We start from the raw sequence: 283,555 nt of genomic DNA on the forward strand, positions 1-283,555 counted from the left end.
TCAGCTTAGGTCATATTGCTCATACTGAGAGAGAATGACAGCTTTTTAAATGCACAGAGAGAGAGAGAGAGAGAGAGAGAGAGAGAGAGAGAGAGAGAGAGAGAGAGAGAGAGAGAGAGAGAGAAATCCAGGGAATCCCATGGCCCACAAATCCCAACTTGTGAGAAGCAAATCTACAGTGTTTCACAATGAAACTGACTCCCACAGGCCAAAGCTAACAAAAAGTGCAGAAGTGAAAGTTGATCCCTGCAAGTCAAAAGTGAAAGTGAGCTAGGAGCAAGAAACAAGAAAGACTGATGGATAGATAAAAATAAAGAACAGGAAAGACAGGGCACTTAAGAGGGCTTCAGAGGTCATTACAATGTATATGCAGGCTATCAGGCTAGCTCTGAGAGAGGTAGGCTAGAGGCTTTGCCAGAACAAGCCACTGCATTACACTACCACGAATAATTGACTTGTCATCAGCTAAGTTACTGCTCTTTTATTCTGCACCCCCTTTTTTCAGTCTAGCTGTCATTCACCTCATATTCCTCACTCTTTTTCTTGTGGGGGCAGTTTTATGAGCCCAGCCCAGGTTCAGACATGTGGGGAATGGGGATGTCCAGCATGGGTGCTTCCACACTCGGCATGTGTTGAACATTTGCTGATGACAGAACCCAGGAGATTCCCTGGGGCATTTGTGGCTGCTTTTGTCACAGCTCCAAGGCTGCCAGTTTTCAGTTTCTATATGAGACAAATTAACAAACGTATCTGTGGCCTATCTGCCACTATCATACAGTATGTATACCATACTAACATCCTCCCATTTTTCATTCATCCAGTAATTTACCTTTTCCATGTTGGAAAGAAGGACACAGTCTCAGACCACGACCCTTTTAAACAAGTATTCATAGTTGATTAGTTTCCCATGCATCTGCCTATTGTTTACATATTATCACCAAATAATGGCTATGAAAAGCACCTTTTAAGCACACTCTACATTAATTTTAGCGGTCAACAACTACAGACGACTGCAAAATGAAAAGACACCTTCTGACAAAGATACATCACATGGCAAACCTTTCAAACTCTCAATGTCATCTTGCCACCAAGACAAGCGGGGACGACTCTGTTGGGCGTCAACCCCACCCCTCTGTCATTTGTAGCGTTTTACTCTGCCTTTGGAATAGTAATACAAATCTGTGGAAATGTTTTACATGCTAGATATAACCTAACTTCATTCATTAATTTATTGAATCCTATACGTTTAGCCTCATTCGCTAACACTTGGCCTTTCAAACCTATGTCTACAGAGTCTTTGACTGTTGCAAGCGAGCTAGCCAGCTAGCCTATGGGTGTCCACAGTCTGGAGCAATGGACACCTAGGGTAGAAGCTAGAGAACATTGCGATGCACAATGATGCAGCTAGCCTGGTGCATTTTCGTTTGCCACCACACAAAGAGACTGCAAAAAAAGACTGCCTTTAAATAAATACACTCACCTGTTCAGGAAGGCGTTGCCAAAAGCGTTAAGTTTTCGGAACGGCTTTTTAGGATCAACAACCAATGCATTGCCTGGCACCAGTCCCTCTTGCTCTCCGTACATAACCGCAATGAAAGAATCGGTGGTCGGTTCGGGGCCTATCCTCATACCAGGAAAGTCTTGCTCCATAAGATGCCTAATGAATGTAGTTTTGCCTGTGGAATACTGGCCGACCAAAAGCACCATGGGCTTGTTGTCAAAGTCAGCATCTTCTAAAGCCGGTGAGTGGAAGTCGTGAAAGCGATAAGCGTCTTCTAAGGGAAAGAGTTTTTGTTTGTAAAGACGTTTCAGCCCATCCGAGACAGTCTGAAAGAGTTCGGGATCTTTCTTCTTCCCGTCCTTATTTGCCCAGCTGAACATGCTTACAATTTAACGTTATATGTGTTCCTCTGGTAAATTACTATATGTTGTGGCTGATTCAGCAAATGTAACTGTTGGGAACAAGCTGTTTAGCAACTGTTCGTTTCAGTCAAAATAACGGGGTACTGGCTAGTCTGTTGCCCTGTCTGTGTTGCTCGCTATGTGTTAGGTTGACTAGCTGGCAAAAAGACATAAACTGAATTTCGTTAGCTACTCTAAAACAAAAATCCGTTTAAATATATATATAAAAAAACGACGAATATGCCGTAACGCCTTTTTACCCCAACACTCTCCCCTGTCAGTTGGACTTCACGCATAGAGCACTGCAACTGCTCCCTCTTCGTCCCGAGCTCTGAGCGAAGTGTCCCGCTTCAGCTGCTCACAGCAAAATTGTGCTAGAGTGTATCAACATCAGACTAACCGGAAATACCGATGTCAAAATAAAAGCCCAGATGAGGCGGCCATATGAATATGTAGGTCCTTGCCAAGGGGGCAGACGAATTCCCGGAAGTAGAAGAATCGACGTAGGCTGGAGGGACCACCTCTCTGCTAACTCCCATAGAAGCCCATTCATTCTAGGATTTTTTTGAAATACCATAACTTCATATAACATATATCTTGTGCCGATATTGTAGCTTCTGTGTAATCCACATAAACACTACAAAGGCAAAACAGACTCCACTACCTCGTCCGTAACGTTGGTTACCCGTGAGAAGAATGGTTAGCTTGTTCGGTTGGAGGGAAGCTAGCTTTGACGTAATCTCTCTTATCTCGCGTAGGGAGATAACCGTATTGTTTGGATAAGAAGCTCAGTCCACCTTACTGTCTATGACGGTAACTCATAAGCAAAACCTAGCATACACGACCGTATGTTAAGGTAAAGCATTACACAGATAGCCTAGAAATCTAGACGCACCCTAGCGGCGGCAAATTAATTTCAATGATATAAGAATGATATAAAATGAAGTTTGATGGCCATGCAAATTACGGGAGTTTTCCGGGAGAAATAACAAAACGGGAGGGTGCTGGGAGATGACCTTGAAATACGGGAGAAACCCGGGAAAAACGGGAGTGTTGACAGGTATGGAAATTGTTGGGAATTTAATTGATTAACACATCACATCTGTTATTGAGTGTTGTTGATACACTAAACTTGTGTCCTCGGAACCAAATCTGACAGCAAGCAGCTTTGAAGTTTTGGGAGTATGCAGGCAGGCAGCTGGTGGATACATAAATAGGGATCAATAAAGTATCTGTCTATCTATCTATCTATAAGTTAGCGATAGTGGGACAATATGCATGTGGGGCAGCCGTGGCCTACTGGTTAGCGCTTCGAACTGGAGGGTTGCAAGGGTTCGAACCCCGACCAGTAGGCCTAGGAACGGCTGAAGTGCCCTTGAGCAAGGTAGGCCAACCTAACCCCTCACTGCTCCTCATGCGCCGCTGTAGCAGGCAGCTCACTGCGTCGGGATTAGTGTGTGCTTCACCTCACTATGTGTTCACTGTGTGTTGAGCGTGTTTCACTAATTCACGAATTGGGTTAAATGCAGAGACCAAATTTCCCTCACGGGATCAAAAGAGTATACCGGTATATACCTATACTTATACTTAATGTCAGTCATCTGCTCTCCAGCACCAGTAGGGTGCAGTCTTGAGCTGTTTCTTTGGTTGCATTTCTGTCTGAGAACTGAAGCACTGATCAAACAGTTGTAGAGCGCTCTCATAGTCTTGTTAAACAAGTTTTCTCTTTAATCAGTGCATATTATCATGTTTTTTTATGAACTCAATTAAGCATTTGTGTAATGTGACATTCACTCAACTGAAGTAGAGGAGAGGGCAAGGAGAAAAATAGGTTGCAACCCTTGAACCCTGACTCATACTGTAGCTGTCAGCCTTTGTCTTGGTATGTGGGTAACATACAGTCAACTGAGTCTGAGTCTTTATCATGTTTTTTTTTTTTTTTTTAATAACCTTTGGTCAACTTGCTTTGGTGTCTAATCCTACAAGGACTTCAATTTTGATATTGAAGTTAAAAAAAGTTTATAGTTGCAGGAACACCTGATCTCTTCTTGGAAATGCCTTTGCACATTTCTCTCTCTCTCTCTCTCTCTCTCTCTCTCTCACTCACTCACTCTCTCCTTTTAGTGCTTACATCTTATTGGTTTTCATCTTGACAATTTGTCTTAAGCATCTGAAGACAATAGCTCTCTCAGAGAGTAAACCAAGGGAAAGTGAAAGTTCAGAGGGATCATCTTAACCTGGATTTCCTGGAAATCAAATGTATGTATATATAGAAATCAAATGGAGAGAGAGAAGCTCCATGATATTTTTATTCTCTGTATTAATGCATCTTTCATTAATCTGTGGTCATGACTAGTTAGAATGACTTGATAAATAATAATTAGCCAACTAATTCATCAAATAAGGGGTGTTAGTGTTACAGAGTGCCAACATACTGACTTTCAATGAAAATGCTGAGTCTACCTTTGACATATGTACTGCTTTTCTATTTTACCTGACAACAACCCCACTTTGTGGCAGAATGTGTTAATTATGATGAATCTTAGCATTAAATGTTTATGCTAGGTCTAGATAATTCATTTATTGGACTTCTTCAATTACACTTTCAAGCTATAATGGAAAGTATGGAAATTGTAGTATATTATTTATGTTTTTGTTTTTATAAATGCACCCAGACACAAAAGTTCTTCAGACCAATGTAGTTTATTGCTTGTCTTTTTTATTACATTTCTACACACAATAAATAAATGAACAGTGAAGTAATGCAGACAATGTACTATAAACACAAGATATAATTACATTAAAAGTATATTACAATTATTAATTCATATTAGAGATGTTATGTAATTATCTTTGGCAGACTACAAACTAAACATCTTTTGATCTCTTCACTTCCCTTAAATCCGTGTAAGTCTGTTTTTGCGACCGACTCTGTGTGTGTTCAGTAAGGCAAACAGAACAGTGGCCTACAGAACTGACAGGCAGTCAAACAGCAAACACTGGCTGTCAATTCATAGGTCATCACCCTGTGTCCCATTCTCTTTGTTATAACTTTACTGTTGCTTTGAAAAAGAAAATGGAATTTATTAGGCATAATGTTATTTAAAGTGTAGGAATGTTTAAGGTGTTTCCTCATTCATTGATCCACCTGAGTAGGCCATAGGTGAACTCGCTGCAGGTAACAGCATCTCCACTGGAACTATGGCAACTTCCACATGGAGTTGCTGTTACAAGCAGCAAGTACTGGGTTTTCTTCCAACCGGCACGGCAGCACAACATGACAGCAGGGATGGAGGGAATGTCCACTAGCGCTCTTACCTCTGCTCAGATTCATGGTCAGTAGTAGGCTTGCAGTGTTCATCTGCACTCACATACACCAGTTTACACTGGGCTATAAACAGGATGCCTCAAACAAGGTGTCAGGAAACGTCTGACACAGGTTGTCTGCAACAAAAGAATGAAAGAGAAGAAAAAAGGTTAAGTCAGGACTTGGACTTAGAGACTGCCATGCAGTACAGTGTACACGTGAGAGAACCTGTGATAGAAATCGACTTTGCCCTCTTTTTTTCACTCCCCCATCTTTATGACAGGCCATTGAAGACATCGTGCGGCCCAAGCCTCCAGCAGAGTGGCCAAAGTGCCAAGGCCTATCTTGATAACAGGACTTTTATGATGGATGTCAACAGAGGGATACAACTCAGAATGTGAATGTGCCGATTGACTGAAATGGGTGTGTCAGTCATGATGGCGTTTGGTCTTTGCCTTTTCTGCAGTTTTGAAATATGTCTCTTTTCTTAGTTGGTTTGTTTCTCTGATCATTTCTCCTATCTCATCTGGGTAATTTTTACTATCAGTATTTGTCTACCAATTTAGTCCTAATAATGTTACTTACATCTTGATTACAGAATCTGCAGTCATTATTTTACTGCTTACATTATCAGTTAGTTCCACTGTCTTCAGTAGAAAAGTTTCCCTATCTATGATACTTTCTAGACTTTGAGGTCAAGCTAGCCCTCCGCTCCCTCTTACAACCTTTGGAAAAACAAAACTATAAAGCAATTAAGGAAGGAGAGGCATTTATGCTTTTGTTTCTGTCTCGTACCATGCACACTGTTCTCTAAGTGCCTGGCCTTAGTCATCTGACCAATCTTCTTGGTATGTACAGAGGGGTAGAGAATAACTGTTCTGGATAAATATTCTGCAGCAATCCAGACAATAATGCAGAATAGTGCAGAGTTTATTATATAGCGCAATTACCAAAAGTAATATTTTCATTTACTCGTCTGTTCATCTCCTGATAAATAAACATTCCAAATATTTACACCCAAGATTGGAGGATATTTGACAAGATAGATTTTTTTCCCCAGCACTGACTTTATAAGATTGTTTTGTTTTTTCGCCACCGACTTGTATGACCATGTAACTGGTTATCTGTCAGTTATTAATACAAGGAGCCATAAAGATTAGGCATAATGGTGGACATGTTTGAGTAGCTGCTTGCCGATCAATCGTTACCACACTCTCAAACAATGGCCTACACTTTAATTTCCTGACTTCTCTGTTCGCCCTGCCTTCTTCCCTGACTCATACCAAGGCCTTCCCTTTTCACTACACCTGCACATTATTTGAAAGAACCATTTCCATTATGTTGGTTAGCTCTGTGTAGTTTTAGTAGGAATGCTACTTTTTCACCCCTAATATCTGTATAAAATCTGTAAGTTTTACTCACCTTCCAGCAGAGGCTGGCCAATCTGGGGCTCTTGCATTGTTGATTGGATTGGTTGGCATTGCAGGACAGAGACTGAGAGAGAAAGACAGATAGAAAGAGAGAGTGTGTGTGTGTGTGAGAGAGAGAGAGAAGACAAGCAGTGCAAAGCAGATTCAGAGTAGAAGAGAGAAGGGAATAGGAGAGAAGAGTCGAACACTAGAAGTTAAGGTGCAGTAGAGGGTGCGGCAGGCAGCAGTGCAATGTCAGAGCCGGAGAGGGCCGTATAAGAGTGATCGGGAGTTAGAGCCTGGTTAATTATTACACATCACGTCAATATTTAACAGACCCAAAGCCCTGCCCCTCAATACAACATCCTGTATTAACACAGACCAACACAGGAATCTAATACTGGACATAGATCACTATATACTACCAAACAGAACATGAAAGAAGATAAATAAACATGTATTTTACATCCTGACTGAGTCCTGACCCTGATCACATAATTCAGATTAATTATGCAACTCTATTCAAATGCTTTCACAGCCTGGTCTGTGTCCATGAAACTCTTGTTTAATGCATGCAAGTGTCTCAGCAGTGAGGCACCTGTTCAGCTGCATCACGATGCCCTGTGATCCAAAGAATCAGAATGTTGAGGGATGTGCTACTGCACATTGTCTGGGAATTCTGCATTGGGTTAAAATGATGTTGTGGTTGAGGGAGCTGTGGCACAAGAGGCTGCAGCATCTGTACTATATTTGTATCGAAGTGGACATGGGAACCCAGGTTTGAATCTGAATCTGACCCACCACCCCATCCCTCCCCATCTCTCTTTCTCTCTTTCTCTCTCTCTCTCTCTGTCTCCCATTGGCTTCCTTAAAAAAACATTAAAAAACAAGATGTGGCAGTTGTTGGTGGAGGTTGGTGTGCTTGTATACACCCCCATGGCCTGACCTCTGTTTCAGTAATCACATATATTATGTGCACTGCGTTGATGTCGGTTTGAAGAAGTTTGTGATGAAAATGTCTGAATTGACACAATAAAATAATGTGTATCCAGACTCAAAGTTTCTAGTTTAACAAGTAATGTTGATTAAGCTTAATGTTCAGGAGCTGGATGTGAACAAGCAGATTTTTTTTTTTGGCACACATCATTTATGGCTTGAGGAAATGGCTGACTGGATAAAATTATGTTTTACAATGTGATAAAATGATGATGATAAAAGAGAGAACAGTCCAGGGGTTCATTTGATCTAAAGACATACATATGTCTTTGTTATTAATCAAAGGAAATGGCAAAAGCTTACTGCATGTAGTGTCTTATGAAAATGCCGTTATCTTTAACCTGGACATGAATGCACTTAGAAACCAATTAGTTATAGAATGCTTTAACTGGTTTCATTGGGTGGGAGAGGATATTTTTTCATCCAATATACATGCAATATACATTCAAACATGACCTGTTACATACACATCAAGCTAGATCAGTGTTTCTCAAAGTGTGGTCCGGAGACCACTGGTGGTCCGCAAGCTACCCCAAGTGGTCCGCGAGCAGACATGATAAAATATAATATAGACGAGTGGTTTGCAATATTGAACCAACTTGTATGTAAATCCAAACAGTTAAGACAATAAGCAAGGTGGTTCATTGAGTAGGTCTATTGTGTAATATACTGTTAAAGTAAGTCTACTCTTTTTTTTTTTTAGCTAGGTGGTCCGTGAATTTCTTTTTTTTGGTTAAGTGGTCCTTGGTCTGAAAAAGTTTGAGAAACACTGAGCTAGATCAACCCCCAATAAAAAACAGAATGAGTGAAATATGTTGTATCCTGTCTAACCCTTTCAAGGAAAACAGCATGTAATGTAATGTAAATAATGAAAAAAGAGTGCATTAATAACTGTTCAACACTGAGTCTGGTTGCACTAAGTTGACAGGTCAGGTAGTTTTACCTTCCTTTTAGTGTCTGTTTTCTCAGAAAGGAAGGAAAGATGGGTGGGCCCCACTTGTAGATAAGGACACAAGGGTTATTCTATCAAATGAACATACCATCTTTCAGTTAGAGCATTCTTCCACTGAATATTCATTCATTCACATATAGATTATGTCTTTTTGACAAGAGAAATTACCATTTTTGTCAGTATGTGTATGACTTGGAGACATCTCTTTTGTTTCACAAATGTACAAACAATCTCAGTAATACTTAACTTGCTCTAACTAACTGTGTCTCTATCATAAGATCAGGTGCTATCTTTCAATTGCAGGAATGAGCAAAGATGAAACCTTGCAGTGCAGAGTGTGAGACTCTGAACTCTATACACCCTCCAAAGGAGGAAAAGAAGACAGTTTATAATAGCATAGTAAAAATACCTTTTGAAGAGCGTGTTAATGATTGCTATACAAGGTTAAAGGCTGAAGGGTTCATATCAGCATTAGGGAGTCATGATGCAGTAATTATGAATGCATATAAACTTTGACCATATTAAATCGTGTCGAATTGTATATTGCACTTTTAGGCCCAAGTGCAAACTGCAGATCTACATAATTTTACAGATCTAAATGATTCCCTTTGCAACGGATCATGTGGAAAACATTCTTGATCATACTGAAATATATTATCATTTAATCCTACATCTAACTGAGACGTCTATTCAATGCACCAGTGTTGACTGCTATACTCAGCGAGGGAATGACACAGCATTTCACCATATCATAGTAATAATATCTGAAACCACAAAGACAATCACAAAAGGATATTTTGCAGAATAGGCAAATATGTTAAGTAGAGTTTGCGCTGACTCAGTCAGGATGTTGAGACAGATGGTATTCACAAAGTTTTCTTTCTGTAATAATTTATCTCGCCTTCAAGTCCTCAAATTATGAACTTATTGAGTTTTTTTTTTCTTTTGTGAGAAATAGCTCCTTTACAAACTTCTGTCTGTTTGAGAGAAAAACTTTAGCCATGTATCAGTTAAAATGTGCCTTTAATAAATGCATTCTGCAATACAATGTAAACTTGTATTTACTCAAAGAAAACAGCAATAATTTTCCAATTTTTTAAGTTTGTGTTTATAGCTTACCACTTCAGTTTTTCGTATGATCATGTGAAAGACAGATAAATGCACCTGCCACTATAGGCTGCATTAATATGTAGTTCTGTAGTTGCTTTACAGCATGAAATCACCACCTACATATGGCCAGACATGATTTAGCATGCTAGAAAGCCTGATATCAAAGGCTTCTTGTCAGGTTTTGCATGCCTTCGTAGTAGTCAGACTGCATTTTTTCCACCCAATCTCCACCAAACAAATGTATTTGTAAGTTGAAGTTTGGCATTCTCCAACCTAAATTATTCATTTACTTTTTGGTTCACTCTTTTTGTATTTAAGAAAAATTCTGGGCCTGAAAATAGCTTCTCTCTTTTTAAATCGTTGTCCCTTATACATACTTCATCGAGTACCTGATTATCTTATCAGATGTGGAGGAAGGCTCCGTAGGTGTGTTTCAGTGTGCTGAGTCTAATCGGACAGAGTGAAACTGAATGCTGCTATCTGTGCTCCTTACTCCCTATATGAGCTCATGTGCTGTCAAGGATACACCCACGCAGACACTCGTGAACCGTAATTGTGACAAGCCCACACAAATGCATGGTGACATTTAAGCATGGCAACAAAGCACAATGGGATAGGCTATGTATTGGTCCAGTTCACTAAATCACATTGAGTGGTCAATAACCATGATCTCAAAACCTCAGAGCCAAAAGATGAAGAATACATCCAAACTTTTAAATGTTGTGAAATCTAGCTCCTACTGCATTACTGTCAAAGGTACATAATTTTAGTGAGGTTATGCCTCATGGATGTGCTGTCCCCATGTGGTCCTCTAGAGGGCACCAAACACATTCAGAATTCAGATGTGGGTTGATGGGAAGTCTAGGCAACAGGAAAACAAGCCCCTCATTGCCATGACTATCTATATGGCCTTAACTGGCTATTTACTTACAGCAGCATATACCTCACACTGACATTTAGAGTCAGACAAAGATCAAGAAAAATAGGATTCTTTCCACAATCTTATCCTATCTTGATAAAAAAAAAAAAATACCATTGTACTCAGCAAACATGTTATGTGCTTTACATATTGAGTGAGGATTTCAAGGATTTAGTTTAAAACTTCAGTCTGAAAACATTTGCATATCAACCTCTGAGTCATATGGACATATTGACAATGATTCCATGGTAAGTTTTTGAGTGTCCCAGACTTTTGTCTCCTCATCTAGTACAGGCAGTGAGGTTCCCCTTTCACTGTAAATCACTTTAAGTGCCTTGATAAAGCACTTTATAAATGCAAATTGTTGTTGTTGTTGTTGCTGTTGCTGCTGCTTTATCTTTTTCTTCTTTTTCTTCTGCTGGTCCCCCGTCTCGCATGCCACACTTCATCCTCCTCCGCATCTCCTTCCTGTTTGAGTCTTTTTCCTGTCCCTCCTATAATAGCACTGGAGTGACAAATCGCTGGATAGGAATCCTTCATCACAGGAAAAAACACTGAATTAATTAGAACCACCACATGCAAGCAACTGGATGAAATCAGTGTAAAGAATTCATTGTCAATATCTGAGAGCAAACAGTTGGGATTTGCCTTTATTTGTCTATCAGAAGACATCATCTGCGGGCGGTGGTAGTGTAGTGGTTAAGGAGCTGGGCTAGCGTGCAGTAGCCTGAAAGTTGTCGGTTCAATTCCCGGCTTCCACCGTTGTGCCCTTGAGCAAGGCACTTAACCCCAAGTTGCTCCGGGGACAATGTGATCCCTTGTAATATAGCTGACATATGTAAGTCACTTTGGTCAAGAAGTGTCTGCTAAATGTAATGTAATGTAATATAAACCAATGTCAAGGTGAACTATTGCAGAACATAAGCAAACATCACAGAGGGCAAACAAACACTTCATCATCTTCCGCGTAGTGCTTCAATTGACTTCGCACCACCAGGTGAGCGGTGTGGAACAGCAGACAGCGTGAGTCGTGACTTCATCTGTAGACCTGCGGGGAGAGGGGTTGATAACATGCGGCTCCAAATAAAATGTAAATTGTCAGAAGTCGCAACCTACAGGGATATGGCGGCGTGGGAGGCCCTCCTCACATCTCACTGCACTTAATGGCGAAGATGTGTCATCGAGTGTTGTGTCTGCTCCTGTATGCCTCAAGCCATGCAACACAACCCTCCAGGCAAACACTCTGTGTGTGTGTGTTTGTTTGTTTGTTTGTGTTGTATGTGAGTGAGTGTGCGTTTGCATATATATCTCTTTGTGTTGGGTCTGTTCAGATGTCGTGTTCCACCCACAGACTATGAACGATCTGTTGACACGCTGTTAACTACAATAGGTCAAGATTAGGGGTTGGATTTGGCCAATGTGATGTTCAGTAATTGTTCAACAACAATTTTTCATACTGAACCTTAATCCTAAAAGATGATCCCTGACTCTGTAGGCAGAGTATTGAAGTGAAGTGTTACCGAAACTCTTTGTACATAGTACATTATATATTGATCTTTTGGGGCGGCCGTGGCCTACTGGTTAGCGCTTCGGAATTGTAACCGGAGGGTTGCTGGTTCGAACCCCGACCAGTAGGCACGGCTGAAGTGCCCTTGAGCAAGGCACCTAACACCTCACTGCTCCCCAAGCGCCGCTGTTGTTGCAGGCAGCTCACTGCGCTGGGATTTCACTGTGTGCTGAGTATGTTTCACTAATTCACAGATTGGGATAAATGCAGAGACCAAATTTCCGATCAAAAGAGTGTATGTCTGTGTGTCTGTATGTATAATTAGATAGGTCTACAAAACGCATACACACAATGTGCGTGCGTGCGTGTGTGTGTGTTCGTGCGCGTGTGTGTACATTGTGTTACAGTAAGGGCCTGTACCTTCAGAAAGTGCTCAAACTCACTAAAGGCCATGAGGGGGAGGGAGGGGTGATGCTCAGGCCCCCACATCTCCCTCCTCTGCCAAACTCCTCACACGCCCACATAGCAGGGTTGGATCTGAGAGAGAGAGAGACATGGGGATGAGGTCAGACAACAACAAAAAAACATCTTGTAAAAGCTGTCTAGAGCGCCACAGGCAAGCCCGCCCCACATTCAAGTAGCGAGCTTTCCAAGTACAGAAAGTAAAGAGAACAGCTTCAAGGAGCTGGCTCCAACCTCAAAGGTGAATGGGAAAGTACGATATGTGCAGCTCACACACACACATTTGTAACACAATAACAACATGATGGATGAATCATCTTGATAGATAGATAGAAGAATTGCTTTGGGATAAGGTTAGTTATTGCTAGAATTTGTATTTTTGAAGGAAGGGAAGCTCATTATTTTGAGCTAGTTTTAATGATACTCCAATGGCTTCCTCTCTGGTTTATAATAGAATTGTGCTCAGATCTGTGTCAGTGTGCCTCAGAGACATTTTTCTCTATGTGCTCAATATGCTCAAGTTTGACCATGACAGTTCCACTTACCATCGCTCATCATCATGTATCTGCTGCTGCAGAACTGGGCAGAGCGGCTAGTCAGAGAGAGGGGGCAGGCAGACGTGGTTGCATGTGACCATCTCATCTAGAGGCCGAACGCGTCTCCCTCCCACTCACACCGGTATTCACAGATCCAATCATGCAGTGTTTACCTGCCTGCCTGCCTGTATGTCTTTTTACAGAAACTGTTTTTGTCTTACACACAAAGGGAATTCATGTTTCAGGCCTGTTTGAGACACCTATTCAGAGAAACATATAAAGAAAAAATGATTTACTCACTGGAGGTCAAAAAAAATTCTGCTGCTCAGCCGTTACAGCAAGTTGCTAACAGCACTCATGTCACAGGTTGAATAACCAGAGAGCAAACTTGCTTGCAGACACTTTGAGTGACAGCTATTTGAGAAATGTGTAGGCTATACCTACATTTCATTTCTTTTGTGGTAAAAACTAGGTGGCCTCTTCTCTGGGGGCGTCATTTATTCTGAAGTGGGTTCCTCTTCCTCCAGGGACCTCCTGATTGTGCTCTGATGATCTTGGACTCATTCAGTGCGCTCCAGTCTCTCCCTGTGTTGATCCCAATCAGGGAACAGAAACATAAAGTCCAAAGTAGTTACACTCACTGTGTGTGTGTGTCTGTATAAGTACTAGGGCCTGTAACTTCAGAAAGCGCTCACTAAAGGAGGGAGAGAGAGCATGAATACAATGTTATTACTCTAAGCTACTGCTTAGAGTAAAAAATCATGAAACACAGACTATGATTTTGTTTCATTCTAACATTCAATATCCCTGTCGTTAAACTGAAGTGAAGTGATTCTGACTGATTGATTGATTGATTGATTGGTTAGATGATTGGTTGAATAAAGCAAAGACAAGAGAGCAGAGCATCAGGCCAAATACTTAACTTCTCCCATCCCCGTTAAGACTGGAAGAGACCTGAATGGAGGATCTAAATCGGTTAGAGGACTGATTTGTAGTCCGTGACGGCAAGCTGCCACTCATACACACTCCTCTGCTTCGTTATGGTAGAGTGGAGTGGCTGACTCATCAGCCATGATAGACAGCACAGCCCACCACAGAGCCAGCTCACCTGACCAGCTTGTCCACACACATGAGATCATTTGCAGACTGGTAAAACATCAGCAGGTGTTTCAGAGATGGGAAAGAATCCCAGCCTCCTCAAGAAAAATAACCAACTGCTCTCCTTCCTGTATAGTACAATCTGCATTCTCTGACCAGTCCAGTTGGTCATCCAGCTGAAGCCCAAGGCACTACTTACTGGTCCTCATGTCCACATTAACACCCTCACTGGAGACAGGGTTGTGGGATTGGCCCAGATGCACAATAATCCATCATGCAACCAAGTCCTCCACCAAGCCTGTGTCCTGCCCCTCCTATCCACCCCAAAAGCACTCCATAATGGCAGTGTCATCTGAGAACCTCTGCAACTAGTATTTAAAACTGGATGTGTGTAGATCAGTGTTTCTCAAACTTTTTCAGACGAAGAACAACTTAACCAATAAAAAAGAAACGCACGGACCACCTAGCTAAAAAAAAAAAAAAGATTAGACCTACTTCAACAGTAGGCCTATAATAGCCTACACAATAGGCCTACTCACTGAACCACTTTGCTTATTGTTTTTGCTTATTGTGTCAGAGGATTCATGTGATTAACAGTGTTGTAGAACTGTTTGGATTTACATACAAGTTGGTTCAATATTGCAAACAACTCATCTATATTATATTTTGCCACGTCTGCTCACGGACCACTTGGGTTAGCTTGCGGACCACCAGTGGTCCCCGGACCACACTTTGGTGAAGAGGACAGTTCAAGGATGGGGCAATCCCTTGTGATGCACCTGTGCTGTCTCTAACTGCATCTGTATATGGCCCTCTTCTCTGTACATATTTGTGCCTCAGTTTACCCATTCACACACACACAGTCACACATGCCTATGGTGAAGGCTGCCATGCAAGGCACCAATTAGGACATTGGGAGCAGTTTGGGCTTCAGCGTCTCTCTCAAGGACACTTTGACAAGGACAGAAAGAGCCGGGTTGCTGAACAACTCCTCTATACCTCCTGAGCCACTAGCTTCTTTGTGTGATGTGCAGTCCCTCAGCCTGACATAACTCTGTGGTCATGTATTGCCTGTGAGCTAATCTGTGATCAAGGCCACAAGGTGTGGGGTCCACTTCCATCTACTTAGTATTGCAGGACTGGGAAAGGGAGAGTTTGACTGAGAGCCTTTCAGTAGTACTGATGGGCTGGCTGCCCTCCAAGACCAAAGTCTCTTTAGCTCTCCGCTGACCTGTTATGCAGCGACATGACGTTTGGCCGGTGGGTGGGGGCTTCAGGAGGGCTGCTGATCTGATATGCAGATGTGCTGACATGCCAAAGTGGAGGCTAAGGAAGTTGCATTGCCTACCTTAACTGCCTGGGGGATGGGGAGCATGGGTAGAGCTATGGGCGAGAGGTTAAGGGCTGATGGATGGCAGTAGACAGGCAGTACTTGGAGCAAATGGTGCCAGGCAGGGGGAAGTGTGTGTGGGTGGGTGGGTGGGGGGGTGGGGGTTTGGACGGACAGTAGCTGAAGCTAAACCTGGAACTGGGACGTCAAGCCAGGTCTAGGGGAGGTTGCACTCATCTGCTCTCTCCACATTAGCATCAATTGTACAGCCAGTGATGATGTGCATACCATCATCCCATTCCACCGTGAGATCAGTGAGAGAGGAACTGGGTCCAGAGGGATTCAATTTGAAAATGTTAAAATGTGTAGCCTGTATAGGTGTCAGAGGAGATGTAATCAATCATTCTGTGTTCAGCAATCCGTTGTCATTATTAAAGCAGCTATTTCTTGAAATGCAACAGAAATGTCTCCCAGGCAAACACTTTCAATTTGAATGGTTTTATTCAGGGTTTTTGTTCTAGAGATGCAACTTCGGTGTTTACAAATGTTTTTTGAGAAATTGAGTTTGTCATGCAGGGGACATTGCCTCTATCAGACTGGGGTGGGAGGTTAAGCAATCAGAGATATTGTTATCAAAGGCAATCTTTCACGTCTAACTACTTTCAGGTTTCTGCTTTTTGTCGCTCTACAGTGTTCTATTCAACAAATTTCCCAAACAAGGTATTCCCAGGCTTATGCATAGACATGCACACATTATTCAGATTTTTTTTACTGGAAATTTGCATATTATTATTATTCAGGTTGGTGTGACCTAAACTTGTTTCAACCTTTTTTCATGGCCATTCATCTCAGGATATTATCAATTTGACAGCCTTTAACTCCAACATCATAAAATGTACAGCATCCACTGTGCTGGAGAGGAATGACTTTTGACATTTCAAATTTGAATACATCAAATGTCTCCAATTTACTCTGCTCTGTCTCGTCTCATCTCTCTGCTCCCCGGGCCAGAGATGAAGTCGTCTCTGCGCTGAGAGGAGACAGCTGGGCCTGTCTGGCACCCTCTTTCTCACTCCCTGCTTCCAGCTGAGAAGAATAGCCTGCCTCTCTATTCCTGCGACACCTCAAGGATAATCATCCCCAGCTCTGTAAATGAGTTTTCATCGCAGGGAGAGTTTCCTCTGGCGCATCTCAGCACTTCCTCTACTGTCCTTCTGTCATCTTCTTCACACTCTCCCTTTCCTCCATCATCTGCATCAGAGTGAAGAGGAAGCCATGGTGCAACTACAGTGGATGTTACTGTATGATATGAGTGCGTGATATGATGGCCCAGGTATTCTCATGACTGCTGTTAAGTCACCTCTACACCAACTAGTGCAAGATTAATGCATTCTCCCATTTTCACAGCCAGTGCCAGCCCGAGCCTTTTGGGGGCCCTAAGCAGAATTTGATTTGGGGGCCCCCTCCCACAACGCAGAGTCACCTGTGCTTGGCGATAATTGACAACTTCACACTATAATGTCATATTATAAATTAATACAGTGAGGTTATGTATTAATACAGTGACTGATTATGAACTACTGTCCCCCTGGACACAGATGCATAAGGACTCGGTAGGCTCATTCAGTAATCCATCCTTGCTGACATGCCAAAAATGTTTTGGGGCTCCGCTCTAAAATAATGCATAAGTGCAAATTTGATCGAGCAGAATGAGTTTATTTTGCTATCATTACTTACACTCATCAACAAGCAATTCCACATGTAACAATTCATATTCTATTGGCAAATGAGGCATAATCAAAAGTAACGCTTAACATGGTGATCTACTGCAGCCTAAATATTAGGGTAGCACCGCTACATCACTTGCCACTATCTTAATCAAATGTAAGTTTATTTCCATCACAGAAGTCTCCCCACCCAACATGGTATATTTTCTCAAACACTATCATCTCTCTCCAAAGATCTTAGAGCAGAGCGAGCGTACTGTTCCATCTTTGCCTATGAAGCTGGAGCGTTACCCGATGCCCAGAGTCAGCTAGTCAGTGGGTTGGGACTGGGAGCCTGGGCTTAGCCTGCTGTTGCTATCAGACTTACCACTATGTCACATGTTATAGAACAGTAATAAACTATCAACACTTTCAGGTGCGAAATCAGAAACAATCCCTCTGTGGTAAATTTGCCTTCAGCTCCGTTTTCATGTAGCTACTGTAGTGCTAATGTCCACTTCAGCTAGCTAGCTTTAATTTACAACATAAGCCCACCTATGGCTAGGGTACATGCTTGATTGAACATCCAAAACAATCCCAATATCCTTGACATCTGAAATACACCTAGATAAATATATAATAATGGGAGACATTTCTCTGTTGATGGCAGGGATTTAGCTCTGGTGATGGCTTATATTAGATCATGACAGCTAGCTAGCTACCTCAAGCACAAAACATACTGTAAATAATCATGCAAAACATACCTGTATCTTGCTTTCGTTTTCTCCTCCTCTGTCATTTTTCTTCTTTCTGTTTTTTCGGCACCAGAGGGATAAAATCCTTTTTGTGACTTTTCTTAACATTACCATCTCTTCCGATTTTTTGAACTTGATGCAGTGTCTGCATGGTTGTCTATGCACCCGAGGTGTCTAGTTTATCTTGCGTGACTCAAAAGACTGGCAGACACAGTAGAGGTAGGCAGACATATTGATCATGAAATCAGAATTTTCTTGTTTTGAATTATTAATTGTTTCATTTATTCATTCATTGATGTCACTTATTTATTATGTAAAAAAAGAGAAAGAAACTCGATTGGGGGCCCCCTGGTGGCCAGGGGGCCCCAAGCAGCCGCTTAGTTCGCTTATGCCTCGGGCCGGCCCTGTTCACAGCTAGCGCACAGATTCCTCTGCAGTAGGGGGAGCCTTCCAAGAGCATTCTGTAATGGCAGAAGCTCCACCAAAGCCCCTGATTAGACTGTGATTTGTATGTGTACACATTTGTCTTAAAGAGCTTTTCAACTGGGCTTTGTTGGCTTCAACTGAAACATAAGGCGGCCCAGTAGTGTAGTAAAACCTTTCATAATCATGATAATGGTAATATGATCAACAGTCACAGGCTTTAATATCGACCCTGAAACACGGACATGACATCTTACATAAAGTGAAATACTATAAGCCCACGCTTTTAGGACAAAATCCATTCAGTGACATATAGGTTAATCATATTGATTTATAGGATTATAAGGAAGGTCTTTTGCAACTGTCCACCAGGAGGTGCTCTTGAGTTTCATATGTTTCCTAATTGAGCTCAATTATATTAGCTCCCTGAATTCCCTGGGCTGCACAGCAGCATATGGTTTATCTCTTAGTCTTGACATTTACAGGGACATAATTTGGTTAACTAATACCTTAACTGGTTGTTGAGGATTGCAAAAGCAAGCACCTGCAATGCAATGGAAATGGAGTCAGCCTTTCATGAAAATGATAATGAAACACATCAATTATTTCACAAAGGTGTGAAGCTGATTTGCCTGATATACTATGATTATCAACTGTCAGCAAAACGCTGTAAATAAATATGATATATGATTCATACTTTGTCTAAGGTTGTAGTAGTCCCAGATAGCTTCATTAGTATGTGCAGTCATCCCTGACAGAAGATGAAACTAATAATATCCTATTTGTTCATAACCCCCGTCTCCTTTCCTGATTTAGCGTCTGTGTGCATATGCTTTATGTTTGTGTGTGTGTGTGTGTGTGTGTGTGCATATGCGTGTGTGCGTGTGTGTGTGTGTGTGTGTGTGTACAAAAGAGAATGAGAGCCACAGTGATAGTGATTAAGTCAGAGTAGAGGAGATAACCCTGGTAGATTGATTTCAAAAGGGAGCAGTATTGAGCAGGTGTCCCTGGGGGGCCTAAGGTTACTACAGAGCCTTGGAGGGGTGGCGCGCGTGCGTGCGTGCGTGCGTGCGTGCGTGCGTGCGTGCGTGCGTGTGTGTGTGTGCGTGTGTGTGTGTGTGTGTGTAGTAGTGTATGGAGCCTAAAGAACAAAGCATCTGCTTGGGTGATTATGCATGCCTGTAGGGCTGCCTGCCTAGAATTAATACTCCATAGTTGAATGGCTGAACTGTTACTGGGTAGATGGGGAACAGTTGGGGCTCGTGGATAGAAATTATGTGATAAGAAGGAAAGAAAAAACAGACAGACAGGAGAGAGAGAGAGAGGGAGAGAGAGAGGGAGGGAGGGAGAGAGGGAGGGAGGAAGTGAAAGAGATGAAGGGAAGCCAACTGAGATGAAAAAATGATTCGGAGCTCCCCCTGCCCCCTCACATCTCTCTTGGGAGGGAGGGAATACGACAAGCAGAGGGAAGAAATCGACAGAAAGACTGAGCCGGCAAGAGAGAGAGAGAGCGAGCAGTTGAATGTGTCGGTGATTACGACCCTGGCTTAGCCGAGACCCGCAGCCTCCTCAGCCACCGAGCCAGAAGAAGGACCAGTGGAGGGGTGGGGGGAAGAGAGAGAGGAGAGGAGCATGTTTCAGGGGTTGCCAGCAAATCGTCTCCATCCCTTTGTGAAAAGGCAAGAGCGGAGGAGAGGCGCTTAAAAGAGAGAGAGAGAGAGAGAGAGAGAGAGAGAAAGACAGGGAGGAGGTTCAGGAGAGGAAAGAAGGAAAGGGGAATCAATTAACTTCAAGACTTCCGAGAGACGTCAGGGTTGTTTTTTTTCTCCCTCTCCTTTTTTAATCTTACGCAAAGCAAACCTGTTCCACTGAATCAAGCCTTATCTCCACCCGCTCGGAGTCTCCTCTTCTTCAGCTTCCTCTGATGTTATTCAAGCGGGCGGCGAGACGCTGACAAGTGCACAGAGATTTCGCTGATGGACGCAGCCCGGCCCGACAAAGTGTGGCTCCTGCAACCAAAACTGACATGGTGTCGACCCAGATTGTCGACGGGAGGGAATGACGAGACGAAGCGGCGCTCTGGAAAACACTGACAGGCGCGTGTGGCTCTTCCAAGCACCAACGCAGGTACACAGGCGCACACGCTGAGCTTCAAATCACCTTTCTGTCGTTCGCTCTTGCTCTCATCAATATCACTTCATCTTCATTAGATTTCTTAGCATTTGTAGGGCGCGACACATCCATCTGTCACAAGTGTAGAAGTAGTTTACCAGTTTTTTTCCGTGAGCATCCATTTTTTTGTGTGTGAGCTCTACGCAGGAACATAAAGAAGTTTAGTATGTATTATTCACTGTTGCATTTTTTGACATTTTGTTCTTTTATATGAGGGACTGTTTACACCTACTCTGTACTTGTTACAGATTGTTACTGTGATCCAATTGAAACACATGGTGTTTTCCTGTGTTTTCAGCTAGAACTTGTACTTGATTTGAACCTCTTTTGATGTTTTTTATATAAAATTACAGCATACATAGAGAAGCTTGGCACTGACAGTAGAGCATTCTGCTATTTTGTACACAGCATTCTATTGATGCCAAAATTACAAAAAGCCATAGCATTTGCCATGACAGTCAATTTAACTTTACAGACTGCCGGGAGCCATATTTAATCTGTCACCAAAACCAACAGTACAATGAAGATGAATGCCTCCTGCCACCTGCGAGGGTGCATGGTGTGCCAGTAAAGCATTTCATGGGGGGGGTACAGTGTGAGGTACATATCGACTTGGCGGAGAGCTGGGGTTTTGAAGAGGGAGGGGAGACAGGCTCTCAAAGAGACTCCCAGTTAGGTCCACAGAGCCAAGAGAGGAGGGAGAGGAGAGAGAGGGGGTGATCAGACGAGAAGAGACACACAGACCAACAGCACATCTGTCAGTGTTCCTGGGCACGCTCAGGAGACAGAGGGGCTATCTTGGCGTCCGTAACATGCTCCTTGGGCATCAGGCGTGACACACACAAGGAGACACACACACACACACACACACGCGCGCGCACACATACATACTCAGGAGGACAAGTAGACTTGAAACAGAGAAGGAGGGAGAAGGTGGAGTCCCCTGCGAGCAGGCTGAGGTCCCCCTGCCTGGCTCGTCATCTGGGGAACCGGGAGAGGGGGCGACCGAAAACGGTCGTGAGAAAAGAAAAAAGGGAAAAGGAGCAGTAAACAAAAGAAAGAAACAAAAGAAAGGAATAGTGTGACCAACCGAGCGGAGAGAGGAAACCTCCCAGGCGGAAGCCTCCAGCATTCTGGGCAAGGGGACACCCCCCCCCCCCCCCCACCCTTTGGCAGAAACGGAGAGAGGGAGAGTCGGGGCACGTTCCCCCCTCTCCTTCTCGACCCTGGACGCTGACAGGCTGGCCGCTGGCACAGCCATGGCGTTCACCTTCGCGGCCTTCTGCTACATGCTAACGCTCGTGCTCTGCGCCGCGCTCATCTTCTTCGTCATCTGGCAGGTGAGTGTGTGCAGTGCTGCCCACCTGAAGTTTCAGACACACACACACACACACACACACACACACACACACACACACACACACACTCACACACACAGACAAACACACACACACAAATGTAATTTTGAAATACACACCCAACACATATGCAATGTGTGCAACATACTCATTCACATTTAGAAAAATGCAGTGCCACAAATGAGTATTCTATAGATGGTAGTTATTTGTTGATCCAGAAAAGAAAAAATAACCGGACAGTAAAATTTGATTTATATAAAAGTTGACTATGACATGACCTGTCAGGAAAAAGTGTTGTTGATAAAAAAATGTATATCCAGTGTGTGTATGGGTGTACAAATGTGCAGTATACAGTATGCTGTGTGAGAGTGTGGGTTGTGTGTGTGTGTGTGTGTGTGTGTGTGTGTGTGTGTCCTTCTCATCCCCTTCACCTGTATATGAATCAGTCTAACAGTGTGAGTTGTTGTCATCCTGGCCATTACGGTGTCAGAGTGTGTGAGCAGCAGCCGGAGATGAGTCAGTGTCTCGGTCTGATCGGAGCCAGACCCCGGCTGACTTTAAATAACCGCAAGAACACACGACATCAAAAATAAACAGCCTCAAAGTCATAAGTACACATCAAACTATGACTAGTATAAAATGGATCGATATCAGCACCGGAATCAGAAACTTAGAGCAGAGAAATGTGACCGAAAGAGGGAGGAGAGAGAGAGAGAGAGAGAGAGAGAGAGAGAGAGGAAGAGATGAGGAAAACAAATAAACAAACAAGAAAACAAGATATCACACTAGCCATCTGCCCTCCTACAGTCTGCATGAATGAAATGTCCAGAGGTGTCTCTGGGGACTGCAGACTGGAAAATAATCTGTATTCTGCATGTCTACATCTGAAGGCGCATCCAGACATCCGCCATGAGACCTCTCACCCTCTCTCTCTTTCTCTATCTTTCTCTCTTTCTCTCTATCTATCTATTTGGACCCTCCCACCCTCTGAGTGTCTGTGCTTTTGTTGAAGCAGGGTTTTCATTGGCCCTGGAGGATTTGCGTGAAGCGAGTTTCTTGACCATTGAGGAATATAGGCATGAAATGACGGCGCTTTGACTAATAGGCGAGGTGGGAGAAAAATCTAAATATGAGTCACTTGGAATGGGAGTAGAAGTGTGAGAAAGCAAGGAATGAAGGGAAGGAGAGAGAAAGAGAGGAACGAGGGAGATAGAGGAAAGATAGAGAGGGAAAGAGTGAACGTGTCCGTCTGGCGTGTTATTGAGAATGCTTATCAAACTATAATTTACTTGCAGGCCCCCATCCCCCCCTTTCAATCCATCACCCCCAGACTCCTACCGCTTCTCCCACCCTACTGCTGAAAGCCCCACCATTACTGTAGCTCTCTCAGCCAATCAGACACACTAGTCACTTCTATAGTAACCATGGTGCTTCCGGCAAGGGCTCCACAGATCACCATGGAAACTGCATCTGTTTACATAGCTGTATAAAAATAAGAGGGTGATATAGAGTATGGAGCTATGTGTGCAAAAGGTGAGAGAAAAAAAGGCAAGCCTGAGATTGGGGGACCGATGTGAAAATAAAAGGGTAGGCCTATATTTTATTGTAAAATGCATATGAGAGAGAGAGAGAGAGAGAGAGAGAGAGAGAGAGAGAGGAAGAGATGAGGAAAACAAATAAACAAAACAAGAAAACAAGATATCACACTAGCCATCTGCCTCCTACAGTCTGCATTGAATGAAATGTCCAGAGGTGTCTCTGGGGACTGCAGACTGGAAAATAATCTGTATTCTGCATGTCTACATCTGAAGGCGCATCCAGACATCCGCCATGAGACCTCTCACCCTCTCTCTCTTTCTCTATCTTTCTTTTCTCTCTCTCTATCTATCTTTTGGACCCTCCCACCCTCTGAGTGTCTGTGCTTTTGTTGAAGCAGGGTTTTCATTGGCCCTGGAGGATTTGCGTGAAGCGAGTTTCTTGACCATTGAGGAATATAGGCATGAAATGACGGGCGCTTTGACTAATAGGCTTAGGTGGGAGAAAAAATCTAAATATGAGTCACTTGGAATGGGAGTAGAAGTGTGAGAAAGCAAGGAATGAAGGGAAGGAGAGAGAAAGAGAGGAACCAGGGAGATAGAGGAAAGATAGAGAGGGAAAGAGTGAACGGTCCGCCTGGTGTTATTGAGAATGCTTATCAAACTATAATTTACTTGCAGGCCCCCATCCCCCCCATTCAATCCCCATCCCCAGACTCCTACCGCTACTCCCCACCCTCGCTACTGAAACCCCCACCATTACTGTAGCTCTCTCAGCCAATCAGACACACTAGTCACTTCTATAGTAACCATGGTGCTCGCTTAAGGGCTCCACAGATCACCATGGAAACTGCATCTGTTTACATAGCTGTATAAAAATAAGAGGGTGATATAGAGTATAGAGCTATGTGTGCAAAAAGGTGAGAGAAAAAAAAGGCAAGCCTGAGATTGGGGACCCGTGTGAAAATAAAAGGGTAGGCCTATATTTGTGTCATGCATATGAGAGAGAGAGAGAGAGAGAGAGAGAGAGAGAGAGATGAAGGGGATGTAGGGAACCCTTTGTTCAGCCTGTGCATACTTCAGAGGGAGGAAAACAGTCCGGCCCCTTTTTGTGCTGGTTTGAGCAATTTGTGTAATCATCAACATTTTCACTGCCTTGGAGCCCTACAAAAAAAATGCTCATTAAGGGTAGAGTTAGCGATGCTACACTTCCGCTTCAGAACACTTTCATCAAAATCTGGAGGAACTCTACCAAGTCATGCTTGTGTATTTACATCATAGGCTATATGTTCTGAGGATAAAAAAAAACAGCCACTCATCTCTGTGTTTGCCCCAGGCTGTGTATACAGGATAATAAGTAAAGAAAAGAAAAACAAGGTGACCCAGGGCCTGACCAATAAGGACAATGAAGTGCCTGTCAATCAAGTGTCTTAGCCAAGGCAGCGTAATGGCATGTGCACAAATGGAGGGACTCTGGGGAAAGACTGATGCTAAAGTGGGGGTGGGAAGTTGTATTTCCTTGGCTGTCAGGTTTCGAAACAGATAACTTCAGCCCATATCATCGAAAGCTAACTCCTGACACGCGCCACTCTCTCTCTCTTTCTCTCATAGATCATTGCCTTCGACGAGCTCCGTACAGATTTCAAGAACCCCATCGACCAGAGCAACCCAACCAGAGCAGTAAGGCCATTCACAGACACACCACACAGACACACGCTTCAGCTGCTTCACTTGAGATATGGGCAATGGGATTCAGATGAATGCATGCCAACACATAGGCTCAAGCTAAGCGTGCACAGACATACTATATAGACAGACCACACACACACACACACACACACACACACACACACACACACACACACACACACACACACACACACACACACACACACAGCCTAGTTTCAAATGCATCTCAATGTTCCCTACAAAGTGAATCCGTTTGATGTATTTGATGAACGATTTGATGAATCTGAAATACATGAATCATTTTGTCTTTCTGTGATCTAGAGGGAGCGAATCCTGAATATAGAGAGAATCTGCAACCTGCTGAGGAGGGTAAGAGAAGGGTGGGGAGAGGAGAGGAGAGGAAAGGAGAGGAGAGGAGAGGAGAGGGAAGAGTCTGGGAACATTTCAATGTGTCTATTTTGAGGACTGTGACTGATTGATTTATGTCCTCCCTCTCGGTCCATGGCATGCACACATAGTCATTATCTCTCCCTGTGCCAATCTAACTCTCTCAGTTGGTGGTTCCAGAATATTCCATTCACGGTCTGTTCTGCTTGATGTTCATGTGCGCTGGCGAGTGGGTCACCCTGGGTCTGAACATCCCCCTGCTCTTCTACCATCTCTGGAGGTAGGTAGCCAGCCAACTGCATTCACCAATTGCATTCACATGTGAAGAGGTTTTATGTAGTATTGGGGCAGATCACACATACAGTACATGGCTTTGTAAGAATGGATGCTCTCAGCGACATACTGTGGCAAATGTTACAGCAATCAATAATTGAGGATGCCATCCTTTGCTGGGTGCATGCCATTTTGGGTTTATGCATGATGGTTACATATGTGCTATCTGTCACCCTGTCATATTCTCACATCTCTCTTCCTGTTCTCTCTCTCTCCTGTTTTTTTTTTTCTTTTTTCTTGTTTTTTTCTTTCCCCTGATATAAACCACTTACAGGTTTTTCCACCGGCCGGCTGATGGTTCAGAGGTGATGTACGACCCTGTGAGTGTTATGAACGCAGACATCCTAAACTACTGCCAAAAAGAGTCCTGGTGTAAGCTGGGCTTCTACCTTCTCTCTTTCTTCTACTATCTTTACAGGTGAGTTCATCTCGAGTGAGGCTTTAAACCATATATGGTCATTTTCCAGTGAATTCTGCAATACACTCACAGTAGTGTTTTTATCCTTTCACTCTTTTTTTAGTATGGTCGACGCTTTGGTGAGCTTCTAAAACCGAAAGCTGAGTTAAAACTAGAACCACAAAAACAAAAACGACAACGACAACAACAACAACAACCACAGTAAGAATAAAAACAACAACACCAACAAGACCAACAGCACCAAGGATGACCGCAACAACAACTCAACACCGGAGGACAATTAATACCACAGGTTTTGGAGCAATGCTGTGCACACCTCTTCTTCAACTATCCATCGCACCATCAGAAAACTCTTGTTCAACTCCTCCTCAGATCTCTCCTGTGGACATGGACTGAAAGAAAGTGAAGCAACATAAATCAATGGGGGAAAAAAACAATCATTGTGAGAGCAAAGAAATGAAGAAGTCTTTGCTAAGCTAGCTCAGACACTGCCATTGAATGACTTGAGAGAGTGAGAGATGGAGATAGAGTTGAAGAGAAAGAGAAAGAGGAAGAGAAAAGAGAGATGGAGGGATGAAAGGAGATGGAGGAGGAGGAGGCAGCGCGTTTTGTAACACAGTTTCACTTTTTAAGGGCTGCTGGACCTGTGCTGCTCAGAACCACTTTCACAGACTGAGTCGAGGCACAAGTGTGAACTGCAAAAATATCCTGTTACATAAAACTTAATATCGATGTTACGTTTCAGTATACTTCTGTTCAACTCCATGCTATGTTAAAAGAAGAAAACATTTGTGAGATGCACAATCCTTATTTAGTTGAGATACTGTAATACTCATATACTATTTCAATAGTTGTGGTAGATTCTTTGAACCCTGATGATATTGGTAGGTAGCTGTATTTAAATACTGATGACATTGTTTAACTGTAGAGTTTTGATCAGAAGTGGTACTACTTGTGCTCTTTTAGACAAAGAAAACTGCATAAACAATATCTTACTACTTCAGAATACAGGAGAGATATGTTTACATTTAATTCCATGGCTATTAAGCAATGAGGGTAAAGCAAGGCCGGGAAAACTGTTGGATGATAAGCAGTGTGGTGTGTTTCTGATATCACAGACTAAGAGGATTTGACTGAGTGTGTCTACACCAGTGTAGAGCTTTCTCGCGGAGTCTATGGAATTCGGCAGGCGGTCACTTTAACACTGTGTGGAAGCCGGGCGATACCTGTGAGAGTGAGGTTGAATTTGAGATTGAGGGCAAGCTCTCGCTACCCCCTCGAGGAGAGCATGCCAATTTGACCTACCCCCGTCCGAGCTCAAGAGTTCAGTAGTGTGTGACAGATAAAGAGGTACACGTTCGCCGGAGAAGGAATTAAATTCATCCTGAGCGAGCAAGGCCACTGGTGAGGGGGGGATGCTGAAGACGGTGTTCTGAGTGCTACAGAAAAGGTCTTAAAAGGCACTGATACAAGAGCTGAGTCTGGGGAGACAACACAGGGCCATGGCCACAGTGTGCGCCTGATAAAAACAGAAGCTTCCAGAAGCATGACAGAGTAGCCTAAGCAGTGAGTGAGCCCCCTATGGCGTCAAATGGACAGAGCTGCCTATATATACCCCTGGGTGACTCTTGCAGCCAGAATGTCGGCCGTCACATTATACCAACCTATAGGCTTTGCCTTAGGCCTTGTACTAGCTCCCTTGCCACCATTACAGTCAGTCCATATGTCCATTTGTCTGCTCCTCTAGGTAGATCACCACTGCTGGCACTCTGTGGTTTAAAAAAAAAAAAAAAGTATTTAAAAATGTAGAAATTAATTTCATTATTTCAGCTGCTCCGATTTGTTCTTATACAGTGATTCCAACATGCCCGACGAATGAGCTTGTTTAGTCTATTTTTAAAAATCATATATTTATTAATTTCCCTATTTATTATTTGTGCTGTGTTGCCTCTGATGAGAATGAAGCATGCCTCCTAATTTGAGAGACTGACACCCTTGAACTATTTCAATGAGCCTTTGTGACGACTCATGGACAAGCACAAGATAAGGGTAGAGGGGGGAGGACAATGGAGCCGAGGCGCCATTTTTTGGGCATCATTCCTGAATGTCATATTTATATGAAGAAAATGCAGTATCTATATTTAAAGAAAGCCAACTTGTATCTGTCTTTTATACATACATTCATCACTGTATGCTACAGTATCTTTGTCGACGCGCTAGTTTGTATTCAATAGAATACAGTATACTATATACAGAAAAGCAATTCCACATTTCGACAATAAAACAATGATGTGGCAACAATACTGAGTACTGTCTGTTTGTTGCCAAAGCATTTAGTTCAATTAGACATACATGTGGATAAACGTGTTTATTTAGACTAAGTGGAAATGTGGATGTCCTTGTCAACATGAAAGGAAAGAGAAGGGAATTCTCCAAAGAGGCAAACAGAGAAGGGAATTTAAAACTAGATACTCTGCCTCAACGATGAGAACAGGAAGACATCCACAGAATCTGTTGGCAGCCCAGACAATAGCAATATAGACTTTGTGTGTGAATCAAAGTTAAAGAAATAGAAGGGGGCATGATTGGTGGCAAACACACACACACACACACACACACACACACACACACACACACACACACACACAACACACACACACAACCTCACACAGACTGCATCTCATTCTCTGCTGTCTCCATGGCAACCAAACTGTGTTAGAGTCTTATTGACTAGCTACTCTGTCCCCTTCACAGTGTTTCTCTCTCTCTCTCTCTCTCTCTCTCTCTCTCTCTCTGTCGATCTCTGCCATGCCATTTCCTTCCCTTTTCATTCCAATGCCTTCTGAAACAGTACCAAGCAAACATGAGTCCAAAAGAAGCTTCAGTTGAATGATGGTGGCACAAAGGCATTTGCCAAAGCTTGCGAAAGCAATTTGCTATGAAAATGGAGCACTAAATTGGAACACCACATAAATAAAATAAATAAATAAATAACACGATGCTGCAAAAAAAAAAACAGTTTCATTTTTCTATGCTCCATGTCTTGTATCATGTTTTGGATTTGTATCCCAACTAATCCAAAGAAATATGATTGCATACACTATGAACAGATCTATGAGCCATCCTCCCTCTCTGTCTCTCAGACTCTCACCAAATTCTGTTGTCCCTCTCACTGCTCTGTACCTCCAGAGAGATGTTGCCATGGAAACTGGTTACAATTGATAACTTTGCAACATGAGTGAGCTATTGACATATGCTGGTACTTACAAGGATATGGAGACACCAAAGACACAGACCAGACAGACAGACAGACAAACAGAGAGAGAGAGAGAGAGAGAGATACAAGACAAGACATGAAAAAATAGTCTACCAATATAATAGTCCATCAATTTATGGCATGCTTTGCCAACCAAATTATTGCCTGAGATGCAAAATATTTCTAGGCAAGTTCTACAACAGCCCTGGCCCTGGATGTCTGCATTAAATAACTGATCACCCATTCTTTCCTCACTGTAAACACTAGAAATATTCTTGTTATTACAACTAATCAGACTTCTGCATACTTTCCGGTTTGCTGTTGACTAACAACTTAGGCCTAACATGTATAATAGTATATAACCATAGTATATCATTCTGTTGTTGTTCATTACCATCAAATGACACAACCTGTGAGGGAAGGTGCTGCTTCCACACGCTTGGTATCACATGAGGTGTGGGAGTGATTCATAAAACATACAGACGGCTCTTATGACCCAGATAAGCACGAGCTGCACGAAAAGTGGAGAGCAACACAGAACAAACCCTCTTTCATGTTTTTGAAGGATAAAAGGTCACCACTGTACTTATGACAGAGGTGGGGGTGTCTCTCGCTCTAACATGCAGTAAAGGCTGTGAAAAGCTGAAGACACAGTGTACAGATGCATGCTCGCACACAGACAGATACACAGAGACAAACAGACAGACACACACACACCCACATACACACAAGCGCGCGCACACATACACACACACACACACACACACACACAGTCACGCACACTCTTTAAATACAAGGTCTTGAACTCATTAACGTTAACCCCAATTTTAAAAATATTGCCTGGGATACTGTGAAAAATGTATAGCCTGTGTTGCCAGTTGAATTATAAATGCAAGGCATACATGTGTCTTAATATGTGTGTTATTGTGTGCCTTGTTCTTACAGTAAATGTATGGATGGCTGCGCAAACTAAACTCAGAACACCAATAGGGAAAAGAGGTAAATGGATACAGTTCACAAGTGAGGAAGGCAATGGAGGGAGGAATGAATTATAGATTACAGGGTACATCAGATAATTATACCTGACCAGGGACCAGATAAGACCAAGACTGATAGAGAGAAAGGATGGATGCAGGTGAGAGTTGACAGAGAGAGAGACCAGGCTGGCTGTGATAAGAGAGAGGATGAAAAATGAGGGAACTTTAAATACAGCAAAATGTGTTCAGAGAGATCAGTAAAAGATCTCTCAGAGAGGGAACTTTATGATCGGAGAAAAGACCTCAGAATACAAAAGAAGCCATGAGGCATCTTGAAATACCAAACAGCAAAATCTTCAATTAGCCATGAATGTGATAATTGCACTATACACCATCTCTGAATGTTCTGACACATCTGGCTTGGTGTGTGTGTGTGTGTGTGTGTGTGTGTGTGTGTGTGTGTGTGTGTGTGTGTGTGTGTGTGTGTGTGTGTGTGTGTGCTTGGGGGCATTAGCAGCTGAAATTAAATTTCACCAAAAATGTGCCCATGTCAGCTTTATCATATTCCCAGGGGGCAATTGATTTACAACAGATGTGGGCATTAACGTCAGTGAACATTACATGCAAGATGGACCATACAAATAAAACAACGTCACATATTAGAACACGACAAAAACATCCAAACACATTAACTAGGGTATCAGCTAATCAATTCAATGGCTGACGAAATACTATACGCTTTGTCATGGAATGAGAGTATACATTTCATACGCAGTTGGAACTGTGCCAGAGGGAAAGATTTGCATTGTAGTGGATGATGATGGTCTGGAATAATGCCATACGACTATCCGTAACCTGTTCGTCATGCACAGAATACATCACAACAACATACTAGTTTAGCCTCTTATATTCTCAGCCTTAACATTTTATTTTTAGATCACTGTTATGTCTGACATGACAAAGTATAACGTCAACAAATCATGTAATAAGACATCAAAACAACTTTTTTTAACAGTGATTGATCAGTAAGATCTCAACTTTATTGTGAATATGTAATATCATTACTTCCAGTGACAATTTGATGACTAAAAACTTGTTAAAACAATATAAAGATAGTGTAAAAACCCTTTGCGGCTGCATCTGTCCCCCATTTTGGCTCATCCCAGTGCTGTGAAATTTAACACTGAAGCAGGTGTAGGGAATGGGAACTGAGTGTTACAGAGAATATTATGAAGGACATTAACACATCCTGACACAGACACACACACAAACAGAGACATACACAGCCATGCACCACAAACATGTAAAGATGACTTCTTGTCAGATTTTCACAAAAGAGAAAAAACAAAAAAACACAGTCGAAATGTACATTGAGTAGAACGCAAAGCAGCTAAACACACACAGATGCACACAAGGATGCACACAGTGCACCTTCAGGAGGGGGGAAGTGGGTGCCATGGCAACAGGCGCGAGCATCTGCAAGCGTTACTGTAGCAATTGCCGAGTGAAAGGAATGGGGAGGGGAGGGGAGAGAGGTGTCATTATTGACTGAGTGATCTGAGGAAGGGGGGGTAGAGAAGCAGGAAATGATTAAAGATGGTTCCATAATGCATTCAGAGCAAATTGCTGCACTTGTCTAGTCAGAAATAATGTGATGTCTCTTTATGTGGCATGTGGATTTGAATTTTTGATGGGTCTTTCCCATCTTATTGTAGACATAAAATAACATATATACAGATGAACATCGATAACAACACAACTGAAAGGTGGGCTACACAGCGATGACATCTGCAGTTTAAAAGATCCAAATATTTGCTACATAAGAAGCATATAGGCTAGCTAATATGGAACACTTGTCTCTGTTATGCAAATGAGACATCACATGTCATCAATGGTCTAATCAGAAGGGGATAGACGTATAATCAGAAATAGGCTATAGACCCTTTCAAGAGAGTTCCATCATCAGCATCATCATATCACAAGGCTTCCGTTTTAACATTCCATATATTATCTTAATGCAGAGGAAGTAGATTGGGAACCAAATAGAACGTTCAAGCATTGTTTTTGTTTTTATTGTTGAAAGGGTCTATACTGTTGAAGTGGTTAAGCAAATCGTTTTAGGCTGCCATAGAATTTCACTTCCCAAGTGCTCAAGCTGAAGCATAATATCAGACAGAGTGCATTTCCCAAAGTCACTGTAGCTGGTACTAATGTGAACGCTGAACACCCTGGCAATGTTCTGCCTTTTTGCACCCCTGACACTGATGAATGCCCATTACCAGCTCTTATCTGCACTCGAAACACCCACACAAGCTGACTCACTCACAGATACACAGACACAGACAAGCACACACACACACTCACAGGGGAGAGCAGGAGACACACTAACACATATGTAGGCTACACACACACACACACACACTCAGAGAGAGAGAGAGAGAGAGAGATAGCCCTATGTAAAAGGAGCTTTAGTGCCACCTGGTGAGATGTCTAGTAACTGTTCGGTATTTTTTGGTGAGTTGAGTTGATTGAATTCAGAACCTTTCGCTCAGTAGGCTATTCAACATCTCCATTAAAGTTTCATATTTATTTATGATGCATTGTGAGATGGTAATATACGACATATTGTTTTTGCCTCCGATAGCCTATCTTTAAAAAGCAGGAAAAGTTTTTTGACAAGAGTTGTCCTTGTGTAACGGCAGGTCCCATAATGCATTGCGGATGACATACTGATGACCTAGCTAGTAAAACAAGAAGCAAGTTAGCAGGCGTCACAACACTCAATTCAATTTATTATTTTGAAGGAGATAAGCCAAAGGCCGGAGCCATGAGTAGTATGCGAACAATTTTAACTTCTACAGCACTTGTTGGTGCTCTCGGTATTGGTTACGCAATGTGGTCTGTTATATCGCCATCGGAAGGAAGAAAAAAAGAGCTATTGAAGGTAGGCTACGCATTTTCAGAAAGATGTCCCATTACGTTACGTTAGAGCATCTAGTTGACATTGGTAATGCAATCATTTTTGACATTGCATGCAACTCATTCATTATTTAACTATTCGTGAGATATTGTTAATTTTAAAGTGAATGGTATGTTTAGCTAAGTAACCTAACCAATGGCATTGACTGATATTGCTGATCATGGTGCATTTACCTACATTTGGTAGGTATGCGTATTTTGTTCAGGGGCGGGGTGATTAATGGTGTAAATATGATAATTGTGTATTGTGCTGTCCTCCTTATTCTTTTCATTCTGTTGACCAGCATCTTCCCGAAGCAAACCGTGTGAATATGGATGAGACTCGGAGACGGAACGCTCAGTTGATGCAGGTGTTAAAAGAAGCGTCTGAGAACCCGGATAACATTGCACGTGGATTCCCGCCTCCAAAGAATTGAACTTGAAGAGGAAAGGACTTGAACTCATGGTCCATAAAAAAGTGGATCATTTGTGAAGGACAAGAGGCAGGCAAATTCTTCGTCGTCACCTCATTAAACTATTCCACAAAGCGTAAATTTTAACAGCATCTGTCAGGTTTTTATGGTAATTGCATTATTACATGCTGTGCAGTAAGCCATGCAATATCCTCATTTTGCTATTTCAAACGAGTAGGTGCATTAATGTTATAATAAATGGTGGTGTACACCAGCTATGACTGTGTGGGACAAGATTGTTAATAGTTTGTAAATAAAGGTGCATTTAAGATGCATGGATTTTTTTGTTATATTATTATTATTATTATTATTATTATTAATAATAATAATAATAAGAAAAGTAAATAGATTCCGACAGATGTGAGACCCTGAGTATCCAGAGATAAGTGTGATCCAGAACAGTCATCAAGTTATGAATCACTTTTTTGCCTGCATGGGGGCTACGCTGTTTGGATTCTTCCTGGTAGATCCTTCCATGGTGCGAGAAGCCTATCGTTAAGTGATATAGTTTCATATTTTATTTAATAATGCCCTAAAGAGTGGAGTAGGCTAGTGAGAAATGTGGACAATGTATTAACTTGAACAACTGAAATGTCAAGGACTTCATAAAACAGAGACTAGGGAAGAAACTTAACAAAAAATAGCCAGGGTGTGGTGACTTTTATTTTTGAAATTCAGTTCAATCGTCATTCAATCGAGGGAATGGGGAACGGGTCATCGAAGAGGAGTATTGAAGAGGTAACTGATGAAGTAGGTAGAGATGTGAGAAGGAAGTTAAATCAGGAAGATGATTTGAAAGTAGTCGTTAAATTTAAAGAGGGGCATGATATAAGCGAAATTGGTTTGTTTGCATTGACGAGTGGATTGAAAAAGGCAGTAGGAGACAGAAATGGCAAAGGTGTTACGGGATGGTAGATTACTAATTAAATGCAGGAACAGTGAGCAAAAAGAGAAGGCTATGAGATTACAGTCGGTGTGTAAGAAAGAAGTGAGCGACGTACGAAGCTTTGTAGGTATAAGAACAAAGGGAGTGATATCAGGTATACCGATTGGGGAAAAATTGGACGATCTTAAAAATAATATTAAGGGAGGAACTGCAGTGGATATAAAAAGATTAAAAGCAAAGCGTAATGGAGAGAAAGTAGATAGCACTACAGTACTTTTGGAGTTCAAGGAGCAAGTGTTGCCAGATAAAGTGATGGTGGGCTATTTGAGTTTCAGGGTGCGGGAGTAGGCTACATTCCTCCACCAATTCGATGCTATAGATGTCAAAGGTATGGTCATATAGCAAATGTTTGCAAAGGGAAATTAAGATGTGGGATGTGTGGAGGAGAGCACGAATATGGGAAATGTGGAGAGGGGGTTGAGAGGAAATGTTGTAACTGTGGTGGGGATCATACGGCTGCGTATGGGGGGTGTCCTGTAAGCAAAAGGGCAGTGGTGGTGCAGCAGATACGGACAACACAAAACATTACATATGCTGAGGCTGTAAAGGTTGTCAATATGGAAAGGAAAGAGACACATGAGGTACCGGCAACCCAAGGTAGTGGTGCTGAATGCAGAAGGCCAAAGGAGGATGTGATAAGCTCAGAGAAATTAATATTGTTCATTGCGTATGTGGTTAATTGTTCTGATCAAGCTAAAACGAGAACTGAGAAAATAAAAATTATTGTTAAAGCTGCTGCAAAATTCTTGAATATGGATAATTTATCATGGGAAAAAATACAAGCTGATCTTATGCAGGGTGAAACAAATGATCCATCATTAACACCTCTAAGAACTTATTGATTTTACAGTGGAATGCAAGAAGTCTTATGGCAAATGGGCAGGAGTTGAAAGGTTTTATTTATAATTTAGAGGTTAAGCCAGATGTAATTTGCATTCAGGAGACATGGCTTAAACAGTCATTAGATTTTGTTATAAAGGGGTACATAAGTATTAGAAGGGATAGAGTGGAGGGAAGTGGTGGAGGGTGTGCAACTTTTGTTAAAAGAGGGATGCAGTTTAGAGAGGTTAAGAAGGGTGTGGATTTAGAATATATTGTAATAGAAATATGGACAGATAGTGGTAGTATGGGTATCATTCATTTTTACAATCCATGCAGACAACTAGAAGTTGAGAATCTGGATGAAATGTGGGATAACTTAAATGGGAAAGGTATTTGGTGTGGTGATTTTAATGCACACAGTACTCTTTGGGGGGATAGGGATGATTCTAATGGAAATATGATTGAGGAATATTTGGGTGAGAAGGGGCTAGTATGCTTGAATGATGGCTCAGGTACGAGAATAGATATAGCTAGGGGATATAAATCTGCAATAGATCTGACGCTGGCTACAAAGACAGCTGATAAATGCAGCTGGGAAGTATTGAGGGAGAGTACTATAGGCAGTGACCATTTTCCAATTGCAATTAAGGTAGGAGTGGAGGTGATAAGGGAGAGTGTAATGAGGGAAGGTAGGTGGATGTTAGAAAGAGCAGATTGGGACAAATTTAGAGAGTTCAGTGAATACAGATTGGTGGGTGTAAATAAGGATCAAAGTGTTGAGAATTTATGTAGGGAAATCAGCATATTAGATGCAGCAGAAGTAGCTGTACCTAAAACTAAGAATAAAAATGTCACCAGAATTGTACCTTGGTGGTCTAAGGATTGCAGTGAGAGTATAAAGCATAGAAATAGAGCCTTTAGAATTTTGAAAAGGTCACACAACTTTCAGAATATGATTGAGTACAAAAGATTGCAAGCAATAGTGAGACAGACAATAAGGAAGGCAAAAAAAATATACTGGGAAAAATTTGTGATTCTATTGGCAGAACTACACCAATACAACAAGTGTGGGGTATGATAAAGAAAATGAGGGGTAATGGGAGAGAATATGAGTATCCAATAATGATGGATGATAACAGGATTATTACTAATAGTAGAGACAAGGCCGAAGTTATAGCAAAGACATTAGTAAAGGTACATAGTGAAGCAAATTTAAATCAGGTAGAATGGAAGGAAGGGAAGCTACTAAACTAAGATATAGTGCTGAGTTGGGTAATGATATTGAGGAAGGTGGTGTGATGGAGGTTCTATTTACAATGAAGGAACGGAATTGTGCTTTGAAGAAGGTGGGTAAATCTACACCAGGGAATGACAAGGTTTGCTATGCAATGATAGAAAATCTAACTGATAAAGGTAAGGAAGTAATATTGGCTCTTTTTAATAAAATATGTAGAAGGGGTAATCCCTTGTACTTGGAAGGAATCAATTATTATTCCTATTAGGAAACCTGGTAAAGACACTAAATTGCCTAGTAGTTATAGGCCTATGACATCTCAGTTGGGTAAGACCATGGAACGAATGGTAAATGATAGATTAGTATTCTTTTTAGAAACTAAAGATGCATTAAGGAATTACCAGAGTGGTTTTAGGAAAGGTAGGGGGACCATGGACCCAACTGTGTTACTTGAAGATGACATAAGGAAAGCTCAGGTAAACAAAGAAACAGTTTTAGCTATATTTTTTGATATAGAGAAAGCATATGACATGATGTGGAAGGAGGGGCTTCTTATCAAATTATATCAGTTGGGAGTAAAGGGGAGAGGGTTTGCATGGTTAAAATCTTTTTTTATCTGGGAGGAAAATTAGAGTTAAAGTAAATGGGGTTTTGAGTGAGGAATATGAGGTAGACAATGGTACTCCTCAAGGGAGTATTATTAGTCCATTACTATTTTCAGTAATGATAAATGAGATATTTAAAAATGTAGAAAGGTCTATTGGTGTGGCTTTATTTGCAGATGATGGAGCAATGTGGAAAAGGGGAAGAAATGTCAATCACATTGTAAATAAAATACAACAAGCAGTGGCTACAGTACACACATGGACAATTGAATGGGGATTCAGGATATCTGTGGAAAAAACTAAGGTAATTTTCTTCACAAGGAAGAAAATAAGCCAGGAGTTACAGATTCAAATATCAGGTAAGGAATTGGAAAGAGTAGAGAGCTTTAAATTTCTAGGTATATGGTTTGACAAAAGATTAACATGGGCAGTTCATATTCAGAAGATGGTAGAAAAGTGTAAAAAGGTATTGAATGTAATGAGGTGTTTGCATGGGGTGGAATGGGGTGCAACTAGGAGTGCTATATTGTATATGGGTCCGCTGCTAAGACAGCTTTAAATAAACTAGACAGAGTGCAGAGTCGAGGTTTAAGACTATGTTGTGGAGCCATCCAAGATGGGGGAGATGCCTTTAGATCTCAGAAGGGACCAGCTTAGCCTGGTATTTTGGGCAAACCTTAAAGGTCATAGGGAAGACCATTTTAGTCAATCTATATTGGTAGAGTGCCAAGAGAGACAGAATGGTACAAAAAGTAGTTTTGGGTGGACTATTAAACAGAAAATAAATGAGATGGAAATAGCCTTGTTGGATCTAAGTCCTACAGTAGTGTTTCCAAGAGTGCCTCTATGGACTCTTGAAGATCTTTCAGTTGATCTCAGTCTTTTGGAAGGAGCTAAGAATGGGGATATAGTAATGTGGTGCAGGGGTATTTAAGTGAAAGATATGGGGATAGGATTATATTGTACACAGATGGGTCCAAAAGGGATGTGACAGTGGGGGTGGCTTTTGTTATTCCAAAATTAAAAGTAGCAACACAAAAAAGAATTAATGATAATTTAGCAGTCTATACGGCAGAACTAATTGCTATTTTACTGGCACTCTCTTGGGCTGAGAGTAACAGGCCAAGAAGTTTAGTAATTGCTTCAGACTCAGCGTCAGCTCTGATGAGTATTCAGAACATAAATTCACAATCTAGACAAGACATTGTTATAGAAATTGTCCAAATGGCTAGTACATTAATTAAAGCTGGAGTCAATGTTGGACTTGTATGGGTTCCTGCCCATAAAGGAGTAACAGGGAATGAGTTGGCTGATAAGTATGCAAAAAAGGCAACAGAAATGGAGTATATAAGTTTAAACATTAAGTATAGTAAAGCTGAGGTGAAATCAATCATTAAAGGAAAGAGAAAGGAGAAGTGGCAAGTATTGTGGGATAATGGTCAGACTGGTAGGAGATTTTATAATATCCCAAAAAGAGTGGGGGGGAGTAGAAGTACTTGCAGAAATACACAGGAGGAGAACATAATTTCAAGAATGAGATTTGGGCACACAGGGTTAAACAGTACATTATTTTTAATGAAAAAACATGCTGATGGGAGGTGTAGTGTATGTAACACACAGGATACCATAGAGCATGCTATTGAAGAATGTACTAGATATAATAATGAGAGGCAACAGTTAATCCAGCAGCTAGAAGATGAAGAGATACCTTTGAAAGTAAGGGATATTTTGCTAAGGAATTCTGGTGATTTTTGTTTTGGGTTTTTCTTTTCCTTTTTTAGAACAGGTTTAATAAAGATGATTTAAGTGTAGGGAAATATTTTATTCAGACCCACACTCCATTTCAGAAGGTGGCGGTAATGCAACCAGACGTTGTTTGCCAACCGCCATAAAAACAAGAAGAAGAAGAATCGTCATAGGAAGTCGACACAAACAAACGTGCTAGCTTAGCTGTGGTGCTGGGTCATCTGCTACTTTTTTTTAATACAGTCACCACAAGCGTTAACATTTAACTGTATATTAACTATACGTTACAGTAATGTGTTAGCATTTTGGGGGACCCTTTTGACTTAACACGTTTATATGGACATGGGCGTCAGATCTAAATAATTTGATCAGTAACGTTACCCACGCCTAGCCATCAGGTTAATGTCAGGTTGCCTTCATGTGAATGTCAACTTTTAACGGAATCTCACATTAGCGTGGCTACAAATAGTTGCACTAAAGTCTTCTGACAATATCTTAGTCTTGACAAAACTGTCTCTGGCCACTCTTGACAATGTCAAGTTCGCCACCCGAACAAGTGCCAGCACCGCCTGCCGCAGGTCCGCCTGCACAACCCACTGGTAATCTTTTTGGTGGTTGTTGGAGTTGCCGAGCTCTCTCTGCTGGTGGACTTCTACTTTCTGCGGGATATGTGTTTATGGCTGCTCGAAAAACGATGCGATATGGAGGACCCACATCCATTGGAACCGTTGCACAAATAGCTTTTTCTGCAGGTGACGTATCTAACCAATTGGCACGAGCATCAGGATTGTGATGTCTCTTGCTAACAGAGGACAACCCAATAATAAATAAGATAATAATAAATATAACAAATCAATCAGTTCTCTATTGTTAGCACATTTACTTAAAGTTTAAAGTGCGTCATGAGGGGCAGTTGCTTTAAGTATGGTCATGCATTAATTTTTTGTGACATCTCTATTACAGTTTTGACATCCTGGGGAGTGGTTGTGTTATTGGATCCAGTTGGAAAAGCTCAGAAGAAGACGGTCACTTAACATGTGCATTGGACTGTTTCCTGTCATTGTAATAATTTGTGTTTGAGGATTGTATAGATTGAAACAAACCATGATTGTAAATATAAATATTACATGCAGCTTGTTTTCATCAGAGGATTAGTAAAATATCTATAAAACAAGCAGTTGTTTGTCGGTTTAATTAAGTGTCAACTGAGGCAAAAGTGTCCTTAACTCAATCTGTAGATAAATGAACAAGAACATTCAGATGGACTTAACTAGTCTATTTACTACAGATGTCATGAATGAACGTGGTCTTACAGAGCAGAGGTTCTGATAATATGTTTTACCTAGATGAGGATGAAACTTATTGGTATTTGGTTATTGATATAACTCATAAGGTTATGATTTCAGCATGGCATAATGCTCTCAGACCTGGCCTGACTTTTACACCTTGCAAGATACCCAGTTGTAATAGGCCTAGTCAACTCCAGTGTAGCATACGCACTAATCCCACTTCTGTGACATTTATTTTAAGCTGTATTCTGAGCTGCTGCACATTCATATCTCAGCCCAGCATCCATCACTTGGTTAATTGTGTTTGACTGAGCTGGATACGTTATTGGAGAAAGACTCACTAAACCTCAGAAGAAGAAACCTTTGGAGACATCGTGTTCATGTTTAGATAGCCTCACCCTACGTATACCTTTTTTACACCACTTTTAAAACGTCAGGTCATGTATCAGAACATGTATATTTGTGCGACACCGATGAGTGATTGATGAGTTCAATAGTTGCTTGCACAGTACACCCATTTTGACGTTAGTTGGACAAAGTAACAGTCATTTCATAAGGAGCCCATAATGACCAAGGATATGAAATGATCTAGCCTACAGGCTGAAAATATGCTAGCCCATGAAAGTGTGTTTACAGTTTTTCTCGATTGCTTTGACCTGCTTAAGGAAACTGGGATCCACTTGGTCTTCATGGTCTTCAGCACTTTCTTTGCACAGCAGAAGTCATCTCTTGCGAATGTGTTCACACAGTTCTCACACTCTTTTGCAAAACAGTTAACACAGTTGTCATTCAAAAGTCCCCAAATTCTATTGGCTTCCCCGTGCTAAACAAAAGGAAACATATTTTCACAGGTGGTAGAGATTCCAAGCACAAGTCTGAATCTGATACATCTGTGTGAAACTCCTTTGCACAATTCTTTAATCAGCAATCATTCATTATTCATAAGAGATGCCATGACTGTTCTGTCTTGCTATTTGCAAGTAGGCTTATGGATTCTAAGGCACATTGAGAGAAATTATTGTATAGCCTATTTGTGAAGAAAACAGCACAAAAGGTGTTTACTGTAGGTAATTTTGATGAAAAATGACAAGTTGTAGTTCAATGAAATTTGTCTTGTCTAGGTGCTTTCTGTAAGTCAATGACAGTTACATCTTTGGAGGAATATGAATACAATTATTTTTTATTCAGTAGGCCTACATTTAGTATTTTCAGTTTTTTTCTGATACCAGAAAAATTAGAAAGAAATGGAACAGACATAGCAAAATGCTCATTTTGAGAACTATATATTGCATTTTGTTGTCCAGTGTGTTAATTGATTGAAATCACACAGTAATTTGATGACAGGATGTGTTATTTGCTGCATGCTTTAAGTGTTTTGAGAGACTAACAGCCTTTTGCAATCATGTCATTTTGGCCAAGTGCTTTTGTTCAGACACGGGTGTTAACTGTTTTGAGAACGTCAGAGTTGCAAGCAAAACAATCGAGAAAAACTGTAGGCCTAAGTAAAAAAGATATATATTAGAACTTACTAAATGCATGTGATACTACACTTACTTACGTACTAGCCTATTAGTGTAATACACAGAAGCGTATTATGTGATCATGGATTTAATTGCAAAACATTAACTTAATGCAGTGTAAAGCGTCACAAATTCACCTAGGCCTACGGTAAAAAAAAAAAAGACGTTTGGAACAGCTCTGAACCACGTGACGTTCAAGGGCGACGCTCACAAACATGGCGGCCTCCATAAGAAACATGAATCTGACAATATGCAGAATTGTCAGAGTTTTCAGCCAAACCAGGCACTTGGCAAACATCGTAACAGCGGTACAGGTCAGTAGAATGAAAAAATGTTACATTAAAACAGCGTATGATTCTTGTGACAATGGTGTTTGTCACCTAGGCTAACCCATTAAAAAGATAACGTTACCCATACGTTAACTGTTAGCGTAGGCTAACGTTCTTGTCATTTGATTTCTGGAGTAGGCTATTGTTAGTATAGCGCTAGTTATAATACTATGAGCACTAAACATCGGAAATATTACAGAATATGGCACTGGTGTTATACGCAACACTTTCAAAAGTATATGGTTATTATACCCTTTGCCTATTTAACTAACAGGTTATATTCGTCACATTTATATACACACTCACATTTACCTGGAAGTTATGAAGAAGTGATGAAATCTTGAATGGGAGAGTGTTCTTTTTATCAACAGCTTCTGCTGTTTTGTTCGCTTCAGTCAGGGAAAGATGAGGAAACATCCAGAGATAAGTAGCTGAGAATTTCGAATTTAACCTGTACGTTCTGGCCTTTTCAGTGTTCTCTGGGTGGCATGGCATATTTGCCTATGTAACAAATTCCCCTTTGTGATGTGTCTTCAAATTGTACTATATTTCTTTCTTGAAAACAGACTGACCCTAGGTCTGATGATCAGAAGTCGACTGGTCTAATTGAGTCTACAGAAGAGTATGCATTTGTTGAGAGGTTAATTCCTTCCTCTCGTGTTCCTAAACCTCCTAAACATGATGGTCCTACTCCTTCTGGCTGGACTCCACCATCAGGTAAGATTAACACAATTTCATATTTGTGCAGTGTCTCTTGTTTACACGTCATAGAAATATTGTTATCTGATATAAATTAGTCTGGAAGGGCATATTATTAGGGCTTGAATTTCCCCTTGGGGATCAATAAAGTATCTATATATCTATCTATCTATCTATTAGCAAATTAAGCCCTCATACATTTACCTTTTCCAATATGGAACTATTTCATTGGATTCTTATTATTGGTAAAGGGGTGTAACTAAAGATGGTTATCCCAAAGTGGACTAGCTGGTAACTCATGTATCTTCATATGCAATTCATACGCATGACAGAGAAGATTTGGCAAATTTTTCATGGGTGCAACCCACATACTCACCTCTGCTGCTCATCCCACAAGTGCATGTTACTTACAAATGCCCCCTTTAACAACTCCAATTAAACGTCTTCTCATATTACAAGAAAACATAAACATGTTTTAAGAAGCATGTAATAATTTTAAGTTATTACAAGCTTTAGCTCAAGACAGTCGAATGGAAATTTCTGCTCAATGTTTCACAATTTTACATGCAAACTTCAAACTGACTTAATGCATTTCCCCCCTTCAACCGCCACTGTTCCCTCTGAAGAGGTTCCTCCTGACTTGCCATACATGATCCGGCGCTCTCGCATGCATAACGTACCAGTCTACACAGACATCAAACACGGGAGTCAAAAGTCTACAGTTGTGCGTAAGGTGGAAGGTGACATTTGGGTGAGTGTGGACACTCTGCATACATTTCGTGTCTGGCCAGCTGTTCATTTATTTAGATCATGTTTTTGTGAGCATAAGCTGCAAATCATGTATATCTTGGTATCTTAAAGGAGAATTCCGGTGTGATATTGACCTAAAGTGTGTTGAAACATGATGCCGAGTGTGAACGTATGTCTCATAGCCCATCTCGGCTTGTCCCCTGCACTCCAAAATCTGGCGCTAGTTAGCCGATGCTACCAACAGCTTTTTCAATGGTGGTGCTTCGGTATCGGGCTAGCCATGCAAATAAATCACTGTTTTACACCATTTCAGCATCAGATTCCAAAAATAATTCTGTGGAAATGCATGGATTCCAGTTGCTGCTACTGGAAGAAACTGGAATCCATGCATTTCCACTGAATTATTTTTGGAATCTGATCCCTTATCATACCTGTTCATTCTTACTCGTCGCTCGACTTATCGTGACTAAATTCAAGATGGCTGCAAACGCTAAACTTTGTGAAGATACTGGCTGCATAAATCGTCTTGTAAGTAAAGTACCAGTGCTTTTTCAAAGTTCTCAATGTCTCGTTTTAAATGTCAGGGCCCTCGGAAGTCTACCAATGAAGTGTGGAGATACTGTACATTGAGCCTCGTAAATGGTGTAAAACAGTGATTTATTTGCATGGCTAGCTCGATGCCGAAGCACCACCATTGAAAAAGCTGTTGGTAGCATCGGCCAACTAGCGCCAGATTTTGGAGTGCAGGGGACAAGCCGAGATGGGCTATGAGACATACGTTCACACTCGGTATCATGTTTCAATACACTTTAGGTCAATATCACACCGGAATTCTCCCTTAAGTTTTTGTATTTATAATGTACACATTTTTTCAATTTAATTTGTTTTGTGTGTATTCTTTTTTATATTGATATAAAGGCACTCGAGAAGGATATGAAAGACTACCTGATGGAGGTTACTGGAAGAGTTCTACCTACACAAGTAAATGAAGTGACTGGGAGCATTAGAGTGAAGGGCCATTTTGATAAAGAACTTAAGGAATGGTTGCTAGGCAAAGGTTTTTAATTCCACCATGCAATGGTAAAATGATAAATTATTCTAAAAATTCTATGGTGGAATTACCGTAAGGACACACAAGACTCAGTCATTTGTCTACATTCAATACATAATTGCATTGTTTCATCCTCTGCAATCACCTTTTTTATGTTTAAGATTGTATATAGAACCATATTTACTTTTTTTTTTTTTTTTTTTTTTTGGGGGCTGTTGTCGTTGATACAAGACTTTGTATATGGTCCTGCAAAAAAATAAATAGCTGTTAATCATTTTACTGTCTTTCCATTCTTGCACCTGAAAAGTGAGAAATACTCAGTAATTAAGTTTCTAACGCTATTACAGTTATAGCATGCAAGAGACGGTAACTATCCAAACAGTACTGTCTGTGCCGTTTATAACCATAGACTGTATAAATTCATAAGACTGTTTTCAGTGGCACTCCCACCTGCCCCTTTAACATGACGTCATTTGACCGCGACAACCTAAACAGGTCGTGTCTATGCGTGGGACTGGTAACTAGTTTTTTTCTTTTGGAGATTAGTTTTACTCATGCTAGAGTGAAAGTGAATACAATCTAATTGGCCAGTGTAAACTGGACCTTGCAAGGTGAGATATACCGGCATGTTTATGTTGAAATGTGCTAATTATCGAAGCATGGTCCGCCAATTACTTGACAGGTCGCAACGTTATGCTAACGTTGGCGCTTAAAGCCTTGAGCCTCCCAATGTCATGACATAAATAACTAGCAAATATGCTTTCTGCGGAATAGGAACTGCCATTCGTTGATGAGTGAGTCCTGGAAATGGTGATCATTTAGATACTTTTTGTAAAGAGAACTTTTAAACCGCTGCTGCTTGTTTGAGTTCAGTGGTGCGCACCATCATGGACCTCTGGCTAAACTTGACTGTGTAATTAAGTGTGATTTTATTTGTTTTAGGAATGTTTTCATCATGATGCACTGACTATCAGTTAACTATGGATTGCATTGTAAGACGAAAACTACCGTCGCGTGTACGGTCAATGTTAACTGACATCAGACCACGGGAGCAAGAGCATCTGGAAGAAGAGACAGAGCCAGAACTTGTTGACAAGGATGGAATTGTGCTTCCAGGAAGAGGCGCAATAGACACAAGCGACCTTTTGACCCCAGCTGTGAAGAATGACACTGATGGATCCGCTCAGCAAGTGTGTGGCTTGTGCTTATCCAAGCCATACTGTTACACCTGCCCGCGGTGCAACATAATGTACTGCAGCTTGGCTTGCTATCGAAGCCCAGCCCACTCCGGATGTTCAGAGGAATTCTATAAGGAGTCTGTGCTCGAGGAGTTGAAAAATACAGGGCTGACTGAGAAAGAGGGCAGGGAGAAGATGCAGGAGATTCTGCTCAGGGTTAGAAAGAACGAGGGAGAGCTGGAGCACATTACAGAAGAACTAGGAGAGGAGGCAGAACCCAGTGGGACTGAGGCCCTGGAGCTTCTCTCTCGGCTGGCAGAGATTCAGACAAGCGGAGAAGAGAACACAGAGGAGATTCAGAAGATACTCTTAAGACTCCAAGACATTGACGAAGGTGCGGATGGGTCAAGAGAGGATGACCTCACAGAGGAGGAAGGAGATCAAGACTTGGCAGATAAGTTAGCTGGCCTTGATATTGACTCACTGTCAGAAGAGGAACTGTGGGCTTTGTTGAGTCGCCAGGATAGAGAGAAATTTCAGGCATTAGTGAAAGGATGTGCCATCGGAGGATTGATACCCATCTGGAGGCCTTGGTGGGAGATCCATGACAAACCGAAAGAAGTGCTTCTTGAGGTCATGAGTGAGGATTCAACTCACAATCTGGATGAGAAGGCAGGGAATGTTCCAAAAGGGAATGGTGTGAACAAGGTCAAAGTTGAAGAAGGAAAAGGAGCACAGGTGGAAAGGACTGAGTGTGTGACTGCTCAGGAAAAGGCTGAACAGACTAAAGAGGCAGCTCAAGAAAAACAAGTGAGTGAAAGTAGAAAAACAAACAAGCAAAAAAATAAGGGAGATCAAACTGAAGTCTTGAAAGAACACAAAAATAAACCTAATAGTAATGTACCACCTGTGAATATCAGTAAGATTCCAGCACTTCACTCCCTTACTAAAAACCCCTCTCCTTTACTGGGCTACACTCTCATCAATGTACTGTATGGCTACACATTCTCCCTGTGCCTTTTTAATGGCGATATCTCTGAGGAGGAGATGCTGCAGGACTTCTGTCGGGCCGTGTTGGCCATCTCTGATGGCTTATCCACAAACAGGGTGTTAAGTTCCCTCCATGAGTCTCTGGATGCCGCAGTGACGGCAGTGTCAACCGCTGGCTACTTTGACCGCGAGGACCCGCGGGCCCCAGCCCGAGCCGTGGAAGCTGTGGCCCATGTCCTGACCGGGCAGAGTGGCAGAGACTCCATCGGGTACTCCCTGGCTGCTCTGTCAGAGCTCCGTGGAGCTATGTCCAAAGTGAGAGGGCTCTTGTCCAAAGAGGGAAACAGCGCTGAACCCAGGAAGAAGTATTTCCAAGCAATGAAAAAGTGTGAGTTCCTGCAGGCGTGGGCAAAGGAGAACTCTCAGGCACTGGACATGCTTGCTACTGGTGTGTGGAGGGAGCATTTGAGGAGAGAGGGTGAGAGAAGGGTTTTGGAGGAGGACAAGAAAGGTGTGGAGAAGAGCAGGAAGAAGGGAAGAGGAACTCTGATAGAGGAGGTTAATTAAACACTTAATGAAACTTATATTTGTATAAACTAAAATGCTAATTCTCTACGAATGTCTTAAGCTGCATTCTTTTGGTTTTAGCTCAAATAAAATGTTGATTTCCAGTAAAATTTGGTAACATTTATTATGAAATACAAAAACAAAACATATGATCTGTTTTGCATAATATGGCTTTCTTAACATTGTAGTCGTAAACCAGCCTGGTACAACTTAAGACTACTCAGTGTAGTGAGTTTGCTTGTTGGTGAATGACACAAGATGCAACACTAGCTACTAGCTTATATGGCACAATGTAAACATTAAAGGAAAGTAGTGCTTAATACTACACATGCCATAAAAGGTTAAGGTTCTTGTTCTGAGAAACACTGTAAAATATTGTTTGATTCTTATGTGAGTTTCATTTTAGGCACTCCCAGTAAGACTAGCCATATATGTTCTCCACTGAATATCTGAGTAGCTGACTCAGCAAAGCTGTTGGTGGTTTTCTAAAACATCATTTGCTAACTAATCTTGAGAAGATACAGTGTACTGATGATGCACAGAGCTGTGTCAGGCTTCCTGCATGGAGAATAGAGATAGCAGTAGTGCAGGAAAAGCTTGTGCTGCATTTCTTTAACTAGAGGATGCTGTGGCATGGATGCTTCAGGCCAAGCTGTCAGAAATGGCAATTCTATTCTCATTCAAACTTACAGTAGAAATGTTTGCTAAAAAAATGCACACATTTTCTGAAAAAAAAAATAAATAAAAATAAAAATGCGGGTCGGGCATAATTCTCTGTTACATATTGCTTTCATTTTGAGTTGCGGTCAGGTCAAGTTTAGCACCAGGTGAGTTCGGGTCACCTGTGAATGTACCCACACGTCACTGACGCCTTATCTTTCACATTCAAGGATGCCATCAGTGATTTCCCCTCCCGTTACTTCCAAAACTTAAAGCGGCTTCTTCCTGATGTTCCTGGCTGTGTTGGGAATAGATCTGCCAATGTCAGTCCATCTCAGAAGTCTCTGGGGTATTAGTACACATAGGGGATGATCCTGTAAGGAACTCTTTTGCAGTATGTATCCCAGGCCAAGCCATACTTGGCCCTGCACTGCCTCTCATCTCTAGCCTCTCGGTGGATGAGCAGGATGGTGAAGTAAATGATGTAGAAATATGGGAGGATGTGTGAGAACCCTATAAGACAGAAACAAACAGACATCATTGAGCTGAGTTGAGAAGTGCTGTATTGGACTTCAGTTTTTATTTGAATTATTTTTAAACAGTTACTCAACATTGTTGTTTAAAGGCTGTAACAAACAGAAACATTTTACAGAACTGATTGCCTGTCATTATTCAACTAAGTGGAATGTAAAACTTACCACATGGAAGTGACCATGCCAAGGCCATGAGAATATCGCCTAGATAGTTTGGATGCCGGACGAACCCCCACCAACCTGAAACCAACAGCCGCTTCCCTGTTGCTGTGGCAATGGTCTCCAGTTCTGCCAGAAGTAACAAGGAGGGTAAAATGAGTCCTTTCTGGTTATGGTTTGACTGATCAGGCTTTGAATTACACCAATTACTCTGTTCACTTAGTTCAATACATAAAGAGTTTTATGCCATCATTTTCACATTTCACATTCTGGAAGTTACTATCACAAGAGGAAATGGCCAAATGATTGGAACACGTGCAATTTAAACCATAGTGGACAGAGGATTGTTTCATATGTTATAACATGTCGACTTACTTGCCACAGTTTGATGGGTGGGGTCACGTCGGAATTGATTTTTCTGGGAGTTTGACTTCCTGAAGATGTAATAGCCAAGTCCTTGAAGGTAAAACATGTAGTTAGACCTCATCTGTTCAGGTTAATGTTTCCTGCAGTGATGTATAACTCATTACATCTTCTCACAAATAATCTACAAAACTAAGACAACAACATCTGACAATTTAATAAATAAAAATCAAGCCATATCCAACAGCCTCTTTCATATTACCATTTAGAAGCACTATTCCTGCTGCTCCCAGTGGACTGAGAGACTGTGGATGTGCCACCAGGAAAATGGCCTGCAGTCCATAAGTGAATGGCACCCAGGTCAGGTCCCCAAAGGCCAGCATGAAACCAAACCCATCATGAACTATGTCCATGGTCGTCAGAACTGCTTCCTGCAAGTTAAGAAAAACAAAGGACATTCAGCACATGAAGATAGTTGGATAGATACATAGATATAAGTTGTACAGGTCTATTCAGATGAAAATATTTCCAGGAGAATCAATCCGCAAGTTGGCAAGGCAGTTGTTGCCTATGAGGTGGCATGGCAGTGTTCCCTATGTGATTTCTGCCATCCTCTCACCTCATTCCACAGTGCATCAGTGACATAGAGCAGCTGAAAGCCGTTGACCAGTAGCATGGCAAGAGATGGAGATCCCCTCAGTTCCATCTCTTTCAGTAACATTCCCAGATTTAGTACCACCTTTTGCAAAAGGGAAACAAATGAAAGATAAAAAAGCAATAATCTAAATATAAACATATCAAAGAAGGATCACTGTTTTCGTTGTTTTTTAACTCTAGAGGGAGACATTCCTAACAAGAGTTGAAAGAGGGAAAGAGTTCCTCTTTGTTGTCATGCTTAGCATCCACACCGTTTCTCAAAGTCAAGGATGGGTCCTTCAAAGCCGTTTTTTCAAGGAAGTTACGTCATCGAATCTCGCCAAGCACTGACTGTTCCAATATCAAGGGTGCTTTAAAATTCTATCAAGTACTGAGTCATTGGAATTTTCAAGGATGCATGTGTACATCCTTTGCGTGCTTGGAACACCCACAATCCTGTGCGCACATGTATGGAAGATTTAAAATCTGTACTAAACAAGGCAGTTCACGATGTATTTAAATGTAAAACATTGTGTTATTGTCATTATGTAAAATAAATTAAATATGGGCTCAAATCATTTTGACAACTTTGAACTCTCACACCGTAATTGGGTAAACTAGCACATTTTTTCCACAAAAATAAATCACGCTGAACGGCCTATATGATTCTAACTGTCTCACTAAATTGCATTATCCACATTCTCACTGGTATCTGCTAGACAACAAGTACCAAAACATGATTAGTTCATAGATTTCACATGTAAAATTATTTTTATACAACCCCACCCCCATCTTGCCTGTTCATAATTCTGAGAAATTCTTGAATTGTGTGTGTGTGTGTGCGTGCTTGTGTGTTTGCCTGCGTATGTGTGTTTGTGCGTGTGCATGCATGCGTACATATGTCTACTGTGTGAGTATGTGTCATACGTATGATTACTGTGAATGTATGTGTGTGCGTGTGTATCTGTTTATGCACATGTGTGCACATGGAATGGGTTAACATGACCCCTGGAGGCAGGCACCCCTGGTCATCCTAGGCCCTACGGTTCTCAAGATATTCACAGAAAACTTTGTCTGCCCTACCCTCCTTTCGGGGGGTCCAGTACAGCGGGGGGGCTACAGATCAAAACGAAAAACGATGGTTCCATGCTATCCATATGGGGTTACATGCCAACCAAGTTTCGTCTGCCCCGGTCTTTCAGTGTCCCAGGAATCCTTTGACGGAAATTTGGAAAAAAAATAAAATAAAAATCTGACTAAACCTATATGACCGCCGCTTAGCTATAAAGATAAAATAGGATAAGATACAATAAAGATAAAACATTCTAATGTACACGTAACTGGGACAGTGAAACTATTACCTATTAGTGACCTATACTCTCAGGAATAACCTTGATCTTCACTTTGGCAATTATTAAAATTGCCATGTCCGAAGAAAACAGATCTTTCAAAATAAAGTCAACAACTCATACTTTTTCCAGATAATAAAGTCTGATCTCTCCTAAACCTCCCATTTTGAAAATGAAATACTACATATTAAATAGACCCCCATTGAGATGATGATGTAACGAAGGCTGTTTGTGTCTTTATGGCACAGTGTTATGTAGACAAACAAAGGTCTTGTGCAACTTTCTCCCTTGTATAAACAACTCAACTCACCCAGCCAATCAAACCAGGGCGGAGTTCACAAAAGTACTTAAGGTCAAATCCAGCAATGCGAGGATTCAGTTCACGTCCAATAAAGAAATCATACATTGGATTCCCTGGGAAAACAAGCAGAAAACACATCAGCAACTGGAGTAAATCTATCAGACCCAAATTATCTGTACAATATAATCTTGTAATTAGCCATCTCGACACAGTCAGTGACTTAGCTGTTTATTTTTCACTAAATCTCACCTGTGTTGCCACCCAGGGCCAAAGCATGAGCAGGTGCCCAGAAAGACCTGATGTACAGGTAAATGGCGAGCAGGTATGACACTGCGATCGCAGCCACAGCCAGAGGGATGATCAGCTCAAAGAGATACGCCAGGGGCATGTCCAGCAAAAGGCCCAGACCGTTGAGCACAGCGCTGCAGCACAAGGCGTAGTAACCTGCAGGGCACAACAATCACGTTCATGAGGGGGTCAACATGACATCTTCATCCAGGTGCGTCTCCGTCGGCGCAGACAAACTGGACTGTATCGAAAAGAGCTGGCACGAAAGCAACACTGTTAAGCAAACGTCATGGGCTGTTAACTGTTTTAACACCTGGCTATCTGATTGACCATGATTTGAAAACCATCGCCAAATCATGGTCAATCCGGCCTCGTGGCTACGGCCGACCAACACCGGCAACATGGGAATATTCATTACCAACCCCACTCTCACTCATGCTATATTGCTTAAATAGATATACAAAACAAACGAGTTCTTACCGTTAATGGGATACTTCAGTCTGGAACCATCTCTAAGCACTAATCCCTCAGATACCTGCCAAGACAATCAACAGCAAATAGGACAAATTAAGAGTGTTGTTATTGTTGTTGTCATAATAGACAAAGGTGCAATCACACAATATTTCGGGACTCTCCACATAGGACTCAAAGCGATTAGTTTAATCACTTGGTTTACCTTTCCAATGGGTAAAAGATAAAGGAAGCTCTGAAGGACCATCCAGCCAAGTACAATCATTAGAGCCACAGGATCCCACAGAAAGGTTGCGTGAGGAAGGGGAGGAGGCCACTGCAGCACACTGGCTGTGGGTGAGCGGCACACACTCAGGAGGTAGAGCACCGTGAGGGGCAGGAACACGGGGATGCAGGTGGCTCCTTCAGAGAGACCGACAGAAGGGAAAGAGAAGCAAAGGGAATACGGATGAGCCAGTCAGAACACAGAGGCACAGAGTATGAAAAGCCTCATTTGATCACAGTCTGTAAGTCATGTATGGATTTTAATTAATTAATTTATTTTTCTAAAACAGTCCCATTGAGTTCTTAATCTCTTTTTCAAGGGAGCCTTGGGACAGCAAGTGTATAGTAAGTATGTGCAATATGCATGCATACTTTTGTAGTATATTTATACTGTCAACTTTAGTATATTTGCTTTAAGAAAATGTCATCACAACATGAACATAAAACTTGTATTCTCTGTATGTCAAATCTATATTTCACACTCCTTACCCAGAGTTCCACCAAATTCCCTCTCAGTCGTGTGCGGCGATTTCTGTTTGCTCGACTTCATATTAGTCGTCTGCTTGTCCAATTCAGACTGGAATCCGGTGTGAAGGGAGTAATAAATGATGAGAAGGGACAGCGGAGAACTTTGACTCCTGGAGTTTACCTAACTTGATGTAACACTGGTATACAACCTGTGTTGTGTTTATGAAATATTTCCTGTCTATAGCCTACTGCCAAATGAGCCTGGTTGAAGGGAGGGGTGATAGTATGACACATAAAACTCTGAGAACTGGGTTATGTTATAAATTGTATAGGCTAAATTGTATTTTAACATTAGGCTATGATGAAGCAGAATAGCCCACGTTATTCGCCATGTAGACTACAGCATCTCATCAGACATTTGCAATAATTTGTTTAATAGAATGCAGTGCTGTTTTAAACACAGACCACATACAAAATAATCGATGTGCCATGATTACTCCATTTACGCTAAAAAAAATTCACTTACCGTCACTCAAAAATACTCCAGCTGTACAATAAAGATGCAAAAGAATAGGACCAAGTAACGCGCGTTGAGCACCGCCCCAAAACACACTCCTGTCTCGGAGAACGGCATTTAAACCAATGAAATTGTCGTAAGGTTATCTGAAGACTGGTGGAGAGCTGGCGCACAGACCAATTGGTACCAGACATATTAGAGAAGACCAACCTTTCCTTCTTATAGACCAATTATAGGCGAGTTGTTCCGTTTGCGTAACCATGACGCATTATGGTATTGGTCGGGAACCCGGACCGCACGAGGGGGGGGGTCAAAATCCCCCTTTATGCAGAGCAGAGGCAGCGACTGCTCCATTGAAGTCTATGGGCATAGCTCAGAATTTCACCACATATGCTAAGGTCTTGGTTCTATAGAGTTAGGAATGTGAATTTCGGGCACATTTTCATGATCCTCAAACCCTTCTGAACATTTCAGGTACATTTTTAGCATTTTTGAGCAATCCAGTCTGGAGAAAATCAACCTTATATCAGGTGTGCGCCGGTTATTTCTGCCGCTGCTGTTGGCCGGTTGCAACTTACGCTCGTCAATACGTCATCGACACGCCTCTTTATGCAGACAGGATTCGATCCCCATTTCGCGCCCATAGACATGAACTACGACGAAGTATCTTGCTCCGCCTTAACAATCTTTGGGAGTATATTTTTTGGTATTACTTTCTTAACCTTCAGCGATTAGGCGTGTTCGACTTCGACTGAGTCTGACTTGGTCTAGTCCGGCAGCCAAATGCCATAATTTAGGTGAACCTGGTTTTATCGGTGATAAGTTTTTTTTTTTTTGCTGTTTCTTGCTGTCAAGGGGTAACTCAATAAGATTAGAGAGGGTGCCCGGTGATATCCCTTGGGCAATTCTCGAGCCTTTCTTGTCCAATGTGTTGAATATAAGGCGAGGCACCACAGGTGAATAGGGTAAAAAAATTAACTAGCAGATATCACTATGAAACTTTCCCAGTTGATTACTTACATTAATATGGAAAAGAAATGTATTACAAGTTATCTGTAATATAAAGTTTAAATATGCAAATTAAGCATAATCTAATTAAATATGTGCTGATTTGCATAAACTAAAAAAAAACTAAATCGGAACATTGGATGATGCCAGGTTCAAAATTACTTTTTCATTGTGTTGACATATTAGATGAAAAGTCTTTTACACAGGGAATTTTAGATATCTCTTTTATTTATTCCGTAAATCAGAAAATATTGCCAATAGCCTTTAAAAAAATACATTTTTGCCATGTTTTTAGGAATAAAATGTAATATAAAAAGGCTAGGAATAACATATCAACAAACCCCTCTGTAGAAGCCTTCTAAATATAGTTAGGTATAAGACTGGAAAGTTTGGTGTATGTAGGTGCTTCTGAAGTGCCGATTTTATTCTCAGAGTGGGAGAGGAAACTAATCCACGGGTGCTACGTGCTAGCATCTCTCAATAGCACGTCTCTTAGGTGTGGATGGAGGTTTACCAGAGACTTTCTGATGAGGAGTCACAACACTCAAAAAATCCTCCATAGAAATGCATGGGGTTAGTTTGTAACGCCAATATGGCAGATGTCTACACATATCCGACCCCTTTCATGTGTTGTGATCTCACTGCTGGAGCAAGGTTGGTGTTGTGAAGTCTTGCGAACGCCGAAATAGATGCCCGATAAGTGCCCAAAAAGTGCTACAATATGGCTGCTGAGTGGAAGGACTTACTGCATGTATGCTATGTAAATGATTACTGTTAGCCTAAACTGCCCTCTTTTAGCTGATTTCTACAGGGTGTCTGTTCTACTGTTCTAATCCTATGTATAAAATATACATTTATTTTTATTCTTTATTGCAGTAGTAGTCTATCCTCAGAGCCTAAACTCGTCATTCAAAAAGAGAATATTCATTTTTAAGTAGGCTATTGAAGTATATGGAGCCTGAAGCGAAGGAATACTTCAGTTGGAAATTCAATTTGAAGAAAGATTCATTGATTCGTTACTAAGCCCAACCAGTCTACCAGAAAATGTCAAACTTGCACCAAACTACATTTTGGAGATGATCAGATGTGGCTGCAAGAGTGAAAATCCTTGTAGCTCTAACAGATGCAGTTGCCAGGTTAATGGTGCCTTGCACAATATTCTCTGCATGTTTTAGGGTAGGATGAGCCAGAACTGGACAATTATCAGAACTAATACTAGGAAAAGTGTACATATTCAGAATATTACAGGCAATATCTGAAATTATAAATTCATTATTTGACATAGAAAAGGGTTACATTTTCCCAATTTGAATGCATGAAGTATTGTCTGAATAACTATCACACTGCAAACTGTATTTTAGTACATTCTATTTGAGTTGATTATTTGCTTTTCCTATTTTTTTTTTCTTCATGATTTCGGCACATATGGCTTTAATGGTTAATGTAGGACATTGCCCAAGGGATATCACACTGGGCACCCTCCTAAATATTAAAGAGCCACCCCAAGTCAACAAGTCTAAGCAAAAATGAATAAATAAATAACCCACAAAAACAGGTCTGACCCCATGGCTCCCGGACTGACATTATCTGAAATATAGAAATTCATTAATTCACTTAGTAAAGGGTTAAATTGTCCAAATTTGAATGTACTGCCTGAAAAACTATCACACAGAACATTGTATTTTAGTACATTTTAATTGAGTTGATTTGCATTTAATATGAGTATGCCTACTCATCTTGAAATTAGAGGTATATCCTATTTCATGATTTTGGCACATTGGGCTTTTTCATATTTAAACATTAAATTACAGAAAACTTGTAATACAAATTTCCTGTGTAAAAGACTTTTCATCTAATATGTAAATTATCTGTTAGTTATTTTTTTTACCCTATTCACCTATAGTGTCTTACCTTGTATTCAATACATTGAACAAGAAAGGGTTAATATACAAAATTGCCCAAGGGATATCACTGGGCACCCTCCTAAATTTTAAAGAGATACCCCTGGTCTACAAGATTCTGCAAAAAAAAAAACTTTAACCGACAAAACCAGGTCTGACCCCATGGCTGCCGGACTAGTCTGGCTTTCTACGTAAACGTGATCTTCAGAGGCTAGCCGGGAGGAGCTACAACAGAGGGCAGCTCATCCCGGACAGACAGGCTACAGTCTGCCTGACGTGACTCGCGGGAGACATCGCGGGAGATATCGCGGAATGTTGTTTGCAATAAACACAGCAGAACTTTCATTCTTACTCATTAAAATGAGCATAATGACTGACGAAATAAATTCTTATGATGTAGTTTAAATAAACCACTGTTGTCATAGCCTACAGTTAACAGGCCTGCAATGTAGCACATAAATTCAATATCAAGTGTTTCCCCTATATGTGTGTCTATCTATTTAGCCAACAGCAGAAAATAACAGAATATCCAAACGTTTTCAGTAGGCTAGCCTACCATTGTTGCAGAAATCACGTATAAGAAGGTATCCCTTCGATTTCTGTTTATTTTCGCATATTCCAACATAAGGAAGCAGCATGAGACTCTCGTCATAATCGTCATGAGCATAGACATAATATACATAGACGCCGCATTGGCTGCTGGAAACAAGAAATGCGGCCGCCATCTTGGACCGGTCATACTCCTCGTTGTGTTGCAGCAGAAGATAGAAGATGACAGCACTGTGCAGCATGTTCCTTCTCAAATCGGCGGACCATACTCGGGGGATTTACTTTTCACAAGTAAGATTTAACATAACCGTACTATTGGTTGTATTTTGTGAATAGAATATTACCAGAGAGCTGAGAAGGAGCAATCTTTGATATTACTGTATGAAAATCGTAGCCATCTAGCTAGGCTATGTTTACTCGGTGTTCACTCCGCTATGAACTGAGACTTGATAAGTCATATTCCATAACACTGACTTAGATTACAACTGACACAAGAAGGCTATTGTAGAAATAAATCATACTAGATTTGGCCGGCGAATTTTACACAAGTGGCACAGACTAGCCTATTGGGCAATCGCTAGCTGCTACTTGTAGCCTAAGTGTGTTGGTGGTAGCCTCACTATTTCCTGAATAAAGTAACTTTTCAATAGCTCAACTTCTTTATTTATCAAGTAGCTTAGCCAGACAAGCTACACTTTTCTTGTCATGTGAAATTAGCACAATTTAAAGTAGCTTCCTATGTAGTGAACTAGCCTACTGCTGTGTTTGTGTTAGGCTACTAATACATTTGACTGGGTGGTAGTTTTGTGTAGCGTTTTATTCATGGCAGAGTAACTGATAGTTTAGCTCACTAAAATTTCGAAGTAGCTTGCCCAACACTGTATTATTCACATGTCATTTACCCTAACAAGAATAAGATGCCTCTCAAATTCCTTTTCATTCATTTATTTATTATTTTGTATCTCTCCAGAACAACTGCCTTGTTCAAGAAGACTGTGAATGAACTGAACGGTCTCCTCACACCCCTGGAACTGAGGAAGGTGCAGCTCTTCATTGCAGTACTGCAGGGCATCTGCTACACTGTGACTGAATGTTTGATTTATGAGCTCCACCTTCATCACCTGCATTCGCCACTCTGTGTCCCATTTTCCCATCGTCTGGTTGACTCAGTCCTCTTTTATGGAGTTTACCCAGTTTACTATGCCATCTTATTTGCCCACCTGCTGTCTGAAGCACTTTTGTTCTCAGCTAAAGTGTACCCAAGCAATTTTAGCAAGGTGGGAACATACAAAATGACATGCACCAGTTGTTGAAATCATAGAACCAACTGCATGACGGTAACTCTGTCTCACTGAGCCTGTGAAGACACTCCCTGATTCTTTACTGATTGCAATGAACGGGTTGATCTTAGCAGTTTCTAAAATGTTTCTTAATTCCTTTTTATTTAATCTCTTCATTGGGGCTGGAACCTTTCTGTGAACTGTAAATAACAGATGCTGTTGATGAACCCATTGACACTGTACAAGTGACAAGTCACCTTTTTGTCTTGAATTGATGAACTGTTACACTTACTATGCCAAACCAATGTCTGTTCATCACTTTATTTTTGATGGCACTGAACTGAAAATGTTAATGGATTTTTTTCTGTAAATTTAACTCATTAAAACTTATCAAACCAGTTTTTGTCTATGCTGTCAAAAGTGGATTAGTTATGTTCCCAGTTTTTATATTGGATGTCCTCACTTTATAATATATCATATATCAGAATATTCTATTACTGTTAAGCCCACTATGAATATTAAAATACACACAACCATGTTTCCTGTATCATACAGCTTTTCTACTGGGAGGTTTACAACTTATTCTGAGTCAATTTACCCAAGTTTGTCACTAAACCACATAGGCCTACTTGGAATACCCCTCAGATGTCTGAATGGCACTGATCTCACTTAAATGTTTATGGAACCTTTCTGTGGACTGTGAATAATGCTGTTGATGGAACTTTTCTGTCAACTGTGAACTATATTTAACTCATTAAACTTGTATCAAACTAGTTTTGTCTATGCTGTCAAACATGGATTATGTTCCCAGTTTTAATATCGGACGTCAGGTCACTTTATATCATATATCAGAATATTCTATTACTGTTAAACCCACTATGAATATTAAAATACGCTAAATCATGTGTCCTGTATCATAGCTACATGTATGACCTTTGCAGCAAAAAAAAACGTGTGAGAATCTGTTCGGTATTCAGTGAGATATGATTAATTAAGTGCGCTGACAGCTCATCTCACCGGCCAAACAGATTACACTGAGTGGAGTGGATGACCGGTCCAAGATGGCGGCTCCAAATCTCGTCAGCGCTAGTAAGGAGTAGCGGTCGATGCGGCGTCTATGTATATTATGTCTATGGTCATGAGGACATTCCTCCCAAATGGCCCTATCACGTCTTTGAACTGACGTCATGAGGGCGTGTTTTAGCTTGTGCAGCTCGTGGAAGGCAACTGCAAGATCTGACTGCAGGCTAAGACTCCCGCGATATTTTAAGGTCATGTGACATGGTGTCACGGTGGTAAGTCCCTCCCTGGCTGACAGAAGTCGGACCAGAGCCCGTCTACTCTGATCAGACAGAATTTCTAACCAGCAAGCATTGCGTCCATCCCAGTATGCATTGTGTTCAACCCAGCATGCATCACATCAAGTCAGATCTGCACAGATCTGCCTCAAGTCGAACACGCCTATTATGTTCAACCTATGTGTTCAACCCAGCATGCATCACATCAAGTCAGATCTGCACAGATCTGCCTCAAGTCGAACACGCCTATTCTCTCTGTCAATAAATCAGCCATGACTTTCTAACACAGAAAATACATGTTAAGACTGCATGTTCATGTTTGGCACGCTTTGATTTCATCCCATCACTGAATTTAATGAGCTAAACTCCAGCTTCACTTCAGCTGTATTTTTAAAAAATCTGATTGGTAGCCTCAAACTGTGTATCATGAAGAAATGTATACCAGCAATGTCACTGTAAGTGAAGCACAAACTAATTTCAGTTGTAAAGACTGGTGGGTGCTTGGCTGCAGAAGGAGGGAGTGTTTTCAACATGCACATTTCAGTAGGGAGTTTCACATAGAGCATCACAGTCCCGCCCACAGGAGTTTCCGGAAGTAAGAATTCGATGCAATTTCTCATAAGCCATAAAAACTTAATTGCACATGGTAGACTCAAAACCAGCTACGGCTGTACTAAGCGATTGTGTATGCTCATATAGAGCATCACAGTCCCACCCACAGGAGTTTCCGTAAGTAAGAATTCAATGCAATTTCTCCATTAACAATTCGGGTATAAGCCATAAAAACTTAACTGCACATGGTAGACTCAAAACAGGCGCCCGTCTACAGAGACCCTGGCCACTCCGTATTAAGTCCAATTGTACCGAATTTTGGTTGCAGTTCCACCAGATTTCCACTGGGGGCGATCGCCATGAGTGCAGAATGAATGGTAGTCAATGGAGCTAGACGGCTAAATTTGTCTCTTTCACCTGATTGTCGTTGACAAATCTCAGATTTAATTGTAGTTTATATAACTTTAACATGGGTTATAGGTCAAAAGTTGAATGAACGAGTACTTATGTCCTTTTGATTTCTTACAGTTTGGGTCGTTGTTGCCCATAACACACTAGCATTGTGCTAATGAGTGACGTCATTGACACGTTTGAAAGGCTTTTTAGAACAATTAAGTGACTTTAAAAAATATAATACTCCACCAAGTGTATTTTCTTTGCCTCCCCTTTCGAATACAATATCTAAATTAGTTGAAAAAAAATTATATCCAGAGAAAAGTGGATTTTGAGGGGTACAGCTCCATAGACCTCCATGCATTCTGCACTCGTGGACGAGCGCCCTCATGTGGAACCACAGAATGAACTGCAACCAGTCGAAATGATATGTTGTATGCTTATGAGTTACGCCGTAGCTGATTAGCCTAAGACATGCTTTAAAACTCTTTAGATGCGGATTTTTCCAAAAGTCAATGGGAGAAATGAATGGGAAATTTACTTCCGGAAACTAAGCTCTCTCGGAGGAGGGGCGGGACTGTGAGGCACAGGCTGCTTTTTGGATTGGCATCATTTTGGATTATGTTAAAATTATTTGTTTGTAAATGATTGTAAAAAAAAGGCAAATTAAATTGATCAAGATTCCATTTATAAAAGCAGTAAAAGTGGAAATATCCAAGGGGGGTGAATACTTTTATAAACACTGTATCTATCTTGAGGTCAACCTAACAGGCCATATTCAGGTGTCACAGACTAGAACCACTCAAGGAACCTTGAAAATAACCCTCAACTGCTTCTGTCTCCATCACTCAAAATTCAGGTCTTCTCTAGTATTATGGCTTTATCGAACATTCAACTCGCAAAATGTCGTTTTTAAGCTTGCCTACAATAACCTTCAGAAAAAGTTTGGCCCCAATAAAGTCCTTCTAAGACTATGCCTATATGGACAGTAGTCCAATTGTCATGGGATTTGTGAGGAAAAAGACCCTGCACACCAACATAGCTACTGAGTCAGAGTATCCAACAAGTGTCTTTCCTTCCGGAGGATGACCTTCACTTTCATGATAGAGGTCCTCCGAGATACCATAAAGTACCAACGAAACAGTTCACTGACATTTTCCAATCTTTTTTTCAATTACACTTCACTATCTACCTTAATAGAATTTTTCACCATGCAACCGATCGCTTCGCTAAACGCTACCATGCTACTTTTAGCTTACGCTAAATAGTTGAAATATTAGATGTTAGATGTCCTTGGCTGCCTGGTCCATGATACGGTGACTGGTGAGTGACATGACAGCTGAGAGACTAATTGAGTTTAATTTTTTTTTTTTTCCAATTTTAGGCAACATTCACATACATTCCATAAAACAAATTCACTTGTGTAACAGATTAATATGAATCAATATATTACTGCCTGTACTTCAACCTCAGTGACAACTGAAGTGACCATTCATAAAGTTCTTTCATAGGTTCAGGAGACCAGCAAGGGTGGATTTAGAGTTTCTGAAGTAGCTGGTAACGTACGTAGGGTCCTTTTTAACCTCTCTCACAGATGACCTCAATGACACTCTGCTCCATAGGTGCGGGGTCTAGACAGCGATGGGCAGCACTACCGACAATCTCATCCAATAGAAAGTGCACCAGGTTCTCATCCGACACAAAGCGCCAGAGATACATCTGCAGATAGTGGCAGTCCACCTGGATCTGCTGCAGGCCGTAGCGGCCGAAGGTACGCAGGCGAACACATTCTAGGAACGTCTTCAGACTAATCTTAATAATCCCAGTCAGCACGGAGACCTGGAGGAGGGGAGAACAAACAAGAGGAAATGTTCCTATAACGTTACTATAATATTCTTGAAAGTACAATTCGAAAGGTGAATTCTGCCATCAACAACAACTTAAATCAATGTATAGGGGGGCTACAACACTACAAATGACAATGGACAATGAGACCTGTTATGTTTCTGTCTGTCAACACACACACACACACACACACACACACACACAATCACTTACTCAGACGTAGTTGCTACAACATCAGCACAACACTACCAACATGACCTCTTACATATAATACACTTATTATGTATTGCTGCAAGAGAAGCCGAAAGCCAAGATTTTTATTCTCTACTGAGATGTAACAATAAATGAGTCTTGAAAGCCAAAACACACCAATTTGAAAAGGGTAAGTAGATCTGTGCAGGTTAAATTCTCTTTATTACAGGTCAATAAGACAACAACACACAACACCAGCACAACACAACACCAACACAACACAACACAACACAACACAACACAACACAACACAACACAACACAACACAACACAACACAACACAACACAACACAACAACGGCAGGTGCCAGAGCTAATCCAGATGTAATATCTGATTGAGGTAGTTATAGGAAATGTATATATGCATGCAGTGTTCTTTAAGATCTTCAACTTGGTCTGGTTAAAATGTTAGTTCACATAAACGAGTCAGTGTGTTATAACACAATCATGTGTCCAGCATAATGGCATATTTTTTTTACCTTATTGAACTCTACTGGACTGAAGATGTCGATCCTCTCAGAGAAAAGCTTGTGGATGTTACTCAGGAGGTTTGTGTCCATAGGAGCACTGAAACATAAGCACTATGTCAGCAGACAGCTCTAAACAGCAACTACAATCATCACTATGATCCTAAAACTTAGGTGTTTGAGCCAGAGTATTTCTGGCAGTGGGAATAATGTTAGCAGTAGATATAAAGTAGTATATAGTAAATAATTAGTGTTAAATAATGAAGTACAGATTGGCAGAAATTACCTTGGTGTGTAACTGGGCGCATAACGCACTTGCTGTCGTGAACTGCTATAGACAGAGAAGGTCCTCTTACTTGAATCACTACTGTGGGCTTTTCTCACCCCTTCCTCATACAAAAGGCCCACCTACAAAGAATGAAAATATGAATCATCATACAGTAAATCAGGCAAACAAAACATGAACAGGCTAGCATAGGTCTTTAGCTGGCTAGTCAACTCAACACAAATCAACTTTCCCCAGCTGACCACCTGTAGCCAAACCAGGACAAATGATAATTTGTCTCAGGCTTTGTCAAGCACCAGACGGTTTGATTTAGATAGGTTTTGTTTTGTCTCACACACACACACACATCATTTGTCATATCGTCAATGTCATTTGAATGTATTTCATAGTTTAACCAAATAAATTTCAGTGTCCCGCCGGCGGGACGGTTATCCCCCTCCCCCACCTCCCCCCAACATTCTAAATCAATTGTATGCACCATATTGCTATGTAGCATAGTAATGTTATACACCATTTCAAAGCTTTGGCTCTTGGGAATCCAAAAATGACAACTTTTTTCATGTACAATCTGTATAGTGCTTTACATTCTCAGATTCATTTTATTATGTCTCAATTAAATTTGATCCAAAATGCCCCCCTCCCCCTCCTCCGCTTTTGGTGATACCCTGACTTCTGGCTGCAGTGTAGCTGCAGCACAACAAGTAGATGCCTCATATGAATCTTCATGTTGTATTAGCCAATATTAGTTGTACAGATGTATAGTCTATCTTATACACACTCATTGAACCAACAAAGTAAATGCAAAAATAGAGACTTTTTTGTAATTATTCCATATTTTGTGTAGTCAGTCTATATCAGAACACCTGACATACAATCTAAATAGTCCACAAGAAACCTCAAAGTGTTACCTTTCATTTGAGACCAGGATTATGCTTCTACACAAAGGGGTTCATATGCAGTAAGCATTTGATTGTCAGTATGCATTTTGGATAACAAAAAGTCCTATGGGGAGAATCCATAGGCATTTTACAAAACGCATGGGCATACCTTGGCAAATAATAGTCTAAAGCACTCATATTTTCATTCTATATTGATCAACTTTTGCACACAGCTTCACAAGACCTGGTGCTAGGGCTCAGTTGTGTTTCTAAGGGATATCAAGTGACCTAGAGGGCTGAAATGTGGTCAGTTCAGAGATGCTTGTAATCCGGCAGAAAGAAAAAACTATATTCTAGCCTCTGTAGCTCTTTGTCAGTACATCACACAGTTATCTTGACTGCTTCCTACGAAAGTTACAGGTTCTCAGCTTTCTATAGAGGTCCAGCACTTGATGGTTGACCCCAAAAGAGGTGGGAACAATGCCCTTATAAATAGGCACAGTGCAATTTCAGGCAAAAACTTGAAATTTTTACTGAGAACTATTTAAACAACCAGGAATAGTAACAAATAATGTTGCCTTACAATCATGAAACTCAATAAAGGGTTAACTACCTGGACATCTATGGACGTGGTGTCTTCCACAACTCTCTTCATCACTGCTCGCACATTCCGTGGCTCAATAGTGTTCACCCAGTCTCTGGTCTCCACACTTTTCCGTAACATCTGAGAGATGATCAATCCCTGGACCTGATGAATAACAGAACATATTGTATTATGAAACAAACAATGTATTGTATTACGAAAACAAACAATTCATGCAACCTGAATACATTTGACTTATTGTGTTGATTATGTAAGAGATAATGGACGACACATCATTTGGGTACCAGAAGCTAATGCGCGCTCGAAGTGGTAATGGAATCATGACACGCAGCAGACGTGCTGAATAACATGACACACTGCAGACCCATGTTGAAAACGATGAACAAAAAAGAACAAAAAAAGATTGGTCTATTTTCGTCTCTGCTGTGTGTATTGCTGAGTACTAGGCTGTGCACCGTACGTACCTTTACGTAGTGATTGAGCAGCTTCTGTGCGGCCTCTCTGGCTTCGGCACACAGGGCAGTAACAGCAGTAACTGGAGAGTGGTGCTGAGGGGGAGCAGGAACAGTTCACAGAAGATAACATTACATAACTGACTACACATCTAAATACACCATAAGAAATATAATACATTGGTGTTTAATCATCAGATGGACATAAAACAACTCTGAGGGAGACCATCTCCCGAGGAAAGAAAACTGCCATATTCTTACCTGCACCAGGAACTGTTCATCTGTGAGGGTGAGTATGTAAGAGATGGTGGACGTCTCGTAGTCCAGACACAGGCGCGAGAGCAGCAGGAGGAGGGCAGGAGGAGTGGACCCACCCCGGTCCCCGGTGCTCTCACAGAACTGACGAGACGACTGGCAGATAAACTTAATGAAGCTCACCACCAGGCTCTCCCGCACTCCCTGACTGCAGAACTCTCCCTGATAAGCAATGAGAAATACACACAAAAACAGATTTAAAAAAAAAAGAGACATTTAGATATTAACTGGTATTTATTCAATTAGTATTTACTCCCTTGGAGTCAGTTTTCAATGTGCAGGGTAGACCTTTAGAGTAATTGTCCAACATGCAGGGCAGTGCAAATGACTTTCATGGAACCTGTACTTTGGCCTAAAGAGGTACCTAGTGCATTGAAAAGTGACAAAAAGCATCATGTTCCTGCACGATATACCAAGATGACATAGTCCAATACCAGGTGGTCCGTGCACAGTCCCAGACAGACACCATTCTCCCTATTATGAGTCAGGGTGCTATCAATATATAAGTCTAAGTCTAAGACTATTATTTTGGGAAAAAAAATACATAGTGTTTCTTTAATCTGCTGTAACTGAAACATTATACCATTAATATATAACATTGCTATTAGTATGTATTCACCTTGAAGTAAGGCTTGTTGGAGAAGGTGATATCCTTCGCTGTGAAGAGATGCACAGAGGCCAACACTGATTTAATCTGATTCAAGATGGAGGCTGAAAATGAGGCCAGCAGTTCGGGTAGGTTAGGAGGTGCATCTTTTCCACTGGTTCCTCCCCCCAAGAGGCCCCCTCCACCCGTGCCCCCACCCATCGAGAGGCGAGGTGCAGCCAGGGCCTGCCTCACGTCGGTCAGGCTGTCCAGGTAGAAGCTCTGCAGGGCCGACAGGTACTGCTTGATCCGCTCTCGGGCCGCCTGCACCACAATCTCTGTCCCCTGGCTTGGTACGGACGACCCCGGGAGCAGCTTGGTCACGGCCTGCAGGCGACGGTGGAAGCGGTCGAGGGCGCGCACCAGCAGGGAGTTGTCCCCGACCCCCTTCTCCTCCTGGATCCGCCGCTCCACAAGGGAGAAGTAACGGACTGCCAGGGCGTCCACGAAGGCGTGGAGCTTGCCTCTGGCCATCTCCGGAATGTTCTTCGAGGCCAGCTCGCCCTCCTGCGGACGGTTGATGAAAAGCTCCTGGTACGAGGCGATGACCAGGCAGAGGTTGCTGACGAACTCGTTGCAGCCCCGGTCGATGAACTCCAGGATGTCCGTTTTGGAGGCCCCGGAGAGGAATGGGTTGCCTGAATGCATGGAGGCGTCAGTGGGAGAGCCAGCAGCAGATGAGGCCCCCTTCTTTAGAGCAGCTGAGGTCTCTGTCGTTGCTGGTTTACTGGGCGATACCGGGTCTCGTAGTTCTGCCTCTAGGCCTTGCAGGTCTGACTCTAGTCTGGACTGGGCATGGCTGAGGAACTTGTCGCAGAGTTCCTCTGCAGGCTCGTCCAGCTGGAGCAGTAGCTCAACGCACTCGGACAAGTCCTTTGCATTGGAGCCACCATCCCTGTGCATACATAGAACCACACACATTTTAGTGGAGACATTTTGGATGGCATTCTTGATATGTTGATATGTTTACTCTCAATGGAAGTGTTACTTATAATGCCAAGTAATGTACAATCCTTTAGATTATTTGCATCTGTTAACTGGGGCTTGTTCAGTCAACTCTTAAAGGAAGGGGTTATGCTAATTGGAGAACTCATTGCATCACCAATACCCCTTTTTAGGGCTGTCCAAAAAAAAAACCCAACAGAATACTGATTCTCCGATTTTAGTTTACTTTCTGTTTTTGTTCTACATGCATGTTTTTCTGAACAAAATTCCCTGCTGCAAATGTAGATGCTGGATGACAGACTTACCTGAACTTCTGACGTAGCTGTTGAGCCAGCTGCTCCATGATGGCATTGCAGTCATCCTGGATCCCACAAAAAGAGGGCATGTGGCTGTACTGCTGAAGCACGCAGCGGGCGCGGCGGTGGGAGCTCACGGCCTGGGCGTACGCCTGGAGCTCCAGGCACTTATTCAGCCGGGCAGGGAGCTCGAAGAGGAACTGTAGCTTGCGCAGGAGTGTGTGAACACCTTAAACATCAAAAGGTGCAAATGAATATAAGTACAGGAGGCAGCCATTTAGAGGACAAACTTATATGAAGGAGCATGCATAACAAACAATGGACATCTTACTGGCTTACAACAAGGGCAAGGCTAAAATATAGCAGTTGCATGCATAGTCACTTGGGCCTCTTTACCAGAGAGCTTGGTGATCTGTGTATGTTGGTCCTGCAGTGTTCCACTGATCTTTGCACTGAACTCGGTGATGGCAGACATATTGGCAGAGAGGCAATCCATCTCATCTTCCATCTTTTTGAAATCATTCTTCATCTTCCTAATAGTGTCTATGAAGAGACCAAGCATGACAAGCAATAAGATGGCAATATGCCATACCATTACACTGAAAGAAACCTTGAGCATCTGTTACTGGCACAACAAGACGGTTGCAGAACTAATTGACTAGTGCCAACTGACCTGTTGCTGATATGAACTTGTTGTAGTTCTCATACACCAACGTCTGCATATCACTGTCCAAGGAACGTATCTGCTTCACCATGCAGCTCTCCTGGTCCATCAGTTCGCCTAGAGAACATTCTTTTCTCAGCTGAGAAAGGAGAGAACAGGTACAAGGGTCACAAGGTGAGCATGCTATAATGTCAGGCTACTTACTGTAGCCTACTCTGGATAGTGTGGTAGTGTTAGTTTAGGAAAATGTGTGGTATAATTAAATTATTACACTGCCATGTGTAACATTCTTAATCTAACCAACAGGCAAGGTTACATTTAGCTACATCAAAGCGTGTCGGCAGCAGCCATATGGAAAACGCGAATGGTGAATAGCGTAAAACTGGCTAGCAAGCCTTAACCAAAACAACTGTGGCGCAACCTGAGGGGCGGGAGAGTGAACCAGGAAACTAGCCACTGCGTTAACGTTAGATTACAGAACAATCACAATGCACAGCCAACATAATACGTTACCTTATTGAGATAGACCTCTGGATCGAAATGAGGCCCATTAATATCACAGGGATCCAGCGATTCGGCTTGGTCTGAGCCTTTTCCTTCATCATTGAGCCCGTAGTAGAGCTTTAGCATTCCGTGCACTTTGCGTTTACGCTGCGCGTCGGAATCAGGTGGTGTTGTGGCAGGGCTAGTTCCCTGGTCGATATCCATATCTACCTATATTATTTTGATATATATGACGTTACTAAAGGCAAGTGAAACACGGAGTGTGCCAACTCATAACATCAGATGACTGGAGCTTTTCCGGGCTACTAGTTTCTCGTCATATGAGGACCAGCTATCATTGGTTCAAAAGGACACGTGAGGGTGGAGCCAACAGTCCGAAGACCTCTAAGACTGTCAGCAAGGACCAAGATGGACCGCTCAAGGCAGAGATATTCTAAAGAGTGATGTTTCAGTCCATCTCTGGCTCAGATCTTCTTGAGCGAAGATGAGGCAAGATAGCTAGCAGCTAGCAACACAGATCTAAAACAAAGGTGATTCTCTTCCAAGGCCTTTGCCAGCTCCTCTCTGTATCGCTCTCTTCTGGCTATGCCCAAAGATTCTTGACTACTCCGCTTGAACCCTCTCTGCTGTGCTTTTCTACTACCTCATACTTCTGACTACTAGTTACCTGAAAACATAGGCTCTTTTCACATCATTCATACACTGATTATTGAAAAAATATATACCACATGTTTACTGAATACTACTTTGGGAGGCAGGATTGCCTTGCTTTATGAATGTCTGAAATGTGTTTAGTGGTAAACATAATGGGAATATCAAAATATCTGCCATAAATGATTTTTTATTTATGTTCAATACATCAGAACCACATAAACAACATTTTTTTTAAATAAAACATTTATAATAAAAAATCTATAGTATACATTATTATTGGTTGATAATTGAAGTGTGAGACTGTTAGTACAAAGCAGGAATAAAAAAATGAATGCTGCATATAATTTTTTTTTTTACAAACCTTACAGTCACTGAACTTCGGTAGTGCACATTACATTGTTTATTGAATTCTATTAAGTCAAAAGTGTTAGTAATATAAAACTAGAAGAATGAACGGAAACCGTAAAGGGATTATGTATTACAATGCACAAACACAAAACAGTTATACTGTTAATCTGAAATTCATGGTATCAGCTGCAGTTGGTTAAAAACACAAAAGGCACTTTAAACTCGACGTTTATCCAAAAAGCGTATTTGTAAAGCAATGTGGTTCCACAAATCTCATTCAAATGTTGGCACATGCAGGAATGGCCAAGGCCCAACATTGTTGTTGATTGTTGTTGTTTTGGATATATTATACAGTGTCCAGAGGTACCACAGAGGAGTACAATGTACCCCACTCCTTTACGCGTTCTTCTCAAGCCTCGTCTGAAAAGTGATGATGGGGTGAAGATGCTATATGTGTATGTACATGCTAACTCATTAACCGTCTACAGTTCCTTTTGCTTCAGCCGAACATCATGCATAGATAAAGGCAAATGATAGCGTGGCTTTATGACAATCCATATATTTCAGAATGTAGAGGAAAGATAAACAGTGTATAAAGATTGTATCCTTCTGATTGCAACAGCATTGACCGTGTTCTGTGCACTGTGATTTCACCTATACAGGAAGGAATACAGTACATTTGACAGAGGTTCTTTTCCCCCCACAAAGCCCATGATACATTACCAAAATATATCACTGCCAGAGACACTGGAGTATTGGAGCCTTGATTTCATTCAGGGTAGATAGTTTAATGTTGACTACTCCATCTTTTTTTGTTTTCTGTAAGGATGTAAGAAAGGTCCTCGTCCTGATTTAATGTCCAGGGTCACCTGATTTGAGTGTGAGGGTTAGGAAGCAGCCGCGAACATGAGGCACAGTTAACTTTGGTGCAGAGGGGGGGTCAGAGAGGTCACGGTTGGAGTTCCCTGTTTGTAAATGTTGCATAATTCGGCCGAGAAGAAAATGGAAAACTACATTCACAGTGAACAGCCATCAAGGTCATTGTTGTTCTTTTGAGGACTGCCTTAAGATATTTAAGGAAGAAAGAAATGTTTACCGAAAAAGTTCTACAAACTACCGAATACCTTATGAGCTGAGCATTTGTTGTGGCCATGAAAAGTGACCATGAAAATTTAATCTGACATCTTAACCATGATGTCTTTCCAATTAGGTTCAAATTATGGTTTATTTTCATTTCCCCCTTGACATACGGCTGTTCCTGCTTCACTGACCTAGATAAGGCATGGTTACTTTATACAAGGTTCCCTTTCAGGGAAGTGGTTTTCGACCTACCACGAGGAGTTAACATTTTAACCTACCGTATTCCACTTTTTCTCCATTAAGAAAAAACACAAAACATAAACAAACTTGGTCCAGTTTAAATTAGTCACTCCAACTCTGGATTCCTCTCCCTTGGGTGTCGACATGCAGCAGTTGATTTGGTCGGGTGGTGGCAGTAGTAGAGGCACCTGGGGGTTCAACCCTGTTCCAAACTCTCCGCCACCTGCACCGCCGCATAGTCCTGAGGTGGGGCCTGCCTCGTGAAGAAGGACGCAGCCCTTTTTGGTTTGAGGCGCTTGATTTCTTTACCTGAGGTTGAAATGGGGAGGTGAGAATTAGGAACCAGACTAAAGTGTAAGTGTGCGTAAATAAAGCTAAAACTGTACCAATACTCAAGTAAGGGGAAACAAAAAGGAAATAAACACAGCTAAATCCTGGTGTTGGACAGGGGGGTATTCCAGGTAGGACTGCACAATTAAACAATTTGTAATCGTGATTGTAATTTCAATTAATTCAATTAGCTATTCACAAAGGCTGCCATTCATCGAGCAGCTCGCAAGCCTCTGTATGGTTAATCTGGTCACTGTGATTTTTATACGCAGGTCATCCTTCTTGTGTGACAGACAGTGAAGCACACCTATCAATAGTGCTGTGCTTTTCATGCACTAGACATTCTCACCAAACAAGTGGTCCAACTTTAACAAAAGCTAGACTTTGAAAAATGAAATCGCGATATCTGTCGCAAAATCTATCGCAATTAGACATTTTCCCCAAATTGTGCAGCACTAATTCCAAATATGTGGACTAGATACCAACCTGGGTAAGTGACCAATGAGAAAATGGTAAACCTCTAAGGATTTGTTTCACTAGAAGAATGAAGCTTTTCTAAAGAGGTTTCTCACTAAACAACATACTTGTCATACCCCCAACAGCTAACCACAATTCCAGAACAGATCCAGATGCCTCTTTAAAGTGGAGCTTGCACAATAAAGCTAAAATACCATCTTGTGACGAAATAACTGGGTCTTCCAAGTATAACCTACATGCTGTTTGTTTTCCACAGCTGTTTGGTTTCAAGGTCAAAATGTTATTGTCTTCTTACTGAAAACCGTAGTCATGTGCTGGAACCTACCCCTCTGGGACAACAGAAGTGCTAACTCTAACGGTGGTCTGATGTGTTATGTCTGTTACTGTTCCCTCTCCACCCCGCCACTCTCCTCATCCCTGCATTACAGTCTCACCGTCGTCCACGTAGCTGATGGTGTTGAGCGAGTGCACACGGCTGCACACCACGCTGCTCTGCCGACGCAGCTTCCCTCGCCGGTTCCCCCGCGCCCGCTCCGTGGTGCCCTCCTGGCCTGCAGGTGGTGTCTGGGCGGGTGCGACCTCGCCGTCCGTGCCTGACGCAGCGGCTTCGCCGGCCGAGCGCAGCTCCACGCAGAACTCGATCAGGCCGCTCATCAGCTCCGCCTAGTGCACAGGAGCGGAGACACAACAACGGGTTTAGGAGAGAGAGGGCTCTCCAGGACAGGAAGGTTCATCTCTGGCCTTCAATTATAGCCTAATATAGAGACACCAGGGACATGTACTACATTAATTAAAGACTATAAACAGCCTGGTTGACTAAGAGTGATTCAGATTCATAAAAATATGCATAAAGCCTAAGAGCAAATCATTAGCATGTATGCTTTAATGAACGAGAACCACTGAGTTTATTGAGGGTTGACAGCTAACCATGGAGTGAATGAGGAACTGCCAGTTTACCTGTTTAGAGTAGATCTTCAGTAGTTTGTTGACAGGAGTCCCTGCCTCCTCCCCATCAAACTCCAGCCAGAGGATGTGCGAGTCTCCCTCCCCCTCGGGGTAGCTGTGGTCCCAGGACAGCTCATTAAAGCGCAAGCCCAGGAGTACATGCTGGTAGGGAGACATAGAGAGAGCAGAGGGCGGAATGAATCATCTGCTTAAGGCTTTAATCATGCCTTATGAATATACATAGGACCAGGAGCTCAGAGAGTTGCAGCGCGCTGTGATGTGAACAGGAACAAGTAGAAGCAGAAGGGGAACCGAAGGAAGAACAGAACCGAAAGGGCTCACATCCTCTTTAGAACCACAACACTGTGGAGGAGAGAGTGGGTAAGTGTGTGGATGAGGTGGTACGTACCTTCTCTTTGACATCCATGACATAAACGCCCTCCAGACTGATGCCCACTGTGACAGCTTTGCGTCCTCCTCTGTGTAGGATTCCCTGGGCTGGCTTATCGATCCCCGCTGAGAAGAAAGCGCAACTACAAAACAAACACAAAAACAAAAACACTTTGAACACCTCACAACTTTAATGCTGGGTTATGTTTGCAGAAGTTCCAAAATGGTAAAAATCACTCCTCTTTTCATGTAGAAAGTAAAACCATAATTACACACTGAGATAAACACACAAGACATGTGACCAACATTTCAGACTAGAGGCAAGTTCAAAGAGGTAACTTGTCCCTTTAATGTAGCAAGTGAAGCACAAACACACACATTCACACGGCTGGAACAGTTCATGCGGGCAGGAACGTACCCGTAGTAAGGCAGTGTGTGGCAGATGCTGAGGTACTGTCTCAGGTGATGAGTGGGGTCCTGGTTGGGGCTCAGGGAGTTGTACTCCTTCAGGAGACTCTGCTCCAGCTCGGCCTGCCGACCCCCCTTTCCCCGCAGGGTCGACAGAAAACCCCCGCCCACCAGCAGATGGCTGGGCAGGAAGGACGACAGCTTCTTCTCCCTGGGGCAGGAGAGACGGAGGGAAAGGCATGTCGGGAATGTGTGATTGTGTGCTGACACAGACCTGACTTGGAAAGAATTGAATGAAAATCAACAAATGGCATAAGGGGGAGTGAGGGCCCATGGATTGCGTAAACAAAAAATGATATAAACATTTGAGCTCATTTAAAACTCTAAAGGGTTGGCAAGATCGTGGGAGCTGTTAAAAACCATTCTGCAAAATCACAACAAAATTGCCCAAGAGAACCAAATAAAAATCCAAACGAAACCACAAAATTATTAGAGTAGTTATGTAAGAATAATCTGCCTGCCAATCAAATCAAAGACAGCACTCTAATGCCTGACTAAAACTAGATGTCCTCCAGGGAGAAGCGCTTTTGGTTGAGTTTCAAAATGGCTGGCTTCTGCAGATGGGTACCTGATGGCTGCGATGACCTGCTGTTCTTCGAGGCCAGTGCCGAGCTCTATGGCACAGGTCAATGCACCTAGTGATAACCAGTGCTCTGGGTCACATGGGTACCGTCCCTCCAGGATGTTCATGCGAGCCTCATCGTAGAGAAGCCTCAACACCCCCTCGTCCTTGATCTAGTTTTAGACAAAGAGCATTTCATGACAGTTCGCAACAGCAAAGCAGCGAGACATCAACAGGAATGTACTGAAGAGGAATGTTTATAAGCACTATGACGATTATGTAAGTGCTGTCTCTAGAACTAATGTTTTGGAAAACATTGCGCATATCAAAACACTCTGTAAGCTACAATTGAGAGTTCACAAAAAACATTTTTACAGGATTACCTGAAGTTCTTTTGACTTGGGGTAGAAAACATTTCTCCTGTATTGCAGACAAGGCTCATCTGTTAGTGAAAAACAATGTCTCATGTAACTTCAACATAGCACGGTACATTAAACAATTAAAGAATGACCACACTCTTTCACAAACACCACCCACAAACCTTGAGCAATGTCGTCATCTGAAGCCTCTGTGAAGCGATAAAGCAGGTCCTGCCACTGCCGACACAGTTTATAAGGCTGATGCTTTGGTTTCAACTGCAACTCTGAATGCAAAACAAAGTCAAGGGAATGACAAGGTTGTTATAGAATATCAAGAAGGATGCTAACAAATCTAAAGAATCTGATTCTGAAGTTTGATGAGGGCTAGTTTGTCATTTTTCTGATCATCACTACACATGTATGAGAATACAGATACACTACCGCAAGGCTTTAGAAAGGTCACAAAACTTGCAATGTGCTGAACAATAATGAATGCTTTTTATACCCTGAAAGCTTCTTGTGGTCCCTTGCCGTCAGATCAAAAACAAGACTCAAGTCAAACAGAGAAGTCATTTATTATATCTCTAATCCTCAAAATATCACTTAATCCTCAGAACAACCAAAAGGCCAAACAATGTAAGCTTTTATGATGGGACACAGCAAATAAATATTGTCAGCTGGCATACAGCTGTTCAGGAAGAGATAACTGCAGTCGGCCTGGAGCACCAGACCGCAATGTAACGCCATCATTTCAAGCACATAACTTTAATAGGTCCAGTGTTTTCCCACAGAATTGAATTCTATTTGTGGTTTGCCGAATTAACTTGAATGCAACAGTTTTTAACAAATGAACGCAACGTGGTTATGATGCTAACCAGCTTTAAGCACAATTTAGCACAACCTGTGGTGGTCAATGTTGATATTGTGGTGGGCCGCCACAAATAAGTCAATATATGGGAAACACTGAGGACAAGCTTTACCCAGCAGAGGAGAGCAGAGCCAGAAGGCAAAGGCGTCTTGGACAGAGTCTGGGGTGTTTAGGGCTTCTCGGACACTACGCCCCATTTCCTGCACGCTCACACAGCCAACACCATCCACGCATAAGTGCACAGCACTATCAGTCACCAAATAGACAAGCACATCTTGGGCTAGAGGGAAACAGAGAAAGGAGGACAGAGAAAGAAATTAACGTTTTTTTTTATTTATTTTTTGGACATGGACAATGACATGACAATGTCATTAAATGTCTTAAATGTACAGTAGGTGTATTGGAAATTCTTATAGAAATTTTAATATTTGTGACAAAATTTAAGGACAATCAATAAGTTGTCTGCCAAAACATACCAATAGACTAAGGGCAAATCAAGGGAAGCTCTATTTCATGAAATGGCACTGGATACATTTAGGGAATATCAAAATAAATGAAAAGTGTATTGAGGCATTCTAAAACACTTTTAAGAAGGAAAACAGCACTGATGCACTGACCTCGGGTGACAGAGGAAGCCACACTCCCTCTCTGAGAATGAGAATGCTCCGATGACTCTGGAGGAAACTCAGAATCATCTCCCTCCATTTGGCAACGCTACAGCTGCAATATGTAAATCTAGAAACAGTAAGCTCATTAAAAACTAGTATTAACCTTATAGCCTCGTCCGGCAGGGAGAGTTCATGTTAGCTAGCGTAACGTCTCTGGTCCTACACCAGGAATCGCTTACGAAAGCGATAGCTACATTATAGGTTAACAACATCTATGCATCAGTCTTCTGCAGATTAACTAGTTGACTAATGCTACCGTCATCACCGTTAGGATGTCTACAGAGCCGTTCTTTCATACCGCTGCGTTAATAATAGCAAAGATAGAGTGCCAACGTCAGTCTAACTGGCATTAGATAACCGTAGACATCTAAGTAGACATGATGACTAGCTAACATTGAGGACCACCACCTTGCTATCCAAGCTAACCAAGAGTCAGACAACCCTTAGCTTCTATACTTTGACAACTGAATACACGTTTGATAATTAACATTGTGTTGCCACAAAGTCAATAACAATTCACCCTGTTACCTGTGTTACAGTGATACTTACACATAAGATACATATATACTCATATTCGTTTGCTGGTTTCAGACAGCTAAGGACAGCTTTCTATGTTACACACCAAAGTTAACGTCAGCCTTCTAGCGCTAGCTTTTAAGTTGCAATTTCAAAATACATGATCATTAACATTTCTCAGTTGACCTAATAGACAAAAACGTACAGAAGTTATTACCTTTCCAAATTAAAAATGAGACGGCAGTTTATATCGAAACCCCCACTGCCTAACAGAAAGAATTCAGGCTACACTGGAAAACAACAGCAGCTGTGTTTGCCTCCAACTGGAAAACAGTTGTGGTCAATGCACGCACAAATGGCACACCCCGCCCCGGAAGACGTAGTTATTGCGCTCATGGAAAATCACGACCCGAAAACAACAAGCAGTGCCATCTGCTGGAAGCCAGCTTCTCCACTTCACCTTGTCGACACAACTCAGATATTATCGCCTGCTTAAACAAATCATCCATTTATTATCTTGCTGAGTTTGAGCAAAATCAGCACCACCACAAAAATGCAAAGACCATGCAAAGACCAAATTTTCCTCACGGGATCAAAAGAGTATATATACTTATACTTATAAAAGGGTCTTACACCACATTTATCGCATGCAAAATTATTTATTTCATAAGTCAAAAACATTATGTGACAGCATGTGTCCACACATTATTACAAAAACAGCTTCAGCATGTAAGTGTCAATAGCTCACAGTAGTTAACTAGCTGTCATGTTATCAGCACATTTACACTGAAATTTCCAGTGAATTTTATCATGTCTGCAACGGAGTTTCTCAAATGAGCCAGGACCTGGTGAATCTGGGTTCTTAATACTAAGCCCTTCCTTTATACGATGAAACATTCTCATGTGAGGTGGGAATAAAAAGTAGTGTATTTCCTTGGAAACGTGGTGACATCCGCAGTGTGTATAAAGTAATCTTTTCAGCTTGTTTGCAAGGAGGCATTCCATTTCAGTCAAAAAACCTTGCAACACAGAAACATGCCAACTGCCAAACAGATGTCAACACAGGGTTATAACCAAGGAGTGTTTCCAAAGACACTGGATGATACAATAACATAAATATATGAAAGTGGATTTAACCACATCTCTGTAGATTCTGGTCTATAAGAATTATTCTCAAAGTAAGACAATTGGCTTAAACAGCGTTAAATTACACAATCATTGATACAGTTACAATTAAAATAGTTGATGGAGACCCAAGCAAAACATATTTATATAAAAGACCACAATAAAACAGCAACAAAATAATAAAAACTGTTTTATCAAACCAATGACAGCTGAGATGATGGTACCCTATATTGCTGCTATGACCTTTCCACATTGTCCCAGTCCTAGACTGACTTGTTGGAGGACTCTTAAACATGACCTGAACCTCATGCCACAACAAATATCATAATCTATGGAGATATGTTGAGAATTTGACCATGAATTATAGACGTTTCATATTAAAAATGGTGGACACTGTATATCAAATCCATCACTCACAATCATCCTTGCCACCATCATCATTAAATAACAGTATAGTTTTCATTCCTTTAAAAGAAAATTATCAGAATGTACTAAGCACATTGAGAGAAAAGGTATGAAGAGCACCTAGCTGTAAAATAAAAGGCCATAGGTTACATGTATAAGACACTGTGTCATTATAACATCACTATAACCTTCAATTTCCCCCGTCAAGCTGATGTTAATGTATGTTTAAGTGTCATCACAAATTCAAATGCAAATTCTGTAAATAGGGACAATCCTGTAGGTAAGACAAAATGTATTTTGGTTTGAATTTGAAACTGTTTTTTTTCATTAGAAAGTGTACTGTGTGTGTGTTACTTTGAGCTTCTATTTAAATGTAGGACCAAAGGTCTCACTCTCTGCTGCCCTCCACCTCTTTCCATTCCATTGCCACCACATTTGTGCCCTTCTTGCTTCTGTGCAAGAGTCCAAGTTCAGCCCCTGCCCTGTTACACGACTAGACGATAAAAGCGGGTCAGTCCTAGCAGCACCCTCCACCTGACTGTCGCACGGGGGTGCTGTCGATCTTTAAGTTGGGCTTATCTCCTCCGGCCGTGGCCCCCGGGCCCATCCGTTTCTTAATCTCGGCTGCCATGGTCATGAAGGCCTGCTCGACATTGGTGGCATTCTTAGCGCTAGTCTCCAAGAAGGGGACTGCCAGGGAGTCTGCAAACTCCTACAGCAGGAGCAGGAAAAGGCAGAGTTAGTGCAAAGCCCAGGCAAAAGAGATGCAGACAGCAAACACATTACACATAAGTCAGATGTGTAGCTTAAACTCTTAAGAAAACTGCTAGGTCATGTTTGGGTCTTTCCCTCTAGCTGTTTGGATTTTTTGATGTTTTGAGAGTCACATGATCTTCATCAGATTCAACAGATTCAGAACAGAATTTGTTCCGTCTTCCTGTTAAACTGTTCTGAGACAGACTGTAGTCTTCCTGTTATGGCTTTTAAAAGAGATTTTAATCAGTGCTTCTGTGACCATATGAAGTCAGAATGCTATGTTTCTGAGCCATCGTCACACTCACCTTAGCTGTGGTGTAGTCAACCACTTTCTTAGTGGTGAGATCACACTTGTTGCCCACAAGCAGCTTGTTGACATTCTCATTGGCATAGCGGTCAATCTCTTGAAGCCACTGCTTTATGTTGCTGTAAGACTCCTGAGTATTAAAACAGGGAAAGATTACATTTTCACAGTCCCCTATGGCATTTCATTATTTTATTTATTTCATCTGTGGATTCTTGTCAGTGTTCCTAATATCAAAGCTATGCCTGGTAAAGAGTTATATAATCATTTTTGTTTTGCTCGGATAGTGTGAGGGCCAACCCTGTTTTTTAGGCTATGACAAACCTGATCAGTGACATCATATACAACGATGATACCATGTGCTCCTCTGTAGTAACTAGACGTGATGGTGCGAAAACGCTCCTGACCAGCTGTATCCCACTGAAGATTTAAAAACAGCATTTCAGATATACATAATACACAAAATATCCAGACCACTACACCTCCAAGTGTACAAACTTAGTATGTGGTCTGAGCCAAACAACAAAGAGCAATAAAGAAATATGTTTATTTTGACTTTATATTTACAATGCAGTTGTATATGACAGAAAGTCAGAATGGGAGTTAAGACTGACAGGAAGTTACAAACATTCTGAAAGAATCCTTTCCCATCTAATTTTAACAGCAGTTCTTGTGGCACTTTCACTCAATGGTTGACCACAAAATAACAACCTATGATTAGGATGTGAATATACTACGTATATGATCCTAGATATCCAATAGTGCTGCCCACTGGTTAGCACTCTGGACTTGTAACCGGAGGGTTGCCGGTTCGAGCCCCGACCAGTGGGCCATGGCTGAAGTGCACTTGAGCAAAGCACCTAACCCCTCACTGCAACCCCACACTCCCCGAGCGCCGCTCACTGCGCTGGGATTAGTGTGTGCTTCACCTCACTGTGTGTTCACCGTGTGCTGTGTGTGTGTTTCACTAATTCACGGATTGGGTTAAATGCAGAGACCAAATTTCCCTCACGGGATCAAAAGAGTATATATACTTAATACATTTTATAATGCCGATTTAGTTGAGATACAGTATAAGAGACAAAAATATACTTGTATATTGATTAAATAGTGAAGAGTTGGAGTGAAAACTGGAGAACTCACTATCTGCAGTTTGATGGTCTTTCCATCTAGCTCAATGGTTCGGATCTTGAAGTCGACACCAATTGTGCTTATATAACTCTCTGTGTAGGTATCATCCTGGAACATACACACAGACCCACAATCAGCCATAGAAGATGTATCCTACTCTGTGTTTGTGTTTGTGTGTGTGTGTGTGTGTGTGTGTATCACAGAAAAAGCATGGGGGCTTTAGACACCTGGCACAGTATTATCAATATTACTATTACTACATTATTACATTAATATGCTACAGTTTGTGTATTCATTCATACAACATAGTCATTGACGTTTTCAGAAATATTTTAAATTCTACAACAGACTTATGGATATGTAAATCACACAAATACCCATATCAAGGCCTTTAGCCTTCATGACCAATATTTTTTGGGATTGGTCCATGTAAGTGTAAGCTAAAGGGTAGTTATTTCAAAAACACTGGTATGTAGGCTGCACTGCCATTTGAGCAGGCCAAAATGAACATTACACCGTATACGAAAAGTTCACCATCACTCCAGTAAATTGGTGAGGATTAACGTAACGTTATTATTTCTTTACTTACAGCAAATCGTAAAAGGAGGCAAGACTTTCCCACACCAGAATCACCAATGAGGAGAAGCTTGAACAAATAATCACTGGAAAAGAAGAAAAGAAAGACGGTTAAATTATGATTATGTCAAAGATGCTAATTTAAATTCAGTCTTCGGGTGTGACACTTAACGTAAACTCCTTTGTTATGACAACCTAGCCATCATCTGACATTGTCTGACATGCCATCGATAGCTAGCTAGCTTCTAGCATTCCCATGAACAACACGGCAATAACACATCAGGAGTAACCAACTGACTTGTTAGCCACATAGGTTAAAGGGACAATTTGTGTAAAATAAAGCAAAGCTAGTATTACGGAGTGTTACATATTTAACGTCAGCTATTAATCTTAGCTATATAGTTGCTAGTTAGGTTAGCTAAACATTGATGACAGAGTTAGCTAACCTAGCTAGCGACTGCCAATACGCAGACTAATTTCTGATTATCTTAGCTGCTACCTGATAAGATATCGCTACATTAGTAATCTCACAGCTACAAGTGGATACTCACTATTCAGGATTCATGGTGTAACCGATTTTCCAATGCTGTGTTCGCTTAATTGACCCTTTCTGTGCAGTATCTATAAACACAGGACCCTTTAGTGCTTGGAATAGGACAAACAAACCACATCTAGCTAATGCTAGCTGGGTAGTTAGCTACAAAACTCAACAAGCAAACAGCCAACTTCTAGCTAAAAAAATATCCCTTTCCTGATGCTACTTTGGAGATGTACGCAGGTGAAAACAGGGACGTGTACTAAAGTTATAATTTAGGTCCTTGTTTGTACGTGATGTCCAACTATGCTCTTTCAAGGAGGTCCCCTCAGACTAGAAACTTCTGTTAAAGGGCTCTTTGCTGATGGTTGATACCCAGCTGAGCTGATGCGCAACCACGGCAGTGACGAAGAATGACGCAGAAGACAAGGAAGTTTAGCTTTGGTTGGTCTTTGGCCACTGCATTGGGTAGACTCTTGGTAGACTTGCATAGGCTACAGCTGCAGTCTGTGATGATGAGCTACTGTTAATGTCAAACAAAAGTCAAAATATAAAGAACTTCATCTTTTCATATATAATATCACACTCCTTAACACTTATAGAAGCCTCTTGACCATGCCTAAATATGAAATGTGTCTCGAGCAACCATTATCTTTCCACATCAAGAAAAATCTTAAGATAACACTTAAAACCACTTAACAGTTTCACAAACTTAATCAATTTGTGACATAAATATTCATCTTTATATTCATGAATTACTGCTTGATTGCTGTAATTTAGTTTTAAAAACAATCCAACTTTATTAATTTCAAACATTTCAAACACATGACAACAGTACCACAGAATGACAAAAGGCGTAGAGGATTAATATACCTCAAATCATTCTGTGTTGTTTTTAAACAATCTAAGAACAAAGACAAATAAACTCCAGTAAGATGGTTATAAAAAATGACTTTTTGTGAAACGTGAATACCATATTTAGATTGTTATTCTGTAATTGTGAGACAATGTTTTGAATAAATTGCCAACATCACATGTATTAAAATAATAGTTTGTCATTTGTAAGTAAAACTGGCAAAAGTTCAGAAACAGAATAATTAAGTCTAAAACAATTATGACAATAATCTTTAGATGTAACAAATATTGCTATGCCACAGGCAGTAGTCTTAGAGGTCTCTTTGGTTCAAGAAAGGACGTGTTCTTCAAATTAAAATATAGAAGTTTACCAATTAAAGAAGCTGGTACAAAATGAAAATGTAGATGTGTCTCCTCATATTTTATAGTTATATTCTTCTTTTGTAGAGAGGGACATTAAGAATGTTAAATTTATTCCATGAATGAAAACACTGTATTCCCTCCCAGATGCACACAAAGATGCTATCCAGCTGACTAACATTTGTCATATTTGTCATAAAGTCGATATCAAGGTCCAGTGATAAACACACATAACAACAAAGTTCAGAAGAACCAGATTAAAACTGTATTTGCAAAGTGCAATGTGGGAAGTAAATGCTATACAAACAGCTTTGGTTACAATGGACACTTAGAATAGAGAGAGAGAGAGAGAGAGAGAGAAAAAAAAGAGCAGCTTTTTAAGAGACTTCCACTAGAGGAGTCTTGCTGTATAGATGACATCCATCACAAGGCTGTGATGAATTAAATACTTCTGAGGTCACATTCATTTCACTCACGTTCCAGACACTTGATGATTCCAAGGTCCATAGTGAATTTGTCATGCTATTCCCCTCATTTCTAAGTAGGCAGGTTTCAAAGAGAAATGCACAATGTTATCATGTTGTACAGTTACGAGGGATAGCACATTACAGTGTGTAATCTTGTAATCTCCCAAAATATTTTACAAGGTCTGTCCTGTAACAATAAAAAAACATATTGTGTGTTTGAAAAATACTGTGGTAGTTTTCATTTCCAAATTGCAACATTTCTGAAAACCCACATAACATCCAGAATTAGAATGACACATTTCCATTTTTTCTGATCTTGAGGACTTGGGTCTTGATCTTAAAATTATGGGTTTCAGTTGGAGTGTGAGATAGGAGCACTGACACAAAATATTCTCATTCCCACAGAGTTCCTTCACTGCAGCACACACTTTTCCACAGAGTTCCTTCACTGCAGCACACACTTTTCCTTATTGCTGTACTTCCGTCGCCTTAGCTCAAGACCTCGCTCCAAGCGCTCATCTTCTTCCACGGCCCTGCACAGACACAAAACACACAACTTTTAATGACCTCAAGTGACCTTTTAGGGGTAAATGTAATGCGTCCACCCACAGACCCACAGACTGTGGACACATTCCGATCTGTGATCAGCTACGACCAGGGTAGGACCAAGGAGTTCCTTTGGATCAAGTCATTAGTTTAGGACTTTGGCCATTCTCTTGTGGCTGTTGGTCTGTCCACCAGAGACATATCAGATCCCAGTTGAATGCTGGCCCTTACCCTCTCTCTTTAGCATCCATGTCCCGCACGAGCTCGTCACGCTGGTTCACCAGTGACACCAGCTCCTGCAGCAGCAGCTGTTCCCTATGCTGCTGTGCCTGTGTCTTCTGCCAATCTGTCATTTGAATAACAACAGCATATATTGTGTTATATTAGAATTGATAACAACACAGAAGTTAATTATAAAGAAAACTGTTAGGAGGTGGTGATATGACATTAGCACAAGTCTTACCCTCAATAGCCATCATGGCTCTGAGCTCTCTGGTTAATAGTTCGAATCGTCTCTCCAAATCCTGTTCCTCCTGCCTGTGGAATAAACAAGCAGCCAACCATAACATAAGAGCATAGCACAGAGTCATACATAGCTTGTAAGGAAAGAGCGAAACTAAGCACAGGACAGGAACAGGTATCTTTTACTCATGTCATTAACATTTGCAAGTTAAAACTGCATGGATACTTGGATAAGAGGGAACAAGGAAATGAAATAGAATGAAGCAAACTCTTAGACAAAATGAAAACACTATATTCTATTCACACTCTATCACACTAAAAAAACTTTTTTTTTTATGCAATTTATATCTTACATGAGTTCCAGGTTGTCTTGTCTCCTAATCAGAGCATTTTTCTTGTTCACAAGAATGAACCATTCTTGGATCAGCCTCTCCTCCTCATCACGATCACTGCCTAAAGGGGCCAAACACAAACAAATAAAACAAATGAAAAACAGTGATCATAAACAGAGGAGCCAACCATTTAGTCAAACGAGAAACCATTCCAGACACACACACACACACACACACACACACACACCCCCACATACATTCACTCTCTCTCTCTCACACACACACACACATTCACTCTCTCTCTCTCTTTCTCTCTCTCTCACACACACACACACACACACACACACACTGCGTCTCACCTGTCTCCATTAGCCATCGTAGTCTCCTCTCCACTATGGCGGCTCTGTTGTCGATGTGCTTCTGCTCGTTCTCCAGAGCTCGCAGTTCACTCACTACATACTGACTTGTGTCCTGCAGGCGCTGAAAACAAGGCATCAAAAGACACAAACATAAACATCCACCACAGAACAATAAACATGGAGGAGGAAGGAGAATACATACATAAACAGAGGCAAAGCGATATTGACAAAAATAGAATAGAAAGATGGAAAAAAGATCAAAAAGATCAGATAATGTCAACAAACACAAACAAACAGGGTAAAACTCACCAGTGGACAGAGATGTACAGGGGAGACATGGGGGAGGAGAAAAAACAGGAAAACAGAGACAGACAAATAGGATCAGATCAGAGAAAGTGATATGGAAAGTTTTGAAAACTGGAAAATATCACAGTGGGTAAAGGACAAACTGACCAGAGTATCTTCGTCAGTTTCTCTCTTATCCTTGCTGTGCTCTGTCGACTCTGCCGGGAGGGAACATGGGGAGAAATTGTTTTCATCCTCAGCGTGTTTGTATTGATGCACTGACTTGTGTACTAGAAGCCAGATACATTCAAGTATAAGTGAACGCAAAATGGCGGTGTGTGGGCTGTGCCCTGACTTACCTTTCCCAGCTGTGAAGCCATTTTTCCCCTCGCCTTTAGAAACCTAAGTGCACAGTTGCAGTGTGTCACTCTCTCTCTCTAACGTGACAGCTCCATTTTCACAATTCAGTGGATAGTACTAGCCCATAATAATGGGACTTAGTAAGATTTATATTGGTCAACCAAAAACAATAATTCAAGAGTGAAGTTTCTAAATGGAAAAAAATGGTCACAGTGAGTGTCTATACCTCATCTCCTTTGGGAGACCCAGGCTCTACTCCATCTGCTTCATCTAAGGATTCGCTCTTCATCCGCAGACGACGCTTCTTGACCAGGTCAGCATCTCGCACATGGCCAAAGCCTGACTTGGCAGCGGACGCGTTCGGTCTGGGAGGGGCCACCGGTGTCTGCCCCTCTCCCTCTGCCTCGCCACCTTCCCTGTTGGCCTTCTCCTCTCTCTCTCTTGAGCTTAAGCGCTTAGTCCGCGGCGGTGCCACCAGGTTTGTGGCGGGCTTGGCTGTTCCGTCAGTGCCATCCTCACCCTCGGCCGTCAGCATCGTGCCAGCCTGCAGTCGCTGGGCGCAGAAGCGGGCGGTGGCGTCCGCGTCAGAGTCCTTGCTGGGCTCGGCCACCGTGTAGCTGGTCTGGCTGCTGTTCTTCTCGATCTGCAGCACACTCAGCTCCTGGCCCGTGAAGTGGGCGCGGATCTGGCAGAGATACGTCATCACGATCAGCCGGTCCGGGACGGAGAGGAGGACCATGTCGGAAGGTTCCAGAAGGCGGGCGATGCCCAGAGCAGCGAACCCATCAAAGGCCTGAGGAAGAAATGGAGCCGTGATGTTAAAGCGGATGTTGGTGCTGAATGTTAACATGAAACACGAAATGTGTACACATGTATAAATCTAGATCAGTATCATTACCTGGTTTCCATTCTGATAAGCTTGGACATAAATGTAAAAATGTAGTAAAAAAGTAAATCTACTATCTGCAATACGTTAATACAATATTACAAAAATAGAGATATATCTACAAAACTACAGCTATGATAATAATTCCATTATTAATTCCACAGTTATATATTATATAAAGCAATTGAATTAGAGAAAAACCTACAGAGACTAAAAGAGAAGATAAGAATAGACAGATAAAATTAGATTTGTACCTTTTTGTTGTTTGATTTGATATCGTAGGGATCCAGCATTTCAAAGTTTCTAAAACAATACAGTCATTCATTACAGCTTCAGACACCTTCTTATGAATACTGCTTATCCAACAAAATTTCAATGACTTTCATGAGTACCCAGATGCTCGATTAATTTTGAACGAGCATTGGTATACATTTTGTTACAGTTTCTGAAATTAGCACTCCCTGGTTATTTTGCTGTGAGCCATGAAAGATAATACAAAGAGGGGGAAAACATCAATATAGAACTTACATTTTGTCAGGGTGAAAGTGATGAAGGATAGCACAGAAGGCCAGGCCATTACGCCAAGATGTACTGAAGTTAGTGATCTTCACTCCTTTGTTCTCCTTAGTGACCTCTTGACACCACTCTAGCAGAGACTGACTGGAGTTGACCAAAGCAGGGCTGATCATGGGGTTGGAAATCTAACACCCGAGACGGGGAAATTCAAAAGGGTGCCACAGGTATAAAATACAGTAAGAATTACAGCGAGTAAAACAAAATACTAATAGAAGACGAAATTAAGTACCACAGTATTGTGATAAAATTAGGAATTGAAAATTCTGAATAAAGCAAAATAGCAAAACAACACATTAAAACCAATAATCCAAAAATCCAATGATTTAATGTCTGAAACAAACTCACCTGCTGGGCTTGAAGCAAGGCCTCAGTGGTGCTCCCATCAGTCTCTCCCACCTCCTGAAGATCTACTGGAGGAGGGACGGTCTTCTTCTTATTGCGCTTGGGAGGTTCCAGAGCTGGTGGTGCACCCGTAACGGAGGGAGTCGTATCCAGTGAACCCTGGCCATTGGTCTGAGACTCCACTATATTATCAGCAGGCTGGTAATCTGGGCCAGAAGACACCTGGGGGTCCGAAGGTTCCTCCTTAATCACCTGCAGAGATCTGGGGCTGAGAGAGAGAATTTGATGAGATTAGACATAGGTGTCATCAGGTTCACATCTTCACTAAATATCAAAAGTGACAAGGGCATGAATGTCAAAGACCACATGATGACAGATAGTTTGCATATAGGACATACAGAGGGTTTGTTAGTCAACATGTAATTCATGGACTGAAAATGTTGACAAAAATATGTCTTCCTAAGAAATATGTGGAGTGTGATATGTGATGTTGACCAAAAGAAATTAGGACAGTCTTAGGCTTAGGTAAACAATATTAATACCATTTAAGTCAAGAATACAAAAGCAACATTTTGACACCGCTTGTTGTAGGTGTGTTATTTCACACTGTATTATTTCACAGTTATTTGCAAAAGCTTAAACGAATTATGTCAACACAAACACACCCTGACACTTTCACCTGACACTTACAATTCTTCCATGACATTCTCTGTGTGAGTTTCTTCCTCCTTCTCTACCTGTTTTTCCTCTTCCTCCACAACACCCAGTTCAGTCCCTGTCCCCTGATCCTTGTCTCTGTTTAAGATGTCGCTGCTAGGAGAAACCTGGGCTGCTGCTTCAGAACTGTCCTTGTTCTCAGCACCATCGTTGCTAACCTCTGTGCCTGAAACGGTTGCACTTTCAACAGTGTCCTTGGGCTTTTCCACACTGAGGTTTTCTTCCCCAGTGGTCTGAGACGAGGGGGATATGTCACCGGTCGTCTTCTCGAATCTAGCCTCTAGGATAGTCACTGCCGGGAGGGTATTCAACAACAAATCAGGGGTCGAGAGAGAGGGCTCAGTTTTGATTTCCTTCACCTTCTCATCCAAAGCAGGCCCCACGCTCTCATGCCCACCATCTTTGCTGGTTTCCTGGCGGATTGTCGTATTTGGGACAGGGCTGTCTTTTCCCTCTGTTACTTCAGGGGCGGTGGGAGATTTCTCAGTCTCGTCCAGGCCCGGCTTCACTTCTGGCTGTGGTGTCGGTGGGGGGCTAGGAGTGGAGGCAACGTCCGGGGCGATGTAAGCAAGCCGCTTCCTGGTGCGGGGGACAGGCTCGGACTCGGGCGGCTCCGGTGACTCCCGTCCCATCTGAAGTATCTTGGCCAGCAGCGCGTTCTCCTCCTCGGACAGACTGGAGACGTTTTGGGGGGCTGCCTCCTCAGACGGAGAGGGGGGAAGTGGCCAGGGTACCACGGAGCTTTTTGGAGAGACGTCTCTTCCCGAAACAGTCTCCTCTGCCTCCTTCCCCTCCTGGAATGTCTTTTCATCATGGGCCTCTCGGGCTGTTACAAGCACACTGGCCAAGGGTGTGGTTGCCATGGCGAGGACGGGAGATCTCCTGGCTTCTTTATCCACTTGATTTACTGTCGTCTCTGACGCGCTGTTGCCCTTTTCACAACACTTATTCTCAACTGCTTCAGGGACTGTTTCAGACTGCAGACCACATTCTGGTGAGGTTTCTCTCTCTAGGTTTAAAGGGCTGGGCTTGTTCTTTTTGCCATGCTGAGGTGAAACTAGCCTTTCAGGCTCCTCGGTGGACTGTGTATCTTTCACGGTTACACTTGATCCTACCTCCTGGAGTGGCATTGGCATGGAGATGTTTTTCTGTTTTTTCACACGAGGAGAAGACCTGACAGTGTCAACCTCTGGCAGAGGACTGTCTTTTTCTGCTAGAGTCTTGCTCAGGTCGGGTAGGATATGGGAGTCCACAGAGCTGGCCCCTTGCCCTGATCTGATCTCTGCGCCTGACTGTGGTGGTGCCACACACAGCTCAGTTGATGGTGGCTTATGCTTTGTGAGGGAGCCAGTAGGAGTGAAGGGAGTGAGAAAACCAGTCTGTGGTGCTGCAGGCACAGGGCTTTGCTCTGAGCTGAGGAACAGAAACACTGCATTAACTGTGCTGTATTCTCCCCCAAATCAATGCATCTGCATCTAATACACTAATACTAAACTAAACAGTGCTCACACTCCCATGGAAAAAAAAAAATGATTGGGTGACACGTGAATGCTCTTTTTGCAGCAGACATGCTGAAAAGGCTTAAGCACTCAAGAGTGCTCAAAAATAAGTAATCTAAAACAATCTAAATCAGTCAGAAAGCTCAAGCTGACACCAACAAAGTGCTCAAAAATAAATATCTAGGATAAAACTATTTACAAGTTGGTCTGCAAGGACATGCTGGCAATCAGCAAAGCTCTACAATAATGTCCAAAGGCCAAAAAAGTGCACAATTGCTTTTCATTTCTTTACAGAAGCACACACATGATCACACACATTTGTCAGGATTTCACAAACTGCAAATGGTAGTGAACTACTTCTCCATGCAACACACTGATGCAAAGCCTTACCAAGACGCATGAGAGCAAATGTTTAGATGTACCGGTATCTGGGCATTACTGCATTGAAATTGATCCCTTATTTGGAAAAAATGTACTATCTGACAAAATGAGTAAATATTTTGCATAAACTGATATACCATGAGAGAAGTGCTATATCTGTACCTGAGCAAAGAACTTCTGCAAACTTTCTTATTTACTTTATAAAGTTCTAAAGGATTTATTTAGAGTTACATTTCGGTACACAGACCTTCATCAAGTCTTAAAAAATGAAATGTTCCTAATAAATCCTTTATGACAAATGAAATAGACAGTGTGCAGGAGCTCTTTTCTCAATTATCGTCAGTCTATGTTCTTCTCTGATTCACCTGTCGACCTACAGGTGTCCAAAAGTTCTTTTTTAAACTGCAAAGGATGTGGGTATTGATTTTGAGTGTTCAGTGAGGGTCCAAACTCCAGGTTCAGCCCCAAGCTTCAATGCCCATTAATTGTTATGAGCTTCCTTTGTCACGTTGAAAGAAGTAAATGGGTCAATAAATACGAGAATTCATGCTTTCACGACAATACAGTTGAAATCCAAGCAGGGTTATAAACCATCTCCAACTTCGGCAAATGGTGAGTGAACATAGCATGGCATGAGCGAATGCAGCAACATGTAACTCATGACACAGCATCATTCCATGAAGGGTGTTGTGTCTGCCTTGTGCTCTTACCCCCTGTCCATGTACAAATCCAGCTCCCAAACTGTGCCAATGTCTTCATGGCCTTGAACAAACTCCAATTCATTCAAGTTTTCCAGGCTGTTGGTGGAATGAATCTGTTTGTTTATCCCCCACTTTTCTTTATACCTCCTCCCTACAAAAGGCTCTTCCTCTGTTTTTCTCTCTGTGAGCTCTTCATAAGCTATTTGACCCAGGTCTGTTGCTATCACTGGAGGCTGATCTTCAGCCTTATTATTGCTCTTCACAGATACTTCTCTGTTTTCTTTCGCTTTAGAAAATGCAGTGGTTAGATGTTCACTCTCTTTATCTCTGGGCACCGTTGTCTTCTTGTCATCGTTGGGCTGCTGTTCATATGATTCACCTCTAGCTTTCGCTTCCTCCGAGGCAGCCTTCCGCAGACTCTCTACCAGACTAATGGAGGGAGGCCTACCGCTCGGAACGAGCTTGGTTTTATGAATGCTCCGCTCCTTGACTACTGACGGCAACACATCTGGGGGTTCTAGCCATTCGTCCTCAGACAGGGGATCCTCTAGAGCGTCGCAAAACTCCTCAGGTGGGAGGATGTCGATCTCTGTGCTTTCGTGAATGCTTGATCCATCAACACTGACACGGTCAGGTTCAGAGGGGACATATTGGAGTATGGAGGTCACCGTCTCATAACTAAGGTTGGGGGAGGGGACATTCGAAGCAAACACAGAATCAAGGATCTAATAATGTTTGTAGCGAAGTAAATATCAATTTGATGTTATGTGTGTAGTATCTCAGACAAATTTGCATGTTAAATCGAATCTAATTACTGTGTGTGTGAGTTCTATATGAATGTTTATGACAATTACATGTATCTACTTGATTTATAATATCCCTTGTATTAATTTGTGTTCATAAGGCATAGAAGCACTCATAATTTTCCTTCCAAACAGAAAAGTCCAAACATGCAGAATCCTTCTGACTGCAGAGTAATTGTCCATTGACAGACTACAGTTTCAAGAGCTAGCTGTGTCAGCCTTCTTTAAAAGAGTAGTTTGTAGCCATGCTTTAGCACAGACAAACATACAGAAGCATCACAGTCAGAGCTCTTACCCTTTATACAGAACACCCACTATAGTGCTCATGAACCCCACGGAGGGGTCATCGTCTTCCCTGGCTAGGACATCGGATTCCTCTGATATCTCCTTGGTTGCTTCTCTTGACTCCTCTGTCTCCAACACTCCAATACACTCTCTGGGAGCAGCTAATTCAGAGTCTTTGTGTTTCTGATTTATGATCTCATCACTAACGTTAACCTGCTGATCTAAGGAGGTAGATTTAATACCTGGTTCAGGTGAGGGTTTTTTGGGTCTGCCTGTGCTATCTGGATTAAATTTCTCAGCTGACAGCTCAAAGTAAGAAGCAGTTTGAGAAGTGTTTGGTGGGGCACTATCAGTTGATGTTTTGTAGGCCATTGGCAACTTGGGTGTATTCTTGTCTAATATGTCCAAAGATGTTGAGATGCAAGAAGTCGTCTTTTGTGTCTTCTTCTGAAGAACTGCCTCTTGTTCAGTCCTTCTGCCATAGATAGGAAAAATAAACTGAATGGTCTTGGTGGACCAAGGCTTTCTATACGCCCATATTCTCAATAAAACAAGACATTGCGCCTTTAACAGGATGCACCTAAACAGGAATGTTGTAAATGTCATGGTAATGATATTGATGTACTCTGATAGCAGCTAGCAGCATGCAGTTAGCCACCCAGCTACACAATGAAGAAGCTCAAACAATAAACAATAGCCTTATGTCCAGACAGTGAACTTTATCAGAATGTCACTCCATGCCATGCTTTGAGGAGTTATAACCCCTCTTCTACTCACCCCCCTCCCGGGGAAACACTGGTACCCTGCAGTGAGCCGGAGCTTGGGCCCTCTGCCTCTTTGCCTCTATCTTTGGCTTTGTCCTCTACAGCGGCCCATAGTGGTCTCTCTTCTTCAGTGGGAGTCTCCACTATGTGAAGAGGCTTCCAATCCTCTGACTCTGACTCACTATGCTCTGCCCCAAATGGAGAAGGCAGACTAGCGCTGGCTGGTAAGAGCTTCTCTAACGGTAGCTTTGCTCCCTTGGTACTAGTTTCGGGAGCAGGAGGTTGGGATCCAACAGAGGACAGGATATCTAGTTGACTGGATTTGCGAGATGGGATCTCCAGCTGAGCAGAGGGTGAGGACTTGAGATCTTTTGGGTCACCCTCAAGCTTCTTGACTTCTGCCTTTTTGGCATGTGATAGGACAGGTATGGATTTGATTGGTCTGAGAGGCAATAAATACATTGATGACATTGCTGTCAGAACTACTCCACTTTCCACATTTGACCATATAAATAATATAATATATATATCTCATTCCTTGCTCATGAACTTAGTAACTGAAACCATTGTGAGTAAATCAAAACACAACATTAGCGTTTGAAGAATTAAAGGATTTAAATTCATTACATTAATACACAGGATTAGATGTTAAAATCACTTGTGCCAAAATCCAAGGTAAAAACACATCAGAAGCCCCTGCTCAAGTTTAACTTTAAAAAGCACACTACCCACAAATCCGCCAACAAATGGTCACAAGCACAATACAAATGGCCCATCCAACAGCAGTAGCCTATATAGTATGCGGCATGTCATTGGGGTTATCAAGTGGGCACCCTCATTCACCGATGTTTCGTTAAGTTAGGCCCACGACACCTCATGAAGGCTTAACAGTGAAACCAGCGTCCTGGAGACACTCCCCTCCATGCTGCCACCATATTACCACATTGAAATATCCAATACCCAAAATACTCTTAACCAGCCCAGACATGGTCAAGGTTGGCTAGGTTGGTCCGTCCCGTTGATGTGGACTGAACCATAACCATAAAAAACCTTGGCCAACCAACCATCAACCTAGGCACAGCCCATCACAAACACAAAACAAATTAGCCAGTTAGCTTGGCCCGTTAGCTTAGGCCCCATCCCAAACACAAAACAAATTAGCCAGTTACAATTAAGACCAGGATTAATCACCCACAGCATTTCTCCTGATGTCAAACTCCCAAACAGACACCAAAGACATAGCAACAAACACAGCATGTGGGGGCAAGGATCACCTGTCCCACATTCTTACCTTGTGTCTATGGATTCCTGTTCAGATGGAGCTGAGACCATATCTAAGTTCTCCTGTTTACCATCAGGCAACTTATCAGGAACAGTCTCCTTAATTACCAATGGTACAGATCCCTTACTCTTCTCTTCCAGGGCAGCCCAGAGAGGACGTTCAGTACGGACTACTTCCTGTTTCGAGGCTAGCATATCCAAATTGACTGTTCCTGTTTTGTCTTTTACAGACTTTTTCATGGTTATCTCGCTGTTACCAGGTTCTGTACACTGTGAATTCTCTGAAGTGGATTTTGTGGCTGAGGGTAGAAGGTCCAGGGACTTGGGTAAATTGTTGGCATGGGTGTCTTTGCTTTTGGGTTGACTGGGCTGTTCTGTTTGGACTGCCTGTTTTGCCAACTCAGCACTCTTTTGGGAATCTTCCACTTTTTTGCTAGTGCCCTGTTTACTTGCTAGTGGAAGGGACTCGACTGTTGAAGCCATTTCTCTTAAGCTGTGTGTGTGACAAGGACATAGACAATATGGACGGACAGAAGAAAGGTATTAGAACATGTGCAGTACTAGCCTAGAAATAAAACCACAGGGAAATGTTCATTTGGATTACATGGGGGAGGGATGTAACATGACAGAAGCATCTGTATGCTTAGTTCTCTACAAACAAACTCTTATTCAGTTGAAACATTTTCAAAATATTGTGAGATTTTCAGGTCAGGCATTTTCACCAAATAACTGCCTATGCTTGTTTGACCATATGGTAAAACTGTAGGCATAGTCAAATTAAATTATTGATTTTAAGCACTCAAGCTGATTCTTATTTTTTTCACAGCACTCATGAACTTACCCTTCATCATCAACAATATCAGTTGCATTCTTCTGTTTATAGTCTTGCATCACCAGTCCTGGCCTTAGCTCCTGAGTGCGTTTGTTCTCATTGGCATTTATGTGTTCCACCACCTTTGAGTCAAATTGGGGGAATCTTTCAGGCATTTGTTTGTGATCACTGTCTTTGGAGCCCTTTTCTTCACTGGGGAGAAATATTTGCTCAACCCATGGAGGTCGTTTTTCTTTTGAGATATTTGTCTTTGGGGCAACATCCGGCTGATTACTAGATGCTACCCCAGGCCCAGCAGTGCTAGACTCCATCATGGGAGAAAGGGCTGACAGGTTTTTCATCTTTTCCTTGTCTTCGTCTGATCTGTTGAGGTCAGCACTAGGGGGTAGTGCTCTCTCAAGGATTAATTTATCAAGTTTCTTTATTCCCGCAGGGATTTCAGACTCTTTTTTAAGTTCAGGCTTCGCTTTAACGCCCCCAGGCAGCACTGGGATGACTAGTGCCTTACAATGAGTGTTCTCTAAATCTGGCTCTGGCTCAGCCAGTGGTGGTTTTTCTGAAACAAGAGGTGTTTTGTCTGTTGATGACACCTTTGCATTGATTTTAACTGGTTGACTGGGCTTTTCTGTCTCTGTGGCCGGCTCCTTGAAATCAGGCTCCTCTTCCGCCAGTGGTGGCTTCTCCACCACAAAGACATCTGTGGTTGGATTTTGGATATTTTTGGTGACTACGGTACTTGGAGCTGCCGGTGACCTGTCAGGGGCAGAGAAAGGCCAGGGAGGAGGGACATCAGCTGAAATTGCCTTGGGTCCCTGGTCTTCAGCTGCTGCCGGGCAAGCTCCCTGCCCAAGGCTGAGGGACAAACATACTTGGGGTCAGAGTTCAGCACTCGAGGAACAAATGCGAGGAGTGGGTGTGGTCAGGCAGGCAGGCAGGCGGGCAGGTGTGCAGGGTATTGGCAAGCTTATCAGTGGAAGCGTACGGCGGTGGTGGTCTAAATAAGAGACTTGCCATGCCAGGGTTAGTGATGTGAAAATAGATGTCGGCTCGGCGCGCAACAGCTGCAGCAAGTGTTGTGAGTTGAGGGATTTAAGTAGGGTGGTCACACAGTCTAAAAGTATGTCTACCATCAGCACTGGTCTGTAGTGCCTTATTTAGTGCTTTGTAAGCCTCTTAAAGCTATATCCTTGCACTCTTCTTCACTTGCCTATTGTATAACGGTCAACCTAACTAAACCAGACTGCAAAATAATGGATGTCTTTCTGGAGCATGCATCACATCACATGACCATTAAATTTATTAATTGTGTCAGCCATTCATTTATTAATTTGGTGAAAGCTTCCCATCAAATGAAATGCATCACATGAACATTGTATTTGTGAATTGTTTCAGCCATACATTCATTAATTTGGCAAAAGCTTCCCATTGGAGGAAATGTCTTTAATTTTGTTGTAATTTGCAAAACCCACTTTTTTCCTATTCTGGTATTCCCGATACTAAGCTGTACTTCCTTGAACATAATTCACAATTATTTCACCTCATCTCAGCTTATTTCAGATAACGAACCATCAAGCCCGCATGAAAAACTGTGAGCACAGTGAGACTTACTCTTTGGTTGTGTCTATGGTGACACGTGTGTGCACGGTTGGCATCCCTCTCTTCTCCTGGTCTGTGCTGGGCAGAGATGGCGAGGATTGCTGGTTAGCAATGCTGATGCTGCCGACAGAGCGAGAGGAGCGTTGAGACTCATCCCCGCAGGTCAGAGTTAAAGGCTTGGCATCGGAACCCTGAGCTCCAAGCTTCGTCAATGGATCTGAGATGACAAAACACCAGAAATCAGCACAAACCCCATGAAGCAATGCATGGGCATTGGTGTGGCACTGATTTCATTCACGATTATTTTAATTCACAATCAATCACTTTTGGAGATGTAGCACCCTCTTATGACTTATTAACATTATTATTAAATTATGCACAGGTTCTACCTAGATACAAACAAAAACAGTCTGTGCACTGTAATAATTATGTAATAATTATGTACATCAAATGCATTATTTGATGCTAAATCACACAAACACATTATTTGAGGATAAAATGCAACATTACTTAAATGAACTGTGTAAGAATAATTAAAAACTCACCACGTGTAGGTAAACCTGGTTGTTCTTCCTCTGTTAGTGTGCTCAGTTCCCTGTGCATTTCTGCAAAAAAAAAACAAAGAACACACATTTATATCACACCCTGAGATTTACTTTACAGGACATCTGGATGAATAGACTAATCAGTGTCAGATGGCTTTATTAGTATTTCAAAGTTAGTTGGGTTGTGCCTTGTTCATGTTGACATGTCAGAATGTCTGTTATTTTGCTGTGTTGCAATACTATTCCATGTGCTTTACATATTAAGCAAGTGCAGATGTTAACCTATTTCTAGGAGGAGGTCCGTCACAATGAAAAGGGAATTTCATGTTAATGATGTAGTGCAGGCTACTATATTGTCTTATTAAGCCCCTAAACTTAATTTCCAAATGGCAGTTATTCGCTGGGCATATAAACTGCCTCAGTCATTGCAAGCGCATCTTGATTAATCATCCACTATGTGGATACTGTTTTTAGAATTGATTTAGATTAAGTGTTATTTAGTATAATTTGTATTTTAGTATATTTAGTATATTCTTTATCTTCTACTGTACTTATTGCTTAGTTGTATTTTTTTTTCTTTTTTCTTTTTTTCTTTTTTTTCTGCTGTTAGTGAATGTGTGTGTGATGTCTGTATGCTACTCAATAAAGTATCTATCTATCTATCTATCTATCTATCTATCTATCTATCTATCTATCTATCTAAACAACTGCATCAATGCAGATTAAATACGTTCAACAATCCTTGAAGGCTCTCATAGCCTTGCAAGGCCTCATTCTGAGAAACACTTTTCAGACTTTATGCTTGCATGCTGATAATTGCAGGATTGCATGTCTAAAGCTGGACATCTAAGCTATGTATGCAATCCTTTGTCTGCAATCCAAACACATTTGAGAAACACCATAGAAAGACCGCTGCTACTTACTACAGCTAAAAAATCAGCCTTCTCTGTGCACAAATACAAAGAAGGGAACATGGCGCACTACCAACTACGAGGAGCCGGCTGAGGAATTACCTGACTGGCCAACTCTGATGGAGTCAGGGGAGGTGGAGATGGTGGCGGTAGCAGAAGCAAAGCCAGCAGGAGCAGATAAGGGCGGAGCAGATAAAGGTGGAGCAGTGAGCGTAGCAAGAGGCGAGACAGAGAACTCTGGAGCAGAGGCGGGGGCCGAGCAAGGCAGGGAGGGGTCAAGACAGGGCAGAGGGGACATGGAGGAGAGGTCCGTGGAGGGCAGCGAAGGTGAGCGAGGAGAGAGCGAGAGCAGAGAAGAGGCGGGAGAAGCAGAGGGGGAGGAAGAGGAGGAGGAAGGGTCACACAGCGCCTCCAGGTTGGGGCTGATTAGTAAGGGGACAGGTGCTACAAGGTCAGTGGGAAGGGGACAGAAGAAGGCGGAGGAGAGGCCAGGGCTGGGACCCTGCCCCGGGAGAGGGGCACAGGATGGGGCAGCGCTTGCCCTCCGCTCACTCGGTGGGACCAGCACTGCATGGATGGCTGGGATGAGGAGGGAGCATGAAAGAAAGAGAGAGAGACAGAAAGAATAGATGGAAGAGGTAGAGAGAGTGATGTTAGATTGCCTATGATGCACGGCCAGATGGATATGATGGATATATTACATTAGACAAAAGTGCTTAGTTGCAACAATGCTTAAGTGGGGGGAGTTCAGGACCAAGTACTGATCTCTCCTTCAATACTGCTGTAGCAAATATTTATTTGTATCCATTTGTGTAGTAGCCCAATTAAAATGGTCAGACACACTTTGCTTAGAGCGGCTGTTATATGAATAACTGAAGTGAGTCACACTTTCCTCTTTCTGATGGCCTGCAATTTCCTCTTTCTGATGGCCTGTCAAAGGCCACCGTTATCCTTTGTTCTCGTCTACCCTTGTAAATAAGCCAGCTGGCTTGTTTTAATTGAGCCAGCAGTGTGTATATTTATCGATGGCTCCTGTAGTAGCCTGGCTCTGCATCCATACCTGGCTCTGGGCCAGTGGAGAGGATCTTCAGGAGGGTGGGGGCTTTCTGTGAGAGGGTGGCCAGGGAGACGGTGCGCTCCGAGAGGGGGGCGTCAGACGGGGGTGGAGGGCAGAGTGTGGGGGAGGAGGGCCGCTGACCAGGAACTATTTTGGCCTTGAAGATGTTTGAGCGAGCTGGTGCAAGTGGTATATGACAGATATTCAGGAGAGGGGATTGCACAAAAACACACAGAAAGAAAGAGAACAAAAAGGATTGCACAATCTAAGAGCAGGAAGTGGGAAAAATAAGATTCATCATATGCTTTCATGCTTTTTATTTTGTTATGAATCGATACCACCAGCTCCAAGTCTAGGTCATATGCTCATTAAAGACTCTTTAAGATCAATAAAACAATTAACAAAGATGTTGTTTGAGTGTCCACAAGTGTACCTTTAGTGGAAGCAGCAGCAGGAAGTGAGGGAGGCTGAGAGAGAGGAAGTGAGGTGGATTTAGCGAAAGATGAGCCACAGGGTCTGATTTGAGGATAGTCGGGGGCCACAGGGCTCAGAGCAGGGACTGTCTGGGGCTTTGGAGGTGTCCGTGGGAAAGAGACAGGCACTGAGAGAGAAGAGAGAGCAGAGGGAATGCACACAAGCCTGAGTAGAGGAGCAAGGAGCAGGAAGAATAATGTACTATTTATAGAGTTTTATTTACATGCAAATGAGGACAAAAGGGACCAAAAGATGGAAGCGGGAGGGCTATCAGCATGCAATCTTAAAACAAAGGATCCCTGTTGTTCCTTAAACTGAGAGAATGCCTTATTTGGATAATAACAAGTTTCAGCAATGTTATTACTATCTAAACTAAACTCATCATCATCCCCCTGAGATCTGTCTCTCTTAAGTCAGACTGGCTGTCTGGACCATCACCTCTATGATCATCCAGCTGAGGGTACCTGTGCCAGAAGAGGGCTGGAAGATTTTGGGCAGTGACGGGGGCTGGGCCCCGAAAGCAGCTGCAGTGGAGTGAGGGTCAGGGGAGGGGCGCGCTGGCAGCCCGGGAGGGTTGAGTGGGCGCGGAGGTCTGCCACGGGGTGAGGGCGGGGTGGGCAATGGAGGGCGTGACGGGGTATCAGGGTTAGTGAATGTGCCAGGGAGACGGAAAGGGGTGCCACGGCCAGCCCTCTCTTTCTCACTGGCTAAAACGTGGAGAGGAAGAGAGGCAGGAGACACAGGGACAAGGTAGAGAGAGAGAGAGGGGGAGAGAGAGAGGGAGAGAGAGAGGGAAGACATGGGAGAAGTGACATGGAGGGAAGGAGAAAGGGAGAGAATGGGAGAGGAAAAGACATGTGCAAACATGGAGAACAGAAGAAAAGAGGACATGAGATGTACAGAGTAATGTCAATGGAGAGGGAGACAGGTATTTATGTAAGAAAAAATTACATAAATGAATCAGATATAAAGAGATATTGGGGAAGGAACAGTTAAGGTTGAAAGGAATGCTGATATATATATACGTTTAACAGTCAGTTTAACCTCAAAGGACTATATCTGATTCAGAATTCAGATGAAAGTGGGGATGAAGATATGTCTGCCATTCCACACAGTTTTTATTTAACAGCGGAAAATAAATAAATACTAACAAGATGGCAGACATAGGATGCAATTTCCTAATGTGGGGACATGGTACATATTACACTTCATGGAACAAGAGTACCTATTGGGAAAGGCTTTACAAAAGCAGATTTCTTTTCTTGGCTGTGCACTGGGCACACAGGTGGAGGAGGTGCTGAAGCAAGAGGAAAGGGTGAACAGAAAAAAGGGAGAAAGTGAAGCATACAGGGAAACATATGGAAAACAAGATAAGAAAGACCAGCAAAATGGGGAACAAGGGAAAAAAAGGTTCCAGAGGAAAAGACAGAAAAGCCTGCAGTGCGTATATGCCTGCGTCGTGTTCCGTAAGGTACCTGCAGCACCGATGGAGGCTCCAGTACTGGATCGCTTGTCCTCATCCTCATCACTTTCGTTAAAATCATCCAGGTTCCCGATGTCCAAGGGTTTCACACTCATCAGACTGGCCAGACTCTGCATGTCATCATCACTGGACAAGGACCAGATCATAACTCAGTTATGGAGATGAAATGAAGCCTGTCATTCAGTCATGGTATTTAAATGCAGCACAAGTTATATTATATATAATATATTATATTATTATAATAATAACAACAGTTATGAGTTAACAGTTATGAGTTAACAGTTATAATAACAGTTATGAAGTAAGATAATAATTTGTGTCAATACAAACCCTTAGTAACTAATACTTAAAAGCTTCAGTGAGTAATATCTACCTCTACACCTCCAAAATTGTAAGTTTGTTGGCAAAGAAGATGGCTTTTGTTTAATGATGCAAACAAGAAACGAGGCACAGCTGAAAACCTTCAAACACAAATGAGGAACACATTAAACCCCTAAGGACCTAAGGAACAAAGGCAAGCTTGGAGAGACCTCTCATTCCTGCTGTGCACAACTACGGTCCTAAACATCCAATTCCTTTTGGCCAGACTGGCCCTCAAGATAGGATATGAGAGCTGCTTTGCTTTGCTTTTGGTGAGGCGGTGCCAACTTGACTCACGTGGCTTTGCCCTCGCGGAGGAAGACGCAGGAGAGCGAGAGCTTCAGCGTGGCCTCCACCACCTTCACCGACAGCGGCTTCAGCTTCAGCGTTAGGTCCGTTTGTGTCAGTGTCGGGCTGGCGAACTTCTTCAGGTTGATGTCGGCCGAGGCCAGAACTTTCCGGTGGCCCTTGGACTCCTGTTTGGGAAGGGGGGTTGAGTAGGGACACATTCACAGAGTGAGCCACCAGACTGCTTTTCACTCTATGACACCAATCAAGAGTCTTCATGCAATTATTCTGCATGTAATCATTAGTGATTGTTGTGGCCTGTCACAGCCAAGCACTGTAATTTGTCTGTGATCAGAGAAAAGTTAATGCGTTCAATCAAGGCGTTATGTAACACAGATCTGTGTGATGGTAGTAGCTGATGTGTCAACAGTCAGATTGCTCTCATTAGCCGACATTAGAGTGATGGAGATTTTTTCTCTGAGAGAGAACTTGACTCACATTCTCAAGGACAAATGTCCAGTCTTTATCTTCAAATTCATCCGCATGAGGGTCCTGAAAAAAAGAATTTACACTTTAATTTTTCCAATTACAACCGAACAACACCACTCAAATGAACCACATCAGGACACAAAGAGAAACAATGACAGCAGCAGAACACAACAGACATCCCATCTCAGGACTGCATACCTTGAAGAGTGTCACAGTGATGTCCACATTTTCAGGTACAGGCCAGACCACCATGCCTCTGTACGGATTCTTTATGCCTGGCTGCCACCCATGAAGCTATGAGGACAATGAAAAGTGTCAGACAGTGTTAGTGAAATGTCAGTTGGTCCCAATTTTACCATTATCAAGTGGAATCTGAGGCTATTTATATGCTTTCAATTGTTTATAAGCAGCATATCTGATAAGATATCAGTGGAGTCAATCTTATATATCAATATTTCTGATCTACTGAAGATTGTGACAATTAAGTAAACAGTGCATTTTGAGAATATCAAACATATGTGAAACATTATTGAAATACATAAATCAAATTATTTGTTTGTTTGAATCATGCCATTTTGTCTCTATTCTGTCTGTAGGGCTCTGAATACCTTGGAGCAGATTCGTCTGTTCCTTCTGGTCCATACCACTCGCAGTTTGTCTGGTTGCCTGCAGGTGAGAAGCAAAACACACATGTGTTATCAAATATGCACTCATCATATAAGATAAACGAATACTGTCTTGTTTTATTTATCTCAAATAATGCTTATTGTAAGAAATTGCTGTAAAATGAAAATCCATAATTTAAGTTGCTGTGGAATTTCTTTGTGTGATTCCAGTTACAGACATTCATACTGTCAAAGCTCAGTGACCACAGAGTCAGTGACATCACAGTAATATTAAAATGTCCTCCTCCATAAAACAATTTCCTGTTCGTGCACAGACATGGCAGTCATTTGCCAGAGTATTTAAAAGATATTCAAATCAGTTAAGTCACATTGGTTCAGGAGCACCATGTATTTACTTTTCTGCTTCAAGCGCTGTAATGGGAGGATGAAGGTTACTCGGGCCATGCAAATAGACGATGAAATCACTACTTATGACGCATTTATTTACCTTTAAAAACACCCTACCTAATCAGATCAGACCGAATAATGGTCACACATACACCTTTGGCCTAGGAGCAGTTGAAATGCAACACCTCTCAACAAGCAGTTACGAAAGATTGCCTCACAAAACATCCAAATAAAATGGTTTAGAACTAAAAAGCAGAAGTAAACAAATTACTGCTACCGGTATTAAAGCACTTATGCAATCATGGAACAGAGCAGAGCATGACTCTTGTAAGTAAGCAATTTCACATCACTAATATTGGTTTTAACCATTGATCTTCCCTGCTATCATTGAAGTAAAATGCCATTGTCAATACAGCACAGAAGTCACCAAAGTTGGATATTCTACTATTCTACATTCAAAACATTAATAATGTAAATATTTGTAAATATGTAAATGTTATTATGTAGGCTCTAATATCAAACCAAGAAATGAATGGGTACACAAGAAATAATGTCCTACACCAGAATAAAGTATTCCTCTAGAAGTCATTGTAGGTCTTTAATACTTGCAGTCCAACATATTGCGTAATTTTCAACATTCAACTCATATGCCTAATTCAAAGTCACATTGACCACATTATGTAAGCTATGGACAGTTTTTCTTTTCTTTTCTGAAAAGGGAACCACATAACAACCCAGATCTGCTAAGATAAACACACAGGGAAACAGTTCAACACAAAACAGAGTGACAGCTTGCTCACGTGATTAGAAATGTTCGGGACACTCCTAACATAAGAGAGAAGCTGTGGCAGACTGCTTGAATGATAGGCCTAGTGTTTCAGCGATGCAAACAAGTCTGTGTCCAAGAGATATCATTCAGGTTATAGGCCTACAGTATAATGAACATGGATGTGCTGCTCTGTCTGATTAAAGACCAGTCGGCATTAGTTTTAACAGTAGGGAGTGTACACAAATATGCTGGCCAGAAAAGGACTGCAACTGAAATAATTTAGTATGTCTGGGTTATGTTAGTCCTAATCATAGAAAACGAGTTAAATAGTGAATGCTTAATGTGCTTGGAGAATTCTATTGACTACAAAAAAGAAATACTGTTACTGCTGTACTAGCAAAAAAATAAGCTAGTGCATTCTTTACGCAGTTTATAACTGCAAAAAACAGACATTTATATCTGAACGCAACCACAGAAGTAAGTACGCCTACTTTCTTGCTGAATTCTAAGGCAGAAACAATTTTACAAGATAGTGTGTTGACACCATGAATAATTACACTATTCTTCGTCAAAATAATTTCCCACCTCTCATGAGGACACAAAGGGGCTCAAATCAGAGGGAGTTGTGTACCTATGCCAGGGTCAGCCCCTGACCTCCATGCCTGCTTAAGAATAGCAGGAAACACAACACACGACAGTGCTGTTTTTCACTATATCAGGGTGTGGGTCTCATGAGAAGTACTTCACACACACACACACACACACACACACACACACACACACAAACACACACACACACACACACACACAGACACACACACACACACACAAACAAACCCCACAATCACCACCACTTCAGTGTTCCTACTGAAACACCTAGCTAGTCTATTGTTTTCCACATTGGAGTACACTCACACACACACACACACACACACACACACACACACACACACACACACACGTGCCAAAACCACTACCACCACTGTAGCATTTATACTTAAACACTTAGCCTGTCCCCATTGTTTTTCACAATGAAACATCATACACAGACAGACACACAAACACAAATACCGGTCCCCACTTCAACGATCCTACTGAAACACCTAGCTAGTCTATTATTTTCCACATTGGAGTACACACAAACACACACACAAACACAGGTATATTCCTAATGGCTAGGTAACCTCCCTTATAACTACATGTGTGTTGTTTGGCCACGAGGACCTACATGAAAACACAACCTGCTCCAATTATACACATACAAAAATAATGGCTATCTGCTTATCTCAAGTTCACTTGCGCTTGACATAAATGTCAACGACAACCCACATTTTTGGCTGATCAAGCTTTCACGACTTTGAAATGCTCAGGAAGGGAAGAAGTTCATTACTGGAACCAAGTGTTGGGTGGGGGAAAGAAGTTGCAGTGGAGCATGAGACAACTCCTTGCCAATACCTAGTTCCTGTAATGAAGTAAATCACAAGAGTGAGGCAGGTTTACATGTACATGCGGCCAATGACCCTCATAGGCTCCTCTGAGGGTTAAAACCTGGTTATAGATAGATAGATAGATAGATAGATAGATAGATAGATAGATAGATAGATACCGGTAGATACTTTATTCATCCCGAAGGAATTTTTTGGATTTGAGACCTAGTTTCTCTACAATCACTTTAATCAGGTATCCTAGGTATAGGCTATTACAATGTCAACTAGCAATCAAAATAAAGGTTTAGCTTCACCATTTAGAAAATATTACAAAATGTTCAGAATAGGCTATTGGATTCAGGCTGATCACAAACAGGCGGAAGCCTGGTTGCCACATCAGAGCATGTGACACACCCCCAAAAGTATTATAACTCAGTTGTGTTGGCTCCATACAGCCCGGGGTGATGAAAAGTTATTTGTATTACTAGGACATATGACATGGCAGGACTGTAGGAAATAACTCAAGGAACAGTCATAGGGAACTGGCTGGTAGAGGCAGGCTCTGGGGAGCCGGGCCAGTGACAGCCCTGTCTCGGGTTGCAGTAGGCTGGTAATAGCAACAACATGGCAGAGAGAGGAAAGGGCATGTAGGGTGGATGTTGGGTGCAGCTTCATAATGGACCGGTGACCTGCAGCATTTGAATCTGACCATTTGGAAGCCCCCCCCTCGCACAACACACATGTGGGCACACACACACAAACAGAGAGAGAGAGAGAGAGAGAGAGAGTTGCCACTGGGAAATCCAGATGATCTGGGTCATGACTGCATGACCCAGATCATAAACGGTCTGCTGCGTCACACTTCAGCTGTTCTAAGTCATGAGCACACAGCTTTAATTTAGTGGCAGTCTGGGTGATGACTGACAATTACACAGGAGTCTTTTTCCAAGTTTAATGACGCATATCACAATATTTACGAGACTAGGCTACTATAACTAAATCTGTTGGAAGCTGTCTGAATGTGATGTTTTGCAGCAGCTGGCAGTGTAAACATTCCTCAATAATGTAATTCAGTAGATTAAAACCATGAAACCATTAAAGGTCCATCTTCAATGAAAATGACCAGAGTATAAATACCCAACTTTTGAACTACTTAGTGTGTTGTAATGTTACAAGATAAGACATGGAACAGCAGCCTGACAAAACTGCCATGATAACTATGAGCAGTGTGACATAACACAGGGCTGTAAGAACAGACTATTCTTTGAAACCATCCCTCTCCAACTAGATCCATTTCTATATAGCAGTTCCCCATGATCTGTAACAAACATGATCTGACAAAATAATGTGTATGGTCAAAAACAGAACTGCTCCGAATCAAAGCAACACACTATTGCACAAGAAAAAGAAATGTCTTTGTCTGACGTTAAGAGACATAATCATATAGCTTCAACTAATTCAATAATTACCCCTTGCTCCCAACTGGCTTGTACTTTGCAAGAAGTCTGTATCTGGTTGTAAACAGTCTAGCACTCAACCCAAGATGAGAATGATTCACTGTAACAGTGGTGGGTGAGGTAATAGATTTAACATAATTACATTAAACTCCAGAGTTAATTATTATCATGCCCCTTGGAGATTTAAGCCTCCAAAATAGCCTCATGAAGAGTGCTTTTGCAACCCCTATCAGCCTCTATTGCCTGGCTTCAGGCAGCCTGATAACCTCTTTCCTTCACCCTTAGTTCTGATCAATGAAAGTAGGCTTATCAGATCTATGAACCCTGACCTTTGGAGTAAAACAAACAGGTTGGTGATGACCTTAACTCAATACTGTTACAAACAATGCAATAAATGTGTGATTAGGGTCACTGTAAAATAGGGTGTAATCGGTAATTTTGAAGAAATCACATTTTCACAAAAGCAAAGCTGTATGTTAGGAGTTAAACTACGCTGCTTTAAACGTTACTGAGAGATGACACGGAAGTGCGATGATCATGTCTGCTAACCTGGGTAACGGGTTACCGCGATTAACTGCCTCCTGTCAAATAGCTGGGTCAAAAAAACGGTATGCTAGTCTACTCATTGACGGTGGTCCGGTCATAGTTGTTCGACTATTTCTCACATCACTCCATCTGCTGACAGCATAGCCTACACATGTGATAACAAACTCTGAGGGAAACGTGGGAATTTCCCCCAGAAATAATATCATGCTAACGTTACTTTGACTTGGACATAAGGACCATGTAGGCTACTTACCATTTTTTTGTACATTCCAAAACAAGTTCTTGATAAGACGCGACAAACTGAAATTTGGTGGCTTTTTTGCCGTGACGTTGTAATCTTTTCCACACAGAAGTCATATTTTATTTACAAGGGAAAGGTCCAGAGCACTTTCCTGTTGCGCTTCACTCCGATGCAAGTGAACACACGACTGCTGGCAGCAAAAGTTTGCGTCAATTATGAGTTCACGCAACTCCTTGTGAACTGTCCTACAAAATATGTCCTTGATCAAAACTTCCAGAAAGCAAACAGCCAGCACTGAAGTTCCACAAAACTGCCGCCATCGCCATCAAATACGTAAAGTGCCATGTACGGAAACAACGGTATCGATTTGAAGAAGAGGAACCGAATCTACTTTGGCGTTCAACATGTGAACGACTTTAGTAATTCCAGTAGCCTAACTGAAAATCATCAAACTCTCGCCAGCGCGTGAGTGGGTAGCCTTCAAACGTGATCCAATAAAGAGTAAATCCAAGGTTAAAACGCGGCGAAATTAAAACTTGAGCACTGGATTTTTGCGATCAAACCATTCTAACTAAACGAACGAGCACTCCTTGTGTACAAACACCACTGTGCATGTTATTATTTCCTACGTTCGTGCGTACGGATGAGAAGTGTCGACTATTACAGCAGAGGGAGAGGCATTTTAAACGTCAGTGATGAGACAGTCAACGCTGGGCTGTTGTCGCGCTATCTCGTTTTAATGCAATCGGGAAGAGCATACAAACTAGACTTTGTATTGGGTTCATAGTACCTACTACCTCACTCGCTTTGTGCTTGGCATAGCCTATACTCCACACCACAGACATTCATCTCGCTGCTTTCCAACTGTTGGCTCATATTCCAAATCCAAATAGCCTAGCCTATATTAAACTAGGCCTATGACAATAGCAAAAACATTATTCCTATATTATTATTAGGCTATTAGTAGTAGTAGTAGTAGTAGTAGTAGCCTAGTATTAGGCTAGTATATAATATTATAATATGGTGCAAGAACAAAAGTCTTTATTGATGACATTCATGTTTTTTCTTGTCTCTATTCCACACCCTAAGTGATGTGTCAGCAACTCATCCATGTTGCCCAGGATGCCAAACGGTGAGTCTGCCCTCAGGTTTTTGGGTAGGCCCAGACAGGAGAGCATGATGGCTTCACTAAAATCAGCAGAGGTTACTCATTCTGCATATGACCCAATAAAAAATTAACTATTTCACAAAAGGGGAAAAAATCTTTTTAGTCTGACTTTTCAATACTTGGTCATTCATTACAATGAGGGGCAGAGAGAAAGGCAGAGGGGGATCTTTATGGCCACATTGAGACTATTTATAGGATAGGAAGAGGGAAATGATGGACAGGGGCAGCTGGGGTGTGGGGGTATATTTGGGATGGGGAGTGAAGGCTGGCATGGAGGGGGTGGAGGGCGACTTCTTTGCTTTCATTTAAGTAAAGGCTTCGACATTATCTTCATTGGCCTTAAACAAGTTTTTTCTTACTGTTTCTGCAAATTAATGGCAATAGGTAAACTAAAGACCTTTATACTGAAATGTCTTTCTGTCTTTCTCCGCATCTGACTTGGTTATTCCTGTCTATTACAGGAACACTTGGGAGCTTGTGGTTTCTACAGCATTTGAGGCAGAGTTTCCAAACCCAGCCCTAGGCGTGTGTGTGTGTGTGTGTGTGTGTGTGTGTGTGTGTGTGTGCGCGCAGTGGAAGTGTAAATCAAGACAGAACCTGTAACTGTCCCTGACTCATCGAAGGTGGAAGAGCTAACGCTTATGCCCTGTCTGAGAGTATGTGGGAAAATGTGCCAACTGCGAGCATCTACATGGGAGATCATGAAGAATGTCTAGCTTTTAATGTCATTCCAATGTAATGTGTCATGAGAGAATAAAATGTATTTTGGTCAGTTAACTATAATATTATTATCTAATGCCAACTGTTATTGTGATGCTGTTGTTGTAAAGTCACTTTGAATAAAAGCATCACTTAGGACTCAAGGCTGTTGATTTTGAAGATGAAAACAGGCAATAAAACACAGTATATAAAGTACAGTATATACTGACATTGTAACGCAGCCAAGCATCTTTAAAGTCAACATTCAAAATAGAAGACAACCTAAAGGGTAACATAACTACCTAACAATATCCATTGCATCTATTTATAGGACTATGTTAGACAGTTCTGAAAGAATGTCAGACGCTCCCTCCCTATAGTCCAAATCTCTTAAACCCTACCAATATTTACTAGACACAAATATAACAGTGGCACTTTGTTGCAATGGCAAAAAAAAAGAACAGTGTATAGGAAAGAACCAACAAAAGAGGACTATAGTTCTACAGGTCAAAAGGATACTGCTCAGAAATGAGAATCTTTGGACCTAAGACGTATGTTGCCACCCCCTATTTGTGCCCCCCATTACAGCGTAAATGGAGGGTATGTCTACTCATTGTGTGGGCTTTGTCTTGATTTGTGCATGTCGGAGAGGGGGGTTCCTGCATGCACATCCAGACTTCCTGTCAGCTTAGAGGTCTCTGGGCCCCTATTTCCTGTTTTGCCCTTTTTGCTTGGATATCCTCACCTGACAATAACAACTATGTGTAGGGCAAACAGGACAACCAACAAGTCCAAAACTGGAAGGTTGGTATTCTATAATTTGGTATGTGATTATATCTAAAGTTGTCAAAATGCAACATGAGAATCTGAAGCTGATAAAAAGGGGTTACTATCAGTAAAACATTGAATTTGAAGTAAGAATTTAAGGACCTATTTCATAATCCATAATGTAAAAACATATAACTTTTGCTTGACTTTCTCTCTCTTCATGTCTTGTATGAAAGGAGAAAACCATAGCAAAAATAAAAAATAAAAACTATTGCCATACAGGAATCAAAGCCATGCAGTTATATTTCAGTACACTAGGACCTCAGGATGTTATGGGCGTTTTGTTGTGTCTCTTTATAAACTCTTGTGTCGCGCTCCGCAGGATTCAGACTGAGAGCCCCTCTCAGGATCTATTTTTACCCCCAGACTAGGGACTCACAAACCAGAGACACTGTGAACAGGTGCCCTGCTAAAACTTAGTCCCAAACCACAGGAAGGCTTTGTCATCGGAATAACCCTCGCTTCCAATCATTCTGGCTTTAATACAATGAGAAAGCTGTAGTGTAACCCCCACCCCCACCCCAAACACACACCAACCCTCTCCTCCATCTCTTCCCCCTCGAGTAGCACACAACATTGCCTAATAAGCTCATGTAAAGCTGGAATGAGTTGTTTATACTGGCAAAAACTGGGAGAGGGGGTGAGACATCACAGAACGGGCGCAGCCCCAAGCTTTTAGTCGAGTGAGTTTAGAAAGAGTCCAGGACTGTACAACTTTTGCTAATGAATAAATTCCTTGTCTGACAGTATATCTAGTTTAGAAAGTGTGATGACATCATTTTAAATTATCAACTGTAAGATGGAAGATTGTTTTCATTCAAAACAGCCAAATAATTTTCTTGCTTTACGGAAAAAAAAAACAAGGAAGAATGGTTTATCCAAAGATTTTTCCATTCAATCAGATTTCCATGTAATATAGCTCTGAATAGGAAATGATAAGAAAATTTCCCCAAGACAATGAGCACATCTCTGGCAATGGCACGATAATACAAAATTACTGCCACCTATTGGCCTCTGGAAGAAAACAGTCAAGACCTCTGCAAGTCAGTTCTCCAAGTGCAGTTTCAAAGTTTCTTGTAATTTCCCTTTTGCCAAATCCCACTCCACAAAAACAAACCAACATGCCAAAATCTTGTTTTGAATAAAAAGCATTGTATTCACAAATTCATAATTACATGTAGGCCTAATATGGACAGATATATGGAAAATAAACCTAACATTTGATGTCATAAAAAACAAAACTATGTAAAATGGTTGTGTAGAGAAAGAAGTTACATAATGTTGTAAATACAATCTTCATTTATAGAGTGGTAATTACACTTGAATACAAAGCAAGATTAAAATATATATTATAGATATCTTGGACTATACATCTGTAGTTTAGAGCCAAATGGCTCCACACTACGCAGATAGGCTACATGAGGCAAAACTTGATTAAACATTCCTCTTTTTGTCATTGTTTTCCTTTTCCTGCTTTTCTTCCTTATCCGGTATTTCAGACTTCAGTTAAGGGCAACACGCTACATTTCCTTCATTTTAGGGTACATTTAAAAACCATGAAAAGTCTGTGCAATTAATGACCTTTCATATTTTAGAGCAAACATGTCGCTTACCACACTGATTTACTGTAATTCAGGCCGCTTTGAATCCAAAAGTTTGTTTGGACAGGGAAACGGAATTAAGGATATAGGTGCAGTTACAGTAGGAATTTGGCAAATTTATATGGGGATATGGAAGGAGTCTTTGATCCACTGGTCACGGGAGTTCTGGGCTGGCTGAGGCAAAGTGGACCGAGGGGCATCCTGAGGCTCTCTGCTTCCTCCTTCAGTCTCCTCTTCTTCCTCATCTTCCTCGTCCTCAGAATAACCATTTTCAGTGGTGAAGGAACTCTCGGATAGCAAAGAGGACGAGATGTCTTGGAAGGCACCTTTGTACTCCTGGATGGATTCATAGAGTGACCATAGCTGGCAGAGTAAAGACATGTCCAACTGCCTTAAGCCCACCTAAGAAAGGACAGAGTGTTGTGTTAGCCTAGCCCCTACATATTAAAATATGATGCACATGATGGACATGTCACTTTGTTTAATCTACAACTGGTGCTATTTCCATAAATGTTAACAATGTGTGACGATAACTAAAGCATTAGGCTACAATTAGCCTACAATTAAATATTTGTACCTACAAACCACTGCTATAATTCATCATTAATTGAACTACAGCCTGTAGGAAAACTCTGGTTTTTGTTGAGGTTGTTTGTCTTACCATTTCCTTTCGCAACATTGCCAATGCTGCATCCAAGCTTGCAGGTTTGCTTCGACCAAGGGAGTCGCTCACCCGGGACTTGCTGATGTCGGCCTGAATGCGTGTTCTCTTGCTGTACACCTTCTCTATGTCCCGCCAGGAGCCCCCGCTAGAGTTGAGTATACCGCTCAGGCCTTTCGGTAGAGGGGGTAAACCCTCAATCGAACAGACGCTTCCCGCTGGACACTCCGGCGGACTGGACTGGAAACCGTTCATTTTATAGACTGAAGAAGACTCTTTGAATAACAGTGCAGACACTGAATTAGTATCCTTTAGCAATTGAATGGGATTAATTGTGTGTTAATAATCAGATAGGCCTACTGTAAAACAATAGCATAGGCTATGCAAATAATATAAAATTAGGCTAGCCTACTGTCAGCCGTAGGGTTAGCCGACTACAGCTGTAACTGCGGCACCTACAGTAGGCTAGCCTAACTGTAGGCTACATTGTGTCAAGGAAGTGACACTGTCCTGGAAATCATTGTTCTCTGACAAAGATGGGACATGCTACTCAAGCCCAACAGGAACGTGTCCTTTCAAGTGTCTTGCAGAATAACATTGTGTAGGTCTATCCCACATAGTGTAGGCTAGTTCGTGTTAACCTCGTGATAATAGTGGATCTTACCTTGTTTTCCAACTGTTTTGTTTATATTCTTGTCTTCATCTCGCTTGAAAAAGCTATGAACAGGCTACATTAAGCTACTAAACCAAAGCGTTTAATGTAGGCTAACCTGCTTTACGAATCTATCTGAAGTTTTAAAATGAAGTTCTGATCTATATATTGTGATATAGCTTGAGTTCTGTCTTTGTCAGCCAACGTATTCTTTTGTCTCAGTCTCAGCCTTCAAACCTCGCCCTCAATGCAGTTACTCCCGCCTTGTAGTTATTTGCCCCTAAGGCCTCTGGGTGACGCTGTTTCAAGGTGCCATTATATCCTTCAAAGGCGCGATTGCTGTATTTGCACACTAGAGTGTAGTGATCAGTGATATAAATACATGCAATACCTATGCAGAAGTAAAATAATGTAGGGAGCTTTGTCTGTAAATATTGGCAAAGAATGTTGCATGACAACACGGGATTAGAAGAAAATACAAATACGTATTTATTAATGTGTCACAAAACTCCACAGAAATAGCAGAACATGCATAGGCTACAGTACACCTCAAAAGCTTCTTAAATTTATTAAGCAAAATGTAGAAATATATCAGTAGATCTGCCAAAGCACGCAGTAATTGGCTGAAGCATTGGTCAATAAAGTTATAGTTATAATAAATTAATATATACATTTAGAAATAATATTCCTTTATACACAATCCTATTAAGTTTCATGCAAACCACCCAAACCAGATCGAGACAGTGCTGCACCTCCAGCAGGTCTGGGTTTTGTCCGTGTAGCTCCAGCACTGTCCACCGTGAGCTCTTCAACCACCACACTGTCCTCTCTCCAGCTTCCAGGCCAGAGCTTTCCAAGGCAGCGCAGGGTGCTTTCGTCCCAGTTTTCGGGGAGCAACAACATTACATAACCGGCTGCAATGATACCTGCCGCAGCTATTCTCACTTGGCTTAACTGGGTTACTGAGGAGGTCACCAAAATATCTACCGCTGTGGAGAGGAAAGTTATGTTTAGTAATACGCTATTATCATACAATAGCTAAGAAATGTTACCGTGAGGCTTTCAAAATGACTTTCCATGTGTGAGTATGACTATGTATGCACTGCATAGGCAATGTGCATGTATGTATGTAGCCTATGTAGGCTACTGTATACATGTTTGTATGTGTGCATGTGGCCCAAAAGAAGTGTGTAGACCTATTAGTCATTGTAAATGGCCCATGCTCAAAAATTAGTAAGCGGTTATAATGATGATTAATATTAGTGGTGGCTCACTACCTGTGCTTGCTGGAATACTCAAAAGGACCCCGAGGGAGATGAGGCAGGGGTATGTTAGTGCAACCCCAAGGTTCACCAACACGTTGAAAGCTAGACCAAACCAAAGACAGAAAAAGACTGTTCAGATGAAGACCAAAACCGACCTACATGACATACAACCACATCAACAACACACTAAAATCATGTCATTTTTATGATAAGATGGGCTGTGCAGTAGGTGTGTGTTAGTCTGTACTGTAGGTAACTAGTCATGGACAAAATGGCGGCTACCACAGCAGAGCTAGACATTCCCATGCATGGAAGTACAGTACTTCCCTGAAAATGACACCTGTTCCACAGTGACATGTAAGTTGTGTAGAGTCATAATAAAGTACAATAAGAACATGTGTGTGCTATGGATAACCATCTAAAGATGAAACTCTCGTTGGCTGCCAACAGCTAGCACTGCACTCTACCATACCAGCACATAATGACTAGTCGACAAGTCAATTGCTTTTATAAAAAACGTGTTAGCTATTCAAAACCTAGTAGTCTTGAGACTCCTATTGTGCAGTAACCAGAAGTAGATATATACATTACCCATCAACAGTGAGGCCATGATGCAGAGTGTGTTCCAGGGCATGGCCTGAGATGGGGGCCAGTACTCTACGTGTGTGAGGTAGAGCAGCACGCACACCCAGGAGTGCAGGATGCAGCTAAACAGCCCCACGCACGACAGCAGCACGCTGGCCGGGCCAGGTCGGAATTCTCCCACTCGCTTTCTGAACAGCACCTGGGAGAGGTGGGAGGCGTGGGTATCAGAGCAGCGTGCCCACGCCAGCAAGCCTGTATTTGGAGGAGCGTGGCCAAGCTGAACCGTTGAAATTCTTAGTGATAAGAGCTGACGGTGTGTGTGTGTGTGTGTGTGTGTGTGTGTGTGTGTGTGAGTGTGTGAAAGACAGAGAAAGACGACTGACCTTGTACAAGGCAGATGTGGAGGCAGAGCCCACTCCAAGTGCCACACCAATTATTGAATCACTATGGAAACCGTCAGCATACGCCATCATGACAATACCAGTAATGGACAGGATGGCTGCCACAATCTGTGCAGCATCAAACACATCAGTGAGTGGCAGTGACCTTGGGTACTATGACCTTGGGTACTCCCTTCAGGAGTCAACTAGTCATTACATTTAAAAGAAAGAAATCCTCATATGTTCTGCAGTACATTGAAAATAAAATAACTATAGTATATGAAGTACAAAATAAATAATAATACAGGCCTATATTACACAAGGTCTTTCACATGGAGCCCTGTAACCTCACATACTATTAACAATAGTGCAATGTGTGATCAATAATAAAATAGGACTGCGTGTTAAAAAGCGTGTGCATATGCAGTTCTAAAACCCAACTCAGAGTTTCCTAGTTCCATAAGTTTAAGGTACATGATGCCTTACGGTGGGTTTCCACACACCGAAATTAGGCTACTTTGAAAAAAACTATTTCAAAACTATTCAAAAGTCTATTATTTTACAGCTGAGGTAGATCTTAAAGCAAATAAATGTAAAATGTACATAAAGATCCTCATGAGTAGTACATCCAAACTCGCTTTTATGCATCTCGCTTTCCATTGCACTGAAATCATACTCCACTGAATATACCGTAGTTCATCTCTCAGAAGTTACATTAAGCAAACATAATAGATGTTAGTCCCTAGACTAATCTAAACAGTTGATGACACTGTGATTTTAACAGGCAGTAGCCATACACTTTTGTCAGCTTCAGATCTGTATACAGTGGATCACCGTCAGACAGGGAATGTCGGAATGGGGATGCGCTTCAGGCTTGTGTAAAATTCCAGAATTGAATTGAAACTGGCTCTTAAATTCCAATTCAATTCTTGAATTTCACTTGCATTTCAATTGAGGTAGCAAACAGGAAGCAGAATTGCAATTCGAATTGTGCACAACCCTGATGCGCTTACCCTCACTCCCATGAAGCGGTCCTTGAGCCCGATCCAGGAGAGGAGGAAGATGAAGGCCTGGCTGCAGCAGAGGACAGCGCTGGCGTCACTGGTGGAGATGCGGTGGAGGGCCAGGAGGTACAGGTACCCGGAGAGGCTCCACAGCACAGAGAACGGCGCCGCTCCCTTCAGCAGAACCCTGACCGTCACTCCGCCGTCTCCTAAGAAACTGCTGCACTGTCTGGAGGTACACAAAATATCTGCTGCACTGTTCATGTGTTGACAAGTGGGCAAACCCGAAGCCCTCATATGGTAAGCTGGATGGTACAGTACATGTTAAATATTAACAATTAGGTTATTGTAACGGTAATTGTTATGGTATTTATATAGTATAAGTATAAGTATATATACTCTTTTGATTCCGTGAGGGAAATTTGGTCTCTGCATTTATTCCAATCCGTGAATTAGTGAAACACACTCAGCACACAGTGAACACACAGTGAGGTGAAGAACACACTAATCCCGGCGCAGTGAGCTGCCTGCAACAACAGCAGCGCTTGGGGAGCAGTGAGGGGTTAGGTGCCTTGCTCAAGGGCACTTCAGCCATGCCTACTGGTCGGGGTTCGAACCGGCAACCCTCCGGATACAAGTCCGAAGGGCTAACCAGTAGGCCATGGCTGCCCCGATAATTTTGCAGATGATTTCGTCCAATGTGATACACAAAACATCTGAAAACATACCTGACCTATTAAGCATAGTTGATTTTAAAAAAGCATCTCAGAACAAACAAAATATGATGATCCTTGTCGCTACTGGGGTTACTGAAAACTGCTTACCAGCAAACCAAGGCTTTGAATAGTTCAAGAATAACATGAAGAGATGTGGCAAGCACATTTAGCAGGTGATGTGCACATAAATGAAAAGTCTGTGTATGCAGTACTATCATTTCAAAAAGCAGCTCAAGCAGTGTTAAGTATACAGACGCAGGGTGCTGACGTGTTTGTGTGTTTAAGCTTTGGGGCGTCAGGTAAAGACATTTGTTTTACTTCATGCAGAGCTAAGGAGATTAAACATACAAAGCAGCTTGGCTTAGGTGGCTCCCTGTCATTTTAGACAGTATGTGCTATGTGTAAATACATTATATGGAAATTACATATGCATGTGCCCTTTACATTTGAGGTGGATTGTAGTAACCCTGGACCTTTAAATACTAGTCAATACATCAAAGAGATGTACTAAATGTTTCATAAAAACGGGTATGTGAAATATAAGTTATTAGTTTATTAAAAGAAAATGGAGCCTGTTATTGGCCTGAATTTGCACTAGTATTTTTATTGACTGTCTATGCACAATTTCAACCACATTTTGCTGCTCTTATTTTTTCATTATTATATGTGCCCTCTTATTTACTTATTTACTTACTTTTTTGTTTACTTGAATGTTATGTTTGTCTGTGGACCTAAATTGGTAAAATATGTCTTGTCTTCACCGTGGGATAGTGAGAAACGTAATTTCGATCTCTTTGTATGTCTGGAACATGTGAAGAAATTGACAATAAAGCTGACTTTGACTTTGACTTTGAGAATGGTTGTGAGGCATAAACTGTAAGATTTTGTTTTCTTCGACTCTGAGACGAAGCTGCGCTGACCGATGTGGGACACCATTACCTGAAGCAGGAGTTGGGCCACAGTCTCTGCTCAGCTCCCAGTAAATGGCCCAGGTAGTATATGGGAAAGAGGAGCAAGTTCCAGACACTGCAGAACCAGGTGATGAAGTAGGGGGCATGGAGTCCAGCCAGGGCCTGTTTGGCGCTGTGGGTCGCCCCAGCCCAGGAAAGAGCTACGCAGCCCCCCAGCACCACTCCCCACGCCACCTTCCTCATAGCCCTGAGCGGGCACCTGGTGCAGCAGTCTCTCGCTTCAGCCTCGCTCTCCTCATCGTCGTCCTTAACACTGCTCTCTCCATCCAGAGACTCCAACTGTCGGTCAGACTTTGAACGGCCATTGTCACCTGCATAAAATAAGAAAAAGATTGAACTGCCTTCTGTATGCAACCCCAGTCTAATAACAAGCATAAAAACATGTGAGACTGTTGTAGATCACTTGGTGCCCACAGCATTTCCACCTCAACTGAATTCTGGGTAGGATGCTGGGTTACCCTCTGCAATCCATTCCAGTCAGGCAAACTGACTAGTAGTGCCCCATCAAAATGGTCTCTTTTCTCTACCAGAGACCACCACTGCAGTCCACAATTATGAGATTACATGGAGCATATCATAAGGTTGCATAGTAAACTTAACAATAGCAAACCACTGTCTACACAAAACATTATTTACACTATCTGTCTCTTTACCTCCACTATTGAATGGGTGCAAATGGCTAAATATGATCAGTCACAATTATACAGAGAACTACACCTTGCCAAGCAGGCCCAGCAGGCTTTATACCGAGATTATACAATGTCTATAAGACAAAACAAGCAATCAAAAAGATGAAATCTGGACTCACCTCGGGCAGTGGGTAGCTGAAGAGTAATAGGACCAGGTTCAGGAGAGGGAGATACTTTGGCAGATCTGTGCATTGCAGTTCTACGACTCAGCGGACACTCCCTTTGTTTTTGGATTGAGAGAGTAAATCTGTCACTTGTGCAAGCATCAACTTCTGGAGAATAAGCTGATTTAAAGTAAGGGGATCTGCCCAGCCAAAGCAAATGGAGATTGCAATAGCAGTCGAAGCAAATGGAGATTATGCCAGCCAAAGTGATGGATGATAACGGGGGTTAAGTTGAGGGGTGCTTTTACACCAAAGGCGTTTAGTTCGACCCAGTCAAACTATATGTTTTGCAGTTTGGGTATGCGTGCCTTTGTCTAACACCTGGCCCACTTGAGACAGGTAGACTAGTCGCTGTACGCTTTCTCAGTAGCCTAACTGTAACGTTTGTGATGAGAATACAATCTTGCAAGGACAAACGATCCACTAATATACAACAATCTTGACTGACAGAATTATGCAAAAGTTATGAAGTGAAGTTTATCGCGAATAACCAATTCTGATTTAACAGTTTGTAAAAGCATCCTACCTCACTGTCAGCACATCGAGACTTGAAGTTCTGGCTACAGCCATGACAAGCATGTCCCAACCACCAAAACGTCGTGCATGTGTGACTATTTCTAGCCAACCGGTTGCTTTGTTAAAACATTCGACTGTTTTGTAGAGCTTTCAGCATCGGCGAGTAGCGCAGTCTGCTGTTACAGCAGGCAAGCGTAGTCGGGATTCCCATTTTACCTCAACAAGCGCAACGCTCTTCACGTTACCAGGGTGACAGTCTTTCATTTGCATTTTATTTTGTTGAGGAACGCCTCTGTCTGTGTCGACTAAAATGCTCATCCCTCCATTGCAGCAGGCTACATAAAACAATTTCTATTTGGGCTTGCCAGAGATAATTTTGAAACTGGAGACAGATTGACATAATAATGTGTTGGGAATAATGACCACAGCCTCTTAGCCAGTTTTGGACATTACAGATGATCTATGCATTGAACTGTTAATATTATTTATACAGTTACAAAGCCTAATGTTTGATGGCTATAGTAAATTATAAACGGGTGTCCAAGTGGGGGTCCTAACAAAAAAAGATACCAGCATGGACACCATTTGTCATGGTAGTTAAATAATCCCATTTGGCATGGTAGGTAGGAAAAAAATCAGTTGTTACATCAGATGTAATAATAAACTGTATAAATCTCTTTTTTGATCCTTGTAATTACAGAAATGCTTGAGAGGAATGGCAATAATGTCAAAAGAGATCAGTGTTTACGTGACGTTGCTGGGTTATGGCTGGCCTGATGGATATTCAAGTGCAACTTTGTACATGTCATGGCATCTGTGCTCTTAATTGTTGTTCAGCATAAAGGGCTCAAATCTGTAGACTTAGTCCAGACAGATTAGTCCAGAGTTACCAGAACCACAGTGCATTACTGACGCAGGGGGTCGTTTCTAGAAAGCATCGTTTGCTAACTTGCGTCGCAACCTTGGTAGTTCGCTCCATCGTTCTTGGATTTGGTGTTTCTAGAAAGGGTAGTTCGAACTCTCAATTGCAAACAATGACGCAAAGTTTGGTCGTTTGAACTACTGCCCCTAGGCAGTCGCACTTGTGTCGTTCCTTGGTAGTTCCTGTTGGTGTCCGGAGCGCCTAACCAAAAATCACAACCGCCTAACCAAAAATTGCGAAGTGTATGGGAAGTGGATGTTTACCTCGTGACTCAATGATTGATCTATCCTGTAGCTTAATTTTGATTAAGACACTGACTCCCCTACTTGGCTCATTCTTCCTATTTATGTTAATTCAAGTATTGCTTGCTTTTACTATTATAATCTACCCAGATCGTTATAACAGTAGGCTAGTGATAAATGGTGTAGTGGCTAAAGCAGCTGGCTTATTATCCCAACGTTGTAGGTTCGATTTTTTTATGATGTGAGATTGTCCTCTTGCTTCTCGCTACCTGCAGGTGAACTAGTGTGACACGTAGATTCAATTGTTTTTGACTGATGTATTGTACCTGGTCTCTCGATGTAGTAACTATATAGATAAATATGTATGGTCAAAACCTATTGTTGTGTCTCGTAGACCTATTCTTACTCAGAGATAAAAAGAAGAGAATTCCGGCCGAGCGCGCAGTGCACCGACGCGCTCCCGTTAAGCCACGAGACAGTTGACAAGATATGGGATACCCAGACATTTGTCCAGGCTATATATTTTTCCCAACATAGATATTTAACACAAACAATGACTCATATTGGTCTGCTTAAGTTAACTGTTTTATATGCTTGCAATAGGTTTAGGTTTTGGCTGATGGCAATGACAATGCCAGCATTAATCACTCGGTTTAGATTAGAAAAATGTCGACATTTCTAGGTGGTGGGGTATTACACGTTGCCACTGTTTCCACCAATGATATGTATCGCTGCATCATCAACAACGTTGTTGGGTGTTCGAAAGTCGGAGGTAGCGAATTGCGACACAGGTACGATGCTTTCTGGAAACAGGTGTAACAGTGTCGTTGTTTGGTCGCAAGTTGCGTCATACCATGGTGGTTGAGCAAAGTCGTTGCTAACTTTTCTAGAAACGACCCCCAGGGGCAGTAGTTCAAACGACCAAACTTTGCGTCCTTGTTTGCGATTGCGAGTTAGAACTTCCTTTTCTAGAAACACCAAATCCAATAACGACGGAGCGAACTACTTAATTGCAGCTGCTATTCACTCTATTTTTATCTGGAGGTCGTTTCTAGAAAAGTTAGCAACGACGTTGCTCAACCACCATGGTACGACGCAACTTGCGACCAAACAACGACACTGTTACACCTGTTTCCAGAAAGCATCATACCTGTGTCGCAATTCGCTACCTCCGATGTTCGAACACCGTAGTTCCAACTACGTTGTTGATGATGCAGCGATATATATCATTGGTGGAATATGGCAAGCCGTTCAAGACAAAACGTCTGTCAAAATAACACCTCCACATGTAGATATTTTACTTCTTCAGGAGTAAAAAATAGACGTCTGAGCGTCAGACGTCAAATTTTTGCGTGTGCCACCGCGCAAAAACTTTCGTCTGGCGTCAGAGGTAAAAAAATGGCGTCTGGGTGATTTGCTGCAATGCCAGAGCCTTTGTGCCAGAGTAGACACAGCATTGGCTGCTGGAAACAGGAAATGCAGCCGCTATAGTTGCAGCAGAAGAAACAAGATGCCAGAGCAATGTGCAGCATATTCCTGCTCAAATCGGCGGACCATCATAAAACAGGGCTTGGGGATTACTTTTCACAAGTAAGGTTTAACATTATCGTACTATTGGTTGTATTTTGTGAATGCAATATTACCAGAGAGTTGAAAAGGAGCAAGGATCTTTGTTATTGTATGTAAATGCGTAGCCAGCTAGCTAGGCTACTTGCTAGAGTGTTCAGGTGATCACCCGGCTATGAACTGAGACTTGATGAGTCATATTCCATAACACTGACTTACATTACAACTGACACAAGAATGCTATTGTAGAAATGAATCAAATATTACTAATATAACATTGGCCACAAGTGGTACACAAGTGGCACAGACTGTAGCCTATTATCGGGCATTTGCTACTTGTAGCTTAGCTAGTAATAAGTGTGTTGGTGGTAGCTTCACTATTTCCGGAATAAAGTAACTTTTCAATAGCTTAACTTCTTTATATGAAGTAGCTTGGCCAAACAAGCTACACTTTTGTCATGTGAAATTAGCACAATTTAAAGTAGCTTCCTATGTAGTTAACTAGCCTACTGCTGTGTTTGTGTTACTAAGCTTGCTACATTTGACTGGGGTGGTAGTTTTGTGTAGTGAAGTTTTATTCATGGCAGAGTAACTGATAGTTTTGCTCACTACAATCCCCAAGTAGCTTGCCCAACACTGTATTATTCACATGTAATTCACTCTAACAAAACTAAGATGCATCTCAAATCCCTTTTTATTCATTTATTTATTTTATATCTCCTCAGAACAACTGCCTTGCTCAAGGACTACCACGAATGAGCTGAACGGTCTCCTCACACCCCTGGAACTGAGGAAAGTGTAGCTCTACATTGCATTACTGCAGGGCATCTGCTAGACTGTGACTGAATATTTGATTTATGAGCTCCACCTTCATCACCTTTTTGGTAAGGCAACTGCTCTGCCCATGACCGGAAAGCACTGCAGAGGTTGTGAAAACTGCCCAGCGCATCACCCGGTTCCTCCTCCCCCATCGAGGCCATCCAGGGCAAGCGATGCTTGCGTAAGGCGCGCAGCATCATCAAAGACTGTTCTCACCCCAACCACAGACTGTTCACCCCACTCCCCTCAGGGAGGCTTTACAGGTCTCTCTGCACATCCAACGAACCTAAGCCCCCATCACCTCCCGCCCCCGCCTGATGCCTCCTTGTCTGTGCTTGTTGTGGTGTCCACGACCATGGTGACTCAAGGCTGCCATGGTGCGTAGTAGAGTATACTTTTACTATATACTATCACGACCATGGCGGCCTTGGACTAAAGAACAACAAGGGAGGCGGACATCCCCCACCCACCCCCCTCACAACTGGACTACCCTATCCCATCCATAGTGTCTATTTATTTACAAACTTATCCATAGCCATATTCTACTGCTCTTCATCCTGCACATACACTTATTCTTAATACTATTATAATGTTACTGTTTTTGCACTACAATGGTACTGTTACCACACTGCACATAGCTGTACATACTGTACATATCTGTTTATATGGTTTATACTAAATATCCATATTTATTCAGTTTGTCTGTAATATATTCACTACATAATACACTGCATATATCTAATATTTTTCTTACTACTACTATGGTACTGCCACTACATTGCACATATCTGTACATGTTGTTTATATTACATGGCCATATTTATTCTGCTCTTCTAAGGTTACTGCTAATACACTGCACATACTTATATTTAATTTATACTACTCTAAACCACCTTCTAAAAACAACTGTACACTGTCTACACTGCACTATATCTTTTGTCTGTCTATGCACCAACTACTTTGTATATCACATTGCACTTTTCTGCTTTTTTGCACTTCTGGTTAGACACAAACTACGTCTTGTTGTCTCTGTACTTGGACTCTGCACAATGACCATAAAGTTGAATCTAATCTAATCTAATCACCTGCATTCGCCACTCTGTCTCCCATTTTCCCACTGTCTGGATGACTCGGTCCTCTTTTATGGAGTTTACCCAGTTTCATTATGTACTGCCACCTGCTGTCTGTAGCACTTTTGTTCTCAGTCTAAGTGTATCTAAGCAATTTTAGCAAGGTGGATTGGGAACATACAAAACTACATGCACCAGTTGTGTATGTACTGTCACCAGTATGACAGTAACCTCTGTCTCACTGAGCCTGTGAAGACACTCCCAGATTCTTTACTGATTGCATTGAACAGGGCTGATCTCAGCCCTTTTTAAAATGTTTCTTAATTCCTCTTTATTTGATCTCTTCATTGGGGCTGGAACCTGTGAACTGTGAATAACACATGCTGGCCTTTTTGTCTTGTATTAATGAACTGCTACACTTACTTATGCCAAAAACCAACGTCTGTTTTTTAACCATCAGAAACAAACCTACAAACTTGCACTTTTCAATGTTTATGAAACTTTTCTAACAGATATTGAACCCAGTTACACCATTTCCTTTACTTATTCCAAACCAATGTCTGTTTATCAAACTTTATTTTTGATGGCACTGAACTTAAATATGAAAACACTTGAAAATGTGTATGGAATTACAACTACATTTAACTCATTACAACTTGTATCAAACCAGTTTTTGTCTATGCTGTCAAACATTATGGATTATGTTCCCAATTTTGATCTGGGATGTCATCACTTTATATGATATACAGTATCAGAATATTCTATTACTGTTAAGCCACTATGAATATTAAAATACACACAACCATGTTTCCTGTATCAGCTCTTCTACTCTGAGTCAATTTACTCAGGTTTGTCACTCAACCACGTAGCCTACTTGGAATAGCCTACCCCTCAGGTGTCTGAATGGCTGATCTCACACTTGATCAGTAGGAAAAATGTGGGCAGGGGAAGTGGTTGAGCACTGCTCTTCCATGCCCACATCCACGGCTGAAGTGCCCTTGAGCAAGGCACCTAACCCCCTTACTGCTCCCCGAGCACTGCTGTAGCAGGTAGCTCACTGCTCGGGGTTAGTGTGTGCTTCACCTCACTGTGTGTTCACTGTGTGCTGTGTGTGTTTCACTGATTCACACATTTGGATAAATGCAGAGACCAAATTTCCCTCACGGGATCAAAAGAGTGTATATATACTTATACAGAAAGGTTCCATAAACATTTACATGAGATCAGCCATTCAGACACCTGAGGGGTAGGCTATTCCAAGTAGGCTCGTGGTTGCGGGTGCAGAGAGACCTGTAGCGCCTCCCTGAGGGGAGTGGGGTGAACAGTCTGTGGTTGGGGTGAGAACAGTCTTTGATGATGCTGCGGCGTACGCCAAGCATCGCTTTCCCTGGATGGCCTCGATGGAGGGAAGTGAGGAACGGTGATCGTTGGGCAGTTTTCACACCCTCTGCAGTGCTTTCGGTCATGGGCAGAGCAGTTGCCATACCAAAAGGTGATGAAGGTGGAGCTCATAAATCAAATATTCAGTCACAGTCTAGCAGATGCCCTGCAGTAATGCAATGTAGAGCTACACCTTCCTCAGTTCCAGGGGTGTGAGGAGACCATTCAGTTCATTCGTGGTAGTCCTTGAGCAAGGCAGTTGTTCTGGGGAGATATAAAATAAATAAATTAATAAAAAGGGATTTGACATCTTATTTTTGTTAGAGTGAATTACATGTGAATAATACAGTGTTGGGCAAGCTACTTGGGAATTGTAGTGAGCAAAACTATCAGTTACTCTGCCATGAATAAAACTTCACTACACAAAACTACCACCCCAGTCAAATGTACAGTAGCAAGCTTAGTAACACAAACACAGCAGTAGGCTAGTTCACTACATAGGAAGCTACTTTAAATTGTGCTAATTTCACATGACAAAGGTGTAGCTTGTTTGGCCAAGCTACTTCATATAAAGAAGTTAAGCTATTGAAAAGTTACTTTATTCAGGAAATAGTGAAGCTACCACCAACACACTTATTACTAGCTAAGCTACAAGTAGCAACTGCCCGCTAATAGGCCATTTAGCTTTCCAAAAACGGGAGATTTTTTTTCGGGTCAGTGTTTATACCGGATCTGTGTTTGCATATTTAATACGTTTCATACACGTGTTTCAACTGCATTTCGGTTGTTGCTTTTACCTTACCATTACCTTACGCATGCCTGCAGCCTATACTTCCAAAACTCCAAAGCTGCTTGCTGGCAGATTTGGTTCCAAGGGAACAAGTTCAGTGTATCAACACTGTATAACAGTTTATGTGATGTGTTAATCAATTAAATATCAATCAATAACAGTTTATGTGATGTGTTAATCAATTAAATTTCCAACAATTTCACAACAGCTCTGGAGTAGGCCATTCATCTAACCCGCTTGCTTACGACGAGACTCAGGCTGCGCAGTTGGCACCCGCTTCCTAATTTGGGTTTTGGGTTGCCAGGTTTTAGCCTATGACAAAGCGGTTGAAATTGAAACTAAGTGATCGTGTATGTGTAGGGTGTATTTCATACACAATTTGGCAACCTGAATGCATCAATGATTTTAAAATGAAGTTTGATGGCCATGCAAATTACGGGAGTTTTCCAGGAGAAATAACAAAACGGGAGGGTGCTGGGAGATGACCTTGAAATACGGGGAGAAACCCGGAAAAAACGGGAGTGTTGACAGGTATGTAATAGGCTACAGTCTGTGCTACTTGTGTAAAATTCGCCGGCCAATGTTATATTAGTAATATTTGTCAGTGTTCGTCAGTGTTATGGAATATGACTCATCAAGTCTCAGTTCATAGCCGGGTGAACACCTGAACACCTAGCAAGTAGCCTAGCAAGCTGGCTACGATTTACATACAATAACAAAGATCCTTGCTCCTTTTCAACTCTCTGGTAATATTGCATTCACAAAATACAACCAATAGTACGATAATGTTAAATCTTACTTGTGAAAAGTAATCCCCCGAGCCCTGTTTGCGATGGTCCGCCGATTTGAGCAGGAATATGCTGCACATTGCTCTGGCATCTTGTTTCTTCTGCTGCAACTATAGCGGCTGCATTTCCTGTTTCCAGCAGCCAATGTTGTGTCTACTCTGGCACAAAGGCTCTGGCATTGCAGCAAATCACTAGACGTCATTTTTTTTACCTCTGACGTCAGACGCAACGTTTTTGCGCGTGGCACACGTAAAAATTTGACGTCTGACGCTCAGACGTCTATTTTTTACTCCTGAAGAAGTAAAAAATCAACACGTGGAGGCGTTATTTTGACAGACGTTTTGTCTTGAACGGCTTGCCATAGTGGAAACAGTGGCAACGTGTAATACCCCACCCCCTAGAAATGTTCTGTCACGGCCTATGTCGACATGTTTCTAATCTAAACCGAGTGATTATTGCTGGTATTGTCATTGCCATCAGCCAAAACCTAAACCTATTGCAAGCATAACAGTTAACTTAAGCAGCGCGTTGGTGCACTGCGCGCTCGGCCGGACTTCGCATCCTATCTCTGAGGAGTAGGCCTACGAGACGCAACGTATAGGTTTTGACCATACATATTTATGTATATAGTTAATCTACATCGAGAGACCATAGGTACAATACATCAGTCAAAAACAATTGAATCTACGTGTCAGTTCTAGTTCACCTGCAGGTAACGAGAAGCAAGAGGAAAATCTCACATCATAAGAAAATCGAACCTACAACGTTGGTATAATAAGTCATCTGCTGTAGCCACTACACCATTTAACACTGCTGTTGTTAGGGACTGTGAAGATTATAATACTAAAAGCAAGGCAATACTTTAATTAACATAAATAGCAAGAATGAGCCAAGTAGGGGAGCAGTGTCTTAATCAAAATTAAGCTACAGGATATCAATCATTGAGTCACGAGATAAACATCCACTTCGTAAATTTTGGTTAGGCGGTTGTGATTTTTGGTTAGGCGCTCCGGACACCAACGGGAACTACCAAGGAACGACACAAGTGCGATACGGCAATACATCTGGTGACTTTTATGTTTAATAGCATGGTGGTGTGCTGTGACATTTTTTTTTAATACATTTCTGTTGAGACATTTTCTCATAGTGTAGGCCTACCGCGAAATAGCCTACGTTTGGCAAACATAGGATAGCCTACTGTAGTTTCACGTGATCAGAGCAGCGTGGTACTTAGAACAGTTGCACTGTAACATTAACGTTAGAGCTACAACTAAATAGGAGAGCCACAGTCTGAAGTAATTTTGCTGATGTCAGATTAAACTACTAAATGGTTTGGACACATCATTGTAGACCGGTGGCAGTGCTATATGTGCGTGCGAGTCATGAACATAAATTAGGCAACCGATAGCCTAAATATTTCAAAGTAGTCTGCACAAACCCATACTTGAGTACACTTGGTGTTCACTTTCAATATGACATGGACTAAATTGCTCGTCTTTACTGGACAGCAGCAGGCAGCAGTTTATAATCATGTACTTGTGAATATGGGTGGTAAATAAATAGCCTAGCCTACTTTGCTGCTGAGGGTGATCTGTTAACCAATAAGCAATTGGAGCATTAATTGTTTGTGTAACGAAGATTCTAGTGCTACAGACTCGCGTAAGAGAGAGAAAACTATTCCCCCCACCATGAAATGCTGGGAAATTGCACACATTTTAACGCTGAAATGGAAAAAAAAAAATATCCGCCGTAACGCCCCCCTATTATTATTTTCGTCAAAAAATAGTCATCATTGAAGGCCTACCACTGAACGCACGGTCCGCCACTGCAGTAGGTTATCCCTCACCCCTCAAATGCAAGTCATAGAAATAAGTTATCATGAAAACCATATCTTTTACCAGTCTTTTACACATTTTTATTTGGCTCAGTGACATATCAATCAAAAACATCAAACATGACAAACATTACAGTGTAGTTATGTTTTCTTCTTTCGCTTGGAATACGAACATCTGTTCTAATTAAGGAGGACTAGACAAGTAAACACAAATATTCTAAGGACATTACATGCAAATCCCATCCACTTTCTTTTAGTTTTAGAGAGAACACACTTTTAGTTCTGAGTTTCCTCATCACACAGAACAGGTGAGAGGATGTTATGTGATGAAATATCACAGTCTTCAACAGTTTCAGATAAAACGTCTGCCTACAACTGTGTGGACATCAATGTATCAATGTGCACATTTCAGTGTTGGTTGGACAGAAGGCTTTAAGTTGCACCTATCTGACTCACATATTACATATCTGACTGGATATTTTTTTGTGATGACAGACATCTGTAGTTGAAGATCCCTGATCCCTTTTCTTTCACTGGTGTCTGGGTTTATCACTGTCCATCCTCCTTGTCCATCCAGCCCATTCTTCCCATTTATTTGATCCTTTTCCAGTAGCTATACAGTATGTCGTTCCGCATCCTCTGTTGTGTTTCCAGCGTGGTCCATTTTATGCTGTGGGGAATCTACATGGGGAATAGGCTATGTGTCCTGTAAGAATGACAAAATGGAACAATAAGAAAAAAGAAATATCAAAATGAATATTAGCAATCGAGAAGATAGAGTCAGTGGGTATAGACCCTTTCAACAAGGTAAACAAAAACAATGCTTGAACGTTCTATTTGGGCCCCAATCTACTTCCTCTGCATTAAGATAACATATGGAATGTTAAAAAGGAAGTCTTGTGGGGCCAACTATGATGCTGATAATGGAACTCTCTTGAAAGGGTCCATAATCGGACAACTCACCTTTGTGTTGACGGGAACTCTACACCTTGTGAGCTTGGGGAGCAAGAGCAGAATCTTTCATTAATTTAGGAAATCTTTGGCAGCAATTTTTAGGAAAATCGATGAAGATCATACATGTTGCACTGAATGCGATGAGCTACTTACACATGAGATTACTCATTCTGCAGAGGTAGGTGGCGATGGTAGAAGTGGTGGTGTTGGGGTGCAAGAGAATTACATTAGGAAAAGTTTGCAAAATGGCAATTCTGTGGCCAATAAATATCTCAGGATGTGGCCAGCAACTTACCTGCGGGTTTGGGGTTCATCAGAGTGAGGGGAAGCTCTACTGTCACATCACTGGAGAGGAAAACCAAAGCAATGTAAACATGCCGTATCACATATGTAAATCACAAAGGTTTACTCTTACACAGTAAAACCAACTATAATGTTTTGCTAGAGTCTTCAGTGACTTACGTAGATGTCAAACCTCCCAGCAGACTGAAAAGAAAACCGATAAAATCCATATGATTTCAAACAAATTACATCTTTGATTATTTCATACGGAGACAACTAAAGACTTTGAGTGCTTGGGTGGGCTGTTTAAGAAGTGACTTACCCTCCACCACCTGCCACCAAAGTGACTTTAATTATGTAGGTAACCAAGATTCCCAAAACTTCCTTCTCCATTCCTGGCCTCAGGCTATGGAGATCAGCAGATAAACATGTATGATATAAATAGTGAAATAAGGACCATAGTCTATAAATAAAAATTATTTGAGCACTTGTGAAAACATTCTGTGGATTTAACAACTCTGTACTTACACTGTGGTTGAGGCCAGGTTAGTATCCTCATCTTTGAGTCTGCCGTCCAGAGCCAAGCCTTGTTTGCTCTTATTTTGGGCCAATAATGGAGTGACAGAGAAAGTCTTGTCCAGTGATTCGCCAGACTCCATTGATTCACTGTAATGCACAACTTTGAGTGAGTCCCTTGCAAGATGAGCCCTTAACTACTAACACTTGTCTGTGAAGAGATTAATCAAATGTAAGCATGTACGCAAGTCACACTTTAGGGAGAAAAGAAACTTACGTGAATTCTTCATTTAAGACAGACTTGGTATATTTGTCTGCAGAGTACAGCACAACATCTGTGGTCTGTTCAACTGAAATTGAGAGAAACCAAGGCCCATCACAAACCCTCAAATACATTATCTATACTTTTAATATCATTATAACAATATTTAACAGTCAGCTACGTACTGTTAATTTTGACTTTCTTCACTGGTTTGCCACCATCATTCTTTGCTTTGACTTTAATGGGAATTACCTCGCCGTGGTAAAAGATCTGAAACCAAAGGAAGTAGTAAGCGTTCATCCACACAGTGATGCTGTTACTATGATATGAAGGAACAATGTGCTCATGCTTACCCCCTTATCTGTGGAGGCTGTGACGCTAATAGAATTTTTTTCGGTTTGTGCAGAGACCCCAGCGGAGGCCTTGTCAGGAGCAAACTGAATCTTGCGGATGACCAGGCGGCAGGTATCCCTGAAGAGGTAGAATTAAAAGAGAGAAAGATAACAATTGAAAAGATGTCTATCATTAGCAGAGGTGAGAATCACCAGCTTCAGAGAGTAAAAGTCCTGTCAAATCTCAGGTCTACACAATTCTATCACTTATTTAGTTGGAACAAATATGTGACAGGATTTTTACTTTCTGAAGTCTGTTAAAATAACTGAGAAAATGCTTAATTAGTTTCATGATATAACAATACTGGCAAGTATGACATGAACAAAAAAAAAAGACTCTTACTTCTTCTCAACGGTCTCATCGGGGTCGTCTGCCGCGTTGGCGACATAGCCCTTGACTTCAAAGTCCACACCACAAGCCTGTGAAACGGGAGGTCATGATATGACATGACATTCATTTCTGCTGCTCTTAGTTTGCCTAATGCACAGATTCTAACATTCAGTTAAACACAAGCTCAGCTTGTGTCTCCTGTATAGCCAAGTTCCTTAGGCTTGTATAGAGCCTGGCTTCGCTCACCTTGCCTTTGGCTTCCTCTCCTGGTTGGAGTGTGACGGAGCAGGGCAGGTTTGTTGGGATCTAAAACAGGAGGGATTAGAGGCAGAGATTAAGGGCTGGAAGTGTGTTTGCGTTTGAATGGTCAACGATGTGGCAGGGACGGTGGAATAATACATACATTGAATGTGAAGGGGATGCCTTGGTCACCGGCTTTGGTCATCAGAGCTTCATGCATTGCAGTCTTGGAGGGTTTGTGGTCTGCTGCGGGGTACAACTGTATCTGTTGGAACCAGATGTCTTTTCTGAAGGACAGGCCAATCACATCCAGGTCATCACGACCATAGCGGAAAGCACAGGCAAGCTGAATCCAAGCTGGACAAAGGGACAAAACATGGTTTATCGCAATGAAATAATGACGAGGTTATTTTATTGTAATAATTAAGAGAAGGTTATTTATTGTAATTTTCTTGAAAGTGTTACAATGTATTATTTGTGCCAAGGCTGGAAAAGAACACCAAAATAATTGTGTAAGTTGAAAGTTGTAAGTTAATTTTATGTAACACAATGTTGATTTACCTTTCTTGCCATCAAGACCAGCAGGATCAACTTTCAGGACACCCTCTGAAACAGAAAAAAAATATTAATTTTGGTGGGTTGGTTATTTGTTTGTTGATTGCCTGGTTGAACATGATAGCCTAGATCATATTAGAACTGAGGCCCAGAGACAGTTACTCACCAACAGTGTCAACATTATCCACGTGGTCAATATAGTCTCTCTTTCCCAAAAGCAGGGTCAGCTGTAAATGGATTTACAGACAGATTCATATGTAAGAGTTTCCTGTCACGCATTAGAGCTTAAGAGAAATATTGAAAAGAAAAACAAACAAGATGACTTACCTGGCCATTTCCACTGGTTTTCTTGAAAACCCTAAAACAAAAGAGTCAGACAAGCTCGTAAAATTGAAGTCAATAAAAAAATGCACTAAATGTAAAATACTTGAGTGGTACAAATCTTGAATATGAATAAATATACGTGGATATGTGTGAATTTCTATGAATAACACAGTAAGTAAATATACTTGTCACTATGAACCCTAAGTTCCACAACAAGATTGACCTTCTGCACAAACGACCTCTAGTCATTAGAGCTGTCAGTCTCACACTCTTGTTAATATATAAAGACCCGTCCTGACATGACCTTTAATCTGGCCTGTCTGAATAGAGACTTCTTAGTCTTACTCCACGATGGAAGCCTCTTAACGCATTCTGACAGATGACTTAAGATACCACTCTATGCCTGTAATGCATGAGCACAGCTTGTGTTGTAGAGCACCTGCTTGGCAGCCAACTGCAGATTACTCAAGACTGTGATGTAATCTCTTTATGGGGTGTGTGTGTGTGACATAACCCCCACATCTTGGAACCTGCAGCCTATCCCAAGATGGCTATCCTTATGGCAAAGGGTTTACGTGAGTTGGAGGAGATGTTTTTGTCACACAAAAGATGCTACTCCGTCCTGTCTAACACCTATTTTGTATTATACATAAGGGAGATTCATCTGTGAGAAGTGATGAAGATTTTGAGTATTTCAACCTCACACTATCAAGTAAACATGAGAGTGGACAGAACTCACAGTCAGAAGAATACTTACTTGGCCATTGTTTTTAATTAGATGTGTCTGTGGGTATAGGAAAAAATAACATTTATTAGGACCTTTTCAATAACAAGGAGAAAATCAGCAAAAACATTCTTAATATAATGTTTGCAAGGTATAATATGTAATAGGTGTAATTATGTGTAGCTCTGTGTGTGTGTGTGCGTGCACACGTGTGCCTGTCTACCTGTATGGGTGTATTTTTATTTCTAGCACATACATTTACTACCCCTACGTGCGCGAGTTTGTGGCTGTGTGTGTGTTGTGCAGAGGGAGGACCTGTGTAAATCTTATTTAATGAGATTACAATATCATTCTGATCAAAATCTTCCACAGAGATTACGGCACAGAGATTACGGCAAGGGTCATTCACTGGACCACTCCTTAAGCCCATAAGGTACACAATGGGGAAGACCCAAAGCTGAGATATTATCATTCGGCTATTTTTACACTTTATCTGATGCACATAAGGTCTAAGCTGGGACGTCAGATAATAAACTTACAAAGTCTGGCTCTAAACTAAAAGGAATATACAGAAAAGGTGAGCTGTTTTCCCATCTAATTGCATCTTCAGAATACCTATTTTAAGAGTTTAAGTTGACATGGTAAGCCGAGTATATTGTTGCTTTAATCAACAAAGGAGTGTAAATCAATTGTTTTAGCCAATTCATTATATTAGCAATACTGAAAGTCTGTGACAATAAAACAACTCTTCATGGAAGCAACTATTTCAGTTAAGTGTTTTTGCAATTGTGACAACTATGTGCTTTGAAGAAAAATAAATAAACAATAATCAAGGCCTACCTATGTTATCTTTTCATCAGCCTTCAATTATTCCTGAAGGACCGTAAATACTACATGCGTTTGTATTATACTGACTTCTGGTGACAATTCATAGTGTCAAACCAATACCTTCCTTGTAGAATTGGATACTCAAGAGTTCTCAGAGTTAATTCTGTAAACCTGCTGTTTTCGTCAATTATAATAAGTAAAACTCAGTGTGATTAAAGTGATAAAATGCAATTGACTACATTGCTCTAATAACTCTTTAGGAGTCTACGTCAATTGATTTTAAGAGTCTATGTCAATTGAGTTTTCTTGTGTGTCATGCAGGTGCGCAAGACGTGAGTGTATGGCATGCAATTAGAAGTGACTGCAGCGTAAGTCAATCAATCAAACAATCAGATACAGAAGACTGCTTAGACCAGGTTGCTTTGAAACTAAGTGCAGTAAGATGCAGATCCTATCAATCTAGCTGTATACCATCTTTTGTGCATCTTCAATCTAAATAAGATAGTCTCAAAACAGCAGTGTATACGACGCAATGTACTTACCTGTTGAATTTTTCACAGCAAATGTCGGCCTACTTGGCTATATTCCGTAAGGAACGTTCAGTGCACAGAATGCAGCACAGGTGCAGTTGCCCACGTTTTATACTGAGACCGTCGCCCCTCCTGTAGGTTTAGGCTACCCATAGACAGCGTAATCTTGCTTTTAATCCAATTAGCAAATTAGCCGTTTACTAATTACAGCCACATAGTGTGTAAAAATAAACAAAATAGCTTCAAATAGAACCGTTATATCATCTAGTGACCGAATATAGATGGTCCAAGACCGAGTAGGCCTACAGCACATTTTCTGTACCAGAATATGCAGCTTTGAGCTCACTTGCTTACTGCCTGGATTTTGTATGGTTGCCATCAGTTGTCAAGACAATTGACTCTAGCATTCACGTCCCAACAGATTTGTGCTCAGCTGTGCTTTTTCCGTCATCCGGTACTTGTATTGTACTGTCCTGATCAGATTATTTGAAGCTGTGGCCTACTGTGGAACATTTAGAGTGTGTTGACAACATACTCCATGATTGTGAGTGAAGCTGGTTGGAGAACTGATAAAGAACTGATAAAGATTTATTTGAAATCAAATATTTATTAAAGATTTATTTGAAATCAAATATTTAAACTGACTGGAAAGGTATAAGATGTGTGACCCCCTGTTTATTTGTTTGTAGATGTGCATGCACTTCATTCATTGAAGACCACTCTCTGAACCTGAAATATATGTCGCCTTATTTAACTCCCGTGTCAACAGATGGGTTGTGACTCGTGGGTTTAAGACTTATTGGTAACTACAGTGATCGTAGTACACCAACCCATGCCCTTTCTGACCTTCTAATCTGCAGCCACTAGCCTTTTTGATTGAAGGGCTCTTCCTTGATTGAGGATGAAATGTCACAGTACCACACTAGTTGTGAAACAGTGCGGTCGTTCTAGGAATGCCATGTTTCATGCCAAGTCTGCCATGTCCTGTTTCATGCCATGTCCTGGTGTGCTTTGTGGCCCATGTTATACTTTGTTTATTTAATGGCTCTAAACCAGTGGCAGAGTGGTGCTTGTAAGCCAAGCCATGGGTGGAACTGGGAAGCACACAAAGGCTGCCGCCATTGGAAAGACCACACAAAGTCCACCATTACAAATGCAGAGAAAGACACAGTGCACACATAGTATTCAACAAACATACCTTCTCAGAGTGCACAAGGCCAAGATTTGTTGATATTGCTGTCCCATAAAATATAAGAAACTTTAATGGCAAATGTAACCAAATATGACACTAAAACTTAACTTTTAACATGTGTCACTAATTAAAGCAGTATTTATCCCATTTCATATGTATCTCATAAAGCCCTTGTAAATGACCTCTAGATTTTAGAGTAGAGCATTGTAGAGCAACAGAATGATTGAAAATATGATGGGTAAAATACTGTCCAGACACTGCTACCCAACAGATAGTGTTGTATCATGCAATTAATTTAGCTTCTCTTTTTGAGATGTTTTCCATTGCATTGTATATATCTGTTATTCTGACCAAATGGTGGGCTTACAGATTATGTGTAAACCACATGCTTTGCTAGACGTTTGGCTTGAAATCTGCTTAAACCCACTCACCCTGGCTGAGGGGCAGAACTTTTAGCTATACAGTCTACTGTGTGCTTACAATAATCCCATCTTTGTGCATTTAGTAGCACTACACAATGCTGCCAAAGTGCCATTTGCTCAAAGGACACGTGGAAAAGAATATATAGTAGAAGAGTGGTGGTAGTGACACTGAACATGAGAATGCTGTGAGGATATCAGGTGAAAACCCTCCCCTAAAGTGTATGGCTCTTAAAGGTGCTCTAAGCGATGTTGGGTAACGTCACTTCTGTTCAAACAAAACACTGAGCTAGCTCACTACTTCCTCCCCCTCCCTCCCGTGCAATGGAAACTCTCCTAAACACGCATCTAGTCAGTGATTGGCTGGAACAGTTTGTTATGTTGTTATGAAAAATAAATCAAAATAAATAAAATACATTTTAAACATCACTCATTTATGTACAGCCATCTGTTTGAAGCTGAAATGGTCTAAAGGCTATTTGTGTTATCAGACAGAACCATGTAGTATGGTTCCACACAAATTCAGCTCCACTCTACGTTCTCAGTGGTTCTACATTATGTCTTGACTTGATCGTCACGTCAAATTTGTAGCGGTTCCATTAAGTGTTCTCCCTGCTACCGCGCCGTCTTGCCAAACCCCTTCCTAATAACGTCTAATAGCTTGGCACCTCCACCGCTGAGCATGTCATGTCCAGGAGGCCCTAACAGACAGCCTGGGCTTGTTTGGCAGGTGGACTCCCTCTGCATGTGTGTGGCAGTCCCTCTGCGTGTGTGTCAGAAAGATTGGCAGATAAATCTCACTCAGTCTGACTGTGGATTCTTAGCTCTTAATTGGCTTGGGATTGAGACATTAACTTTATCAAAGCAAGACTGAATGACAAAAGAAAAAAATGTGCTTTGTTTTAAAACTGTGTAAGGAAAGTGTTTTTTATGATGGTTTAATATAAATAACAATTAATATGATTTAAGGTTAATTACATAAATCTCCTTATAGAAATTAAGTCCTGTCCCACTATCAGTAGCTTTAAAAGTCTTAATTTTAAGACCCATCTATTTTCTTTGGCCTTTACTGTCTATTAATTATCCCCTTGTTTGTTTATTTATCTTATTTCTGTTTCTTTTCAGCCTTATATTAACTGCCACCATTAACTTCACTGTACATTTTGCTCTAGGCCTATAGTAGTAATAGTTTTAGTAAGTGTATCTTCTTTTATCTAATCATAATCAGTTTACAGTATCATTATCATTACTGTTATTTTTTTTTTATTTATTTCTTTTTTTTGTCACTTATTTTTGTTTTTATTAGGCTACTATATTTATTTTATTTCTGTGAACCCCTTGGGTCAATTGTATTCCGTTTAAGGGCTGTATTTTGCACCCTGGCGCATGGTGTAAAACTCGTTTTCCACCCTGCGCAAAGTTTAATTCCTTATTTTGCATGTTAAATTTTTAAACAATGCGCCCAGGGGTGTAGTAATTAACAACTTAGGGAGTGGCTTAGCGCATTGTCTAAAAATCGCTATTGTACACCTTGTCAGAAGTCTATGGCGAGTTGTTTATATGTTATTTTAAGAGCGCATTGTCAACAGTCATATTGGCGGGTGCACCTATCATCCATGAATGAACACCAGCATGATTACAATAGGAAACATAATTAGAATAAAGATATTACGAAATACTGTGCATCTCATGCCGTAGTTATTCTCCATCATTTGTGAATTGGTAATGATGGTTAAAAGGGATTAGGGGAGAGGCGAGAGACATGTATGGAGCACAGCTGAAAACACACTGTCATGAGATATAAGCAACTCCTCTGCAGGATAAATGCTTTTTTATTCAGTCATTTGAGCAATATTAGCGTAAGTGTTGCTTTTTCCAGCCTATGTTTTTAATGGTAATCCATTGTCAGTCAATAGTGAAAGTACTGCATATAACTGTCTCCTCGTTGACTGACACCATGGTGAAGTTAGTTTCACTTTGCCAATGAGTTCAAATAATAGAGGAGTGCAAATGTGTGAAGGCTATGCTAGGTTTTAGTAAAGCATGGTTTAGTGGAATGACTATTCCATACAGTCTCGCAAGCAGCCTCCTTCAAATGCGCTGTTGAATGTCAAAATACCGATGCATTTATTTGACATCACGCTTTGCGCCGTTAAAGGGAATGACAGATGTCATTCTCATTGGTTTAAATGATGTTACGCCCCTAACACACCCATGACTTAAAAAAATCTAGGAACACCTTGTTGCGCCATGCGCTCGATGTTTGATAACGAAAACCCTCCCAATGTGGACTGGACACATCCTACTAAATTTGAATAAGTTTTTGACGAGTGAAGATGCGCTTTTGACTGTCATGATAGGGCCCTTAAGTGTGATATAAATAAATGTGTCTTGACTTGACATACTCTACTTTATATGATCATGTATGACAACATTTATTGTCTTTACTAATGATTGTTTACAAATGGTGATTGTGATGTCACACTTATAATAGTTCATATAGGCATTTTTTTGGTATCACTGCTGCTATGATACTAAATCTTAAGAGCTAACCATAGCAAAGTTATTTATTTCATTTTCAGATAAGTAGACAGCAATATACAGTGATAGCTAAACAATGGACTTGGGCCATTCTTAATGAGCCCAACACTGGCTTGTCAGACATATTATAGGCCTAATATTGCTTCCCAGCCATTTAAAACATGCCCATTTCAAAAGTAATGCTGCACCAGGTTAACATTTAAACTTCTCAACACAAAATGACAATAATCCAATCCTAGGTTTAGATGAAAACTCTGTACTTCTGTTTCAATGTGTCCACATGCACCTGTAGTGCATAAGGTGCTCACCCTTTATACTAGGTGTCTGCTACCTGATGGTAATTTTGATACCATAGATGTATTAGAGACCCAGTCAGACCAATAGTATGAAAAATCAGTAACAGAGTTTATTTACAATGGTGCGCATCAAGGGAGAGACAGCATGACTTCACCTAAAGATCCATCATATTAAACCATATATTGGAATATTGGACATAATGTTCTATTCCACTTTCTCTCATACCTTTGGGTAGTATGTTGTACCTAACTGAATTTTGTGTGTTGTATAGCAGGCTTTCGCACAAGTGATCTGACGCTGAAATATAAAATATCTTGGCAGAGTAAGAGTGTACTTGAATTCCAAGAATAAGAGCTGACGTGTGGTCTTGTTGCATTAGAGTCTGTTTAGAAGAGAGCATCACAGTCTTTCCTACATTGCCTTAAACTCTTAAGCATTTGTTGATGGTCCTGAAATTGGATTTAAAAACTGCTGCTATCTGGGTGCTGGGGTGTGCCCAAGGGTCTAAATCAGATCCTAAATAGTGACCTTATTAACAGATCTCCCTGGCACTTCCAGTTACTTCCAGGTATATGGTCCTAAGCATAAAAGGTACCTTTATATGGCTCTGGTCCTAAGTATCCCTTTATTATTTCTCTAAACCACTATCTGAATATAGTAATAGACCAACAAAATGTTCAGAAGTTGTCATGTACTCATAAAAGGATTTATCAGTAATGAAATGTCTTATGCTTGAGAGCCAGCTCAACTTTAAAGAATAAGTTAAATAGCAGTAATTATATTGTGGGGGCAAAGTGGCAAGTGCAAAATAAAACACAGAGGGAGGTGTGAGGTTGATGCCATTAGGCATGAGGAAGAGAATGGCAGTTCACGATCCTTATGGCTTGTGGATAGAAACAGGTCCAGGTCCGAATGCTCTACTTTCTATAGGAGGGTAAAGAGACTGTGGCTGGGATGACTGGGGTCAGCTGCCTTTTTGACCATTCCTATATGGTGTGACCAGCTCAGATCCTCGCTGATGTTAGTTCCGAAGAATCTGAAGCAGCTGACTCTCTCCACTGATGTGCCCCCAGTGTAATTTAAAATATACACAGGAGAGATGTTCAGTTCCTCATGCTATGGACCCTTTCAGGAGAGTTCCATTATCAGCATCATAGTTGGCCCCACAAGACTTCCTTTTTAACATTCCATATGTTATCTTAATGCAGAGGAAGTAGATTGGGGCCCAAATAGAACGTTCAAGCATTGTTTTTGTTTTTATTGTTGAAAGGGTCCAAGCCTATTTACCGTCAAAGCCAAGATCACTAACAAATCACAAATCACTAACAAAAAAACAGAACAGCCTTCAAGAGCATTTCACTGGGGTTATCAAGCAGGCACCTTCCTTCATAGGCGTTTCATTTAATTAGGCCTACAACACCTCCAGAAGGCTCAACAGTGGTCTCTGGACTCAACCCCCTCCACACTCATGATAGGTCCGTTATACCAAAAAATGCCAACAATTAACCAAACCAGACCAGACAACACAAAATCACCACAAAATCACCGCAAAAAACACAGCAGCCTCTGTGTGCAACAAATAGGTTTTCCCCAGCAAGGTGACTTTCCTAATGTAAATGGATGTGAGCTCCTCTATTTTTCATCAATACATGTTTCTCTTTATTCATCAAGGTGACAATGAATAGATGCAAATATATAGTGTAAACCTGCTGCTAATGTTGTGTGATATAATTAGACTGATACATAATTCATAACTGCAAACCCCATTTACAGTCATTATTAATTTAGTGTCATAATACATCGACTCTCTTTGATATTAGTCATTAAATGCTAATTGATTCCTAAACATACTTTTGTGTGGTGTTTGCTTGTGTGTTATTGTGTCCAATAAAGTATTTTTTTTAAAGAAATGATTAGGTGTATTGCAAGGCGTTTTGGTATTCTAATTTCTTGTACCGTCTGTTTTTTTTATTATTTCATTTTTTTATTACTTTATTTAAATATAGTGCTTTCATTTATGATCCAATCATTATGAAAGGTCTTCTTCTACTGCACTACTATTTAACATTTTTACATTTTGCCCAGACAGAAACAAAACACAAAGAACATTACATTGACAGACAATCATTGACAGACATTACATTGACAGAAAAAAAACAAAAAACAGAAGGAACATCACAACAAAAGCAAAGCATCCACAACAAATGACAGAGACAAAGACATAAATAAAAACATAAATAAATTGGCTTACCTGTGTTCATGTGTGTATGTATATACTGTATGAGTGTATGCATGCGTGCATGAGTGTGAGCCTGTATGAGTGTATGCATGTGTGCATGAGTGTGAGCTTGTATGAGTGTCATAGTAGAGTGTCAGTATGTATGAGTGTCATTGTAGAGGCAGGTCTATTATACACATGTATTTCAAAGTAGTTATTTATTTTGTTGAGTATGTGTTCTGGATAAGTTGTATTCTGTATTTCTGAACGGTGATCATTTTTTCCATTTCCAAAACTTTTTCTATTTTATTGTACCATGAAAGTATTACAGGTTTTTTTTGGTTGTTTCCAAAGCCTTGTGAGTTGCTTAAGTGCCGTTAGTCTCAATATATTAAAGAGTTAAAGAGCTCTTTTCCCCATTTTTCTTTTGCTTTATATTCTACATTTGTAATTTTTTGCAATATCTTATAAGCACTTGCGAGTCCATCACTACTTTTGTTTCTGGTTTCTAATAAAAAAAAAGTGAATACATCATTTCTGGTTTCCTTTTCTGCATTTTGTTAAATATAACTTCTAACTTGTAAGTATTTAAAGAAATGTTTTTGCTGTAAGCTATATCTTGCCGATAGAGCTTCAAATGTGTCCACTGTATTTTTGTCAAAAGCTGTGCAAATAATTTTAGTCCTTTATTGGCCCATGATTCTAAAATGTTATCTGTTTTTTGCGCTATGAAGTCTGGATCTTGTGTCGTTTGTCTAAGTTTGTTTGTTTCAGTTAGACAATGACCTTAAAGGTGCAGTCAGCGATCTTACGCGATCTTATCTTATTTCAAGACGATTTTTTTGTCACGTTCAGTAATCATCTCCCCACAACCGCTAGCTGTCCATTCCGTGAGTACACTGAAAAAAAAAAAAAAACGGTGTCTGCAGGCAGCCCAGACTCGAAATGAAACCATGCATGGACTTTCTCGGGCAATACTGAACAGAGGGGTGAGCTATTCAAATTATATAGGTATACCTCTCTGTGTTTCAAGAGTCCTTGGTTAAAATATAATGTACGTTGTTTTGAACAAAATCGTCTGCTAATAAATTTAAATGCAAACATAAACATAAACAAACGTGACTTCCTTGCCAATTGCACCTTTAAAGCAAAACAGTTTGTTCAAGGTCATTCCATGAATCGGATTGACAAGAATATTTCTAGCTGAAAATGGATCGCTGAGCGCTGAGATATGAGAGTGAAGTTGATTCAGCCAGGAAAAAAACAATCTAGACATTGGACTGTGGATGACAACAACAGTAGTATGGATGAGCCAATAACATGGATGGATGAGGCAACTACAGTATGTGAGATGTGGAGAACATGAGAGGATGCTGGGAGAGATGCTTGATTCATTTAATTAAAGCAGTGGGCATAGTGTTGTGTGCTCCCTTGTTAGTGGCACATTCATTAGGAGTACAAGACATTATCAACTACAAATTTATACATCTCCATTTTACAATGAAGCAGGGAGAGTACTGGCTTTCAGAGTCTATCCACCCAATTGAAGTGTTCCCTTTAAGGTCAGACAAAAAGACCTGTTATATCTGTAAAAAGTATAGGGAATGGGTTGATATCTGTACATAGCTCTGCTTATCTTAAAATCTAGAAAGAGATCCAGATGCCTCCAAAGTCAAATCCAACATTAACTTTACATATAAAGTATATCAGTTTGAGGAGAAATTACATGAAACAAAAATGTTAAGGGATGACATTTAGGCAAATTGAGGCTAAAAACAGCAAATAAACATGTTTTTTCCTTCAGTATAAAACTGATTACTCCAGGCTAGGTGGTAGCTATAGACATCATGATATTTGCTTAACCATCCCACTCGGTTAAAAAATAAAAAGTGAAAAAATGTCCATCTACTTTAAAAGAAGAAGTGATATTATTTCAGTGTATTTCTGGACATCCAGTCAGGAAAGGTCAAGGGATTCCCTAATCCCTGTGCAATAAGAGGGGATTTAGAGATTACGTACTGAGCAGGGGTTACTTCTTTTATACGTAAACACTGCCCTCAGTGTTGGACTGCTGCTGAGAGCTTTGTGTGTATATGCGTGTGTGTGCCTAGGTGTGCACTCAAGATGATTGCTCATTTCATTACAGTGAGTATAGGGTGCCCCCACTGGTACTGAGAGCAATTGGAAAATAAAAAAACAGGAAGGAAAAGATAGACTGAGAGGGGGGGGGGGGGGGCAGGAGAGGAGGAGAGTTGCTCCACTTAACCTACTGTGCCTACTGCATCATAGTGTGGTACTCCAGCTACACCAAATGCAGAAAAGTAGAAGCTCCAGAGGATAATCAACTCCGCACAAAGGATCGTTGGCTGCCCACTCCCCTCCCTGCAGGACCTCTACAGCTCACGCTGCCTTAGCAAAGCCAAACAAGGGCAAAGGGCCATTCTCATCCTAGTTTCCACCTGTTGCCCTCTGGAAGGCGCTTCAGATAATCAGAGCCAGGATAAGCAGAGTCAGGGGGACAGCTGATCCACCCAATTACACGTACACATATCCATTATCTTCCCCCTGGCCTGCCCTGTCAAACCTCCTTTTTTACATATAGGCTATATTCATATTCCATATAATATTTATATCAATATTTTTATATAATGTGGACACTTATTTATTGTACGGGAAATTTGCAATATTTTAATCCCTGCAGTATATCCAATTATGGAACCTCAGGACTATGCTGCTAAAAACTTTTAGTAGGCTATTGTATGTGGTGCTGCTAAAAACTGGTTTTTAGTATGTAGCCTACTATATTTAGTGGTGCTGCTAAAATTGTTTTTTGTACTATATAGGTGCTGCTAAAACTGGTTTTAGTATGTACTACAGTCCTGCATATGTGTAGTTCTACTGCATAAAGTTTCGCAAATAAATTAGTTTGTTTTACAGAAATGGCCTACTGTCACACTGCATGGTGGGCTATAACCGAAAGCACACATTTTGTAAATAAGCGGGTCGGATTGCGGGTAGGGTATAATTTTGTCCTAATTAATATTCGCGGCCCGAGTTGCGGTCGGGTTGATTGAAATATCAGGTGAGCTCGGGCCGCTTGTGACCAAACCCGCGCAACACTGGAAGCCATCTATCTCCTTCTAGCCACAGCATTTTTATTGCAAACAAAATCAACCTAAGCGTGCTCAGATGATGTGATAGACGAGGCATTGTTGCTGCTCACCTGTCCATCATCGTAAAGCCCAATTTGATTGGTCCTAACAGCTCTGGTTCGAGCATAGTTGCTCCACACAGCGCCTAGAAATCTAGACGCACCCTAGCAGCTGCCAGGGCAGTCTAGCAACTCTCCATTGGCTTGCAAGCTGGAAAAATTAAACTTAGGTAAGACCAGGTAAGACCAACCACATCGTGAGTCGGTAGGCGGGCTTAACATAATGATTGATGGCAGAGTTGCAACGGTTCGGCTTGAATTCCCTGATACTTGAAAACAAAGAAGATGGATGTTGTTGCTGTTGGCGAACAGCGTGACACGAGTTAAGCTTTTTTTTAAGTTGGCAAAAGTTTGAACTAGCCAACTAGCTCCGCTGGTGGGAAAATGCATGGGACTCATGAGTTGTAGCGCTATCCTATTGCATGCAGAGGGAATTTGAAAGACAACCGATTATCCCGCCCCTCGGACTGAGCACTGCGAATGGTGTGTCCACAGACCCTACATCGATGTGGGTCTGGCTCGTCAGGCTACCTCAACAATGCCAGACCGAACTTCCCGACCTCATGTTGTGGGCGGGGCTAAGTTTGGCTGGCACCCAGGCTAATATGGTGGGTATGTAGCCTACAGTATGTCATGTGTGTATGCTAGTACCTTTTATTTAAAGGTGGTCTAATGTTGGGTGTTGGGTCGATGTTGGGTAACGTCACTTTTGTTGACGTTCAAACAAAACAGATAGCTAGCTCAATTGAAACTCTCCTGAACACACATCTTGTTAGTGAATGGCGGGACAAGATTTTTATGTTTCATGGTCCAGGCTGCATCAGGCTCTTTTTCTTGCTGTTTGGGGTTGGAGTCTGGGCTGTCTACAGAGACCGTGTTTTTTTACAGTGTATTCAGGGGACAGGCAGCTAGCGGATGTTTGCTGAATGTGACAAAACATTTTTTAGCGTAGAAACCGTGTAACATTGCTTAGAGCACCTTTAATTGAAATGACATCATTGTGGTGCACCTTAAGGGAAAGCTCTTCAAATGTCATAGTATCATGTGTACAATGACAATAAAGATAAACTAAACTAAAACATTGCACAAAAATGTAAGATACATTTCAAAATGTATGCACTAACAAAACCTAGCTAATTCACTGTAATGACTGAAGTCAATATCATCAACACACACAAAAATAGATAACAGGATACCAGTAAATATTAAACTGTATCTGTGACTGCTTTTGTGACTGTAAGGACCACATGTAATCTCTTTTTGTACAATTACTTTATATAGAGCATTGGCATCCAAATATATTGTGATTTATATGAGCAAACCTGTGCTTTTGAATGCAGTTTATAGAGCTATTAAGATGGTAACTATTAAGATCCAGTATAAAAAGTAAATCTGAATAGAAATACAGATCAACATTCATAGGGTGTTTCCCAGAATGTCTACAAATGATTTCCGCATGACCTCGGAAGTGACACAATGTGCTGCTATTTGTGTTATATAAAGACAAAGACTTACCCTGCCGCCAGTAGTACTACTGATCTTCCATTCTGATACTGACCTACTGACAGTATCTTGTACAATGTATGTTAGGGGCAGCCGTGGCCTACTGGTTAGCGCTTCGGACTTGTAACCGGAGGGTTGCCGGTTCGAACCCCGACTAGTAGGCACGGCTGAAGTGCCCTTAAGCAAGGCACCTAACCCCTCACTGCTCCCCGAGCGTCGCTGTTGTTGCGCCATGATTAGTGTGTGCTTCACCTTACTGTGTGCTAAGTGTGTTTCACTAATTCATGGATTGGGATAAATGCAGAGACCAAATTTCCCTCACGGGATCAAAAGAGTATATATACTCATACTTACTTATATATCTGCCAATATGCTTTACATGTTGTAAGACCAAAGAGAAGGAATTTGCATAATTTTCTTCGAGGCTGCCATCATTTGTCATTTCAGTGTAAATGATTTTCAGTCTAAATATGTGTTTTGAAACAGTATAGAGACTGCATAGTGATGGGTTGTTGATCTTATTGTTTAGGTCCATTTAAATCTTCCCTTCCACTCACTGAAGATCACAGAAGATTAAATGTTAAAAACATACTATATTAAGCAAGCATCTGTTAAGAAATTTGAAAAACTTCTTTACAATAATTATGAAATAGCTAATAATAATTACAACAACAATACTAATACTAGTTTACTAATATCAGTAATGAAATATAACAACTGGATCATCATACTCAAAAGCATATTTTTTAATGAAAAAAAAAGAAAAATGCAATTTCTTTGTAAATTAAGCAAATAAGAGGATTAGTTACCATTATAGTATTGTATCAAGCAATGGACCAAATCTAAATTTCAAATTATAATTATAATCTCATAATATAATATATAATCAGTAGATCAATATTAGTAAGCTTTACCAAATTTAAAGATAATCAAGATAATCAAGTACAGATAACATGACTAGATTTGAAAAATGACATGTAAGTCTTTGTTTAGTCCTACGGTATATCTAATCTTTAGAACACACCTTATTTCACTAGTCACAGGTTCTGCTGGAACTTGATGAGTTAAATAGTGTGTGTTATGCCTTGGGCCAAACAATACATACCCTCATATTTGGCAAATATTTTTCCCTTCTGGTGGTTAGGATTAGATATGAGAGTTTATGGAAAATAACTTGAGTTAGACCTATATGTGAGTAAAGCTGTGAGTTTAGCTGTCTGCACCATGTTGAACCCTCCAAGTTTCCAAGGCCAACAATATCAAGCGAAACAATAGAACACATACAAAAAGCTTATCATACATGTAAAAGACTCATAAATGTATCACTTAAAAATTAGTGCAAAAAATAAATTTTCAGCGTTTTGAGTTCATATGCACAGTATAGCTGAAAGGGTTAGGTTATTTGTGAGTTGACAGACTGTTGACAGTGACATTCTGTTCTGGCTAAAGCACAAAAGTACAAAGATATACAGAAAATTAGCCAATAACTACCCAGCAACATGAGGAAGGAGACAAAGCTGTATCTTGATGTAACCTTACACATATACCCTGTCAATCTAATGCCATCAAAACAAGGAATTTCACAACTATTAATCTAGCTGAAACCAAATACATCCTTTCGAAAAAAAGTGAAGTCCTCTCCAGTGAACAAACACTTCCTCCTATGAAAAAAGGAACACGAGGGAAGAAATACAACACAACAATTTCTGAACAGTGAACACAAATATAATACGGATTCTAATCTATCCATCTGCTATTATATATGTAGGGTACAGCAGTCTTGATAGGCAATATTTTTTTTTCAATCTCCATAACACTTAAACTTGTGAAAGAATAAATAATACTGAAATTAACTAAACTCACCTTCATGTGCAGAGGAACTGACCTAAACCCCATAAGGAGATACTCATGTCAGTCCACTCAACATAAAATAATAACAATAGTAAAACTGAATTATAGTAAATGCTTTAGCCAGTTGATCAGTGTTTTACTTACAGCACATATTCAGTTCATGCTGAGAAAGGAGAAAAAAAACTGTTAACACCCTTTACCACATGAAATAAATGTCTAAACTACTAAACACTACTACATTGAGAGATGCCTGAAATGTTACCTTTTGGTTTGGGGTGCATTAAAATCAGCGGTACTTCTCCTGTCACCTCGCTAGGAGAGAGAGAGAGGGAGGGAATACAGAAAGGGCTAAATACACCACTGAAGATGACATAGATAAACTATTATAACAATTAAACAAATTAATTTATGGTCAACTATTGTAGAAATGAAATTTAAAACAATGTTAAAAGCTAAAAAGTAATTTATTACACAAAGAAAACAAAAACTCACCTGGCTGTTAGTCCTCCCAAAAAGCTGTATGGAGACACAATAATGTTATTATGTCATTCCATAGTTTAATGACATGTTGGTTTGGAACATACAGTACTGTATACTCCTTAATGTAAGGCTTTTATGTCAGTAAAAAAAAGTAATGTCGACAAACCCAACCATTCATTCAGATTCAGCAAACAAATGATTTTATATAAAGTACGATGCACATTATGAAATTTACCTGTTATCATTTGCTCATAGGCTCAATCTAACTGCACACAGTTAAAAAGCCAATCCCATTTTAGCATGGGTTTCTTTATACTGGAAAATAATATGTATTTCTCCAGCTGAGTGATAGAGATAGGACAGAGAGGATCTTAGAAGTCTTACCCGCCGCCTCCAGACACCAAGTTGACCTTAATTTTGTAGGAAACCAGAATTCCCATGATGTCCCTTTCCATGCCTGGTCTTATACTGGTGAAAGGATGAAAAGAAATAAAATGTACAGAGAGAGAGAGAGAGAGAGAGAGAGAGATGGAGAGAGAGAGAGAGAGAGAGAGAGAGAGAGAGAGAGAGAGAGACGTTTGACTTTTAGAAACCCTATTTCAAAATAAAACATTCCTTATGTGTGTTCCTCCCACAGGCTACGAGCGCTTAGAAATCAACCAAATATGTTGTGCAAGCGGTAGCACCTGTACCACTCTCAGGGTTGAATCCGACCTGTGGTCATTTCCCAATCCTACTGAGATGTTGTAATCGCAGGTATCTCTGACCTGACATGGTCAAAACTGCACGAAATTGGAAGTGTAGGATCATTATGACACCCTCTGAATATATATCATATATACCCCTGGCAGTACTTCCTACATTTTCCATGACCACTATGCCATAATGCTACGTGATAACGTTTCATACGGTCATTGGCTGCAGGCATTTTTGCAGTGAAACCAGCGCGAGAGACCATGGAAACGAACGGAGCATTTACCAGAAAACACAAGGAATTAGAAGAACGAACGGAGCCAGAGCAGGGAGCATAGACTGAAAGAGGAGGGAGGAGGAGCCAGTAAAGTAAAGTAAAAAGTACATAACACATGTACATAACACAAATACATAACACGTTACGAAATATTAACACAATTTCCTTTGTGGGGGGGCTGATGTCATGTAACGGAGGCCACAAAACCTGAAGCAGCAAGATCGTTAATTTTATTGTCTATGGCAGGGGTCGGCAACCTTTTTTGCCTGGAGAGCCACTTTTACCATATTTCTTATTTTTTTAATCTCAGAAGAGCCACATAAAGACAGTTCCAAGAAAAAGTTTGGATATTTAACGTATAGTTACTTCCATTCAACAGAGGATTTTTAAATAGCCTACATTTTCTACTAGTTTTAATGTGCAAGTAACTTGAAATGTAAAGTGGAATGACAGAAGTATAGACCTTAGGCTTCCCAGGTAGGCTAAACACCACCCCCTATTTTTCCAGTGTCCTTTGGTATGCAAAGTAACATCATAGTTAACAACACAACATTCAATTTTTGTTGACATGTCATTGGCGAAATTGAACATTAGGCCTACCAGAGATTAGATTTGGTGATGGCCTTGGAGTCTGGCTGGCTCATATTCAGTGAGGTAAAGTTTCATGCAAGAATTGATTTCAGAATCAGTCTTCGGATGGAAACTTTCCCATTTCAGCCTTGTGTTCACGCTCGCAAGTTGTGGTCGCTGACGTTTCCTTTTTGACATTTTCCTTATCTAGCCTACATCAAGTGCACACATCAACAATAACAATTAAAGTGTTCTCATTGACTGAAATGGAGGGAAATCGGTGATTTTGTTTGATATTGACATGGCAACGAACCACGAATGTAACAATATTGTGCAGCTACGGTTATGGAGTCAAGTGAGGTGGAAAGTTATATAGGCTAAATTACTCAGTTACAATATTACATTTTGAAAATGAACGAACTAAAATAAAATACATTTTAATTAAATACTCATTAATTTATTTCAAAAGCTGAGCCGCATCAGGGTAATCAAAAAGCCGCATGCGGCTCGAGCCATGGGTTGCCGACCCCTGGTCTATGGAGTTAGCTGAAGATGGAGAGGAACGACAGATTAATAGATAGATAGATAGATAGATAGAAAGATAGAGATCCCAAACATGAAGTGTTTGCACTTTCTGTGTATATTTTGTGGTGTGTATTCATCCCAACAATGTTAATAAAATTATCAAATGCATTCAGTGACACTCATCTCATAAACTCATAATTCTCTTATTTTCACTGGAAAAAAATTGGCTTTTAGAAATTCTGATTGGCTAGTAACTTTAGAAAGTTACCAGCCACACTGGTTGGTGATCAAAAAAGTTAATTTAGAACCCTGGATGGCACTTATCGCAAAGAGTAGGTGGTTCCCTGATTTGTTTTATTTGCGTACACATAAAGATGCACACACACACATACACACGCACATAAAAACACACACACAAAGACACGTAAACACTCACACACACTACACATGCACACACACATACATGCACACACACGACACGCACACAAACGCATAAACACACATACACACACACACACACACCCTCACTCACACAAACACACACAAAAAACACATACACACACACACACACACACAAACAAACACACACAAAAAAACTACTTGCATGCAGGCACACACACTCAATAAACACACATAGAAGCACACATATACACAAAAACAACCACACACTCTGCACACTCTCAATTACAAACACACACAAAAAGGAACAAAGTAGGAAATGAACACAATTTGACAAGCGTGACTTATTTTTGTGGAAAAAATGTGCTGGACTGGGCGGTGGTCATATTTTGTACTGCTCTGCGGTACATCTAGTTTTCTCAATGACTGAGGACTATGTGTGCATGGCCAGAGAGGCTCCTTTGACAAGGTACAGTACAGGTTCCAGGTAATTTAGAGTTCCTCAGAAGGATTACTGGTGGAATCCCACTGGACACCCCCGCAGAGAGATTAAAAAGGGGAGTTCAAAAGTTCAAAGGGGAGGAATGACCCAACCAAACTTTAGGTCATCTGTTTAGGAAGGGTGACGATGCGAAAGGTATTCAGTTTAACTGTAGCCTTAGTGATAAAACTGGGCACCTTGTCTTACTCACATTGTAGTGGAGGCCAGGTTTGTGTCCTCATCTTTCAGCTTGCCGTCCAGGGCCAAGCCCTTCTTGTTCTTGTTGTTGGCATTGGCAAGCAGGGGAGTGATGGAGAGTGCCTTCTCAAACGTCCCACCAGCCTCTACGGTCTCCCTGTGACATGCAGAGATATCACACTGTCATTAAAGGCACTATACTTTTATATTCCCCCAGAGTCTTTATATTATAGAGAGTATAATAGCCCAGTGTATTTTTACATCCTAAATTGCACATTGATCATACCTAGCCATTTAGTGTGGAATGATATAAATATGGAATCTATGAGATGTGCAATATTATTGATTTGGTATTAGGAAAACATCAATTAACCTAAGACAGATAGTAGTCTCTGTTAATTAATCAAACGGAATGAAAACTTACGAAAATTCTTGGCTCAATATGTTTTTGGTATATTTATCTGCAGAATACAGCACCACATCTGTAGTTTGGTCCACTAAAAAAGAAAGGATAATAGGCATTAACACCACACATATAATGTGGATGTGCTCTAAAGGGTAACACTCCATAATAAATAGCAAACTAGTAATTACCTAACGCTTTGTTAATATTAGTTAATTGTTACTAAAATATCTATTTGGCACAAGTTAATAGTTTTTTCATCATTAATTCAATATTAGTTGTTTGCATAAAATCTGTATGTTAATATTTTAACAATATAACTGTTATTATAATATAACTAATATTGTATTAATATGTGTTAATAGTTAACTAAATGTCTTTTTGGCACTAATTAACAGTTATCTCTTACATCATTTAAATGTTAACTGTTTATTTACAAACTATATGCTAATATAAAAGTTAATGACATATTATTATTTATCTAGCTTTTCTGATTAGCTTTGTGGAGAATTTATGGAATTTATGGTTTATGGCTTTATGGTCTTATGGGGTGTATAAGGCACCCTACTGCCAGTGGTTGGTTGTGTGAGAGTTTGCGCACCTCTTCTTCCACTTCATCCTTATTGGATACCTTTGTGGTTGGCTGTCCTGTAATTGGTGACCCTCTGTCTAGTGTATGAAAGCAGTGTCCTCTTTGCCTTTGGAAGTACTATTTGCTTGCTGCTTGAATTTGGTGAGGGGTGTAACAGAGTTAGAAATGTAGTTTAGTGTTTGTATGTGATTTTCGCCGTAATTAAGCAGCTTTTTTGAGATTGGTGTTTTGGAGCCCCCTTTGGAGAAACGGTTTGCATTGTTGCCATAGCTGATCAGAAGCGGTATGCTTTGCATTAGGCCTGTCAAACTCGATTCCTTTTAAGGATCCGGGTTATTCTGAGTCACTCACTAAACTGATCCGGGTTGAACGAGTCACTTGAGTCACTTGAGTCAGTATTGCTAAATCGCAAAGAAATTCAGTCCTACGTTCAAGCAGTGCAGTGGGGTGCTTCATTTCGTTAAGTGCCTTCTCATGTTGGATGTGAATCCTCCATGATTTGAAACCAGGTTTTTGCAGTACTTGCATTTAGCCTTTAGAGTTTTGCTCTCCTGGTCAAAGTGCATCCACACATTGTTCATCTTTTTGGTGCTCATGTTCAGAAACTTTGATCTTATTGACAGAGAGGGTAGCCTATATTATAATAATTAATTATTTGTTGTTGTTTTGTTAACAATAGAAAAGTTTGCCTAGGTCTAATGCTACTCTGCTACAATGTTTATTACCACTACTATATACTAATAGTAGGCTACTAGGAATCTGTTCTAATAAGTATTATAGGCTGCTAATACTAGGCAACTAATATTATTATTAATCATAGCTATACTGTTAGGTAGCATAATATAATATAATAATAAATATAAAATAGCCCCTAATATAATAGCATCAAAACCTCCACCCACTCACGGAAAGAAAGCAGTTTGAGCCAGACTGTTTATTTATTGTCTTAACCTAGCCTAAGCAATTGACTTTCAATGTAGACATAGAAACGTAGAAATGCCCTGCAGTGAATAAATTATTATTATTGTTATTATTATTATTATTATTATTATTATTACTACTACTACTACTACTACTACTATTCTCATTAGGCCTATTATTATGACACTCAACGACAGTAGAAACTAGGCTACTGGCCGCCTCGATCTATAGATCCACTCATGACAATGTTTGGGACTGTCTTCGAGCCGGCTGATTTCGGGCTGACTTTTGCGCCTCATAACAAGATAAAGTAACCGCCCGCCCATAACAAGGGTGATCCGACTGACTCAGGTAGCCTACTCAAGCAACTCCATACAGAGCTTGCAATGTTTGGACTGTCTTTGCGACCTAATTGCATTTTATAGTAGGCTATGCGTGCAGAACATATGTTATTTCAGAAGTGAAAGCATGGCTTTTGTTGTGGATTTGTTTTTCACCTTGATGAGGAGTTACTCGCTCCTCTAAAGATCCACTCATGACAACGTAGCCGGCTGATTCGGCTGACTCGCACTCAACGTAGCCTAACCGGCCGGCTGATCCGACTAACCCGGATTGCTACTCAGCCACTCCAATCTGAGTCCCATGGTCTGCGAATCTGCAATGTTTCCGGCTCTCGCGGAAGTTAACCAGTTATCTCGGACTGCCTGCTCACTCAGTCGCTTGAGTTGATTTGTGGAGTTGTGGTTGCCTCTGAAATTGTTACATTTTTGGCAGCTACGATGGCTAGGGCTAGGAGGCTAGCTAATGTTGCAAGAGGTTTGTGTGTGGCGGCTGTTTATCGTTTAGATTGAATTGTAGTAGGACTCAACTGATCCGAGTTAATGATACTCGCGACTCATGGGTTAATTTAAAGACACGGGTGAAAGATCCGAGTGAGTCACGACTCAAACACCTTTACTTTGCATTGGGTGGGTTGACTGTATAAAGCACTCTCCACTTTGTTTTAATTTTGTAACTGTAAAATGTTGTTTACGTTGAAAACTTCGACCACCTGTATTATATTACTTTACATGTATTGTTAGGATTCGGTAGCAATTCTAGCAACTTAGAGAACGTTTATTAATGTTTTCATTATGACCACGAGTTCATACACACGAGTCTAACGTGACTAGCTGTAAACTCCGCTAGCAACTTTCCATGCATTCAGTGTAGTTTAGCTTAGTGCTCATGGAAAGTGCTATTCAGTCTAGCAGGAAATTAATGTACATTTTGTTTAGCATTATGTTTATGCATTACCTCCGTAACCTACGTCTGTGAGTGTTTAGTGAGTCTCAGAATATTAATAAACAAGTTCTGTGCATTGCTAGTAGGGCTGACAGTGATGGTATAGGAATCATGCATGTAATATAGCCCATTCAACTACTTCTTTTTATTTTGCTTGTGCAGATGTTGTTTTATGTATGCCAGTGCCTGAAGGCATGTTTTGTTTTAACTTTTCCTAAAGGAATAAATGTGATAAGCCAGTTTTGGTCTCAGTCCCTTCACCGTCTGACTAATAGTTATATATTACTAATATATTAATAAAGCAACCAACTTTATTATAAGGGTCCCCATACGGATAGTTATATATTACTAATATATTAATTAAAGCAACCAACTTTATTATAAGGGTCCCCATACTGATAGTTATATATTACTAATATATTAATTAAGCTCAACCAACTTTATTATAAGGGGCCCCACGCTTATAGCTATATACTACTAATATATTAATTAGCTTAACCAACTTTATTGCAAGCGTTTCTGGCGCCGAGAAGAGTGGCAGCATGTCAAGGTAGCTCCGTGTTTTTTTCCTTGAATTTCCCCTTCGGGATCAATAAAGTATCTATCTATCTATTGTAAGGGTCCTATGGGGAGTGGTTCATTTTGGGATAGGCAGAAGCACAGTTTAATATCAATTAGTTAAATAATAATAAGTCATTAACTTTAACTATTAGTTTGTAAATAAACATTTAACATTTAAATGATGTAAGAAATAACTATTAATTAGTGCCAAAAATACATTTAGTTAACTATTAACACATATTAATACAATATTAGTTAATAGATTTGCTAAAACATTAACACAGATTTTATGCAAACAACAAATATTTAATTGATGATAAAAAACTATTAACTTGTGCCAAATAGATATGTAAGTAACAATTAACAAATATTAACAAAGGGTTAGGTAATTACTGGTTTGCTATTTATTATGGCACCTTATTATGGAGTGTTACCCATTAGGGTTTTTCAATGGAAGGCAAAAGGTGAAGAAGGGGTTTTGGAGTTGTCAGAAAAAAAATAATCATCAGGTCATTTCTTTACATGGGTTGAAATCGACAATTTATTAATTTCTTATTCCAAGAGATTAGTCATGGCTTCTGCATGCAATATTTGGCAACACTAGGTCAGGTTTGGCTAGAAACACCAGGTAGTTGGAGTATACTCATGATATACAATGGATTCCCATGTGTTGTTTAAATATGATTGCTGGTGGTGTTGAACCTTTGTGTTTTCAGGTATGGGAGAGGATCAAATAATAATAAAAATCATCTGCTGTCACTGACTGAATGAAATCCAATTCTAATTAGTACTTTTATCATCTATTGGCCTTACAGTTTATCTGAGTCACTTACCAAAAATCTTGAATTTGTTTATGACTTTGTTGGTTTCGTTCCTGACTTTTATTTTAACAGGGATTGGGTTGCCATGATAATAGATCTGACAGGTAATAAAAAACAAAGACAGATCAAGAAAGTAAGTGAACATGTTCGATCATATGCATAGATTAACTGCCTATATGGTTTAGATCCTGTGGTTAGTGTACCTCCTTGTCCAGAGATAACTCCATATGGACGGGTTTGTCCGAGGTCATGAAACACTTCATGATGGCCAGCTTGGGCCCAGGGCCTGTCTGGTCAGGAGCATATTGGATCTTCCGAATGATGAGACGGCAGGTGTCCCTACAGAGGTTCAGTCAGTTATTTAACAGTCTCCTTTGTAATCTATAATCCTTAACTTGTCATTAATTAAAACTGGGCTGTATTGGCGACCTAACCTGGGGTAAAGGATCATGGAAGTAGGTTGTGGGAAGAATTAGACTAAAAAACAGGTGAGTAAGCCACAGCACAACCAAGTAACCAGATGTGTCTTTTTCCTCATGTGTCTACCATGTTCTAATTACCGGTAAGCAATTTATGCAAAATGATTTGAATAATTGCTAATGCCAAATTACCGTATAGTATTATTAAGTATTTTTTTTATTATGCCTCTCCTCATGAATGAATGAATAAATAAATGAATAAACGAATGAACGAATGAGATAATAATAAATAAAAAAAACAGTCACTCACTGCTTGTCCACTTGCTCATCTGGATCATCAGCCTCCATGGCCATGTAGGCTTTCACCTCAAAGTCTACCCCACAAGCCTAGGGACATGGTCAACACAAACAAACATCCATTTAATATGGAACACTGATAAGATGATAAACCGTGTAAAAGGACTCTACTGGGCAATATCAAACATTATTACACGGCTCTTCATAATGCTGTAGAATGCTCCATTCACTTGAATGGACCTTCCCAACGTTAGTTTATAACAGACCGTTGCTATGTATAACAGACCGCTGTATATTTCTTTTTCATTATTTTACATGTTGGTTGTACATTTTGTCTCATTTTCTTTTAAACTTGTCAATTCCATTATGCATGGCCTGTGTTGTTGCATGGTAATAAATTGAGTTAATGATTGGATCTAAGAGTTAGTGTCATGCTCAGATTCTCTTACCTTGCCTTTGTCGTCCTCTCCTGGCTGAAGGGTGACAGAGCAAGGCAGATTTGTTGGGATCTAGGAGGAGCATAGCATTCATGCTCTGTTAGAATGTGTTTTACATCTATATTAAGAAAAGTAGATCCTTTAACCAAAACAGATTTTTGGTCAGTCTGCATGGAGGTCAGTTTGGTCTACGCGATAGTCTGGGACAAAACAAGCTAAAGGTGGGGAGCGGGATAGAACAGAAAGTTCAAAGTACTTCAATGGTGAAGGGATGGCCCTCCTCTCCTGCCTTCTTTAGCAGGGCTTCGTGCAGTGGGGTTATGGTGGGGTTGTGACCAGCAGGAGGGAACAGCTGTATGTTGTGCACCCAGATGTCTTTTCTGAAGGACATTCCAATCACATCTAGATCTTCACTGCCATAGCGGAAAGCACTGGTCATCTGTAACCAGACTGTGAGAGCATAACCAAGACAGAAAAATGAACCAGCTGGAACTAGGTGGACAGTTGGAGGGTATTTTTCAATAAATTCAGCAACCAATGCCTGCAGTACAACACATAATTTATGGGAAATTCTGTATGTATGTATTTTACCTTTCCTTCCCCCAAGAGCTGACTGGTCGAACTTCAACACACCCTCTGTAAGGACAAACATACAAAGACAGAAAGAAGTGACACCTCGGGAACTCTTTATGGAAATACAAGGTCCAATTACTGAATGATGATACCCACTGAAATAGCTTGAAATATAATGTTTTTGTTGTGATAGGCTACTGACAAATAATGTCATGTTAACAGCAACATAAAGCATATTGTTATATGGAACTGAGGAAAGTGCAAAGGATGTGTAGGGATGACATACACTTACCGATGGGGTCAACACTTTCTACATGGTCTATGAAGTCCCTCTTCCCCAAGTAGAGTACAAGCTGAAAGGGAGGACAGGAGGTTTAGTAATAACTTGCAATATGCTTATCTATATGCAGAGTTATATTCTCTTACATTTCTTGTTCTGTTGAACTGTCAAGCTGTGAGTGATTAACACTATGGCCTTAAAAACAAAAAATATATTTTACTCCAAATATCTGAATATATTGTATATAATTAATTAAATATTGCATGTATGGTGACTGTAAATCTCTGAAATGTGCAGAGAGGGAAATTACCTGCCCGTTTCTACTGGCTTTCTTGAAAACCCTTGAAAATAAATGAAAAACACTGCTTATGACCAATAAATCAATAAACAGATTATTTTTTAAACATAAATCTGTTGATTAAAATGCTATCTGTATTTAACATGTGTATAATGGAATTAAGTAGACACAGTGTAATTGCATTCACATAGTATTGATCTATTTATAGAAGAAAAGTGTGAACTCGGATTGTTGTGACAACAAAAGCCAATTTGTGGAATTAGTAGTAGTTGGCACGGTTACACGATTTGACCTTGTGCAGATGCATTCTCTCTTTTCTTCCTGTTACCATGCACCAGATGGGCACTCCCTTATTGATCATTGTTTTATGCACACTTCTTTCACTTATGTTTTATCTTTGTTTACAGATGTGTTGCCTGTGCATTCTCTGTTGAGATTTAACCAGATATTGCCACAAAATGCTTTTGTTTTGTTACACAAAATAAAAATACATTTTACGTCACTGAATCTTTTTTGTATTGTACATGTAATCATAACAACACCTACTTGGTCATGGTTTTGGACCTGAAGAACAGTTCTACAGAGAAAGGGGGAAAAATGCAATGATGACATTTGTTAAGAGTACATTCTGACCAACCCAAGACTCATTGTTCAGTTGACTCATTGTTCAGTTTGGTCAATGTGTGTGTGTGTGTGTGTGTGTGTGTGTGTGTGTGTACATGCATGTATGCATTTGTTTTTGTTCACCTACAGTATCCCTGCGTACTTGCAAAGGGGCGGAGTAGGCATGATTTGTTAATCCCAGTAAATGGGATTACAAAATCACTCCCATCTCCCCTCAACTAAATCTTACACTGGGATTAGCCTTTATGCTGTTGCTCATCCAATATGCTAAAGTCTTTACCAACACTCTGTACACTCTTAAAATGACTCTCAATTGACAAGTTCTGTTTTTGGAGAGCTGGTATCTGTCAATAAACAGAGCATGGTAGTTTGGCAATGCAACCATGTTTGAGTAGGCTACTGTTTGCTGTGAATTTGACTGCCCTGAGAATCAAAGGAGATCTGCCCGATAGCAAACGACCATGTAAGAGTCATCTTTAAAATATTATAATTCTAACTCTCCTCCAAACACAAGATAGGCCTGCCCATCATGCCAGATTATTGCAACTTTGTTGGTACTACATTTTCTAAATATAAAATACATCTCACACCTAGGCAAAACTTCACTAACAAGAAGGTTGTCAGAGAACCATATTACGTAACCATGCTGATCCCTACTGGTATGTACACATGTAAATGTTTGTCAAAGAAAAATAGGAAACAAATTGATGAGTTTGAAAGGAACACTTAAATGGCTCATTCGATCAATTAACCTACTCAGTGAGCAATAGATTCAAGAAAAATAAAGTAAAAACGTTCACGTGGCTTTCCGCTGTAACACGAACCCATGGGTGCGAGGATGACGACACTTTTAACAAATTATCTTTCCACATGATGTTAAGCGTTCGCTTCTAATCCTAGTGTAAATCTATTGCTTCAATTGCTGCAATTTCAACTCAAAAAAAAAAAAAAGACATCATCTGTGGTAAAGGCGCGAATGTTCTGCATATGGTGGCACATGTCCACTGCCAGAAGTCAACTGAAGGAAACTGTAGCCTATGTCTTGGGTAAAATTGCACTGATCCCACACGGTGTACGCTAACATTGTCTCTCATTGAGTGACTAAATATACACTAAAATCAGAAGGGGAGGGTACTAATAGGGGAAGGGAACATTACTTACCTAAATGACACAATAACGTCTCTCTTCTCTTTATCGGTAATCCTTGACACACAATCTGACCGGACAGTGTAGCCTACCTAATGAGGGCTGGCCAAGGAATTTATAAGCTAACAAGTGTCAGCTCCCTCCCCTGACTGCTTCGTCTATATAAATATGGGGGACCTATTTAGCACCATTAAAAAGCTATAATGGATATTATTATCGTAGGAAAGCATAGCCCACGACATTAATGTGAGAGTACAAAGCACGTTAAGGTTTTACAAAATTAGAAGACATGCGCAAAGGAACCTGGTCTTGTAATTTTCTTAACAAAATGAAAAAAAGAGAAATAGGTCTACTATGTTGGCAGTTACAATTGATAAAGTTCATGAAGAGGTTGCAAAGCTTTTTGGTATAAATGATTTTTTACAGTATATATCACTATATGTTGTAGAGTCATGTTGTCCAGACCCAGATGTGCAATTACTGCACTCCATACACTTGAAATAGAGAAGCATAGATTATATCAGGAGCTGTCCGTGGTCCTGAAGGGCACTCTAATGCAGTGAGGATTCAAACGCTATAAACAACAAAACAACAGCAACAATAAATAAAAGCAAACTAATGATGATTGTTTTTAAGTAGAATATTGTTTTCTATTTAAATCAGTTTATTTTGGTGTCATATCCTTGTCTATTGAAATGTCAAAATTCATACTTCTATCATGTACAAAATGTGTGAGAAAGTAATACTGAAAGCAAAACACCTGTATATAATAAAACACAACATTTAAGTTTTTACCAACACTATATATATGCACACAAATAAATCTTTCAGTCAGTCAGATAAGCTGTTTCCCTGGGCCTCTGTGGATAACACTGCCTGTGCATGGATATGAGGATTGTGGGGTATTAGCACACCATGGGCTCAAAGGGCAACGTGGTAGAAAGGCAGAGGCATCGCAGCAATGTGGCCTTAGTGTGCAAGTCAAGTCAAGTGAAGTTTATTTATATAGCACATTTCATACACAGAGGTCATTCAATGTGCTTTACATAAACAAAACCAAACAATAATAACAAATAAAAAGCATAGAAAGGCAATATAGTCAAAGAATAGTTAAAAGGTAAAGATCATAATAAAAAGAAAACATAAAACACTAGGTAAAATAATTTAAAAATAAAGGATAATTAGTAAGCAAAAAACGAAGGCAAAAGTAGTAAAAAAAGTAATAAAAGATTAAGTAGAATAATTATCAAGGCAGATTCAGAATTTGTAACTCGGCACAGTTAGCAGAAAGAATCTTTTTGAAGTGCACCCCTACTTCACTTTGGTTTCATGTTAAATACTTGACTTTGAATAGTTGAATAGTGGAGGTTTGGGGTGCACAACTATGATCTATTGCATTGCCTTGCTTTACTCTGCTACACAATATCACTGCTCATCTTTTCTTTTTTTTGCATCTGCATTCTTGAAAGTTTTATTTAAAACTACCCTGCCCTCCAAACATTGTGTGTGTGTGTGTGTGTGTGTGTGTGTGTGTGTGTGTGTGAGTGTGTGTGTGTGGAGGGGTGAGGGGGTGTGGTGTATGAGAAGAGGGATACCGGATGATTGACTGATGTGCTGAGGATAGATTTGTAGGCTAACCACAAAACTGTTTCGTTGTTGAACTTACTTGAGGGGATGATAATTACTGCTGTCGTGCCTCTGCAGCTCAGCTCAGCACGTATATCTCTGTCAATCCAATCTAGGAGGTTGACAAGATTCCTCATCTCAATGCATTGTGAAGGGATTTAGAGATTAGCTAGCAAACAAGAATGGTGCTACAGTTGCTATAGGCTTATTATACATGCAGAAGGTTAAGGTAATAGTGCCTTGGAGTTTCAGCACTGGCTGAATAGCTGTCCACACACACACACACACACACACACACACACACACAAGTATGTGGATATTACAGAAAGGGAGTAGAGTAGGCCCATTCCTAGCTGGTGCAAAAGGGCTTGAGGTATATTGCCAATGGTTAAGTACACTACACTGAACCTGCAGCCAATGAAGCAACTTGCATGTTTGTGGTTGCACAGATAAAAAAAAATCAAACAAACAAACCAAAAAAAGTATCTTTACTTTTTACTTCACTTACTCATATGGCTGGGCAGATGTCTTACAATAGCAAGGACGGAAATGAAAATAATATCAGTACAGTCTGTTTTGTGTATGTATTCTACACCCCAGTGTCTGTCTGGCAATTTAGCTAAATGAGTTTGAGTCCTCTCCAAAACCACAAAGTTGCTCTCAGCCATCACATTAAGTCACAGACAATAGGGAGGGAAAGTGAAAACCAGCGCCCCAAGTGGTTGCGTTCCTATCGAAGAGCAGCTCCAATGTTAAGTCCCATAGACCTATTTTTAAAAAAAAATTTTGTGAAGCCAAATCAGCAATGTTATCCACCAAAATATTTTTCAGTGTCTATACAGTAATAATATTGTACAGTATTAGTACAGTATTGTACAATAACATTATACAGTAGTAACTGTGAAAATGTCAGACCCTATTTTGCCTTATTTAAGAAAATCGAAATTGCTCCTTTTGTTTCATAAACGAACTACAAAAGAAGTCACGTGACTTTACCCTTCAACGTTACTCATGGTAGCATGGTTTGTTTATTAGCCTGGTTAGCATTGACACTTAACACTTACAGCTAGCTCTTCATGTGAGTAGAAGCACAACACCAGTTATTCTGACATAAAGGTTATCACCACGCGGTTTACATCACGTTCCGTTATTACAAAAATATGTTAAGCCAGTTAACCAAATTGCGTATTGATCAGTTAGAGATTAAGCGCCCAAACATGTGACGTCACATGCAGCTGTAGTTCCTTATCACCATGTTACGACAAAAACTCAAAACAATTCAACTGATCCTAAAAATAAGGTATGACCACTTGAAGCAATAGAGGTGACCCCAGTGCCTAACATTTGGAAGGCATTAAATTAAGATCCCAATGTGCACCGAGATATATTTAAAAAAAAAAAATCCCATCCACTCCGCTAAACTCTAGGAACGCAACCACTAGATGGCGATGAGATTACTTTCCCTCCCTATAGGAAATGGAATCATTTGGTTGCCCTTCCCTGCCAGTCATCACTTCTCATATACATAGTGCACGTGGTAATGATCTCATCCCGGATAGCAGCTGACACAATATTGGGCTAGCTAAAAGTCAGTTAGAAGTCTTGCCCTGTGTCATATTTGATATTATGACATTTCACTACAAGCTTGTACAATTCAGTCGATGTGATGGCTTGTTTGTTACATTATGTCATCACATTGCTATATAATGACAGAATAAAGAAATGTAACACAAGGTATTATTTATACATTCTGGTAATAAAGTATATAAACTTGACAACTGAGCCTGCATTGATTGCACCAAAGACGTCATGAATAAGATGCTGTCCCAGCAAAGTAATAATCTGATACATGAGGATGCCATCTCTCTGGTGACTCCAGAGCTTCAGTGATTTAGTTCTGTGTGTATTGGTTGTTTGCAGCTGGAGCCCCTGACTGTTACCCCAACAGCTTCAGTGCCCCAGAGACCCAGCCCCGTGCCATGGAGTCCAGTGCCCCCGAGACCCAGCCCCGCTCCATGGAGTCAAAGTTTCAGGTGTCCTTTGACGTGGCCTGCTGCAACAGTGCTGACGATGACACCGTTACTCCGTTAGGAGTAACACCGTCAGGGGGCAGCCGTGGCCTACTGGTTAGCGCTCGGACTTGTAGCCGGAGGGTTGCCAGTTCGAACCCCGATAAAGTAGGAACGGGCAAGGCACCTAACCCCTCACTGCTCCCCGAGCACCGCTGTTGTAGCAGGCAGCTCACTGCGCCGGGATTAGTGTGTGCTTCACCTCACTGTGTGTTCACACTAATTCACGGATTGGGATAAATGCAGAGACCAAATTTCAAAAGAGTATATATACTCAGGTATGCCTGCCAGCTAAAGGAAGTGGTATGCGTTTTTGTACACGTCAATGACATGCATCATTGACACATGGTCTCAATTGTTGGGAGGCACACAACACACCCCGTATACCGCATTGACGATGCAATTCTCATCACACGCCATGTGCGCGGGGACAAAGACACACGATTACACCAGGCGTGTATGTGGCACCTCTGTGGGTGGCTGTGTGGAAGAGAAGTTCTCTTGCTCCCTGGCTGGTGAAAGATGTTACATGTGCCCTTAGTGTGAAAGTCATTTATAGTTTAATGCCTGAGTGATCGTGCGACTTTGGATCTGACAGGAGCACAGACTCAGTGAATAAACATATGGTCAGCGGTTTGCTGTCCGCGCTCTTTAGGTGTGCACCTTCTACACCCAAGTCTTGTGTGGGGCGGAGCGCCAGCGGCTGTTGGAGAACATGGCCGGCGCCCTGAAGGTGCGTGTGTGTGTGTGTGTGCATGTGTGTGTGTGTCTGCGTGCTGTGTGTGTGCGTGCATGTGAGTATGTGCGTGCCTGTGTGTGTGCATGTACCTGGGTGTGTGAATGCATGTGTACTGTGTGTGTGTGTTTATGTGTGTCTGTGCATGTGTGCGTGTCTGTGCTTGTGTGTGGGTGCGCGTGTTTGTGTGTGTGTTTGTATGTTTGTGTGTGTGTGCGTGTGTGTGTGAAGCGTGCGTGTCCCTCGTTACACAGGATATGTGTGAAGCGTCTAGTGCAGTAGTGTGGAGGTGCTTGTAGTTAGTGCATGCTGCTTTCTGCTTGCAGTTAGTGCATGCTGCTTTCCGCTTGTAGTTAGTGAATGCTGCTTTCCGCTTGCAGTTAGTGCATGCTGCTTTCTGCTTTTTAGCTGGCTAGCCCCCAGCTAAAAAGCAGAAAGCAGGGGGTGAAAATAAGAGCCGAGTGTGCAAGTCTCCTCCGCAAGTCTCCTCCGCCAGCCTCTCCACCACCAAGACTTTTGCAGTGCCTCCTTGTGGCCACACATGGTAACTGGGTACCAGTCCCAGGCTAAACTGCAGGGGGTCTCGCAGCAGCAGTGGGCCCCAGAGATGTGGTCTGCAGGCCCACCACATGGTGGACATGCCCTGACGCCTATCAACCAGCTATGGGCAAATAGCCCCACTACCTTGCGGGTTAGCCTCTTGAGGCAAGGCTAAGGGAGCACACCCCAACAGAAAAAAAAATGTGTTGGCTAGGTCCCGGCAGCCTCCATCAGCCAGGACGGGGAGTTGGTCGTCCTGGGCCAACCAATGCCACCAGACCCACCTTATCATGGTGAAGATAGTGCTACTGAGGAGAGCGCACCCCCTGTAGCACTTTAACAAGTTTGGTTTTGATACAAGAAAGCATTGCTGAGATATATGCTTTGTGTGTAAGTTGGCCCACTCAAACAATGCCAGACCCATACATAAATCCTGGCACCTTCTCTGGCTGAAATTCAGACACCATGCTAAAAAAAACCTCTGTAGCTGAAAATAGACCTCTGAAGTTTGCTTACAAAAAAGCTACTATCCTTGCCCATGTAAGAAGATCCTGTATCTTGAGATTTTTCCTATGACAAAATAACATGGAGATTTTGAATTATCGCCCCTGTTAATCTCTTGCGGGGATGAAGAAATCGGAAATGCAGATGTTTTGCTCTACACACTTTTGTCCTCTGCCTTCTAGTGGATACTGTGATCTTTGGTGCGTTTGGTAAGACGACCCAGAGCTAACTTGCAATAAAACTGGCCACAGGTAGTTAGCTTTAATTAACACCCGGATCTCCTTATATGGGCAAAGATGGCAGCTTTGGTTCCTTTAGAGGGAGTTAAGTTATTTAGAGACGGGTGACCGTCGCAGGAAGTGCATCATAACAAAGAGACGCCAGACCCTCTTGTATCAGCTGTACTCGGTGATACTGCAGACTCGTAAAATTAGTTAGAACATAAGGCAGAAAAAAGACAAGTTTCCTCATGCTGCTTCCTTATGTTGGAATGTGCAAAAACTTACAATCAAGCCTAGCCTACAGAAAACACTTTATTGATGTGATATAATGATAACTTGTTAAATGTATGCCTACAAAGGTTTATTAAACATCATAGTCATTTATTTCGTCAGTCATCATGTTCATGTTAATGAATAGGAAGGACACTTAAACCATAGCCATAAACCAAAATATCTGCCGTGAGTCCCTATGCGTGAGTCACGAGCTCCTCCCAGCTGACTCTGGCAGATCACATGGACAGTCAGTCGCGATCGGTTATTTAATAAATAAATGTGAATTATGAATAATAATAAAACGCTTCTACCTAATATGACTATTTTCTATATAAACTGTAAAAGAAAATATGTGTTTTCCTGCTGTATTCTCCATAAAGAGTAAAGTAAATGATGTACTTATTTCTGGAATTGACGTCACTTCCTGGACTCGTCTGAGGCTGGTCTGAGGTCTCTCAATGACTTAACCCCTACTGTTTTTATAGGCGAACTTCAGAGGTCTGTTGAACCATAGATATACATAATACAGGCTAGATGTCTCGTCCGCGCTGCTGGCCAATAGAGGTTGACGTCCGCACCTGGAGGCCACCTTGCCACAGTCAGCTCGCTCACTCATAGGCCTAACATTGTGTTTCAATGGTGCATACTTTTTAAACAACCATAACTTGCTCAATTTTCTACCGATTTTCAAACGGTTTGGTTTATAAACGTCAGAGATGTAGTTATGACACTGCATACTTATAAATAATAATACAAACTTCAACATGTTCAAGTATCCAGATTATAGCTACGTTAATAATGTTTGTAAGAAACCAAACCGTTTGTAAATCCGTCAAGATTTCAGCGAGATAAGAGTATTTGTGTTTGTGCAGATCAATCACCTTACATCAGGTACCACAGAGCCCACCAGATAGCTTGCCTGTGACAAGATGGCCGACGGTGATGCCGTTAGAGATTCCGCCATAAGAGTGTTTTCACACTTGGTCCCTTTCAGCCTTCTAAACGAACTCAGATTGACGACTTTTTTGTGCATAATGTGAGGGGGCCTGCACTGAATTAGAAAGTTTGATTGGCTGACATGTTGACTGACAGTTAGAGGATCTTTGCAATAACTTCAGATCAGAATTCATTAAAAATGTATATATATTACATATTTCATATATTTTTTTATATGAAACAAAATCACCACACCAGTATCTATCTATCTATCTAGCTAATTTCTGCCATTTTTAGGGGACAACTGTTCATATCATTCTCCCGTTTATGCATCTCATTAACTTTTGTTTTGCATGCAATACCCATTGTTGATGACACACCCTTGGTGCGGTTCAAAACTGGTTGGTTCACTAGATAGCACCAGTTCTGGACCGCACAAGATACCACTAGATAGCACCAAGGTTTAAAGAATTCGGAACGCCACTGGTTCAAGAATGCGTGCTCTGTGTAGGTCGATAAATGGCCTATGTGAAAACACCCTAAGTTAGTGCAAGATGTTTAGCACCTGCGACAAAACTGTGTAGAGCAAAACGTCTGCATTTCTAATTTCTTCGTCCCTGTGAGAGTTTAACAGGTGCGATTATTCAAAATCCCCATGTTATTTTCCTATAGAAAAAAATCTCAAGATACCGGATCTCCTTATTTGGGCAAAGATGGTAGCTTTTTTGTAGGTGAACTTCATAGGTCTATTAATGTCTGGCCACACCCCAGAGACACTGGCACGCATCACTAAACAATGCACACCTGGAACTCATTTGATTCTAATTATCACTGAATTGAGCATGAGGGCGTCCTGCCTTTATAAGCCTCCATAATGCCAGCTTGAAATCATCCTTTCCATTGTTGTTTAGTGATCCAACATGGCAGTACTGGCAAAAGTTGTCGCTGTGTGGTTTCTCATTGCTACTGTTAGTAATGGTGAGTGGTGTTAAGTATCTTTTGGCAGTTGTATTGTGTCTTTTAAATCCCACTTAAATCATGATTTCTTTTGCTCATCTGAGCAGTCTTCTGTCTTCCAAAGAGGGATGTTGTGGAGAAAGGTGCCCATGTGGTTGATGTTACAACACCAAATCCCAACAACCAGACCCAAACCGGAGATAATGGTGAGTAATTCTGTAGTGCTCCTATAGTCTTACAAGCTGGTTGTGTTGAACTCAAATGTCTAAACTTGAATGGAATCCCCAGGTGGTGCAAGTGAAGATGTTCAATCAGCCACTCCAGCACCTAATCCCCAGAATCAGACAGATGCTGCCCAAACTGGAAATGCTGGTAAGGACATTGGGTCATTTGTGGCTTCATTTGAATATGATTTATGTACTTCACTATATACCATTCCATACACAGCCCCACTGACATAAATTTATTTTGTGAAATACAAAGATGGAGCAAGTGAAGATGACATGGTAACTGAAGCCCCAAATTCCCAAAACCAGACTACGTCATATGCTGCAGGTGGAGTAACTGTTACTGGCAATCAAATCCTACGGGGGTAGTTGCTAACATGGCCTGAACAAACTTCTATTAGGGAAAACCATTGGGGTCACTTTAAATTATGCCACCACCTACATCATTCCCAAATTATACTATGGTCTAAAATGAGCCGGCTGTTTTGTGTAGGGTCCCAGGATGGTCCAAGTGAAGATGCTGAGGTTACCATGCCGACACCAAATGTCCAAAACCAGACCACCTCAGACCACACTGTAGGAACTGGTAAGGCTCGCTGGCTGTTGAAGGGCAGTGTGTCCCTGTCCTGCTTACAACTGCAGTTGGGAATAATCTGTTTATGACTCGGTTTGGTTCTGAAACTAACTGGATCCTCCATGACTTTCTCCTTGTTTTCTCATGTGGTATCCCAAGATGGTGCAAGTGAGGATGCTTTTGTGTTAACTACTGTACTGAACCTGCATAATGAGACTACTGCTGCCCAAGATGGGACCACGGTTACTGGTATTTGCTGATTTGGCTTTTTGACATGTTTCTGTGAGATTTCAATTTTATTGATACATCTGGGATTTGAAACTTGACCAAGACATGATGCTCTACAGTACATTAGTATCTGATTTAGATTTGTGGAATTTCTCCCCATCCATCATGACAATCTTTAGCGCTGGTCTTCTGAGACTTGTGGATTGTAGATGTGTGAATTCAGTTCATTAGCCCCACTAGTGCTCTGTACCACACAAGGAAGGAGTCCCTTTGGTTGACTGATTTTAGAGCAATGGTGCAGAAACTGGGCACTGTGGGCTGGCTTGGTTGTATGGTTCATATCTTAGCCCAGCAGGTCTCTTATATAATAATCAGTGCCAGTAGTGTCACAAACCTCTGGTGGTTATCAACCCCATGTTGGAGCGCAATAGCATTTGTAAACTTGCTCACCAATTATTATTTTAATACTTTATTATCCCTGTCTCCTACTGTGCTGCATACTCTGCTCCCTAACAAACTGCTCAGACTTAACCTCTGGCTGATGGAGCTCCCCCAGTCATCTTGTATTTGTCTCCTGTGAATTGTAGATGGCAGGCTATATAACAACTTGTGCAGTTTGTTAGCCCAACTACTGCTGTACAAGGAATGATTTTGGTTTGAACCTTTTTGGAGCTGAAATGGAACATTGTGGGCTGGCCTGGTTCATATTTCAGGCTGTAGCATTCTTAGATCAACCAATAGTCATAACAAATGTCTAGTTGACCAGTCCCAGATTGAAGCAATGGCATATGGTAAGGAGTTCTGAAATGTAAGTAAAATGTAACTTGTCTTTTTTTTTTTTTTTTTTTTTAATCCCTGTAGACTCCCATGATTCTGCCTAACCCATTCCTGATGTGACCATTTGGAATGCTATGCCTGATGGAACTACTCATCATTTTCATCTTGAAAGCAATAAAGACCAGACTTTTTATCCAATATTGTCTTTCCTGTTTGTTTTTTTGAAAGTGGGAGTTGTGATTGTCTTGTCTGATTTGGCGGTAAAGCTGAATAGAAGACCTCATTAACTTTCCTGTTACATTTACGTTTAATTTTGTAATGTGTTAGCCTAACTAAAAGGGAAGTTGGTCCAGTTAATTATACAATTGGTGGATATTGGGTCCGTGTAACGCTTATCAGTTAGATTTTCTAAACACAAACGGACATTTGGAAAAACAGAAATGGATTCAAATATCCAATTTCATTTTTTCCACCTTGACAAATTAAATTGGATCTTGGAACTGTTTTTATTCAGAGGATCAGAAATTTAGAAAATGACAAAATTGCATCTGGGCTCCAATTATTCAGTACTGCAATGATATTCTCTCCCTCGTTCCACATAACTAGCCAACCAATCTTGGAAATGTGCCCTGGTTAGAGATGGTTTCTATGTAGCGGTAAAATAAATGAAAGCAGGCTGGGCTACCTGCCCACTAAGTTTCATGCAGCCTGGTCTTTCAGTGTGTTGACTTTGACACAATTACTGAAAGGGGGGAGGGGGCTGACTAGCTTAGAGTAGAGATCCTGGCCACAAAGTTATCGAAGTAAGGACTGAGTGGCTGCTCACTGTAGATTTTAATTGACATTTTGGCGAACAGCCTTCATCAAGGCTGTTTGCGGAAATGGTGGTGTTGAATGAATAACCTAATGATTAGTGTGTGTGGCCTCTGTCCTTATTTTGAAAGATTCAATTGGAAGGTGCTCAACCTTTTGAGCTACAGTAGCTGATGGGCTAGACATTAATGCTAATGGATGGGCTTGCGCCTGAGCTACTTTTTGGTCCTAACTACAGAATTGCTCAGATTATTTGGGATGCATTTGTAAATTCAGCCCAGCACTCTAAAAATGTAATTAGAGTTTTTAACAAACGGTCTTCCATTTCCCACGAACACTTGAACGGTCATTAAAATGAATCTCCAAAGAGGGTTTTTTTTTGTGTACTAATGCCCTTGTCATTTGCTTATTTCAGACTCGTCATCTACAAAGTGGTCAGTATTGCACAAAGTGGTGTTATGAGAGGTTGGACCGAGCTGATTAGCATGCAAAATGTAATACATGTAATATATATTTGGGCCATACAGTACACAGATGTTTTTGACACTACATCAACACCAACAATCTGTTGCTAATCAATCAACAATTTAAACTAAATTGTTTAGAGCACCTTAAAGCCATCACCTTTGAAATCCTTACTGACTCTAGAGATGAGTCTGCTGTGACAGTGCCATCTCTTTTGTGGTAACAATGGGAGCTGGATGCTGTCATCTTTCTTTCTTGTTAATACAAGACAGAATAACAGCATGATCTTGGGCACTTACACCTGTGCACAGACTGTCAATTTATGGGCAAATTACACCATTACATTTCAAAAATATTGTATTATGATACACCTCTTGTACATGGAACATAGAAAATATGTTTGCTGTCTTGTTTCAGTTCAATATCTCTTCTACCAGTCATGTTGGAGTATCTGGTTGGACAACTTCTTTCATGTCCTCCTTGCAGGCTTTTTTCTCTCTGCCAAACTCAATCACCAGTGGCCTGTTTAGAAGCCGGTAGCCATGCAAGAGTCCCAGAGCCGCTTGTGCACTCTCCTTATCTAATATAATGATACAAAACAACATGGAAACGGAAAGTCAACTCAGTCAAATGTAGAAATATCCTTATTTTTACACACACACACTTTTTATAAAGCTGTCATAGCTTAACAATTGCAAGCTGACATCTTCATTCATTGGATTCCCACCCAAATTTTAACACATGAGCACTGGACATGAGCATTACCCCCCACTCCCCACCTGAAAGTGTGATGAAGGCCTGTCCTTTGAGCCTTCCAGTGAGGAGGCGGTAGAGGATAGGTGGCCGGTCAGAGTGCTGGAACCGGGAGAAAAGCGACACAAGCTGTGCCACAGTGGCCCGTGGACTAAGGTTCTTCACATACAGCACCTATAGGAACCAGTAAAGATCAACAACACAAAGGGTCCAAGCAACTATTCCTGTGGTTTAAATTAAATAGGGTCGTTCACACCAAGAATGATAACTTTAACAATAATGGCAAAAAAGCATCGCCATCACACTAATATGAATGACAATGTCCACACATAAACTATAATGTTAACGACATAAGAACAACATTGTTGGGGTCGCTTTCTGTTATCGTTATAGACATCACTCTTGGTGTGAACAACCCTTAATAAAAGATACCAGAATATCAGATACATGAATACCATATTTCAAAAGCTCAGTGACAAGGTGCAAATATTTGGAATGGTTTATACTGACATTAGATGGCTCTCCTGGCTGGTAGTTCTGAAAGCGAGGAATTCCTCTGATGCCCTCCACCGTCTCCTTGTTTTTCAGGATTTCCTCCTCAGGGACAAGCTCCACGTGGCCAGTGACTGTCACTGGCCCATTTAGCTGTGATCCAGCACTGGTTGGTGAAATCAAAGCACCAATTGACTGGCTCACATCCATTTTTTTGTTGGAAGCTGAGATCTGAATCATCTTTTGGTTGACCTGAGTCTGTGGCTGGCAGGCTGAACTGTCCAGAATCGATGATGGCTGGTCTACACATCTATCCATCACATTCAATAAATAACTAAACTCTTGGCTGCTGTGAGAAGGTGGCTGGGCTCTTTTGTCAACAGATGCACGTGGTTGGCTGCTGTTATGGCAAGACTGAGAGTGGCTGCTCTGTGAAACCTGCCAGTGGTTTTCCTTTGCACTTTTGTGACTCGCTGGTTGGGCAGGTTCTTCTTTTTCTGCCTCCTTTAGGAAGTCCTTATAAAGTATGTGCATGGTGTCTGCTCCTGAAGACCCTGGCTGGTCTGAACTAGGCTCTTCCTCTGTGTGGTAGTAGAGAACACCCGTTATTTTGAGAATGTAAATGATGTGTAACATTTGTGAGCATTTCTCAATCATGTAACCTATTGCTGGACTTGGTAAAATAAGGTGCTAAAAGCACATAACAGTGCAAATTTTAAGAACTCATAATTCTATTATGTTGTAGTATTAATACATGATTTTACACACAGGGGAAAGTCAAGGAGCCAGTGGATCTTGCTTCCCAAAGAATACTGCATTGTTATGAATGAAAATGTAAAATAAAAAATATGGGGACAGTATGGGTGAGTACATAAAAAGAAGAGGCATTTCAAAGATCAGGCGACGGCATGAAACCTTGATGGTAGAGGGCAGTGAGGAATCCCTGTCGATCGGTGCCCTGGAACAGTGCCCGCTCAATCTCCATTTCTCTCCGTGAGAGTGGCCGACTGGCAGACAGACGCTGTGGACGGGACAGAAGGTGGTCGCGGGCGTCAATCTTCTCTTGGATGACTTGTAGCCGCTCACGCCTTGCTGCAGGATCCACACACACCCCTCGGGCCTGGATCAAACAAGCACAAGTTGGAAAGCATTTACACACTGTGCATATGCACACAAACACACATACATTTTTAATCAACACATAGGCCTACTGTACATAGCCTAACACAATTTTAATATTAAATTAGATTTAGACCACCATTTGAAACCATGTGATACCTTCTGAGATGCCTCATGTTTATCCCTGTTCTTCCATAGCTGAATCTCAGCATCATTCAGCCCTAACTCTCTCAAACTGGCCATCTCCGTCTCTCTGTCTTGCAGGTCTTGGAACTGTGACAGGCTCTTCACCCCTGCAGCCTGCTCCCCAAAGGGTTTGTAGAAAGCGGCGGGAGCAAAGCACTGCTTCTTCGCAAAGCAGCTGAGTGATGCCAAAACATTATTCATCATAACAACCGTAAACCATGTAACAATCCTGACATCTTTTTTACAATGCGGTGTGCTCAACCTACCGATCGATGTCGACTCCAGTGTCGAGTTGTTGAAGGAGCAGGCTATGGAGCTGCCTCTGTCCCTCCGTCTCCTGCTCCTCGGGTACAGGGGCATCATCGCAATCGCGCCGAGTCACCCTTCAAATAACGTCAAATATAATTACTGTGGTCATAACATGTGGTGATAACTCTCAAATCAAATTTTCTAAGACAAGCTGTCTAAACTTCCAACAGGACATTCAGATGTAAAGCTAGCTTAACGCTACGTCTCCGTTCATAAATGTAAACTGAAATCCTAACGTTAACAATTCAACTGTCACTACAGGGGCATCATCGCAATCGCGCCGAGTCACCCTTCAAATAACGTCAAATATAATTACTGTGGTCATAACATGTGGTGATAACTCTCAAATCAAATTTTCTAAGACAAGCTGTCTAAACTTCCAACCGGACATTCAGATGTGCTAGCTTAACGCTACCACGTCTCCGTTCATAAATGTAAACTGAAATCCTAACGTTAACAATTCAACTGTCACTACATACAGCTAGTCTACCTTGTTATATAACATATATTTATTGCCTACCGCTTCATTGCCGCTCCTGGTAGATAGGCTATGTTTCTGTCCTGTGTGCACCCTATCTCTTTGCACGTAGGTCTGCCAAACCAAAACAAGCGTGCTTCCTGTTTCAAAGAATTATGGGAAATATGTTTCTGGGAAACGTAGGCTAGTTTATGACTTTAAATACTAGCGCCTTCCTGCCCTATTACTTCTTTATCCATTTATCTGTTTTGTGGGCTATTATTCTAGCAGTAATAAAATAACGGGAAATGCAACAATCAACAATCAGATAGGCCTACAACATGGGAATATAAGTAAAAAAACAAAACAAAAACAATAGCCTAGCTTACTAGGCCTTGTGTGTGTGTGTGTGTGTGGTGGGGGATGGGGGTTAGGCCTATCTTGAATCAGCAATGCTTACATTCCTCAAATAAACAAACATAGGCTATTATAGTATAGTAGGCCTAGAGGTTTAAAAACTACGGCACAGGTCCGGGGAAGCAGGGAGAGCGTGGGAAATAGACTACCAACGCCCTCTGGAGGAAGTTCAGGTAAAGGGACCTCCTTTTGTGAATTCTATATGGATCTTGCATTTATTTAATAAGGATCATGCATATTTTGTTGAATTTGTAACATAATCCTTTGTGCCAGACTGTTTACATATTTTCACTGAAAATAAATGTTCAAGTAGGCTAGGCCTATTTTTTGTTGCTGTTTGAGTTTGAGTTTACGGTGGACTAGCCTACTTCTGTTGCAAGACATGAATGGTCACATATTCACATTTACTATTCTTTATTTACAGTTCATCAAGACAGCAGTGACATTCAAAAGCACCACCACATAAAAAAATGATTTTGTCTGAACTACAAGAAAAATAATGAATATATTGAAAAATAATATATCTAATAATCAAATTCTTTCACGTGTGAATGACCAAAGAAACACCCCTTTCCCTGTGCAATGCGAGGGAATGCAAGTGTGTTTCCGAGTGTTTACTAATATTTACATTTCTTCTTCACTGAATGTGTGTGAAAGATAAAAGCAGTAAGTTAACAGTAGCCTACACATTTGACCTCCATTAAAAAAAACAATCTAAAAAAATGTAAACGTTTAACATTATTTAATACTTAATCATCTTTAATCTGTGTTAATTAAACTAAGTGTTATAACATCAACAACATTTTCAAGGGTGATTGGTTTTCAACCTCAGTCATTCTTAAAGGGAAGACTGAATATCAGTGGAAAACATGATATTTCTGAGATCAAACTGCACAGAAGCAATCTCCTCAAGCTCACTCTTCTCACCATCTTCCATGAGACAGACAAACATGTCTTGGTCTTCACAGTAAGCCAAATCTGAGTAGCCACTTGGGCCATGATGAAGTTTCCACAGGGCCTCCCACCGAGATGCATTCAATGGAGGCAACTACACTACCTTGGCACCCATGGGGCTGCTCCACTAGCTCCTGTGCTAGGTGGGCCTGAACAAAGTCTGCTCCCTTATCTCCGCTTATAGCCTCTATTCTGTGGCCATGGCTGTTACGAGTATTACGAGCATTGCAATACAAATAACTTTGACCTGCATGGTCTGTAACTTCAGCCATTTGACACTCACATGACTTCATTGTCGAAGCAGATAGTGCAGTGGTCACAGGCAAGGGCTGGCATGCGGGTGACCGGGGTTCGATTCCCGTGTGATGTGTTTAGGGGCAGCCGTGGCCCACTGGTTAGCACTCTGGACTTGTAACCGGAGGGTTGCTGGATCGAGCCCCGACCAGTGGGCTGTGGCTGAAGTGCCCTTGAGCAAGGCACCTAACCCCTTACTGCTCCCTGAGCGCCGCCATTGTAGCAGGCAGCTCACTGCGCCGGGATTTGTGTGTGCTTCACCCCACTGTGTGTACACTGTGTGCTGTTTGTGTTTCACTAATTCACCGATTGGGTTAAATGCAGAAACCAAATTTCCCTCACGGGATCAAAAGAGTATATATACTTAAACTTCACCGCCATCTTTGTTTCTACCTGCCACGTCTTCCCATAGTCATCACTGTAGAAGGCTAATGCATGAGGCTTGACTGAGCATGGCAGGGGAAAACAGAAACATCTGTGGTGAATGTAACACACGTAAGCTGGAATGATAAGCCTTCCGCTCTTCATTTGAATGCCATGCCCTGGTCCTACTGCGAATGTCGCCCATTTCTGAATGCTCCTACCTATCACACTCTCTGTCAAGTCTTTCACCTCACTCCAACTCTGGCCATAATCAGAGCTAGTGACATAACAGAGGCGAGCTCTGTTCTTGCCTGTACATATCTGAAATTGCTCTGTGGTTTTCCTCAAGACACAGATGAAAAACAGAAACAGAGTCTGAGTGTTCTTTTCAAAGACAGGACAAGGGTTCATGGTGCGGTACTGTGGCAGACATGCTGAGCTCCTGAATCGGCCGTTTTGCGTCATTTGCAGCTCTTCTGATCGGCCTTCAGAGTGCTCCGATCAATCAAACTATTAGCCTATTAGTGAATATCAGCGGCCATAGAGCATCCCTATGAATATGCATAGCTGCAGGGAAGAACTTGGGGCACTATAAAGCAAATAAAGACATTACGTTACCTCAATAATTGTGCCCTCCAATGTACCTCTTTTCATAACAAGAAGTTCTGCATCCTGATCAGAATGTGAAGTGTTTCAATAAAGGCCAGCAATTAAGCTTTTATAAGTTAATTATAACAACAAAGGCCCAGAACAACTAATATAGTCCTTTATAAGTTAATTATAACAACTTTTATTAAGCTTTTGGTCAATCTGTGGGGACTGATATTGTAGGCTTATCTTGGATGATGGATGCAACAACATCAGAGTCACTCATTCCATGCAAGGTGGACCCAGTTGAGCAGCCCTCTGCATTGCTGTCCTTGAGTACGCTATCCAGGAATAGGTCAGCCTCTAAGCAGGCCGTGGCCCCCCAGCCTCAGCCCCTGTCTCCGCCCCCAGTGTCAGCCCTTAGAGGCTGGATACGTAACAATAGGGAGGGAAAGTGAAAACCAGCGCCCCAAGTGGTTGCGTTCCTATCGAAGAGCAGCTCCAATGTTAAGTCCCATAGACCTATTTTAAAAAAAATATTGTGAAGCCAAATCAGCGATGTTATCCACCAAAAATATTTTCCAGTGTCTATACAGTAATAATATTCTAACTGTGAAAATGTCAGACCCTTTTTTGCCTTATTTAAGAAAATCGAAATTGCTCCTTTTGTTTCATAAACGAACTACAAAAGAAGTCACGTGACTTTACCCTTCAACGTTACTCACGGTAGCATGGTTTGTTTATTAGGGCCCGTCCACACGGAGACGCTTTTTAGGTTAAACGCAGAGGTTTTGCTTCGTCTTGGCCGAGCGTCCAAACGAATCCTGTAAACGCACTGCTCGAAACCGCACTTTTCTGAAACCTGGTCCCAGAGTGGAGAGATCTGAAACCGTGAGTCCGTTTGAATTCGTTTAGACAGCTTAAACCGCACATACTGCTTATGTGATCGATGCTGTCATCGCCACACCTCAGCTGCCCTGGACTTGCACTTATAGTATTGCCTAACAATACTAGTTTTCATACATGACATTACCTACGATTATACTCCGTAAGATAAATATCACAACTGGTGCTGCGCAGCGCCGATAGCTTATGACTTGATGGACTGAACACTGTTTTTTCCCGGTGTTTTTTAATGCATTCTAGCTACTGTCAGTGACGCGACAGAACTTAAAGTTATTAGGAAAGTGCGGTGTAAGTTTAGCAGTGGTGGAGGAAGTACTGAACCTCAGTACTTAAGTAAAAGTACAAATACACAGAGAAATATTTACTTTAGTAAAAGTAAAAGTACCACAATGAAAACCCTACTTAAGTAAAAGTAAAAAGTACCTGCTTTTAAATGTACTTCAAGTATTAAAAGTAAAAGTATTTGCATAATGATTTATTCTCTTAATATCTATATTCTAAAAGGAAAAATCAGTATGGGCTGTGGCATTTTAATTAAGCTAGTTTTAGGTTATACTCGACTAGATCGTTTTAAGTTAATGCAATTGTGCTTACCATCTGTGGCCCAGTTTACATTCTGACCTACAATTCTAGAGACTGTAATTCTGGTTATCTACTAGGGTGATCTGCTGAGTAATATCATTCAGCAAAACACGAGAGCCTGAAGTTTAACGGGGTAGACAAGGGAAACATCGGGTGGATCGTAATGCCAATTATGCTGATTGAACAGAAAAGTTGCTGAGAAAGGTGTCTTTATGATTAAGTTCAGTTTCACTTGGCGCAGACGCATAGACATTGAATGAGCGCTCACGTTACTACCCCCAATTGTAGGCTATGCATCTTTATTTAATCACACACAATTAAGGAATATTTCCTAATCTGGAAAATGTTACGTTTTTTCCGCCACCGTTCATTAATAGTCTACCATTCATTTGTGCCGCAAATGATCAGACGTGTGACAGAAGCATGGGCATAGCCTGTAACTTCGCTGATCCGCGGATAGCGATCTCATCGGAGAGGAGGCCCTAACGCTGCAGATAACAGACAGAGAAAGGCACAGAACACAGTTGCATGTACAGTGTAGCCATGGGTCTGGTGAATATAGCCTACCGAATGCAGATGGCTACAAGCTCACGCTTTGCCTGGTCTAGACTAGAAGCTTATGTTTCTAAGAATGCACGTGCAGCCCAGAATCTTTGGTAGCAACCCCCCGGTAAAACAAACGTGTTTGTCAGAGAGAAAAAAAAACTGATCATAAAATGTATCGTAAAAGGAACGATGGTGTTGTAGAAATGTAGCGGAGTAAAAGTACAGATAATTGCTGTAAAATGTAACGGTAAAAGTCAAAAGTATGCACTATACATTTTACTTAAGTAAAGTACAAATATTTGGAAATTTACTTAAGTACAGTAACGGCATTTGTACTTCCTTACATTCCACCACTGAAGTTTAGGCTACATTAATTTGTTGCGAATGCCAGTGTCATTAATTTATTTTACATGTCTTACAACATATATACATGCATTCACAGTCGAGTGAAATCAGATATAAGCATACAAAGGCGCTTTAGAACTCACGTTAAGCCAATGGTAGCACACTGAATGCAAAATCGCCGATTTGGATTTGATGCAGGCAAACGATTGACTGTTACTAACGAAGGTTTTATAGCAATATTATAAATGTGGCGACAGAATAGCCTAGAACTTGGGTAAGCCTTGCGTTTAGTAGCCTAATTAGCGTGATAGCCAAAACTAATGTGAATCACGGACTATCCTACAACCAAATAAAGTAAAGGTGATTAGTAGGCCTACCTCGTTAGCCAAATAAAGGACGGACTGCATCCTTCACAAACCGTGAAAATAAAGTTTATTAGTTTTACAGTTGACTACAGTTGACAGTTCACCATCAGTCCACACAAACAATTCTGGTTTTCCTTGCACTAGCCATTTTGTCATAGCCTATTCTGTCTGTTTGTAAAGCACAAACTTTGGTCAATTTCTGTAAAGAAACAGTGCCACCTATAGGCCTGGGGTATGAAGTAACGTGTTGAGTCGTGTTGAGATGGATCCGTTTGGATGCAAATATTCTTGATGCGGTTTCAGGGAAGACGGAGGAAAAAAAGATCGGTTTAGTACGTGTGGACTAGCCCTTAGCCTGGTTAGCATTGCCACTTAACACTTACAGCTAGCTCTTCATGTGAGTAGAAGCACAACACCAGTTGTCCTGACATAAAGGTTATCACCACGCGGTTTACATCACATTCCGTTATTACAAAAATATGTTAAGCCAGTTAAGCAAATTGCGTATTGATCAGTTAGAGATTAAGCGCCCAAACATGTGACGTCACATGCAGCTGTAGTTCCTTATCACGTGTTACGACAAAACTCAAAACAATTCAACTGATCCTAAAAATAAGGTATGACCACTTGAAGCAATAGAGGTGACCCCAGTGCCTAACATATGGAAGGCATTAAATTAAGATCCCAATGTGCACCGAGATTTTGATCTTTTCTAAAAAAAAAACATCCACTCCGCTAAACTCTAGGAACGCAACCACTAGATGGCGATGAGATTACTTTCCCTCCCTATATGCTCACGCTCTCCATGGGTGCTGCTGCGTCCTGCTCCTGAATACCAACGTCAGACAAGCACAGGGCGGACATCAATCAGGATACTGGTCTCCCTTGTCAGAGTGAAGCTCCACACCTCTCTTGCCCCAGAGTGTGTAAGCGTGTGCATTTTCACACCCACTTTTACAATGGCAACTGTTACTCATGACGGTCCCACTTAGCCCCAGTGTGGTAGCTCTGTCTGCCCCAGTTGTGCCTCAGTTGACCACACATGCAGCTCACACAGCCCATTTGACTATTTTTGCCTTTGCCTGCAGTCCATAATGCTCTGGCAAGCACAAACCTTTGCACACCACCACCAGTGTTGGGAGTAATGCATTAAAAAAGTAATGTAATTACAGTAATGCATTGCTTTTTGCTGTAATGCAGTAATGTAAGGCATTACCAATACAATTTCAGTAATATTTTACTCGGTACAATTCTCAGTAACTGAAGTTACTTTGCTTTTTAATCCAAAATTGAGAAATGCTCAATTGGCACCAGAGAAGATTATCCAAGAATTAAAAAAGTCATCTATGCTGGTCCTGGAATTTGACTGCCTTGTTTAGATGACTGTAGAAAGGGAATTTGAGTTATCTCTGCCATTCATGCACAGATCTAACATGGTTAGGCTATACTTCTCATTTCAAGCAGTGAGAATAACTAAAATGTTGCTTTTACAGACAAAGATCGTAGCCATTATTCTCAAACTATTTGCATTAATTCTACACCACTGTAAGTGGAAGGAAAGGCAACCAGCAATGATGAGAACCAATCTAAAGTCAACATACAATTTCACTATGGCTATATTTTACTATATTAAGTTGTGAGTGACCTTTGGCCTTTGGGGCCTACCTACATTGTCCCATGAGCCATTACAGCAACCATTATATTGTTCTTTTGTTAGCCTTAAGCCTATCTCAGTCATTATGCCATACCACATCACCTCCTGCCGTGTAATGAGCTGCATTGAACACATGAAGATCTATTGAGAACACCAAATCCATATTTCCTGTGGTGAAGTAATGTAAACGTAGTGTAATGCCTTACAATTCAAAGACAGTAATATTATAATGTAACAAAATACTTTGAGATGACTGTAACAAGTAATAAATAATGCATTACACTTTTGAAGTAACTTGCCCAACACTGACCCCCACACCTCACTACTTACCTCAACAATTGGCGAACATGTAGCCTAGAAATCTAGACGCACCCTAGCGGCAGCAAATTACATTTGCTTCCAGGGCTAGTCTAGCAACTCTGGCTTGTGAGCTCGAAAAATTAAACTTCTATCAGGCCAATCAAATAGTGTATAGAGTCGTTAGGCTGGCTTAACATAATGATTGATGGCAGAGTTGCAACAGTTTGGCTTGAATTCCCTGCTACTTGAAAACAAAGAAGATGGATGTTGCTGTTGGCCAACAGTGTGACACGAGTTAAGCTTGTTTTAAGATGGCAAAAGTTTGAACTAGCCAACTAGCTCCGCTGGCAGGAAAACGCATGGGACTCAGCGCTGTCCTATTGCGTGCAGAGGGGATTTTAAAGACAACCGATTATCCCGCCCCTCTGACTGATTACTGCGAACGGTGAGTGCCCAGACCCTACATTTTAATGTGGGTCTGGCTCGTCAGGCTAGCGAACATGCACAATCATAGGTACTCCAAATGATTTGATAAAAAGGCCCCATAACTTAAGGCTGTGTTGCAGCATCTTGGAAGAGTATCTCTATTGAACATTTCTGTCTAAGTGCAAGCTGGGTTTTGTGCAATAGCTTTGCCCACATTTATAGCCTGCATTGGTAGCCTGATCTGTGCTTTCAACTTCACGTGACTGGCGCCCAGTATGTGTGTGTCACGTCTTGACTCAGTCTCGAATGTCACGTGTGCTCAAATGTGGAATACGGAAGCCTGTCAACTCACACTGACCAATCTGTGTTGTCGGCCTCATGCCAGCACCTGCATAGCACGTTGCTGCAGTTCTACGTCAGACGTGCCTAAGACAGCCTAGACACTAAGCTAAACTCTAAACATGTCAGTATTCAACTTCTGCAAGGTTTTCAGCTTGTGTTCATGACTCTGATGGTAGTTTAGTATGGTTGTCTGTTATCGCCAGTGAGGCACAGTAGGCTATATTTGTTGCCATTGGTTAATATTGAGTGAACTCACCTAAAAGATAACATTCCTTAACTGTTATAAATATATTGGTTCAGTTCATCACGTGATCTGGTAACATCTCATGTTCTCCTTTAAAGAACTAAGAATATATTCATAACTTTTATATTTTGCAACATTTGCATGTTTGAACCTATAAATGTACAATATTATTTAATCAACTTAAGATTTTAACTGTATCACCCAATTTCTGCTTTGTTTATTTCTTGACTTAGACTTAAAAACATTTTTGGGCAGCCATTTACTTTTTATTATATCTTATGTAGGCCTTTTTGTCAAGGAAAAATACTTTGTGTGTCATGATTGTTGCATTCATGTCACCTGAAGCATGATGCTAGAAATATCCATTCAAAATCCGTGCATGCCATGATCAACTTTTAATTCTTTGATATGGAAACCAAGTTCATTAGAATTTCACCCCAAAGTTGGATACCATGTAGAAATGTGCTGCAATTTCAAAACTCTGGAATTACTCGGGAACAGGTTACTGGAATGGAAACTGGTTTTAATCGATTTTATCAACAATTTTGACAAGAAACCAACCAAACCTATAATAAAAAGCCTTTGAATAAAAAGGCTATACCCCCTCCTCTAGCCAAACTTGGACCTCGGTCATAAAGCATCTGTCTGCGCACTACAACATAGGCCTTCAACAATACCGGGAGCAACAGTCCCTTACGAAAAAGAACTAGGCTAAAGTCATAGTAGGCTTATAAGACTTCTATAGTATAGTAGGCCTATATAATATGATAATATAATACAAAATACTAAACAATTTCTAGTTATTTTTCGTAAGGGGTTACATCACTGTGTGATTTAGAAATACACGTGTCAACGAAGTGAATCTCTGTGCAACCCTCTCTTTTGATTACAGAACACTGACTTGAGTTGCACGATAATCCTCTCTTGAGCCATCGCTTATTTACTGGATGTGAATGTTGCAGAATGCCCTACCATGGAATTCTAAAAGCTAATTAATGTACAGATTGAGAAATTACTCTCCTGTAGCAGGCTCTTTTTTATTTGCTTAAACAAATCAATTTAAAATGCTACCTTATCAAATCTAACATTGGACCTTTATTTTAACAGACTTTATTCGTAGCCAATGTCAGTCATCACCATGGACATAGACAATGTTTATGTGACAGGTCATGTTAGACATAATTTTTGTGGTAAATGCAAGTAGGCTGTGACCCTGAATAGGCTATTTGAAGTAGGCTAGGATATGGTTTCATTTAAATTGAGGACAAAATAGAACAGAAACCCCAGTGTGTTGTGTGTGTGCAGTGAATTCCTGACACATGAGAAGATGAAACCATCAAAACTAAAATGCCATGGCCAAGGCACCCCCGTCAAACCTGTTGAGTAGCCTACTTTAAAAGGTGACATCAGGGGTTGAAGACTTCACAAATGTAATGCCAATGCCATACATCCGCATGTTCCAAACAAGTAGGTCTACAGGTACTTTGTGTGCCTTGGCTTGAACACTAAAAAAATATATGGGTCGCAACTTTAAAAAGCTTACTGTAACTCAAAGGCCACTGTTTGCCAGTAGCAGTATCCATCTTCTTTGTTTTCAAGTAGCAGACTATACACAATGTGATTGGCCTGATAGAAGTTTCATTTTTCCAGCTCGCAAACCAACGGAGAGTTGCTAGACTACCCTGGCACTAGGGTGCGTCTAGATTTCTAGGCTACGGTGATGTGGTTGCCCTGCAACAAGTTGCCCTATGTATCACTTCAAGCAACACAATGAAAAATGATGTAAGGGATAATGTATAGAACGCCGGTCATTATCGGGAAATGGGTCCCGACAGGGCGAACTGGACCCCGACGTGCAGTGGAGGGGTCTTGTTCCACCCTGAAGGGACCTTTTTCCGGTTAATGACCGGCGTTCTATACATTATCCCTGTTATTACACGGCTACTTGCCAAAACAAAACAATAAACTCCCAACGATATGACTCGAGCCTACATAGCCTAGGCTATAGCCTATAAGTTACCGTTTCATCGTGGCTTTTGCTGAGAAACAAATAGTTTGCAACAGCACACACTGAACTTGAATCAACATTCTTTAGAACACAGCTGATTAACCGTCTGCTTTCACTTTTGAATGAAGTTCCAGTCCTTGCGTAGTGATATGAAAGACGTGAATTAGAATCACAAAACCCATTTTCCTTGACAGCGGTCTGTTATACTTAGCAACGGTCTGTTATTGAGAATTAGCAGACCACCGAACGTTGGGAAGGCCCATTCAAGTGAATGGAGCATTCTTCAGCATTATGAAGAGCTGTGTAATAAGACCATATAATATACTGTATAATAACTTGCTGTTGGCCCTGGCTGTGGCGCAACTGGCTGGGGCACCTGCACCGTACACCGGCAATCCGGGTTTGATTCCCGCCCTGTGGTCCTTTCCGGATCCCACCCCGACTCTCTATCCCTGTCATTCTCCACTGTCCTGTCGTATTAAAGACATAAAAGCCCCCAATAATAATAATAGTAATAATAATAATAATAATAATAACTTGCTGTTAGGATAGGTTAGGGTCACATGGTAGGGATAGCACTGACTTACAGGCGGGGCTTCAGTGATGTCACTACCTGTGGCTAATTGGTAAAACCTGTCCTCTCAATCAGGAGACACAGACATAATTGGGTTTTGAAGCCTGCTGGAGGAGCATGGCCAAAGTTCTCCCCTTCCGTTTGTAGCCACATGAACTGTGGCATTAGGACAACCTTTTGCGTTGGATTGCTTTTGGATTTTACACCACTTTAAAGAGAAATAAAAACTTGAACCAAAACAGCTTGGGCTGGTCCAGCTACACAGAGGAGTACCGGACAGGGAATGCCAGCACGCCACAGGAATGTTGACCGCTCTTTGAGGGTCCTGCCAAGCTGACAAACACTATGCATTCACACACGGATAGGACCTACTCCCAAGCTCTGCACCACGGTTAGCGTGTAGGGAGCAGTTAGGTCTTTCTGTGTTTGTTTTGCTTAGTTTGGGTTGCGGTTGCGGAAGGCTTTAGTCGTAGTTACAACACCCTAGACAACGAAGAGCTTGGGCCAGGACAGCCTCGTAACACTTGCCCAGACTTGTTGTGCATCATAATATTAAACAAAAAAAAGCATTGACAATGTAAGAGACACTTTGTACTGCTTGACAAGTTCAGTTGTGACTTTTTGAGTGCATCTGGGATACAGCATTTAGGCTATGAGATTTACAGGCATGAGCTATGAGAGTAACAGGCAAGTCAGTATATTGATCTGTTGACTGTTTGCAGGTAATGGCATGTCTTGTAGGCTGTTGCTCTTTGTCCTCTTAATCAACAGAGTCAGTGTACTGATGAAGGAATATATTACATTTTAAGATATGGAAGGTTTGCAAATATTTATTTTGATACGGTGTGGCTATGCATTTTGTAGTTTATTTTGATAGACTTAAAATTAGGGTATTTGACATTTAATTTTAAAGATAAACTATGCAGTATTTTTAGCTTAATATGCAAGTTTTTTTTAGCTTAATTTACCTTCGTTTAACAGCTTAAGAGTCATTGGAATGGTTATATGACTTTTTTCGGGTTGAATGGTGGCCGTCTCGCTTCCCCCTAGCGCCTGTCAACATACTTCCGCTCGATTTCTTTTCCCTACAGTACTCCTGCGAAGTCAGAGAGTTTGGTTTCCAGGCTACGATGGCCTCAGTGTCAGCAAGTATAACGAGTGTAACGAATTGCTTTACTGCATTCAAATACATGTAAACGCCAGGCACCGGCTAGAAAAAGGTAGCGATGGAGTTTCTCAGACATTTATGACAGAGCCAGCGAAAAAGAAGCAAAAACCGAGAAAACAGTAAGGAAATTGCCAATACTGCATAGTTTCCCTTTAAAATACATTTTGATGTATTTTTGCCCATCCTTGCCAACAGCAAGAGCAGCCAGGCAGCTATTAGTGCTACACTCAGCAATGCTTACATTCCTAAAATGAACCAATATAGGCTATTATACAGGGCTATAGTATACAGGGCTTGAAATATGGTTGTCGAATGCTCTAACCACTGAGCTAGAAGCCTAGGCTTCCAACTCAGCGGTTAGAAGCATTCTTAAGGTTAGGGGTGTGAGGATTTACACAGGCAACTAGCATGCTAGCTCAGTTCGCCTCTGTTACACTAGCAAATTTTAAAACCACGGAAGTTAATGAGGCAGTTATAGCATGTTTATAGACTGGTTAGGAGTTGACAATAAGTATGTAGAATTAGATAAATACAATTACATTCTTTTATTGGTGTCTTAAACAATTACTTTAAGGTGGACTATGTCTGTTACAAGACTTGAATGGTCACATGTTCACATTTATTATTCTTTATTCTCAGTTCATCAAGACAGTAGTGACATTCAAAAGCAGTGTTATTCAATATTTGGACAATAATTATATCAACATAAGATTTGTCAGAACTACAAGCAAAATAAATGATATGTTTGTGACTCCTATGTTTGTGTTTGGCTATTTTGGCTAGTTTGGCTATTTTGTTTTGAAACTATGATCTTCCTTGTCAAAAAAGAAAGGCATTAATAAAGATAGCGTCCCGCCCCACACTTTGAGAACCACTGATGTATTGAAAAATAGTATCACTAATCAAATTCCATCACGTGTGAATGAGCAGAAAACCACCCCTTTGAATTGTGGGCTACCAGGCAATGTGAAGGAATGCAAAAGGGGTGTGTTTTTTCAAGTGTGTACTGATATTTACATTTCATCTTCACTGAATGTGTGTGAAAGATAAAAGCAGTAAGTTAACAGTACACCTTACATGGATTTGACGTCCATTAAAAAAAAAAAAAAAAAACAATCTAAAAAATGTGAATGTTTAACATTATTTCATAATAATGCATCTGTAATCTGTGTGAATATAACATTAACAACATCTTCAAGGGTGACTTTTTTTCAACCTCAGTCATTCTTAAAGGGAAGACTGAATATCAGTCGAAAACATGATTTCTTTTTTCATGCATCCATGACATTTCGGAGATCAAACTGCACAGAAGCAATCTCCTCAAGCTCACTCTTCTCACCACATTCCATGAGACAGACAAACACGTCTTGGTCTTCACAGTAAGCCAAATCTGAGTAGCCACTCGGGCCATGATGAAGTTTCCAGAGGGCCTCCCACTGAGACGCATGCAGCGGAGAGCGGTTCAAGTACATACCAAGATCCAGTCTTCTCTTCTTATCAGTCGGGTGAGTGTACAGCAGCCACGTTGTGTCTTCGCTCACCTCCGACACATGTTTTGGCACTTTAAAGGCAACTACACTACCTTGGCACCCATGGGGCTGCTCCACTAGCTCCTGTGCTAGGTGGGCCTGAGCAAAGTCTGCTCCCTTATCTCCGCTTATAGCCTCTATTCTGTGGCCATGGCTGTTACGAGTATTACGAGCATTGCAATACAAATAACTTTTACCTTCATGGTCTGTAACTTCAGCCATTTCACACTCACATGACTTCATCTGCATCATTGTTCCAACCTGCCACGTCTTCCCATAGTCATCACTGTAGAAGGCTAATGCATGAGGCTTGACTGAGCATGGCAGGGGAAAACAGAAACATCTGTGGTGAATGTAACACACGTAAGCTGGAATGATAAGCCTTCCGCTCTTCATTTGAATGCCATGCCCTGGTCCTACTGCGAATGTTGCCCATTTCCGAATCCTGTTTCCTATCACGCTCTCTGTCAAGTCTTTCACCTCACTCCAACTCTGGCCATAATCAGAGCTAGTGACATAACAGAGGCGAGCTCTGTTCTTGCCTGTACATATCTGAAATTGCTCTGTGGTTTTCCTCAAGACACAGATGAAAAACAGAAACAGAGTCTGAGTGTTCTTTTCAAAGACAGGACAAGGGTTCATGGTGCGGTACTCTGGCAGACATGCTGACTGTAGCTCCTGAATCGACCGTGACCACTGAGAGAGATAAAGAAGAATTAATTATTATTGATGAGCCATGCAGAGAAGAACATGGGACCAGGGTTGTGCACAATTCGAATTGCAATTCTGCTTCCTGTTTGCTACCTCAATTGAAATACAAGTGAACTTTAAGAATTGAATTGGAATTTAAGAGCCAGTTTCAATTCAATTCTGGAATTTTGCACAAGCCTGCCTGGGACACTATAAAGCAAATAAAGACATAACCTTACCTCAATAATTGTGCCCTCCAATGTACCTCTTTTCATAACAAGACGCTCTGCATCATGATCAGAAGAGGAAGTGCGTTTCTCAGCAAAGGCCAGAAACATCTGTTTCTCTCTGATGTATATAAGAGCTGGGATTCTGTATGTTATTCCCGTTGGTTCATCCCGTTTAAAAACTGTTGTCTTCGCCGGAGGATCTACCCTCCATGTTTGCACTGATGCGCTGTTGCCCATTGGTCCGTCAATGTGTTCCACAACTTCGCAGAAAAAGCTACCATGTGACTGAAGATATGTAGAGCTCTAGTATTTTATTAAGAGTAATTTTATCCTAGGAAGAGACGAAATAAGTCGGATGACTACTGTGGCATATTTCACATAGCCTAAGACACGTCAAAACAGCAAGATAAGCAGCACTTAGCGTATGAATCAGCAGAACGAATTCTACCTCTGCATCTAGGCAAAAGAACGCATCACCACTCTGAGGTGGACAAAGGTACCAATGTTTTCTCCGGTCTGTCATGTGATCTTTGCAAATAAAGGCAAATAACCTATGCGGCGCAATGTGCGCGTGCTTCTTATGATATTCTGAAACCGGGATAGTTTTTTTAGTTTTATAAAAAAGAGCACAGAAACAGATGCTGAATGACTAAATAAAGCGCATTTTCCATTCTGTCTGCCTAATCACATACTGTAGGCTAAAGTGTCCGAGAGATATGCAATTAGGCTACCTCCTACCTCCATGACGCCAAGTCGTTTTGAATTGGTCCAAAAAGCTTACATGCACGTTATAGAAAGGTGGTGGGCATGCATTTACATAGGCCTAACTGCCAATCTAGTCATTTGCCTCCAAAACAGTGTTCTGTTTTACTCACAGAAGACGCCTGTCTCTATCCAAGCACACCAGCAACCAAATCACGGAAATGAAGACAACTAGTGTAGCACTATGGGTAATGTAGTTTACTGGATTACTTAGCATCCAGCCCGTGAACGCCCACTTCAGGTAGAGTTACACTTATATTATCCTATACATATTAGCCAGCAAATCTGGAAGTTTGGCACGTATTAGCCTACAGCAAAGACAGAAATAGCCTACGTTCATTATCCTTTTATGAAAACAGCACTTTCATTTACAAAGTGTGGTCCTTCACTGTTGTAGGAACTATCTAGTAAAAGGGTTCATAAGCCTACAAGCAGTGGTCTAGTGGTAAAATAAGAGGTGGGTAAACTGAATTCTGTGATCACGGTGAGGTGGATTGTGCCATGCGGTATCGGATTTTTTAAAAAGGCATTCAGAACCTGTTTGGTGATGGTGGAGGTCATTGTCCAATTTTATAACAATACCAGTGGTGTTAAATGGTTCCTAGAGTGTTTATGAGTGTACTTATTGTGAATGTGGATAATAAGTGTGATTTTCGAATGTCAAAGTTGCAATTGGTGCATAAACTCTTTTGAGAGGTGGATACACTCTAATAAGAGGTGAATAAACTCTATTTCTGAAAATTCAGAGGTGGATAAACTGCGTTTACTTGCGTTTAGCCTCCACTACATCCCTGCCTACAAGGTAATATAATACACTGGAATGAGACGACAACGTCAAATCAATGTTGGATACTCAACATAGGCTCACTCTTGAATTGCATTGGATTGAACATCAAAATGAACCCACTGTTACAATACAGGCAGATGCACAATTAATATAGCTGCCTCTGCTGAATGGGATGTTACAGAAAAATATTTGGTATTTTTGTAAAGTAGGCTAAGCTGGTAGTGCACGAAACAGAATAGGCTAGGCTACAGGTTAGTAGCCTATACCTGCGTTACTAAATGTGTGTATGCCTAGCCTGAGCTAAACCTACCCTACAGTTTGAAATTACAACAACTAGGCCTACAACTTCTAACAACACAAAGAATCAGTGGGCCTGGTCATATTTAGGTCACGATTATTGATTTATTTTTATATTGAAACTCCCCCGAACGATCATAGTCACATAGGCTAGGGGTCGCATCCAATTGACCGCTGTCCAAGGTCCTGCAACTTATTTAGGCTATTTCACGATTTACTCCATCCTATTGTATCGGTAGGCTATAACCTACCTCTAGACTTAGGTGGCTCTGGAAGCGGTTATAATATCGTGAATGTAGCCAGCCATTGAGCACCAGTCAGTTTGAACTGTTGCCTAATGGGAAGATAATCCGATGCCGTGAAGGTGTTGCAGGCAGCACTACCGCCACTTCTGAAAGCACTGCAGTGTCGACGCTGCGGATGCTCTCTGACGCGGATTGTCCCACGGACAAACTGATGGAGGGAGGGAAGTTGTGAGGCAAGGAAAGGGGTGAAATAGCCCCTTGAAAGCCTGAACTCTGAAATAATGGCGGAAGCCAATCCACTTCGGGGATTTCCTCGAATCCGAAGGGCTGCGGTGAGTTGCAGATGTTAATAGCTTACAGCCGAGGTGGCAGGCGTCTCAGAGTTTTCTTGGGGTTGGGAAGCTGCATAATTCTGCAGTACTCAGTGACTGTCGATCGCATGGGCAATTCCATTTGGTTTCTGTAGCGCTTGTTAAGCTGGAGCTGTGGTTTTTGACATCCTAGAATTTTGAAATGGCATAAGCATGAAGAAGATGTTCTAATTTTAAGATCTATTTTTCGCTATTTTTGCTCAACCGTATTGCCACCAAAAGAGTGTTTGTTCGGGGCAGGTGGATGACGCACAGGGTGTAGTAGAGAGCAAAGTGTGTCATTCAGCGGGCATGATGCACGACTGTTTTGGGTTATAACATATCCTGTATATACCTGACAATATAACGGTATGCCTAGTTGGCTTGAGTTCGTTTATAAAACAGTTACTTTTAATGGATGACAAAAGCTATTCTTTTATAATAACTTTGCGCAATTCTTCCATTGCTCCGCGATAGATTCAGCTACCTTGCATTCCATCAGATGAATGGTTTGTACATCCGTAATGGCATGCAATCGGTTAAAATTACGGTACTCGCTGCAGAGAGGTTATGAAATATTTATCAAGATATAAAGACTACCTCTAGTAGATCTCTCTCTCCGTTGGTGCACACTTAAAACTCTCTATGTTTGTTGATCCTGAGTTGAGTATAGTTATGCTGACAGTTTGAGAGGAAAAGCAGAGAGTTGCTGTTGCACTTCATTGATCCTGTGTCCATGTTGACAGACAGCCTCAGCAGGAGGAATCCAGTCACTATCACACAGTATAGGCACATTTTGACTGGGGACACAGAGAGAGTTTCACTGGCAGAAAAAGAAGGCAAAGATTCAGGAGATGGGTTACTGTTAAGTATTGTTTGGTTGTGCTGCACAAAGTTCTTAGAGTTAATGTTCCGTATTATAATTCTTTGTGGGTTCTTAGAGGTAATGTTCTGTATTAGAGTTTTGTGTGGGCTGTTAGACTGTTAGTAGATATTCATCTAGACACACGGGTTAAAATGCTTGCAAAGATGATGATGCAACTAGTGCTGAAAGAGGAATTCCATTGTTTGTTTTATGGCTCTGTATAATACTTATGCGTATCTCTAATGTCACTCTCTGTCTGTCTGTCTGTCTGTCTTTATGTCTGTCTGTCCATCTCTCTTTCCCTCACTCTTTGTGTCTGTCACACACACGCATGCACACACACACACACACACACACACACACACTCTCTCTCTCTCTCTCAGACATCCATTCCGGGTAACCTCCACCTGATCTTGGTGCTGAGGCCCACTAGTCTCCTCCAGCGCACCACTCCCTGTGCTTCCACTGACATTGGCTTTCGCTTCAGTCAGGATGACTTCGTCCTCAAAATGCCCGTAAGACTATGCGTTGAATCATATAAATCCAGTTTACATACATTTGCTTTTTTCCCCAAGGAAAGTATGAAACATACACTGAAACATTCACTTGCATGGGCACACACTCAAACACACACACACACACACACACACACACACACACACACACACACACACACACACACACACACACACACACACACACACACATTATGTAAACTACAGCGATATCCTACCTAATTATAAAGTATTATTCAATCAATTGTTAATGGTTATCACAGTCTTTTGCACGGTTCATATCAATCAGTGATTGGGGCAGTTACTAATTTTCTTTTTGTCCACTAAGGTAATCACACTCAGTTCTGTAACTGACCTTCTCCACTACCTTGATGAGAACCACATTTCATCTGAGTTTGATGGCAAACTGGAGTATTGCCGTAGTGACTGGTTTGTTTTACGAACGGTAATCATCATTCTTTTGTTTATTATTATTATTTTATTTAATTGAGCAAAAAATGATGATCTGGGACATTATAGCGCTATATGTACAACCCTCCGCCCCATACATTTTAGCAACTTGTTATTGTGGTGTTTGGAGTTCAAGTGGATGGTCAGAATTTATGGTCAAATTCTAAAAGTACAAGGCCTACTGATGCTGATGAAACTGATAAAATATTTTAGCTCAGACTTTCTATGTATAGGCCAACAGCATGTCTTGCATTTAATGTGAAGAATATTTCTTCTAATGTATTGTATGCCTTGCCATAAAAGGCTGACCTTTTCTTGCATGTGATGGAACAGGCAAGTTCAGTCTCATAGTTACCGTACATAGTGTCTGAAGTTATTATAGGGTAGTTTCACTTCAGTATCGGTTGGAAATCTCTGCAGGCAATTGAGAGCTTTGCAGTAACAGTGAAGGAGATAGCTCAGCTGCTCCAGTCCTTTGGCACGGAGCTGGCCGAGATCGAGCTCCCAGATGAGGCTAACGCTATCGAGTACCTCCTCACCGCTCACACAGACAAGTACCGCCAGATGAAGGTAATGGTCACCAATCAAAAATAGGAAGATTAATTTTTTTTAATCCATTGCGTTTTTATGATGTATGCTTCTTCTAATGAGTTTGGACAAGTGGCTATTTTTTTGTGAAATCAGCATTGTAATCAATAACCTTAAAATGAATGCTTGTAATTAACAGGATGAGATCAGGTCTGTCATCAAAGAGGGCCGTCAGTTGCAGGTCAATCTGGAGACCTCCAAGCCACCAGAGGGCAATGCTGCAGAGCAGAGAGAGGCTGACCAGGACAGGAGTACGGTGCAAAGGTAAGGGATGCAGAAAGAGACCCTAGCTTTATCTGGGCAATGGCAAAGTACTGATAGTGGGGAGAATGGTAAAGTTATTTTCATTTTAATTGTTTAATTGTTCCAAACTGGAATGAATATTTAACATTGTATTCCATGCTTTGACATTTTTGAGATTTGTTTGCTAATATGTTCTTTGTATAAAATATTTGAAAATGTTTCAAATTCTTTGATTTGAACACACCTCAGGAAAATATAGTCGATTTATATTTAAAACGTCTATATATATATAAATATATATATATATATATATATATATATATATATATAAAAGCTTACACTGTAGTCAGCTACAGTATGTAGTAATGTCTTCCAAAATGAGCCAGCTGATCCTCTGAGGCAGAGTGACAGGATTATCAGCTTGCAAATCTGTGAAGTGCACTTCTTTGAGGAAGTCTTTCGAATAGCTGAGTAGAGGCAGGTCTACACTGCTGAGCTGCAGAGGACTCATTAATCGCCTGAAGCCCCTCCTGTCCTCCTCTCCCACAGGCTCCTGGCCCAGCTGCGGGACATGGAGATGGCCTTTGATGAGTTCTTCGAGAAGCACCACCTCAAGCTGCAGCAGTACCTTCAGCTCCTGAGATACGAGCAAGGCTTTCACGAAGTACGTTTGTGTAGGCATAAGATGAATCGTATGCTGTTACATAATTTTGTGGGATTCTGTTTGAATAGCTTTATTCAATCTCAGGTTTACTCGGTTGAGATCCTTTGATCCTTTGATATGATGATCTTGCTGTCTGTATTTTCATCTCTGTTTTCCTGTTATGAGTTCCGTCCTTATTACCTTGGGGGTTATGTAGCATGTTGTTGTCACATGGCTGACGTCTGGATCTTGTCACTGCTGTGTTGATCAGATGGAGCTGACGCTGGAGCAGCTCACTGTCCAGGAGAAGGCCATCCCCTCCGTCGGCATGACAGTGGGCCAGACAGAGCAGCTGCTCGCAGACCTGGAGGTGTTGGATGCCCGAGCTGAGGTCAGTCAGCCACCAGGGGGCGTCAGTGTCCATCAAAGCCATGGTGAAATCACAGACAGGCAACGGGCCAACCCTCAGGGACCGAGGATGCCCAGAGGCCAAATAGTTTATGGCATTGTTTGAAATGCAATCAGCAACTGAGAAATTGAAGGCTGATTGAAGTTGTTTGTAGTATATTATTGTATATTCTCAGTTTAACTAGGCTACCCAGTCTTTCTACAATTAACAAGCATAGATAGAGATAGCATAGTTTTCTTCAACTGGCAAACACACAAAATAATCACCAAATGCATATTGATTGTGTAATCAAGTGTCAAGTACTAACAAACACATGCAGTGTACAAAGCAATAATCTCAGGGCAATGTTTGGCTCAACACCCCCCCTCCCCCCCCACCCCACCCTACACACACACCCCACCCCCACCCCACGGCTGATTGACAGGAGGAGATGACCCGCGCCCAGATCATCATCCTCCATGGGCACCAGATGGCCACCAGCCACCACTACGCCCTGGCGCTCATCGTGCAGCGCTGCAACGAGCTGCGCCACCACTGCGACGTGCTCACCACCTCACTGCGCGCCCGCCGCGCCTCCCTCACGCGCGCCAGGGACCTGCTCATCTGCCTGGAGGAGGTAAGGAGCGGGCACACTATTGGAATGCCCACGCATAGGAGCATACAATAGAGGTGGCCCCTGTCGTATGTATCACTGTGCTGAGTGGATGGATAGGGGGCGGACACAGTAATACTTCCCTTATGTAACGCTCGTCCAATGAAGTGGTTCAATAGAGGTTGAAAAGTCAACAGAAAACAATGCCGCTTAGGTAAGCTTTGAAGAGCATGAGTGTGTATGTGTATATCACACCGCATTTGTCGACAGGCCCATAGTTTATCCTGAAATAGTGTGTGTGTGTGTGTGTGCGCAGGTCGCGTCGTGTCGATATGCATGTCGTCGTGTCGTGCGCGTGCGTGTGTGGCAGTTGTTATTATATGACCTGATATATGCACATACAGTACATTCAGTTTTTTTTAAGTGTTCTTGTGCTCACCCACAGGTAACGTCCTGGTGTGATGAGGGGGCCTATCTCTTGGCCAATCAGCTGGTGGATAAGTTCCAGTCTAAGGAGGGCGCTCAGATGGCCCTGCTGGACCTGGACAGACTCTTGGAGAGGGGGCCCTCCGTCCTCAGGTCAAGCCCTGATGTACTCAGCCTAGAGTTCCAGGCTATCCTGACACCCCAACTGGAGGTAATACCTTAAACACACACATATGCATGCAGTTATAACAGCTTGTTTAAATAATGTTTGATTTTATACAATTCTGACATAATGGTCTGTTTTTAAATGTCACACACACACACACACTCACCTAGACCAGTGCAGATATATAAGCATACCAGTCCTAGTCAGCCCACACATGCACTCTCAGCTCATGTTTGTGTGCACGTACACACTCTCACTCACCGTAAACACACAGCAACTCATATTGCAATCTGACGCGTACGCCTCAGAGTCCTGCTGAGTGTGACATTTGCTGCTGCAGCGTACGGCCCATGTCCCTCCTCTCCTCTGCCAGTCCCAGATAACTGCCACTGCTGAGAAGCTGTCTGCCGTGCGCGGAATGATCCAGAACCGGCAGGCGTGCCTGCGGAAACTGGCGGACTTGCAGGCCCGGCCCATCCAGCTGGTGGCACCTCGACCCGAGAACCCCCCGCGCTGCTGCAAGTCCCCACTCTTCTCGCCCAAGCACAGTGAGTTGGCTGCTGCCGTCAGTTAACATGGGCACGTTAACACATACTGTAGACCTACTGCATATATACATGCTCACACACATATTCATACACACACACACACACACACACACACACACACAGAGTACGAGAACTCGAAGCAAGAATTGTTAATACCTTAATGATTTTCTCTGTCAATAGGTGTCGACTTTAACTCCACCCTCAAATTCTCCTTCTCTGATCTTTCCCTACCTGGGAAGAGAGGATCTCGGAAAAGCCCAAGCACAAAGAAGGTGACAGAAGAAGACAGCTAGAATACACTGACGTCACGTTAACAAGGTAAAGTCGTGTAAAAAAGCTTAATCTGTCTGTCTTTCCTCTCCTTCAGATTGAAGTGATGCATGACTATGAGGAGAACAGGTCCTCCATGTCATATACACCAGAGGGGGAGGAGAACCCACTCCAGAAGATACGGTCTGAAAACTTGAAATAATTCCCTCTTTCTACTAATCACTCTCTTTTTTCCACTCTGAGTCTTCTTTCACCTCTTTGCATGTTTTGTTTGACAAATTGAAAGACACCTCACTTCTTACTTTTCTGCTTTTTATTCCCACAGACATGTGATCAAGGAGCTGATTGACACAGAGAGAGTCTTTGTGGAAGAGTTGCTGTCTGTGTTGCTGGTAAGAGCTGGGTTTGTCGTTGTGTCGTTGTGGGTTTGTGAGGGGTTTGTGTGTCTGCATGCTTGTTGTTGTACTGTTGTTGGACAGCTACTATGTTTATCACACACACACACACACTGTAGTTGCACAGTAGTTAAAGGGCTTGTGTGTGTGGTTGGGTGTTCAGGGCTACAGAGCTGAGATGGACAACCCAGCTCTTTCTGGCCTCCTGCCCGCTGCCCTGCGCAACAAGAAAGACGTGCTGTTTGGAAACATGTCAGAGATCTACAATTTCCACAGCAGGCAAGAAAAACACACACACACACACAAACACACACACATAAACACACATAAACACACACACACACACACACACACACACACACACACACACACACACACACACACACACATACACATACACATACACATACACACACACACACACACACACACACGCGGAGATCCATGGTGTCGTGTCTAATCAGGGTGACTAATCTTCCATTAATCTCTGTGTCCTTGAAATTTAAATTTCCCTTTTCTGGTCAACAGAATTTTCCTCCAAGATCTGGAGAGTTGCCTGGAGGTCCCAGAGAGAGTTGGGGCCTGTTTTCTTGAGAGGGTGAGTACATTCCTCACCCCCCTTCTCTTTCCCATTTATCTCTCTCTCCTCTCCTCTCTCTCTCTCCTCTCCTCCCTCTTTCTTTTCCTCTCTCTCTCCCCTCTATCTATCTCTTTCAGCCTTTCAGACACTACCCTCATGCATGTCAAGCGTCTGTTATTCAGTGAATGTGCTGATGTAAAATAATGTAATGTGACATTAAATAGTGCACCAAAATATTCCATTTAAAAAGTGTGCTTCCTTGGCATGCTGTTTCCAGACTGAGAACTTCAAAGTGTACGAGCGGTACTGTCAGAACAAACCTCGCTCTGAATCACTATGGAGACAGTGCTCTGACTCTGCATTTTTCCAGGTACTATTTGATAATTCCATTGTACTGCAGAACATGATTAGTATACATCATTCTACACAAATTATCTACTGTATGGTTATGGTATTTTGCAGATGCTTTTATCTAAAGTGACTTACAGAATTACATTACACTACATTAAGCATAATAGTAATAATAATAACAATAATATCAATAACAAATCAAATGTCAACAATGAAAACAATGAGTTTTATTTTAACAAGACCATAAACATACAATCATAATTCTAAAAGAGAATTAATTAATTAAATAATCTACAGTGTAACAATCTACAGTGTAACAAAACATTCAGTGAGTTCAAATGATTCTCCATTTGTGCAAGTTATGTGTTTTCATTTGAGAGAGAACAACTGTTTCCTCACTATTCCAAATCATTATAGTGCAGTCTAGACTATGGTTTATAACATTAGTTTATCATCCCTGCAAGGACAAAGCAAAGAACACAGAAGCGAACAAGCAAGTAGGTTTCAGTAAACTACATAAAAGGCTCTCTGAAACAAATGTGTCATGTGGATGGCATTTTAAACAAGGGTAACAAATGGTTACAATTTTAAACACAAACAACGAAACACCATTCTACAGCTCCCTTGTGTGCGTGTTTTTTTGTAACCCTTTGAGATGGTCTCCGTTCATACATGTCTCACAGTGCATCCGTGTTCTTGGCCCTCTATCTCTGACATGCGCAGGAGCTCCTGAAGCACAGTGCCAACTCTGACCATGCCAGCGAACTGCAGGGGGCGCTAAACGCTATGTTGGATCTCCTCAAGTCAGTCAATGACTCCATGCACCAAATCGCCATCACAGGTTATGAGGTAAAGTCAGGATATAAGAGAGATGATTGGCAGGATATGAGAGAGCTTTTGTATCATGTAGAGAATCTGGAATAAGATTGCACAGATTGTACTGTCCCCATCTTTAACCCAGAACTATACGTTATAACACAGGGAACAATACACTCAACACATTGATTCCATATGATTATGACTTTGTAATTTCATGATTTTCACTTATCACCAAGCGCAATGCTTAACCATACCAGCAGGGGGCCAGGCTGATGTCTTTCTCTCCCCCTTCCCAGGGCGATCTGAGCGACCTGGGCCGTGTTCTCATGCAGGGCTCCTTCAACGTGTGGATCAGCCACAAGAAGGGCTCCACGCGCATGAAGGACCTGGCCCGCTTCAAGCCCATGCAGCGCCACCTGTTCCTGCACGAGCACGCGCTGCTCTTCTGCAAGAAGCGTGAGGAGAACGGCGAGGGCAACGAGCGCACGTCCTCCTACAGCTTCAAACATTGCCTGCGGGTGCTGTGACTAACCGATCGCTGTCTTAGACGACCTCTGTGTTCACTTTCTCAAGGACTTGTGTTTACCTCGATCTCTTTAAACTTCACTCGTAGTATTACTACTGTATTAGACATTATATAATTTACATATGGCATTCAGTGGGCATCTCATTTTTTTTCTTATAAACATTAGATCTTTAGTTGGTGATTAGAAGAGAGATTATATATGATTTGCAAGTTAATTGTAACAAATCCTTATTTTTTTTCATTTGTGGGACTTTTTCTGTAATTGTTATAACCACCAAGTAAGGTGATATCAGGCAAACCAAATTGAACTCGTCTGTGTGTGTTGTTGTGCCATTTTTGTAGATGAGCGCTGTTGGCATCACAGAGAACATCAAAGGAGACATCAAGAAGTTTGAGCTGTGGTACAGTGGCCGAGAAGAGGTCTATTTAATCCAGGTAGCTAAATCGTTCATTCCCTCACAACATGATTGCACCACATGCCATACGAAGGCAAAGCTGGGTCTACAAAGAGTATTTCACATTCACTTACTCACTCACACAGAGCCATACAGTGACTGCCCTTTAACTATTTATGTAGATATATTATTATATAATCATTCCACATCTGTTACTCTACAAAGGCAGAGTCTGTATGGGTTTGTGAAATTTAAACTGTGTTGACAGCAGATCAGATCATTTGTGTTCATCAGACGTGTGTCTTCCCATCCTGCTACACTCACCACTCAATGACAGGTGGTGTGTGTGTGTGTGTGTGTGTGTGTGTGTTTTTGCATTTGTGTGTGTGTGTGTGTGTGTGTGTGTGTGTGTGTGTGTGTGTGTGTGTGTGTGTGTGTGTGTGTGTGTTTTTTTGTGTGTGTGTCGTTTTGCTTGTGTGTGTGTGTGTGTGTGTGTGTGTGTGTGTGTGTGTGTGCGTCTCAGGCCCCGTCGGTGGAGGTGAAGATGTCCTGGCTGACCGAGATCAGGAAGATCCTCACCAATCAGAGGCTTGCTCAAGGTTCCTACTTTGTGGCTCACTGTCTGTCAATGTCCACTTTGGGTGTGTTCTGTGGCTTTCACTATGATTTTATTATTATTTCATGTGATGAAGCTGAATTTGTTTGAGCTTTTGATGTCTTACAGTGACGTCCCTGTGATGCTGTGCATGCAGGATTCAATCATTCAGTTATTCCTTTTTCCCCATTACTCTGTTCACATTGTTTTAAAAAATGTTGATGTTGCTTTCCGACTCTCTCTCCCCTTCATTTCCTGTCGTCCTCAGATGAAGGTCACACCTGCGTGGTTGCGGAGGGGGTAGTAGACAGGTGATTCTCTCCTCCGGCCTCGACTTGTCTGCATGATCTCGTAGTGGCGTTGACTCATGTGCTGCATGCTAACAGCAGGAATTCTGGCGACCAGAATTCCTCTCACACACACGTCTAGTAGACCATGTCATTGGCTTGCAAATCTCCATGTGTTCCAATATTGTGTATCCAATATGGCCATGCAGTAGCCTGCTCCAATGCTCTAGGTAGGTTCCATGTGTCTAGGTTTGGTAGGAGGCAGAAGTTACACAATATGACTAAATGGCAATACTGTTAATTGTCAGCTCTCTAAAACAGATAGTTCTGGTCCTTGATTAAAATAGGCTGAATCGTGTTGGATGTCGTTGTAAAATCCAGCACAAACATACACATTGACCACATTTCGTTCTATATTACTGCGCTATTATATTATAGATTGATTATCTATGATTAAATCGTTACATTTTCCGTTGCTGTGCCTTTATTTTATGAAATTTTGCCAGATATATGTAGTAACCGTTTTAGAAAAGCAATAAGCCACTTGAGATTGATTTTAGAATAGTGCTCCGTCGTGCCTAACAACGCCACTTAGCTGTTCTGTAATCAGTGTAACCTATGGCCTCTCGGGGCTTATTCCTTAATTAACTGATTGGTGAGAAAAAGTCTGTTGATATCAGGGTAAGGTGAGGACATGAATGAAGACATTCACTTTCAGAAAAAAAAGGAACCAAGATTCACTGATTTCACATTATCGATATCAAGACATGCAAGTGCTAACATGTTCTACAAACAGATGTAGTGTGTCATTGTTTGTGCTGGTTTGTGTGTGTGTGTGTGTGTTTGTATGGCTTGTGATGTGATGTGCATATTGTGATTATTGTTGTGGGCATACGGTGTGTTTGTCCTCTACTGATGAGGCTGAGTGCCATTGAGGGTATGCTTTAATCAAGTGGTGAAGGAGAACAACAGCGGGAAATAGTGAAACACTTTTTTGATTTTTCATTTGCTGTGTCGTATTGAAGGAATTATTTTGACTCCAAGCCATGTGAAAGACTGTTATTTAATGGTATGAAGATGTCATATGAAGTTTAGATATCTTCAATCAGTAGTCAGTATACTTGCTTTAGTTTCTTCACTTTTCAACAGTTTCAACAGTGAATTGTGAGTAGAGAATTCATTGCCCTCTGGATGCATGAAGGGTTAGATTTAATTATTGAAATGTTGTTGACATTCACATGGTGTGTCTCTCATGCTCAGTTTGCATGAATTTTATTAGTGTCTGAAAACAAGTCATTTTGGTTTTGGGCAGTGACTCAGAGGTCAGAGCAGAGTGTTTTTTGGTGATTACAAAGAGGACACTCTTCAATTGGAACAGAACGCAGGTGGTCAGTATCACAGAATTAGCAAATGCATTGCATTTAGATTGGTTTTATGCAAAACTATTTTTTCAAGAGCTGGGAAACTTTCAAAACTGGAGACCTTTGTGACAGTGAAGAATATTATGCTTCATCATTTCTTATGTAAGCTTTGTCAGCTACTTTGTTCTGTATTTAGCTCATTTTCTTGATGGAAGCTATAGAATTATGCAATCACTTTTTAAAGTATATTTTGGGCCTTTTTGCTTTCATTCAAATAGGACAGTGAAGAGCGACAGGAAGTGGGTGAGAGAGAGAGAGAGATAGGGTGGGATTGTAAAATGACCACGGATCGGATTCAAATCTCGGTCTTAGTGGGCAGTTATGTGGTAATGTGGTACGGACCTCTAACGCCACAGCTTCCCCGATCCACTCACTTTTGAGACAAGATTTGAGACAAGATTTTAGATGATTTTTCAGTGTATTTTTTCTGTGTTCTATTTTTTCTCGACATGTCTTCTGCCCTGAGCAGGTGGAATGTCATGCTGTTGTGTGCTCAAGCATGTGCTAGCTGCTGTGTCACAAATGAATATGAGATCAACCCAGTTCATTTGGAGATGCTACGTTTCACAACAACCAACCTTAGAATTGAATTAGAAATGGCAAAATAACTCTATTGGAATAGCAGTCGAATATGCTTTGCAATATTGTGTGCAGGATTTGTTGATTAGTTGCCTCATTGCTTCTTGAGCTTCTACGTGCCAGCTACTGTGTGAGCTTGTCTGCTGATAGAATGAAAGGCATTTTCTAATCTTTTAATTACTGATGAACTCCACGTTTTAGGCAAGTTTACTGACAAAAAATATGTATGTAAGAAATTAAACAACTGTGTGCAATGCTTAAAATAGCATGGAATAACAAAACTGCCATGGAGGAACCCTGTTATATGCACATTTTTGCTCCACTTGGTGTTATAGCATACTTTGCATTAAAATAGAGCATGAGGTATCGGGACATTATCATTTGATGTTTCTCTCAAACCATGGTAACCTAAAGTCACTGTGCATTAACCACTAAAGTATCTCTCAACCTCATTTAACAATCCTATTAGTCTTTGGTTGTACAGTGCTACAGGGCTCCATGCTTGTTTCATGACTGTGTTTGGTGTTGTGTTTCTGTTCTGCCCACCCCTATCTCTCCTCCCCCTCCACCATGATCATCATTACCCATCACCTGACCGGGCGGGGGTCAGTCTGGCACGTGTGTCGGTGTGCATGCCCTGGAGCCCCACACAGATCACAGGCTGCTCAGCTTGTTTTGATGTGCCTCCTCACAGCAAGCTGCAGGGGGCGTCGGTCAGCTCCGAGGAGACTGAGTCGGGCCGCACCAGCCCAGTTCTGACGGACCCGGTCATCTTCTCTCCCCGGCGGCAGCAGAACCGTCGCAGTGAGTGCCGTGTGGAACACGAGAGCACCCACAGCCCTGGGTACCTGCTGTGGCAGAACGTTGCAGTAGTAGAGGTTAAAGGAATGTTGAGGAAATAAGTACAGATGCTCTGCAGTTTTCACATGAGTATATCATGTTGTGTTGCATTTCAATGGAACAGGAGGGTAGATCCAGTCAAACTGATAAGTGAATAATTATTTCCCTGGCTCGTCACACTGATATACTCTCAAGAGAGTCATACGTATTTTTGGTCACACTTTTTTGGAAAGTCCGTCCACAGACGCTACAGATTATCAACAGATGCTCAGATTATCATCAAACTATCTGTTGACACGCTGTTAACTACAATTTATGGTTACGGTTAAAGGGAGGGGTTTTTGATTTGGTTATATTGATGTTTAGTACAACAATTTTACATACCGAACTTAAATGTTTATAGATGATCGTTTAAATCTCTGTGAGCAGACTATTCAAGTAAAGATTACATTTTTTTTTTGTATGAGTCATGATCTGTGCTGCACTGACTGTACTTGCAGGCTGGCATGGTACCTCCAACTCAGCAGACTTCTGTGAGGGCCTGGAGGACTGGACCACTGACCTGTCCAACCTGTCCGAGTCCGATGAGGAAGAGGAGGCCACTTTGCTGGTGAGCTTGTGTTTGCAATAAGTTACTTTATTTGTCCTCTGCGTTTAATCTATCTGGGATTAGTGCACACACATACACAAAGACAGACAGACACACACACACACACACACACACACACACATACATACATACACACACTATAGCACACATACACACCTGGAGCAGTGAGCAGCCCTTGATCCAGGGAAGCCAGCTCCTTGGCACTAGACGGACCTTACATCACTGAAGGTCTGTATGAATTCCTCGCTATGAATACCTGTAATGCACTCTACCTGTTTATTAAGTGGTTCTCTAAATTGTGTAAACTGCCATGTAGTGGTTGAAAACTCATGATTTGTTGATGATTTAAGATTCAGTTTGAGGTTTGTCTTTGATTTTGTAAAAAATGGAAAACAGAATTTCTAAGGAAAAGTACGAAAATAATGCAAATAATGCAACAAAAAAAAAAAAAAAAACAGAACATTTCAATTTGTCCAATCAAAGAGACAGAGATGGGAACTCCCACTTTACCTGAGTAGAAAGTCCCTTCACTACATAAATGCAGCTATACATAATTACAACACTACCTGCTCTCTTAAATGTTGTTAGCTTTTACACTGCCCTTATTGAGAAGCTGCCATTTGTTTTTCCTAACATGGGCTACAAACACTGCTGAAATATCTGTGATTTCACGTTCTGCCGTTATCTAACCTGCTTGATCAACCCATGCATAACAAATGAATCCGACACAGCAGCGCTCCATTGTTTAGATGAATAGTCATTTTTAGGTCGTAGGGGGGGGTGTGAGCGGGGAGAGGAAGTCGCAGTGATACGCTCTGGTGGAGCTCTGACCTGACGTGCCCCCCTCCCTGTAAGAAATTACGGATGTTGATTTTGTGTTTTGCTGTGAGTGGATAACTGATCCCCCGCCCCACACACACACACACACACATGCTCACACACACTCTCACACACACAGGTCCCTGGGCGGTACAGGGCGGTGGTGGACGGCCATCAGAGAGAACCAGAGGACCTGGTGATCAAATGCGGAGATGTCCTTCAGCTGGTGGAGGAGGATGGAGCGGGCCTGTGGTAGGCTACTTGCACTTCCCATTGACACGACTGAGTCATCGCAAAATGTAGAAAATGGCGACAACAATGTGGTGCTGAAATGGAGGTGATGTTAAAATTTGATCCGTTACAACCAGTGACAGTGTTGCGCTGTGCTTTGTGATATCTCAGGCTAGTGAGGAACATCACTCGGGGGGAGGAGGGCCGAGTTCCATCCGACAGCCTGGTCAGGATTCTGGGAGAGACCGGTTATTTCACCCGCCAGGGCGGTGAGTTTTGGTGAGAGTGGTGAGTTTGCGTGCCTGTCCCCAAAGGCTACAGCCATCCATTTGTAGCACATAGCACTACGTCAGGAGTACTATGGAAGTTAACTACCATTTAAAACCTAATGCCTTATGAAAAGGTTTGGTTCCTGACACAATGTTGACAATGTTGTGTTGCAGATATGGTAAGCATTAAGACCAGGAAGCTCAGCTCCTGAAGAAGCCCCTTGTGAGACCACAGGAGCCCCCATCACTTTTCCTCAGGCCGCACTCCAGAGATCCTCAGCATTCCGCACAAAGACCCCAGCATTCCTCCGTCCTCAATCTTACTGTCTCAGTCTCACAGTCTCCACCAGCCATCTCTTAAGAGACAGGACATGCGCGATGCAGGAGTAACTACATATGTTACAGACAGGCTGCAACCCTGTCTGACAGAAGGGGGTTTGGGGATTGGACTGAAGGACAGGCATAGACTCTCTACAGTTCCAAGATCAGTATCTTTCACAAGGATCCACCAGTGTCAATACAGTGGAGTTCAAAACAAACCTGTCAAGCACAATGTGAAACACAGGCCAGTATTCCTCCTGACCTACAGAGAGCCTGATTGGTTGGCATCAGGCCTTTTCTCATTACCACACAGTGCCCAGTGTTATTCACACCGCAGTCTCGGTTTCCATGGTAATCAAGCAACCTTGGACCCCACCTCCCGACGGTGTCCAGAGGTAGGCCTCTTCATGCGAGTCATGGTTGAGGGTTTTCAGCAATTTCAGATGAGACGGGTCTCTCGCAGAGATTGTTCATGTACAGCTATTTTCTTACTGTATGTACAGAATGTATTTATGGGAGGGTCTCGGATATGTGTTATAGTGTACACAGCACATTTGCATACCATCTACCTGAGTATATACTGTATGTGCCAAAAACTCAAAATCCCATGATTCCCTCTAACCCTCCATTTTTATGAGGCTGTTGTTTCATGACATGATAGCTGCCTAGTTTAAAGAGCACATGATTGTTTTTATTTGTGGACATAGTGGGGTCTTCAAAATATGGCCATCACTCAGTAACTATGGTTGCGCTTTATTCAGCTTCCACTCACAATGCCGCATGATGCAATCTTAACCATGGGGTGTTTCTCTTGCTGCACACTCCATGCTTGCTTCATTTTGCACTGCACTTTGATTTCGGTAGGTTTTAAGCTTTGCCAAAGCCTTAACACAATTCAGAAGCTTCCATCACATTCAAAACCGATATTGTGACCGGTTGATTGGACACAGTTCTGTTGTACACCAATGAAAGGTCATATTATTGGTTTTGAGGAGCAATGAATTCCTTGCATAAAGTCATTTAAAATGTATGCTATGGCTATTGTAGTACAGGAGAGTTTCTGCACAGACCTAAGAACAGCAAATGCCAATGTGTTGTTTGTATTAGAGAAATGTATTTTCAGTTATGTAAATTAGAGTTCTCATGTGAATATCCAAAAATATCAAAAAGAAATATATTAACACAGCAACAAAGTATTTTGAGAGGACATCTTTATTTATTTCTTTCTTTATTTTACTCTTGAGTGAATTATTTTGAATTAAATAAATATCATCAGTCTCTATGGAATGCTTAGAAAGCTTACATTTTTTTTCGATGCATCCTTCACAACCTTTGATGCTGCATGTTGTTTACCTGAAGACACAGCACATTTCTTTAACTAGAGCGCTGTCATTGTATAGATTGAGACAAGCGTAAGACATTTTGCATTCCCCTTTATGACATGTTTTCATTTGTTTTGGGTCCTTGGTCATTTTGTGTGCGCGAGAGTCAAGCCTGTGACGTTGGAGATCCAGTGGAAGTACTTGGAGATGCGTGTGTAGATGCCGTACTTGCCGTCCTTGGCGCACTCCTCGCCCCAGCTGACGATGCCCGTGAGGAACCAGGTGTCCTTGTACTTGGTGGCGTGTGGTCCGCCGCTGTCCCCTTGGCACGCGTCCTTCTTCAGGGTCTTGTAGCCGGCGCAGAACATGAAGCGGGACACAGGGTCATTGCTGCTGCGCTTACACTCAGTCCGGTCCACGTAGGGTACCTCGACCTTCTGCAGTGTGTGCGACACGTGGCGGTTGAAGAACGTCCGGCCCCAACCGCTCACCAGGGCCATGGAGCCGTCTCTCAGGAGGAACTCGGTGAAGTCCTTGGTCCCCAGGCAGATGGGGATGATGTAGTCGGAGAAGATGACGGGATCCCGAAGGTGGAGCAGGGCGATGTCGTGGTTGTAGAGGCTCTTCTTGGCATTGTAACTAGGGTGGAGGATGACGTCGTCCACCTCGTGGTCACGCTCGCTTTTTTCAGTCACGCGCTTGTCATGTTCCCCTGGTAGAGTTAAGATGTTTGTTAAGAGGTATCGCCTGCAAACACCATGAATCATGAACCTTCCAACAAGTGATGTCTCAATAGTCTGCCTCAATGTTTGGGTCAATAATACACCTATTTGTGTATGTTATGAACTGGAATTGCTGCGTATTTGTCCACTCACCTACTCGGATGAACAAAGGTCCCTGGCTCTCAGCTCTACAGTGGGCTGCTGTGATGACCCAGACTTCACTCAGTAGTGAGCCTCCACAGAACATTACATTGGTGGTTTTGTTGAATATAGCCACCTTGGATTATTTGAGTTAAGGAGAAATTACAAGATTGGTATTAGACATATTGAGCTATTCTACAAAGATATAAGTTATGAGTATTTTTTAAGTACATTTACAAGCCTGATTAAGGTATTCACATCCCAGTCTGGAAACAGTACACAAGCATAACAATCCTGGTTTGGTTTGGCTTCACTCTACACCTTGTGCTACCAAAGCCCTGCCAAGCTGAATCCACTCTGGTTCAAACTAAGTCAGTTATTCCTGACATTTACATTTATTAATTTAGCAGACACTTCCATCCAAAGCGACGCACATATGTCAATTATATTACAAGGGTAACTTGGGGTTAAGTGCCTTGCTCAAGAGCACAACAGTGGATGCCAGGAATTGGACCCACAACTTTTCTGACAACTGCACACTAGGCCAGCTAAGGAGCTACCACTACGCTACTGCAGCCCCCAAATGATAGTCATCTGCTTGTCTGGCCTCATACCTGCCATGGAATCTCTCCTCGAGTGGCCTCATCTCCGCCGACGATTCGCTCGTCTATGGATGATTCAGGGATGATTGTTCTCAGGGTCGGGTAGAAATGCCAGAGAGGAATTGTCCAATTGTTTACTGCTGGCTGCTGGGTGCTGTTAACCTCTAGTGACTCTGGACTGGCTGTGCTGTTGGTGAGGTCAAGGGTGTTGTTCTCAGAGGAGGTTTGATCCGACATGTTCAGGTGGGCGTTGAATAACATGTCATTCAGGTTAACTGTTTCCGCGTCTGTGACAGATCTTCCGGATTCTTTGTCCTTTATGGTTTTGCCAATCCGACCACAGGAGTATTGACCTGACAAAAACAAACAAACAAATAAACTTGTTATCAGCTGTTTATTTTCTCACCCTTGGGCGTTGTGCCTTGGAGAGGAAAATCAGTGAAGCTATTGTTAGCTGGTGTTCGGCAAACAGTCACTATGAGTGGCCTTTATTCATTTCACTTGCTCAGGCTACAGTCAAATGTGATCATGAAATATGAGCTGATGGATAGCCCATTTGCCATAATTCATCAGTTTCGTCTTTGGCATGGCTGAGGGCTACAATCAAGCTCAGTTCTGTTCAATTGCTGTTAGCATCACTTATCATCAAAATGATAACAATAAAAACAGGCCAATAAGATAACAGATAAGGAAACTTGAGCTGGTAACATTGAATGCCATCACTGGGTAAAGCTTTACAGATGTGACCTAACAGTGATCAGTGAGTGTAAACAAATAAATGTGTGAGAAGGATATGAAAGGTGTTAGGAACATACAGTGTTTCAGTACAACTGATTCTGCTACACAGGTTAAGCCTATGCTCAAATCATTGGTCATTACAATGTGTGTGTGTGTGTGAGAGAGAGAGATAGATAGATAGAGAGAGAGAGAGATGGAGATGTGAGTACTTAGTGGTTCGCAGGTCATCTTGTCTGCCCCCCGCCGGTATCCTGGGGCACATGCACATGTGGCACCCCGTTTTTTATCTTCAAGGCAGAAATGCATGCAGCCGCCGTTATCCACGGCACACTGACGAGCAATCTCTTAATGAGAGGAACAGGGGGAACAGAGAGACTAATTCCAATATCATGCTGAAATACAGTAGGAGATTAAATTCTTGGCATGAAATTGTTTGTTATTCATATTTGTCCAACACAGCATGAGCCATATAGTGAAATGGTAGTCAATATACATCACAATACAGAAAAAGAACAGCCAGTCCATAGAACAATCTAGAAGCTTAACAAACAAGCAATGTTTTAAATGAAAACCCTGAACCTCCTTCCATTACGTTTCTTGGTGTTTTATGCCCCCAACGTTGTCTTCAAGGCAGTGCTGCCTGGAAGGTGCTATGGTTAGGCATAGGTTAGGGTTAGGGTTAGGGTTAGGTTTAGGATAAGGTGCCTTTAAAGGGAAACTTGGCAGGATTTCCCCCTCTGCTGGAGAAATTGCACATTATGCTATTTCAAAGTGTGTGAAAAGGTAATGATAAAGCACATGGATTTGTTTACAAGCTAGCGAACTGTTAGCATAAGTTTGGCAGAACTATGTGGATGTTACAAGGTAAGAAACACGATTTAAAACGAAGTTTCTTGTTTCTCACTTCTCTTTCGGGACGGTAGTCTCAATGTTGCAAGGTTGGTTTTCCTCGCCTGGGGGCGCTAGGCGCGCAGGGGAAAGTCACCATTTTCACCGAACAGGTCATTTAACCATCCAAATGATTTCTAAACGGGTTTATTAAGTTGAAATAGTTGCCAAGTTCCCCTTTAAGTCGACGGTGGCAGCGCTGCCTGGAAGACGACGTTGGGGGCATAAAACACCATCGAGCGCAGGGGTCCACATTATATACTGTAGCTCTTTTTTACACCCTGTCTGTTCAAGTTTTGGGGGAAATAACACTAATCAGTTACCAAGGTTTATTCTGTCTTCTTTTTTTTTTTTTTTTTTTTTTGGACAGGGAGAGGACTTTTATGCCTTTAATTATAAGACAGTGGAGAGTGACAGGAAGTGAATGGGAGAGAGAGCAGGGGTGGGATCCGGAAAGGACCACGGGGCGGGAATCGAACCCGGGTCGCCGGCGTACGGTGCAGGTGCCCCAGCCAGTTGCGCCACAGCTGGGGCCGTTTATTCTGTCTTCTGCCAAGTTTACCCAGACACAAGAGACAGGATTCACTCACCTATCTCACAGTTCTTTCCACCAAAGCCAGTGGGACACCAGCACACATAGGAACCCATTCCATCCTCACACGTTCCTCTGTTCTGACAAGGAGAGGACTCACACTGATCCCCATCTATGGTAAATAATATCAGCCTGCTTATTACAACAACCCCAGTATGAATGAGTATGAACAGCAATACATTCCTCGGATTATAATAATCAGTACTAAAAGTTGAATGGGAGAAGAGAAGAAAGCTTACACTATTGATGCTTTGCAAGATGTTTTTCAGATATTTTGTACAGTGATATATGTTTGAATGTGGTGGGTGTCTTACCTATATAACCAGCCCAGAACTCCATCTACAGAAGGAGATGCAATAGTAAAAGAGTGTCATGTCCCCAGAACCAGTGATAACAGGTCTCAGATGACACTATGGCAGCTTAGTAGCATGTGACAGAGGTTGTTATGCTATTTTATTATAAAACTTTATTACACGGCTCTTCACAAGGCAAGTAGAACGCTCCATTGACTTGAATGGGATTTCCCAAATTTCTAGCGGTCACTATTTCTTGGGAAAGGACCTCTGAAAAAAATTATGACCGCTGTCAATGGCAAGGAGTTTGTGCTTCTAATTCAGGTATTTCATATCACTACGCAAGGACTGGAACTTCATTCAAAAGTGAAAGCAGACGGTTGATCAGTTGTGTTCTAAAGAATGTTTGATTTAAGTTCAGCGTGTGTTGTTGCGAACTATTTGTTTTAGCAAATGCCACGATGAACAGTAACAAATAGGCTATGTAGGCTATAGGCTATGTAGGCTAAAGTCATATCGTAAGGAGTTTATTATTTTGTTTTGGCAAGTAGCCGTGTAATAAGCGGGATACTGTATAGAATGCCGGTCATTATTGGGAAAATAAGTCCCTTCAGGGCGGAACAAAACCCCTCCGCTGCGCGACGGGGTCCGGTTTGCCCTGTTGGGACTTATTTTCCCAATAATGACCGGCGTTCTATACATTATCCCTTACATAGAAGCTATCAGGACCATTTCATTATGGGAATAAGACACAGCTGTATTGTGGAACACTGACTGTCAGGACAACTATTTTTTGCTATGAGATATATCACATAGTTGCCTACTGTCATGCTTTTGACAGACTGTTTAACAAAGGTATTCCCTAAAAAAAGTATCCCCCCAACCCACACACACAAACACACACAGACAGACAGACACACACAGATAGACACACACACACACACACACACACACACACACAGGTGGTGTACCGTTTTGGCATTGTCCTCAAACACCTCCCTGGCCTCCTCCCAGTTGCACTTCTCCTCGATGCACTCCCGCTCCAGGTTGTCCCTCTGCACCACCTCCTCCAGGTGCCCGCTGTTGAACCTACGCTGCCTCCGCAGCACCGTGCTCGCCGTCTGGGGCGAAACAAACACGGAGGCTGGAAGAGGAGCAAGCAACAACGGAGAACTTTCACTCTGAGTTCAGAAGTATATTCAGTTTGTTTCTTGTTATGTCTCTCAGTCCACAGCATACAATAGAAAAATAAGTTGGGTAAACACCTCTGGAACATTCCCAATTTTAAACTAAGAGAAAAATTACAAATAAATAAGTATAAATAAGAAGTATAAATTGTTAAACAACAACACAATTATTAAATAACAATACAATTGTTATAAAGTTGAAGATACATTATATAATAAATAAAGTGACTGGTGAAATGTTTAGAAATAGCTACTTGACTGTATGGAAATAGCACTCACTGATGCACTAACTTGTACTTATCGTACTCTACCTTAAATTGTTTACCATGTTAAGAGTCACTTTGGTTAAAATGGCAAATGTAATGTAATAAAAAGAAATGTAAGGCTAAGCTTGACTTGTCAGTCAGCTAGACAGCTATTGAACAAAGCAATTGGAATGTTTAGACAACGTTTGGTAACCCTTGGTCACTACTGCTTTCTCACAGAGTCCGGGAAGCCCTATGGTAAACAACAGGCTATGAACAGAGCCTGAAAACTAACAATTTAAAAAAAAAAATCACCACCAACATGTTCGTCAAACATTCTTCAATAAAAACGCATAAGATACATCTATATCTATATTGAAATATATCACTATATAATCCCTCCTAAGTTTGGGAATATTTAACTCTAAAACTAGATTTCAAAATCAGTTATTATTTATTATTTAATTGATTTTAGAAAAATGATCTTTCATCAACGAACAAAAGAATATTTTCCTCAAAAAATATGTACTCTTCTCTGCTATGTACATCAAATGTTTTACATGTTGTGCTTTTGTTGTGTTATTCAGGTTGCTGTTTACATGGTTTCAACTTTCATTTTAAAAGACATTAGCAATAAAACAAAAACAAGCTTACCTCCATATGTAAACCAGTTATTCACCAAAAGAGAGACCACAAGGAGTGACAGAAAAATCTTTTCCATACTTTTTAGAGAGCAAGAAACGGCTAAAAAAGAACACAGATGACCATTTGCTCCACAAGTAAACAATCTAAAGAGCACAAGCACTTTGATTGCCTAAGGCCTACCCTTGTATGTGTGTCCAGCTGTGTGCAACTGAACTGAACAGCGTCTGTTGGTCAGTTTTGGCCAGGGTCTTGCCAGTAATGTTTAATAAAACATTTGTGGTAATGACAACAGGACACCTTAACATTTTTGTAATGTAAGCTACAATGCTGTAGCATTCTTTGGCTGCGATTAAAATGTTGACATATTCAATCAGCACAGTGTTGTTATTATGGTTCAAATATTTTTTTGGCTTAAACTCCCAGTGTGAGAATCTTGTTTATCTCATTGTATGTATTTTGTATTCCAATGGGTAAACACATCATGTAAGCAAAATATCGTATTAGGATATAATAGCTTTAACACCACATAATATCAAGCATGGCAAATATTGACACGATGAGCCGTTCTGGTCTAAGAGTTAATCAGTGACTTGTGAGTGACTCACTGGTATACAAGCTTGGTCATGCAACCAAAAAAGGGCAAATCAGTCTGGTACATCCCGCATACATTACAAGGTGAATCTAAACTGTAATGACAAAGTTAGCACAATGTTACTCTCTTACATATTACACAAAACAACATTGGACTGTGTGCAGTTGCATTACACAGACATAATACAGTACATGTAGTCCAGAGTGTAGAATCACTGCTTTTAAGTTATTCACCGTGATATCATCAGCTAATCACACCAATGTAAAAGTACTACAGAGAAGAATGAGATAGCTTGTAGCATAGCAGCTTCCCAAGTCCTGGAGTTTTCTCCCAGCCTTATAACTTATGAATGGTGGCCCATTTTCTAAACAAGACACTACACTGAGGGTAATGGCTTCTAAAAATGGGCAGCTTGCTCCACCCACAATAGAGTAATTTAGGTGACTATCTGTAAAGCCAAGTTTGGTACTGATGCTGCTTGAGTGGATGGTTGACCTGTAAGTGACCTTTTACTCTAAAGCTGTCTGCTGTAATCTTCACTCTCCTTGTTGACTGTTTCTGGCTTGTGGTTAAAAATATAGGTAGCATTCAGTTATGGGATGGCAACAATCAAAATAGACCAATGACATGAGAGAGTGGTTAAAATATTACATGTAACATGACTGAACACATATTTTGGTTACAGTTCTGTATTTAGACTGTGCTATCTCTGATATCTCTGAACAGATACACACCGACTGGTATGGGAGAATTTTCGCTGACTTTGTCTAATGACTAAAATCTCTAATACCTCTCAGCGTTCCAGATCTTTTCTATTTGCAAATCTATCTCTAAGTCAAGTGCAAAACGTTTAAATATTAATTTAGCCCCTGCTCACACAAGCATTATTAATGTCAGACTCTGCCAGATATTACTAGTGACTTTCTGTATAATCCAACCACTTTAATTTCTTCCCTATGCTGCTTCAACAGGGAATGTGAATCACTGTCTCACTCAATAATTAATTGCATTTTCCCTGCACTGGTATGAAAACTATGTGTAACGGGTAGATCAAGCGTACTACATGTCCCAAGATCCCTGCCTATGCTCCGCCTTCACCTGGCTGCGAGGCTTACCTGACGTAGGGCATTCGTCTTTTTAAATTAATGACCCCGCGAAAGCTCACCTGTGCTGTCTTGCTGGGAGAATTGTTTGGTGTCGGCGTTTGGTGTCTGCTTTCTCGTTGCTGTCCCTCCGAACTCATCCTTTGTGTCGTTTCAGTCAACGTGTCTTTGGTATGTGTTACTTATTTTATCAGTATAAACAGACATTCACACTGGCGGGATGTTAATCCTGGTAATCACAACCAGTATTGCAGTATTGCTTTACCTCTGTCGTGGTGACTGATTCAGTGACGCATAGCTTTATTCCACGTTGTTTTTTTTTGCAGTGTTACTATGTCTAATGAGGAGTTGGCAGAGCGGGTAAAAACACTGATGGAGACGGTACAAAGACTCCAAGCAGATAATCAACAGCTTAGAGAGACAGTGAACCGGAGGCCAGTTCCTGTTGATCCAGGTCCTTCAAACGGTGACGAATCTGGAGGTGAGCCAGCAGTTCCAACTCCCTCTGCCCCAGGTTTAGAACCCCCCTCCCCTCCTATGACAGGGCGTTATGTGTTGGTGCCTAGAGAGCAAAAGTGCCCTAAGTTCTCCGGCAAGACTTCTCAGGACCCCCTTAGGGTGGAGGAGTGGATAGAGGAGGCCCGGCGCTCATTAGGAGTCCGACCTATGTCTCGTTCAGAGAAGACACTGTTTATATTTGATTTATTAGATGGGGAGGCAAAGGCTGAGGTTAAGTTTCGACCAACCAGTGAGCGCGATGAACCGGAGAAAATCTTTGCTATCTTACTTGAGGTGTACGGGTGCACTCAGTCGTACATTACCTTACAGCAACAATTCTTTCAGCGACGGCAATTAGAGGGCAAGTCATTGCGTGAGTATTCGCATGTATTAATGTCCTTACTGGAGATGATTAGGCGTAAATCCCCGTCATGTTTCCCCAACCCTGATTTTGTCCTAAGAGACCAGTTCACTGAGCATGTCAAGGATAACATGTTAAGGCGAGAACTACGGCGCCATATGCGCCTTCACCCTAATGCTTCCTTCCTTGACATACGGGAAGAAGCCTTACGCTGGGTTAATGAGGGGGAGCTTACTAACAAGCCAAGGCCTCGGGCCTATTCATGCAGTGCCCAAGGAACAACTGAGTGTGACGCTGATCTTAACATCATGTCAGCCAGATCTACCACCGAGCTGAGTGAACTAAAAGAGTGCCTCATTCGGCAACAGGCCCAACTAGATGCCATTATGCACCGCTTGAACTCTCCTCCACCCTTGGGACGTTCAGGGCCCAATACCCATGCACCCCCATCTCGCCATCAACGTTTAGATCCCTCTTTTAGGCGAGGGGGTAGTGGAGCACGCACACCGGCTTTTCAGCCTCGATTCCAGCCAGACGGCATGCCCATTTGTATGCGCTGTAACCAGCCTGGACATGTGGCTAGGGTTTGTCAGACCACGCTGCCTCCATTATTGCGAGGCTTGCCAACAGCAGAAGGGGTAGCCACGCCTGCCACAACACCGTCGGAAAACTAATGCCCTCTGATGCCACGGCCCAGGCATCAGAAGGGGTCATGTTGGGCAACGATCAGCAAACATCTCAGAACCTTCTCGGTAACTGTCCAGTGGTGGAAGTCTTAGTAGAGGGATTGGCCGTAACTTGTCTTTTGGATACCGGCTCTATGGTGACCACCATCACAGAGGAGTTCTTTGAGGAGCACTTGCAGCCCCGCCTTCAGACACCTTTACGACCATGTAGCTGGCTCACCCTGAGGGGCGCCAACGGCTTAGAAATACCGTACCGTGGGTATGTTGAATTGGAAGTTCAAATTCTGGGCAAGGTCCTCCCAAAGATGGGCATCCTGGTGGTAACAGCCACTCACGACTTGACCACTCAAGCCCAGAAGCGACGCATCCCCGGCTTACTTGGCATGAATGTAATAAGCAGCTGTTACCAGGAGCTGTTTGTTCAGCATGGTCAGGCTCTTTTTCAGTCCTCCAATGTTCGTTTAGCAGGCAAGGGCTGGGTACGTGCACTCTCAGAATATCAACACTTTGACCGCATGTTGGATTCGGGCAGGGTGGGCCCGATTAGAGTTCGACGTGGTTCAGCGGTCTTGATCCCAGCAGGGTCCCTGAGGTTCGTCCCAGCAGTCTGTCATCAAGGCTTAGGTTCTACCCTGTCATCCGCTCTGCTTGAACCATTGGCCCCTGGGGGTAATCGGTTACCCGCCGACCTGCTCATTCCTTTTGCTTTCCTCCCTGTAGCCCATGGAACAGTTAATGTGCCAGTGGTAAATGTCGGTAGTCAGGATAAGTGGCTATGGCCCAAGACCATGTTGGGTGAACTTCACATGGCCCAGACTCAGCCTTCTAGGTGTCCAATACAGTTCAACCTTCAAAGCCAGGAGGATGAACAAGTGGCCTTGATTCAGTCCATAGGGGTGGAGAGTACACCTCTGCCTGACTTCTTCCAACTGTCATGGCCAGCCCTGTCCTCCTTAGAGGAGCAGGAGGCCCGTGCTTTGTTAGTAAAGTATCAAGATGCCTTCAGTCAGGATGAAACCGATTTGGGCTGCACCCCTTTAGTACAACATACCATTCCCCTATTAGATGATGTCCCCATTCGTCTACGATACCGCCGGCTACCTCCCTCCCAGTACGAGCTAGTGAAGTCTCATATCCAGGGACTATTGGAGCAAAACGTAATTAGACCTAGTTGTAGCCCTTACTCTGCCCCTATCGTCGTAGTGCAAAAGAAGGATGGTGGTATCCGCATGTGTGTAGATTATCGGCAGCTTACCGTGAAGACTCGCAAAGATGCATACCCCTTGCCTAGAATAGAAGAGTCCCTCGATGCATTGGCTGGAGCTAAGTGGTTTAGCACCTTAGATTTGGCGAGTGGATACAACCAGGTTCCGATGGCTGAAAAGAACAAAGACAAGACCGCGTTTTGCACGCCCTTTGGGCTTTTCGAATTTAATCGGATGCCTTTCAGTCTATGCAATGCGCCTAGTACGTTTCAACGTCTTATGGAAAGGATTTTTGGCGATAAAAGCTTTCATTCTTTGCTCCTTTATTTAGATGACATCGTGGTATTCTCCACCTCCTTCCATCAACACCTGGAACGACTAGAAATGGTACTTAGCAGGCTTCAACAACATCGCCTTAAGCTTAAGTTAACAAAATGTAATTTCTTCCAATCTGAGGTAAAGTACCTCGGCCATGTCATCTCCGCCCGTGGTGTTGCCACGGACCCAGAAAAAATCTCTGCTGTATCAGAATGGAGGAGACCCAGGAATGCTACCGAGCTTCGGTCCTTCTTGGGCTTCGCTTCTTACTACCGGCGATTTGTGGAGGGGTTTGCTGGCTTAGCGGCTCCATTACATAGTTTAGTGGGGAAGTTACAAGGGAGCAGAAAGAAACCTGGCCCCAGGGTACCGGGTTCCTTAGAGCAACATTGGGGTGAGACTTGCGAGCAGGCATTTCAACAACTTAAGACGAGGCTAGTGAGTGCTCCAGTGTTGGGCTTTGCCGATTTCACCCAACCTTTCCGAGTAGAAATTGATGCCAGCCACAAAGGATTGGGAGCCATCCTCTCACAAGAGATCGATGGGCAATGTAGGCCGATAGCTTTTGCCAGCCGGGGTTTGCGGCCAGCGGAACGGAATATGTCAAATTACAGCAGTATGAAGCTTGAATTCCTAGCCCTGAAATGGGCAGTGACAGAAACATTTAGGGAATATCTGATTGGCACGAAATTTACAGTGTACACTGACAATAATCCCTTAAGTTACCTCAGAACTGCAAAACTAGGGGCCATCGAGCAACGGTGGGTCTCCCAACCAAATCCATATGCAGACGCACTGTCCCGTTTGCCCTCTTCGCCACTTCCATCACAGGCCCTAGCTACCTCAGGCATCGCTATGCCGTCTGTGGCTGATTGAGTGAGGGCAGGTACCAACTCTGCTCTAGTGTCTGCTATAGATGCTGCCCCCATCCGTTGCCGTGCTGATCTGTTGACCCTGCAAGCTGCTGACCCCCTACTTAAGACTCTTGGCTGCTACTGGGAGCGAGGGACTCCCCCTACAGGTAGAGAATTGGCCCAGGAATCCGAAGACATCCGGAGCCCTATGAAGAAGTTGGTCAAGCAGTGGTCTCGATTACATGCCATTGATGGCATCCTGTAAAGAAAGGCCCACCTACCCCCGCAGGGTGAGTTGGTATTTCAGTTGCTCTTGCCAAAGTCCTTGCAGGCAGAAGTTCTCACCCTTCTACACGATAAACATGGCCATCAGGGAACAGAACGGACCACTGACCTTGTCCGTGGAGATGTTATTGGCCAAAGATGAGAGACGACATACAGGCATGGTGTGCAAAGTGTGATCGCTGTGCATTGGCAAAAGCTGTCCAGCCTAAATTCCGCACTTTCATGGGCAGCCTTATGGCAACAAAGCCATTAGAAATTATCGCCATTGACTTTACACAGCTTGAGAAAGCCAGCAATGGACAAGAGAACCTGCTTGTGGTCACTGATGTGTTTTCTAAGTTTGCGCAAGCATACCCCACAGCAGATCAGAAGGCCAGTACAGTAGTACAGACTCTCACAGAGAAATGGTTCTATACTTATGGGGTACCCCAGCGCATACATTCTGACCAGGGCCGTAATTTTGAAGGCGAGTTGCTTAGGCGGTTATGTCAGCTTTATGGAATTACAAAGACTCGGACCACCCCCTATCATCCGGCTGGCAACGGACAATGCGAATGATTTAACCGAACGCTTCACGATCTGCTGAGGACGTTGCCGCCGGACAAAAAGAGGAGGTGGCCCCGTATTCTTCCAGAACTTTTGTTCGCTTACAACACTACAATACACCAATCAACTCGCCATTCTCCATACGAACTCATGTTTGGACAGAAACCACGGTTACCAGTAGACTTCTTGTTGGGAAGGGTGGATGAGGAGCCGACCAGGGGGGATGTGGAGGACTGGGTTACCAGACACCAACAACATCTGGCGGCAATTTACATCAATGCCAAGGATAAGTTGGAAGCTGCAGCTGCCTATCGCACCCGTCACCATTCTGAGGATGTCACCTTACTACCCCCAGGCACGTTGGTGTACCGAAGAAGCCACCCTCAAGGGCGCTGCAAGATCCAGGACTGTTGGAACCCGACTGTCATTGAAGTGGTGGAATGCCTGGACACTGGAGGCCGAGTCTACAAGATTAGGCCACAGCGAGATCGGGAACCATGCTACAACCTCCACCGCTCTGAGCTGAAGCCCATTCCGGGCAGCCCCAGCAGCCCAGACATCCCAGTGCCGCCAGAGGTTAAGACGGGAGAAGGACGGATCCAGCGAGGATGAATGCAGTATAGTAGCGGAATGGATACCAACGCTTACATATCCCATGTCCCAAACTGGTTCAGAACCCCAAGAGGACTACATTAGTGTGGGGCCAGGGGACTTGGTGGAAGAAGGGCCTTCATCATCAACCGACTCACTTTCATTAAGTAAGCTCCCCCATGCAGCAGCAGAGTTAGGACCTCCCATTACTAATCCGGCCCATCCCCCAAGCCACACTGTTATAGGTCCCCGTCTCGGGTTAGAAGTAAGGCGTTCAACCCGTTCCACCGCTGGCTACCACCCTAACCCTTTTAATCTTCCACAGACAGCCATCAACCAGGTTAGCCGCCAAAGCCCTGGTGATGGAGTGACGACCTTAATTTAAGGTAGCATGACCTTGTGGTGAGCGAAATACACATTAGATTTAGTGTTGGTCCTGTCACCGGGACGGTGACATTTGAAAATTGGGGTGTATGTAACGGGTAGATCAAGCGTACTACATGTCCCAAGATCCCTGCCTATGCTCCGCCTTCACCTGGCTGCGAGGCTTACCTGACGTAGGGCATTCGTCTTTTTAAATTAATGACCCCGCGAAAGCTCACCTGTGCTGTCTTGCTGGGAGAATTGTTTGGTGTCGGCGTTTGGTGTCTGCTTTCTCGTTGCTGTCCCTCCGAACTCATCCTTTGTGTCGTTTCAGTCAACGCGTCTTTGGTATGTGTTACTTATTTTATCAGTATAAACAGACATTCACACTGGCGGGATGTTAATCCTGGTAATCACAACCAGTATTGCAGTATTGCTTTACCTCTGTCGTGGTGACTGATTCAGTGACGCATAGCTTTATTCCACGTTGTATTTTGTTGCAGCTCAACCGTGTGTTTTGCAACTAGCGACTGCGGTTGTGCCGGTAGCGACTCATCTCTGTAGCCTACGGCCTGGCTGTCTTACTGTGGTGATCCTAAGTTCTCGAACCTGGTAGGCATTCGTTTAGAATGTATTGTTGGTTGCCTACCCTTTGTCTAGTCACCCCAGATGCGCACTATATTCACTGAATAGTTTTACTGCTTGTATGATTATGTTTAAATAGCTCTTTTGAATGTTGTATGTCACTTGTAATTGATTATGTATTCAACTACTCATTTGGTATTGAACGCATACCTGACTAGTGGCATGTTTGTTTTTAGAAATGCTTCCAGTGTGCAGGTTCTGAATATAACTTTATTGGACTTTTTACATATGTATTAATGTAATTCTGTGCTGGTCTATTTCAGGAGGTGTGCCGTTTCTCCGCACCCTCGAACGTCACCATAAAGCGGTCAATCACTGTTTTCCCCTAGCCACTTTGTAACAGTGTACCCAAAGGTTGTTATTTTGTTTTGTGTAAAATTGTATGTTTTGTTTGGGTTTTCTTTGTGTAGCTCTACTGTATAGTTGTCCTGCTCTTTGTGTTGCGGGCCGAGTCACCTGTCCGTGATATCCAGACCTGACCTCTTCAATTATCCCCCTCCCCCTGCATTAGCCTATTCACAGTGTGTGTGTGTGCATACATCAGCTTGCCCATTTTGGGGTGTATTACACTAGTTATAGTATCAAGAAGTTACTGGGTTCATTGGGTGCCCATTTTGGGGTGTATCACCATTGTGAGTAGAAAAGTAATTTTTCCCATTTAAACGCTTATGGAATAGTTTCTTCTAGTGTGTGTGAATTGTTTTGCAGTTCCATAGACCCCTCTCCCCTGTGTTCAGTCTGGGTACTACGCCTTATGCCTCCACGTCGTTGTGGTTGGCCTGATACCCGCATCCGCCCCTCAGCAGTGGCTATAGTAGAGAGCTGCCCCGTTTTGTTTTGTTTCCCTTGCCTGCCACTAGGGTGGGAAATGTCTTTTTTTCTAATTTTCTTTACAACGTTTGAATGTCTGTGTGGGGTGCCTGTTACTGTCTAATTATTGTGAGAAAATCAACCCCCAACCAACCTTGAAAATAATAGTGGTTGCAAATAAAATCTATTTTTGTATTTTGGTAAATCAGCCTCTGTCTAGTCATTCAGTTGTCTACCCTAGGCGGGACATTCTGTTACTAAGGCAAAGTTACATATGTATGCACAACAGTCAGAGTGTCAAAAGACTTCGATATGACAGGTGCTCTAGGTGACTAATGGACCATGTGAGCTTTTTGCAACACCCTACCGTGACCTGAAGCAATTGCATGGCATAATCCTGGTAGCTCTTGAAGACTGCTGCTGTCTACATAACCTTGATACATGATGGCGATGTCTCAAGGTAGTGTTAGTTTATATTACCTTCCAATGCTTCTCAAGGTAGCTGGTGGGTACCTCACAGTTGTATGAATGTAAATTGGTACAAACGCACAAATACAATGGACATCAGTTCTGTAGGAATGTAATAACATTGGACAATGACTAGTCTGCAGTACTGGTAATGATAAAAAAATATTTTATAAATAATTTGCTTTCAAAGATTAGTGTAAATGCTTATTCTTTTTCTGTGCCAGATTTGTTTGTTTTTTTCTGCTGACCCTGTAAACAAGAAAATAAAACTATTTCAGGGTGTATCTAAGCTGTATGGAGAGGTATGCGCTTTAGGACAAACAGGCATCCTACACACTTCAGATTTCTCATTTCAAACATTCTAATTAAAAGAAAATCTCCTCTGCTACTATTATCTCTGTGTGTAACATGGCTACTATCGACACCGGCTTCACAGGCCTACCTGATATCCAGCCGCTAACCTGTGACGAAAGACTGTGACACATGTAATTATGTAACCTGCTTAGACCAATAAATAATAATAAAAACAATGAAAACACTCGATATTTTTACATAAAATGAAATTGGATGAGTATAAATTATTGCCACTGATGTCTTAGTCAGCATACATTTCCATTGGTGAAACCCACACAGCTATTCACAAAGGATGACATAAGTGTTGTCTGATAACAATCGGACTGGTATTTGAAACTGCTGTTCTTATATTAATATGTTAATATAGTTTGAAAGAGTCATTAAATCAATTGTTCACACTTTATTGTATGTAATTGGTTTCAAACTTTGTACTTTGTCCGTTGACCACAGTGGCTTTGTGACAGCTAGAAATTAATTTCTTGCTGATAAAATATCCAAATGCAATAGCTTCTTGTTTGCACTGTTTATTGATGTATTCCATGATTTGCTGTGGAGAATATCACACCTAAACACAGTGGAAAAGGTCCAACAATGCAGGACAATCTTCAGCACTATGAATGAGCTGTGTGGTGTTCTTACATAACCAGACCACTTCAACATCCTCCACCTGCTGCACGACTTACTAATGCTATCAACAGCTCGCTAAATAAAAGACCTCTATGCACAACAGAGAATCGATTAAGTTTGAATGTCAGTTGCTGAAGAGATCTATGGAGGATGGTTTTGTAAGAAGAACCTGTGCATTTAGGGCAATGAAATTAGGCAAAGTATTAGAATGTAATAGTTAGTTGAATAGTTCTTATAGATAGGCTTTTAGATGCAGTTGCTCTAGGATAGAATTTGTATATTGATGTAATAAAACACAGTGAACCTCTACAACATTAGGTCTACTTGCAAGTGAAAGCTTTGAATGGCTGACTCAGTAATCTAATTTACACACTATTCAAACACATTACAGAATTAAAACAAAAATAATGTCTTTTATATTCATAATTTAAGGCATAGCTCAGTAAATTATGAGACATCTAAAACCTCTTGATGTTAACCCAGTGGGGGTTGCGGTACACTGATCCATAATCCTTGAAATAATCACACAGGCAAATCAGCCAATCTGATTGAATGCTACATGAGAGTATACAAGGTTGCACATCATATAAGATGAAGGTAAATCACTGGATAGTTTTTCAGTGCCATCAGCTGTCCTTGTGATGAGCTATTACAGAAACTATTACTGTCAGGATTGACCCAGAAGTATCACATCATCACTTAGCATTACCGAATAACTGTTGCTAACTCCAACCCCGCATGTACTTTATTTTTGTATAATTTGAAATACAAAATCTTACATCGTATAATAGGTGAGTTGACATGTTTCTTTACAGACTCTTTTAACTCACAACTTATAGTACAGCACAAACATCTATTCGGAACCCATTCTGAAGTCTCATAAACCCCACAGCGTGTTTTGTGTCTGGGATGCTCTCAGGTCAAGGATTTTAGAACAGGCAGGCATCAGATGTGTTCAGTTCAGTCGACATGAAAGGTCAGCCACATGGCTCTCTGAATTGCAGTGACATGTCATGAGGTGAGAGGCTGGGAGCTGGACAGCACTGCCGATGTCCTTAAGATCAGTCTCACTATAGTCTTTGACAGACCACTGACTGTGACACTCCAGAGTGAATAAAATGAAATCAAAGGGAGACGATTGAGAACTTCAGTAATACTTGACGTCTGCATTTGCTTGGGTAGCAAGAAAAACTGGTTTGTAACATACAAATAAAATAGTCTAAGGGCAGGTTAGGCTAGGCTGTTAACATAATGGAATGGAGCCATTTTAAAGCTTAACCATTACTTAATAGTTTCAGTCAGGGGCGGACTGGCACCAAAAATCTGCCCTGGCATATTTGGCCCAAGCGGCCCTCAAATCGGTCGGGCACACCTAATTAAATACAAAATCTTTGCATTGCCCTTAAATATGCATATCTTTTCAACTGTCATGGAGCACTGAAAGTGATGTAGGCCTCATTGGCTATCACTCTGACTGATCAGAGGTAGCCATGGAGCATATGATCTCCATATTCAAGTAGACTAACAAGCAATTATTAAAGAAGAGTTTCTGCTTGAATTCAAAGTATCATTTCAAATTATTCAATGGGCTACAATTGACAGCAGCACCAAAAATTACTGAAGCCTATGTGTAAAGAGTTAAATTACCCAGATTGTCTTAGACATTAATGTAATTTATACCAGTTATCACTGTAGGACAACTGAAACAACACAAAATAAACAGGGCTGTTGCTGGAAATATTTTATTCCTGTAGGCTATACTTCCTACCTACATTGCTGGTACATTTTGGAACAGTACAGCTACATGAACTAATTGTCTTTAGTGTCTGACAGTAGCCTAGGCCTATAGGTTATATATATACTGTAGCTTAGTTGGCTTGTGCATGACGTGACGTTTTGTAACCTACGTTTCCGTCAGTCTACAGTCTTTTATCCCTTCTTTACCATGATAACCCTCCCAAGATAGAACCACTCATGCCATCGATGTTGAATTTTTGACGTCTGACGGAAACTGATCAATCTGACCAACAATTAACGTCGACTTGACACTATTTTGCTGTCCGGGTTTGCAAATCATTCATTTAGAAAATTTAAGTTGCGCTATTTGTTATCATAATCACAGCACGGCTTTACTATGTTATCATTAGGCAACCATATCATTACATTATCGCAATTAATAAGTCATCATAATCATCATAGTCAACATGGCATGTCACAGCCTACCTGCTTCACCACTGAGTTCTTATCATGTAGCCTCAACTAGGCTCGCACTCTCCACCACCTGCTCACCGTCCCTTGCTCTGTATATCCTCGTTCAAACTCAACGAACTTCAACATGTTGCTGACATATGCTAGCCTACTTGCTATATTGTATTGAAGCTTCTACATTGGTGTTCATTTTGCACAACTGTCACTACCGGCACCCGCCGCAATTTCGTGTAGGCAACTTCGATTAACTTTTGATGCGCTCACAGAATCCTGGCTCTGAGCCAAAATGGGAGGGGTGGGGCCTGACGTGAGCTGTTATTGGATCAGTCCAGTGTCAATATTGAAATGTAACCAATGGGCCGCTGATTGTCCTTCGTTTGGGCCGATCGTTGGCCAAAATAATTAAATAATATATATAGCCTATTCTATCGGCCCAAAAGGTGCGTCGGCCCACCGGGAAAATGCCCGGTATGCCAGATGGCCAGTCCGCCCATGGTTTCAGTTAGCCTAACTGCATTGTTTATTATGTGACTTCTCCCTGTATTTGTTTACTTACTCTGATACAGGACACTCCTCTCTCTCCACCCCCCACCACACACACACACACACACACACAATCACTCTCATTTCAGTAGGATGGCTCTGCTCAGCCAACCAATTGCATTACAGTAGTTGAGCCTTCACCTGTTGTATCTACTGATGTGTCGCTGCAGAAGATTAATCGATTTACATTAACGGCTAAATGTATTGATCCGTGAGACATTACTCAGTATATACTTTGGGTCGGGATGTAATAGCCGTTTAAAATAAAATTGTGCTTAAAACCAGTATCTCAAAACCGGTTTCCACTGCCGAAGATGCTACATAGAGGGACTGTGTGCATGTGACCTACAGCGAGCGTAGGCTACAGTATCCTCACTGTAGGGGAGATTATTAACCAGCATCACCGACTACATCACCGTCATCACCAGCTTCGCGATTGTGGAGACGTGAGTAAAACAAGCATCTCCACGCCATGTAGATGCAAGCTGTCGACATCATACCTTGTGTGAATACTTCTTTTGTTTTGCAGCACTTCACTGTTGAGTGCTGACCACTCGGCTCCACCAACTTCACTTTCAAATTGTGTTTTTTGAGATTCCGTGCGTATGGCGTTTTGACCGCGTGTGGGAGCGAACGCTTCTCCCTCTCACTACTCTCCATGCTGTTTCACTCTTGTTGTCACGTTTGAACCAAAACGGACAGTCCATGTTCATCCGTCGCTATTGCCAGACCGTGGGCCGTGGCTAAGGTAAGGGAAATGAAAGAGTACTCTGAGTGAATGCTGTGTATTTGATTTTGTGTGAATCCTCTTTTTTGTGAGAACACGATATTGACATGATATTGGTGGAAAATGGATACAGCTATGGGCTACTGCAAATGTGTATAGGCTAGTGTCATAGTGGGAAATATGTGTGTATATCGTATTTATTAAATAGACTAGTATCATATGCTTTTATCATAATAATGCTAACCGACTCATTTGTTTCTTAAATTGCGCGCTGGTTTCAGAGTCCAAGTGGGTAAAGCGCACAGGCTCGGCAGCACAAGAGACTGAAAAGAGATTACTTTGTGAAAGCTCGGGGACACCTAGTTTAACCCTGGAACTCCGCAAAACAAGCTAGGATCTATGAAAGCGACAAAGCCCAAAGAAGACAAGGATGCAAGCAAGGGTAAGACCACATGTTTACCCTGTTAAGCGCACTGGCGCGCACCAGTTTCTGATTCTTAACCATATGAAAGTGAAAGGTAGGCTAGCCTACAACATGGCTCAGTCTATTTTTGAGATGAAAAGCGTCAATACCTAGGCTACATGCCTATATTGAATGTTGTGTGTATTGCTATTATACAGGCGTGGCGTCACATCAACATATTTTAGAGTCCTTGCCCAAATACACAGGTGCATGTGTGGGGTGTGTGGGGAACACTTGACAAAGAACAACTGTATAGTGTCCTCATTAGAGATTAATTTATTGTAATTTTAATTCAGGTAGCCTACTCAGTTGGGATAGTGAAGTAGATTGCTGTGTCTTGTACAATATGTGGTTCAACAAGAAATGTTACTAATAAATAAATTACACTAATATTATATGTATGTATTTCAGTTGTCACTGTAAGGTAGGCTAGGCTATTACCAATGTTGTATGCCATGGACAAGGCTATGAACACTGTTTTCTGTTGATAGGGCTGTTTGACATTTTTCTCCAGGCAGGGTTGTAGAAACACCGCGCTCTCTTTCGCGATGTAACCTGGGTAATATTGCCATGGAGACAAAGGAGAGGGGAGTTTCCTCCATAAAAATGATTGATTGTTGCTATTTTGCGTTTACGCTTTAATGATGCTTATTATTTCAGTTATTGAAGTAGCATTTGGGTCAGTGTCATTTTTGCCCAACTGCGTTGTAGATCGTTATTTTCGTTCACTTTAACAGCTGACAGAGAGTGAGAGGGGGCAAGAAGAAGGGTGAATGGCCAGGTCACATGTCACACACCCTTTGTGACACAGACCATTGGAGGATATTTTGTTTAAATCTATGTAAAGGATTAAACTTATTTAAGCTGCTACTGGGCAGCTCATTAAAGTACATTACGTCATGTAAAGTAGGGCATATGTACAACAAGATAAGTCACCATGTGGGTTAATGAACAAAACCTCTCAGTTGCTATGGCGAAACTTTTAATTGCTTTCTAAGAGAAGGACAGGATGTCACACCTTCGTTAAAAGTTCCTCTAACCTGACTCATTGTTGGTTCACACTAAATGTCATCAATTCATGATGAATCAATTTAAGTACTTAAGTAGCCTGTATAAAATTATACAATTATTCACAATTTGTTTTGTTCTTCTATGCTTATAAGATGAGCTAAGTGTAGAAAACCACTACAGAAAATATTAGTGGCATACAGTAGATCAATTATTTACCACTAGTTCATTCTGACTTTGCTCCTTCAGATAATTAGGCCTAGTGAGGTCATGGTTATTTTAGTCACCCCACAATCCATTTTATTTACCCTCGCCCATGTTTGTATTGCAGATTCTCGGATGCTGCTCAGGTAGTTTTAAATTATGTGTTTAGATGTCAAACATTTGTTGTTGTGGGCTTATTGATTCACTCATTTTGAATCAAAAGAGTGCTGAACGGTACAGAGTACTTTGGAGTATTTTTGTCATCTTTTTTTTTGGGTGAACGATGTTCAAATTAATATTTTATAAAGAACTGCTGAATAATGAAGGAGATGCAATGTCACAAGGTCTGTGGGAGGCGTGTTTGTCTAACCCTCCTATAATACAACACAACTGTGAGGGGAAGTGTAAGGTTGTAGTTGAAGCCACTGATCATTTTTATACATTTGTGGGCCTTCCGTAGGTTATGTGTGAAATAGCATTAGAAAACCTTGTGAAATCTGTACTACCCCCTGTGTATTTCGGTCAGATGTTTGAAAACTGTGTGAGGCATAACATTTCAAAACGACAGCTTTAAGATGATGGAAACATGCTGTATAATTTATTTGTTTGACTTTGTGATTTCACAGTCCCTTTATTTTTACATAATGTGTCTGCATTCTAAATGACTGCTTCTATTTTTTGCTCTGGAGTTGGTTGCATTTTTGTCATTAGAAATTCAGCTATTGCGTTTTGAATTTCCAAAGTCGGGCCAAACATCCCCCACCACTACCCCACAAAAAGTCAACCATGTTGACATCTTTTAAGATAATCCATTAATGCATTTATTTTTAGAAAATACTCTCACCAATCCATGAAATCTGGTCATAAATGCAGATAAATCACTCTTAAAATCCTCCTTGATATCCTTGCTATCCAGCTCTATGATGTAGAGCTAGATAGCAAGTGACACACACACACACACACACACACACACACACACACACACACACACACACACACACACACACACACACACACATATTTGACACACACTTACATACAAACATACACACAGAATGCACATACAGTACACAGGCACACACACACACACACACACACACACACACACACACACACATTTATTCACTCTGAGACAGATGGCTTGTCAACCACCCCTGAGCCCCTGGCCTTGGTGCCATGATAGCCTTGAGTTGATTAGAGGAGATCTCTCATGTTGTATCATCATCACTCTCAGCTCTCTCCCTCTCTCACTCCCTCTCTCCCTCTCTCTCTCATCAAACTGTGGCCACATTTGTTTCAACACATTGACTTAGGGCTTATACTTTTTTCTCAGGCTACACACACAGAACGCACACATGCACTCATTTACATAATTGTCTACCGCTTTGCGGTACATCTAGTTATAGGTCATGGAAATTAGTTGTTTTTTCTGTCAGGAAAAGGGGAATTCTAATTTGACCTATAGTGAAAGCCCTGAATAAATTAAGAAGTGTCTGTCACGGTTCTGTATTTACTAGAGCCCGACCGACATGGGATTTTAAGAGACTTTCTGAGGAGACACAGCACTCAAAGAATCCTCCATAAAATGTATGGGGCTAGTTTGTAATGCCAATAGAGCTCAACAGTCCCGCCCCTTCTCCGAGAGAGCTTAGTTTCCGAAGTTTCCCATTCATTTCTCCAATATAATGAGTTTTAGACCCTGACTTAGGTTGACCAGCTATGACGTGACTCTTAAGCATACAACATTTCATGTTGAGCATGTCATAACGACTCATTTGATGTATAGCGATATATAGAGAGACAGATATGAGAGATGAGACGTCCTGCTCATCACTTTCAAAAGACGTTAATTACTGATGATGCGGCACATCACCTCTTAGGCTAGAGGCATAGAATAAACAGACACGCAGATTGCAGAGAATATAAACTTACATCAAAGCCTAATAATGGTGTAAGTAATGTATGAAGTTTCGGCATGAGTCAGTCGGTTATACATGTAATTCGAGGTAACGGCTAAATAAATAAACTGTACACTAACAATGCTATTTGCATACAATACACCAGGGGGTGTATTGTATGCATTAGGGGCAGCCGTGGCCTACTGGTTAGCGCTTCGGACTTGTAACCGGAGGGTTAGGCCTTGTAGGCCTTGTAGGCCTTGTAACCGGAGGGTTAGGCCTCTAGCCTAAGAGGTGATTTGCCGGTTCGAACCCCGACCAGTAGGCACGGCTGAAGTGCCCTTGAGCAAGGCACCTAACCCCTCACTCCTCCCTGAGCACCGCTGTTGTTGCAGGCAGCTCACTGCGCCGGGATTAGTGTGTGCTTCACCTCACTGATGTGTTCACTGTGTGCTGAGTGTGTTTCACTAATTCACGGATTGGGATAAATGCAGAGACCAAATTGCCCTCACGGGATCAAAAGAGTATATATACTATACTATACCATTAGCAACATCATCACCCTCTGTGGATTTGAGACAAGGTGAGCTTATGTAGTTCAAAATGAAAGCAATTAGTGTTTAGCTATTAGGTCATCTTAGGGTGTTTTATTACAGTACCCTCCAGAATTATTGGCACCTCTGCTAAAGTTGACTAAAAACCGGTATAAAACATAATCTGTTGGTGATTTATTGTAATCTCACAATGAAAAAAAAATAGGAAAAAATACAACCTTGAAGGGAAGCAAATTAATTTTGAGAAAAAGGCTTGATTTTGTGCTCAGCAAACCATATATTTTTTAATCTGGACATTTGTTTTTGTTCATTGACCTGATGAATGATCCACTCATGACCAACTTTTAGTGTCTTGGCAGAGATTGACAGATTTCCATTGAAAATGTTCAGGTTTTTCTTGGTGTTTATGAAACCATGCAGCTTAATTAGATTCCCAAGGCCTTTGGGAATAAAAACAGCCCCACAGTAGAACAGCCCCTCCACCATAATTCTCATTAGGCATGGGGTTCTTTTCAGTATAGTTATTCTTCTATGTATGCCAAACACAAGTGTTTCTAGCCATGGAGTGCAATTTTCATTTCATCTGACAATAGACCACACTTCCAGACAAAGTCACTGTATCATTCAGTAACTCCTGCTGTTTTAAATGACTGGACAGGCTTTTACCTGGCATGCCCTCTGAATAATCTATTAGCAGTGAGGTCACTTTTGAAGATTTTTTGGGAGACTTGGTGACCCCAAGATGATACCTTTGTCTGTAACTCTCTAACAGCGGTTCTTATGGATTTTTTTGTCTATCTTACCATCCTCCATACTGTACGTGAGGGCAAGATAACCATGGGTCTTTGTCCAAGCATGTTTGTCACATTTCCAGATGATTAGAAGATGATATTTACAGTTAAAACAATTATTAAAAGGTTCTAACAAAGTACCTAGTTGTCATAGACATTCTCTGACTTAAAAATGTCAAACGCTTTCTTTTTATTTAAATTTAGTGTATTCTCTTGTCTTTCCGATGTTGAAAAATGACTAGAGCATTTAGCCTCTGTGACTTTATTTTCATACCATAGTGAAAAAGAAAGTTATAAACAACTTCTGAAAGTTCACAGACACTCTGATTAACTTAAGTAAATTGAAATTAGATAGGAAAATGCTTCTGTTTATAAGATTTTTCAGGGGTGCTAATAATTGTGACCAACGTGTTTTAGTTAAAAATATTTATTTCTTTATGAGATTTTACTTTTTCTCAAAATAAATGTACATGGTTGCTCTGAGCAAAGTGAGGAACTGACAGAAGAGGAGCTAGAAAGTAGGCAGAGCAGTGCAGAACAGTTTTTTGCTAGAGGATCCAGGACTATGGCCAGAAAAATTAACAAATGATCAGTGAGACACCTTAGTATGCATGTAGTCATGTCATGTAGCTTAAACTTAACCTTAGTAACCACAGTAAAGAAGGCTAGAGAATGTTGGGAAAGGAGGTTTGAAATGTGTGTAGACACAAGCAAACATCACAGTTTATTAACCTACTTTCAGCATTACAGTATAGTATATTTAAAGGATAATTCTGGTATTTAGCACTTTGAGTCCCTTTTCAGGTTTGTTTTGGATGAACTAGAGTGGTGGACACTGAAATTTTGATGATGGGTCCTGTCTCGACTTTCTGACTCATTTTGAATCGCCTTTGACTGTTTCAGAGTGGCTGGCTATGGGCATGCACAAACATGTCCTTAAAACAACCCTTAAAGTTCGTTTTTAAAGCTGTGCAACTCACCGAGTGGTTAGTGATGTTTGTTGATTATTAAAAACAAATATGCAATTTGTTTTTAATAGTCACAAATTATTCATTGTGATTTGCTGTCTAATGAAACCTTGCTCCCCAATCCAATTTAATATAGTCACAGTATCCCCCCTTCAAAGAAAAGGAAAAAAAAAATAACTTAGACAGAAGCTTGCAAAATAGGATCAGTTTTGAGGCAAAAATAAAAAGCAACTTTAAATAATTGGATACAGTGTTTCCCATACATTGACTTATTTGTGGCGGCCCACCACAATATCAACATTGACCACCACACAATGATTTTCCTGGTTGTACTAAATTGTGCTTAAATCTGGTTAGAATCATAACAGCACTGCACTCATTTGATAAAAACTGTTGCAATCAAGTTAATTCTGCAAACCTACCACCACAAATAGAATTCAATTCTGTGGAAAACACTGGGATAGCTTGTGAGGTCTGCTTAAACCAAGGAACATAGGACTCCAAATGAATGTCCTTGAATTTTAGAATGATGTTACAAAGCAATGTGTGCTTTTAAATACTTTTTCATTGCATAACAATGTAACATAGAGAGATATAAGTGTGAAAAAATGGACAATAGCAGAGACAAAATACTGTTCAAGAGTTTAAGAACTATCAGCAGTGCACCTTAGACATACTAGAGACTCTTGCACTATAGTTTCATTGTGTGTTAGGATCTTATTTGGGGTTGGTTGTTTGGGTTTTAGTGCATCCACATGCTGTTTTATTAATGCCAGAAAGTTATGTGCTTCATGACAACTTATAACCCAATGGCAAAAGTACAAGTTGCGTCCAAAATAGAATACATTACTGCCTATTCATGGGTTTCATCAGGTCCCTTTTCACAGGTTTATTAATCAAGCACCATGCAGTCTGCATTGATAATCAAGGTACACCTGTGGAAAGGGACCTGATGAAACCCATGAATTGCAGAGGTCTTCAACAGGAGGTCCTTGACCCCCAGGGGGTCCGCGGAGGTAGTGCAGGAGGGTCGCAAAATGATTAGACATTTTTTTTATTTTTTATGCCATATATATAGTAGGGGGGTCCCTGCTCCAGCTCTCCATCAGTTTGGGGGTCCCTGGCGTGAAAAACGTTGAAGACCCCAGGCCTATTGTATTGCTCTTCACAGAAATGCAAAGCATTCTGCTGCATGAATTTAAGTAGATTTTTAATGAATTTAATTATTCTGTGTGTCTGTGTGTGTCTCTGAATGAATCAGCATTAATCATCATGTGAAGCCACATTCATACCTCTGACTGTCACCCCTTCTCTTGCCACATAATAACAGTTCAAGATGACTCTTTGTACACACGGGAATACATTATATTACGTGAGGATTCTCTTCAGTCCCTGGAAGATTTAAACAAAGACTACGACTTTAACGCCAAGTGCCATGAAATCTTTTGCTGTCCGATCGGGCTCATCATCTTAAGGAAAGGCAAGACTCCTGAAGGTTTGTTCCAGCAACCGATCGATGCTTCTACTCCAGCACAAGCAAGACTGCATCTGCCTTGCCTATTACCTTGTGGCAACTACATGTCTTACAACCCCCACTGTGGGACACTGATTTTTTTGTGCATGTCTTGGGTGATTTGCAGCAATGAGAGTGCCCTTTAGGACTGTTACACTCCCTTGGTTGATAACTGTAATAGGGGCTGAAGCCAGCATTGGGCACACTGGAAAAACAGCCCTCGGCCCCCCAACTGGAGTCCCACAGCTGATTCACCTCACTGAGAACACAACTTTGGTCTATGTATGCACGTCTACAACTCCAGCTCGTCACACGATCGGTTTGTTCGTTTGTTTGTTTTTTTGAAGCATGTTGGGTGGCGTTCCCTCACATTTGATCCTGCATGTCACCATGTTTAAGGCCAGTGAAATCAGTTTGGCAAATTGGGGTCAGCGTGATTTGTGTTTGCGCTGTGACGTCGTGAGACCATTAACTGCAGGGTTGTCTGCCAGAGAAGATTAATTGCATGGATTAACATAGAAATTAATTTACATTTTCAGTAATTGATTGGTGCTTCTCCCTGTGGTGTGACACAAAGGACCATTCATCTGCTGCTGTCGGTGTACAGTAGAATGTTTGCTGTGTGTGCAGAATGCCATGATTGTGTGAACATAAATTATGCCAGACGTGCTGTCAGCATTTGACAAACGCAAGTGTCCTGTCATGTCTTTTCTCAGTCAGTCACTATTTTATATTTTCCCATCACAGTAGCCTACCACGAATACAGATTTACGTCCTAACTGTTGAAACACTTCCCCTTCAGACAAAAATGAAGGGTGACAGTAGCATACTCCTCTCATTAGCACAAAGCTCTGATCATAACAGTGTAGTGACATCTAGTGGCTTGAGGCTGACTAACACCACTAGGCGGATTTCTTCCAGTGTGATAATGCAGATATTCAACAAGTTGTTGGCCCATAACAAAAAAAGTGCTTTTCTCTAAAAAGAAAGTGTTTCTGTGATTATTACTCTTTTTTTTATTTGGCAGATGTAAAAGTTCCACCATGATTTCTTTTTATTTGATTTGGTTTTATTGTGTGTGTCTTTTTATCTTACTTTTATTTTATATTTCTTGTATCTTTTGGCCAGTCCTTCATTTATCATTTATTAAATACAATGATTGTGATCACTGGATTCATGAGCTAGAATCAGTCCATTAACATAGGAAAACAAAAGAAAGACAAAAGGACAACATGTAGATAGATAGATAGATAGATAGATAGATAGATAGATAGGTAGGTAGATAGATAGTTGGGTGTCTAAATAATTCATGTATAGTGAATAACTTAATTTTATTTTGTGATAGGAAAATGCTGCTGGTTTAATTCAATTCTCTCCATTTGAAATGAGATTCACTCCTCATCATGTCAGTAAGATTACATTAGTTGCTGAGGAAACAAATGTCCTGTGGCTCAAACAGCCAAGCCTCTACCCTTTCTGCAAGGATTTCACAGCTTCAAAATGTTATAGGTAATATAGGTTTATAGAAATAGGAAACAATTCACAAGCTGCAGATCCATGTGTAAATCAGTATCCGTTCATCTGAAATTGGTCAAACAAATATGAAAATATAATTAGAAATGTGCTTGAAGCGTGTGGTTTAGGATTACTGATACACTAGGTTTGAGGTAAACAACAAAATTAGAGGAAGTCAGCACCATTAAACTGTTTATCATTAAAGGCAACTTCATTCCCTCTGTTGTATGCCACTGTTGAAGATGTTTATGGCAGCTAGATCAGGAAGTGGATCCATCAGATGAATCATTGATGAGCCTCTGTACATTCATAATGGACAATCACGAACGACTGATAATGATCTGACGCGTCATTGTGTGCACGGATTTAATGGATTCAATACCCCGGAGAATTCTCGGTTTTAACTTTTGAATACCGCTTCTCTTTCTCGGCGAACATTTAATGAGGTGCACAAACATGATGCTAACCATAAGACTATTCGGGTGTCCATACTGAGACATGGCCTTTCCTCTTAAGAGATCCACATCAGGTACCCATTTCTGCTCTGTGACTATATGCGATCTGACTTATTAGAGGTGCTATTTAGAGGTGTTTACTGCGACTTGAGCTGTTTTTAATAGATTTTGCTTTGCCTTTGATTATTAGGAGAAAATAAATTTCAGCAGTTGCCATTCAAGATGACAGTCGCTGTCCGTGGTTCTGAAAACATCTAGCTACAATCCCTGGAAGTTTTTTTTTTACAGAATGTTTGTAACAGGAAGATAAACAGTATTCTGTGCAGTTTTCTTATTCTGATCAGAACATATCTGATTCATGTGGTCGTAGTGCTGTAGCCTACTACTGTTTAGATAGCTGGAAATTGTGAATGGCGACATAGGATTCCCACCGTCTCCAAAGCCGGGAGATGTGCCTATACGTTATGTAACGTGGTGAGATGGACATAATTGATAGGGTAGGCTAAATCGTTTTTATAATGCATTGTGTCGATGTGTTTTGGAGACTATAGTGTTTTCACTGTAGTTGAGGTTGAGGTTAAGTGTTTTTGGCTACACATAAATTAATGCAGAATGTTCACGAAGTTGTCTTAAGTATGGGAGTGGCAATGTCCTTGTCTGCGGTTAAAGCGATCTGCATATTCGAATCGACCTAATGACAAGTTACAGCTGAATTATTTTCGAATGAATAATTCGCACGACTAAAATGATCACCGTCATATAACTGTTATGTCCAAACCTAAACGAATATTTCCCATGGTAGGCAAAGCCAGACAGTTCAGAGAATGGAAGCTATGAGGCAGAACATGGATATTAATATTGTGTCATCCTATATGCGTTGCCTTCTTGGAAACCTCAGTCACGTTTCTTTTGCTGTCACCATGCAGCCCCTTGAGCCGCTGCTGCAGGACCTGAGCTAAATAGCATCTGCTGCAGAGAGAAGCTCACACCGTAGTCTCCATGAGGGAGAAGTCGGGACGATTGCAGGCGGATCTTTGGTGAAACGGGATCAGTAGGCTATATTGCGACCGCTGCTGCCTTTCTCAATTTCATCCATGTACTGTGATATTTTGTCAGTAGAGAGACGTTTTTCTGTTTTTCTTTGCCACTATTTTTGAGTTTCCTGGAGCTCATCCCAAATTTGGGGCGTTCTTTGTAAATGGGGGTCTGACAGCTGATCGTCCTATGCAGGTCTTTGCTGCTGTGTGGCTGAAAACATCTGCAGCAGACGGATGTTTGTTCATATTCCAAACGACCTGAAAACCGAGAACTGAGAGACATACTGCTGGTGTCGTTAAACGACTTGTCATTATCAGCAACAGCAAGGTGAAAGGCGGAGGACCCCTTAGTGCAGTTTTACAGGATCTATCTCTCTCTCTCTCTCTCTCTCTCTCTAGCTACACGGCTGAGATATATAATTCATGAATTTCATTCCACGTTGTGTTAACAGGTGCTCTCCAAGTGGCATATTAAGCTCCGTTCGTGGCGTTGGTGAAGAAATCTTCAGTGTTGGCATCTGGAAAACATGAAAATAGCATTTTTTTTGTTTCTCTACAAGTACGCACCATGAAGCGTTATGCATGGGTCTGTTGCAGTGGACGTACAACTGAAATTTCTTCAATAAGGAGATTGTTTGTTGAGGACTGCTTTTCTCCATTAAAGAGAGAAGGCATTATTGGACACTATGAAGAAGGAAAAACAGAATATGTAAAGCGCATTTACATGTCAAAAGAAATGTGGGAGTCACGTCTCTTATGAAAAAGAACAATATTTGGAAGTAGAATGGACCTGTTTCTCTCACATTTCCGGACGCAAACATGGATCTTTATTTTTTATAAAACCCAATGATGTTTACAGCTCATCAGCCTGTAACAGACAGTGCCTGCTGAGAGGAGGAGGTTCAATTTCCATCTGGGACGTGTTGCCATATCAAACCGCCAAACTGGCTACGGCTGCTGCGATCGCCAGCTCCCTCATTCGACAGAGGAGGCAGGCGAGGGAGCGCGAGAAGGCGAATGCTGGCCGCTGCGCAAGTAGCCCGAATAAAAGCATAGGGACCTGCGAGAAACCGAGTCGATTGAGCGTATTCTCACGCGTCAAACTATTTGGCTCAAAGAAGCGAAAGAGAAGGCGGCCAGGTCTGATGTTGAGAATATTTATATATATATATATATATACATAAATGCAGACAAACAGTCTATAAAACCATCTTCATCCTAGTCATCACAATAATCACCCCATCATTATCATCTTCACATGCACGACTGTCACCCTGCTGTTTAGAACACTGAAATGCCATATTCTAAACAACCACGTACCATAAAAATCTTAGATGTTCTTTTACCTGGAATCAAAGGTGACTTGAAAGGTAACCAATAAAACTTATATGCCATAGCAGCGTTTTGATTAACAGTTTAGGGGTGTTGTTGCTTGTGTTTTGTATGCACCACACAGCTACCATTGAGAGCTGGTAATATGGGAACCTCTGTCTCTCTCTCTGTGTCTGGTTTACCTGAAACAAAAGGGGTGAACGCCACAAAAGGATCACCAGTTAGTTTTCTTCTGACACCGTAGACATTGGGCAATTTCTCTTCATCTCTTTTAAGATGGTTTCAAGGTATTGACTTGGTCTTGGTCCCCTAATAGAAGACGCTGCCAAAATCAAAGCTGAATAATGTGGCCCAGACTCTATTATGTAAATCTGAAAATCATTCTACGAAAATCATTCACTGAAATCGAAACGAATATTTTCAGTGTGTTGTTGCATGAATATATATGGTCTGATTATCTTCTTGGGGAATTTTTGTAGATATGCTGTGTGTTTGTGATCATTAGTCGTGTACAGTCTAGTGCCTTTAACATAAATTAAAGACAATGGGGAAACCAGTGGTTTGTTGCAACAGCAAGCACTTGTTCTGTGATTGTTAGGTTTGAAATCTGATAGTTTGGGTGATTTTATCCAGAAGGCTAAGGATGTCAGCATGAGATTCCCACCACTTCCTCCCACTATCACGTCTCCCCATCCCTTCCTATGTCATCTCGCCGCATGTGCCGTATTCTCATATAGCCTCTGTGAACGGTGCCACCTCCTGCCTCTAACTGTTTACCTTTGCTCCTGTTGGTATCCTCCCTGTGCGACTCTGGACCCCCCCTTGGCTCCGCAGAGCCCCAGCTAAAGGGGATCGTGACCAAACTGAACAGCCGGCAGGGCTTCCATCTCCAGCTGCAAGCTGATGGGACCATCGATGGCACAAAAGAGGAGGACAACAGTTATGGTGAATAGTCAACAAAAGGAGTAGACCGTTGCAGTCCATCTGGGATTTGCCCTCGAGCTTCGCTAAACATTTCTTTTGTTGCTGTCATTTAAAACACGCTAACGAGCACATTCTTGTCTTGACTCTGCAGCTGTGTTCAACCTCATTCCAGTTGGGCTTCGAGTTGTGGCCATTCAAGGAGTGCAGACCAAGCTCTACTTGGCCATGAACAATGAGGGCTTTCTTTACACCTCAGTAAGTATGACTTTAGATTGAGCCTGAAGGTACTTCACCCTACCCAGGGTCTGTGTGTGTATATATATCACCTAACAGTTCCCCAGGTGCTCGAAGGGTGATGGACTTACTGGTTCTGGTTCCTTTGCACTCCAGTGAACTGAAAGTGCTCATAGATCAGAGGAACGTTGCGTGTGTGTGTTTTTAACAGCACTTCAGGGACATCATGCTGACTAAGCGTCTCGGCGCCAGTTTCTCTTGCTCTTTGCGTCGTAAAACCACAGACACACAAAGAGAGACTTGCTTTGCTTTCTTTGCCTTGCCTTGCCTTGCCAGCTTCTTCATCTCACTGGGTCTATATTGTTGTTTTTATTCCCTTGTCAACACATCTTCCTCTCTGTTCTGCCTTTGTATTGGTTTGTTTTGTAAACATCAGTCAGGAGATGTTTTCGTTTTGTCTCGCTGTCTTCCCCTGTTCCATTTCGTTTCCCTCGCCCTCGACTACCTCCTCGCTCGCTGTTTCCATTTCCCACCCACCCCTCAGCAGCCCCACCCTCACCCCCCATGTCTCCACCCTTGCTGGCCTCTCTCCTCTCCATCTGACCCCCGGGTTAATTTGTATGAGAGGGATCACATTCTGTAGGAATCAAAAGTTGCCATGGTTACCCAGAGCCACAGAAACATGAATGTCAAGTCCTGCATGTTGCTATGCACAGAATGTTATCATCATCAGCTGTAGATTATCAAAACACTTCCCATAGTGCTGTGTTTCATCTCCCATGCAGAAGACTTGCTCATTAAATTGCCTCAAATCTCAATAGTCCTATAATATTGGGGGGGGGGGGCAAATGAATATTGAATCATCATATTAGCTCCTGTTTTTTTTCCTGCGGTTAGTGCACCCAAGTGCCCTGCGGAACTTTGCTTTATTTAAAATGAAAGGATTCTAAACAGCGCCATCCATATCCGCATTGACAAGTCCCCCCCCCCCCCCCCCCACACCTCCTGCTTTTTGATTAAATGCATTATGAAAAAATGAATATTTTAGCAGACTGCCAATGACTGTTCCCATCTATTTGAAATGGACCTGTCAAATTGGCTGCACACTGTGCACTCTGTATATTGCTGAGGCAATGTTTAAGTACTTGGACAGACAGCGTGGATGTGCTGCATAACTCTCCAGTTTCATATTCACAAATATGCATGAGAAAAATATCAAGTTTTGGAGAAAAAGAAAAATTGTATAGGCCTGTCACCCACGGTATTATGACTACGCTTTTTCCCAGTGAATGAATGTAGACCTATTGATCCAGTTGGGTGACTCAAGCACCAGAGAGGGGAATCAATGCTTAATCTACACTGCAGAGTGAACGGGGGGAGCCTGGAGAGAGAGCGAGCGTGATGCCTGGTTCTCTGGGCTCAGCCAACTTAGACCTCAGCGCAACAGCCTACAAGAAAGCCCAACGAGCAAATTAGTTTTGAAACAACGCGCGGCTTTCAAACAGAGCAGAACGGAGGCACAATGGATGTCATGTTCAATGTTTTAATTCCAGCAGGTGAAAATGGCAATCTCAGTTTCGGTTTGCTAATTCAGTGTCTATTGTTGGATTTGCTGTTTATGCAGCTTTTCAAATGAACCATTATTGTGTGTTGAGACGCAAGACTTCAGCGCGTACAAAAGGACTCCAGTGCTCTCCCTCTGACAGGCTCCGTTCTCTGTGTAGAGAGGCTGTTGAGAAGAGAAGCTGTTTGAACGAACATGCTTTGCCAGGAGATCACTGGTGTCTCACACACTATTAAACACGCTCTGTTTAACTCCCTCTCCCTCCCTCCCTCCCTCCATGCCCCACCCCCCCCAGGAACACTTCACACCGGAGTGCAAGTTCAAGGAGTCTGTTTTTGAGAACTATTACGTGACTTACTCCTCCATGATCTACCGGCAGCAGCAGTCCGGTCGGGGCTGGTACCTCGGCTTAAACAAGGAGGGCCAGATCATGAAAGGGAACCATGTGAAGAAAAACAAGCCGGCTGCACACTTCATCCCCAAACCTCTGAAGGGTGAGTTGGCCCAACGTCTGGACTCTGTGAAAACCTGTTGTACCCATCTCTCCATCTCATACTGTAATTGAAATAAAAACATATCATTGACTATGTCAACTAGAGTGTGTCTTAACATCACAGAAGTCTAGGTTTTTATGTAATTTGAAGGTGTTTTTAACATAGCAGCAGTTTATAGGTTGCTATGTCATTTCAAGGTGACACCACAGCAGTCTATAGGTGGTTACTGTATATCATTTCAAGGTGTGTTAACATAGCAGCAATCTATAGTTTGTTATGTTGATTGAAGCCGTTTGTTCTCTAGATCACTTTCCTGATGTATTCTGCAGCCTTGTTGTGCTTCCTCGTAGGCTGTGTAGTGTACTACTATTTTATCATTGCCTTCTCCATACTGTGTTTTCCATGACCTCCGCTGAGTTTACCTGGCCTGTGCTCAGCTCTGGGAGTCTGGTGTGTAATTTCCGTGTGGCTGATTCACACAACCTCTCCACCCTCATCTGTTCCCTTTCTCTCTCTCTCTCTCTCTGCTCTCTCTCTCTCTCTCTCTCTCTCTCTCTCTCCCACAGTGGCCCTGTACAGAGAGCCGTCCCTTCACGATCTCACCGAGTTCTCGCGCTCGGGCAGCGGCACACCCACGAAGAGCCGAAGTGCGTCGGCCATGTTGAACGGCGGCAAAACGCTGAGTCATCACGAGTCGACATAACCACGGCGACGTGGCCTCGGAGTCCCCCTCTGCACCGGCCAGAAGACACACGCGGGACTTCCTGCTGATACGTACCATCCAACCAATCAGCACAAATCAAACACAAGAGACGGACATCTCCAAGAAAAAAAAAGGCTACTGATTAAGCTCCTGAGATCACTGTGACGACAAGATACAAGTGCAAAATGAACAAAACACTGACAATTATGACGACAAGAAACAAATATATATATATGTATAAGAACAACATACAAAACAAAGACTACAATGACAACAACAGTACAGCAAGCCATGTATAATGTTTGCGGGATTGACCACTCCCTGGAATTTCCCTGTTTTCACGTGTAGCATATTTCCTGTGCATTTCCTTTCTATGCGAGCCCTGCTATAGCCTGGGACAGCAACCCCCCAGAGATGTCTTGTCAGACAGTCCGCCGTTCTGAGCTCCTTCTTGTCTGTCCCTCTGAGGAATCCAAGTGAGGTTCTTCCTATTTTGTGCTTTGGCAGCTTCAGCATGCTATTAGCTGCTTTGCATTTAAACTAATACACCACATGTTACAAAATGGAGAGAGGGAGAGAAAGATACAGAGGGAGAAAGAGAGAGAGAGAGGCAGTCTGGCAAGCAGGCATGTCCTCCATCTCCTCCGTCTCTTCAAGCATTTGTTTGTCGTGTTTGGTCTCCTGGTGACTGAGTGTCCAGAGAGGGAAAGAGAGAGACAGAGCTCTGACCATTTCCAAGCATTTCTGTTCATGACTATTAGGTAGGAGTTTGGATTCTGTCTCTGCACACCAAAGAAGAGTCTTCTGTTTCAATGCCAGCCTGTTTCAATAAGCCTACTCATTCATTTGCAGACGGAGAGCACAAGGTGCGCTAAGGGAGAAATGCTATTAATCAGTGTTATGAGTGGTGGGAGGGTGAATGCCATGGTAATCAGTGGAAGGTGTTTGTGTGTCTTGTTAATGTCTATTTTTATGAGTGAATGCACCTGGGACCTTTTGAAATAATACAAAAAAAGACTCAGAATGAAAAAACTATCCAAGGCAAAGTTACTGTTTACGGCAGAGGTGGAGAAGTGTCTGTTTTCTATCAATGATGATGAAGATCCTTTGTATTCTGCGTGAGAGAGAGAGAGAGAGAAAACCATCCTTGGCTTTAACTGAAGTTTCACAATAGATTGACACATTCCATGTGACGGTATTGCTGTCAAAGATCATTTCCTTTCTCAAGGATTATGCTCTCCCAGTTTGCCTAGTCCATGCTGAGTTTCTTGTTTCCTTGTTCCACAGGCTTCTTCCTTATTCATTGACCATTTGTATGTGTTGCATGGGAGACAGTGTGGCTCTCTGGGATATAGCTGCATGCCATAAAGCTTTGTGTATTCTTCCATGTAGAATCACGTTCTCCAGTTCATGCCAGGGTAGAACTGAATGTACAGTTAGGATTTTGTCCTGGTATACTCCAGTTTGTTATCTGTTGTACACATAAAATGCACTAAATAAAATGTTTATATGATATATACTTTAAAATGACCCTTAGCTGTTTTGTTGATTTTGTTGATTGTCTGATGTAATCACACTGAACAGAGATAGAAAGGCAACTGGGAGCATTCTCAAAGATCTGCATGTAACAAAATAAGTCAGTTCAGTAGAACGTTTGCGTTGGATTCCGCATGACTCTAGCTATAGATATGAATAGATGCATAGAATGTAAGCTAATCGAGATTTTTGTGAGCTTGGGGAAGTTACAGGATTTTTTTGTATCTCAGTTAATGAGACATGGGACCAAAATTCAACATGTTGCATTTTATACCTGTTCAGTGTGACCTGTATGTCAATGTCAAGATTTGGTCTGGCTGTAAAGATGAATTCAACTTCGTTGAACTGCTGCCAGAAGAAGTGAGGGGAAACTGGGTTGCTTTTGGATTGTACCATTGGTTGACTTTATACTGCTACAGTACACTCAGTCAAGACTCTTTAAAAAGCTTTCTCTGTAGTATACAACACAAAACACACACCAATGCCTCTCTGGGAAAATGAACTTTCCGGCTGAAACGGAAAGGAATGTTACTCTAGAAGAATAAATCAAGAAAAGATTTCAGTGTGTGTTATTTATATATTATTTATGTGGTGTTCCTGAAGCCATACTAAGTAGAGGCAAAAATGTCCTACACAGCACTACATCAATCTTTTATACAGTATGTTGCATACAGCAGCTACCAAATAACTACAACTGTAGGCACAAGGATGGCCTCTCAGGTATAAAACAGGTGAATTGAGCTCACAGAAATGCTAAGTAGAAGAGAGTTGAGTTAGTTGAACCATTGGGTAAAATGTTGAGTGTACATTAATGGCCATTTGACGGTTACTGTATCAATTATGTAGTTTTATTGAGAGAGCGGAAGAATCTGGTTGTTGCTCCCATGTGTTTGATAGGCTATTGGTGAAATAGTGGTAGAGGTTCAGGTGTCAAAGTCTGTAGAAGCCAGACTACCTCGAGAGCCATAATGTTAGAATAGATATCCATAATAAGCTTTTTATTTTAGATTTTTTATTTTTACTGGTTATTGGATTTCAGTCTCACTTTGAGACACTGGCAACCATTCCTATCACGTGTTTAGCCTTTTAGAGCTTTGTAAACCCATAGGGGACTGGACTTATTGACTGGTAAGGGTTCCAAATGTGTTAGAATTTGTAAAGAGATTCATTGATCAAAGTATATCACCATTTCTTGAGAAAAAATGAAATAGGGATAGTAAACATCATTGGTGTAATACTCTCCCATCACTCTCTTCAAACTTCTGATTATTTGTTGGTTTTCACAGGATAAGAAAGACCCATCCAAGTGTAAGTTGAACTGCACACAAATTGCTAGTTAAATAGTCTTACTGTAGGAAATGAGACTTCCGGTCATTCTGCTGTTCGTATGCCTGTGTGTGGAGGGACATACTGTGTGTGTGTGTGTGTGTGTGTGTGTGTGTGTGTGTGTGTGTGTGTTAAAAGCCTTGTTTAATATCCTGAGATCCAGACGACACAAACACTTTTCACACACATACAAACAGTCCCCACTATTGATTTAGGGTATGAAATAACACCAGTACAGTTCCCCCGTTTTACACAAAGCTGTTCTCTAATGTGTGTATATGGGTGAGTGTGTTTTGAACTAGGTACAGTGTTACAGTTTGTTCTTCTCATGGTCTCAAAGCGTTACTGTACCTTTCCACCAAAGCAGTGGCAGAAGCCATTACATCCTGTGTGAATATTTCATATCCTTTCATTGTTATTTATTATGGATGAGCTCCCTCCTCCCAATAAATCCTTGGGTCCTTGGGCACAGGATCAGCCAACCCTTGTTTTAGTTTTAACCTCCTTGATTAATATTTATGGTAATACCTCCTATATTGAAAGGTCTAGTCAATGTATTTATTAGCCTGATCTGGAGGTATATTGGACTGATGCTTTATCCAAGAACGAATCTCCACTATCACAAAGATACTGATATTGAAGGAAGTCAACCACCGAACATACGCTGACACACACACACACATACACACACACACACACACATACACACAGCGCACATGTGAGAGAAAGTAACAGAAAGAAATGAAAGATGGTGCCAGGGGTCCAGATAGCAAGATAAAGAGAGGGGAGGAGGAAATGAGAGACTGAGAGTATGAAAGAAGGTTTGACTGCCCATGCAGTAGTTTTCTTCTTTGCCTTGATATCTGATTCCCAGATGCAGCACTCAGGAAATTATCCTCTGTTCTGTTCCAATAAAATTAAATAGATGGCTGATGCGAAGCCAGACTGGCACTTTTTATGGAGCTTCCGTCTGTGGAACAGTACTCAGCTCAGGGGAAGAAGCCGCCGGAGGCAGACCCCAATGGCTTACAAAACTCATGCACAGTCAGGAACCATGATAGTGTAATGATATGTGATAGTGACTCACACACAGACACACACAGACATAATACACACACACTTTCTCTCTCTCTTTCTCCCCTTTCTCTCTCTCTCTGATAGAAAAAGATGAGTAAACAAACACATCAGTTAAAATCTGGATTGCCTGTGAGAACAAGTTATGATGTCTATATTTCCCCCAGAAGTGTTGGTATTACATGTTGCAATTACATGATGGTAGGCTATTACAAAAGAAATGGAACTGTGTTACAGTTAGTTGAAGTTGTGCGGTTGTTCACAGGTGTCCTAGTTTGTCCTAACAAATACAGTATTTACGTGGGATGAGACAGAGTGTAGAGCGGGTCACAGAATGGGTCAAACCTGGAATACTGTAGTTGCTATGGTGCTTGAGGAAATGGACACTCAGTGGTTTCAGAGAGAGATGAATGGCCTCCGATTGCACATGTTGGGCAAGGAAGGCAACATTCCCCTACACTTTATTTCTAGCACGGGGATGTGTGCGCAAATGAACGAGGAGCGAGATTTCCTTTGCCACACTCAAGACATGAAACGCGGCAGAGGAGCCATTACGCTCCGGCTCCCTGCGTCGCTCGGAGCAGTGGGGAATTGCTGATTACAGGAGAATGCGGTAAGGCCGTTAAAGGCGGCTGATGAAAGCTCCAAACACCCCTTGGCTTCAGAAAGCAGTGTGACAGTTTTAAAAATGCATAGGCTCCCTGTAATACCAAATTCTGTGTTATTTGTGCATTACCCCCCCCCCCCCCCCCCTTTTGTGTATGTTTTAAAAGCCTGGGAATGGGCCACTCATTGGCTGGTCCATTCCATCCATTTCACCCAAGTGACCACAGCACTTTTAAAGGCATATATATAGATTTGGATTTATATATAGATTTCAGTTCCACTGTTGTTGTGCTGGGCTGGCTTCATATGAGAACAATGGTTGAATAGCATCTCTGTATGCTACATACATGCTATATTTTCTTTTCTACTATGCTGTCCTTTGATTAATGAATATGCCTCTATGGATTATCTGCTGCCAATAGCAGCTGAATTACGACCTTCGACCCTGTGTTAATTCTGCGCTTGACCCCCTGGCCCTCACAGGCGAATCCTGACCAGTGTATGTACACATCCATTTCTCTGCTGACATCAGATGGTGGAAAGGGCCAAAAATAGACATAGGCAGGGGCGGTTCTAGGGGCGGGGCCACAGGGGCCTGGGCCCCATCTGAAATGGAGTGGTGAAGTCCCGCCCCTTCCGTTTGCCTCCATGGGACCTATCTTTCAAAAAAATTTGAACGGCAGTCTATGGCGAAAAATAAATTATTTCCTGGTCCCGGTTGACTTGTGCCTTGAATTACCCATATGATGTTTGTCAATTTTAAAGACAATTTTTCATGTAAAGACATTTGCAGTTTGTTTCGTAACTATTGAATTACAACATTATGAAAGATCGTAATTCCAACGACTACAAACCCATCAGTCGCGCTTAGTGACGTTAGCTCATTCACAGCAGTATTGATCAGTTAAAGATTAAGCGCCCAAACCTGTGACGTCACATGCAACTGTAGTCCATTATCACCATGTTACGACAAAAACTCAAAACAATTCAACTGATCCTAAAAATAAGGTATGACCACTTGAAGCAATAGAGGTGACCCCAGTGCCTAACATATGGAAGGCATTAAATTAAGATCCCAATGTGCACCGAGATATATTTTTTCTAAAAAAATCCCATCCACTCCGCTAAACTCTAGGAACGCAACCACTAGATGGCGATGAGATTACTTTCCCTCCCTTTACCAGCAACAGGTCTTAATTGGGCTTTCCTTGCCGAAGAAAATACCATGAGTCAGAGGATTAAACACATCAGTTAAGTTGTATTCGTCCATAGACTGTACATTACATACTGTTAAGTGACATAGCAGGCAGCAAGATGCAACCGTTAACTAGCATAACAGCTCTTATCGTTTCATTACGTTGGTGGCGCATACATCGCTCGAGACGAGATGTAGTCCACTGAGTTGATTCGCACAAAACCAACATAACTTTTGAAGTCTATCGAACAACAGTACTTTCTTGACGTGAAAAATTATCTTTTGAATTCACACACATCATATGTGAAATTTGTGGCACAATTCAAACTGGACCAAAAAATAATTGTTATCTCTCCATTTAATCCCGTTCATAATTTTTTGAAAGATAGGTCCCATGGACCGGAAGTAGAAGGGGCGGGACTAAACCACTCTATCTCATTGGCCTCTGACTGGTCCCTGTACCGTCAATCATCAATAAGTGTCAAACTTGTTGAGAACGACGATCAGAGATGCAATTCCATTCCCAAACAACTGGTGGCAGTAATGCACCTATGTAGCTTGAAAGCTAAAGCACACAGTGAACTGTAAAAGAAAGAATACATTTGGCTAACCAGAAATGTCTCTGCTAATGTGAAGAAACGATACATTTGGCTCACGGAAGTATCAGCTAACGTGAAGAACCGATACATTTGGCTAAAGTATCAGCTAGAATTCTAACATGAAGAACCGATGGCAGCTTTTCATCCTCCACAGAAGTTTCTTGGTGAGTCACAAATCTCTATGTTGGTTATCATCATTATGTGAAAGGGACGTTTATTTGTTGCTGTCACAATATGTTAAGTTTGTCAATTAAATTACGAAGCAGCAGCAAGCTTGCAGTGAACTGTTAACTGACTTAGTCAGTGAACTGTTAACATTAACTTAACGTTAGGTTACTTGAGTTGAGGTTTGATTGTTTGTTAGCATGCTGATAAATTTTATGTATGGAAAGGTAATGTATGAAGTGTTTGAAATGGTGTTATATGAAATGCAGAGAAATGGACATCCTGTTTGTTTGTGATGTCATAATAGAGCCAGCTGCGCTCGTTAAGTAGTTTTCAGAGCAGTTCCCAGGCTAATCAGAACACTGGCACAGGTGTCACCTGTAAGGAATTCAACTGTCTCAGCCTCTAAGCATACAATCTAGCTCTACCTGAACTACACATCCTGTTAAACTGTTTCCTGTGTGTCAAAATAAATGTCCCAGCCATATCTCCTGCATTCAGCATTATATCTCTAGAACGGCTTGACGTACATGCTTCAAATTTGGTACGAGTGTTTTTATGGACTTAAAGGTGAAGTGAGTTGATGTTGGAGGTTGAAGGTCAAATGTCAAGGTCAAAAACACCTTGAGTGTGATATCTCAAGAATGCCATGTCACACAAGATTCAAATTTGGTTACTCTAAAAGCACCTTTGCAGGTATCACAATTACCCTACCAACCAGCTAGCAGCAAGCTCAACAGCCCCACCAACACCCTAACCAGCAGATTGCATCCCCTCGTGTAATTCCTCGGAATTGCATTTCTAGTTATTCATTGTTAGCATGCTAATAGATTTTATGTATGGAAAGGTAATGTATGAAGTGTTTGAAATGGTGTTATATGAAACGCAGAGAAATTGACACCCTGTTTGTTTGGGGTTCGAAATTAATAATATTACATGCGCTAGTGCGCCTTACCAAATGTAAGTAACGTTCGATTTTTTTTGCTTGAGGAAAACATTTGGCAGCTGCGAACAGAAACATGAGAATACATGCCTAATAGCTAACGCTACGTTTTTGTAGTTAATGTGAGCTATCATTGCAAAGTTATTAACCACTATTCTGAGTTTATTTGATTCATGGGCTTCGCATGAATTCTGTCTCAAAGTGTTAGGACAAGGAGAGTTTCATTGAGATAAATTTTCTACTCTATTCACTCAAGCTTTAAATGATTTTAAAAAATAATAACTGGTTTTACAGTTGCCAGACGACATGCTGAATACAAGCATTGATTTTGTGAAACACGCATTTGTGTTTCACGTACAGACTGGGATGGCGCAGGAGCTGGTGACTTCAACCCAGTCTTCAGAACCACCAGTCACCAAGCATAGCTGCTCCTAATGGTATGATGCTATTTCCTATTGCCACTACAGTGAGCATATTTTGTCATTCATTTTAGAAACGCCAGGTTGACAGTGGGTTATGAAGGTTAATAACAATTAGGTTACTCAAACTTGTTTCATTTTCTTCTCTCGAGACATTTCCCATTATAGAGCAGATGGTTCTGTGCAACCTCTCCTAAACTGGTATTGCGCAAGATGCAGCACGGAAATAGGAAGAGGCCACTCAATGACTCAGGGGCGTAACTATCGGTAAGCAGGGTACGCAGTTGCTTACGGGCCTGGTCCAATCAGGGGCCCGCATCACACTGAAATACTGTACATGATTGACAGCCGGGCCCCCTATCGAATTAATCGTCACTCGCGACCGGGCCTTTCATTGTAAAACGTTCCCTCTAAAAAAAAACGGGTGGGCAAAGCCAATTTGATTGAACATAAGAGGGGCCTAGATTAGATACCCCATACAAACATTAATGATAGGCATGTTATATTTATGACATAAAAGTGGAATTTATTGAACGCATTTGATCACAGCTGACAAATTACGCAAACATTTTCAACTGGAGCAAAACAATGCATGAACGTAGCTTCAGCGCGTCGCATGATACACAATTAATAGATTGGCCATATTGGACAACTGCAAAGCCTTATCATAGGCATGTTACATTCATGACATGAAAAGTTGAACTGATTCTTGAGCTCTCAGCAGAGTGCGGTCTTGCGCGTCTTTTTTAGATGGTGAACATAAACGAAGGAAGCCCTCTATTTTGACGGGCATGACTGACCAGTAGCTAGGCGTATGCTATGTTCCTGGCTAAATGAACACGAATGATTTATCATTAATGCAATTTCATATTGTCACCAGCAGTGTTTTTTCATGTGTTACATGCGCCCTCACCAGTATTTTTTTGTTGTTTTTGTGGTGCACGTACTCCTGATATTGTCAGTCATGTCATCTCTTATATGCTGTGTCTCAAGGATCTTATCCTGTCCTATTCATGGTAGCCTACTCGTGGACATTGCGTCATCACGTGCTGTAGTAGGGGGGCCCGCCTTGATAATCCTGTATATGGGCCCGGTGTTGGCACGTTACGCCACTGCAATGACTTCTGATACAAAGACTTCAAATGGTAGGAATATTCCATCTTTAGTGTTTTGCTACCCCTTCCGTAATTTTCGCTTTCAAATGACCCATCGTCAGTCTTCAAATCAGAATTAGGCTTTTCTAACTGGAATCAAGACGGTGGCTTCAAAGACCATTCCAAATAAGTTGTTGAAAAAATTGTGTAAATATGATGTGTGTGTGTGTGTGTGTGTGTGTGTGTGTTTGTGTTTGTTTTAATGTACGCAAACTGGCAGTGAAAGTGGTTTCTCTTATCAACAAAAGGGGGCCAGTTCCCCAAAACGTTCTTATCGCTAAGTAGTTCTTAACCTATTCCTTAACCTCTCTCTTAACGTTATGGCACGATTCCCGACACGTTCGTACACTAAGTATATCTTCTGTAAGTCACACGTTCGTAAGGTTGGTCGGGACCATTCTTAAGCTCTCTCTTAGCGCTGTTTGAGCTCTCAAGACGCTAGTCGCCGCCACTGTGCAGCAGTCTTTAGAAATCACCGCAGCTCAGTACAAGTCAAACTATGGTAGGCCGACAGTATGTTGACAATGTTGTGGCTCAACGATGATTTTATTTTATTGGCAATCACTTTTGATAATTAAAAGCTGGCAAAGAATTTGCCTCTAAATGGCTAAGCTCTATAAATGGGTAAGCATGGTGGTGTCCAGTAAGCGACCAACTAGGCCTATGGCAGCGATCCAACGTGTCCTTGTATTGAATCAAAAACGCTGTGTAGTCCATGTCGCTCCATAGCTCTTTTTTGTTGCTGTTGCACAAGTTATTCCGAAAGCTGGAAAACGGTGTCACCTTGTGCAAGCTCACCTCGTCCAGCAAAACTTCAAGATCTGTTTCGACCTCACTCTGACCGTCACTACGGTCTAAAAAAAGGGAATGATCACCTTCGTTCTGCCTATCACCGAGACCATATGTCAACAAAGTCATGCCCATGACCTCCGGAAGAAGAACGACTCGAGCTTGTAAATAGCGGAGATTGCTCCCGGTTCAGTCTCTCACCTTGATCGCCTCATCTGAGACCTGTGAGACGTGAGTACGTACTTTCACTGCTTTCTTGCTTGACTATGTTTGTTAGTCTGCATGTGGCTGTAACCTGTGTTTTTTTTTTTTCAGGAAAACTTCGTTTAACTTTGTTTAACTTGTTGACGTCTTTCCTGAGTTCACCCCATACCGCACGGCGGAGGGGCTAGTGTGAGCCTGCTGCCTGCGTTCGCGCACTGCTGCGGGCCACCGTTTTGGTGTTATTTTCCCTTTTGTGTGTGCCAGGTTTCCGGGTTGTTTTTTGTTAACTACTGTGTACCTTATCCGTCTGTTCGCAGCTAGCTGGGCTTGGTGTGAGCCTGCTGGGTGCGTTCGCGCACCGGCGTGGGCCACCGTTATTATTTCTGTTTACTGCTCTGGCAGCCGGAACCTGTGTGGGCCTGATCAGCGCGTATGTGCTCGGCCGCTTAGGCGCTAATGTTATTGTGTGCTAGGCTACTTGCAAAGGTAAGTTTAGCTGTTTGTGTCTGCTAGGTGCAGTCTTGCACGAGGTGCGGGCCGCTGTGTGTCTTTTTTCCAGTTGTCCACTGGTGTACGTCGGCGCGTGCGTTCGCGCACTGGTGGCCGCCTTCTTTGTATATCTGTGTGTACCCCGTCGCTGCTGTCCGCAGCTAGCTGGGCCAGTGTGATCCTGCTAAGCGTGTCCGCACGCTGCTTCAGGCCACCCGTGTACTGTATTACACCACTGCTGTATCTCTTTACAGGCTGATGCTTGCAGACCCGGTGCGTTGAACGGCCAAGGTAAGTGCCTTAGTGTATTGCATTGTGTTTTTCTGTGGCAGGCTATGGCGGCACACTACTGCAGAGTCTGTAGGGCCGTGATGGCCCCCGATGACGGGCATAGAGAGTGTCCCGCTTGCCTTGGGGCTCACCCGACCGACCGTCCCAATCTCATCGGCATGGCCGTAAGCATACGCACAAGCGTAAATGGGACCAGCAACATGAGTCCCCTTCCAGGCATGGCCAGGTGGAGGTCCCTGACCTGCTAAGCCTGCCCAGCTGCCGTGACCCGAGGGTGATGGCACGGAGTCGCTTCAGATTCTCTCAGCCCTCCAGGCTCTGGCTAGGAGGATGGGCGGGCTGGAGGGTCTCCAGGGCACGCCATCCTCTCTGCCCCCCTGGCCAGGAAGGCTCCTCGTCCAGGCCTGGAGAGCCATGGTGCGGATGTTGATCTGGGTGATGTGGATGTGCTGTCGCCCATGCCCCTCGCTCTAATGATCGATGACGTAGCGGGACGGCCTCCTGGATGAGCTACATTCAGACATGGTGGAGCCAACTGATGAATCCACGGTGCCAGGGAGGTCCCCCTCGGCTCCTTGATGTCACGGGGGTGTTGAGTGCCTCCAAGATCCTGGGTCTTCAGGCCCCCTATGCCAGACATGGCTTCCCTTGGGGGCGTCTGGGAAGGCGTCTCGCACAGCAGCCCACCACCCTGTATACCCGTGGCAGAGGATTACACGAAGGTGCTGCGGACGGCATGGGGTAAGTCGCTACAGTGCCCCCAATTCAATCCAGGTTGCGGTTATCCGGCCGACTCAGGGCTGGGGGACTGGTCGAGCAGTCCATCGCCGCCTGGACTTCCCTGGGGCCTGCCAATGCATCTCCCAATCCACGCTGCCCGCGTAAGGAGTGTGCCAAGATGGACTGTCTCATCAGTCACTGCTTTGACGCATCAGCACGGGCAGCCCGTATGGGCAACGCCCTGGCTATCACTCTGGCGGCTCTACGAAAAACGATGAGCCCGGAGGACCATGATGCAAGGGCCCTGGTGGATGCCGCACTGTCAGGAACATAAACAACTTTGGTAAGATATATCGTTTGAGTCTTCTTAGCGTGCTAAGAGTGAGCGTTATCGGGGAACCGGCCCCTGGTACTGTTGGTAAAATCATCGTCCATCATCGTTGCACTCGGAGAAAACCGGAATGTTTCATTCATCCCCCGTTTCAATCGTCCCGGTTGTACCCTACTGCACCCTACTGCAAACCAGAGAATTGAGAGCTGGTGGGGAGTGATGAGAAAAGACACGACAGGCTTCTACTGGCACTCGATTTGCTCACCCAGCTGTCCAGTGCACGTTAGACTATACATATTTTGTGGCCACAAATTACTATTTTGTGGGAACGAATTAATATTTCGTGGCCACAAATTACCTATTTCATGGCCACAAATGACCTATTTCGTGGGAACGAATTAATATTTTATGGCCACAAATTAGTACTTTGTGGGAACGAATTGCTATTTTGTGGCTACAACTTATTATTTTGTGGGAACGAATTGCTATTTCGTGGCCACAACTTATTATTTTTTTTCCCCATGACATATCCGGGGCTCCGTAGTATGATGTATGATTTCTGTTTAAAATATCAATGTATTTCCACTGAAGTGTCTATTATATTTTAGTTTTATATTGTGTTTTCATTGCACATTATAAATAAATGGGAAAATTGTTAAGAATTGTATTGGCTTTTTTGTTTTTTAGCATTTAGTATTCAAGTATTTGAACAAGGTAAGACTGGTGAAATGTATGCACCTTACTGCTGTGGTGTAGTCTAGTTAGCTGTAGTGGGTATACTGTGATCAACCCCAAATATTAATACCAACTGTATCCTTGTCTGTTTTAAGTGGGTATACTGAAATGGTGATGCTTTTTAAGTGGGTATACCAGAGACTTTCTAATGAGGAGACACAGCACTCAAAAAATCCTCCATAGAAATGCATGGGGCTAGTTTGTAACGCCAATATGGCCGTTGTCTACACATATCCCACCCCTTCCTCGGCAAAACGTGTTGTAAACTCGCCGCTGGAGCAAGATTGGTGTCGTGAAGCCTTGCGCACGCACATTTCTGCCAAATAGGATGCCCGATGGGTGCCCAAAAAGCGTTGCAATATGGCCGTTGAGTGGAGGGACTTGCCTAAAAGGACTTTGGGTATACTGCGTATAGTCCTGCATATCACGTAGACAACATGCCTCTGCCTTACTGAACAGGGGATTTTCTGTGTATGGATGTTGACCGGTTCTTGGCCCCTCAGTGTATGATGTGGCCCCTTTATGGCCCCTGTCTCAGAAAAATCCTAGAACCGCCACTGGACATAGGCCTACAATAATCCACACATGTAGTCATTAATCATTGATTTGGAGAGTATGTCAGGTCTGAGGATCAGTGACAAATGTGTGGAGAGATGATTACTCACTGTAAGAGAACCCTAACCTTGGCCTAATTCACACCTGACCCTGGACCTAATGAACACTCCCCTGAAATATGGGACAGTGCTGGACAGGCGAACACCATTGCACTAGGTCGAGATATATAAATCAGCAGGCGGCTGGTCTTTTCTACTGGGCCATCAAAACGCCAAGGGCCGTTGAACACGCACAGCAGACCCACATCTTACTAGGTTTCAGGATGCAAATTGTTCTTTCTCACTATGAGAAAAATAAGTCTGTTGAACACTGTTTGTTAAACGTAGCAGAAAATATCAGAATACATAGTACAAAAGTGCATTTCTTCTGAATATGATGATGAGTGATTCTGCACATAAGATAAAGTTAAATGTTAGCATCTGACCTTGATCCAGCCACAATTTACACCTCAGAGAAAGAGATATTGGAAATATCGAACTATATATTTTTGGTCTGTTTTGAAGTTGTACCTACAAAGGTAACTTATATTCAGCAAAGCTGATTAATTCACAAGGCCTTTTTATTAGTGAGTTCAGTCTGGGGCATGATATGAGGCTATTATTCGGTTGCTAAATGACTCATTTGCTGCGAATGCCTCCTGACCATAAAGGGGCCGTGGTGGGGCAGATTTACTCCAGCAGTGGGGGAATGAGCTCACCACCCCACCCCACCTTTCCCTTCACCTCATCTTTTTTTAGAGGCAACACTCCATTCCGTCTTTGTCAAGTTCAAGTTAATTTGGGAGGCAGTGTGGAGGAAGGGGTACATTATTAGAACATTTGCTATTAACAGCCCTCATGCCGTATCCTGACGTTGGCCCTTGGGGAAATGAACTCACTCCAGAGCATACTTAACTCTCTCCAGACACCTGCACTCCCCTTTTACTAAAGCAAAGGTGTGTAAAGACTTTGTGTAAAGTAGTATGCAAATACAGGTATGCATACTTCCAAGTATACAAGTGTGCATGCACTTAAATGTTAGCTGACTGACTGTTTCTCAAATGAAAGGAAGGTTGCTGGCTATTCCACAGACCTGAGAGGAAAATAGATTAGGTCTTTGATTAGCTGTTACGCTAATGAGTCTGCTGCTATACAAGTGTGCATGCACTTCCAAGTATACAAGTGTGCATGCACTTAAATGTTAGCTGATTCACTGTTTCTCAAATGAAAGGAAGGTTGCTGGCTATCTCCACATGGGTGACTTAGTTCCACAGACCTGAGAGGAAAATAGATTAGGTCTTTGATTAGCTGTTACGCTAATGAGTCTGCTGTGATTAAAAACATGTTTCAAGTGTACCATAAATGAGGGTGGAGGTGAGGGTGGAGGTGGGGGTGGGGGTGGGGGGTGGGGGGGGGTTGGGGATGGTAAAAACTATTTGATCACATATTCTGCAGGCACCGCACCACTGTCAACACTTGAACACTGTGTGTGTGTGTATATGTGTGTGTGTAGCGGACTAAACTTTTAGCATAATGAAGTGAAAGCCGATATCTAATGAATATGCCTCTCACCATTATTTTTAAGCCACCAATTGTGGAGGCATTGGTGATTCATTATGCAGGGATACAAACTGACAGAGTCAAGGTGGAGAAAGTAAAATACAAACAAAAAACAGATGCCAGCAGCAATTAAGTTTTTTATCTGAACTAAGGATGAGAAGCTATCAAAGGATGAAAGCAAAGTGTGTTTTTTTTTACCTCCTCAGTGTGCTTGCAGTGTGAGAGGTTGACACTAAATTGACGGTACACTAAGAATGTAACATAAGCGTGGATGTCTTTTGAACCTGGTGGGTGGTTCTGTCTCGGTGACCTCTCATCGCTGTCTGTTTACCTACTCATGGCACTATGCAGTGCGCCTCCGCAAGCCCAGCACTATTGCCATGCAGCTCAGGCTACACTCTCTGCAGAAACAGAGAGAGAGAGAGAGAGAGAGAGAGAAGAACTGGGGAATGGAAAATAAGCAGAAAGACCATAAGAAAGGAGAGAGGTGGAAGATAAAAAGGGGGGGAGGGGGAAAGAGATCCTGAGGAAGAGGCAGAGAGCATGTGGATGAGAATGGGGGATGGGGAAAAAGGATAAAACAGAGGTATAGTTTGTTTGAGACATACATTTAATGGCATAAATGTATTAATAACACCACTTTCACAATACACAAGAATTTACCTTTGGATAACCATTTTAAACTTCATTTGAGCCTTTTAATATTAGATTGAAGAAGAGAAAAACAAAAGGCCAGTGTGACTGCTGCAGACAGGCTTCAGACAAGCCACAACAAACGATGCCCAATCAATATCAATACCCTGTGATAAAAAAAAATACACATCAATACCGCACTGCACTTTAACCAGCCCCGCTAAGTGAATGGTCTTGCATCCACACTAAAATTAACCATGTGATTCAAATCCGTACACACACAATTATAGATTAAGTACTTAGGTGCATATGTAAACACTACAAATAGGCACACGAAAGACCTGAAACATTGGCTGTCTGAAAAATGACAAACATTCATGGAATTCAAAAATACCAGGTCGTGACATTGCGTATTATCTTCAGTTCTTTACCTAGTTAACTGTATGTATACATTTCCAAATTTAACTGGAAGAACAATGCATTGTTGTTCTTGTCAGCACTTATTATCAAATACTTGCATGTTTTGTCCTGAGTGAGACCCTTAAACACTCTTAAAAACAATGTATGCATTCATCAACTCTTATGTCTTAAACAATCCCCACTGTCATCACAAGGCACAGCCATCAGAAACCCCTGTGTCCAAGTACATGAGGCCAGGCACAGACATGTTCTTATTAGTATGCAGGTGGGACTCCTATAAAAAGTTAATCTCAGTTCAGTGTGGATTACCTTACATTATTCTAAGCCTCTTAATTTGAAAGCCTGCTTCACATCTAAAAGAGATCACCACATATATCAGTTAAGATATAGAAATCCTCTTAATTTTAGGGAAACACAGTTATAGAGACTAAATAAGAGTAAAGTTTAGACAGAAAAATGCCTGTCATGGAAATCTACAAATGGGTGTGATCCTGCATTTCAGAAACAAACAAATGGTGATTAAAACAGTGTAAACCTTGCCATCTGGTGGTCAGACACTAAATATTTTTGACAATGCACTCCCTCTTGAAGCGTCCTGTTGAAAACCTGCCAGATGCCAGGCAAAGAGAATAAAGGATTTTGATATTTCACAATTTAGTAAAATTACAGATAAATGAAATGCATTTCTTCATCTGTGACATCAATATTTGGTCACAGATTTCTGAAGAAAAAAAAACGTTATTATTGATGACAAATAAAATGTGTGTATTCATGCACCACTCACTACAGATTGCACTTTCTATGAGCTTTTGCCAAATTACTCCATTCAGGATAATTTCAGGGTCCTGAAAATATGGCCACACATACCCCAGTGAGCCACCGAGAAGATATTTGTACTCAGACTGAGTGTGATCCTAAGATCTAATGCTAGTAGCAGAGCATTTAATGGTGCAGCAACACATTCATCTGTGAATACAAATCTCATTCTGCTTCCAGCCAAGCTCTGTCTGAATAGGTTATTGGCAAAATGGCCATTTGTTATTTTATTTGAATGATTTTTAATAAATTATTTTCTCATCATGCATTCCAGGCATACATTCAGCAAATCTGCAGCAGTAGGCTGTTTTAATGTGATGTATTGCTACATAATCAAAACAACGCAACTGCAGTTTGATATTGATATTACCTGGAATACACAATAAAACACACGATTTATGATTGTATGAAAATTGAGATATTTGTTTTTGCAAATGAACTATTCATCCTCCGATCTACAAATCTAAATGTGGCTGATGATTGCTGTCAAATATCCATAGACATAATAAAGACAATGTGTCAGAGTATTCCCCAAGCTTATGGAGTGTAGTGTACCACCAGGACCAGCGACTGCTTGTCTGTCTGCAGCTGGCATTGCTGCTGGTCTTTGGCTGGCCGGTGGGGAGTCTGCTCCTCCAGGCGTGCTGGCGAGTTGGCGGTGCTGGACAGGCCGCCCAGGGGACTGAGAGGCATGCAGTTTGGGTGGCCTGCCAGGGCTGGGCTGCTCTGGAGAGTGTGGAGGTAGTTGTGCCTCTGACTGCCTGGACCACACTGCACAAATGCCATGAAACACCTGTAGAACTAAAAACATATGTAGAAAACATTTGCAAGCTTCAATATATGTAAATATATATATATATAACAAGTATACAATATATAATATAAAGTACAATATAAAGTACAAATATCATATCTGATTAAAGTTAAAAACAATACAATGAATACACTTGACTTCTTGTTCAGCCAGGGGCGGTTCTAGGGGCGGGGCCACAGGGGCCCGGGCCCCATCTGAAATCTCATTTGCCCCTGACTGGCCCCTGTACCGTTAATCATCAATACTGTAAGTGTCAAACTTGTTGAGAACGACGATCAGAGATGCAATTCCATTCCCAAACAACTGGTGGCAGTAATGCACCTATGAAGCTTGAAAGCTGAAGCACACAGTGAACTGTAAAGGAAAGAATACATTTGGCCAAACAGAAATGTCTCTGCTAAAGTGAAGAAACGATACATTTGGCTAACGGAAGTATCAGCTAACATGAAGAACCGATACATTTGGCTAACGAAAGTATCAGCTAGAATTCTAACGTGAAGAACCGATAGCAGCGTTTCATCCTCCACAGAAGTTTCTTGGTGAGTCACAAATCTCTACGTTGGTTATCATCATTATGTGAAAGGGACGTTTATTTGTTGCTGTCACAATATGTTAAGTTTGTCAATTAAATTACGAAGCAGCAGCAAGCTTGTAGTGAACTGTTAACTGACTTAGTCAGTGAACTGTTAACATTAACTTAACGTTAGGTTACTTGAGTTGAGGTTTGATTTGTTAGAGGGGATGCATCCCCTCTATTGAAATCCGGAGACGACTTATTATTATTTTTCTTTTTACCTTTTTGTGCACGCTATTCAGCCCAAACCGCTTAACGTACAAATTTGGTTCAAACACCGTTCCGTAGATCTTCCAAGGCTTTACCGTCCTATCCGTTTTTCATTTTTGAGAAGTTTATACTTTTTGAGATATTTGTAATTAAAAGTGTATTTTTCCCCCATAGACTTGAATGGGGGCTGTGATGTCATAATAGAGCCAGCTGGCCAAGTTAAGTAGTTTTCAGAGCAGTTCCCAGGCTAATCAGAACACTGGCACAGGTGTCACCTGTAAGGAATTCAACTGTCTCAGCCTCTAAGCATACAATCTAGCTCTACCTGAACTACACATCCTGTTAAAGTGTTTCCTGTGTGTCAAAATAAAAGTCCCAGCCATATCTCCTGCATTCAGCATTATATCTCCAGAACGGCTTGACGTACATGCTTCAAATTTGGTACGAGTGTTTTTATGGACTTAAAGGTGAAGTGAGTTGATGTTGGAGGTTGAAGGTCAAATGTCAAGGTCAAAAACACCTTGAGTGTGATATCTCAAGAATGCCATGTCACACAAGATTCAAATTTGGTTACTCTAAAAGCACCTTTGCAGGTATCACAATTACCCTACCAACCAGCTAGCAGCAAGCTCAACAGCCCCACCAACACCCTAACCAGCAGATTGCATCCCCTCGTGTAATTCCTCGGAATTGCATTTCTAGTTATTCATTGTTAGCATGCTAATAGATTTTATGTATGGAAAGGTAATGTATGAAGTGTTTGAAATGGTGTTATATGAAACGCAGAGAAATTGACACCCTGTTTGTTTGGGGTTCGAAATTAATAATATTACATGTGCTAGTGCGCCTTACCAAATGTAAATAACGTTCGATTTTTTTTGCTTGAGGAAAAAGTTTGGCAGCTGCTAACATGAACATGAGAATAGCCTACATGCCTAATAGCTAACGCTACATTTTTTGTAGTTAATGTGAGCTATCATTGCAAAGTTATTAACCACTATTCAGAGTGTATTTGATTCATGGGCTTCAAAGTGTTAGGACAAGGAGAGTTTCATTCAGATAAATTGATTAAATGTTCTACTCTATTCACTCAAGCTTTATATGATTTAAAAAAAATAATAACTGGTTTTACAGTTGCCAGATGACATGCTGAATAATACAAGCATGGATTTTGTGACACGCATTTGTGTTTTACGTACAGACTGGGATGGCGCAGGAGCTGGTGACTTCAACCCACAGTCTTCAGAACCACCAGTCACCAAGCATAGCTGCTCCTAATGGTATGATGCTATTTCCTATTGCCACTATAGTGAGAATATTTTGTCATTCATTTTAGAAATCAACAAAGGTTGACAGTGGGTTATGAAAGTTAATAACAATTAAGTTACTCAAACTTGTTTCATTTTCTTCTCTCCAGTCATTTCCCATTCTAGAGCAGATGGTTCTGTGCAACCTCTCCTAAACTGGTATTCCGCAAGATGCAGCACGTAAATAGGAAGAGGCCACTCAATGACTTCTGATACAAAGACTTCAAATGGTAGGAATATTCCATCTTTAGTGTTTTGCTACCCCTTCCGTAATTTTCGCTTTCAAATGACCCATCGTCTGTCTTCAAAGCAGAATCAGGCTTTTCTAACTGGAAGCAAGACGGTGGCTTCAAAGACCATTCCAAATCAGACCATTGTAAAAAATAGTTGTTGAAAGTTGAAAAAATTGTGTAAATATGATGTAGTTGTTGCTCACATGCTGTGTGTGTACTGTGTGTGTGTGTGTGTGTGTGTGTTTGTTTTAATGTACACAAACTGGCAGTGAAAGTGGTTTCTCTTTTCAACAAAAGGGGAAAGAGTTAAAGTAAAACTTGTTTAATTGAATGAAAAATGTATGTATGATGATGTATGATTTCTGTTTAAAATATCTATGTATTTCCACTGAAGTGTCTATTATATTTTAGTTTTATATTGTGTTTTCAATGCACATTATAAATAAATGGGAAAATTGTTAAGAATTGTATTGGCTTTTTTGTTTTTTAGCATTTAGCATTCAAGTATTTGAACAAGGTAACACTGCTGAAATGTATGCACCTTAATGCTGTGGTGTAGTCTAGTTAGCTGTAGTGGGTATACTGTGATCAACCCCAAATATTAATACCTATCCTTGTCTGTTTTAAGTTGGTATACTGAGATGGTGATACTTTTTAAGTGGGTATACCAGAGACTTTCTAATGAGGAGACACAGCACTCCATAAAATCCTCCATAGAAATGCATGGGGCTAGTTTGTAACGTCAATATGGCCGTTGTCTACACATATCCCACCCCTTCGTCGGCAAAACGTCGACATGTGAATACATTGAGCCAATCATGTGGTGTGATGTGAATACATTGAGCCAATCATATGGTGTGTTGTGAACTCGCTGCTAGAGCAAGATTAGTGTCGTGAAGCCTTGCGCACGCACATTTCTGCCGAATAGGATGCACGATGAGTGCCCAAAAAGCATTGCAATATGGCCGTTGAGTGGAAGGACTTGCCTAAAAGGACTTTGGGTATACTGCGTATAGTCCTGCATATCACATAGACTACGTGCCTCTGCCTTACTGAACAAGGGATTTTCTGTGTATGGATGTTGACCGGTTCTTGGCCCCTCAGTGTATGATGTGGCCCCTTTGTGGCCCCTGTCTCAGAAAAATCCTAAAACCGCCACTGTGTTCAGCAATATCTGACTTTTGGCATGAAAACTAGCATTGATTGCTAGCTAACATCTACTGAGACAAGTCCCATTGACTGACACGTAAGAGTTTCATCTTTCATGGAAATTCAGCGGCGATGCCTGGGGCCAATACGAGCTACTGTTAACATCCCCCTGTGTGCAATCAATATAAAATGTTCTGTTCCACTGTAGGCTTGCTGAGTGAGAGTAAGACTAGAGTAATGGTGGCCTCGAACCACTCCTTTCTAGCTCTGTGGGGGCTTAAACTGTTTACACACAAACACCAACACAAATCTCAAACCCCTTTTCACACGTTTCACACGTCACATGTGATGCACATAATTCATAAATCAGGTCTTCAGTAAATCAATGCCAATTTTACTCATACAGCATTGAGAACATGGTGGTTGTAGTTGTTTTTTTTCTGATTACTCTCCCTCTCTCTCTCTCTCTCGCTCTCTGTGTGTGTGTGTGTGTGTGTGTGTGTGTGTGTGTGTGTGTGTGTGTGAGCATGTGAGGGTGTATGTGTGCAGGGCTCACTTGTTTCTATCTGTTTAATAATTGGTTCAATTTGGGTTGAAGTCAATGGTTTATTGGTGTTGTTTCATGAAATTAATCTAACTGATTGAGAGAAATGGTAAATATCTGAATTTCATTTCACCACACCATACTGAGGCTTAGAAAATAGGTCCATGACTGCCCTCTTGCGACTTAAAGATATATTACACCTCAATTAATACACTGAGTATAACAAACAAGCTCCCTATTCAATTCACAAATACAATTTGATCAACCTCCATTTCTAAAGCACATCAGCATATAATAACATTCAACACAGGAATCAAAGGCTCTGAAATCTGTACCTGGTTATTGAAAAGCACATAGACGATGGGATTGAGCACAGTACTGGACTTGGCCAGTATGGAGGGGATGATGCTCGCTGTGGGGCCAACAACACCGACCCTACCGAACGTGGCCAGCAACGCTACCACCCCATAGGGCATCCAACAGAGCAGGTAACAGGAGACCATGGACAGCACCATGAGCAAAACATGGGTCTCCCGACGCTGGCATGATGTCTGGTTGATCCGGGCTGCCTGCAGATGGAGAAGGTTGGATGGGGTGGGGTTAAACAGCACAGATATATAGGTGAGTAAGAATTAGAGAAGCAGTGCTGATAGTTTGTTTTTTATGGAAGATCATCATGAAGTGGTGAAATAAATACAGACACAGCACTTTATAAAAATGAGTAGTCATTAGTAGAAAACAGCATGGATATCCTCTGTAGAAATAAAACTAATAAAGAGACATTGTGTTAGATCAGTATTCACACCTACTGGGACAGGGTTATTTATTTATTTATTTATTTATTTATTGGCACATTTCTTGAGTAATCATTTTTCCAAACAGTAAGTGCATTTCTTGAAACTAGTTGCACAAACAGTATCACACAATGCATGCAAAGAAGCTTGCAAAAGCCTGTAACTTACTCAAAATGATTATTATACGTGTGTCATTATGTTATTGTTTGCATCTATGAAAGTAAAAAAAAAATTATATGTTGTCAATTTTATATCCTGTATGTGTATTCCATTTCTACCATTTGTCATGGTAATTTATGAGTTCAATCATTGGGTTGATTTCCCTCATGATGACCTAGCACATCTACTCTGGCTTGGTGATGTGCATTTTAACAAATTGAATCAATTGTTGTTACAGTAATCATCAGCAATCATCAAGCAGCAGCTCTGTGGAGGGGGACCTGGACAGGGCGAACCAGTTGAACCACTTCTACAACAGGTTTGACTGCCCTGCTCCAGCTCCAATGGCAGTGGTCTGTCCACCATCCCTCCGCCCCCACCCCCACACCGCCTAAATACCAGTGCAACACTCACCTCCATCATCACTGGCTATCGTGAGTGGCTATCGTACCCCCACCATCACTGGATATTGCACCCCTCCCCCACATGGCGATCACAAACAATGAGGTGACAACGACCTCAGTCAACAGCCATCAGACACACAGATCCCAGATGCACCCCTCCCCCTCCCCTCCCCTTACACCCCCCATCATCACAACAGATCAAGTGAGAGCCCAACTAAAGAAACTGCGCATCAATAAAGCAGCGGGGCCTGACAGACTGTGTCCAAGGCTACTCAAGGCCTGTGCTGCTGAACTGGGGGAGCCACCTGAAGCACATCTTCAATTTGAGCCTACGCTTTGGACAAGTTCCAACACTGTGGAAGACATCATGTCTCACCCCTGTCCCTAAGAAGCCACACCCTAGTGAGCTTAATGACTACAGACCTGTCGCTCTTACATCACATGTGATGAAAACAATGGAGCGACTGGTTTTAGGTATGCTCAGACCCCAGGTACGCCATGCACTAGACCCGTTACAGTTTGCATACCAGGAGAAAGTGGGCGTGGACGATGCCATCACTTATCTTCTACACAGGACACATTCTCACCTAGACAAGGGGAAACGTGCTGTGAGAATCATGTTCTTTGATTTCTCAAGTGCTTTTAACACCATCCAACCCCTCAGACTGGGAGACAAGCTTTTGCAGATGGGTGTGGACGCTCACCTGGTAACCTGGATTACAGATTACCTGACCGAGCGACCACAGTTTGTCAGACTGAAGAACTGTCTTTCTGACACTGTGATCAGCAGCACCGGAGCGCCACAGGGAACTGTGCTCTCTCCAGTCCTGTTCACCCTGTACACATCTGATTTTTGCTACAACACCGAGTCATGCCATATGTAGAAGTTTTCTGACGATACTGCAATTGTGGGGTGTATCAGGAACGGGCAGGAGGAGGAGTACAGGAGCCTGGTGGAGGACTTGCAATGTGCAATGGTGCAAACTCAATCATCTTTAACTCAACACTTCAAAGACCAAGGAGATGGTGGTGGATTTCCACAGGTCTAAGCCCACTCTGCTACCAGTCCCCATTGATGGGGTCAATGTGGAGGTGGTAAGCACCTAAAACTAGGAAAAGGGCTTTGAGATCACATCAACCGATATATACAGAGTTGTAAGCATTAGTTTCAAACCAGGCAGCTCAGTTCTATCTGTCACTAAAGTATCACAATCAGGTTGTGTCACATTGTTAGATGAACCACTGATGTGTTTTGAGGAGTGTGTACAGTAATATTACCTCACAAAACAATTACATTACAGATTTATCTTGCACTGTTCATCATCACCTATGCATGAGGTGTTTAAATGAGTCAAAGACCCACAAAGACTCAAAGAATCCTAACATATTGCATTGCAATGCTTCTATGACATCTTAACTGATCTGTATATCTTATAAGGCATCCTAAGCATTCTGCCATCATTGCATTGCAATCCTACCACTCTTTAACTGATAGTATCTCTGCTTGAACCTCAACCTGTCCCGCAAAAATGTTAATATTCAAAGCATCTACAGTTCCATCCATCTGTGTATCATTTATGTATCTGACACTCAATGACTCAATGAATCCCAGTCTGAGATAAAGATGAAATTCTACTCTGAGGCCATGTGAGCATAGTGTATAAATGGACCTGCGTCATACAGACTCATACATGAAGACAAGCAGTAGCAACACTAGGAGCACTCCACATTACTACTCACACGCATTCATCATCATCATCACCATCAGCGAGCATAATCTTTTGTCAAATCATTAGCACGCATTCTTACCCCGCGGATGGCCATCAGGATCTTGCCATAGCAGTAAACCATGAGCACCAGCGGGAGGAGCAGGCAGAAGACGAAGAGGCAGGTTACATAGGCGACATTGCCGGGGGAACGCTGGTGCCACTGCACGGAGCAGGTGGTACCCGGGCCCTCGGGGCCATAGCTGCTCCAGCCAAAGAGCGGCGGCAGCGTCCACGCCAGGGAGTACAGCCAGCAGCCGCCGATGGACAGCCAGGCCTTCCGGTAGTCGGAGACATCTGCCTTGGTGCAGCAGACCATGGTTGAATAGCGCTCCAAAGACAAGACGGCAAAAGATACGAGGGAAACAATGCCTGCATGGACATAAACATGACATGTGTTTGCAGCTCTCACATTTGACATATATGTAACTGTGCATAAGATTTGAAGCAAAGACGTGAACTGCATTGTTGAAAGGGACCTACTGTGTAAAGCAGGCATTATTTGTGAGACTGGGTCAGAATGTTCACACTACATGTTTATATGACTGATTGTGTTTTAATCTTGAAACTCAACTGGTTCAGCAAGGCACTAATAATACAAATGTCATGGGTTCCCTACCCAGGAGACACCACAAACATAGTGATGGGGAAAGTGTGTCAGCCCTCCACTGAACGCCACTTTTCATAAAAGTACTTGATAAATCAATACATAACAAACGTGTTGCAAACTAATACTTATATAATATAGCACAAGTTCAGGAATCTATTTATTGATGAACGTGCCCATGCATGTAGAATGTTATAACGTTTTATAAAATAAGTGAAATTGTCTATGGACCGTATTTGTTTCAGAATTGAAGAAGAACGTATAGACAGTGATAGAACGCAGGGACTTACCAAAGAGTGAGTTGGCAAAGCCATACCATTTACAGCCAGAAAGTCCAATGAGCCATCTACCGTAGATACTAGCAGCAAAGCTGAACGGAGTGCCGAAAATACATACTAACATATCACTTACGCAAATATTAAGGAGAATGAGATTGATTGGTGTCCGAAGAACCTGGAAACGAGCAAAAACAAGAAGTACACAAAAGTTGGCCAAGAAACCCAGGACAAAAATTATCCCGAGACATACTGCCACTATAGTGTGACTGGTCCTGCTAAGTTCCGGGAGGTCTTTCAGAGCTCGCGGTAAACGCGAAACGTCAGTTGTCGGGTCTAACGTGGTGCTGTCCATGGTGCTACTATTCAGGTCACCGTGAATGATGGTCATTTCGGCTCTATGGTGAGTGAATGACAAGCAAAGCAAACAGGAGCTGACAGAAATGCATACTAGTAAGTAATTGCCTGTTTCTATAGCATGGGTTGTTCAATCCCGTCCCTCTATCCACTTTCTTGGTCTAGCATCAGTTTCCTCGAGGCAGCATTATTGATCGATCTTTCAGCCCCCGCACGGCTCAAAGCCAACTCTCCCTCACTCGTCTCCCGCGAAAGCTTCATACATTTCCCGTTTGTCCAGAGAAACACGCAATAACAACAGCATGAATCACCGTCAGAACCTAGACAAAACAAAACTTGTCCGAGTGACCCTACACTACGTCCACCTACAATACTGAGGTATTTCGGCCACTCATGTTTTAACTTGAAGTTGGTTAAATGAAGGGAAAACGGAACAAATAGCTCCCATGAATATTGTTTACCTATCTTGCGAAACTGCATACGTTTGATCCACTTTAATGAAAGCTATTAATCACCATGTGATTGTCTTGTCATGAACTCAAGACCGGTTTTACTAAACCGGTTATAATGTGACTCTCCACTATAGTTTTAAGATGAAAGGTGCCTTTGTTTTGAACACCTGAAAGGTTTATCAAAAAATGTGAATGACCAATTACAGTAAGGCCCATAAATACATTGGCCAGATGCCTAACTGTTGCTTTGGCAGAATGAGTGATGAGAAATGTGCCTTTTCTTCTGAGTTCATTTGGCATGCCCGCCAGGATTGGAAATCCCCTAGGGCTGAACAGATGGAGAAAAGTAAGACATCACCAGAGCATCAATAATCCACTAGACTCCCTTTGAGAAGGCTATTACTGCCAGTCCATATGGGTCTAAGAACAAACGGTTCCAAGTGATGTAGGGACACTGGGCCCCAATGTGTCACAGAGAGAAGGGGATGGTGATATTTATAGTACCTGCTTGGTTTTACACATGGGAAATGGCATCTTTTAGGCCGACATATTCAGCTGAATTTGGTAGGAGAGAGTAGATTAAATAACAGTGAGTCTTCCTTGGGCTAAAACAAATGAGGCTGCAAGGCAGCATGTTGATAGACCTATGTTCTTCAATATGCTGGCATGCAACCACCAAGCAAAACTCATTTTTGTATTCATTAAAAGTGGATAACATAAAAATGTTAAAATGGTGACACGCTACTGTAGATTGCTAAGAATAACATTTTGAAAGAAGTTTGTGTTTCTGTGGAGTCCTTGTATCCAGCTATTTGTAGCTCTGTCCTCAAACTTTATTTTGAGATTTACATTTTGTATATCTTACAAATGTCTAAATCTTCTGTGAACCTGCAACTTCAAAAATGCATTCTATGTATGGGTTGCAGAAATGTTTCCTTAACCCATACTGCTGTCATGGGTTAAGGAAACATTTCACGATTCAAAAGTGTCGAGATGCCCTCCTACATGACTCTGCCTGGCATTTTAATTGCCTTTGTCTCCGCTGTGGGTGTGAGAGGATTGTTAGCATTGACTGCCTAGCACGTGCAGTCTCACCCATCCTCTGCACACATAAAACAAAGCTCATTAGACGTGAGAAGGACCCTCTCTGTCGTCCTCCCTCCGCCGGAAGAGTGTGGCGAGGCGTCGGTGAGGTGGGGATGCAGGAAAGTATTAATGAGCGAACAAGTGGGCGATCATGGAGCTTGGTTGATTTACTGAAGCATCTGTCACCACTGTGGCCACGTCACCTCCGTGGCAGTAGACATAAAAAGGCAGGCCGCACGTGAATGCACTTCATCGGGATTGACACACACACACACACACACACACACACAGACACACACCCGGACTCGGACTCTCCCTCTCTCTCCCCCTCTATCTCTCTCACTCACACACACACACACACACAAACACACACACATGCAAAATAATGAATTTCTCCACTGTATTGTGAGACTGTGTAACATTTGTATTAGTTGTAATATTTATTCTTTATTCAATCATTATTCGTTTGATATGCTAATCCATATCAGAACATTGTGTTGTAATTCGTATCCAATGAGCTTTCAAGACTAAGTTTAGGTTTCTACAAAATAAAGGGAAAAACATATATCAAGGGATGACATTTATTGGTCAGAACCACTTTCCCATTAAAATAATTGTTAAATCTCACATATCCGACCCTACTGATTTTAATTGAGTATTTTATGCGTATGTATAGTATGTGTGTGTATTTGTGTAAGTTCTTATTTTACCCTAACACTGGGACTTTCCTGGAGATATAAACTACAGATGTAAATCAAATAAAGAACTATCCATGTTTTCTGTTGCATACGACGGCAAAATATTAATATTCACAGTTTGCCTCCTACTGTATATCATCAGTTTATCATGGGATAAACTCAATGGCTATTATGTAAAAAATGCTATTTTACGAGGAATATAAGATATTAATTATTAAACAATTCTGACTTTTTAGTAATGTGCCTAATGTTCACTATCCATAATGTGTTAACAGCATGTTTATGTATGAACAACATGATCATACTTAGGGAACCTAAGCACTCATATGGCCACTAACCTAATCTCTAACTGTCTATAGATAAAGAGAATGAAAAGTGAATATGTGATGCAGCATTCTTAAAAAAACGGCATGGAAGGAAAAAGATGAATAACCAACAATGACTACTACACTACTAAGAGTGTTCAAGATGAGTTGAATACAAGGCATAAGCTGTGCATGGACTTGTGAGGACATGTCAGTCACTGGCAGAACTGTGGAGTCTTTGTCCATGACAGTACCCATCATCCCAGTCCCTCCAGGGTGCCTTCAGGCCAATCTCCATGTCTGCATCACATGTCTTGGCGAGCCTGCACATAGTGTAACAACAAACTTTCCCCTAACAGGTTTTCTGAGGAACACGACGTGTCCGTATTGTGACTGTGACTGTTAGAGAGACAGATACACCCACAGAGAGGATCTGGGATATCCACGTTCTTTGTGTGTTGCAAATCAGTCCATTTTTTAGGCTTGATTCTCCCAGCCTCTCTGCTGAATGGGCAGTGTGGGATAACAGCTTATTGATGCCCATGTCCGTAACGTCAAAATAAATCCTCCCCACAAAGGAAAAAAGGTGGCTCTTCTTTTAGTACCAATACAAGTCCTTGGTCTTTTCTGGCACTTGGACACCTGAGAGAAACACACAATACGTCTCGAAATCATATACTATATCTGAACTCAAATAGTAGCAGTAACACTAGCGTAAAGTAATACATTTTGCTTATAGTCAGTAGCCATGATGGTTTTGACATCCAAGGAAGCCTGGTCAAATTCACCCTCTGGGATATATCAATACATGCCTCTAAAGAATATTGTGATATGCTTGTGATATTGGTAGGAGAGGTGATGATCATAAAGGTGATGATACATGCAGCAACTTTTTGAGTGATGTTGTGGGACAATCACATTAACGGTTTCCTAATGTTCTGGTTGGATGCTTGTAACAAGTTTCCTACTGATATTTAAATATGTTGCTCAACATCAGTGGGAAAGAGCCTGATCAACAGTCGGTCAATAACACTAAAGAGCAATTCCTCAAAGTAACTGTGCACATAAAGGGATATTCCACCATTTTGGGGAAATACACTCGTTTTCCACCTTCCCTTGAGTTAAACAATTGAGTTTTACCTTTCCCCAGTTCATCCAGCCGTTCAGTGTGAGTCTGACAGTAACACTTTTAGCTCCAGCTCATTGAATCAGATTAGACCGTTATCTTATAGGAGAGATGCTAATGGTCTAATCTGATTCAATGAGCTGGAGCTAAAAGTGCTACTGTCAGACTCAGAGAATGGCTGGATGAACTGGGGAAAGGTAAAACTCAATTGTTTAACTCAAGGGGAGGTGGAAAACAAGTGTATTTCCCCAAAAGGTGAAATATCCCTATAAAGTTTAGCTCATTCCTGTTATAAAGAATGTCAAGATATGTCTGAATGTACATTAAAAATGGTGTGTACACTATATCAAATCAGATAAGTACCTGAGTCTAGGCTGATCCTGTTGCCCACTGAGTCTCTGAAAGCAGAAGGTGAATCCCAGCCTGGACTCTCCACCTTGGAATCCATGAGTACTCCCCCTGCTGGACGGTCCATGTGTAGCATGCTGAGGAAGGAGCCGGAGGAGCTCTCTGCGGGGCCCGGCAGTTGGTAGAGCCGGGTCACGTCAAAGCCCGCGCCTGGTCCGTTGGGGTAGCTCCACACACCTGGGCCCATGATTACACCCTGAGAGGCAACCGGGCTCTCGGCCGACGAGAACTGGGCCAGGCCAGAACTGGAGGGAAAAGGGCTCTTGGACCAATCTGGGCTGGACGGGTTCCATGTCGAGGTGGGTGGCTCTGTAGCAAAACAAAAGGATGGACAGAGCAGAGATTATATTACATATGATTTGATGTAACATTTTCTTACGATACAATACGATACAAACTTTATTTGTCAGTTTGAACTGAATTTCTTTTTGCATCCCTGGACAGCTCATGTAAGGATATGAGGACATATACAGTACATACATTTTAGACATATAGCATCAATAGACAGACATGAAGACATACATGTAGGACATAAAGCATCAACAGGCAAACATGAAACATATCCACAAATGACAGTATCAAGCATGACAGAAGACAAAGCATACAGTACAATTACAAAGAGGCTACATCAATATATCCAAACTTTTATCACTTAGAGACATTACATCCATTAATAAATAATTCACTAGATCTTAATGTTGCTGGTTTAATAAAAGGATTGAATGATGTATAAGAGTATCTAAGTCTGATGCGGTTGAAAGAAGGAACTCTAAAGCGCCTGTTTGAGGGCAGTAGCTGATATTCTCTGTGTAAGACGTGTGAGATGTCAGTGGAAATATATTTGGCCAGCCTGAGCATTCTCTTGTTGTAAGCTTCCTGGAAAAGGTGTGCTACAGGTAGCCCAATGATCTTTGAACAAATTTTGATTTGATGATATAGCTTTGCCTTATCTTTGACTGAAAGGCTACTCTGCCAAACTGTGCTACAATAAAGCATTACACTCTGAATTACAGACGTAAAGAACGCCGTTGTATCTTTTTGCAGGTAAATTCTATGTGAGAGGTCCATGAGAGGTTTTTGTCTATCATGACACCCAAGTACTTGTAGGTCGGGACTTGATTGATTTCTGAATTGTGAATCTTCACTGGAGACAGTTAAAGATTAGGTGGTTTTCCAAAAATAATTTCCTTTGTCTTCATCTTGTTTGCTTTACAGTTTCACAATGGTAATGCCTCACAAACATGGAACTACAGAGACCAAAGCCTCCCTATCTGTTCATAGAAATAGCTTTCAACTATCTGTTCAAGCATGAAAGAGATGGTTATGGTATTTGGCAGATGCTTTTGTCAAAGTTACTAACAGCATATGCACAGTACCTAAAATAATAACATCAATATCAATAACAATATCAAATACCAACAATAAATGAGTTTTCATATTAACAAAAACTATTAACACACAAACCATAACTTTTTATGAGACTTAATTAATTCAGCGAGTAAGCATTACAGCACAAACCTGTTTTGATAGCTTTGGTTCTGCTCCGTGGCTTGCTGACTTGGGGGTCTTTGGGAGAGCCGGCTTTGATGCTGAGGTCTTTGGGGAGATTGGCCTTTTTGAGGGCGCGTGAGAAGTGCTCGTCCACCACACTGTTGATGTCCCCCTGGTAGTACGTGAAGAGCACCCTCTGTGGTGCATTTCTCTCCGACGCCTCCGCCAGACTCTCTACCCTCATATTCTCCATTTGACAGACACGCTCAGATCCTACATGGACAACAAGTTGTTGGGTTCCCTCCATCTCACTCAACACTGCACATTTCAAATAGGAGCTCAATGATTTCAGTCATTAACCATGTGATTTAGGCACATATTTTATTATGCTAAATAGATCACTGCTGGATCATAATTCAGATTTGGACAGTTTCCTGAGCCCGTCTACACACAAGGGGCATTTACTGAGATGTCTTACCTTCATAAAAGTTTACACATACAAATTATTTCCAAATGAAGAGTTGCGGTAAGTCCTTGAAAGTGCCAGTCCACATACACAGCTACTAGCTGAATGCACCAACATCAAATGGGACTGGCTCGGTGTTCCTCAGCCGATACTTTGACTTGCATTGGTATGTGGCTTTATGGCTTTTAGCAGACAGAATGTGGCCCGTCTAGTTTGACTGGAAACAGGCACGTTAGCGAGGGAAGGGGTGTGTGTGTGCTATAAGCAGGTTCCATGTTGACACTCAGGTTGTAATGATGTACTGAGATGACATTGAGAAGGATGTTTTTGGCCATAAGGTAAGCTCTAAAGCAAACACGAAGCGAAGACTCTGCAGACAGATGCTCAAATTCTCCTGTTGCAGCCATTTATATTTCACAAGCTCTACAAATGTTGCTTTCATGAACATGGTGTCACAGTAATTCTGATGTAGTGTAATTAACAGCTTTTTAGTACAATTCTAAAATAATCAAATAGATTTTTTTCTTAGTATACAATTTAGCCAAAATTCTAAAAAATTAAATCTGGAAATTCAAAACAAGACAACTTCAGTCCAGCTATTCATTCTTGATACACGGGATGGTAGTTGGTGGTAGTTAGTACACTGGTCTCAGTCAAAAGAGGCAGGCTTACAGTATAACAAAATACCAAACATTACCAGTACTTTAGAATTTTAATTATATAAAAAAAGAAAAATTCTCAAAAGAACACATGAAAGTGAAGACATGACACTTAATCGATGACAAATTAAAAGACTGCTGCACAGCACACAAACACAAAGTCAAGACTTTTCACAAACAAAGGGGGCATCTTCTGTACTACTGAAGGGACAATTCAGGACAAAACGGTCCAGCGCTGCGGGAGCTCTGCAGTGTGGTTTGAGTGGAGAGGGGATTAGTGCGGGATGGAGGGAGAGTATAGAGGCATCTCTCCTCTAAGCATCCTCTCCTCCGTCCTCCTCATCGCTGCCGGCCACGCTGCTGTCTGTTGACTCGGCGCCCGGGTCACGACACTCCTCGTCTGCCTCCTGGCTCTGCACTGCCCCCGACGTGCCCTCGGCAGGCGTCTCGGCCGTGGACGCCGCCGCTTCTGTGGCGGCCTGACCGTTGGAGGCCGCCGTCGGAGGTGCGTCGGCTCCACTGCTGCTTTTGGGGACGTCTCCCTGAGCTGCGGCCGCTGCCGCCGCTGCTGTCGAGGCGTCCGTGGGCCCCTTGCTCCCGTCCAGGAAAGTCTCCCAGCCTTTCAGCCGTTCCTCACGCTCACGGCTCGTCTCCTCCACCTGCACCGAAGGGTCAGAGACACAAGACGTTTTAGAGAGTAGGGGTGGTCAATATGGACTTAAAGGAGAATTCCGGTGTGATATTGACCTAAAGTGTATTGAAACATGATACCGAGTGTGAACGTATGTCTCATAGCCCATCTCGGCTTGTCCCCTGCACTCCAAAATCTGGCGCTAGTTAGCCAATGCTACCAACAGCTTTTCAATAGTGGTGCTTGACATCGGGCTAGCCATGCAAATAAATCACTGTTTTACACCCATTTACGAGGCTCAATGTATCTCCACACTTCATTGGTAGACTTCCGAGGGCCCTGACATTTAAAACGAGACATTGAGAACATTGAAAAAGCACTGGTAGTTTACTTACAAGACGATTTATACAGACAGTATCTTCACGAAGTTTAGCGTTTGCAGCCATCTTGAATTTAGTCACGATAAGTCGAGCAACGAGTAAGAATGAACAGGTATGATAAGGGATCAGATTCCAAAAATAATTCAGTGAAAATGCATGGATTCCAGTTGCTGCTACTGTAAGTAACGAGATGGGCTATGAGACATACGTTCACACTCGGTATCATGTTTCAATACACTTTAGGTCAATATCACACCGGAATTCTCCTTTAAAACTGTTTCACAATATTGCATGCTATTTTTGGCGATAACAGTAATGTTCACCACTGTTTTTTCAGCTGTTTATCAACTGTTATGTTAGCTTACAGTCTTGAGCCGTGCAAACACAACAAAGGATCAGGATCATTAGCAATGAACTCTTCCTCCTCTACAATTTGCATTCCATGATGTTTGTTCTCATTCTACATGTGAGCCATCCATCTTCCAGCACATATCAAACATTTCACTAACTCTATCATTAATATTGTGCTATGACAAATTCTCATCATGGGGAAGAATTTGATGGAATGTCGATTAGAAATACAATGTGGCACATCCTTGTTAGAGATCAGGGGGGTGGAGGAGTAGAACAAGGAAGTAGAGGAATGAGATCACAGAAGGACAAGCATTCAAAAAGGAAAGCAGTACTAAAAATAAACTTGAGGCTGCCTTACTAGAACATACACTATAAAGCCCTAGACACATGCTTATTTATGCACACACATTTTCTGTCCTTATAAACACATGTAAAAGAACATGTTTCTAATAAAATAAAAAAAGCATCACATTCTGCAGAGGTTCCCATTCCCAGCCAGTGGTCCTCATGAGACAGGCTCTCACCTGATAATCAGTGTTGCCGTCCCACAGCGCAGCTGACAGCTGCCTCCCCCCGAACCATCGGCCATTTAATGCCAGTATGCAAGCGTCACCATGCTCAGGCTCCTTAAACGCCACTGAAGCCACTCCATCAGGGTGTCTCTGAAGAAAAGAAGGCACAGCCAGCTATGAAGTACACTTAAGCATGGTTTAAGGATGTTTCATTTACTATCAGTGCATACATAGAGATTTAAAGGAAGGAGGCTGTTGTTGTTGTTTTTCGGCTTACATCGAATATGATGACTTTCTTTACATCGCCAAATTTCTCACACTCTGTTCTGAGGTCTTCTCTGTACTCGTTCAAAACAAGAGGGTCTTCCTGAATAGACAAAAAAAAACAGCACATTACAAATAGCTTTTCTGCTAAATGTGTAAACACTGAAAAAAATGTATCATCACACATAAATCTCACAAGAGAAGTTTGTTTTGTTGAAACGCAAGCCATCTCCAGTCTGTTTTATGGGGGGAAATAAAATATGTCATATTTCTGAAGGAACAGTCCGCTACTCTGTTCAGGGTGAATTTTTCAGACACTTTGAAAAATTACAGGCACTTTAATGCTGCATTTAGTTAGTTCTTTTAGGACCTGAAAACATTTAAATTGATAAACACTCTGTTGTTAATACTAATACATTTGAAATGTTTCTTTATTCTGCATGCTTTACCTAGAAGGTGAATTACAAAAAAAAAAAAAACACTCCCATTGTGTTCACTCTTCCTCCTGTTATTTCTCACATTCATGTCATTCCACAGAGGACATAGGAGAATGTTCGGTGTGAGGAAGTAGTGAACCCATCACTGCAGGCACAGCAGAGAGACACCTGCATTCCTCCTGCCATCTCAAACACCTGCATTCCTCTAGCCATCCTGAAGCAGAATGTAGCCAAACTCGCTCTTCATAATGGCACACCCATTTTCACAAGTCTCTCTCTCACTGACAGATATACACACACGCACAAACATAAGCCGTTTTAATATATAACTGCTGACAGCAAATGTCAAGCAGTTATCGCAGAGTGCATGTTTGAGTAAGTAGGAGTGCACTGAGGATCATTACACAAAACTGTAAAATCTCAAGAGCATTTGGAGAGCTTGTAAGCGTGTTAACTTGGATCCATTTCTTTTTGGGATTCATGAGGAGGTCTGAACCCTGTGCTTACACCATCTGTACAGATGGCTAATTAATTATATCCATGTCTATGAACCGGGAGGAGGCTGAAGAGTCATGTATTAAAACCCAGAGCAACAGAGATCTCTAGACAAGAATGAGCCAATTCCAAATTCCTCATACCACCGAAATCGTCAGTGTTGGAGAACAGTGTGTATAAAATTATCAATTTGCATTATTCCCTGTCATTGACTCCATAACAAGTTTTCTTTGTCATGGTCTTATAGAATTGGCATCATTGAAACTGCCTCTTCAAATACCTGTAGTCTACAAAGCAACAGACCATACAGATTGTGGACAGATCACTACATGGGGCAGCCATACTGGTTAGTGCTTAGTCACTGTTCCCCGAGCGCCGCTGTTGTTGAGCTCACTGCGCCGGGATTAGTGTGTGCTTCACCTCACTGTGTGTTCACTGAGTGCTGAGTGTGTTTAACTAATTCACGGATTGGGATAAATGCAGAGACGAAATTTCCCTCACAGGATCAAAAGAGTATATATACTTATACTTACTTACATTCTGAGCACCTGCTGTGTGGGGAAATCTCTCACCTCAAAGTCACTGGGATGAAACATGTTCCGGATGATCACTACTCGCTCATGCCGTTTACGGACCTCTCCTTTTTTCTCAGGCCGCCAGTCCAACTGCCTGGAGCAAGAGGGAAGATATCAGATTGTACACAACCAGTTCTCAGAAGAGATTATTTGCAAAGAAACATGCATGCATGACCCACACACACACAGACACACACACACACACAGACACACACACACAGCTAAAGGGTCAGCATCCGCACCTACAAAAGTTACAGTAGATATAACAACAGCATGATGTCTGTGCAAAATGAAATAATAACCGTATTTCTGTTGAACGAACACACATCAAATGCAGACAACACATCATATCGATATATAATGAACATACTTTTGCTGCGCCTTCAGTTTCTTGCGGTATTCTTTTGACTTCTTCTTCTTCTTGCTGGCGTCGTACGTGCCCTTGAGCTCGAAGCGGGCCGCCTCCACGTGCAGCTGGTAACCCCTGATCTCACTCTCATCCAACAGGCGCTCTGCCAGGGCCACAGACTCTTTCTGCAGCGGGGAAGGGCACACAGAGTCCAAGAGCTTTTAGAAAACAGTTTTTAGAACGGCAGACATAATCTGCAACAAACTTAATAACAGGCCTGTTAGATCGAATTGGAACATTCTACTTATAGAGGGAGAGCAGATAGCTAACAAACATTCAGAAAAAGTCCTGTTGGCAAATTTGAGGAAAAGTCGGTAAAGGGGCTATTTCACACAATTTAAGGGTGATGAATTCAAATATTTTGTTTACCAAGCTCAATTCTGAGTTTTAAGCTTGCTAATTAGCATAATTAGCATAGTTCACATACTTTTTGGTTTTGCCATCAGATATCATAGGAATTGCAAAAAATAAGGCATTAATATACTCTTTATGTATCAGATATGTTGTAGGACAGGACAGGAATTACCCCAATGACCCTCAAGTAGCAAATGAAAATAAGCTAAAATTAAAATATAAATTGAAATAATAGCTAAAATTCAGTATGACATTTAGAAGCAAAATAGATTCCTTGATAATAAATTGATAGAATAGTAGGTGACTGCTCATTTTTCTGTAGAAAGTACTTTGTCACTAACTATTATGAACAGTTGTCAGTCTTTACAGAGGATTTACACTGTAATTTTCTTTTACTGTAAAGGTGACTGTGCTTGCCTAGTTAAAACATCTCACTGGTGCTCTTTCCTATCATTCAAATTCCAGCAATGCAAAAAAATAGAAGAGTGTGTCTGTTTGATGGTTGCTGAAGAATAGTGATGGGCAAATGAAGCTTTGGTGAACCACTAATCCACAGCAGTGTGAAGCTAGCAACACTAATGAAAAAATCCAATATGGCTGCCACATGTAGATTTTTCAACATAAAAGTCCTTACCCAAACCAGTTTATGTAACCAAAAATATTGGTTTGCTAAGGACTTTTATGTTGAAAAATGTATGTGTGGCGGCCATCTTTTTGCTTTTCAGCTAGTGTCGCTAGGTTCACACTGCTGTGGTTCAGTGGTTCACCAAAGCTTCAAATCCTCAGTTATGAACTGATTAATGTCCCTGTACTGTAGCTATTGCAGATAGCGATGGTTATTTGTGAAGTGGAAATAAGTCTTATCCTCACTCAAGTGATGTCTAGCAATGTGGAATGTCTTGATCACTGCAAAAACTGCTCATTCAACACTGGTAATAGATGCTCAAGATCTAGTTATGTCTTTAGGACACCAATCTGACTGCAGCACGTTTAAGAAGTATGCAGGAAAGTTTGTAAGAAACTTTTGTATTGTTATTTGGTATTTGTTATGTGGTAGCAAATGATGTTGACTATCAAAGAAATAGACCTAATGTAGGAATACACACAGATATTGCAACAGATACGCTCAGGCCAATCCAAACTTTTCTCATCTGTTGTTCCTCGTTGGTGGAACACACTGCCAGTTCCTACAAGGGCAGGGTCATCCCTCTCCATTTTCAAAAAACTCCTGAAGACCCAGCTCTTTAGAGAACATCTCCTCTCATAGCAACACTTACAAGTTTTGCTGATCCTAGCACTTACCACCCATCTTGAACTGACACTCAACTGTTTAAAAACAGCACTCACTGATGCACTTATTCTTACTGTACTCTAGCGTTTTAAAATTGTCCTAAAATTGTTGAGAGAATTGCTTTAAAACTTACTGTTACCATGTTGTTAGTCGCTTTGGTTAAAAATGCGTCAGCCAAATGTAATGTAATGTAATAATGGTGTAGGCCTATCTGATTAAGCAACTTGTTGCAAACTGGTACTATGAACAAAATATTAGTGCATTCCTGAATCTACATCCTTATGCATGCTTCCTGCCAGGACTTTTACGGGCTTTTCCCAAATCACGGAAATAACGTCGACGCAGCGGTATAGCAGCAGATAGTAGCATCCATCAGGCAAGTGTTATTTAAATAAACTCCTGGTGTACTTACAAACTTTCTAATACCTCGTTTTATGAGTAAAGAACATAGTTGTACCACTGTAGAAGTTTTGTACCATTCAGGGCATTATTAGTGGGGTAATTTACGAGATAAAAGTTGGTTCCATTACGCCTGCAGAAAGTCATTAGTTTCTGACAGCGCTACTCGACCAGGGTTCGACCAAGGGAAAACAGGTTCTGGGAGGGTGTTTGGCTCGGGGTCATGGTGCAAAGGACCCTAAGGTGAAATTACTCCGAACCATCGCTTTAAACAGCAACAGCCGTGGCCTACTGGTTAGCACTTCGAATTTGTAACCGGAGGGTTGCCGGTTCGAACCCCGACCAGTAGGCACGGCTGAAGTGCCCTTGAGCAAGGCACCTAACCCCTCATTGCCCCGAGCGCCGCTGTTGTTGCAGGCAGCTCACTGCGCCGGGATGGATTAGTGTGTGCTTCACCTCACTGTGTGTTCATTGTGTACTGACTGTGTTTCACTAATTCACGGATTGGGATAAATGCAGAGACCAAATTTCCCTCACGGGATCAAAAGAGTATATATACTTATACTTACTTATACAAAGACGTAAAACATAAACAAATAGTGAAGTAAACATGTGGACCGCAGTTCCATAGCCCTTAACTGTAAGTCAATACGTAAACAATTGTGGTTCAGCAGTTTCTAAGCATACCACAAAAGTTTTTTTCACAAACTAGACTTCCTGCACATACCTTCAAATAGCAACAGAGTCCATCTCCTTTCTGGTTTCCATCCTTGTCCTTGTAGAGTTTCACCTTGTACTCCTCTGTGATGGGGTCACGCATGACGATGCCACATTTGGACATGAACTCCACAAACTCCTCTTCGGTTATGTCTAGGGGTAGGCCTGGAAGGCAGAGGCACATGAATGTACAAACTGGGTCAGTTGAACCAACACAAACCAGCATCAAGCAGACCGTTGAGTTACATAAATCCAAATTTCAAAATGTAACACTTTTATTCGCTGGTTTAGATTTCAAAGGACTTTGTTGAATTCAAATGACCCCCTCATAAATTAGTAGATCGTATTAATTGTATAACTATTACAAGGTCAAATAATCCTTTCCGCATAAGTCAGGTCATCATACCAAGTTAGTCATTCACCACAGTCCATCTCAATGTCACAAAATCTAAACAGCCCCAGGCTCTTACATTACATTGATCAAAGTAGTGAAACCTACCTGAAACATAAACATTTGTGTTCTTGTCAGTCTCCACATCAAACCAGCCTGCAATAAAAACAAAAAGGGTGCTCTGTTAGGACACATATAATATCTATTAGAATGGTCCTGATTTAAAGCAGACTCCTCATGTTCCAACATTCTAAAGGCCAATAACAAACAAACCTGGATCTGCCTTTCTCTTCTCTCCCTTCTCTCCCTTCTCTTTGGCCTTGGCCTGGTCGCTACTCTTATCCGTCTTCTCGGGTTCCTCTTTCTTGGCTGCTGTTGCTTCAGAGGATGGAACTGATGCAGATGCATTCCCTTCCTCATCGAAGCCATAGTTGGCATGGTACTCCGCCAAAAAGTCATCTGTTATCTGCAAATAACAATAATGAGACTGGTGATTTTACACACTGATTCACAAAGAATAAATTGAACAGATAGAAGTTTAAGTGGGCAGTCAATCTGCAGGTAATAACCCAGACTCATTGTAATTAAATTGAGCCAGAGTTGGACCTTTATTATACAGTCTATGAGTTGGACGCTGTGAATGTCAAAACGTGGTGCTTTCACCTCCGACAGGATGTTTGTGGAAATACTTTAGGAGTTTACCTTCGGAAACCAAGCTTTCTTGTCAGGGTCCCAATCATACACCGTGCCATCCTCCGGGTCCACAAAAGTGAAGGGGTCATCTCCGTCTCCACGCCTTCCTCCGTAGAGCTCCTGCAGCCGAAGCTGCTCAAGGAACTCTTTATTCCCATGCGAGTCTCCACTCATCTGCACATAAAACAGGTTAACGTTAACACAATTTAGGCGGCAACCACGAGTGAGCACCACACAGGGAACTGGACAGACAAATGTCTCAGAATTTAATTGAAGCACTCTTTAACGTTAC

General features: G+C 41.7%; 23 protein-coding genes and 2 long non-coding RNA genes across 49 annotated transcripts in view; 7 read left to right on the forward strand and 18 right to left on the reverse strand.

Moving 5' to 3' along the window:
• Positions 1-2,355, reverse strand: part of ehd1b (EH-domain containing 1b) — an 18,726-nt gene extending 16,371 nt beyond the window's left edge. The window contains exon 1 of the mRNA XM_048236342.1: positions 1,481-2,355. Coding sequence (XP_048092299.1) covers positions 1,481-1,881 — 401 coding nt within the window. The 5' untranslated portion in view covers positions 1,882-2,355. The remainder of the gene's footprint in view (positions 1-1,480) is intronic.
• Positions 2,356-4,586: 2,231 nt separating this feature from the next.
• On the reverse strand, positions 4,587-6,844 carry LOC125291031. Its single transcript, XR_007192906.1, has 2 exons — positions 6,632-6,844; positions 4,587-5,346 (listed from the first exon to the last, which is right to left on the reverse strand). It is a non-coding gene; the product is annotated as an uncharacterized LOC125291031 (long non-coding RNA).
• Positions 6,845-21,417: 14,573 nt separating this feature from the next.
• On the forward strand, positions 21,418-28,605 carry cnih2 (cornichon family AMPA receptor auxiliary protein 2). Of its 2 annotated transcripts, none has more exons than XM_048237943.1 (6): positions 21,418-21,924; positions 25,089-25,157; positions 25,488-25,535; positions 25,721-25,833; positions 26,161-26,304; positions 26,380-28,605. In XM_048237943.1, exons 1-6 carry the CDS (start codon positions 21,844-21,846, stop codon positions 26,405-26,407), a joined length of 483 nt encoding a protein of 160 aa, XP_048093900.1. In that variant the 5' UTR covers positions 21,418-21,843; the 3' UTR covers positions 26,408-28,605. The 2 variants fall into 2 exon arrangements, with proteins under 2 accessions (XP_048093900.1, XP_048093901.1); XM_048237944.1 differs by having other exon boundaries at positions 26,408-28,605.
• A 4,642-nt stretch (positions 28,606-33,247) lies between these two features.
• Positions 33,248-34,247, forward strand: LOC125290296 (ubiquinol-cytochrome-c reductase complex assembly factor 3). The gene is made up of 2 exons (XM_048237153.1): positions 33,248-33,481; positions 33,801-34,247. Exons 1-2 carry the CDS (start codon positions 33,365-33,367, stop codon positions 33,930-33,932), a joined length of 249 nt encoding a protein of 82 aa, XP_048093110.1. The 5' UTR covers positions 33,248-33,364; the 3' UTR covers positions 33,933-34,247.
• Positions 34,248-42,298: 8,051 nt separating this feature from the next.
• mrpl49 (mitochondrial ribosomal protein L49) lies at positions 42,299-45,042 on the forward strand. The gene is made up of 4 exons (XM_048237590.1): positions 42,299-42,444; positions 43,026-43,176; positions 43,785-43,909; positions 44,827-45,042. Exons 1-4 carry the CDS (start codon positions 42,346-42,348, stop codon positions 44,971-44,973), a joined length of 522 nt encoding a protein of 173 aa, XP_048093547.1. The 5' UTR covers positions 42,299-42,345; the 3' UTR covers positions 44,974-45,042.
• Positions 45,043-45,268: 226 nt separating this feature from the next.
• Positions 45,269-47,804, forward strand: znhit2 (zinc finger, HIT-type containing 2). 2 transcript variants are annotated; one of them, XM_048237591.1, is made up of 2 exons: positions 45,269-45,570; positions 45,902-47,804. In XM_048237591.1, the coding sequence occupies exon 2, from the start codon at positions 45,940-45,942 to the stop codon at positions 47,692-47,694; it is 1,755 nt and encodes a 584-aa protein (XP_048093548.1). In that variant the 5' UTR covers positions 45,269-45,570; positions 45,902-45,939; the 3' UTR covers positions 47,695-47,804. The 2 variants fall into 2 exon arrangements, with proteins under 2 accessions (XP_048093548.1, XP_048093549.1); XM_048237592.1 differs by lacking the exon at positions 45,269-45,570 and adding an exon at positions 45,615-45,769.
• Positions 47,793-53,815, reverse strand: tm7sf2 (transmembrane 7 superfamily member 2). Its single transcript, XM_048237593.1, has 11 exons — positions 53,713-53,815; positions 53,208-53,295; positions 52,660-52,856; positions 52,464-52,518; positions 51,945-52,139; positions 51,705-51,808; positions 50,029-50,148; positions 49,672-49,840; positions 49,422-49,502; positions 49,053-49,175; positions 47,793-48,867 (listed from the first exon to the last, which is right to left on the reverse strand). The coding sequence occupies exons 2-11, from the start codon at positions 53,266-53,268 to the stop codon at positions 48,707-48,709; spliced, it is 1,266 nt and encodes a 421-aa protein (XP_048093550.1). The 5' UTR covers positions 53,269-53,295; positions 53,713-53,815; the 3' UTR covers positions 47,793-48,706.
• Positions 53,816-61,350: 7,535 nt separating this feature from the next.
• Positions 61,351-69,152, reverse strand: vps51 (VPS51 subunit of GARP complex). Its single transcript, XM_048270555.1, has 11 exons — positions 68,847-69,152; positions 68,343-68,472; positions 68,066-68,212; positions 67,679-67,898; positions 66,402-67,323; positions 65,729-65,944; positions 65,480-65,563; positions 65,025-65,159; positions 63,534-63,655; positions 63,260-63,347; positions 61,351-62,523 (listed from the first exon to the last, which is right to left on the reverse strand). The coding sequence occupies exons 1-11, from the start codon at positions 69,039-69,041 to the stop codon at positions 62,263-62,265; spliced, it is 2,520 nt and encodes an 839-aa protein (XP_048126512.1). The 5' UTR covers positions 69,042-69,152; the 3' UTR covers positions 61,351-62,262.
• Positions 69,153-69,662: 510 nt separating this feature from the next.
• Positions 69,663-77,291, reverse strand: frmd8 (FERM domain containing 8). 3 transcript variants are annotated; one of them, XM_048270584.1, is made up of 11 exons: positions 76,960-77,291; positions 76,176-76,278; positions 75,671-75,838; positions 74,873-74,974; positions 74,715-74,773; positions 74,338-74,504; positions 73,720-73,920; positions 73,321-73,444; positions 72,924-73,073; positions 72,401-72,629; positions 69,663-71,468 (listed from the first exon to the last, which is right to left on the reverse strand). In XM_048270584.1, exons 2-11 carry the CDS (start codon positions 76,261-76,263, stop codon positions 71,356-71,358), a joined length of 1,401 nt encoding a protein of 466 aa, XP_048126541.1. In that variant the 5' UTR covers positions 76,264-76,278; positions 76,960-77,291; the 3' UTR covers positions 69,663-71,355. The 3 variants fall into 3 exon arrangements, with proteins under 3 accessions (XP_048126541.1, XP_048126523.1, XP_048126532.1); XM_048270566.1 differs by having other exon boundaries at positions 76,176-76,293; XM_048270575.1 differs by having other exon boundaries at positions 76,176-77,291.
• A 94-nt stretch (positions 77,292-77,385) lies between these two features.
• rab1bb (RAB1B, member RAS oncogene family b) lies at positions 77,386-81,977 on the reverse strand. Its single transcript, XM_048270596.1, has 6 exons — positions 81,591-81,977; positions 81,053-81,125; positions 80,476-80,571; positions 79,657-79,752; positions 79,334-79,465; positions 77,386-78,984 (listed from the first exon to the last, which is right to left on the reverse strand). The coding sequence occupies exons 1-6, from the start codon at positions 81,602-81,604 to the stop codon at positions 78,790-78,792; spliced, it is 606 nt and encodes a 201-aa protein (XP_048126553.1). The 5' UTR covers positions 81,605-81,977; the 3' UTR covers positions 77,386-78,789.
• A 372-nt stretch (positions 81,978-82,349) lies between these two features.
• On the reverse strand, positions 82,350-108,146 carry ehbp1l1b (EH domain binding protein 1-like 1b). Of its 12 annotated transcripts, none has more exons than XM_048228858.1 (30): positions 107,336-108,146; positions 102,479-102,536; positions 102,069-102,164; positions 101,880-101,933; positions 101,391-101,569; positions 100,726-100,859; positions 100,476-100,547; positions 99,715-99,957; positions 99,210-99,377; positions 98,780-98,953; positions 97,822-98,298; positions 96,809-96,868; positions 96,276-96,480; positions 94,677-95,519; positions 93,846-94,328; positions 92,568-92,996; positions 91,801-92,262; positions 90,712-91,380; positions 88,095-89,534; positions 87,408-87,672; positions 87,015-87,187; positions 86,741-86,789; positions 85,827-86,393; positions 85,600-85,642; positions 85,409-85,458; positions 84,956-85,076; positions 84,618-84,717; positions 84,266-84,339; positions 84,034-84,148; positions 82,350-83,789 (listed from the first exon to the last, which is right to left on the reverse strand). In XM_048228858.1, the coding sequence occupies exons 1-30, from the start codon at positions 107,437-107,439 to the stop codon at positions 83,702-83,704; spliced, it is 7,995 nt and encodes a 2,664-aa protein (XP_048084815.1). In that variant the 5' UTR covers positions 107,440-108,146; the 3' UTR covers positions 82,350-83,701. The 12 variants fall into 12 exon arrangements, with proteins under 12 accessions (XP_048084815.1, XP_048084807.1, XP_048084825.1 ...); XM_048228850.1 differs by having other exon boundaries at positions 91,801-92,265; XM_048228868.1 differs by having other exon boundaries at positions 84,956-85,067; positions 91,801-92,265; positions 107,336-108,145.
• Positions 106,845-109,039, forward strand: LOC125284806. The gene is made up of 3 exons (XR_007191943.1): positions 106,845-106,885; positions 108,413-108,455; positions 108,953-109,039. It is a non-coding gene; the product is annotated as an uncharacterized LOC125284806 (long non-coding RNA).
• Positions 109,040-111,150: 2,111 nt separating this feature from the next.
• Positions 111,151-113,192, reverse strand: fam89b (family with sequence similarity 89 member B). Its single transcript, XM_048237081.1, has 3 exons — positions 112,945-113,192; positions 112,281-112,555; positions 111,151-112,021 (listed from the first exon to the last, which is right to left on the reverse strand). Exons 2-3 carry the CDS (start codon positions 112,533-112,535, stop codon positions 111,737-111,739), a joined length of 540 nt encoding a protein of 179 aa, XP_048093038.1. The 5' UTR covers positions 112,536-112,555; positions 112,945-113,192; the 3' UTR covers positions 111,151-111,736.
• A 205-nt stretch (positions 113,193-113,397) lies between these two features.
• On the reverse strand, positions 113,398-119,407 carry LOC125290977 (putative thiamine transporter SLC35F3). The gene is made up of 8 exons (XM_048237464.1): positions 119,233-119,407; positions 118,662-118,762; positions 117,822-118,164; positions 116,176-116,395; positions 115,166-115,291; positions 114,789-114,981; positions 114,210-114,299; positions 113,398-113,921 (listed from the first exon to the last, which is right to left on the reverse strand). The coding sequence occupies exons 1-8, from the start codon at positions 119,283-119,285 to the stop codon at positions 113,638-113,640; spliced, it is 1,410 nt and encodes a 469-aa protein (XP_048093421.1). The 5' UTR covers positions 119,286-119,407; the 3' UTR covers positions 113,398-113,637.
• Positions 119,408-128,691: 9,284 nt separating this feature from the next.
• Positions 128,692-134,677, reverse strand: LOC125291164 (arrestin-C-like). Its single transcript, XM_048237758.1, has 18 exons — positions 134,584-134,677; positions 133,247-133,273; positions 132,493-132,523; positions 132,332-132,392; positions 132,172-132,216; positions 131,774-131,967; positions 131,617-131,676; positions 131,383-131,459; positions 131,001-131,118; positions 130,833-130,917; positions 130,663-130,735; positions 130,398-130,535; positions 130,192-130,275; positions 130,050-130,073; positions 129,883-129,932; positions 129,741-129,757; positions 129,597-129,629; positions 128,692-129,339 (listed from the first exon to the last, which is right to left on the reverse strand). The coding sequence occupies exons 2-16, from the start codon at positions 133,252-133,254 to the stop codon at positions 129,753-129,755; spliced, it is 1,053 nt and encodes a 350-aa protein (XP_048093715.1). The 5' UTR covers positions 133,255-133,273; positions 134,584-134,677; the 3' UTR covers positions 128,692-129,339; positions 129,597-129,629; positions 129,741-129,752.
• Positions 134,678-146,844: 12,167 nt separating this feature from the next.
• Positions 146,845-160,203, reverse strand: LOC125291163 (arrestin-C-like). Of its 2 annotated transcripts, XM_048237756.1 has the most exons (18): positions 160,098-160,203; positions 158,859-158,889; positions 158,325-158,355; positions 158,027-158,087; positions 157,753-157,797; positions 157,418-157,611; positions 157,174-157,233; positions 156,738-156,814; positions 156,212-156,347; positions 156,021-156,105; positions 151,851-151,923; positions 151,440-151,583; positions 148,668-148,751; positions 148,296-148,319; positions 148,066-148,115; positions 147,948-147,966; positions 147,816-147,837; positions 146,845-147,613 (listed from the first exon to the last, which is right to left on the reverse strand). In XM_048237756.1, exons 2-16 carry the CDS (start codon positions 158,864-158,866, stop codon positions 147,962-147,964), a joined length of 1,077 nt encoding a protein of 358 aa, XP_048093713.1. In that variant the 5' UTR covers positions 158,867-158,889; positions 160,098-160,203; the 3' UTR covers positions 146,845-147,613; positions 147,816-147,837; positions 147,948-147,961. The 2 variants fall into 2 exon arrangements, with proteins under 2 accessions (XP_048093713.1, XP_048093714.1); XM_048237757.1 differs by lacking the exons at positions 158,859-158,889; positions 160,098-160,203 and having other exon boundaries at positions 158,021-158,087; positions 158,325-158,350.
• Positions 160,204-171,058: 10,855 nt separating this feature from the next.
• rbm41 (RNA binding motif protein 41) lies at positions 171,059-174,505 on the reverse strand. The gene is made up of 7 exons (XM_048238144.1): positions 174,408-174,505; positions 173,845-173,961; positions 173,552-173,753; positions 173,189-173,393; positions 172,292-172,854; positions 171,808-171,955; positions 171,059-171,608 (listed from the first exon to the last, which is right to left on the reverse strand). Exons 1-7 carry the CDS (start codon positions 174,413-174,415, stop codon positions 171,466-171,468), a joined length of 1,386 nt encoding a protein of 461 aa, XP_048094101.1. The 5' UTR covers positions 174,416-174,505; the 3' UTR covers positions 171,059-171,465.
• Positions 174,506-175,599: 1,094 nt separating this feature from the next.
• Positions 175,600-176,974, reverse strand: LOC125284956 (sialidase-3-like). The gene is given in 3 exon segments (XM_048229125.1): positions 175,600-175,804; positions 175,806-176,002; positions 176,385-176,974. Coding segments are annotated over 3 exon segments (855 nt in total). The 5' UTR covers positions 176,838-176,974.
• Positions 176,975-186,950: 9,976 nt separating this feature from the next.
• On the reverse strand, positions 186,951-189,821 carry LOC125310161 (sialidase-3-like). 2 transcript variants are annotated; one of them, XM_048267339.1, is made up of 3 exons: positions 189,608-189,821; positions 188,879-189,200; positions 186,951-188,645 (listed from the first exon to the last, which is right to left on the reverse strand). In XM_048267339.1, the coding sequence occupies exons 2-3, from the start codon at positions 189,104-189,106 to the stop codon at positions 187,692-187,694; spliced, it is 1,182 nt and encodes a 393-aa protein (XP_048123296.1). In that variant the 5' UTR covers positions 189,107-189,200; positions 189,608-189,821; the 3' UTR covers positions 186,951-187,691. The 2 variants fall into 2 exon arrangements, with proteins under 2 accessions (XP_048123296.1, XP_048123301.1); XM_048267344.1 differs by having other exon boundaries at positions 189,745-189,790.
• Positions 189,822-190,999: 1,178 nt separating this feature from the next.
• Positions 191,000-207,350, forward strand: LOC125289844 (proto-oncogene DBL). 4 transcript variants are annotated; one of them, XM_048236931.1, is made up of 26 exons: positions 191,000-191,292; positions 192,559-192,690; positions 193,019-193,135; positions 193,561-193,710; positions 193,868-193,992; positions 194,521-194,635; positions 194,886-195,005; positions 195,448-195,639; positions 196,061-196,252; positions 196,581-196,755; positions 196,936-197,027; positions 197,123-197,208; positions 197,351-197,417; positions 197,584-197,699; positions 197,949-198,018; positions 198,278-198,370; positions 199,075-199,200; positions 199,467-199,688; positions 200,039-200,131; positions 200,615-200,690; positions 200,955-200,997; positions 203,584-203,777; positions 204,314-204,423; positions 205,382-205,494; positions 205,645-205,761; positions 205,917-207,350. In XM_048236931.1, the coding sequence occupies exons 1-25, from the start codon at positions 191,242-191,244 to the stop codon at positions 205,754-205,756; spliced, it is 2,982 nt and encodes a 993-aa protein (XP_048092888.1). In that variant the 5' UTR covers positions 191,000-191,241; the 3' UTR covers positions 205,757-205,761; positions 205,917-207,350. The 4 variants fall into 4 exon arrangements, with proteins under 4 accessions (XP_048092888.1, XP_048092897.1, XP_048092878.1 ...); XM_048236940.1 differs by having other exon boundaries at positions 205,645-205,752; XM_048236921.1 differs by having other exon boundaries at positions 205,645-205,742.
• On the reverse strand, positions 207,258-213,734 carry f9b (coagulation factor IXb). The gene is made up of 8 exons (XM_048236960.1): positions 213,448-213,734; positions 212,333-212,505; positions 211,383-211,407; positions 211,067-211,180; positions 209,798-209,932; positions 208,863-209,203; positions 208,261-208,384; positions 207,258-208,097 (listed from the first exon to the last, which is right to left on the reverse strand). Exons 1-8 carry the CDS (start codon positions 213,512-213,514, stop codon positions 207,532-207,534), a joined length of 1,545 nt encoding a protein of 514 aa, XP_048092917.1. The 5' UTR covers positions 213,515-213,734; the 3' UTR covers positions 207,258-207,531.
• Positions 213,735-226,635: 12,901 nt separating this feature from the next.
• fgf13b (fibroblast growth factor 13b) lies at positions 226,636-244,409 on the forward strand. 3 transcript variants are annotated; one of them, XM_048266574.1, is made up of 7 exons: positions 226,636-227,243; positions 227,504-227,664; positions 234,439-234,603; positions 239,795-239,905; positions 240,036-240,139; positions 241,978-242,176; positions 242,743-244,409. In XM_048266574.1, the coding sequence occupies exons 2-7, from the start codon at positions 227,622-227,624 to the stop codon at positions 242,877-242,879; spliced, it is 759 nt and encodes a 252-aa protein (XP_048122531.1). In that variant the 5' UTR covers positions 226,636-227,243; positions 227,504-227,621; the 3' UTR covers positions 242,880-244,409. The 3 variants fall into 3 exon arrangements, with proteins under 3 accessions (XP_048122531.1, XP_048122512.1, XP_048122522.1); XM_048266555.1 differs by lacking the exon at positions 234,439-234,603 and having other exon boundaries at positions 226,636-226,941; positions 227,025-227,243; XM_048266565.1 differs by lacking the exons at positions 226,636-227,243; positions 227,504-227,664; positions 234,439-234,603 and adding an exon at positions 235,940-236,665.
• A 15,444-nt stretch (positions 244,410-259,853) lies between these two features.
• Positions 259,854-268,741, reverse strand: tmtops3b (teleost multiple tissue opsin 3b). The gene is made up of 4 exons (XM_048266433.1): positions 268,329-268,741; positions 267,475-267,803; positions 264,644-264,877; positions 259,854-260,278 (listed from the first exon to the last, which is right to left on the reverse strand). The coding sequence occupies exons 1-4, from the start codon at positions 268,702-268,704 to the stop codon at positions 260,015-260,017; spliced, it is 1,203 nt and encodes a 400-aa protein (XP_048122390.1). The 5' UTR covers positions 268,705-268,741; the 3' UTR covers positions 259,854-260,014.
• A 1,883-nt stretch (positions 268,742-270,624) lies between these two features.
• si:ch73-52f15.5 (uncharacterized protein LOC100150557 homolog) lies at positions 270,625-275,274 on the reverse strand. 2 transcript variants are annotated; one of them, XM_048266530.1, is made up of 4 exons: positions 274,715-275,274; positions 274,264-274,509; positions 272,701-273,054; positions 270,625-271,853 (listed from the first exon to the last, which is right to left on the reverse strand). In XM_048266530.1, exons 2-4 carry the CDS (start codon positions 274,487-274,489, stop codon positions 271,810-271,812), a joined length of 624 nt encoding a protein of 207 aa, XP_048122487.1. In that variant the 5' UTR covers positions 274,490-274,509; positions 274,715-275,274; the 3' UTR covers positions 270,625-271,809. The 2 variants fall into 2 exon arrangements, with proteins under 2 accessions (XP_048122487.1, XP_048122478.1); XM_048266521.1 differs by having other exon boundaries at positions 274,264-274,554.
• A 121-nt stretch (positions 275,275-275,395) lies between these two features.
• htatsf1 (HIV-1 Tat specific factor 1) overlaps positions 275,396-283,555 on the reverse strand; it is a 12,462-nt gene continuing 4,302 nt past the window's right edge. For both annotated transcript variants that reach the window (XM_048266414.1, XM_048266420.1), the window contains exons 2-10: positions 283,273-283,437; positions 282,844-283,036; positions 282,679-282,726; positions 282,190-282,344; positions 279,380-279,543; positions 279,007-279,103; positions 277,516-277,605; positions 277,251-277,388; positions 275,396-276,020 (exon numbers count right to left, since the gene is read on the reverse strand). In XM_048266414.1, the coding sequence (XP_048122371.1) occupies positions 275,676-276,020; positions 277,251-277,388; positions 277,516-277,605; positions 279,007-279,103; positions 279,380-279,543; positions 282,190-282,344; positions 282,679-282,726; positions 282,844-283,036; positions 283,273-283,437 (1,395 nt within the window). In that variant the 3' untranslated portion in view covers positions 275,396-275,675. The remainder of the gene's footprint in view (positions 276,021-277,250; positions 277,389-277,515; positions 277,606-279,006; positions 279,104-279,379; positions 279,544-282,189; positions 282,345-282,678; positions 282,727-282,843; positions 283,037-283,272; positions 283,438-283,555) is intronic.

This window comes from Alosa alosa, chromosome 2 (assembly GCF_017589495.1).
Source record: "Alosa alosa isolate M-15738 ecotype Scorff River chromosome 2, AALO_Geno_1.1, whole genome shotgun sequence".
NCBI lineage: Eukaryota > Metazoa > Chordata > Actinopteri > Clupeiformes > Clupeidae > Alosa > Alosa alosa.

What these genes read in the sequence shown, in the direction of transcription:
- cnih2 (XM_048237943.1), top strand. Translation starts at nt 21,844, where the DNA reads ATGGCGTTCACCTTCGCGGCCTTCTGCTACATGCTAACGCTCGTGCTC. An exon ending in AGAGCAACCCAACCAGAGCA is followed by an intron (nt 25,158 to 25,487) that starts GTAAGGCCATTC and finishes TCTGTGATCTAG; the next exon opens with AGGGAGCGAATCCTGAATAT. An exon ending in CTCTTCTACCATCTCTGGAG is followed by an intron (nt 25,834 to 26,160) that starts GTAGGTAGCCAG and finishes AACCACTTACAG; the next exon opens with GTTTTTCCACCGGCCGGCTG.
- LOC125290296 (XM_048237153.1), top strand. Translation starts at nt 33,365, where the DNA reads ATGAGTAGTATGCGAACAATTTTAACTTCTACAGCACTTGTTGGTGCT. An exon ending in GAAAAAAAGAGCTATTGAAG is followed by an intron (nt 33,482 to 33,800) that starts GTAGGCTACGCA and finishes TCTGTTGACCAG; the next exon opens with CATCTTCCCGAAGCAAACCG.
- mrpl49 (XM_048237590.1), top strand. Translation starts at nt 42,346, where the DNA reads ATGGCGGCCTCCATAAGAAACATGAATCTGACAATATGCAGAATTGTC. An exon ending in ACATCGTAACAGCGGTACAG is followed by an intron (nt 42,445 to 43,025) that starts GTCAGTAGAATG and finishes TCTTGAAAACAG; the next exon opens with ACTGACCCTAGGTCTGATGA. An exon ending in AGGTGGAAGGTGACATTTGG is followed by an intron (nt 43,910 to 44,826) that starts GTGAGTGTGGAC and finishes ATTGATATAAAG; the next exon opens with GCACTCGAGAAGGATATGAA.
- znhit2 (XM_048237591.1), top strand. Translation starts at nt 45,940, where the DNA reads ATGGATTGCATTGTAAGACGAAAACTACCGTCGCGTGTACGGTCAATG.
- tm7sf2 (XM_048237593.1), bottom strand. Translation starts at nt 53,268, where the DNA reads ATGAAGTCGAGCAAACAGAAATCGCCGCACACGACTGAGAGGGAATTT. An exon ending in CTGATGCACTGTGGAATGAG is followed by an intron (nt 49,841 to 50,028) that starts GTGAGAGGATGG and finishes CTTAACTTGCAG; the next exon opens with GAAGCAGTTCTGACGACCAT. An exon ending in CACCCATCAAACTGTGGCAA is followed by an intron (nt 49,176 to 49,421) that starts GTAAGTCGACAT and finishes TACTTCTGGCAG; the next exon opens with AACTGGAGACCATTGCCACA.
- vps51 (XM_048270555.1), bottom strand. Translation starts at nt 69,041, where the DNA reads ATGGATATCGACCAGGGAACTAGCCCTGCCACAACACCACCTGATTCC. An exon ending in CAGAGGTCTATCTCAATAAG is followed by an intron (nt 68,473 to 68,846) that starts GTAACGTATTAT and finishes CTCCTTTCTCAG; the next exon opens with CTGAGAAAAGAATGTTCTCT. An exon ending in ACAGATCACCAAGCTCTCTG is followed by an intron (nt 67,899 to 68,065) that starts GTAAAGAGGCCC and finishes TTGATGTTTAAG; the next exon opens with GTGTTCACACACTCCTGCGC.
- frmd8 (XM_048270584.1), bottom strand. Translation starts at nt 76,263, where the DNA reads ATGGAGGGAGATGATTCTGAGTTTCCTCCAGAGTCATCGGAGCATTCT. An exon ending in GGCTTCCTCTGTCACCCGAG is followed by an intron (nt 75,839 to 76,175) that starts GTCAGTGCATCA and finishes GTTTCCCTCTAG; the next exon opens with CCCAAGATGTGCTTGTCTAT. An exon ending in GCTCTGCTCTCCTCTGCTGG is followed by an intron (nt 74,975 to 75,670) that starts GTAAAGCTTGTC and finishes TTTTGCATTCAG; the next exon opens with AGTTGCAGTTGAAACCAAAG.
- rab1bb (XM_048270596.1), bottom strand. An exon ending in GCCTCCTTTTACGATTTGCT is followed by an intron (nt 80,572 to 81,052) that starts GTAAGTAAAGAA and finishes TGTATGTTCCAG; the next exon opens with GATGATACCTACACAGAGAG. An exon ending in AGACCATCAAACTGCAGATA is followed by an intron (nt 79,753 to 80,475) that starts GTGAGTTCTCCA and finishes TTAAATCTTCAG; the next exon opens with TGGGATACAGCTGGTCAGGA.
- ehbp1l1b (XM_048228850.1), bottom strand. Translation starts at nt 107,439, where the DNA reads ATGACTTCTGTGTGGAAAAGATTACAACGTCACGGCAAAAAAGCCACC. An exon ending in CATCAGAGTTGGCCAGTCAG is followed by an intron (nt 96,869 to 97,821) that starts GTAATTCCTCAG and finishes TTTTTTTTGCAG; the next exon opens with AAATGCACAGGGAACTGAGC. An exon ending in TGGCTTCACAGCTGGGAAAG is followed by an intron (nt 85,459 to 85,599) that starts GTAAGTCAGGGC and finishes CCCTCCCGGCAG; the next exon opens with AGTCGACAGAGCACAGCAAG.
- fam89b (XM_048237081.1), bottom strand. Translation starts at nt 112,535, where the DNA reads ATGAACGGTTTCCAGTCCAGTCCGCCGGAGTGTCCAGCGGGAAGCGTC. An exon ending in CAATGTTGCGAAAGGAAATG is followed by an intron (nt 112,022 to 112,280) that starts GTAAGACAAACA and finishes GTCCTTTCTTAG; the next exon opens with GTGGGCTTAAGGCAGTTGGA.
- LOC125290977 (XM_048237464.1), bottom strand. Translation starts at nt 119,285, where the DNA reads ATGCTTGTCATGGCTGTAGCCAGAACTTCAAGTCTCGATGTGCTGACA. An exon ending in TGGCCCAACTCCTGCTTCAG is followed by an intron (nt 116,396 to 117,821) that starts GTAATGGTGTCC and finishes GTGTACCTCCAG; the next exon opens with ACAGTGCAGCAGTTTCTTAG. An exon ending in GAGTATTCCAGCAAGCACAG is followed by an intron (nt 113,922 to 114,209) that starts GTAGTGAGCCAC and finishes TCCTCTCCACAG; the next exon opens with CGGTAGATATTTTGGTGACC.
- LOC125291164 (XM_048237758.1), bottom strand. An exon ending in GGATAATGTTGACACTGTTG is followed by an intron (nt 132,217 to 132,331) that starts GTGAGTAACTGT and finishes TTTCTGTTTCAG; the next exon opens with AGGGTGTCCTGAAAGTTGAT. An exon ending in GTCTTAAATGAAGAATTCAC is followed by an intron (nt 130,536 to 130,662) that starts GTAAGTTTCTTT and finishes TGTGCATTACAG; the next exon opens with TGAATCAATGGAGTCTGGCG.
- LOC125291163 (XM_048237756.1), bottom strand. An exon ending in AAGCCAGTAGAAACGGGCAG is followed by an intron (nt 158,088 to 158,324) that starts GTAATTTCCCTC and finishes CCTCCCTTTCAG; the next exon opens with CTTGTACTCTACTTGGGGAA. An exon ending in AAACAAATTCAAGATTTTTG is followed by an intron (nt 151,924 to 156,020) that starts GTAAGTGACTCA and finishes TTTCTTTTTTAG; the next exon opens with TGGACCAAACTACAGATGTG.
- rbm41 (XM_048238144.1), bottom strand. An exon ending in ACTGGAGTCGACATCGATCG is followed by an intron (nt 173,754 to 173,844) that starts GTAGGTTGAGCA and finishes GGCATCACTCAG; the next exon opens with CTGCTTTGCGAAGAAGCAGT. An exon ending in AACATGAGGCATCTCAGAAG is followed by an intron (nt 173,394 to 173,551) that starts GTATCACATGGT and finishes TGTTTGATCCAG; the next exon opens with GCCCGAGGGGTGTGTGTGGA.
- LOC125310161 (XM_048267339.1), bottom strand. Translation starts at nt 189,106, where the DNA reads ATGGGCAACAGCGCATCAGTGCAAACATGGAGGGTAGATCCTCCGGCG. An exon ending in TGGAGGGCACAATTATTGAG is followed by an intron (nt 188,646 to 188,878) that starts GTAAGGTTATGT and finishes TATCTCTCTCAG; the next exon opens with TGGTCACGGTCGATTCAGGA.
- LOC125289844 (XM_048236921.1), top strand. Translation starts at nt 191,242, where the DNA reads ATGGCGGAAGCCAATCCACTTCGGGGATTTCCTCGAATCCGAAGGGCT. An exon ending in TGTTGGATGCCCGAGCTGAG is followed by an intron (nt 195,006 to 195,447) that starts GTCAGTCAGCCA and finishes GCTGATTGACAG; the next exon opens with GAGGAGATGACCCGCGCCCA. An exon ending in AAGAGGAGGCCACTTTGCTG is followed by an intron (nt 204,424 to 205,381) that starts GTGAGCTTGTGT and finishes TCACACACACAG; the next exon opens with GTCCCTGGGCGGTACAGGGC.
- f9b (XM_048236960.1), bottom strand. Translation starts at nt 213,514, where the DNA reads ATGGAAAAGATTTTTCTGTCACTCCTTGTGGTCTCTCTTTTGGTGAAT. An exon ending in TAACTGGTTTACATATGGAG is followed by an intron (nt 212,506 to 213,447) that starts GTAAGCTTGTTT and finishes CTCCTCTTCCAG; the next exon opens with CCTCCGTGTTTGTTTCGCCC. An exon ending in GTTCTGGGCTGGTTATATAG is followed by an intron (nt 211,181 to 211,382) that starts GTAAGACACCCA and finishes TATTTACCATAG; the next exon opens with ATGGGGATCAGTGTGAGTCC.
- fgf13b (XM_048266574.1), top strand. Translation starts at nt 227,622, where the DNA reads ATGAAAGCGACAAAGCCCAAAGAAGACAAGGATGCAAGCAAGG. An exon ending in AGGGCTTTCTTTACACCTCA is followed by an intron (nt 240,140 to 241,977) that starts GTAAGTATGACT and finishes CACCCCCCCCAG; the next exon opens with GAACACTTCACACCGGAGTG. An exon ending in CATCCCCAAACCTCTGAAGG is followed by an intron (nt 242,177 to 242,742) that starts GTGAGTTGGCCC and finishes TCTCTCCCACAG; the next exon opens with TGGCCCTGTACAGAGAGCCG.
- tmtops3b (XM_048266433.1), bottom strand. Translation starts at nt 268,704, where the DNA reads ATGACCATCATTCACGGTGACCTGAATAGTAGCACCATGGACAGCACC. An exon ending in CTTTGCCAACTCACTCTTTG is followed by an intron (nt 267,804 to 268,328) that starts GTAAGTCCCTGC and finishes ATGTCCATGCAG; the next exon opens with GCATTGTTTCCCTCGTATCT. An exon ending in ATGTGCTTTTCAATAACCAG is followed by an intron (nt 260,279 to 264,643) that starts GTACAGATTTCA and finishes ATATGTTTTTAG; the next exon opens with TTCTACAGGTGTTTCATGGC.
- si:ch73-52f15.5 (XM_048266521.1), bottom strand. Translation starts at nt 274,543, where the DNA reads ATGGAGGGAACCCAACAACTTGTTGTCCATGTAGGATCTGAGCGTGTC. An exon ending in AACCAAAGCTATCAAAACAG is followed by an intron (nt 273,055 to 274,263) that starts GTTTGTGCTGTA and finishes GTTTTGCTACAG; the next exon opens with AGCCACCCACCTCGACATGG. An exon ending in CAGGATCAGCCTAGACTCAG is followed by an intron (nt 271,854 to 272,700) that starts GTACTTATCTGA and finishes TGTTTCTCTCAG; the next exon opens with GTGTCCAAGTGCCAGAAAAG.